The 274,979-nt window shown below is 32.6% G+C and overlaps 5 protein-coding genes across 7 annotated transcripts; 2 read left to right on the top strand and 3 right to left on the bottom strand.

Moving 5' to 3' along the window:
• Window positions 1-313: 313 nt before the first annotated feature.
• LOC114326367 (nucleolar protein 10) lies at window positions 314-40,218 on the bottom strand. Its single transcript, XM_028274724.2, has 8 exons — window positions 40,052-40,218; window positions 39,738-39,998; window positions 35,352-35,701; window positions 18,893-19,121; window positions 17,947-18,242; window positions 14,582-14,966; window positions 3,642-3,907; window positions 314-620 (listed from the first exon to the last, which is right to left on the bottom strand). The coding sequence occupies exons 1-8, from the start codon at window positions 40,115-40,117 to the stop codon at window positions 401-403; spliced, it is 2,073 nt and encodes a 690-aa protein (XP_028130525.2). The 5' UTR covers window positions 40,118-40,218; the 3' UTR covers window positions 314-400.
• A 94-nt stretch (window positions 40,219-40,312) lies between these two features.
• LOC114326368 (enhancer of yellow 2 transcription factor) lies at window positions 40,313-41,205 on the top strand. Its single transcript, XM_028274725.2, has 2 exons — window positions 40,313-40,621; window positions 40,677-41,205. The coding sequence occupies exons 1-2, from the start codon at window positions 40,560-40,562 to the stop codon at window positions 40,918-40,920; spliced, it is 306 nt and encodes a 101-aa protein (XP_028130526.1). The 5' UTR covers window positions 40,313-40,559; the 3' UTR covers window positions 40,921-41,205.
• Window positions 41,206-44,691: 3,486 nt separating this feature from the next.
• Window positions 44,692-76,484, bottom strand: LOC114326372 (protein O-glucosyltransferase 2). Its single transcript, XM_028274730.2, has 5 exons — window positions 76,150-76,484; window positions 75,672-76,026; window positions 62,070-62,383; window positions 47,701-47,938; window positions 44,692-45,201 (listed from the first exon to the last, which is right to left on the bottom strand). Exons 1-5 carry the CDS (start codon window positions 76,326-76,328, stop codon window positions 44,791-44,793), a joined length of 1,497 nt encoding a protein of 498 aa, XP_028130531.2. The 5' UTR covers window positions 76,329-76,484; the 3' UTR covers window positions 44,692-44,790.
• Window positions 76,485-76,780: 296 nt separating this feature from the next.
• Window positions 76,781-194,649, top strand: LOC114326371 (F-box/LRR-repeat protein 4). Of its 3 annotated transcripts, XM_028274727.2 has the most exons (11): window positions 76,784-77,488; window positions 88,293-88,393; window positions 90,112-90,309; window positions 92,878-93,172; window positions 104,719-104,844; window positions 110,700-110,824; window positions 115,876-115,982; window positions 141,415-141,576; window positions 154,033-154,264; window positions 179,795-179,990; window positions 191,829-194,649. In XM_028274727.2, the coding sequence occupies exons 1-11, from the start codon at window positions 77,315-77,317 to the stop codon at window positions 191,898-191,900; spliced, it is 1,788 nt and encodes a 595-aa protein (XP_028130528.1). In that variant the 5' UTR covers window positions 76,784-77,314; the 3' UTR covers window positions 191,901-194,649. The 3 variants fall into 3 exon arrangements, with proteins under 3 accessions (XP_028130530.1, XP_028130529.1, XP_028130528.1); XM_028274729.2 differs by lacking the exon at window positions 179,795-179,990 and having other exon boundaries at window positions 76,781-77,488; XM_028274728.2 differs by lacking the exon at window positions 141,415-141,576 and having other exon boundaries at window positions 76,782-77,488.
• Window positions 194,650-210,416: 15,767 nt separating this feature from the next.
• On the bottom strand, window positions 210,417-274,326 carry LOC114326373 (probable inactive peptidyl-prolyl cis-trans isomerase-like 6). The gene is made up of 7 exons (XM_050641630.1): window positions 273,923-274,326; window positions 247,937-248,134; window positions 236,303-236,365; window positions 232,134-232,225; window positions 227,458-227,658; window positions 220,929-221,281; window positions 210,417-210,563 (listed from the first exon to the last, which is right to left on the bottom strand). The coding sequence occupies exons 1-7, from the start codon at window positions 274,109-274,111 to the stop codon at window positions 210,436-210,438; spliced, it is 1,224 nt and encodes a 407-aa protein (XP_050497587.1). The 5' UTR covers window positions 274,112-274,326; the 3' UTR covers window positions 210,417-210,435.
• Between the last annotated feature and the right edge of the window lie 653 nt (window positions 274,327-274,979).

A 274,979-nucleotide genomic window follows, 5' to 3' on the forward strand; every position in this document is an offset into this window, starting at 1 on the left:
TATATATTTTTTCAAATTTAGAATATGACAACAAGGGGAAAATTACGTGCATTCCTTATTGTTTGACTTCTAGTTTATTCTAACGTTTTTGCAGCGCTATCGGGTTCTGAGGTCAGAAATATTGAATGACGTAAGCATATTTTTTGTAGTAAAAAAACCATATGTATATGCACCACTTTCTTATACTCTCACTTCTTCCCAAGATTATTCCCACCACTTGCCAATGAAACGATCTCTAAGCGAAGTCATTATAACTAGATCATTCTAGATCGATTATGAAGTCGATATTGGAGTTACTGAAAATGAAGCACAATTCTCAATTATACTTTTATTTATTAAAAACAGTGTAAATTATTACATAACAAAATATAACAATGTTACATTATTATCATTTTTTAAACTATCTACGCCTTCCTCCAAAGAATTTTGATTTGAATTTAGACTTAATACCATGAGCAGGCCTTACAAGACGTTTCCTTTCTTCCCTGTGTTTTTTATTTTTCTCCTCTAATGACATATTCCTCTTTTTACGGGTAGAGAATGTCATCTCTCGGTTGCCTACAGAGCCTAAAAATTTCACCGACGTATCTTCTGATTGCAATCTTTCACTAAGTGTAGCCCTAAAAATATGAATATTAGTAATTATTATTGTTCTGAAGCTATTTTCTTGCGGAATCTTAACCCTTTAAACTCCGGTAACGCGCATGCGCGTCCAAATATAGATCAGTGCCATATAGACTATAGCGTATATAGGGTAAGCCCGTCCATGGCCCGTAAGTATTCAAAGGAAATTATTTCTGCGGGCACAGAAGCTGATGTTAGAAATATTAAACCGGAGCTGAAAGGGTTAATGACATTTAGTAATAAGAATAAGCGACAATTTTACTATAAAATAAGTTTAATTTGAGGTTTATATTTCCACTTCGGAAATCGTGCTCATCCGTATCTTTAAGTTAAAGTTGATTTGATGTAATCGAATGAACTATCTTCCAATAAAAGCCGTCCCAGGAATGCAACTCAAAAATATTGACACTATCATTTTGAAGTCATCTTTAAAATGTATAATATATGTCTGAATTCGAAAGCTTACGAAAATGACAATGGAAGGATTCACAGTAGCAATAATAACAGATGACGGAATCACCAAAAATATAGAAATAGCAACTGAAGTAAGACACGGCGACTTTCTATCAACGTCACTATTTAATGTCGCTAAAGAAGGAACAATTAGAGCTGCAGAAATAAAAGGTACAATTATTATAACATCGACGTCGCAACTTATGGCGCATGCTGACGACATAGGAGTCTCGATCTAACCTTTGTTGGAGACGGTCGCATAAATTTATTTTTTGTACAAAAATATCTAGTAACCAGTTTTTGTTCGAAACTATATCGTTAATTAGTAATATTAATTACCAGTGTTTTAAAAAGGCAAATAAAATAAAACAAGTACTATTTCCATACGCCAAAATACCGGCAAATAAAGTCATAGGCTTCTCATAAACAATTGTTCGTGATGTATAACACATTTAATTGTGATACAGGATGAGCGACAATGTAGAAGTCGTAGACATAGACAATCCGTTTCTAAATTCAAATAAAATGAGTAGATCTCCGATGAGAAGATCAACTTCAGAAGAATACACCGCTAACTTGCAAACAAATACCATGAAACAACCATCGAGAGATTCAACCTCAACCACAACCTCGTCTAGTGAGCAACAAAGCAATGAAAATTTCTCAACCAATATAGTGCCTCAAGAGACTGAGTCGACTGACAATCAACATGAACAATCAGGTAACTCTTTTCATTCTAATCATGTTTCTTCTTCTTCTTATCATCCATCACAAATATATATCAAATGCCTTTATAACAACCAAGTAAAGATCCATCCCACAACCTCTGAACATTACCAAAACATGGCCAAAGCACTCAATGAAAAAAAAAACACACTATTATACCTACCAAACAAAGGAAGAAAGAACATTCCGAGTTGTGCTTCGTAATATGCATCAGACAGAAATGCTTTAAAAGTTGAGTTAGGGAAAATGGGACACGAAGTAACCAACATAGCTAATATATATAAGAATGGATCCAAAACGGCGCTTCCGATTTTTTATATAGAACTAAAAACTTAGCGAAATAATAAAGACATATATGAAGTGAGAGCACTCCAGAACATGATTGTGTCCCGCGAACCATCACATCCCAAGCGTCAGCTTCCCAATGTACCAAATGTCAACGTTATGGCCAAACACAAAAATTCTGCTATATGCCTCAAGGATGCATAAAGTGTGCAAGTAATCATCATGTATACAAACAAATACAAAAAGAAAAGTTCCCCAACTTAGACAGAAACAAGAAACCCATAGAACAGACACCAATAAAATTAACAGTCAAACAGTAACCCCTGGTGTTTCTTACGCTCAAAAAACGTCAGGAAATAGTCAAACAGCTGAAATCACAAACCAACAAAGTAATGTTGGCTCAAACCAACAAAACATCCAAACGACAAAGCACACGGCGACACAGCTATCATTATCAAATCTAATATAAAACACCATGAGCTAAATAAGTTCAGTGAAAAGTGTAACACCATAGCAATCAATGAAAAAATCCAGGCAGGAAACAGAACCTACTGGAAATACAACAAATTCCTCAAAACAAAGAAGCAGCAATTAGATCAGTAACCACATATGGTGTTGAAGTAATGTGTCTGACAAAGAAAGATGAAGAAAGATTGAGGATCCTAGAAAAAAAAAATAATTCGGAAGATTAATTAACTTAGGTAATAATGAATTTAGAAAACTGATGAACCACGAAATAAGAGAACTTTTGAAAGGAGAAGACATCGTCAGATTTATCAAGGCACAGAGACTCAGATGGAGAAATTCAGAAGCCGTTATCAAGAAAATTACCAAATGGAGACCTATATCAGGCAGACCACGAGGAAGACCCAAAACCAGATGGGAGAACCAGATAGTCGAGGACCTTAAGAAAATGGGAGTTAGAGAATGGGTAACCAGAAGTAAAAACAGGAACGAATGGAGAAAAATTGTAGAAGATGCCAAGTCACACAACCAATTGTAAAACCAAAATGTTAATGCGGACTGATACCCCGCAGCAAATGAATCGGAAGAGGGCGGCAATCACTTCGCTAGGAGTGTAGATGCCATGATGAATGATATGTCTGAATTGTCAATACGAATGAGTCAGATAAAAATTAAATTAGAACGTATTTTTGAGGTGATATGAGGCAATTTACTGGTCAACTGAGGATTGAACCAGAAGAGATCCTTAAACTACAACAGGAGAAAAAAACATGGTTTGGTACAAAGGTCTTATGACCAAGTGCCCAGACATAAACGTGTCTCGCCTAAACTAAGAAGAAAACGTGCATCATATTGCTTGCCTTTCAAACAAAAATTAAAATGAGCTTTGCTATTCGGAGTCAAATTCAATAAACCACTTTCTGAGTTTGAACTGTGCATTTATGGCCTTTACAACATATTCTACAAATAACTCCCTACACATAAGTAACTTCTTTGGCAGTAAACAAGATGACACATGCCACTCAAGATGTACAAAGTAAATTAAATATTAATGTATGGCAACTCACTTAAAATTTTACAATACTTACTTATTAAGTTTCTTCCTCAGACTATTCAGTCCTTTAAACTCTTCCCCTTGTCTCAATTCGTACAATTTCGGCTGCTTCTTCAATTCGTCTTCCATTAATTTCTCTTCTTCCTCTTGGTCACGTAGCTCTTTCTGTTTGTGTTCCCTACGTATAAGTTTGTGTTGTTTCTTGAGGTCTTTGGTCCAAGTATGTTCGTCATCGGAACTTTCCTCCTGTTCAGATTCGTCGTCTGATTCCTCTGAACTATTCTTTCCTTCCCTTTCCTCCTAAAAATTTAATGGAATGCTTTTTTTATTTTCGCACAATATAGTATTTATTCTATCCATAAACTAAAAATGCATTTTAGATACGAATGAGAAAACTATGGCCAAGAGTAAGCGTGTGCACTAATTTTAAGAGTTACATTGTACAACATACATGAATGATTTGTGGAAACTTTATAAAGGAACAAAATATGAAGAGATGGCTTAATACAAAGAACTCCGCTAGGGCTTTTTCGAATACTTTTTGTATGTCTATAAATTCAGTTCGATTTTGCATTTGGGACTAATTTGTTAATATATTTTAAGAAGCAACTGCATAAGTAATTAAAAGCTGTAAATAATTCAGTGTATATAAATCCAACCGTGCATTTTAAATAAAAATAAAATTTAATTGATAATAAAAAATAAACAGTTAACCTATCCCCAGGAGTTCGACAGTGCTCAATATTAGGTTCTGTACACTCTAGGTTCTACATAACCATAAACATGAAGTACCAACAAAACTGCATCCAAGTCAATTCACCAATTTTCTGATAATAGACCAGGGCATTTAGCTCAAAATAAATCGATTTTTAAATACAGCACCTAGAGACTTCCAACTTTCTGCATTGTGTTCAGAATAATGTCAGGAAAAAAGTCTACTATACAAATATGGGTGGAAATGCATAGTTGCATTTTAAAGTGCATAAAATGCATCAAAAAGTGAATAAACATGTCAAAATAAGTGTATTATGTGCCACATATTGTTACTCGGAGGTTTTTGTGGTCACTGAAGACGAATATGCCATCACAACCTACCACCGGAGCACATGGTGCCCAGGTTCACTGCTAAGGCAAGTTATCTGAAGTTTCTAGGGTTTTCGGCACCAAATTGATGCAAACAGATTACTCGGAGGTTTTGGAGTCGCTGAACAAGAATACGACATTAGAACCGAGCCCGGTGCACCTGGTGCACAAAAGCCCCTTAAACTCGAGAAGATAACATATCTTAGTAGTGACCTTGAGCACCAGGTGGTCTGGGGGGTCGGTTCTGATGGCGTAATACGCATTCGGGTTCAGTAACCCCTAAAACCACTCGTGTAATCTGTTTGCATCAATTTAGTGCCGAAATCGCACGAAATTTCAGAAGATGACGTCATCCTAGATACCAGGTGCTCCGGATATCAGTTCTGATGGCGTATTCGTTTTTAGCAACCCCAAAAACCGCCCGAGTAATCTATTTACATCAATTTAATTCCGAAAACCTTCGAAACTTCATAAGATGACGTGCCTTAGCAGTGACATTGGGCACCAGGTGCTCCGTGGGTCGGTTCTGATGACGTATTCGTGTTAAGTGACTCCAAAAACCTCCAAATAATCTGTACAATTTAGTGCCGATAACCCTCGAACCTCCAAATGACGTGCCTTAGCAGTAACCCTGGACATCAGGTGCTCCGGAGGTCGTAGTTCTGAGGGCGTAGTCCTGTTCAGCGACTCCAAAAACCCCCGAGTATTAAAAGCTGGCCCTTAATATGCCTGTTTTGACATGTTTATCCACTTTTTGATGCATTTTATGCACTTTAAAATGCAAGTATGCATTTTCACCCATTTTTCTATTATAGACTTTTTCCTGACGAAATCCTGAACACAATTCAAAGTTGCAAGTCTCTAGGTGCTGTATTTAAATAAAAGTCGATTTATTCCGATGTTTTAGTGCTAAATGCCCTGGTCTAATAGTGTTTAACCCAGCCTGAGAGACTTGCACATTCCTTGAGAATGATATTCGGGTGATACAATTCATTAGGGCGAAGAGGAATGCCCGCCGCAATCCTCAAGACTATCCTCTTCCCACCCGATAGCACTCTGATGCGCTATAAGGGCTCTCTATGACCAAAGTGCTTATCATATGGGAGTCCTGGGTACAAGGACTCCCGCACGAAATCTCTATTCCCTCTATCTCTAGTGACTTATCATTTTTCTATAGTAGACTTTGTTCCTGACATTATCCTGAACACAATGCAAAAAGTTGCAAGTCTCTAGCTGCTGTATTTAAGAATCCATTTATTCTGGTGTTTTTAGCGCTAAATTCCCTGGTCTATAATAATGACAGTACTTAATTAATAATGTAACCTAAATAGCTAACATTATACAGAGTGGGCCAAATAAAAGTGTCCACCTCGATATTTGGCAGTATTTATTGGATTTTAAGAAAATGACGAAACAGGTCGATTTTTGATCTAAGGGGGACACATTTTTACGGTACATACATCTGTCCTTTGTCAACCCCCTCACTTCCACATCCCCACCCCTTATTTTTAAATAGGGAATAGGGGTTGTGTGCTAGCTCTTTTGAAAGGTTATTCAATTCTCTATTCAGTAATGTAAACATTAACATAATTTTTTATACCTACTTCTTATGCCCAAGAATTTTTTTTAATTAAATGAATTGACACAAAAAGAAGAATGTATGTAATTTATTTAATCCAAAATACATTCTACTGCTATCACAAAACAGAGAAAAAATGTTTTTTGATAAATAAACATTGCTTTTTGCTTAAATTCAATGTTCAAGCTGCCACCCATCTGACTCTTGGTAGGTTGAATATTGAATTTAAGCAACAAACAATATTTATTTATCAAATAAACAGTTTTTTCTGTTTTCTGTCAGCAGTAGAATGTATTTTGAGTTAAATAAATTACATATATTCTTCTTTTTGTGTCAATTAATTTAATTTAAAATTATTTTTCTTGGACACCCTGTACAAATAATTATGCCAATGTTAATATTACTGAATAGAGAATTGAATAACCTTTCAAATGAGCTAGCACACGACCCCTATTCCCTATTTAAAAATAAGGGGTGGGGGATGTGGAAGGGAGGGGGTTGACAAATGACAGATGTATGTACCGTAAAAATGTGTCCCCCTTAGATAAAAAATCGGCCTGTTTCGTCATTTTCTTAAAAAATCTAATAAATACTGCCAAATATCGAGGTGGACACTTTTATTTGACCCACTCTGTATATTGCGTTACGAATTATAAGAGATGAAACACACTCTTATTATAAGCTCTTCTTCATTTTCGCATATCCTTTTACCCATTACAGCTGTTAGATTCATCTATTTTAGCTCATAATTCGCTAGTTATTTTTGCTCCCAGATTTTCTATTCCATTTTCCCAGTTTTTCCTTGGTTTCCGCTTCTTCTTTTGCTTCATCAAACCCCATTCTTCATTGATTTATTTTCATCTATCCTTACAATACATTCAAACCATTCTTCTTCTTAAAGTCCGTCTCCTATCGGAGGTTGGAAATCATCACAGCTTCCTTATTTTACTGGCGGCCGCCCTAAATAGGTCGATGGAACTGCAGCCGAACCATTCCCTCAGATTTCTTAACCAAGATATTCTGCGCCTACCGATACTTCTCTTACCCCTGATTTTACCCTGGATGATCAGTCTCAGCAGCGAGTATTTGTCACCTCTCATAATAGTCCAGTCGGGTTAGACGAATAACAGGCCTAACCTTGCATTAACGAATTGGACGAATAACCCCAAATTTTATTTTTCTAATCTTTAGGGAGGGTCAATATTAGTAAAAATTTAAAATCTCGACTGAATTCCACCGTTGCGTTAGCCGCCATCTTGATTTTAAACGAGAACCGTTTTTGCTCAATATCTCCGCCATTTTCAATTTTTTGACAAAAAGTGTAGAAACTGAAATTGTTGAAAATACGATTTTCTATAATTTCATTTATTATAATTTTTTTCGGGCGGTCGATATTTTCCGAGTTATGAGGGGAAAATTGTGACAGTTGGAGCCTAATTATTGAATTATTGAATTATCTCGTTTATTATTAGTTTTACAACAAATATGTACCTGTACAAAAATGAAGAGAATTAAATTCTACACAATTTTGATCTCTTTCATTTTTTTGCTAAAATTAATATTCAAGGTAGTACGTATGCGGTAATGGCGCGAGCGTAAGACCGGATTGATTTTATAGCAATTGTTTTTGTTCAATATCTACGCCATTTTCAACTAAAATGGTTCAAAATATAATTTCCTACAATTTCTTTTTAACAATTTTTTTCATGCGGTTGATAGTTTCCGAGTTACATGGGAAAATAATAAAAAGTGGTGGGGGGAGCATAATTATTGAATTGAATTTTGTATTCGAGCTGCCCCAAATTTTATAATTATATCCTTTAGGAGAGATCAATATTAGTGTAAATTTAAAATCTCGACTGAATTCCGCGGTTGAATTAGCCGCCATATTGATTTTAAATGAGAACTGTTGTTGCTTAATATCTCCGCCATTTTCAACTTTTCGACATAAATGGAGGGAAAGAAAATTGTTGGAAATGCAATTTCCTACAATTTATTTGGCACAATTTTTTTTATACGATCAATATTCTCCGAGTTAAGGGGGAAAATAATGGAAGCGGAGGGGAAGCATAATTATTGAATTGTCTCATTTATTATTAACTTTACGACATAATTGTACATAAACAAAAATAAAGAGAATTATATTTTGTACAATTTTTGAAACTTCCAATGAAACATCAACCAAACTAAGTATATAAAAGACATTATATACATTAAGTTCACTTAATTTTATTAACTAGCGGGTTTTATTGGTTGAATTTGTCTGTCGATATTTTAAGTTTTATGTCAGCTAATATATCGTGATGTTCCAACAATTTTTTTTTATTTTGGACCCTGCTGGGGGAATTTTCCCATTTCCCCCCCTTTTAGACCCGCCACTGGTTCTCTCGAAAAATTGTAGTAAATCGTAATTGCAACAATTTCAGTTCTTACACTTTTTGTCGAAAAGTTGAAAATGGCGGAGATATTGAACAAAAACAATTGCTACAAAATCAATCAGGTCTTACGCTCGCACCTTTACCACATACGTACTACCTTAAATATTGATTTTATCAAAAAAAGAACGGCATCAAAATTGTACAAAATTTAATTCTCATCATTTTTGTATAGGTAAATATTTGTTGTAAAACTAATAATAAACGAGATAATTCAATAATTATGCTACAACTGTCACTATTTCCCCTCATAACTCGGAAAATATCGACCGCACGAAAAAAATTATAATAAATGAAATTATAGAAAATCGCGTTTTCAACAATTTCAGTTTCTACACTTTTTGTCAAAAAATTGAAAATGGCGGAGATATTGAGCAAAAACGGTTCCCGTTTAAAATCAAGATGGCGGCTAACGCAACGGTGGAATTCAGTCGAGATTTTAAATTTATACTAATATTGACACTCCCTAAAGATTAGAAAAATAAAATTTTGGGGCAGCTTCTAATGCAAGGTCAAATGCTATCCCGACTGGTCTATAACATGGCCAAAGTATTCAAGCTTTCTTCTTTTAACAGTAAGTACAACTTCACATCCTTTTCCGATCCGACGTAAAATTCCGACATTCGTCACGTGGTCCACCCAAGATACACGTAGCATTCTACGGTAACACCACATCTCAAAAGCTTCAATGTTTTTAATGCTGCCCATCAAACCATTAAAGTTGTTTTATTTCTATTTTGGTTATTAACTTTTTTGTTTCAAGATCTAGCATATGCTTTAGTCGGTAGTACAGTAGCGTCTTCAGATCTACTTTTTTGCTTAAATGGTTCTGTTCATTTCATCTTCTTCTTGATGTGCAGCTGAACTAGATTCTGAAGTTCTTCAACCAGACCCAACTCCAACCAACTCCAACCCTTCTTCTTTCCAGACGCCGCTTTCCAAATATTTTTCCTTGCAGGATGGCTTGTAGGAGGGCATATCTGGATTCATTTCGCATAATGTGTCCGAAGTATTGTAACCTTCGAGATTTGATGGTGGTCAGTACCTTTCGATTCTTCTTCATTCTTCTGAGGACCTCCTCACTTGTGACCCGGTCAGTCTACGGGATTTTAATTATTCTCCGATATAGTTTAAGCTGGAGCACATTCTGTTGGACTAATGGTGGATGGATGGTCCAATATTAGGAACGAGGCTGTCCTAAACTTTGTTGTAACAACTCCAAAGCCATTCCTTTTTAAAATTATGCCCACAGGCACTGCACCTCATACTGCAGAATATATGGCAAAAACCCTTGGTGCAGTAATACGTGAAATCGGTCCCCGAAAGGTATTTGGTATAGTCACAGACAATGCAGCAAACATGAAAGCTGCTTGGGCCTTGATTGAAAATGATTTTGATAATAACATTTTTACCTATGGATGCTTTGCTCATTCTCTTAATTTAATATTTACCGATCTCAAAAATTTAACAAGTCTGAAATCGTTTACTGCCGAGGCTGTTGCCCTTACAAAGGCCATCCGACAAAGCCACATATTATCTGCGTGGGTAAAGGAAAAACAAAACGAATTAAAAATAAGTTGCAGTCTTAAACTCCCAGTGCCTACCAGATGGGGATCATTAGTTCTTTGTCTACAATCATTGCTTGCTAACAAACAAATAATAAAAAGGATGGCTATCAATGAAGAAGTTGAAAAGGCAGTAAGCAAACACCCATCTTTAAAAAAAAATGCTCTAAGCGATATATTTTGGGACCGGGTACAAGGATACATTATGCTTCTGGAACCAATTGCTAACACAATTACCTCTGTAGAAGGTGACACACCAACGATTTCAAAATGTCTGCATTTATTTAAAAAAATGGTTAACACCTCATTAGAAAATGTCACTAAAAGTCCATTGTTATCCAAAGAGGAAGCATATACAAGGGCAATTTTTGAAAATCGGAAGAAGTTTGCTATTTATAGTGTTCATTTTGTAGCTAACCTTTTGGATCCAAAATATCGTGGCTGTGAACTTAGCTCAGATGAGATGGTAAATTTTTTTAGGTTATAGTGGGTTTTATTTATATTTATATTAATTTTTTTATTTAATGTAGACTGATGCGACAGAAGTCATATACAAAGTAGCACAGAAGATGCCAGATGTCGATGAAGCAGCCGTCTTAGCTGACGTTGTCAATTTTATTGCAAAAGAAGGACTATTCAAAAAGACTTTTCTATGGAATGAGGACACAATTGCAGCTATCAGCCCTATTGCCTGGTGGAGTGGTCTTTGCTCAAATACCGCACTCTCCAAGTTGGCGATTCGTTTTCTAGAGTTGCCAGCGACATCAGCAGCATGTGAAAGATCCTTTTCTTCATATTCGGGAATTCACACCAACAAGAGAAACAGGCTGACCAATACTCGAGCGTCAAAAATCGTGTATGTGGCTCATAATTTAAAATTAATGGCTGAACTACAGCCAAGTGAATCATCCAGTTCAGAATCAATTGCTGGCCCTAGCTTCACAGTCAATCCTGCATTAGAATCTGAACCGGAACCAATGATAATATCCAATTAAGATCAGTCGGAGTGTGTCTTTGAAAGTGATGAAGAGGAAGCTTCAGAGTCTGAAGAAAATGCAGATAGCGACGGGACGGATCAGTGTTCATTTAAGGGATTCGGTTAATTAATTGAACCTTTTCAATCATTAAGACGTTGTTTTTTTTATTTGATAAATTTTTATTACTTATTTTTGCTTTGATTTTGCAAGTTAACGAATAAACTCTTCTTATTTTGTTTATACCCATGGTCTTCTTATTTAAAGGATTTATACGAAATTAATTATGAAACGAAATAATACTTATTTTGTTATAAAATTATACAGAATATTATATTTATTATATGTTTTTGTCATTAAATAAACTGTACCCACTTAAAAAATCAAAATAAAAAAAAAAAAACGAAAAAAAAAAACAAAAAAAACGAAGGCTTCGTTTTTTTTGCAATAAAAAACGGTTTTTAAAAAAAAAACGGTACCGTTTTTTATTGGTTACATCACTAACAGCGGATAAATATTATACCACCAGCTCTTTACCGTAGTTACTTCAACGTACAAATAAATGAATTTACAGTGAGTAGTGTTACTTCATCAACCCTTATGGTAGGGGGTAACCACCCCTCAATCATCTGAGATGGTTCAGGTAAACAGGAACCACCATAACCTTCAACTCTGCGATTTGCGGTGTGATTCCAGTAAAGGTTTCTAATTATTTTCAGATCAAATGTTAATTCCTGCTTATTTTATTACTTGCATCATCTTGGCGTGCTGTACTCGATCAAACGCTTTCTCGTAATCAACCAGACATGCGAATACGTCGTAATTGACGTCTCTGCCTCTTTGGAATAAGACTAATATGGAAAAGCCTCTTTCGTACCAACAGCATTCATGAACCCAAACTGGTTGGGGGAAATTTAACTCTCACACAGCTTGTAAATTCTCTTGTCTTTTATTTATTTCATAGTAAAGTAGATTATTTGCTTTCCTTTTCCTCTGAGCATGTCTAAATCTAAGTTACCATCACTACCCTATATAAACAATATTTTTTTAGAGTTAGTGGATCAGAGACTTTATACTGGGACGTAAGAAAAAGTAGCTCGCACAAACCTTATGGAAATTAGGTCCAAGTGGATTTAGTTCATACTTTGGCAAAATACTCTTTGAAGCATTGTGATGAAAAGTTCTCATGGGCACAACTCGATTGGATGGAGGATTTTCAAGATATAGAGGCACAAACTCGGAAACTTATATGATTTACTGGGTATTCCAATTCCCTGAGTTATGGTTATCTGGCAACATGTAGAAGTTTGAATCAAAGAAAAGTACTAGTAGTCTAGGATTTTTTCCTGGCTATCTAATGGCGACCTTTACTTTGACGACCTTGACCTTCAACGGACGTCATCTTCTAGAGTTTCGAGGGTTTTCGGCATTAAATTGATATAAATAGATTACTCATGGGTTTTTGGGATCACTAAACACGAATATGCCATCAGAATTGACCTCTGGCGCACGTGGTGGCAAGGGGCACTGCAAGGGACGTCATCTAGAGTTTCGATGGTTTTCGGCATTTAATTGATGCAAAAGAATTACTGGAGGGTTTTTTGAGGTCGCTAAACACGAATATGCCACCCGAACTGACTCGCGGAACACCTGGTTTTCAAGGTCAATGAAAGGGGCTCCTGGAGTTTCGAGGGTCTTCGGTCCTACATTAATGCAAACGGATTAGTTATAGGCTTTTGGGGTTGCTGAACACGAATACGTGATCAGCACAGACACAGGAGCACCTGGTGTCTAAGACAGGTTATCTTCTGGAGTTTCGGAGGAATCAAATGGATTAATCTTAGGTTTTTGGGGTTTCTGAACATGCATACACTATCAGATCCGACCCACGAATCACATTGTGCCTATGGCACGTCATCTTCTGGAGTTTCGACGGATTTCGGCATTAAATTGATAAAAACGGATTACTCATGGCTGTTTGGGGTCGCTGAATGCTAATACGCCATCAGATCCGACCCACGGAGCACCTGGTGCCTAAGGTTATTCATCTTCTCGAGTTTCTAGAGTTTTCGGCATTAAATTGATACTAATGGATTACTCATGGCTTTTAGGACTTTCAGAACACAAATACGCTATCAGAACAGACACCGGAACACCTATCGCCTAAGGCACGTCATCTTCTGGAGTTTCGAGAGTTTTCGGTACTAAATTGATGCAAACGGATTGGTACACACCGAGTACTCTCGGAGGTTTTCTGAGTTGCTGTTCAAAGAAAGCGTACAAATTTGTGAATAACTGTGTTGTGCTATTCAATTGTTTTAATTATTTATAAATATAAACTCAATTTATATCTGACAATGTTTTTCCTTCATTTATTTTAAGATCGATTTACTATATTCTATTTTGATAGTGTTATTCATCCTGGTCACTAGATACTCCAGAGTATTTTATCTAAGTCATATTCGTGTTCAGCAACCCCAAAAACACAAGAGTAATCCGCTTGCATCAATTTAGTACCGAAAACTCTCGAAACCCCAGATGACGTGCCTTTGGCACCAGGTACCCCGGTGTCTGTTCTGATGGCGTATTTGTGTTCAGTAGCCCCAAAACCATGAGGAATACCCATCTGCATCAATTTAATGCAGAAACCTGTCGAAACTCCAAAAGAAGACCTGTCTTAGGTACCAGGTGCTCCGTGGGTTGGATCTGATGGCGTATTCACGTTCAGCAGCCCCAAAAACCTATGAGTAATCCGTTTGCATCAATGTAGTACTGAAGACCCTCGAAACTCCAGGAGCCCCTTTCATTGACCTTGGAAATCAGGTGCTCCAGGAGTCGGTTCTCTACTAATATTATAACAGTATAGCTTATACAGTTTAGTCCGGGAATCTTTACCCGTGGGTCATCATTTAAAGCATACGAAATAAGTCGATGATAAGTCGGAAATTGAAATTCACTAAACGCAACAGCAAGTGACAGTAAGTGACTTGCTGTTGCGTTTAGTAAATTTCAATTTCCGACTTATCATCGACTTATTTCGTATGTTTTACATGATGATGCACGGGTAAAGATTCCCGGACTCAACTGTACGTAACATCCGTGTAGCGTTGGCACTTTTGCCATTAAATGTGCAACTAATATAAACTGGATAACTAAATAATTGCTACAAAATTACATAATAAAATATAGCTTAAATAAAAAGATAAAAGTTAATGTAAAGAAGAGTTTACATTATGAACAGTTCCATTATGAGTTCCAGAAGAGTTTACAGTTCCATTATGAACTTATACACGTATGTATATCATATAAATATGAGTAGAAAAAATTATTTTGCTTACCTCTACTGGTTCAAATTCTTGTGTCACAAGTTTTTGTTTTAATTTCTTGGCCTTTGCAGTCTCTAACCTAGATAATACTGGATTCAGTAACCGATATTCATCAGTATTTTTATCAACTTCAAAATCTGGGTTATCAAACAAGGCTTTGAATCGATTATCAGCAAGCAAATTGGCCGCTGTAGTTTTATTTTTCTTGCTGTTCTGTTCGTCATTCATGAGTTTAAGGGCCAAGTCTTTGTTAACTTTAGGAAGTTTGTTAACTTGTACCCTATTTTCCCTATCTTTTTCTATCGTTTCCCTAATCTTCTTCTTTCTATACTCTTCGAATTCAAATGGATTTGCTACGGACCGTGCCTTCTTGTAAAGTCGAATATCCATAAAGTATCTGAAATTAGAAGTGTAAATGTAATCAAAACCAAAAAATTGTTAAATATTACAAAAACTATAACATACTATATAATATATTATAGTATAATACATAGTATAGTAATAATAATAATATATAGTATAACGTACATATTATGTACGTTTAACAAATGCTTAGTCAAATCATATAATGATAATAAGTTGAGCTATCTGAAAAAGCAATAAAAATGGTAAACAAAAAAGACCTTTCAATTCATAGACACGCAAAATGTACAGAAATCGCCACAACAGAAGCCAAAAACTATTAAACCCATTTTACCGAGGATCGAAAAAAAGTGGCTATAACAAAAAGTTTTTCGCTAAAAGACAGCTTTATCTTTCAACATATCTGCTTATTTAACTTTATTTCAACAATATTCAATATACAGTATGGTGCAAATGAAAGGAATAAATTCGTTATTTCGTAAACCGGCTACTTTAAGAAAAAAACCCGAAACAGGTCGATTTTTATTTTTAAGTTATGATATTGTGGCGTGTATGGTATACTAGTGACATCATCCGTCTGGGCGTGATGACGTAATCGATTATTTTTTTAAATGAGAATAGGGGTCGTGTGCTAGCTGATTTGAAAGGTTATTCAATTCTCTATTCGGTAATATAAACATTAACATCATTATTTATACGGGGTGTCCAAAAACAATTTTTTTAAATTAAATTAATTGACAGAAAAAGAAGAAGGTATGTAATTTTTTTAATTCAATATACATTTACTACTGTCAGAAAACAGGAAAAAATGTTTATTTGAAAATACATTGCTTTTCGCTTAAATTAAATGTTCAAATTTCCAAAAAGTAGGTGCCTAGCGAGAACTGGCTTGAACATTGAATTTAAGCGAAAATCAACGTTTACTTTTCAAATAAACATTTTTTTCTGTTTTATGATAGGAGTAAAAAGTATTTTGAATTAAATAAATTACATAGATTCATCTTTTTTTGTCAATTAATTTAATTTAAAAAATTGTTTTTGGACACCCTATATAAATAATTATGTTAATGTTTACCTTACTGAATAGAGAATTGAATAACTTTTCAAATGAGCTAGCACACGGCCCCTATTCTCGTTTAAAAAATTATCAATTACGTCATCACGCACAGATAGATGACGTCACTTATGTCATATATTATGCTAAAATACCAAAATTTTAAAATTAAAAATCGACCTGTTTCGGGATTTTTCTTTAATGTCGCCGGTTTACGAAATATGAAATTTATTCCTTTCATTTGCACCATACTGTATGAGTGCTAGTTCTTTCTTTAACAAGACTATCAGCAATTCTTTTAGGCCCTAGCACTCATGACAAAGTTGGTATGGTACATCGGGGCAGGGCCCACTTGCCAGCCCTTGTTAGCCCTAAGCTCAGATAGCCTGGACTAGTCCCCCACAGCATCACTAAATTCCAGGGACCCCTCCATTGTAAATACTGACGCCTTTTGCCCTTCACGGACAATCATGCGTCGGAGTCTGCTCCCCTCAACCGCTCAAGCATAGGAACCTACACCAGTCCCGACACCATTTACGGTGCGTGACTTCTTAAGCTGTCGCTCTCGGTATTCGGGACGTGTTACTAGAGATCTAGGCCTCTTCTTAAATGCTTTGGCCCCTCCATTCTGCAGGGTTACCACTGAGTCCTCATGTGCATCCTGAACCCTGGTATAAGGGAAGGAAATTCCCTCCGAACACGAGACAGAAGCGCGGGGCCCTGACTTAAACCCGCTACCACGAGCCACTGCCCGAGCCTCTTTTCTATCGTTAACTTCTCCATTTCTGTTTTTAGTACTGAGAGGGCATTGTCTGCATTTCCCCCTCTGAGCCACCGCGGCCGCTAGAAGAAGCATTCTCCAAGGAGAGGCCCTCTAGCAGCGGGCCGAGGGCGCGGATGGAGGATTGCGTCATTACAGCTTTCAGGGGAGTTGGAATAGAACTCTCCGAAGAGAAAGCCCCCTTGGGGGAGCTGTTCGACGGTACAGTGGGAACAGAGGCCCCCAAGAAGGAGCTCTCCGATGATGAGGAGACCCCCTTGGGAAGGCTACCACAGGATCAGAGGTAGTGACCCCTCTGGGGACCCACCTATTTGGGTGGAAGTGTTTGATTTTGATTTTGAAATTTGGTTCCTTTTGGTTCCGTCATTTTTGTCCCATGAATAGCTAGGGATATAGTAGGTCCGCCCGGCCAGTGGTCCGCATGACCGGGTAAGACTACTTAAAAGGGGATTTCGCCTGGCGCCCCCAGGGATACGCTACCACTACTACTACTCGAGCGACCTTTCATCTACAGCACATTAATTTCACTTTGAATTGGAGGAGGTGGTCCACGGTGGGGTTTTGGTAGGAGATTAAGAGATGTCACCCTCTTTCTACCCTCCTGACGCCCCACTAGACAGAGTATGTCTTCAGCCGTTTTCCTATCCGCCGTTTGAAGATGCATCCGGTAGGTAACTCTACCCCCGGGCATAACAAAGTTACTTTATTGGGCTTCGCCAATTGCTTAAGGAACTGTTTGCAATTCCGTGATAGTCGGGTTTTAGATATTAACTCTCTGTGAAAGAAAGATATTTATGAAGATGTTTAACAAAACATTAATGCATTATTAAGATGTATGGTATATCTATGGTAGATATATGCGGCAGTTATCTTCCGTGAAGCGGTAGATTTGAGAAGTATTCAATATACGATAAAACCTATCAAAATATGTAATACAAAGTATTACAATGTAGTCACGATAATGCATTTAAGTTATCTAACTGATTACAATATTTAGGATATTTCTACGAAATTAGATAAACAGATAAAAAAAGTCAGATAATACAGAAAAACTTACAATAAAACGATAGAATTGAGTGTAAACGCTGAAAAGATTAACAACACAGTACATTGCAATATCAAAAACGTAGTACAGTAACTAAAATAGTGATACTAAAAAAATACTTCTGCAAAACTTACCCATGCATGTAAGCTCGTAGCAAATTTGTTCCAATAAGATGATCCAATCCCAAATTTTCTAGTTCAGCTTTCGTGATGAATTTGTAATCGTCATATACGTTTTCTGCACTGTTTTCTTCTAATTCTTCCGTTAGAGAATCCAAAAAGCTGGCCCATTTTGGAGCTGGACCCATACTAGGAATATAGTAAGTTTGAATTTTTGGATTTTCGTTAGCGAGGAAAAACAAGCCTGTATTTGGTACTGTACAAAGGTTGTTAAATTCAGAAGAAGCGTCTATTGAAGTGTATAATTTGCCCTAAAATGTAAATCATTTATTTAAATACTTAAACTTAAAATTTAATAGGGAAAACCCCATAGGTGGCTGTATACCATCGTTAAAACAACGCAATAATGAAGTAAAGACTTCTGTTGTATGTTGGTATATAAATTTATTAATTTTTTTTAAATTACCCAAATGGATTATGGAATATCACGAAACGTTTTCGGTCAAAACTGACCATCCTCAGTGTGAAACGTCCAGTGTACAGTAGTTGAAACTAGCTACGCTGAAAGGTCTGAAAACCTTTTAGTTACATTGTTAAACAATTCAACATTAACAGTAATGCGACATTAAGGCCCGGTCTTTTCACCTCTGGATATCTAGTTATCGGGAAGTTTATCTGACAGATTTATATGTAACGTGCCAGATAAACTTTCCGATAACTAGTTATTCGGAGGTGAAAAGACCGGGCCTAAGTCGATGGATTTAGAATTAGATACAACATGTGGATGTAATTCATCTCTGCTCGAATGAAGGCACGTGATGCTTTTGTGAGAGGCAAAGACCAACTTGTGAGAGGTACATACTTCAGTTGGTCTTAACCTCCCAAAAAAGCACCAAGTAATAAAAGAATTGTACTGTGAAATTGATCTACCTATGATAAAATGAAAGTAATATAAACTTACATTATTTTTTTCCCAGATTTTTAGAACTGAGCTGTCCATAGATAACACCAAATCTTGTTGGTAATGGAATTCTACATCTTTTATTGGCAAATCATTCATGTGATCTTTTACATAAAATGGTCTATTAGATCTAATGTCATATAATAATATCTGTCCTGTTGCTGTTCCCACTCCTAACTGTAATCCTCCATTGAATTTTAACGCTGTTATTGATGGAAATCCTTCCATGCTAAAAACGGTTTTTAAAATGAGAATAAAATACACAATACACTAAAGGTCTCCCAAAAATTACGCAACTGATATTTAGGGTGTCCCAAAAGTAACGGTCGAATATCTCGCGAAATATACATCGGATCAAAAAACCGAAAAACACATTTTCAATATTGTTCAAAAATCTATCGAATGACACCAAACACGACACCCCCTCTACATCCTGGAGGTGCATTTAGATAAGTCGAAGTTCGCCAATGGATCCTCATTTTAAAGTACTCTGGAGCCAAAATATTTTGATGGAAAGCACTAACGTGCTTAAGTACAGGATCAATAAAGTTTTCATCATATAAAATTATCAACACATGGAAGCTCTTTATAGTCCAAATAACAAAATTACACCACGACCTCTTTGTGGTCGCCATTTCGTCGCCTTAATACTATAACTTAATAACTCGAAATTAGTAGTTCTGAGACAAACGGGTTTAAAAATATTAAAGATATTTGTGTTGCTACCATGATGTTTGTAAATACGGAATTCACTCTGTAGCTCTAAAATACTGTTCCTTAACTTTTTGGCTACTAATTTATTTAGGAATACGATGCAAATTTGTTTTCCAATATGGAAAATAACATGAAAAAGTAAAGTTATCAACTTTTAGCACCACCATAATGTTAACATTTGGTAATATCACATGTCGTGCCAAGTTGCATCTAAGGGAACTTTTTAACAAAATTAATATTTTAAGCATTATTTTGGTGAAAACTAGCCCTCCACCATGGAGGTTGCCAGATCTGCTAACAATTCTCGAATTAGGTATTGCATTAACATGAACCGAATCAACAGATAGCAATTACGTGGTAGGCTTAATGGTTTCAGAAAACACGTGCTACAACTAGATAGCTAGAGTTAGCTAGTTGTAGCATTCAGTGTATGTCGCAGCCACGATTATTTCGATTAAACAATAACTTGATAACTCATCTTGTCAAGTTTTAGCACTGAATATTAGGGGCATTTGAGTTTTATCAACTTTTGTCAATCATAAATAAATACTTAACCCGTTTGGAGCGAGTTATCAAGTTTTTACACAATATGAAGGCAAATAAAATACATCTTGTGAACTACACTGGGGTGCAAAATTAACCGGACACCTTCAAAATGGGTCATTTTTGATGTCTCAAATTTTCTAAACCTGTTTTCCGATTTAACTGATTTTTTAATATGTTATAACCTTATTCTTTAACAATATAGCTGTAATCATATTGTAGCTAAACAGGTAAATTTTCATTGTATACCGGGTGTACCAATGAAACTGTGTTTTTTCTCAAACTTCGCATCACCCTGTGGAATATTCTAGCCTTTATAAAATACTCAAATTAAAACCCAACTATAGCCTCATGTTTTCTCAACATTCTGTTTTTTGATTCATTCGCTTATGTGGGACCGTAAAAAAGTTAGGTACTTTATCAATTAGCTATATTTTTCATCAATGCAGGGTGTTTTTAAATAAGTATGGCAAACTTCAAGGGGTAATTCTACATTAAAAAATAATGACAGTTTGCTTTAAAAAACTATGTCCGAAAATGCTCCGTTTCTGAGATAGAGGGTGTTAAAATTTTTCTTACAAACTGACGATTTATTTATTGCTTTAAAATTGGTTGAGATATGCAAATGAAATTTGGTGAGTTTTAAGACGTTATTATTGTACATTTTTTCACATACAAGTAAGAATTTAATATTCACCATTGGCGCGCATACAGGTAACATGATCCGTCATATTACCCGTATGCGCGCCAATGGAGACTAATAAATTCTTACTTGAGCGAAATGAATTTCGACTCAATTCAAGCTTTCTGCTTAACCCAGGTATAACATACCAAAAGGCACCGCCAGGAAACATTCCACTTTGCGGTTCAGAGAGCCCATATGAAACGAGTCTTTGTACTCTATGCACAGTATGGCATTAACAAAATAAGAAAATCTACGGTTTCGTTTTGATTAAAATCTGTCTTCCTCCATCCCCCGATAGCACTATTTCTAGGTCTACCTGTTGTCAAGGAGGCTCTAAGGAAGACAGATTTTTACCATTCGATAATTTTGATACATTGTCGATATAAATTAAAATAATTTCCATCGCAGTGTGGATAGAACGCCATCTAACGGGGAATAAGCGAAATGAATTTCGACTCAATTCAAGCTTTCTGCTTAAGGTGATACAGTAGCGATCAACAGGTAGCCAAAACGCGTTCCAAGATTACGGCTGTAATTTTGAATATTTTTTCGAGATATTTGGCACACGTATTCGTAATATAATAAAGAATGGCGGTACAGAGCCCAATTTGAAAAACATATTAATATGTGGAAATTACTCTGTAATTAAATACAATATTAAAAAAACGAGCCTGTACCGCCATTAAGGAGAACAAAAAAATACACTTTCTTCAAATAAACTTTTTTATCCGATGCCTAGATTTTGTGTCATTTTGGAACTACTAATGAAATAAAAAATTTTAGTAGTTCCAAAATGACACAAAATCTAGGCATCGGATAAAAAAGTTTATTTGAAGAAAATGTATTTTTTTGTTCTTCTTAATGGAGGTACAGGCTCGTTTTTTTAATATTGTATTTAATTACAGAGTAATTTCCACATATTAATATATTTTTCAAATTGGGCTCTGTACCGCCATTCTTTATTATATTACGAATACGTGTGCCAAATATCTCGTAAAAATATTCAAAATTACAGCCGTAATCTTGGAACGCGTTTTGGCTACCTGTTGATCGCTACTGTTTCCTCTTAACCCAGGTATAACATACCAAAAGGCACCGCCAGGAAAACATTCCACTTTGCGATTCACAGAGCCCATATGAAACGAGTCTTTGTACTCTACGCAGAGTATGGCATTAACAAAATAAGAAAATCTACGGTTTCGTTTTGATTAAAATCTGTCTTCCTCCATCCCCCGATAGCACTATTTCTAGGTCTACCTGTTGTCAAGGAGGCTCTAAGGAAGACAGATTTTTATCATTCCGACCGTAGATTGTCGATATAAATTAAAATAATTTACATCGCAGTGTGGATAGAACGCCATCTAACGGGGAATAAGCGAAATTAATTTCGACTCAATTCAAGCTTTCTGCTTAACCCAGGTATGACATACCAAAAGGCACCGCCAGGAAAACATTCCACTTTGCGGTTCAGAGAGCTCATATGAAACGAGTCTTTGTACTCTATGCAGAGTATGGCATTAACAAAATAAGAAAATCTACGGTTTCGTTTTGATTAAAATCTGTCTTCCTCCATCCCCCGATAGCACTATTTCTAGGTCTACCTGTTGTCAAGGAGGCTCTAAGGAAGACAGATTTTTACCATACCAAGATTAAATTCTTACTTGTATGTGAAAAAATGTACAATAACTACGTCTTAAAACGCTGCAGTAAAATTGCATTTGCATATCTCAACCGGTTTTAAAGTAATAAATAAATCGTCAGTTTGTAAGAAAAATTTTAACTCCCCCTATCTCGAAAACGAAGCATTTGCAGACACACCGTTTATAAAGCAAACTGTAATTATTTTGTCATACTGAATTACCATTTAAAATTACCCGTGTTGAGCTCCCCCCCCCCACTTGCAAAAATCAAAAAACAAATAGCCCTGATTTATGAGCTATTTATGAGCTCTCATATTCCGCAAACTAAAAATTTTGAGCTCGTTCCACTGAGCAGGAATTTGATACTTTAGTGGGGGGGGCTGAGTCAGCCCCCCCACTACTTAAAAATAGGAATATTGAATCGGTTTTTGCGGCAGAATTACGAGCTATTTATGAGCTCTTGAAATTATATAGGTTCGATTTTTGAGCTCATCCCCTTCACCCCAAAACAACCCTTTAATTGATTTAACTTAAGAGAAAAATGCTGAGAAAACTTAAAATATATCGTATTGCGGATATAATTCGTATAGCTTATATACTCTAAGAATAAACTATTAAATCACGTGCATTTTGATTATTGAGCTACATCCCCTTCGCAAGAAAACCACCCTATCTTCCCGGCTTAGGAGAAAGTTGTACTTAAAATGCATTAAACTAATTATTTGGCGACTACATATCATTGAATAATTTATAAGCTTCCAAATTACGCGCATTTAGATCAGTAAATTGCAAATTATTTTGTATAGTGCAGTCACTGAAGGTAAAAATTAACGATTACCTTCAATTTCGGTGAACCTTCATAGATTTTCACGAAAATTGGTCAGTGGTTAGAGGATACGTCAAGAAACAAAGGTGACATGGTACCACCTTGCGCCTTTACCCTGAGGGTGGATACCGCCCCTTCTCGGGAGTGAAAATTATTTTATTAAAAATAACTGCACAAATCAATAAAAGAACAGATTAAAAGTAAAATTTATTATATAAAGTTAATACAATATGTCAATACTTTTTAAGTTATTAAAGATCAAAGATTTTAATTATTCGTGAAAAAAATGCATGTTATGAAGCGGTTTTTCGTAAATCAATGAAAAACTGTAAGTTTTTGCAAAAAAGTTAATAGTAGTTTAATTCGTATAGCTTATATTCTAAGAAAAAACTCTTAAATCACGCGCCTTTTGATTATTGAGCTACAACCCCTTCGCAAGAAAACCATCCCATATTCCCGGCTTAAGAGAAAGTTGTACTTAAAATAATTTAAATTAATTATTTGGCGACTAGATATCGTTTAATAATTTATGAGCTCGCAAAATATACGCATGTCAATTATTGAATTGCCATTTTCTTTCTATAGTGCCGTCACTGAAGCTAAAAATCAACTATGACCTTCGATTTCGGTAAATCTCCATTCATTTTCACGAAAATTGGTGAGCGGATTTTGAGGCTATCAACTTTTTTTGGAGCTCATTTTTGATAGGTATTTCTAAGTACTTTGACAAGTATTTAGTACCTAAGTGTTATAAAATGAATTTCTTTCCCGTTATTTAAGCTTGAATTCTTAGATTTGAACAGTCGCAGAAAAAAATATACATTTAATTACCAATAACTTACTTTAAATTAACATTAAAGGGTTTTTCAAGTAAGCAATTTATTATATTTTTTATTAGCTTCAATTTTAGTGATGAACACTTTTTTGTAAAAACTTACAGTTTTTGAGTTATTTATGAAAAATCGCTTTAAAGCATGCATTTTCTTTCACAAAAATTAAAATATTTGATCTTTAATAACTCAAAAAGTATTGATTTATTTTAATAACATTATACAACAAATTTTGCTTACAATTTGTCCCTCTCTCGATTTGTGGGGTTATTTTTAATAAAGTAATTTTCACCCCCGAGAAGGGATGACATATGCCCCAGGGTAAAACCCCAAGTCGTTATTGTTAATTCGTGAAAATGAATGGAGATTTACCGAAATCGGAAGTCATAGTTGATTTTTACCTTCAGTGACTGCACTATAGAAAGAAAATGGCAATTCAATAATTGAGATGCGTATATTTTGAAAGATCATAAATTATTAAACGGTATGTAGTCGCCAAATAATTAATTTAAATTATTTTAAGTACAACTCTCTCTTAAGCCGGGAATATGGGATGGTTTTCTTGCGAAGGGGTTGTAGCTCTATAATCGAAAGGCGCGTGATTTAAGAGTTTATTCTTAGAATATAAGCTATACGAATTAAACTACTATTAACTTTTTTGTAAAAACTTACAGTTTTTCAGTGATTTACGAAAAACCGCTTCATAACATGCATTTTTTTCACGAATAATTAAAATCTTTGATCTTTAATAACTTAAAAATATTGACTTATTTTATTAACATTATATAATAAATTTTGCTTTTAATTTGTTCTTTTATTGATTTGTGCAATTATTTAAAAAAAAATAATTTTCACCCCCTAGAAGGGGCGGTATCCACCCTCAGGGTAAAGGCGCAAGGTGTTACCATGTCACCTTTGTTTCTTGACGTATCCTCTAACCACTGACCAATTTTCGTGAAAGTCGATTAAGGTTCACCGAAATTGAAGGTAATCGTTGATTTTTACCTTCAGTGACTGCACTATACAAAATAATTTGCAATTTACTGACCTAAATGCGCGTAATTTGGAAGCTTATAAATTATTCAATGATATGTAGTAGCCAAATAATTAGTTTAATGCATTTTAAGTACAACTTTCTCTTAAGCCGGGAAGATAGGGTGGTTTTCTTGCAAAGGGGTTGTAGCTCAATAATCGAAATGCACGTGATTTAATAGTTTATTCTTAGAGTATATAGGCTATAGGAATTATATCCGCAATACGATATATTTTAAGTTTTCTCAGCATTTTTCTCTTAAGTTAAATCAATTAAAGGGTTGTTTGGGGGTGAAGGGGATGAGCTCAAAAATCGAAACTATATAATTTCAAGAGCTCATAAATAGCTCGTAATTCTGCCGCAAAAACCGATTCAATATTCCTATTTTTAAGTAGTGGGGGGGGGGGGCTGACTCAGCCCACCCCCCCACTACAGTATCAAATTCCTGCTCAGTGGAACGAGCTCAAAATTTTTAGTTTGCGGAATATGAGAGCTCATAAATAGCTCATAAATCAGGGCTATTTGTTTTTTGATTTTTGCAAGTGGGGGGGGGGGGGCAGCTCAACACGGGTTTTAAAATTTGCCATACTTATTTAAAAACACCCTACATTGATGAAAAACATGGCTAGTTGTTAAAGTACCTAACTTTTTTATTATCCAACATAAACGAATGAATCAAAAAACAAATTGTTAAAAGAAAACATGAGGCTATAGTTGGATTTTAATTTCAATATTTTATAAATGCTATAATATTCCACAGGGTGATGCGAACTTTGAGAAAAAAAACACAGTTTGATTGGTACACCCGGTATACATTGAAAATTTAACTGTTTAGCAACAATACTATTACAGCCACACTGTTAAAGAATAAGGCTATAATATATTAAAAATGTCGCTTAAATCGGACAACAGTTTCAGGAAATTTGAGACATCAAAAATGACCAGTTTTTAAGGAGTCCGGTTAATTTTGCACCCCAGTGTAGTTATCTCAAAAACGTTAATTTTGGAGTTATCAAGTTATAGTACTAAGACGACGATTTGAGTTTGTATTTGGTAGTAACATGCATGGCTTTGTTTCAATTTCATCGAAGTTATTCTCGCTAGCATGCAATAAAACAAATTATGCTGCTGTTATGAAGATGTAAATTGGTTGGCTTGTAATTTTCCAAAATTTTTAGCACATTTGATTTCTAACAGAACCGTTGTATTCTTCAAAATATCCGTAATTAAACCGTCTAGACATGCGCCTGACCCAGGATGTCTCGAATTCACCTATATGCCACTACTCATAACTTTATCGCCAAATTTTTTCGATTTTTTTTTCGTCCTTTTTACAAACAATTTCTTCATTTGATTGGCCGTAGTGTACAGCGTCAGTGATTATAATTCTCATGAGACCACAAATGAGAGTTAACCATGTTAGAAAATTTAGTATTTTGTTTTATCAGTCTTTAATTGCTTGATTTTCGAGCTGTAATTAATATTTTGTGATATTGCCAACATTTATCATTATTGCAATGAAGCCCTGACGTTGCACTAAAAGGTTTTCATTGCACACATTAATATTTAATATATAAACTAATGTTTTCAAATAGCTTTTGCTAAGTATACCAAGCTGGCAACCTTCATACTGCGTTCGTAACAAAAGTATTTATCAATTGTAAGTCAGAGAGTAGTTCATTTTTTGCTTGTCCACCGGTTTCGCCAAACTACTTCCAGAATCATACGATTTGAGTGTAATGGTATTACTTTTACTTTTATATTGCTGTTCGTCTAGTTATATGGCTCTTTTCTTTTCAGATCATGATTCCAACTACACGATTTGCTAGTGCAAGAGCCACTATCGTCATTTCTATGGTCCAGAAAATTTAATAAAATATATAAAAGTACAGCGACACTTTACAATAATATTTGCGATGGTTCACCCGAGCATTTAAAAAATCAATCATTACAGCTGGAGGGACGCCGGTGTTCAACATTCCTCCATGGAGAGTTTGGAGTAGTTCCAATGTCTCTTTCCAGCGTTTTGCACTTGCAGTAAGTTCAATGTGTCGCTAAGCCTTCGATAGCTAAGAGGAGAACTTTTAATGAACCGTAAGATGCTGTAATTCTGGCCTGTTGAATTGTTAATGTAAATAAAACACTTTCTATTTTGCTACGACTGTAATGAAGTTGAAAAGGGCAAGAAATAGAATTTTACATGTGAACAATTGAGTTAACAACTTATCCGTGAAAGACGCCACTACACATATATTTACACTTTGTACCGGCTTTTTGCTAATTGCGGCGTGAAGAATTCTCTTCGAAAAAGCGTAAATGAAAAGAGGTTTTTGCGTACGTTCTTAATGAGTGTTGATAGTTGACTGACTGTTGCACCCCGCTCTTGCATACCGTTAACAAATTTTCCCGTTGGGGTGTTTGGGTTTTTGGAGGCGGAGATTAACATTCTTGGAAGAATGGAATTATTATTTATGGTTGTTACAGAGGCGGCGCGGAAATTTGTTGTTGGTGAAATAGAGTTTATTTGGGTGGAGAATACAGTTCTCCAACATTCCCCCCGGCGTTAGAGCCTTGTGGTCTAACCTACTCTTCTTTACCTTGATTAGGGAGAACCGAAATTTTAGAGATTGCCCTTGTGAATTGACCATCGATGGTCTTCAACTTGACCACTCTGACTTTGCCATCTTGCCCGGGCATTGTATCAACTACCCGTGCTAAAGGCCATTTTAGAGGAGGTACATTATCCTCTCTCAGAAGAACTAAGTCATTGACTTTTACGTTTTCCCTTGGTCGGGACCATTTTGGAGAATTTTGTAACCGGTTCAAGTAATCAACAGACCACTTTTTCCAGAAACTTTGTTGTATTTTTGCAATTTGCTGAAACATGGATAGTTTATTTTCCGGAATTTTTTGTAAGTTTTGCTCAGGATGCGCTGACAGGCTGGAGCCAATTATAAAATGCCCAGGACTGAGAAAGGTGTAATCTGAAGGGTCGCTGGACATGGAACAGATAGGCCTTGAATTCATCACAGCTTCAATTTGAACCATGACAGTGTAAAACTGTTCGAAAGTGAAAGAAGAACAGCCTATTAGCCTACGCATATGATATTTTGCGCTTTTTACTGAAGCTTCCCTGAGCCCAGCCCAATGAGGAGATCTAGGGGGGATAAACTTCCACGAGGTTTGATATTCAGAAAGGTATTCCATAATGGTTTGAGAATTAGACTTATTTTGAAAAAATTTGTGTAAGTCATAGAGTTGGTTTCTTGCACCAGAAAAACATGTGGCATTGTCACTGTAAATGACAGTTAGGTTACCACGTCGGGAAATGAACCTCTTAAGTGTTAATAGAAAGGAAGAAGTTGTTAGATCAGAAACAACCTCAATGTGCACAGCTTTGGTCACCATGCACACGAAAATGGCTATGTATGCCTTGATTTTTGGCGCTTTTCGGAGTGAAGAAGATTTTAACAGAAAGGGTCCACCATAATCTACACCCACTTTTTGAAAGGGTCTTGTTGTAATGGACAACCTATCTTCAGGTAAATTACCCATAAGCTGTTGTGCAGGAGCACACGAAAATCGGAAACATGTGGTACAGTTGCGAATGATTCGTTTTGCTTCCTTTAGACCATTGAGAGCCCAGAATTTCAAACGAAGATTTGAGAGAACTGTTTGCGCACCAGCATGTCCCAATCTGAGATGTTCATTTTTGATGATAAGATTGACGATAGGATTATTGGAGGGGAGCAGTATCGGATGTTTTTGCAAATAGTCTATGTCGGGACAGTTCGTAAGTCTGCCTCCAACTCTGAGAAAATTAGAAGAATCTAAAAATGGTTTTAGTGACATGAAGTTTTTATTCGAAATAAATTTGTTATTTTTAAGCGCCGAAATTTCTTTTGAAAATGCATCACCCTGTATTTTCTTGATGATGAAATCCATTGCATAATTTAACTCCGCAACAGAAAGAGGTTCAGAAATTTTTTGTTTTTTACAATTAGAAATAAAACGAAATACGTACGCTACTGTACGTTTTAAGCGTGAAATATTTGAGAAACGTGAGAAAATTTTTATCCAGAAATTTTCCACATTAGAATTTACCACGAGGCTTATTTTTCTTTCCTCGGGTAGGTTTTCGAGAACTCTGTCATTTACTAGATTTGAAACATTGAAATTTTTATCTCGCAAGCATTTGGGACCTTGCCACCAGAAGTCGCTATTGAGAATTTCAGAACCAGACATACCTCGAGAAAGAAGGTCTGCGGCATTTTGCGCAGACTTTATGTGAAGCCATGTAAAGTTTTGAGTCAACTCTTGGACAAGAGCTACCCGGTGAGCCACGAAAACCGACCACCAACTTGGATGACTTTTACACCACGACAGAGCTACTTGGGAGTCTGACCAGAGGCTGACTGAATGAAATTTTATAGATTGATTTTCAAAGATAGAAATTATTTTTGCAACAAGTTTTGAAAGAAGAACCATTGCGCACAGCTCAAGCCTAGGAAGTGTTACCGTCTTTAACGGAGTTATCCTTGATTTGGAAGAAACTAATGCACAAGAGATGGTCTCATCTGAGTAGAAAGTTCTTAGGTATACGCATGCGCCATAAGCTGCCATGCTGCTGTCTGCAAATCCATGAAGCTCAACCTTCAGAATTATTTTTTCAGAAAAATAGAAACGAGGAATTTTTAATTGTTTTAATTGTGACAAGTCCTGTAGAAAGTTGTTCCAATCGTTTAGAATAGTTTTGTCCGAAATTTCTGTGTCCCAGTGAATTTTTTGCAGATATAGTTTCTGCATAAGCATTTTGCCTTTAACAATAAACGGATTGATGAGTCCCAGAGGGTCGAAACATTGCGCTAACGCAGATAGGATTTTTCTTTTTGTTATTGGTGGGCAGAAATTATTTTCGGGGACGGAAATTGTTATTTGGTCTTCCGCAGGGTCCCATTTTAGGCCTAGAACCTTACTGGAAGTGGAATCGAAATTTAGGTCATATTCCTGAGTAGTATTTTTTGAATGTTCTGGGTTGATTTGTTGTAGGAATATGGATGAATTTGAATGGAATTTATGTAAAGTAAACCCATGGCGGTTTAGAACAGAATTTAATTGCTGAAGTATTTCGAGCAATTCTTGAATATTATTTGACCCACATAAACCATCATCTACGTAGAATTGGTTTTCGAGAAAATGCGAGGCCAATGGGAATTGAACTTTATTTTTATTTGAAATTTCTTGCAAGACTCTCGTCGCAAGAAACGGGGCGCTATTCGTCCCGTATGTGATAGTATTTAATTGAATACATTTTATAGAATCGTGGGTATCGTCCCTCCATAGAATATTTTGTAGAAAGCGTTGATCTTTGTTGATCCACGTCTGTCGAAACATTTTTTGAATGTCACAGGAAAATATGAATTTGTATTGCCTGAAACGAACCAGAATGTCGAATAAATCGGGTTGAACCTGATACCCTTTTAATGAAATGTCGTTCAGACTTTTTCCTGTAGAGCTTTTACAACTAGCGTCCATGACGACACGCAAAGTTGTACTTTTATTTTGTTCGTTGATGACACATAAATGTGGAATAAAATATTTTTTGTCCGAATTTTCATTTACGAACGAAAGAGGTACATATTCAGCATGCCCTAAAGAAATATATGTGTCAATGAAATTTTTGTACTCGAAAAATAATTTTTTATCTTTTTGGAATTTATTTTCGAGTGAAAGAAAACGCCGTTTGGCTATAGAAAATGAATCACCCAGTAATTGGTGTTCTTGTGCACTTTTTAATGGAATATCTACTTCAAAGCGTCCATTTTCAAGGATCTTTGTTGTAGTTTGAAATATTTGTTCGGCCAGCTCGTCAGCTTCCGACAGAATAGGTTTTTGAGAAAGTTCTTCCATGTTCCAGAATTTCGTGAGCAGCTCGTCCGTGCTACACGTAGAAAGTAGAGCAACATCTCCAGAAGCATTGTTTGCTACTGTAGGTGCCCTCAAGTGAGGAGCAATCACGCCGGCTATTAGGTACCCCAGATGAGAAGCCTGCAAAACTGGAAGCCTAGGGCCCAGGGGAATTATGTCAGGAAGAATTAAGTCGTAGTACAAATCAGCCCCAACCAAGATGTCTACCTGACTAGGTTTGTGATATGAATCGTCGGCGAGAAAAACGTCCCTTGGAATTGGTAATTTTTTTGTAAGAATGCGGAACTGTGGAAGATTGCAAGTAATATTTTCTAAGATGGCACATGAAATTTTGAAGGACTTTTTATTATAGTTAGAATGCATTTTTATGTTGACCATCTTTTTTGAAACCGAATTACTTTGGCCTATGCCAGAAATGTTTATGAGATATGTCATATGGCTTGTAGCCCAGCCTATCAGCGAGACACTGGGTACAAAAGCTATTTTGACTTCCCGTATCGAGTAACAATCGGGCCGTTAAAGGTTTCCCGTTTTTGTCGAAAATGGTTACTTTGGCCGTAGCTAGAAGTATGTTTAAATTTTTTACGGACAAGGCAGAAAAGGAATTTGTAAAAGGTTCTTGCCCTTGAAACGAAGGACCTTGAAAGTTTGAATTTGACGAATGTTCGCGTTCGTAATTGTTTGAATTTGTAGAAGTGGACGGACTTTCATTTTTATGGGTCGTAGAAAAAGTATTATGTTTACCCGAATTATTATTTGGTGCCAGAATGTGCAAATTTGTATTATGGCGCCTTTTACAAACGGTACATACATGTTTTGATGAACAATCTTTAGAATTATGCCTACCTAGGCAATTTACGCAGAGACCTTTTGAATTCACGAATTTTATTTTGTCATCATGCTGAATGTTTTTGAAAAAGTGACATTTGTAAATTTTATGACCTTGCTTTTTGCAGAAAATGCAATAAAAATCAGAAACTAAATTATTTGACGTATTATTTTTATCTGAATCCTCTGATGTGTTATTACTGGATGCATGATGTGAAACTTTTACGTTTTTGGCTTGCCTAGGATTTGTATTTTCCAGGCTTTCCAGAACAATGCACCTTTTTTCAAGAAATTTAAGAAGAACATCCAATTTTGGTACATCTGAATGATTTCGCTCAGTTTCAAAAAGTCTCCTTGTTGAAAAATCTAATTTGCTTTCTAGCAGGAAAACTAAAATTATATCAATGAGCTCTGTACTTGAAAATTGCAAATTTTTTAGCAATTGCATATTTTTTGTTACGGTAGTTAGAAAATTTCTGAGGGCTTGCGGTGAGCTGTTTCTCAGTGTAGGAATGTCTATAATTTCTGTTAAGTAAGAATTTATGATTGTGACCTTATTCTGATAGCGGTTCTTTAGAATATCTAAAGCAATCGAAAAATTTTCATTTGTGACTTTCAAAGAATCCACCAACTTAAGAGAATCACCCTGTAGGTAACTTTTCAAATAAAGAAACCTTTGGATGTCAGAAAGGGACTGATTTTGTATTATCAGTGTGTCAAAGAGCTCAAAAAAACTTTCGAAGTCCCCTATTTTCCCGGAATATTTGCATATGGTTATTTCCGGGAGCTTTACGGCCACTTGCTTAGCGGCAGCGACGCTCCCTGTATTGGTAATATCCAATGCTCTAATCGAACTTTGTATTTTTGACAGAACCGCAAAATAATTTTCTTCAAATATGGCACGATCACATTTTTGAGAATCGTCCAGGAATTCAATTTCATCCTGTACGTTATTGTAATCAGAGAACAGGTCTTGTAATCGACCTTCTCTTGTTTTGAATGAGAAAACATCTTTTTCCGAGTCATGGTTTGCTTCTAGCCACGTTTGAATTCTATTAACAGAATCTAGAATGGAATGCTTTTTGTTTAATACTTTACTTAAACCTTTTTTGCTCATTGTAATAACTTTAATTTGTTTATTGTTGAATGAAATTATTATTTATTTTTGAATTTTAACAAGCATGCAATATTAAACCAAAAATTCAACCCTGAAGTTCTTTAAATAGTGTTTAACTTTATTAGAGTAACATTTCGCAAGAGATCTTTGAAAATTAACTTTTTGAATTTACATATATAGAAAAGTTTATTTTGTACGTCACCCCTGGGCTCTTGGTACTTGAATGTGGGCTGCTTTTCCTGGAATCAGCTAGTCCTTGAACACCACTTCTTGAAGTAAACTATTATCACTGTTTTTGTTCACAGAATGTTTATTTGTCCGTAGAATAAATAACGCAATCACTTTGTCTCTTGGAATTATTGTCTATTCGACGAGAATATCCGAAAAACGCGACACTTATAATGTCTTTTAGAAAGAGTTGGCATTAGCCAGAAATGTTTTTTAACAAAATAATAGAATTAGATAGAAACTTGAATTGAGTGTTTTTTGGCCAGAAAAGTTCGGTCGATGGATCAAATGTGGCTCTAAGGGCGAAATTCGGCTCTTAGAAATAAAATCCGGTCTCGGAGGAACAAAATGGAGGGACGCCGGTGTTCAACATTCCTCCATGGAGAGTTTGGAGTAGTTCCAATGTCTCTTTCCAGCGTTTTGCACTTGCAGTAAGTTCAATGTGTCGCTAAGCCTTCGATAGCTAAGAGGAGAACTTTTAATGAACCGTAAGATGCTGTAATTCTGGCCTGTTGAATTGTTAATGTAAATAAAACACTTTCTATTTTGCTACGACTGTAATGAAGTTGAAAAGGGCAAGAAATAGAATTTTACATGTGAACAATTGAGTTAACAACTTATCCGTGAAAGACGCCACTACACATATATTTACACTTTGTACCGGCTTTTTGCTAATTGCGGCGTGAAGAATTCTCTTCGAAAAAGCGTAAATGAAAAGAGGTTTTTGCGTACGTTCTTAATGAGTGTTGATAGTTGACTGACTGTTGCACCCCGCTCTTGCATACCGTTAACAAATTTTCCCGTTGGGGTGTTTGGGTTTTTGGAGGCGGAGATTAACATTCTTGGAAGAATGGAATTATTATTTATGGTTGTTACAGAGGCGGCGCGGAAATTTGTTGTTGGTGAAATAGAGTTTATTTGGGTGGAGAATACAGTTCTCCAACAACAGCAACATTATGATTTTTTTATTTTACAGGACGCTTGAATTTGGCATTTCATACAGAGCATTTTATTTGTTGTTAGACCTTCACAAATTTCAAATACGTGGCCGCTGTCGACATATAATTTCCCTCGTTTTAATGGCTTTGATGTATTGTAATCAACTCTTGATTACTATCGCTATTTTCAATATCACTGACATCATCATTTTCGTCTATGCATGATGTAACTAAATATGTAGTGATAAATAGGCCCATAATTAAAATTTTTGGCACATTTTTAGTGGGGAATTGTTTCCAAATTTGAGGATAATTTATTGTTTGCGAAACATTCTGATTCTGATGTTGTTTGTTTATAATATCCAGCCACTTTCTTTTAACTACAGATGGATCGACAGATATGTTATTCCAGATTTCATTTTTGACCCTGAAAAATGAATTTCTTTATAAACAATCTTGTGCTATACCTACAATATTTTATTTGTATATATTTGACATTTTTAGCTTTAAAATATTAAATTAGCTATTTTGTTGATTATATATTATAATATTTTTGTCAGTATACTTCAGCAAGAAATTAAAATCGATTTAATCCATTAATATTATTAGTCATGATGCCTAAGCTCTCAATCAGTTTACTTCTTTTTCCTTTTTGTGGACGTTCATTTGAGCCACCTTTTTAATTGCATATAATTATGGGCTTCAACAGAATCATAAATAAGTGAATCACAATAAAAAATTTTGTGTTTGTTTATAAATTTGAAAAGTCTGTTCGTTCGTTCGTGCGTTGCCCGCCCCTGCAATACTTGGAGCCAATCTACCGATGGATTCGTATGTAGTTTTGTCTCTTGAATCCAAATCTGAAGACGGAATTTTGATATCTTGAACCATCTCTGAGATAACTGACCTCAAAGTCAAAAATTGTTAAGTCACAAACGTGGATCTAGGGACAACCCATTTAGGGTTTGACTTCAATCGTTTATAGCCTAGTGGATGCCAGCTACGAGCATTGTCATGCTTATGCGGATATACAAATATGCGGTACAAATGGATTATAATTAATTTATGGATATACTTAAAACATATACATAATTTAATCTAAAATACATCAAAACTACATCTAACTTAGTAAATCTAATATCTACTTACTCTTTATTTTCGCTAAGACAAGTAAGAGCACAATCCAAACTGCCAACCATAGTTTTAGTCCTCTGATCCCAAGCTTCCACTTTTCCCTCCTGAGTACCACAAAGAAGTAGATGATGTGCAGGATTAATGGTGCATTTATTAATGGATGATGCAGTACTTGTATATGGTGTCATGAACTGACCCCTTTCCAGATTTAATCTATAAATGTCTGAAGAAGCACCAACCACAAATACATCACAACTGGGAAAATCGTATTGCAAATCTCTTCCAAACTTGGGTATTCGTAATCTGTAGTAACGACCATAAGCAGCATGGAATTCAATATATCTATCACATTGAAGAAATATTAACTGAAATATAAACAGTATGTTAACACATTTTTCTAAGAAGAAAAACGAAATGTATAATACATCTAATAAAAGAGGTAACTGGGGCGATCAGTAGATCGTATAAGAAATAAAGAAATAAGTGAAAGGTGCTGTATCAGAATGACCTTAGACTTGAAATAAAACAGTTATCGTGGTTTCGATATAACTTTTCTCTGTATAAAATGATGTGTGTTCGTTGGAGAATTAAAATGACAAAACTTTGAAGGAAATGTTTATTAAGAAGTTTACAGCTTAGAGTACAGAACAATACTAACTAAATTAATGATTAAAAATTCTTAAAACTATTCCCACTGACGTTGGCAACACAATAATTATTATCATGAGCGTCGATATCTGATGTACCAGTCTAAACAAAACTTAAAACAAACACAACACAGTGGGGCGCTGTTTTATGATGATGTAAAACATATATTATGGAGAGAATGAGTGATGGTAGAAGAGACAGGCCAGCAAGAATATGGAACTGAAGTGAAGATATTGGAAAGGCAAAAAGAAATATATTTTTTAATATATTGGGTGGAGAGAGGAAGAGAGACTAGCTACTGACCGAAAGGCATGGAGACATTTCTGATTTCAAAAGCATTATTTCTCCACTTACCTCAACAATGTAAGGTATAAGAGAACAGCTAAGTATGTATGTATACAAGGTGTTTGTAAATAAGTATGACAAACTTTAAGGGATTCTACATGAAAAATTAATGAAAGTTTGCTTTATAAAAGTATGTCCACACATGATTCCTTTCCAAGATATGGGTTGTTGAACTTTTTATTACAAACTGACTATTTGTCTATTACTCTAAAACCGGTTAACATATGCAAATGAAATTTGGTGGGTTTTAAGAGGTAGTTATTACGCATTTTTTGACATACATCTAAGAATTTTGGTGCAACCATTGGTATGCATACAGGTAATGGTCTGAATTTCGCACTGAACACACTCGCTGCCTATTGAAGAGGATGGAACTCACCTAGGAGCCATTGTGTTGAATGGCACCTGACTGAAGTAACTGTATCACTAGTTGGTGCGTGAATGGCACCTGACTGAAGTAACCATATCACGTGCTGGTGCGTGATTGGTAGCGAATGGGTTAAAGAAAAGAATAGTAATCCACTGAGACAATGCATTTCAAAGTAAAAATTATTTTTCTTCTTCTTCTTCTTTCTCGAAACTCCTTATGCCCCCCAGGGGCGTCGGAGGTTTTATTCATCTTCTATCCATCTCTTCCATTTCTTGCGGTCCTTTGCTAACTCTTTCATTTGTTGATGTGTTTTTCCTTTTTCCTGTCCAATTTCTATAATCTGATCGATCCATCTCTTCCTTGGCCTTCCTTTCCTTCTTTTACCATATCTTTTCAAAAAAAATTATTTTTGAATTTCTTATTCAATTTGTGACAAAAATCTATCTTCTCTTTTTTTCTACCACACTCAGTTTTCATGCAAAAAAAAACATCTTACAAAAATTAAGTTTTCATATGAATGTATAGAAACTTATTTCAAATACTTTGTAAGCTTTAAGATGTTTTATATTTTGCATGAAAATGGCGATTTCGGAAAAAGGGAAGATAGATTTTTTGTCACAAATTAAACAAGGAATTCAAAAATAATTTTTAATTTGAAATAGGTATCTCAGGGTTATACTATTTTTTTTTTCTTTAAAAAATTTCAGACCATTTATCGTATGCGTGCCAATGGTGAATATAAAATTTGTAACTGCATGTCAAAAAATGTAGAATAACTGCCCACTAAATTTCATTTACATATCTCAACCTGTTTTGGAGCAACAAATAAATCATCAGTTTGTAATAAAAATTTCAACACCCACTCTCTCGGAAAGGAAGCATTTGCAGACATACATTTATAAAACAAACCCACATTAATTTTTCATGGAGAATTACCCTTTAAAGAATGTCATACTTATTTACAAACACCCTGTATATTACTGTAGACCACAAGGTTACTGTATGGATCTCGATTTTTCTAGTGACGCCATATAGGATTTCAGGTCCTTGCAAAAACATCATACCAAGCGATAAGAAATATTCATTTCAAAATGATGGTAGATTTTTGAGATTTAGTTAGGAAAACAGAATAGAAATGTTTAAAGTAATATATTATTATGCAAAGAAACATAAATAAATAAAAATTAATCAATTAATTTTTATTGCAAGACAGCTCAGAAAAAAATTTACACATAGAAAAAGAAGAAGTCATAAGGATTCATTGATATTATGGAGATTTTTACAATGACTAAAATATCAAGGGTGAGTGAAACAGATGAAAGTAAAATCTTGAAGTAGCAGAAGTAAACGAATAGTTGCTTGACACAAAAGGACACAACTGGAAGTGTTGTATGATTCTAAAATGATAAAATTATTGGTTTCTTCAAAACTGGATCTATTGGGACCGAGCAAGTTCGGAAAAGCGACACCTGGTTTCTTCGCTCTGAACTTTTATTCGCACTTTTAATTATATTGGCCAATCATATGGTCCTGGTTACTGGATAATTGTCAAGGCCATAGTCCAAAAAAAATAATAAGAAGAAAAAATAAGATTTAGGTTATGTTATTAAATCGTCAACAATTGTATGTAGTAAATAAAATTAGTTATTAAAATGCAGTACTGCAAGCAAAATACAATTAATTAAATTTACCTTTATATAATAATTGCATATCATATCAATATTGTGAAGCAGTATCTAATTTTTCTTCTTAAATGACAACAGGTATGAAATGTACGTCAATTTGACAATTTCAATTGATAATATGAATTATTTAAAAAAGTTGCAATATTTCTCCGCTATTCGCGCACGATCGTTTCGCGTATCCCTTCCGAGTACTTGCACACCGCGAATATGTATACTAGTGATGTAACAAATGTCTTTTTTGAACATACGCGAATACGAATGCGAATATCTGCTACCGACATTTGCGAATGCGGATGCGAATGCGAATATTCAGTTTTTTTTAATTTATTTCTATTTTTGTAATGTTTCCTAAATTTATAATGAAAAGTTAATTGATATTTAGTGTACATCAATCTGAATCTTAAGCTGTATTACATAAAACCAAATAATAAAAAAAAGTGAAGGCTGATAATGTGATTATACAAGATTAAGTTCTATCTATCTATTGTCCTTCATTTGTCACTAATTTTTCCACTCTTCTCGATTCAGTGCTAATGCTGTCGATCTGGTCCCTGCGTATCTTTTTAGGTCATCCGACCATCTCGTCTGTGGTCTGCCCCTTCCTCTGTTGTAGTCCCAAGGTCTCCAGTGAGTTATCGTTTCAATCCATCTTCCGTCTCTTTGTCTTCTGTTATGTCCTGCATATTTCCATTTGAGAGTAGCTGCATGTTTGAGGTTAAGTTACCTTTTCTTAATAAAAAAAGATGAGAAGTGAATAGATTTTAATTTTATTAACCTAATATTATCTTAAAATTATTTTTTTTTCTGGTTTTCATATTCGCAAAACATTCGCACAAATTTCGCGAATGTGGATGCAAATGCAAATATGCAAAAACCTGCAAATACTCGCGGATGCGAATATTCGTTACATCACTAATGTATACACTGATCAATGATCTATTAGAATATTGAATGATAAAAAAGAGGTAGAGCTGTGCCCAGTGAATAGTTTACACCCTTATTATCTAGTAGCCGATTTTTTGAATTTTTGCCTTTTTTAACACGTTCTGTGCCCATCTTGAACAAGCGCCACTCGGCTGGTACCACATACTTAAATCGTTCATTTAGTAACGCAGTTCTACTAACGACACTCTTTTGTCATCGGTACCCCCGATGAAACCATTGTGTCATGATCACCAAATGTGATAAACAAAGTGACATTAATTAAAAGGTAAATAAATAAACCGAAAAGTAAATCATCATAAAGGTATAAAGGTGTAAACATGTAAACTATTCAGTGACCCCAGCTGTACATATACTTCACAAAGCGAACAAATACTGCTTCTACAATATAATTTATCTTAGAGTAAGTACCTTGCTATAGTCATCGCTAAGAATTTGAAAAGTAACAGCTTCTGCATCAAAACATCTTTCAAATTTTAAGGATAAATTATTCACATCAAAACATTTTATTCTTGGTTTATATATACCAGTTGCCAATATATACTGTCCATCTTTAGATACTCGTACTGCCGAACTAAGTCCTGGCATATCAAAATCTTGAATAAGTTCAATCCGTCTTCTAATATCAACATTTTTCTTTAGTAAAGCCCTTCTTTTTCTTTCAGATAACCACTAAAAACTTGAGTATTAAAAAATTATTGATGTCACAAATTAACTGTACTTACCTCTGGTAATGATTTTCCAGCACTTAAATTATATATTTTAATGTTATTGGGATCTGAGACTTGCATCTTGTATTAAAATTATTTTACATTCTTCGATTCCATTCCATTTGTTTATAAATTTAGGTTAACTTTGACATTTCACATTCTAGCACGTGGGAGAAATCGAACTGTTCTTTTCAGTTACTCCAACCCCAATCCAAAATTTCGGTGACTGTTATAGTTAGTACGGTGAGTAGGTGTTTTGTTCTTTGGAATGCAGAAGAAGAAACTGAAAACTGAAGTCAGAGGCGTCGGCATCAAATAAATAAAAAATATTCTGGTAATTTAACTTTAACTTAACAACAATAATTTTTTAATTCAACAGTCAACGTTTCGTTAGATTCCTGTTGCGATTTTGTCTTTACATTTTAAATTTATATTTTAATTTTTAAAAAACCAAAAAATAACTGTCTAGCAACAAAACAACCAATTATAGCATTTACATTAATTGATCTTATTTTAATCTAAGATGCCTCAAGATTATGATTCAAAAGTTAGTTTGCATTTGGATATTAATCATGGTCTAGAAAGGTATGTTATCCTTAAGTTTATAGAAAAAGTAATATGCATGAAACACCTTTTTTAGAGTAACGGAATTAGTTCAGACTAGGCTTATTGAAAGTGGCTGGAGAGATCAGGTGAAGTTAGCTTGTCGTAAGGCAATTTTGGAAAATGGTGAAAAACACCCCCCTACTGTAGATGAATTAATAACTCAAATTACACCAAAAGCAAGGTCTATGGTACCAGATGCTGTGAAAAGGGAGCTTCTGCACGAATTGGAATTAATTTTAGTTAATGTGGACAAAGCTGGATACAGTAAAAATTTTTAAATGATTTAAAAAAGTTGAGGACTTTATTTGTTTACATAAAATATGTTTAGTGTACTCTAAACCTTTTATGCATGAAAGAATGTCTTTCATGTTTTCCACCTTTAACATGTTTATACGATTTATAAAATATACTGTTTGAAACTATGTGTGGAAAGCTAGTTTGCATTATATAATGTCTATACCTAAATGCTGGTCCACCAAAGTGTACTTAAAACTTATTCTTTAGATATATTTCATAAGACATTATTTTAACTGAAAATTAGTTAATAAACTTCCTTTAAGAAATTAATGTTTTATTTTTTTAATTTTTTGTCAATGGAATTAGAGGTTAGTTGATTGGAACTCTTTATCTTTGGAAAATCTTATGGACCCTCTACATAATCAGTTATTACAGACAACTGATTGTGTAGAGGGCATACTTGAAAATAGGGCCCATGACTGTCTATGATCTCTGAATTGTCAGGTTTTGAGACGCTTCAAAGGGAATCACTGAGTAATAAAGAATAAGTTGATGTGTTGGATGACTGATGGACACTTGCACAATGATTGTGCCGATCAAAGACAATCACATGATCAGCCATCATGGCCGATAGTGAACTGCAGGCATTAAAGTTTTCTTAATAATATTTACCTATTAAATTCAGAATATTTAGTACTGTGTTTAGCAGAATGATAATCTTTACATATACAGTAGAATCTCTCTATAACAAGCACAGGTATTACGAGGTTCCGCTTATAGCGAGGTACACTAGATGTCCCATGAAATTCCCATTGAACTGTAACACCTCTATACAGGGTTTCCCGAAAAGATTGGTCATAAATTATACCACACATTATGGGGTCAAAAATAGTTCAATTGAACCTAATTTACCTTAGTACAAATGTGCTCATAAAAAAAGTTACAGCCCTTTGAATTTGCAAAATGAAAATCAATTGTTTTCAATATATCGAAAACTATTAGAGATTTTTTATTGAAAATGGACATGTATCATTCTTATGGCAGGAACATCTTAAAACAAAATTATAGTGAAATTTGTCCACCCCATAAAAAATTTATAGGGATTTTGTTCCCTTAAACCCCCCCAAACTTTTGTGTACGTTCCAGTTAATTCATTATTGTGGTACCATTAGTTAAACACAACGTTTTTAAAACTTTTTTTGCCTCCCAGTATTTTTTCGATAAGCCAGTTTTTATCGAGATGCGGCTTCTTTTTCAATATATTTACGTAAAAATTGTATGGGGGTTTTGTTCCTTTAAACCCCCCAAATGTTTGTGTACGTTCCAATTAAACTACAGTAGAACCCCGCAAATCCGAACTAATTGGGGGGACAGCCTGTTCGGATTCCGAAAAGTTCGGATTAACCGAAAGTTAGCCTTAACTGTAGTTCAAAGCTTTCATTGTGATTTTGAGTAGCCAAACGTTCTCGCAAGAGTGTGGACAATATTTTTGGACTCAAGTTGACTATGAGAGAACCAAGGTAAGTTTGGTATAATTTGGTAAGGCAATTAAGGTATAATATTTATTTTTAAGAAATTTTAAATGTCAAAGTCCTAGTAATCCTACATTGTCCAATTTTCTGGCTTTACTCTGTATAATAAACATGTTTTTAAGTTATTGTCTTGAATTTTTAAATTTTTTTCACTTTCCGTTGGTTCGGATTTGCTGAAAGTTTGGATTCGCGGGGTTCGGATTTACGGGGTTCTACTGTATTATGGTGGTACCATTAGTTAAACACTGTTTTTAAGACTTTTGCCTCTTAGTCTTTTTTTATAAGTCACCTTTTATCGAGATGTAGCTTCTTTTTCAAAATATACCTAAAAATGTAAATTATAAATAAATTTTCAGATTATCAACAGGTCTCTATAACCGTACTTAACCATATACAAATATGTGGTGGATTCGACAAATATTTAAAATTTCTCGATAAACACTGACTTATCGAAAAAGTACTAAGAGGCAAAAAAGTTTTAGAAACATTGTGTTTAACTAATGGTGCCACAATAATAATTCAATTGGAACGTACACAAAAGTTTGGGGGGGTTTAAGGGAACAAAACCCCATAAAATTTTTATGGGGTGCACAAATTTCACTTTAATTTTTTTTTAAGATGTTGCTGCCATAAAAATGCCACATGTCCATTTTTAATAAAAAATCTCTGAGAGTTTTCGATATATGAAAAAAAATCGATTTTCATTTTGTAACTTCAAAGGGCTGTAACTTTTTTTGTGTGCACTATTGTATATAGGTAAGTGAGGTTCAATCAATCTATTTTTGACCCCAGAATCTGTGGTATAATTTATGACCAATCTTTTTGGGACACCCTGTATAACGAGGCATATTTGGTTATTATAATTTGGAGGAAAAATGAAATTGAAGAATATGTTTCTTTACCTGTTTTTAACGTGGTGATGGTCATAAATAAATACCATAACTGCCTGTAGACAGGAATGCCCAACATCTGTGTCCTTATTGAGACCAGTGCTGTAATAAATTCCACCGCCGGTAATAAACTTCTTCCTTCTTGTTTATCTATCGACCGATATTGAATATTGTAGGAACTTTACAATTTACGATGAATAAACTACATAAGAGGCATCAAAACATTTCAGTGGTGGTGGTATGTACAATATTATTGTTGTCTGATATAACGAGGTAATTTGTCTGCCATTTCAGTTCTTTTTATAGAGGGAGTCTACTGTAATACAAATAGGAGCAGATATAGACCACTGTTCCATTAATTGTTCTTTCCTGCAATTTTAACATCTTTTTAGCTCTACATTATGTGCTAATATTACTATTTCTCATACATTGCACTACTTTGGGAATGTGTGACATCTGGGCTGCAGTTCGTTAACTGACATCGATCGGCAAATCGGATTTTTTAAAGAGAAAATGGCAAACAAAAACGCAAATAATCTTGAGTTTTTACGTCAATCCAGCATGTAAAAAAGCGCTGGATCCAACTGGATTGCCGGATGTTGAATCCAGCAATTGCTATCTCTATACGCAATGAAACCCAGTTACAGAATATATATATATCCGGGGTGTCATATCGGCTGACGCCGCATCCCCACACCTAACCGCCATCTATTTCTATCCTGGGCATCTTCCTCTTCCAAATCTCGGTGTTCCATGGCCTTCCTTATCGTGTCATTCCAGGATAGTCTTGGTCTTCCCCTTTTCTTCCTACCTGGGGGTTTCCATTTCAGGAGTTTCTTTGGCCATCGTTGGTCGTCCATTCTAAGTAAGTGACCGAACCATTTTAGGCTTCTTCTCTCGAGCCTGTCTACCGCTGTATCGTGTGCCTGCATCCTTCTTCTTATTTCTTCGTTACGTATTCTGTCCAATCGGGAGATTCCAGCGCTTCTACGTATGTAGTCCATTTCCACAGCATTGATCCTTCTTCTGGACTCTGCTGTTAATGTCCAGACTTCGCTTCCATACATGAGTACCGATTCCACAAATGTCTTCCCTATTCTTAATTTTGTAGTTCTGGATATATTTTTATCCCACCACACGGAATTCAAGCAACCTACTACCTTCCTACTTTGTTCAACTCGCCTTTGAATTTCTTTGTTGCCTAGGCCTTCTCTGTTTATTACAGCTCCCAGATATTTGAATTCTTCAACCTGTTTAATTGATGTGTTCTCTGTAATTAGGATTTCAAAGTGGGCGTCAGAATTCACGACTAGATATTCTGTTTTTTCTATATTTATATTTAATCCCCATTTTTTGTAGGTTGAATACAGGCGGGTTAACATGAATTCCACAGAATAAAATTATTTTATTTTTTAAAAATAAAGTGACTTTTTACAATATTGAGCATTACTCTAGGAGATTCTAAAAAATAGGAAATTATATCACATAATTATAATTCATCTTTTTGACTCTTGCAGTCACACTCTTCAACCTTCTTTTGTTCTACTGGCTCCATATCTTCTAAAATATCTATCTTGCTAGTAATAATTTTACTAAACTCATTAAAAAGATGAAAATGATAACAAAAAATATTTTTTGGTAATAAATTGTCATTTGCAAACGCTTGGCCATTTTGTGCAATCTCTTTGGCTTTTTCATCGTTGTCAATAGCCCATTTTAACTTATCGACAAGATCTGAAATGTCTTCTTTAAGTGGAATATAATGAACGTTAGGTTCTAGATCTTGATAATAATACTCAAAGTATTTCGATTTTGGCTTAAAAAGTAAGGAACCTCCTGCCAATAGATAGGGCATTCTATATGGAGCCACTGTACCGTCGATACCCAGCTGATATTTATACTGAAAAAGAAGTAAAATAATATGAACTGATTTTACGTTTTCAAAATATTAAATAATTAAAATTTAAGAATGTAAAAAATAAGGACAAATCAGTTAAAAACAATAATAGGCTACACACACCTAACACCAGTTATGATAGAAGGATTACTGTTTGCGGACGACGTCGTTCTCATAGCAGACAACACGAGAAAGATGCAATGACTAATTATTGATGTATGGACTAAGGAAATAGAGAGAATGAAATTAGAAATAAACATCAGCAAATGCAAGACGATGAAAATAGTCAGCAGGAGCAGGAGATTGGAGGCGAAACACGAGTGTTCTGTAGGGGACAAGAATTGGAGAGGGTGACGGCCTACGAGTACCTGGACACGATAATATCAAATGACGGAAAGCTAGACCTAGAAATTGCAAATAGGACAAAGAAAGCTACGAAAATATATTATGCGATTAATAATACGATACTGGGAAAAAGGGAAATCAGCCAAGAAACAAAAATACATGTATATAATACAATCACAGTACCAACTCTTCTATATGCAAGCGGGACATGGGTCACAAATAAAAGATGTGAAAGTGCCATAAATGCAGCAGAAATGAAGCAGCTGAGAAAAATAGCTGGAAAGACGAAGGTGGACAGGGAAAGGAACGAAAACATCAGAAACGTGCTAAGCCAGGAACTAATTGAGAAAAAAATTGAAAAAAAAAACTGAATTGGTTTGGACATATAACTAGGATGAACTGGAACAGACTAGTAAAGAAGGTGACAGATGCCAAAAGACAGGGGAAAAGAAGAAGGGGCAGACCTAGAAAGGGGTGGATGGAGCAAATCGAGGAAATCGGGACAAAGAGAGGGAAAACAGTGCAACACATGAAGGAAATGGCAGGAGACCGGAAGGAGTGGAAGAAATGGGTAAAAGATGGATAGGTGATACCAAAGTCCTACGCTATTATAGGGCATAAGGACAACGAGAAGAAGAAGAGAAAATATTAAATAAAGATAAAGTGGTGACTAAGACTGACACACTAAGAACGGTAAAAACTAAGGAGACCCAAAACTTTGTTGCCACATCTACATTCCTTTTGATTTTTCACCAGCTGTCTCAAATTCATAGCTTGTTACCGGACGTCCCTTTCCTTCACTTGAACCACTTTGTTCTAGGTCCCTCTCTTCATCGTCTCTCGGTGAAACCTCCTAGCAGACTTGTGTTATTATTATCCACTCTGAAAGTCATTGTACATGTTCCAGTCACAGCAATCTTTGTGCGCATATTGTATTTGTAATATTGTTATCGCCAACCAAATCAGTTCAATATTGATCTTACCCATAAATCTCCATCATTATTTTCTTCATATAATTTAACTGAACAATTTTTCTTTTCTCAAATTTCCTTCTTCTTCTTCGTGTGACTAGGATTACTCCTGTTTGTCTGCCTCTTATTCTGTTTCAGTTATTGTTGACTGTATATTATCTTTCCACCTTTTCGGCAGCCTTCCAACGGGTCTTGTGCTATACGGCTTGCTGTTTTTACAGATGTTCGCTAATCTATCTGGTTCCATTCGGTTTACATGTCCTTTCCAGTTTTTCTTTCTTGTGTTTATCCACCTGTTAATATTTTGAATTTTGCGTCGTTTCGTATAGGTACTTCTGTTGCTTTGTGTTATTCTTAATGATATGTCCGCTATTGATCTAAATACTTTCATTTCGATATTGTTAATTTGTTGTTTCGTCTTTCTTGTATCGGTCCTTGTCTCCGCTGCATATGTTAGGATAGGTCTTACTGTTGTCTTGTATACTTTTATTTTGCTTTCCGTGGTCAGATATTTGCTTCTCCATATGGTTTCTCGGAGGCAACTACTTACTCTTGCTGCTTTTGTTGCTTGTGTTGTGGTTTCTGTTCTTATATTCCTGTCATTAGTGATCTCCATTCCTAGGTAATTGAATTTCATTACTTGTTTTACAATTTTGCCGTCGATTTCTAACTTGCATTTACGCGGCTCTTTACCTATCACTATACATTTAGTTTTTTTTCTATTGATATTCTCATATTAAGTTTGTTTGCTGTGATATTGAAAGTGTGGAGCTACCTTTGTAGGTCATCCTAATGAAATAAAAATTTTTAGTAGTTCCAAAATGACACAAAATCTAGGCATCGGATAAAAAAGTTTATTTGAAGAAAGTGTATTTTTTGTTCTTCTTAATGGCGGTACAGGCTCGTTTTTTAATATTGTATTTAATTACAGAGTAATTTCCACATATTAATATATTTTTCAAATTGGGCTCTGTACCGCCATTCTTTATTATATTACGAATACGTTTGCCACATATCTCGAAAAAATATTCAAAATTACAGCCGCAATCTTGGAACGCGTTTTTGCTACCTGTTGATCGCTACTGTTTCCTCTTAATAGCATAGACATTAGTCATTCAGCCAGTTGCAATAGATTCTCCAGTCAGACAAACACACTAAAGTAAATTTAAAAGTTATAAATACTTACACGGAAGAATTCAAAGAAAGAAACATGTTCAGCTTTTGGTCCATAGACAGCTTCTTCATCTCTATAAAAAAAGAAATTCGTCAAGGAAGCGTTAAACAGATCTGGATATTTCCTAGCTATTTTTATTAACTCCAGGCGATATTTATTGGAGTCTCTACCTCGCCAAAACAATTTTGGAATTCGACTTTCCCACCGTTCATCTGTATTTCCTTGTACAGAAAGAATATCCAACGTGACCCTGAAAGAAAAAAATATTAGTAAGCAAAATAATCCTTGTAAAACAGTCATGCCTTCAATATTTTCTTTAAATCTAATCTATTATTAATTTTCTAACCTGCAATTTGTATTTTTCCTCATGATGAAACTTCCGAAAAATTTTGTTATATTCTGACTCAGTTCATCGAGCTGAATCAGAAAATCCATATTAGTGATGTAACGAATATATTCGTATTCGCATTCGCGAATATTCGCATTAGCAAAATGTATGCGAATGTTTTGCGAATATGAATATTGAAAAAAGAATTTGAAGATAATATCTGGTTAATAAAATTAAAATCTATTCACTCATCTTTTTTTTTATAAAGAAAATATGTGTAACTTAACCTCTTATAATAACATTAATTGTTGATAAATTGTGAAGAATTACTTGAACATGTACCGATACAAGAAGTAAATGCACAAGCTATCAATGTTGCCAGGTCTTCTTCTTATCATAATGGTTATGGTCACTTTGTTGGCTGCTGCTCTGAATAATTGTAATGAACTACAGTTAAACCATTCTCTAAGGTTCCTCAGCCAGGAGATGCGTCTTCTTCCTTGCATAATAATTCTCAGCAACTCATATTTTTCTCCTCTGGTTATGTGACCCAAATATTCCATTTTCTTGCTTTTATACTGTTCATAATTTCTACCTCCTTATTTAAACGTCGTAGCACTTCAACATTGGTAATCCTTTGAACCCACTGAATTTTCAATATTCTTCCGTAATACCACATTTCGAACGCTTCTATGTTTCTTATGTGTTGTCTCTTGCTTCCATCCCGTATAGTAATATAGACAATATGTAGCATCTTAGAGCCCTCAATCTGAGAGGCAACTGAAGGTCTTTGTTTGTAAGCAGTGTCTTCATTTTTAAAAATGCTTGCCTTGCAGTTTCAATTCGGACTTTAATTTCTTTGCTTTGGCCATTTTTGTCTTCAACCCAGGTTTCCAGATATTTGTATGTCTCTACTTTTTCTAAATGAGTTTGCTCTATCATTAACTTTTCATTTCCACGGTCGGTTTTTGAGACAATCATAAATTTAGTTTTTTCTTGTTTATTTTTAGTCCATATCTAATGCAATAATCGTTAATTCTATTTACCAATTCTTGTAGCGATTCCAGGGTGTCTGCCATCATAACGGTGTCATCAGCGATTCTTATTATCATTATCATGTTATTTACTATTCTTCCGTTTATAGAGATTCCATCACTTAGTTCCGCTATCGCTTCCTGAAATATGGTTTCACTGTACACATTAAACAGTATTGGCGACAGAACACAACCCTGTTTTACTCCTCTCTTTATGTCAACATTCTCGGACTCTTGTTCTTCCACCTTTATATTGGCCTTTTGATTCCAATACAGATTGATCATAATTCGTAAATCTCGTCTGTCTATATCTTTGTTTTTCAATAATTCTATTAGTTTTTTATGTCGGACCCTGTCGAATGATTTTTTGAATTCGATGAAACAGGAATAAATATCTAGGTTCATATCTAAGCATCTTTCAGAGAGGACATTAAACGAAAACAATGCCTTTCTTGTTCCAAGTCCTTTGCGGAACCCAAATTGGGTATCATCCATATCCATCCGTTGCCAGGTCAACAAACTAAAAATCATCACACTTGCTTCAGATATTCAGATAATAAAACAATTAGAATAAAGCTTAATAGAGTGTTTTAATTATACAAATTATAAAAAAAAAGGTAACTAAGTAACGATAAGTTGTTTACATAAAAAATTATATACATATTATTATTGTGCTTATTAGTGGTATGTAAATAAGATGTTTACAAAATTTGTACGCTCTGGAATTTTTGGAGTTACACACTTCCTTCCAAAATTAATTTTCATTTAAGGAGAAATCAAAGTTTGAATATTTTAATTCTCTAAACTATGTATCTATCTAAAGTATTAATGGCGTTAACCAGATTTGGAAACACTAAGCCTAGAGGACCGATACTTTCTGTTTTTTTTTTAATATTTGGCGGACTTAATACAGTTAGTAACTGAATTGAAAGTAAACCGTTTATGGATGTGATTAACTGCTTCAATATAAAAATCCAGACATTTTATTTTAACATCATTTTTTACATTTTCGGTTAAGTGGTGATTGATCAATTCTTCAGTTACTTTAGGAGCTAAGTAAATTTCATTAAGCGGAAGAAAGTTTTGTGGGTCGCGGTACTGAATATTTTCTAAATCTGTATTTTTTAGGTAGTCTGGTTTTATAAAACAACTTAATAAAAATTTACAGGCACTAAACATTCGGGGGTAGAGATTGTACGTTTTTGGAGTTTCAGATTGAAATCCTAAATTTAGATTTGTAAAAGTTGGTAATATGTATTCAAGAAAGAGAAGATAGACTTTATTTAATGGATTGTTTAGCAAATCGTTAATTTCATTTGCTCCTGATACTTTATCAAAGGCTTCGATTCTAAAATAATGCTGAAGAACATCACACCTACTGTTCAAGGATTCTTAGCCCGATCAGAAAACGTAAAATTTTACGAAAACCTCAAAAAAAATAAAGGAAGGATGAAAATTTGGGAATGGTAGTTGAAATTGTCTATTATTATATAAGAAAAAGTTTACAATTCTACATCCCCTCCATTTTACAAACATTGGAAAATACGGGGTGAAAATTTTTTTCTCGGGGGTGAAAAAATATACGTTCAAAATAAGTTCGGAATTTGATAAAATGACTAATTCTAAGTAACTTTTGTTCTATAGAGTTTTTTACTAAGTCAATACTTTTCGAGTTATTTGCGAGTGAATGTGTTCATTTTTAACAAAAAAAAAAATGTTTTTGGACGGTTTTTCGGAGATAACTCAAAAAGTAAGTATTTTAGCGAAAAAAATATTCTTAGGAAAAATATACCTTATAAAAAATTTAAAAAAAAATGGTGTATGCGTGAGGTCTGCAGACCCAGTAGAAGCAGAGTTGCAGCTAATGAAATGTAGGTTCTTCTTCGTCAAATTCCAAATCGAATATTTCAATGTGAAATAACCAAAAAATGGAGCACTTTTCGGGGAAAATTCATTACAACTTTTTTAAAGTGTTTAAAAAAGGTTTATTTTTGTTTTTTAAAAAAACTTTTAACATTAAAAGTAAGTAAGTTATGCTCAAAATATTGTTGGTTCCTTTTATTTTCTGGTAAAAAAATGGCGAAAATCACCCCTTAATTAGCTTCTCAATTAAAATTAATCGTTACCGCTTTACAAGTTACTTTACTTATGTATTGTTTATATTATTTATAAGTTTCATTAAAGTGCTCAGTTTTGAAAAAAATTTAGTTTAAAATAAAATATTTTTTTTTTATTTTAAAAAAATCGTAATTGTTTATGGAATTAACTTAAAAACAATTAGGAATACCAAAAATCTCAGAGTAATAAAATGTACGTTTTGCTTTTCTGAATATTTTTGATTTTTTGTTTTCTTGTTAGACAAAAATTGGTTATGCTATGGCTGTTCAAAATTTGCCTAAACTCGTGATTAGTTACTCGTTCAAGCCATTTTAACTACAGCTTTTTCAAAACGAAGCACTTTGAACCGATGAAACTTACAGATCATATAAATAATACATAGTCAAAGTAACTTGTGAAGTGGTAATGTTAAAATTTATATGTGATGCTAATTAGAGGGTGATTTTCGCGATTTTTTTACCAAAAAATAAAAGGGACCAACAATATTTTGAGCGTAACTCACTTACTTTTAATATTACAAGTTTTTTTTAAAAACAAAAATGAACCTTTTTTTTAAACACTTTAAAAAAGTTAAAATGAATTTTCCCCTAAAAGTGCTCCGTTTATGGGTTATTTCACATTGAAATATTCGATTTGGAATTTGACAAAGAACAACCTACTTTTCATTAGCTGCAACTCGTCTTCTACTGGGTCTACAGACCTCATGTGTACACCATTTTTTTCAATTTTTTATGGGCTTTATTTTTGCTAAGAATATTTTTTTCGCTAAAATACTTACTTTTTGAGTTATCTCAGAAAAACCGTCCAGAAACATGTTTTATTTTGTTAAACATGAACATATTCACTCGCAAATAACTCGAAAAGTATTGACTTCGTGAAAAAACTCTATAGAAGAAAAGTTGTTTAGAATTAGTCATTTTGTCCAATTCCGGTCTTATTTTGAATGTATTTTTTTCATCTTCGGGAGAGGGTATTCCCCTCCATTTTTGTAAAATGGAGGGGATGTAGAATTGTAAACTTTTTCTTATATAATAATAGACAATTTCAACTACCTATTCCCAAATTTTCATCCTTCCTTTATTTTTTTGGGGTCAGATTGTTCTTTGATCGGGCTATCTAGAAACAGCAACAAACAATGATAACCATCTAGTCTGTGCAGCTTGCAACATCTTATGGGGTTTAATCGAGTGTTGTCCTCTACTTTCTATGGTACAGGACAGCATGGCTCCTCAATTTGAGTTCTCATGCTCCTTTTTTGGTTCAATTTCCTGACCAAGGATAGTACGAGAACTCACACTAATCTGTCAGAATGGGCTCACCTGGTTCACAGATAGGTCAAGAATGGACGACAGGTGCTGAAGTGTATGATGGTGGAGTCGGATTTGAGTCTAACCAGGCGCTCGGTTCTCATGCATCAGTCTTTCAGGCCGAGATCTTTGCGATCCTGGTATGTGCTCAAGAGGTTACAGACAGGGCTTGCTCAGGCAGCACCATCTCTATCTGCGCTGACAGCTAGCCAGCGCTAAGGACTTTGGAAGCGCCCAAGATTAGCTCTAAGCTGGTTCTTAAGTGCAAGAGAGCACTGGATGATGTTGCTCTGACCAACAGGGTTAGATTGGTATGGGTACCGGGACACACAGGTGTGGAAGGCAACGAACGGGCTGACGCCCTGGCAAGACGGGGCTCATCCACTCTGCCGCCTGTAAGACCCGAACCTGTGATTGGGGTGCCTGCTCTTCAGTACGGGTCGGGGTAGTCTCGGGGAGCTTGTTCTACGTAAATCCCAGGAATCCTGGGTCAGTTGTGGAGGTTTGAGAGAGGCTAGACTGTGAGACTTTTGGACCCCACTATACAGGGTGAGTCACCATTAACGCGACGGAAGATTACAGCGAAATGGTAAAAGATTTGAAAAAATTTTTTAATTAGTGGTTTGTAAGTTGATAAAATCTACATTTTAAAATTATTTTGAAATATACAGGGTGCCCAATAAATGGCGGCGTATCAAAGTTATATTTTTTCTTATGGAACACCCTATATTTTATTTCAATTTTTAATTGTCCGCAAACAATAAGGTATAGTTGCATAAGGCTTCCCTATACCTATGTACAGAGTGTTCTGAGTTATGGTGACTTTTCTTAAAATGTAAAATTTTAAAAGAAGGCTTATTCTCAAGTTATTTAAGAAATTATAAAAAAATACTTTTACATCTAAATATTTGGATATTGGTTGAATGTATTCTATGATTAATTGTTACATATTTATTTACAGGGTGTTCAAAATTTACAGTTTTATTATTGGATTATTCAATGTGGATTCTTATTTTAAATGGAACACCATGTATATTAATAAATAATTATACTAAACAAATCTACCTCTTTCGAATGGTATATGGATGTCCTATACCTAGGTGTCATAGTTTTTGCGTAATTTACAATTATTAAAATTCTTAATCTGTAAATTGATTCTTAACAAAATATGTAGTTAATTAATGGCATTGTATGACATTGTCATTTTATGACAGTACGGTCTGGTAATTATTTTATAATTAATGTATTCCATGATTGATTATTACACATTTATTTACAGGGTGCTCAAAATTTACAGTTTCATTATTGGATTATTTAATGTGTCATATGATGCTTATTTTAAATAAAACACCATGTATGTTAATAAATTATTATACTAAACACAGGTTCCTCTTTCGAATGGTATAGGGATGTTCCATAACTAGGAGTAATAGTTTTTGCGTAATTTACAATTTTCTTAAACGGTAAATTGATTTTAAAAATAATATTTATGCACTCTCGATTTTTAAACTGCACGATATAAATGTTTGTTTACTATATCATAATGAAATCAAAAATTATGACTATTTACTAGACCATTATTATGAAAAATGGGTAGATTGGTCTGTATACAATACATTTAAAAAAATCAGGATCTGCTCCAAAGTCTAAAGTCCATAAACGATAAGTTAAATATTTATCATACTCCTGTTCGGTCTAATATTGGTGTAGTTGAGTTTTACACGGATAATAGTGGTTTCTCTTAAGTATTCTAACAGTCGTTTGACTGATTTACCCGAATTTTTTTCTTTACTAGGATTTTAACTTTAACTTTCCGAAATTTCTCAAAAACGTCCTTTTTTGGGTGTCTTCTATCAGGATACCTACTTTTGAGCGTAAACTTTAGAAAGTAAGATACAATTTTGCAAACACTCCCCAATGCAAAGTACCATGTCTATTCTTTCGTAGATAACGTGGTTATTCATTTTTAGGAATAATTAAATTTGAATATCATACATGGATGTTTATATTTTTGATAATTACCAGACCGTACTGTCATAAAATGACGATGTCATACAATAAGATACATCTTTTGTTATAAAATCGATTTACAGATTAAGAATTTAAATAATTGTAGATTACGCAAAAACTATTAGACCTAGGTATAGGTATAGGACATCCATAAACCATTCGAAAGAGGTGACTTCGTTTAATATAATTAATAATTAATATACATGGTGTTCCATTTAAAATAAGCATCATATGACACATTGAATAATCCAATAATGAAACTATAAATGTTGAACACAATGTAAATAAATGTGTAATAATCAATCATGGAATACATTCAACCAATATCCAACTATTTAGATGTAAAAGTATTTTTTTATAATTTCTTAAATAACTTGAGAATAAGCCCTCTTTTAAAACTTTACATTTTAAGATAAGTCAACATAACTCAGAACACTCTCTACATAAGTATAGGGAAGCCTTATGAAACTATACCTTATTTTTTGCGGACAATTAAAAAATGCAATAAAATACAGGGTGTTCCATAAGAAAAAATATAACTTTGATATGCCGCCATTTATTGGGACATCCTGTATATTTCAAAATAATTTTAAAATGTAGATTTTATTAACTTAAAACTAATTAAAAATTTTTTTCAAATCTTTTACCATTTCGCTGTAATCTTCCGTCGCGTTAGTGGTGACTCACCCTGTATAGTGGGGCCATTCAAAAGTCTCACAGCTCAACTGCTACTTCTAGATAGTAGAAGATGCTCCCTGGTACTCAGTGTGCTCACCGACCACTGTAGACTCCGACGGTAACTTCATCTGCTTGGATTGGCGGATGGCTCACGGTGCAGTCTATGCAATGAGGAGGAAATCTCCTCACATGTCCTCTGGGAAGGCCCGGCATTGGCTTCTCAGAGGTGGAAGATCCTGGGATCGGCATCTATGCAGTCGAGCCAGGTGAAGAAGTTGCCTTTGAAGAGACTTGTGGCTTTATGTGAGACCATAAGGTTTCTGGGGGATTAGACGTTCGGGTGGCACCTGCAGGAGGAGTTCAAATTTGCAGACCCTACTGATTCTAACAGACATGGGAGCCCGGTGCAGCTTGGGCCCCAGAAACGTCGAAGATCAGGTTCTTGTGGACGTGGTCCGTAAGATAGGGGTGATAGAATGGACCTGCCGTAGGAGGTCTAGGGGGACTGCTAGAAGGACCTGCTTCTCGGTATCATTTGGTAATTTTCACGCATATTTATTTTTCGTGCATAAGAGGCACACAGTGCTAAAGAGTGGCAAATACATTTCATGATGCATAGATCAGGGATGTCATTAACTAAAACAGTTTTCAGACAACTATGCGCCTCCATCATCGCATTTGCTCCACCGGAACAAATCTTACTAAATTATTTTTATATGGAATATTATTTTCTTTACAAAAGGTTATTATAATATTATACACATTTTGCGAAGTAGCTATCTCAATTAACATGAGCCCTAAAAGTTCATTTTTTGTCTTGAAATTGTTATTATATCGAACTACTAAATGTTTATCTGAGGAAATGTCTGTGGATTCATCAACCATAAATGAACGCCTTGCGAGCTTGGTTTTATCCATTTTCGGAAATCATGATTCTCCCACTCTGCTTTATATTTATGCTCGTATAGCTTCTTTTCCTTTTCGGTTAAATCTCTATCAGGCATAGAATCTGGAATTGAGTAGGAGTCAGATTCAAGTAAAACTTGTCCTCTTCCATCAACATTGCTTGTGATTGCTTGTGGAGAATGTGGACGAACAACAGGTTCTTGTTTTTTCTTGATCACAAAGTCCACATTAAACCGTTTGCTAAAGAGAAAAGTATCATCTAAGTAACGTAACATTTTTTATCCAAAATATTTTATTTACTACTCCCAATCCATTAACACTCCGTTCAATGACGGTGGTCTGTCAGGTCAAGGCTATGACATGAAACGTTAGTTTTTTAAAATAAATTATCTACATTGTCGGGATTTTCAGTACCTTTCATAAAAATGAACACCTACGTTTTACATTATATTTTACAAAAAGAAATCATTTTATTAAAAAAAAAGATTACTTTATCCTGATTTAGACCACCTTTGTTCGTTTATGTACTTAAGTTTTTCTTATACCAAACATAATAATTCTAATACATATACTAATAACGAAGACAATTTACAAGCTGTTACGAAATATTCTGGAATGCCGACACAAACCTACCTAATCCCCACCAGATATCGAATACTATCAAGAGGGCATTGAAAATATTGTAAGATAAGGAAAACCCAATATTTTTGCACATTTGGCAAATGTTGGTCATACATGGAAAATATCTGCGTGATTAATGTTTCTGTATTTTCTGTGTAATAGAATTTTGCTGAACTCTTTGTGTTTTTTAGTATAGTTCGATTATTGTTTTGGTTTTTGTAAAATGGAAGAATAATTTGATTTTTCGTAAGTGTGCTAAGCTCTTAAAATTATTATGTCAAATATATCACTTATTTTTGATCTATTTTAAATTAAATTTAATACAAGGTAGGCATAAACAAACAAAATATTTCCAATGAGGTGAAGATACCCTATAAATACCTACAAATAAAAATATTGTGTTTAAAAATACTAATCAAAAGAAAATAAAAATATAGTAGTATTTTTGTTCCCAATAGACCACCGTCGTGCAGTTATGTTCTTATTTAGACGTCGTCGATCGGAGTGTTAAGTTGACATGCAAAAATTACTTTTACAGAAATTAGGATACACAATTCAATTGTCTCATACAGACTTATAGGACATTTTTGAGTTGAAACACCTAGTAATTTTTGCTCATGCTGCCAAATTTTTGATACAAATAAAAACTGAAAAAATATTAATTATTAGTAATATCTACACCTACCTTTTAGATTTTAGTAGATGATCAAATCAACACAAAACGTGACAAAACTACATTTATGAAAAATACTAATCACTTCAAACTCTACAGCATCACCAGTAACTGATAGATAAAACTGATAAATTGTTATGTTGATATAATAATGCATAAGTGCATGCATAGCATAACAACATCGAGAAATCCACGGTTGAACACCACAGAGGCAGATCTTTTTATATTACAGATTAGACTTTTTGTATGATACGAACATTAGGCAAACAAACCTAATATAATCGTATTATTTTTATTTTAAAATAGAATTAAAAATATGTAGATAAGGTCAAAAAATCACCAGATAAGATATAAAGCTTTTTAAAAAGGTTTTACCATATCACCAAATGGGTTACCTACTTGTTTCGGGCTTTTGTCATATGTCATATATAATATTATTATATCTACGTCATATGTTACTGGTATATACCAATGATAGAAACCAAAGATGTATGATGTAAATATATTAATCTTATATGAAATATGACAAAAGCCCGAAACAAACGTGAATTGTTGAAAAGCCCTATATTGCGGTCTTGATTTAAATAAACTTGTTATCCTGGATACGACTGGTGTGATGCAATCGCAGGTCACATAGGAGTTTAGAAAATTAATATTTTGTAAAACGTGTTGGAAAACAAACTACAAAAGTATCAGAATAGTTTCTCAATTCTTAGAAAGCTCTACACTCCTGCAACTATTCCAACATATATTTTAATAACTGCTGTTTATTCTGTCAAACTTGATCCCCAGTTCCTTTACAGGAAGTGAAAATGGATGGTTCGCCAGGGTGACACAATTTCACCAAAACTGTTCACAACATTATTGGAATACAGTTGTAAGCGTGCAAACCTAGACGGAAAGGGCATAAATGTAAACGTAGAGCAACTTAGTCACCTCAGGTACGACATAGTCCTGATAACAGATCGCATTGATCATGCCATCTAAATGTGCGAAAAGCTCTACCATGCCTCTACACAATTGGGTTTATAGATCAACAACTCAAAAACACAAATGATGACAAACCCCGTTCTGGGTGAGAACATCAATATAGCTAGAACAAGTATAGGACAAACATCAGCATACAAAATATCTGGGGCACAAAATTCGTTTAAGGTGATACAGTAGCGATCAACAGGTAGCCAAAACGCGTTCCAAGATTGCGGCTGTAATTTTGAATATTTTTTCGAGATATTTGGCACACGTATTCGTAATATAATAAAGAATGGCGGTACAGAGCCCAATTTGAAAAATCTATTAATATGTGGAAATTACTCTGTATTTAATACAATATTAAAAAAACGAGCCTGTACCGCTATTAAGAAGAACAAACAAATACACTTTCTTCAAATAAACTTTTTTATCCGATGCCTAGATTTCGTGTCATTCTGGAACTACTAATGAAATAAAAAATTTTAGTAGTTCCAAAATGACACAAAATCTAGGCATCGGATAAAAAAGTTTATTTGAAGAAAGTGTATTTTTTTGTTCTTCTTAATGGTGGTACAGGCTCGTTTTTTGAATATTGTATTTACTGTATTTATTTACTTATATATTTTATTGTATTGTATTGAATTTGATTATTGTATTACAGAGTAATTTTCACATATTAATATATTTTTCAAATTGGGCTCTGTACCGCCATTTTTTATTATATTACGAATACGTGTGCCAAATATCTCGAAAAAATATTCAAAATTACAGCCGCAATCTTGGAACGCGTTTTCGCTACTGTTTCCTCTTAAGTAGAGACAACCAGACCATTAACATTAACCAGACAACGAATTAATACGTAGAATAGGGTTGACTTGGGCGGCTTATGGAAAGCTAAGAGACGTTTTTAAATCAGCTCTGCTTAAAAAGAGGTCTTTGATCAATGTGTGCTGCCAGTTCTAGCCTAGGGTGTGGAAACGCTAACATTCACTAAGACGTCCGTAAACAAAATTCGAACAACACAGAGGGCAATGGAACAATCCATGTTGGGATTAACCCTAAGAGACTGAATAACCAACACAGATTTGCGCCATAGATCGGGGCAAGAATCGCCTTTGGTTGATATTCTTTTGATCGCAATCAAAAGAAAATCGACCTTGAAATGGAACTGGACAGTGCATGTCATGCGAACGAAGGACTGCAGATGGACGAAACGTATTCTCGAGTGGAGACTCAGACAGGACGCCTTTCAAAGCAGAGGACGACCACCAACGAGATGGACAGATGGCCTGAAGTGGATATGCCAAAATTCGATGCAAGCGGCTCAGGACAGGAATTTGGTGGGATGAACTACAGGAGGCCTATGTTCAGCAGTGGACAAGTATAGGCTGAATGATGATGATAATGATGAAAAATGGATATAAATGATCACGTAAATAACTTAACTCATATGCTTCAATCTCATTTTAGCTTGCTGTAAACCCCCATAGTTCTTTAAAATATTGCTATATAACCTCACAAAACTTTGAAATTCAAAATAACGAACTTCGGGGCAGGATGAGACATGTCTCATTCCGCCCCGATTTATCTTTTGTTGCTTAAGAAAAAACTACCTTTAAGTTTTCTTGTTACAGATGGTGCGAAACTATGTTAGAAAAACAGAGAGACAAAGTTGGCCTGTGGATTCTATGGAACAGGCAATATCCGCAGTAATTGACGGTAATATAAGTTTAGACAAAGCCTCGTCTCAATATGGTGTACCAAAATCAACATATGGCTCCATATGTCAAGAAAAAGCGAGATAGTTCGGAATTTCGCATTAACAAACAGTCAGGAAAATTTACGTGTATTTTTAATGAACAGCAGGAGTTAGAACTTACTAATTACGTTAAAGACATGAAAAAAAGATTGTTTGGATTATCCTTGAAAGATTTGCGCAGGCTGGCGTATCAGTTAGCACACCGCAATGGAATCGTTATAATTTTAACCAAATTAATCAAACAGCAGGACAAGACTGGATTAATGGCTTTTTGAAGAGACATCCCGATTTAAGTTTAAGAAAACCTGAGGCAACCTCTGGAGCTCGTGCGATGGGCTTTAATCGGGTAGCTGTAGCACAATTCCAATCTCTTCTAAAAGAATGCATTGATAAATATAAACTGACTTCTGATCGTATCTTCAATTGTGATGAGACGGGAAAGGGAAACGGCAGGTAGGCACGCTAACATCATCTGAGAGAGGTGAAACTGTGACTGTGGAGTTGTGTTTTTCTGCCAGTGGATCTTACATGGGCCCGATGTTAATTTTCCCCAGGAAACGGAAGCAGCAAGAGTTCGAGTTGGGTTTGCCACCTGGAGGTTGGGCAGAAGTCTCTCACTCGGGATGGGTTACAACCGAAACGTTTGTCAGTTGGTTTAAAAAATTTATATATTTTTCTAAGGCCACAAGAGATGCTCCTGTTTTGCTTCTGTTCGACGGAAATTCGACACATACGAAGAACCTTGGACTCATTGATCTTGCTCGAGATAACGGAGTTATATTGCTCTGCTTTCCTGTTCATTTTTTTTTCTTTCTTTCCTTTCACTGTTCGCACCGTCTTCAGCCTTTAGATGTTTCACTGATGAAGCCTATTAGTGTTTATTATGAAGAGGAAGTGCGAAGATGGTTAAGATCAAACCCTGTAAAAGTAGTGACTTTATTTCAGATTGCATCGTTGTTTGGAACTGCATTTATTAATGCAGCTACAATGAAAACAGCACTGACCGGCTTCAAGAAAACAGGAATTTGGCCTCTAGATGTTAATTCATTTACTGAAGACGATTTCCTTCCATCTGCACCAACAGATATTCTAATAGAAATAGATGATAATTTGGAGCCCAGTAATGCCAATGATTTGTCAACGACAGATGAAGTAGTTGAGGAAGAACAAATTAGTCAAAATAATGCCACTACTGAACTCATTGGAACATACTCTAAAATACCAGCATCTAACGGTGAACACCTACCCATTCTTCCTCAGTGTTCATGGATGCCAGATCCTGTTAAAATTCCTTCAGCTACAAGTAACCTAACGTCATTTCCGACTGCTTCTCCTCAACATGTTCTACCGATACCGAAAGTGGAACAGAATAAGAAAAGAACTTCTCGAAAAAAAGGAAAAACAGCAATTTTGACTTTATCGTCATACTTCGAAGAGTTGAAAAAGGCCAAGGAAGAAACAAAAAAGGCGGCTAAAAAAGTAGAGCGAGTAAAAAGAAAAGTCAGCTTCAGTAAAGATGGAAGTAAAGCCACTAAAGAGAAGGTGGCTAAAAAGAAGAGGGTGTTGTTAAATAAAGGTCTGAAAGACAAGACAAGAGACTCTGATTCCAGTGACACTGAAGATGATGCCCAGTGTTTATACCGTCAAGACTTCTATTCAACTTCCAATGAAGGATGGGTAGCATGCTCATCGTGCTACAGTTGGGCACATAATTCTTGTGCATACACAGATAGTGAGGATGATGAATCAGTTTTCATCTGTGAATTATGTGTAAATTAAAAATTATGTTAGGCGTAATATTAATAAAAGTTATTTTCCACTAATTATACTTTTTTCCATGCTTTTCTTATGACTGTATTCATTAAAACCTATTAAAAAATTTATTGTCAACTATCTTGATTTTTTCTAAAGTTTGCTTTACGTGCCATTCCGCCCCGTGTTCCCCTATCCCCTGAAATAAGAACAACTTCCTTACCTTCCCATATTCTCCAAAGTGGATTCTGTAATGTCATAAGTAGGCATTATAACATCATAGCTTTCAGTACTTCCACACCAAGAAAATATTGGAAATTTTCCTTCAAGCTTGTGGGTGGACAGAGGCCAATCTCCCAAGTTAGCAAAAAATTCAAGATCAGGTAAAACTACTTTTCTTGTCAAAGACAGTAATATGTTATCTATAAACATATTAAAACCTACATATTTTCCATAGCATTTTCTATAGATTTTGTTATTTTTCACAATATAATGACACAAACTTACGGAATGGGGCTGGTCAAATTTCTTAATAAGCTAAAATACAAATTAAAATTTGTAAAAACTACAGTCCCTGAAAAAATTATTAAACGCACTATAAGATGTTAATTCTGAGGCAATATTAAATAGGTTTTTGTATGTACTAGACACAGTTTTGTTTGGCTGTCCATTTAATTCTCTATATTTTATCACAATTAAAACATTATTAATTAACAAATCAGAGGTAAGGGATCGGACTTAACAACAATACATCAATCGATCCAAAAGGCAACCTCACCTGCACGAGTGGTAGTCTAAAATTACCTGGTGCCTCCTGCTACATAACAGACGAGGCTCTGGTAACCGAGTATGAGCGGGATAACCATACAACAGTTACAGGGAGTCAAGGAAATGTGATTCCTACAACTCACCAACCCGCCTGGCCAGCGTGGTGTTTTATGGCTATTTTCCCCAAACTAACAATGTCGAACTTACAACAAAGCGGAAATGGACCCCAGGTGGGTAGGAGAAATCCAGAGTCCCACATCGGGAAACCGATCTGCCTCATGGATTCTGGGGGAGGCAAAAGCTCGACAAGAACGAATCAGAGAAAACGGAAAAAGAAGAAATGCAACAGAATACACATAGCGACATATAATATCAGATCCATGGCTCAAGATGAAAAGCTGTACGAACTCGAAGAGGAATTAACTAAATTCAAATGGGACATTGTAGGATTGTCAGAGGTCAAAAGAAGAGAAGAAATGTGTATAGAACTAGAATCAGGAAATCGCCTCTATTACAAAGGAAAGGAGGACGAAACATATGGAGGAATAGGATTTTTGATCAAAGAGAAAATTAAACAAAACGTAATCGAGTATAAGAGCATATCAGATAGAGTAGGATATATATCATACTAGAAATTAACAGGAAGACAAGAATGAAACTAATACAAGTATATGCTCCAACAACAACACATGATGAGGAAGAAATTGATAACTTTTATGATGACATCACCACAGCAATGGAAGACAAAAATATAAAAACAACAATCGTTATGGGAGATTTTAACGCAAAAATCGGAAAGAAAATGGAAGATTCAGAAAACAAAATAGGAAACTACGGACTTGGATCAAGGAATATTAGGGGTGAAAGACTACTAGAATATTTGGAACAACAAAACCTTCATGTTCATGCAATAAATACATACTTTAATAAGAAACCAAACCGAAAATGGACATGGGTCTCCCCAAATGGGGTGACAAAAAATGAAATAGACTACTTCCTTTGCCAAAATAAACAAATCTTCGAAGACGTAACTGCACTAATTCTTAACTGGCAGCGACCACCGCATACTAGGAGCCAAAATAGAAATAAGCAAACTAGAGACGCAGAAATCTAGAAGAAAACCAACGGCTATTGACCATAGCAGAATAAGACAAAACGCAGAAGAATATAGACAGACTTTAAGGGAAAACTATAAACAACAAGTAGCAAAGGAAGAGTCAGAAATTAATAAGATTAATGAAGAAATGAAAGAAAAACTTTTGGAAGCGGGAATGAAAACTGCCAAAAAACTAACAACAAAAGAAAATAGATTACCGGTGTTACCTTAGCCATAAATTTCATCCATAAATTTTTTTTTCATATTTTCACAAAAATTTGGTATAAATTTATCAAAAATGAATAAAACAGATAATATTGACAAGAAAAATGTTATATATGTTATATATTTTTGGAAAAAAAAATTTAAACGGGCGATGTATTGACGGTGAGTAGATAATGCCACTCAAATTCAAAAATCCTTTATGGATGGTACGTTCGTCAACTTTTTTTCTCAGTTTTTTGTCAAATTCTCAAAGTAAATATAATAAAGCATAACATATAAAAAAATCGTGATGGAGGTATTTTCCAAAACATGCGAAAAAAATTCTGAAACTTAGATGTATTGCGCGCTATTCGTTAATACGTCTCAAATTCAAAAATCCTTTATGGATGGTACGTTAGTCAACTTTTTTTCTCAGTTTTTTGTTAAATTCTCAAAGTAAATATAATAAAGCATAACATATAAAAAAAACGTGATGGAGGTATTTTCCAAAACAAGAGAAAAAAATTCTGAAACTTAGATGTATTGCGGGCTATTCGGTAATACGTCTCAAATTCAAAAATCCTTTATGGATGGATCGTTAGTCAACTTTTTTTCTCAGTTTTTTGTTAAATTCTCAAAGTAAATATAATTAAGCATAACATATAAAAAAATCGTGACGGAGGTATTTTCCAAAACAAGCGAAAAAAATTCTGAAACTTAGATGTATTGCGCGGTATTCGTTAATACGTCTCAAATTCAAAAATCCTTTATGGATGGATCGTTAGTCAACTTTTTTTCTCAGTTTCTTGTTAAATTCTCAAAGTAAATATAATAAAGCATAACATATAAAAAAATCGTGATGGAGGTATTTTCCAAAACAAGCGAAAAAAATTCTGAAACTTAGATGTATTGCGCGCTATTCGTTAATACGTCTCAAATTCAAAAATCCTTTATGGATGGTACGTTAGTCAACTTTTTTTCTCAGTTTTTTGTTAAATTCTCAAAGTAAATATAATAAAGCATAACATATAACAAAAACGTGATGGAGGTATTTTCCAAAACAAGAGAAAAAAATTCTGAAACTTAGATGTATTGCGGGCTATTCGGTAATACGTCTCAAATTCAAAAATCCTTTATGGATGGATCGTTAGTCAACTTTCTTTCTCAGTTTCTTGTTAAGTTCTCAAAGTAAATATAATAAAGCATAACATATAAAAAAATCGTGATCGAGGTATTTTCCAAAACAAGCGAAAAAAATTCTGAAACTTAGATGTATTGCGCGGTATTCGTTAATACGTCTCAAATTCAAAAATCCTTTATGGATGGATCGTTAGTCAACTTTTTTTCTCAGTTTTTTGTTAAATTCTCAAAGTAAATATAATTAATCATAACATATAAAAAAATCGTGATGGAGGTATTTTCCAAAACAAGCGAAAAAAATTCTGAAACTTAGATGTATTGCGCGGTATTCGTTAATACGTCTCAAATTCAAAAATCCTTTATGGATGGATCGTTAGTCAACTTTTTTTCTCAGTTTCTTGTTAAATTCTCAAAGCAAATATAATAAAGCATAACATATAAAAAAATCGTGATGGAGGTATTTTCCAAAACAAGCGAAAAAAATTCTGAAACTTAGATGTATTGCGCGCTATTCGTTAATACGTCTCAAATTCAAAAATCCTTTATGGATGGTACGTTAGTCAACTTTTTTTCTCAGTTTTTTGTTAAATTCTCAAAGTAAATATAATTAAGCAAAACCTATAAAAAAATCGTGATGGAGGTATTTTCCAAAACAAGCGAAAAAAATTCTGAAACTTAGATGTATTGCGCGCTATTCGTTAATACGTTTCAAATTCAAAAATCCTTTATGGATGGTACGTTAGTCAACTTTTTTTCTCAGTTTTTTGTTAAATTCTCAAAGTAAATATAATAAAGCATAACATATAACAAAAACGTGATGGAGGTATTTTCCAAAACAAGAGAAAACAATTCTGAAACTTAGATGTATTGCGGGCTATTCGGTAATACGTCTCAAATTCAAAAATCCTTTATGGATGGATCGTTAGTCAACTTTCTTTCTCAGTTTCTTGTTAAATTCTCAAAGTAAATATAATAAAGCATAACATATAAAAAAATCGTGATCGAGATATTTTCCAAAACAAGCGAAAAAAATTCTGAAACTTAGATGTATTGCGCGCTATTCGTTAATACGTCTCAAATACAAAAATCCTTTATGGATGGTACGTTAGTCAATTTTTTTTCTCAGTTTTTTGTTAAATTCTAAAAGTAAATATAATAAAGAATAACATATAAAAAAATCGTGATGGAGGTATTTTCCAAAACAAGCGAAAAAAATTCTGAAACTTAGATGTATTGAGCGCTATTCGTTAATACGTCTCAAATTCAAAAATCCTTTATGGATGGTACGTTAGTCAACTTTTTTCTCAGTTTTTTGTTAAATTCTCAAAGAAAATATAATAAAGCATAACATATAAAAAAATCGTGATGGAGGTATTTTCCAAAACAAGCGAAAAAAATTCTGAAACGTAGATGTATTGCGCGGTATTCGTTAATACGTCTCAAATTCAAAAATCCTTTATGGATGGTACGTTAGTCAACTTTTTTTCTCAGTTTTTTGTTAAATTCTCAAAGTAAATATAATAAAGCATAACATATAAAAAAATCGTGATGGAGGTATTTTCCAAAACAAGCGAAAAAAATTCTGAAACTTAGATGTATTGCGCGCTATTCGTTAATACGTCTCAAATTCAAAAATCCTTTATGGACGGTACGTTAGTCAACTTTTTTTCTCAGTTTTTTGTTAAATTCTCAAAGTAAATATAATAAAGCATAACATATAAAAAAATCGTGATGGAGGTATTTTCCAAAACAAGCGAAAAAAATTCTGAAACTTAGATGTATTGCGCGCTATTCGTTAATACGTCTCAAATTCAAAAATCCTTTATGGATGGTACGTTAGTCAACTTTTTTTCTCAGTTTTTTGTTAAATTCTCAAAGTAAATATAATAAAGCATAACATATAAAAAAACGTGTTGGAGGTATTTTCCAAAACAAGAGAAAAAAATTCTGAAACTTAGATGTATTGCGGTCTATTCGGTAATACGTCTCAAATTCAAAAATCCTTTATGGATGGATCGTTAGTCAACTTTCTTTCTCAGTTTCTTGTTAAATTCTCAAAGTAAATATAATAAAGCATAACATATAAAAAAATCGTGATGGAGGTATTTTCCAAAGAAAGCGAAAAAATTCTGAAACTTAGATGTATTGCGCGCTATTCGTTAATACGTCTCAAATTCAAAAATCCTTTATGGATGGTACGTTAGTCAACTTTTTTTCTCAGTTTTTTGTTAAATTCTCAAAGTAAATATAATAAAGCATAACATATAAAAAAATCGTGATGGAGGTATTTTCCAAAACAAGCGAAAAAAATTCTGAAACTTAGATGTATTGCGCGCTATTCGTTAATACGTTTCAAATTCAAAAATCCTTTATGGATGGTACGTTAGTCAACTTTTTTTCTCAGTTTTTTGTTAAATTCTCAAAGTAAATATAATAAAGCATAACATATAACAAAAACGTGATGGAGGTATTTTCCAAAACAAGAGAAAAAAATTCTGAAACTTAGATGTATTGCGGGCTATTCGGTAATACGTCTCAAATTCAAAAATCCTTTATGGATGGATCGTTAGTCAACTTTCTTTCTCAGTTTCTTGTTAAATTCTCAAAGTAAATATAATAAAGCATAACATATAAAAAAATCGTGATCGAGGTATTTTCCAAAACAAGCGAAAAAAATTCTGAAACTTAGATGTATTGCGCGGTATTCGTTAATACGTCTCAAATTCAAAAATCCTTTATGGATGGATCGTTAGTCAACTTTTTTTCTCAGTTTTTTGTTAAATTCTCAAAGTAAATATAATTAATCATAACATATAAAAAAATCGTGATGGAGGTATTTTCCAAAACAAGCGAAAAAAAATCTGAAACTTAGATGTATTGCGCGGTATTCGTTAATACGTCTCAAATTCAAAAATCCTTTATGGATGGTACGTTAGTCAACTTTTTTCTCAGTTTTTTGTTAAATTCTCAAAGAAAATATAATAAAGCATAACATATAAAAAAATCGTGATGGAGGTATTTTCCAAAACAAGCGAAAAAAATTCTGAAACGTAGATGTATTGCGCGGTATTCGTTAATACGTCTCAAATTCAAAAATCCTTTATGGATGGTACGTTAGTCAACTTTTTTTCTCAGTTTTTTGTTAAATTCTCAAAGTAAATATAATAAAGCATAACATATAAAAAAATCCTGATGGAGGTATTTTCCAAAACAAGCGAAAAAAATTCTGAAACTTAGATGTATTGCGCGCTATTCGTTAATACGTCTCAAATTCAAAAATCCTTTATGGACGGTACGTTAGTCAACTTTTTTTCTCAGTTTTTTGTTAAATTCTCAAAGTAAATATAATAAAGCATAACATATAAAAAAATCGTGATGGAGGTATTTTCCAAAACAAGCGAAAAAAATTCTGAAACTTAGATGTATTGCGCGCTATTCGTTAATACGTCTCAAATTCAAAAATCCTTTATGGATGGTACGTTAGTCAACTTTTTTTCTCAGTTTTTTGTTAAATTCTCAAAGTAAATATAATAAAGCATAACATATAAAAAAAACGTGTTGCAGGTATTTTCCAAAACAAGAGAAAAAAATTCTGAAACTTAGATGTATTGCGGGCTATTCGGTAATACGTCTCAAATTCAAAAATCCTTTATGGATGGATCGTTAGTCAACTTTCTTTCTCAGTTTCTTGTTAAATTCTCAAAGTAAATATAATAAAGCATAACATATAAAAAAATCGTGATGGAGGTATTTTCCAAAGAAAGCGAAAAAATTCTGAAACTTAGATGTATTGCGCGCTATTCGTTAATACGTCTCAAATTCAAAAATCCTTTATGGATGGTACGTTAGTCAACTTTTTTTCTCAGTTTTTTGTTAAATTCTCAAAGTTAATATAATAAAGCATAACATATAAAAAAATCGTGATGGAGGTATTTTCCAAAACAAGCGAAAAAAATTCTGAAACTTAGATGTATTGCGCGCTATTCGGTAATACGTCTCAAATTCAAAAATCCTTTATGGATGGTAAGTACGTTAGTCAACTTTTGTTCTTAGTTTTTGTTAAATTCTCAAAGTACTTAATAAAGCATAACATATAAAAAAATCGTGATGGAGGTATTTTCCAAAACAAGCGAAAAAAATTCTGAAACTTAGATGTATTGCGCGCTATTCGTTAATACGTCTCAAATTCAAAAATCCTTTATGGATGGTACGTTAGTCAACTTTTTTTCTCAGTTTTTTGTTAAATTCTCAAAGTAAATATAATAAAGCATAACATATAAAAAAATCGTGTTACGTATTAATCGATTATTCGTATCGAAAAATCGTATTAACAAATACCGCGCAATACATCTAAGTTTCAGAATTTTTTTCGCTTGTTTTGGAAAATACCTCCATCACGATTTTTTTATCTGTTATGCTTAATTATATTCACTTTGAGAATTTAACAAAAAACTGAGAAAAAAAGTTGACTAACGATCCATCCATAAAGGATTTTTGAATTTGAGACGTATTACCGAATAGCCCGCAATACATCTAAGTTTCAGAATGTGTTTCTCTTGTTTTGGAAAATACCTCCATCACGTTTTTTTTTATATGTTATGCTTTATTATATTTACTTTGAGAATTTAACAAAAGACTGAGAAAAAAAGTTGACTAACGTACCATCCATAAAGGATTTTTGAATTTGAGACGTATTAACGAATACTGCGCAATACATCTAAGTTTCAGAATTTTTTTCGCTTGTTTTGGAAAATACCTCCATCACGATTTTTTTATATGTTATGCTTTATTATATTTACTTTGAGAATTTAACAAGAAACTGAGAAAAAAAGTTGACTAACGATCCATCCATAAAGGATTTTTGAATTTGAGACGTATTAACGAATACTGCGCAATACATCTAAGTTTCAGAATTTTTTTCTCTTGTTTTGGAAAATACCTCCATCACGTTTTTTTTTATATGTTATGCTTTATTATATTTACTTTGAGAATTTAACAAAAAACTGAGAAAAAAAGTTGACTAACGTATGTATCATCCATAAAGGATTTTTGAATTTGAGACGTATTAACGAATAGCGCGCAATACATCTAAGTGTCAGAATTTTTTTCTCTTGTTTTGGAAAATACCTCCATCACGTTTTTTTTATATGTTATGCTTTATTATATTTACTTTGAGAATTTAACAAAAAACTGAGAAAAAAAGTTGACTAACGTACCATCCATAAAGGATTTTTGAATTTGAGACGTATTAACGAATAGCGCGCAATACATCTAAGTTACAGAATTTTTTTCGCTTGTTTTGGAAAATACCTCCATCACGATTTTTTTATATGTTATGCTTTATTATATTTACTTTGAGAATTTAACAAAAAACTGAGAAAAAAAGTTGACTAACGTACCATTCATAAAGGATTTTTGAATTTGAGACGTATTAACGAATAGCGCGCAATACATCTAAGTTTCAGAATTTTTTTTCGCTTGTTTTGGAAAATACCTCCATCACGATTTTTTTATATGTTATGCTTTATTATATTTACTTTGAGAATTTAACAAGAAACTGAGAAAAAAAGTTGACTAACGATCCATCCATAAAGGATTTTTGAATTTGAGACGTATTACCGAATAGCGCGCAATACATCTAAGTTTCAGAATTTTTTTCGCTTGTTTTGGAAAATACCTCCATCACGATTTTTTTATATGTTATGCTTAATTATATTTACTTTGAGAATTTAACAAAAAACTGAGAAAAAAAGTTGACTAACGTACCATCCATAAAGGATTTTTGAATTTGAGACGTATTAACGAATAGCGCGCAATACATCTAAGTTTCAGAATTTTTTTCGCATGTTTTGGAAAATATCTCAATTACGATTTTTTTATATGGTTTTATTATATTTACTTTGAGAATTTAACAAAAAACTGAGAAAAAAAGTTGACTAACGTACCATCCATAAAGGATTTTTGAATTTGAGTGGCATTATCTACTCACCGTCAATACATCGCCCGTTTAAATTTTTTTTTCCAAACATATATAACAACATATATAACATTTTTCTTGTCAATATTATCTGTTTTATTCATTTTTGAGAAATTTATACCAAATTTTTGTGAAAATATGAAAAAAAAATTATGGATGAAATTTATGGCTAAGGTAACACCGGTAATAGATTAAGTAGCGGGACAGTTAAATTAATGGAAAGTAGACGAAAACTAATAAGCGAAAACAAAAGAAACACAGTAGAATACGTAGAACTGAACAAACTTATTAGGAGAAAAACCAGAGAGGATCTAAGAAAACACACTGAAAATGAAATCGAGAGAAATAAGGGCCTAAAATGCTTACGACCAAATTTAGGGAAACCACTACTCATTTCAATAAAGGATGAAACAGGACGGGAAGAGAGGAGAAAAGATAAGATATCAGAAGAAGTAGAAAGATTTTATAAAGAACTATACACCTCAAAGAAATACGCAAACTTCAACACTCAGGAATATATCAAGAAAACAATCACGAATGTAAACTCAGAAACATTACCAAAAATAGAAAATTATGAAATAGAAGTAGCACTACCACAATTAAAGAACAACAAAGCACCAGGACCAGATGGAATCCTTGCTGAAATGATGAAAGAAGGGAAAGAAGAAATCTTACAAACATTAAGAAATCTGTTTAATCAGTGTCTACATAAAGGAGAAATACCCGAAGAATGGAACGAAAGTCTTACAATCCTGCTATTTAGAAAGGCGACAGAAAGGACATAAAAAATTACAGACCCATCTCACTGCTGTCGCAAACGTATAAACTATTCATGAGGATTATCAACAACAGGCTAACACACAAATTGGACTCGTATCAACCAGTAGAGCAGGCAGGATTCCGAAAGGGATATAGCACCACTGACCATCTTCTAACAATTAGGACACTAATAGAAAAAGCTAACGAATACCATATAGATCTGCACTTAGCGTTCGTTGACTACGAAAAAGTATTTGACAGCGTGGAAATGTGGGCAATAGAAAAAGCTATAAACAACTGTAGAATAGATTCCAGATACAGAGTGCTAATACTAATATATATATATATATATATATATATATATATATATATATATATATATATATATATATATATATAGTGATTTTTTTTTTGAATAACGGCAATTCGGTCAGATGAAATAAAACTCTATTTGTTCTAGGTCTCAATATTTCGTCACTATTTGGTGATTATATATATATATATTATATATATATATATATATAAGAAAGCAACAATGACAGTACAATTGGAAGAAACCACAAAACCCATACCAATTAACAGAGAAGTACGACAGGGAGATGTTATTTCTCCTAAACTATTTACATTAGCACTGGAAGATGTTTTCAAAACAATGGAATGGACAAACATGGGAATAAACATAAATGGAAAGAAACTAAAACACCTAAGATATGAAGACGATGTTGTAGTCATAGCATCAAGTTTTGAAGAACTACAAACCATGCTAACCGAACTAGCAAATGAATCCGAACAAATAGGTCTAAAAATGAATTTTGCCAAAACAAAAACAATGACAAACACACAAGACAATAGAAACGTAATACTAAACGACACCACAATAGAAGCGGTTAATGATTATATATATTTGGGACAGATGATAAAAATAAATAAGGAAAACCAAACAGCGGAGGTAAAGAGAAGGGTCAGATTGGCCTGGGCAGGATTTGGAAAATTAAAATGGGTCCTAAAGAATAAAAAAAATACAACAATACTTAAAAACAAGAGTGTTTGACCAGTGCATACTCCCAATTCTCACATACGCATGCCAAACATGGACCTTGACCAAGGCAAACATGGATAAAATAATGAAGACACAAAGAACCATGGAGAGAGCAATGTTAGGAGTAAAATTGACAGACAAAAAGCAAAACAACTGGGTCAGAAATAGAACAAAAGTCAAAGACGCAGGCCAACATATAGCCAGGCTAAAATGGAGCTTCGCAGGTCATAACGCTAGACAAACGGACAATAGGTGGAATAGCACGATACAACAATGGAGACCATGGACAGGAAAGAGAGCAAGAGGACGACTCCAGATGAGATGGGGAGACGACATTAAAAAGATAGGAGGAACGCACTGGAAACAGAAAGCACTAAACAGAAGCGATTGGAGGAAACTGGGGGAAGCCTATGTTCAAAATTGGACGAATTAAAGGGCAAAAGAAGAAGAAGAAGAAGAATTAACAAATATGTATTTATTGATTCTTGAGGGAAATCAGAAATAACGACAATTAAATGTTAATATTTTGTTGAGCCACCTTAAGCCGCTATTAGAGCTTTAATTATTTGTGACATACTACAATGCAAATGTGGCGTACTACTGTCTCCTGCATTTGCTAACTGGTTCCTCATTTGGAAACCAGTCTTGGAGCTGCGGAATCAACTGCCTTTACAAGACATCTTTGTACTGGTCTTACCACATCATTCCTTTTACCACATACATACATCCAGTACCCTTGGAATTTGGAACCATTGTAGTCAGGATGAAACTTTTCTCAATGACGAAGACGCACAAACTGAGCAACTTCCTGCAAAATTTCAAATGTGCTTTCATCGCTGACGCAGACCTGTCAACAATACATAAAAATACTCTGAAGCACCCTACAAAAGTGATGATTTGGTCAGACATTAGCGGCAAGGGTACTGAACGTTTGTATATATGGTAAAAGGAAGGATGAGGCAAGACCAGTAAAGGGGTTCATTCTGCAGCTCCAAGACTGGTGTCCAAATGGGGAACGGGGAACCATTCATTTTTGTGCAAGATGGAGCACTCTAGTGGGCGTTCAAGTATTACGTAAGGCGATTTTTGACGTTCCACCCCCCTATGTAATGCACCGTAATGGGGCGTTCAACTATTACATAACGCAATTTTTGAAGATTTTTGACCCCCCTCCCCCAAACTGCGTTGCGTAATACTTGAACGGCCCCCTACCATACAGGATGTTAAAGCTTCTTTGGCAGAACAAAACATCCCTTTGTTGGACTGGCCAGGTAATAGCCCCGATATGAACCCAATCGAAAACATTTGGGAGTTAATGAAAAGAGAAGTAGCTAAAGATATGAAAACAAAATGCAGCTCTTAGAAAGAATAATTTGTGTATGAAAACATCATCCTTAAATGCAGGAGACAGTACATGTTTGCATTGATAGTATGCCACACATAATTAAAGCTCTAATACCAACTAAAGGTGGCTCAACAAAATATTAACATTTGATAGTCCTTATTTCTGTTTTCCTTCAATAGTCAATAAATACATACAGTCCATACTTACTGTTATCTACGTCAGAGATATAAGTTGACATTGTTGCACGATTACAAAAAATTCTTGAATTCATTTTAAATCAAATACATATATCACATAATTTTTGGGGAAGTGGATTATACAGCAAAACAAATTAATATTCAATGTAAATAAATAAGAACTTTAGAAATAGAAATCAAGAATTAAGTTATAATCTTACGTTAAAGTAAATAATAAAAACAGTACATATAATAAAACAAATACTTATATAGTCCGTCCCATCTTGACTTTACAGTATAATGAAGATAGGCAATGCAGTTTTTATGAGAGTTTTATCGCTTCGATACCGATTTTATCAAAAAGAATTTGTAATTGAATGGTAGAGAGATTAAATTAAAACTGTATTAGAAAGGCAACCTACAATTTTAGGATTCATATGCATAATAACTATAGTATATCAAATAAACTTAAACGGATATGAATCCTAAAAATGGAGACTTGGATTTTTGATAAAATCGACATCACAGCACTAAAACTCTCGTAAGAACTGCATTGCCTATATTCCTTATAATGTAAAGTCAAGGTGGGGCGGACTATAGTTAAGAATACAAACAAATATGAAGTGTCATCACCGCAACTGTCAAATAAATGTTACCAATTTATGCCATAATGTCACCTTTGTTCGATCGCAGTTAGAGTGTAATCTGAACAAGGGTGCTCTATATTCCACTTATACTCTTATACAAATTAAATGAAACAAGTTAGGGTATGTTTCTTTAAAAGTACATTAACACATTCAATGCTGTAATGTATATAATATTACAGCTCTCTGGGCCGACTTAGCCCTGGTCCATACAGAAGTCACTGCGAAGCAAGTTTGATTCGTGCAGCCCTGTAAGTAAAATAAGCATGAATTGTATATGATTCGGGCGTTCAACTTGTTAACAGAAATCTTCCAATAATTATTTCTACGCATATATAATAAAATATGTCTAGTGGCTGTAATTCCCGTACTCAGCTAAATGATTCTAAAAAGGAACAGACCTACTACCTAAATATTTTGTGTTAGTATCATGTGACATCACATGCTATGACGCAGTAAGTATATTGGACAGACTGTATTGGTTCATTAATAATTATGTTTTAGTTGTGATAAAATATAGACAATCAAATGGACAACCAAACAACATACATTGTGTCTGGTAAATACAAAAAACCTATTTAGTATCACCTTAGAATTAACATTTTTTATAGAATCTTACAGTGCATCTAATAATTTGGCCAGGAACTGTATGTCATTTGTAAAATTAAATAACCTACTTCATTTCTTTGTCTAGGCCAATCTATCTTTTTAAATACATCTAATTTGTTAGTTATAAACTTAGGCACTGGCCCACACTCCCACACATCTATTAATTCTTCAATGTTTTGTGTGGGACACTCACAATTATCTGATTTAACTGGACTGTTAATAATATAGGGCGATTTTCCTAAATGTTTATTTCCATAGGTGACAGAAATTTTCACATATGAACAAGTTTCATACAGTTTGTATCTAACAATGTAACTGCCATCCTTCCTATTGAGCAGGTTGGTCCATATACGACAGGGCTTATTTGTTTTAGTGCCTCCATCCACAATGGCATTTAATTCAATATCGTCTGATATTATCCTCCTACAAAAATATTAATAATTTTAAAAAATATTTTAATAAGTTTCTATGAACACTAAAATTGTACTGGCCAAATTAATACGGTTTTATAGAAGTAAATTGGACAGTATGTATTAACTAACCAACCTGTTATTAACATCCACCAATTCAACAAAAAAATATCTTGCAGGCATTACAATTTTTTCAGGAGTTAAACCAGGACCCCACACTCTACTTAATTCAACATTAATATCACTTGTAATTATGTACATATAACTAAACAATTGCAGTAGAACAAAAACTAAAGTTACACTATTCATATTCATAAAAAAATTAGGTAGTTAATTTCAGTAAAACAATCAAAATTATGTTTTACACAATGATTATCAAAATATAGAATTTGTTTTTAATTTCAAATACATGCTACGTTCGCGTGTCTTAAAGTGTTCAATTGTTCTACGCTCTACTCTAACAGTTCATGCTCAAAAGTTTGTTCAATAGGCTTGCCTGTCACTATTAATAGCTCAAATAAACCTCAAATATTATAATTGAAAAAAGAAGAATACATAATCATGAAGATTGGAGGGGAGCGTATATTCACTTTATTTTATATATCTATATTTTTAATTGATGCAGTTTTGCATCTGAATATATATTTTTAAAATATTTCTATGAGCGCGTATGCTTATTTATTATTATGTATTTGAAATTAATAATAATATAAAAATGTGAAATCGGCAACACCGCACTGTCAGTTGCACGTGTTAGAGACGTTTGGTAGTTGTCAATTTGTGATGTCATTGAAATAAAATGGAAAATAATATCCGAATATCTCAAATCTCAGATAAATTGTGAACAAAAATAGGCAAAAATATGGTTTTATGCAATGTCATATGTTAAGGTAGTTGCGTATCAGTTTCTTGATATCAATTAAACCACAAAAACTCTTTTAAATGTGAATTGTTACTTTGCAAACTTTATACTTTTCCAGCAAAAGAAAGGGAGTAGGTTCAAAACACAGGTACATGTTAGACAGGTCACGTTTTTTTGTTGACAACAAAAAGAGTTGATAAGATAATACCTTGATCACACCTTGATGTGCCTTGATTTTGAACGATTTTAACAAAAAACACTTCCAACTTTAAATTGCCTTGAGCTGTTCTTTAAATTTGTTTTAAGAAGCCTTACAAAAAGAAGTACTACAAATGTATCAAATATAAGAATTAATAGTGACTCTATAAAATTTATCTTATGCCAAGTAGTGAACAGTCTCAAGATTATTTAAATTTATTAGAAGCACTACTTCAGCCAAATGAGTACAAAAAAAGAGCCTGCCAGAAGGAGAGTAGAGTATTATGTACACAAAGTTAAAGACTATTCTTCTAGATACAATCATATTGGCAGCTTCCATTATGCTCCTTGTAATTTAGTAGGAAAATATGAACTGTATCCTACGTATGGAGATTTTCCTGAATGTTATTGCTTGGTAAGTTATTTCATTAGTAAAATAGAGTAAGTAATGCAATTTCGTTAGACAATTAAGATACAACTGGACTTTGGAGGTAAACTACACTATGTTGACATGGTGTTGTTTTGAGGTGCTTTTAACCTTTTGACTGACACCCGCAATAAGAGATTATTTTCTATATGCCAGCAAAATATTAGACCCATAAGATGAATCATATGAAGAATGCAAGAGGTTCGTTGCCGGCACATAAACAAAGTTTCTCAAAACGCGAGACGAGCGTTGCTGGCAGTAAATAGGTTAATACACCATTTATTTTATTAGTTGGATTATACAAATTGGTTATACAGCAGGTTATGAGCACGTAAAGGTTGGAATAAATTCATTTTCTCGAGAATGGACGACTTTGGAAAGAATCTCTTAAACAGGTCAAATTTTATTTTTAAATTACGACTTTTTGGCATATATGTCATACTACTGCGTCACCCACCTGGGCGTGATGACGTCATCGATGATATTTTTAAATGAGAATAGGGGTCGTGTGACAGCTCATTTGAAAGGTAATTCAATTCTCTATTCATAATATAAACATTAACATAATTATTTATACAGGGTGTCAAAAAAAAATAAATTTATTGACATAAAAAGAAGAATGTTACTGCTCTCAGAAAACTGTTTATTTGAAAAATAGTCATTGTTTTTCGCTTAAATTAAATGTTCAAACTGTCAAGAGGCAGGTGGGTGGCTGCTTTAATATTGAATTTAAGCAAAAAACAATATTTATTTATCAAATAAACATTTTTTCCTGTTTCGTGATAGCAGTAAAATGCATTTTGAATTAAATAATTTACACACATTCTTCTTTTTATGTTAATAAATTGAATTAAAAAAATTTTTTGGGCACCCTGTATAAATAAATATGTTAATGTTTATATTACTGAATAGAGAATTGAATTACCTTTCAAATGAGCTACACGACCCCTATTCTTGTTTAAAAAAATCATCAATGACGTCATCACGCCCAGATGGGTGACGTCACTAGTATGATAATATCATACTGCATGCAACATGTTAATAAAATTCTGATATATCCCATAATTATCAGATGTAGGTAACTACTTTTTATGTTTATTATTTATATTATGTCTGTGTACTTATATGTTTAATTGTCTTGTAATTTTTAGCTTATAAATGTTTTATTTTGTTTTAATCATACTTGTTTTAAAATTGTACTAAATTTGTAAAATGGGTTCGCCCGTAAATAAATAAATAAAATAATTGGTTGAAATACTATATGATCATATTTTAATGATAATATACAGTGAGCAAGTAGTTGGAATAAATTCATTTTTTTTTTGAATGGGCAATTTTGGAAATATATCTCAAAACACGTCAATGTTTATTTTTAATTTCATACTAGTGACACAATAGTGATACAATATATTATATTTTGACCTGTTTTGAGAATATATTATATTGTATCACTATTGTGTCACTAGTATGAAATTAAAAATAAACATTGACCTGTTTTGAGATTTATTTCCAAAATTGCACATTCAAAAAAAAAAATGAATTTATTCCAACTACTTGCTCACTGTATATTATCATTAAAATATGATCATATAGTCTTTCAACCAATTATGGGATATATCAGAATTTTATTAACATGTTGCATGCGGATGTACTGTTCTTACGATGTCATTTGGACCAGAAGCATTTTTGGGGTCCGGTCAGTAATTCTACGAAGAGCATAGAAATAAAGATAAACCATATAAACATTTGCTTGATTCAAAATTGATCACTCCTTGTATTAGTCCACATGGACGCGGGTGTGGCTTATTAGTTTCTAACGTATCTTATTGGGCAATACTGAAGAGTAATTGGTCAAATTGTTCGGAAGTGCTTAGGCTCAAATCATATCGTTATCTGGTCAAAATACCTTCTCATGTTTCAAAGGCGGCAAGCAATATAAACACTATATAAACAGTGTCGTCGTCATAACTTACAATTATTTTATTTTTATAATACATACATTTTTTGTCTCATTTCTTTAGTGCTTAAAAAATGAATAAGCACATTAAATTGCATTTGTAAGTATTATATACTTTTAATGATCAATTTTAAATTTTAATAACTGTATTGTTTATACAGGATGTCCCATATATTATGCGAGATTTAATGCCGTCAATTTGCTCAGTCCGCTGATTGGATAATGTAATTAATGGAATTTTTCATGTTTCATATTTTTATTTTTTCCATATTTTCCTTTGTATGTGTCCATGTCTAAGAGCCATATATGAGGAGAGGGAGTGTACATTGATTGAAGACTCTTGATTTTAGGTGTTGGGGGTATTTTTTTTCTTTAGAATAAAAGACAGTTTTCCGAGTGTTGCCCAGGCCAATCTTATTATTTTTTTTTTATTTCTTCGGTCTGATTTTTTTTATTTAATTTAGTGATTTGTCCTAGAATATCTCTTTTACTTGCTTTATTCTTGTTTGTTCCACTGTAATTATTGGTTCTCCTTGTTGATTGGTCATGGCTTTTGTTTTACTGTAAGCGATATTCAGTCCCATCTTTGTCGATTCACTATCTAGTGCTTCCATCATTCTTTTAATTCTTCACTATTTTCTGTTTTAATCAATGAACTGTCAATACGGATGGAATAGGCACAAAGACAACTAATGCAGCCACGATACAAGAGAGAGGTCCTAGAGAGAGACAGACAAGGTGGTGGAAACTTTGACAGGCCGTGTAATTTGAGTTGCCTATATCAACTTAAATCGGGGAAATGGACCTCATATTTTTTTAACTGGGCTGATGGGGCAGTATTTTAAATTTAAATACTTTTTTGTATTTAAATACGTCAGAACTCTCTTCTTCATTTAAAGAAGTACTGGTTTTAATCTGTCTTTTTGTCATTGTCATTAAGTGATACACAATAAAATGACATATATATCATGGCGCAGTTCTAAAACCTACAAAATAGAATATGCCAAAAGCAAAGACTAAAACCAGTACTTCTTTTAATGAAAAAGAGAGTTCTGACGTATTTAAATACAAATAAAGGGATTTAATGCGGTCAGAATGAGAGAAATAGCCAGGGAAAGAGGGAAGATAATCGCCACCTTTCGTAAACAAACAAATTCATAGTGGTAGACGGTAGTTGAAGGTTGTAGTAATAAATATTTTACATCAAAAGACATGAGAGACTATTTGTAGAGGATTGAAATCTATATTAAAAACAGCTGTTAAAATTGTTCTACAAACATATTCCAAAATTTTATAAAAAATGTTATTTAGTTTTTAAATTAACATATGCCACAGTTAAGTTAGGCCACACACATTGCAACAACGCTTTTTTCGAATTTAATTCTTTATTATAAAGTGTTCTTTATTCTGAAGTGGTGAAACTGATATTAATTCAGCAAATTTATTACTATTACAATGCTATTACCCTTAATAGACCTGTTGGAACCGTTTCCTAAAAGTGTTTATGCATTGTGGGAGTTTAGTTACAATAGAATAAATTGTATGTATATACCTACGTAAAATTATTGAAAAAAAAAAGTAACAATAACATAATCGAGGACTTCTTCACTTTATATAAAACACTAATTTAGCATTTAAACAGTTTTAAAACTATTTAACTCCCAAATACTTTAGGAAAGTAGGTATTTGTTTTGATAAATACAAATAACAATTCTGAAAAGTATTTAAACACCAAGTATGGCACTGTGCACTCTATTTATCCCCTAACTACAAAAAAGTGGTTAAATTTTGAAATATGTACTGCCAATCAGCATTAGGCCTTAGCCACGTTAAAATATAAGTTAAAATATTCAACGAACTGTAAATACTGATTCAATCGGGTCCATTTATATAGGCAACTCAAATTACACGGCCTGTCAAATTCTCCACCACCTTGTCTGTCTCTCTCTAGGACCTCTCTCTTGTATGTTGGTGTCAAACTTGCTTCACTATTTGAATGGGACATGGCCATTCCATCCGTATTGACAGTTCATTGGTTTTAATACAATATATATATATACTTACAAGTCAAAAGTGACATTTGGAAAAATTGTGTAGCTCATGTTCAAGTAAAATAAAAATATTATCTTGCTTTGTCACCAATATTAATGTCTTCTTCTTCTTTTCCTTCTTCTTCTTGTGTAGACATGACTCTGTCTATTTTTCAATGTGCCTCTAGTAAGTTGTCATTCCATCGTTTTCGTGGTCTTCCCACTTAGGTTTGGATCCCGCGTATGAAAAAAAAGTTGATTAATAGCAAGCTGAAAATTTTTTAATAGCTTAAGGGTGTCTAGTTGGAGAAACTTTGATATATGGGAACACTGGAACAGGGGAAGTTTTAATTGTGGAACAGGTTAAAAATTTGGAATGGCCAGACCACGAAAACGGCACATGTATTTTGTCCGACAGAAGAGACTTAAACTCTCCGAACAGAGATTAAACTCTCATGCAAAAATCAGCCTACTATTTATCACCAAATGGGAGTTTTAATGAGTGGAACATGTAGAATATGTCAAATGACAGGAGTTATGACAGGTGATAAATAGCAGTCTGATTTTTGCATGAGAGTTTAATCTCTGTTCGGAGAGTTTAAGTCTGACCGTTCCACATTTTTAACCTGTTCCACAATTAAACCTGCCCCTGTTACAGTGTTCTCATATATCACAGTTTATCCGACTAGACACCGGTTAAGCTATTAACAAATTTTCAGCTTACTATTAATCATTTTTTTTTTCATACGCGGGATACAGACCTAACTGATCGTCTTCCTATTGGGGAACCGTCTCTCGCCGTCCTTACTACTTTGTTTTTTGTCATTTGGCTCATGTAGTTGTTCCATCATACTCTTCTGCTTTTTACCCAGTTATTAATGTTGTCCACCTTGCATATCTGTCGTATATCTGCACTTCTAGCTCTTCCCATATCCCATCGATTTTTCAAAGTATTTTTATCTCTGCTGTTTCTAGCATTCTTTCTGTCCTTTCTGTATCAAGTCGTGTTTCTGCCGCGTATTTATGTCATTATTGGTCTGATAACTGTTGTGTAAATTGCGCCTTCCACTTCTTTTCCAATATTGGTGTGGTAGTTATAAACACAACAAGTGTCAAATCAAGTTCTGAACACACGGATAGTGATATATTTCAACTTGTCAAAAATATGTCCCATGTACAGTAGTAAAAGTGATCTCTCCATTAGTCATGAATTAAGACAATTCGACTGGAAGACGAATTGTTCGTTTTCATGTATTTTATGTGTATATTCAAAGTGTAGTCTTATTTCTTTAGTTCCCAAATTAATAAGCACGTTAAATTTTATTTGTATTATGTATTTTTAACTATCTTTGGTGTCAATTTCATAAAAAATTGTGAACAATTAACAACATTATTACTGTTTAACAAATATTGAACCATAATTTAAAAATAAAAGTTTACTCATTAATTTCTATTGCGCCGCCTATGTTTTACAAACGGCGCCGACAATGGGTGTCGAATTTTGTTTTTATACTGGTCCAACTGACATCGTAAGAACTGTAATGAGTTAAGACTTATACTCTGAACTGAAAATGATTTTCATCTGAATAGTTCATATATCCAATAATGGCATACATTGGATATATGAGGCACTATATGGCTCACATGTATGCCATCCTCACGTAAAGTGTTAACATCCTAAGTGCTCTAAACTTTGTTGCAAACACACACTAAACACAGTTGCTTGAAATGACATAGTGTAGTTTACCTCCGAGGTCCAGAATTGTAAAAGTTGCTGTTTTAAATTGTATGTATACCCTATTTCACGAACATACGCCTGTTTTGGATTACTTTGACAATGAATATTTTACTGTGCCGAATAAGAAGAACGAAAGTAAATTGCAAATTACATTGTTGTTTATTGGAATAATTATTAGCGCCATTTACTTTCGTACTTCTTATTTTGCACAGTAAAATATTCGTTGTCGAAGTAATCCAAAACAGGCGTATGTTCGTGGAATGGCCCATATTCTCAAATTGGTTGACTTACAAAGTGGGATAAACCATGTGGTGTATACAGTCTAACTCTTAACTCTACACTCAACATATTTTCAGTAAAAGCAAAAAAATGTATTTATTATTTCAGAGCACCTTTCTAAATAAATTGAAATTATTGCATTAGGAATTGTACTCAGGGCCGGCGATAACGGGTCTGCAGGCGGGCGTCCCTGTGTAGGGGGCGCCAAATAAGCTTTTTTCTGTTGGTGTGGTACAAAATACTAATTTAAAAAACCGAAGGGCGCTTATTTTTACTAGTTTTGCAGGCGGGCACCTTATACCCTAGCGCCGGTACTGATTGTACTTATAATTTGTTGATAACCCTGATTTATGTAACTTGGTTAATAAAACAAAAGATAAAAATTTATTTATGTATACAAAAGTGGATGTAGCCGGTTTTGAAACTAACCAGTGGAGTTAGCGGATTTTGGATATAACTACCTACGGGTGGATTTAATGATTTTTTCTTTTTCTTCCTTTATTAGGACATGCTTTTTCAACTTGTTTAGTTATTTATTCCATTATTTTAATTAATAAATGCAAATTAAGGACAACAATATTCATACAGTTTTGCACTGTAACTCCACATTAAAATCTTCAGAATAGAGTGTTGTGATTGGTCAAAACAGATACGACTCATTTGATTGTGGGCAAAGGGATTTTTTTTTGGCCTCATATATCTTTCCATATTGCGATTTGAAAGATTTTTTTGTATATTCTCTACATCTATGTACATAGCTTTCAGATAGGCTTTAGCATCTTTTCAAAGTTTCTTTAGGCTACTTTTCATTACATGCAAGCCCTGCATGATAGGAGAAGAATAATGAAGTCTGGGTGTTCGTGATTCCTGGAGTTTAACTGTTCTAGCTTCCACCTCATCATGGCTACCTCTCAAAATTAGCAACCAATACCAGTCCAAACATAAAGATCCTGTCCCTGTCTCATACATTAATGTTGTATGGTCCCTGAATATGAATTTCGCTCAAGAGTAAAGTCCCTGTATTTTTCAGAATATTGAAAATTGTTATTATAAAAAGTTGTTTGGAATTAAAAACTATTTTCTAAATTGTAATTACATCCTTCTTGAAATTTTTTTCAAATTACGGATATCCAACATCATTTTCATTAATGATAACTCTTTTATTATTAATTTTACGAAAAAACGTTATTCTTCATAACAAGCTCGGCATGGTCTAAAACCTCAGATGCAAAAATCATATATCAAATTGTATCAATGTTATACAAGGTATGTCAAAAAATATGAATTTTGCTCAATAATAAAGAACCTTCATAGTTGACAATACTTAAATTAGAAGGATTTAATTGCATACTGAAACATAGTTTCTAGTTCTAAACAACTTTTCATAAAAATAATTTTCAATATTGTGAAAAATAAAGGTACTTTACTCTTGAGTGAAATTCATATTTTTTGACATACCTCATAATACTAATAAAATTTGATATCTGATAGTTGAATCTCAGGTTTTACACCATAAAGCACTTTTTATGAAGAATAACTTTTTTTTCGTAAAATTAGTTAATAATAGAAAAATTTTGCATATGTGTCCAACTTAAGTAGACACTGATAAAGACACTGTATATGATATATCATGTAAATTCAGGTTATATACGGCACATAAATTTATTTTTGATTTAAGCTGATACAATTTATTACACCACATATTTTATTCCATGTCATACTTATATATTATTACGTAATTGATGAATTTAATTACACAAACAAAGTTATCGTTATAATAATGCTTGCATTTTGATCTCGAGGTAGTCTTTAAAGCTTTGCTAGATTACTCATGTTGCTATATTTCTCTGGTCACTTTCCTATAAGTGATGATTATTCTTATTATTTGAGGAGCAGGCGTTCAAAAAAGAATTTGTCACAATAAATCACCTGTTGAGATTTTTTTGTCATTTTAAAACTTATTTTGAACCCCACATGTTAATGGATAAACGTTTGATCAATACAAATTTTGTCGTATGGTTCTTCATAATTTATAAAATATAGGTAGCGGAACAAAACAAGTTTTGTCCACCATAAGTAGTTGATCAGAAAAGGTTTAGTCACAACCAGCCAATCACAGGACAGCATTCACCCTATCGTGACACTCTCTTGTTTGAGGTTAGGAGTTGTGAGTGTTCTGTTCAGCTTCATTCTTACTGGGTCACAGAGCTACTGTTATAGTTCGTTCGCTAAACTCAGACACAACTGGCTAGTGATTTTAGTAGGTATTTTTTTTTTAGCCAATTTTGCCAAAATTGGCAAAATTACTAACTATTTAGTAATTATTAATTATTTACTAATTATTTTTTTTGTCAATTTTATCAAATTGGCAAAATTACTTACTAAAATCACTAGCCAATTGTGTCTGAGTTTAGCGAATCGACTATACTTCAACTTCATACTCATAACTAATAAAAGTATTGATGTTTACATCAAATTTATTGTTTTGTAAGTTCATTTGACCTACATACCACCTACATTTGACTTAGGTATATGATCAATCAAAAGAGGATTAGTCCTCATAGAATTTATTCAAAAGAAGTTTTGTCCATAGCAGTCGATCAAAAACGCCTTTAGTCCATCCAATAAACCGATTTTTTACAAATTAAGCACATATTTTACTTTTATGTTTATTTTTAGTGTCCAGAACTACCAATCTATCATTAGAAAAAAAATGTCACAACCACAAAGCTGGAAAATAAAGCAATAGTTTCTTTTTTTATTTTCTGAACGTTTTTCTAGATCTGATAAATCCTCTTGTACGGCACCTTCTCATTTATGTCTACATCCATCTAATGATTTTGGACTACTAAGAAATCATTTAAAAATATATAGACCAGGAAGGATCTGTTTTTAGGTGGATATGAGAGGTGGCATTCGGATTTTGGCGGATAAAGTTAGGTGATAACTTCGTTAATAATAATTGACTCATGCTCCTTCTCAAATATGCCCGGAAAATTAATAAAAAAAAAAAATATTTAAAAATTTCAAAAAATTTCGTTTTTTTTTTCTACTTTCTTTGCTTATAACTTTTAAACGATTCATTTTGTAACAAAGTCGTATAGGAATAAAACAAAGATAATTAAATTTTCTATCAGATACGATTGGTTAAAAATGTCTTAATTTATCACCCTTGCTGCAAAATAGCAATAAATATAAAATAAGGGGGCAAAACAAGCCTGTCCTTATTCAATGTTTTTTCATCACTTAGTTTACACTTGGAACCTTCCTAATTCGCTTAGAAAATTTTTGTAATGTGCTAAAACCGTCCACCAAATTTCATTAAAATTGACTTACAAGATTTTGCATACTAATTTTGCAATCTAAATTTTTTTTTAAAATTAAAAATTTTTAAAATCTTGCACAACAAAAACTAGAACATACAAAGATTTGTCAATTTTTTTACATATAAAGAAGCACTCCACCTATCTAATGCACTTTACAGAATTGAAATCGGATTATTTAAGCAGCCTCAGCAATGTTTTATAGTTATAAACAATTTTTTGGCTTATAAACAAATTAGTGCTGTGGCCAGGAGGGGGTGCTACGGGCTCCTTTATTTAGATGGACTTACCCAAGTTTTTTTTATGTATTTTGACCCGTAGAACACGAATTTTTTGGTTAACAGTTGATCTGGATGTCGATAAGATTGTTATAAACAAAGAACTTGAGGAATTACATAACATCGATTTTTCGCAAAACAAAACATTTTTTTGTATTTCTTGGGTAATTCTAAGCAAAAAATGTTCTTACAAGTTTTTTCGTAGGATGCATAGTTTTCGAGATAAACGCGGTGGAACTTTAAAAAAATCGAAAAATTGCAATTTTTGAACGCGAATAACTTTTGATTAAAAAATAAAATAGCAATTCTGCTGACAGCATTTGAAAGTTTAATCAAATTATACCGGTTTTAATTATTTGCATTGCTAGAAATTAATTTTTTTTATTATTAAACAAAGCAATTTATTTATAAGCCAAAAAATTGTTTATAATTTTAAAACATTGCTGAGGTTCCTTAAATAATCCGATTTTAATTCTGTAAATTGTATTAGATAGGTAAAACACCTCTTTATATGTAAAAAAATTAGCCAACTTCTAAATGGTCTACTTTTTGTTCAGAAAGATTTTAAAAAATTTGAACTTTTTTAAAAACATTTAGATTGCAAATTTATTATGCAAAATCTATTAGGTCGATTTTAATGAAATTTAGTAGACCGTTTAAGTAAGTTATAAGAATTTTCTAAGCGAATTACTAAGGTTCTAAGTGCCACCAAAGTGGTTAAGAAACATTTAATAACAACAGGCGTATTTTGCCCCCTTATTTTGTATTTATTGCTATATTGCAGAAAAGGTAATAACTTAAGACATTTTTGCCCAGTCGTATGTTATACAAAATTCAATTATCTTTATTTTATTTCTGTACGACTTTGTTCCAAAACGAATCCTTATAAAGTTATAAGCAAAGAAAGCAAAAAATAATCGATGTTTTTTGAAATTTTTAATTATTTTAAATTTTTTAATAATGTTCCGGGCATATTTGAGAAGGAGCATAAGTCAATTATTATTATTGAAGGTGTCACCTAACTTTATCTGCAAAAATCCGAATGCCACATCTCAAATCCAAAAATAGACGTTTTTTTACAGATTAGTCCTGGCCTAATAAAGACAGATTCCATACCGAGGATTCCACATACTCTCTCCACTTTCAAAGATAACTTTTATACATATTTAATTTTTTAAATGTTGTAGAAAAACTATGGAAGCTGGTGGAAGCAAAGTAGAACTTACCAACCAAATTATAGACCACAAGATTTTGATTGTTTGGGAGCTGAAGATTATATTACTGTTGAGTAAGTTTTCAATAAAGTTAACATCTGTTTTAGAAATGAGTATTTGAATAATGTAGTAAAGATGTAATAAAATAAAATCAAGAACAACATTCTGAAGGGTACAAAGTTCTGGTGTGACAATGAGTATTTGAATAATGTAGTAAATATGTGATAAAATAAAATCAAGAACAATATTCTGAAGGGTACAAAGTTCTGGTGTCTAGGATTATGTGAACATGATGGAATAATAGTTATTTTATGCTGGCACAAGTTCTACAGAGGTGGGAAACAACATTCTTAAAATATTCTTCCTTATATACTAAAATTCAATATAATTTTTATTGAATAGATACAGACTTACTCATAAATACATTTTAATATTAACTTGCAAACAGATCTTGTTTGAAGTTAATATAATAGTGTTATCACTTATTTTGTAAAAGTAACAAGTCTTTAATTATATAACCCCAGTCACCTCTTCTCAAGATGTGCTGTTGTACACCTGGCAACATTGAAGATAGTACTATGTAACAATATATTTGTAGCAGTCATAGCTTAATGGCTAAGTACCAAGTGTGAAAATCAGAGAGTTATCGTTGCACTTCTATTGCCGGTGGCGGCCAACAAGGAAGAGAGGGAGATTCGCAGTACTTTTCTCCACATTTATTGCCGTCAAGCGGAAAAAGCAGATAGAAAGTCTTCCGTTTGCAGTTCACAAAATGTCTGTATACAAAGGGATTCGGGAACAGGATGGAGAGTAGGAATTTTAGGGTTGACCTAAGAAATATTTAAAATGAAGGGTGAAAATTATTAGTACATAGTAATTACACGAGAGCTTTAAAATTAGAGATTTGTATCCCGAGTGACACTTTGTCAGTTTTAATTTTACTCATGACAGTTTCATTTTGAAATTATATCAAAGTGTCACGAGGGCAAAACAAATCGATAATTCGAGCTCTCGAGAGTAATTAGGTAAGATTATTTCATGAATAAAACTGCCCTTTTAAATCATTTTAACTAATATTTTATTGATACCTTCGCCTGAATATTTGCTAAATCTGTTTCTTGTTGTTCTCTCTGACAAGTTGTAAAACATTGTCATTAATATCACTGAATGTATTTTTGCGTAACAACGAAGGGCATCTGACGTAAAATACTTGATGACGGGAAATTATCAAAAATTATCAGTTGTAATTGCACAAGAGCTCTGAAATTATTGAATTTTTCCCGAGTGACACTTTGTCAGTTTTAATTTCACGAGCCGAAGGCGAGTGAAATTATGTCAAAGTGTCACGAGAGCAATTTGTTGCGATTATTTCATGAATAAAACTGTTCAAAATCAAAATTTTATTGTAATTTATTTATGTAAGTACCATTAAACACACAGTTTTTATAAATATTTGACGATTGAAAGTCATCACTTTTATAATTTTTAAAACATTAATTGTCATTAATGTCACTGAATGTATTTTTTCGTAGCAACGAAGGGCATCTGACGTAATGTACTTAACGACGGGAGATTTCTATTGGTCAGAATCTCCTATGAATGAAATAATCTCTGTAATTTTTATTCTTGTAGGTTTCTATTGGTCCGAATCTCTATGAATGAAATAATCAAAATAATACAGCGAAAAATATAATTATTTTTTGCATGTGAAAAATTGAACAGTGAGTCTATTGGATCTATGGCGTGTTGAAATTATTTTAGATATGGATTCGTACAACTAGTTTTTTTTTAGATTTGAAGAAGCGCTTGTGCCGAGTGATATATGTATATATGAGATATTTAATCCAGGAGCAGTTGTTCGAATTAGAGGTAAACTATCAACTGAGAGTAACTCCAAATGGATCTTATTATGGGAAGGTGCACCTGAAAAGATTCCTCCAATTTCAAGGAAATTTCATAAAAAAATTAAAAATATTGATTCATTGATCAAGTAAGTATTTAAAGCGTTTAATAAATTTAAATAAAAATTGTCTGTATTTTTAATGTTACTATAAGATTTACTCCACTGTATTTCTCGTCATCGTTTATGTTGTTTATGTCAGTTTATCAGTTTTATGTTCACTACTGTACAGTGTTGCCTAACCATTGGACTAAATTTTTAAAATTACGACAATGCCATGGTATTTTATGGGTATTTTAAAAGTTATTTTCGCAATTAAGAATTTTTTCAGAACATGTTTAAAATGGGTCAAGAACGTGTAAACCATTATTAAATAAGGAAGACGAAAAGTCTCTGATACAAAGTTTACTACAATTAAACAATTAAAATAATTGAAATAAAAATAATAAAAAAATTTTAAATCTAAGACTTTTCGTTAAAAAAAACTGCTTTCTGGTTGCATCTTGAATCTCCGGCTTTTACAATTTATAAGCATGGAGACGACGAATATAGAAGAAAGCAGAAAGGACACGGTCACGTATCTACTTTCTTTTCGTCTAGGAAAAGGACCGATAGATAGTTTCAAGTACTCAAAAATCTGAGTAAAGATGACTCAGATTTGAATTAAATTTGACACGTTTGAATTAAAACATTGAATTCTGGGAGAGATGGCATTTTGCCTATCTTAACGGGGAGTACCCTTTGAGTAGTACACAGTTTTCGGTGTTTTTGCTACTTTGATTCTGAGAAAAAAATTTCTGTTACACATTTTTTGCGACATAAATATTAACAAGAATAAAAAAACGCTAAACGCCGTAAAAATGAGTGGCGCATACAATATTCCAGCTACAAAAGATCTGATATGAATATTACGTGACGCGAAAATGTATTTTCATTTTGATGCAAAACAAAATTCTAGTTTTATTTTAAAAGAATTTTCCATAATATTTGCTAAATTTGAAGTAAACGCTCCACAAAAGAGTAACTTTGATACAGTTTGAATTTTGAAACTCTTTTGTGGCGCGTTTACTTCAAATTTAGCAAATATGAAAAATGTTTTAAAATAAAACTGGAATTTTGTTTTGCATCAAAATGAAAATACATTTTCGCGCCACGTAATATTCATATCAGATCTTTTGTAGCTGGAATATTGTATGCGCCACTCATTTTTACGGCGTTTAGCGGTTTTTTATTCTTGTATCAGGAGTTTTTCAAAGTTATTTATAAATTAAATGTATGAAGTTGAATGCAATGTTCCTCGATTACACGTTAAGCTTTATAAATGGTCACCTTTATTGCATTATCTCCCAAATGATCTAGTGTCCATCGAATGTACAACACTAGAATTTTTGTCTTCGAAATAGATTGAAAAAAATATTGAGATGGCCGGTAAATGGACTCGGATTGCCCGTTGCCAGATCAAATTTAGCGTCATACCACTACAACTACATAAACCATTTCGGCAATAATCGTTAATGGGATTATACTTTTGTAGTTTAATAACTTCTAAACGGCTTAACCGATTTTGATCAATCAACATGAGTTTGAAACGTATTGATCAGTAGTATCTGATGGATCTAAGTTTAAGTATGATAACTAAAGCTATTACAGGAATTATTGAGCTTGAGAAACCGTTTTCCCCATAGGAAATAGATTTGATCATACCTATGAAGCCTATAACTTAAAAATTCGAATTTTCCCGGATATGAGGTATACACCGTTAGATTCGTCTAGAGTTCTTCTACAAACGCTCAGTTATTGGCGCAATTCGTATGTCTCGAAGTGTTCGAGCCGTGTGTATGTTTGATCCTGAAAGCTTAATTCAACACTATTGATTTGGTGTATTTGCGGTTTTCCTGTCTCTTCTTGAACCGAAGATACATACCCCCAAAAAATATGCCGTTTTGTACCTACCAAGTCCTATAGCTGGCTTATGGGTGGTCAAAAGTCACAAACTACACCGGTTCTGAATCGACCCTGACCCCCTCTTCAAACACAGAAAAAAATTTCAAATCGGTTTAACTTTTCTACACACATACATATCCACAAACATTTTCCATTTTTTAAATAAAAATTGAGTCATACTTCTGAGCTCGATAACTTTTGAATGGTATAACCGATTTTCAAAATTAGACATGCGTTGGAAAGGTAATAATCAGTACTATTAGAAGCCGCAAAGGTGGGAGTTAAATTTTCGAAGTTTTTGGGAGTTTTGGGGACGAGAACGAAAAACAGACCCTAAATAGGAAGGGCCGTAAAATCCACACCCTTGGACCAAAATGGATGGCTGACATATGAATGGGTGAGTCTTTTCCTGAACTTTAAGGTGGAAGTTGGCCCAATTTTCAATTCAGTCAGATTTAGAAAATCGAAAATTTCGTGTATATATAGTCGTAGTATACGTGTAGGGGGGTGTGGGTGTGCGCCACTGGCGAGAACTGCCGTTCTCTGGTAATAAATTAATTATTAAATTAAACTGTAATTTTAATCAATTATTTATTCTTAATATTATTTGCTGTACAAATGCTATTGTAGAGATACAGGTATGTTGTTAATGGTGACGTGTATATTTGATAGGTACTGCCGCTTGACATAATCCTCACGCAAATTTTATTTTAGTACACTACGTATCGAATTCAACCCAACTCACTTGGAATATCATTATGCAGTAGAAGCTGTTCTAATGGGAGGTTTCCAAGCCAGATCAATGTTAGAAGCTAAAATTCTCGGTATAGGGCTTCTCAATATCATTGGAAGTTTTAGTTCAAAACTTACTTGTCAAGATCCCGAAGAATCCACAACTGCTTCGACGTCGGATTGCAGTACACCTTCCTGTTCCTTACCTGAAGTAAAGCCAATGTTGTTGGAAGATACTTGTACGGATACCAGAACTGATTATTTTTTGAACTTACCAGTAAGTAAGCTATTTTTGCAAATGTTATTTTTTCCTATTAGTACATTCCCTGACGGTAAAATATTGCAAAGGTCCAAATTTTAAAGAAACGCTGGGATTGACATGAAATTTGGAAAACACATAGCTAACATGTCAAAGAAAAAAGTGATAGTGTGCTTTTGAGCAGGGGACGAGTTTCACCCCTTCTCGGGGGTGAAAAAATATACGTTCAAAATAAGTCCAGAAATGGATAAACTGACTAATTCTAAGCAACTTTTGTTGTATAGAGTTTTTCACTAGGTCAATACTTTTCGAATTATTTATGAGTGACTTTATTGATTTTTCAGCAAAAAACCACGTTTTAGACGGTTTTTCGCAAATAACAATGAGTAATTTATCCAAAAAAGTTGTCTTAGTAAAAATATAGCAATTTAACAAAGAGAAAAAAATGGTGTATAGTATGTATATGTATATGAAGTCTGCAGACCCAGTAGAAGCAGAGTTGTAGCTAATGAAAAGTAGGTTCTTATTCGTCAAATTCCAAATCGAATATTTTAACGTGAAATAACAAAACATTCCAACACTTTTTGGGGAAAATTTATTACAACTTTTTTAAAGTGTTAAAAAAATATTTATTTTTGTTTTTTAAAAAAGTTTCTAACATCAAAAGTAAGTAAGTTACTTTCAAAATAATGTTGGTCCCTATTTTTGGTAAAAAATATTGTGAAAATCACTCCCTAATTAGCATCCCAAATGAAATTAATCGTTACCGTTTCATAAGTTACGTTAAAAATATATTATTTATATGATCTGTAAGTTTCATCGGTTCAAAGTGCTTATTTTTGAAAAGGCTGTAGTTAAAAGGGCTTGAACGAGATACTAATCATGAGTGTATGCAAATTTTAAACAGCCATATCCTAACAAACAAACGTCTTACAGCAAAACAAAAATCCAATATTCAATAAAGCAAAGTCTACATTTTTTTACTCTTTGATATCACTATTTTGAATAATTGGTATGATTTTTGGTATTACTAATAAGTTTAAGTTATTTTGAAAAAAAGGAATTAAAAAAACTTTAGTTAAAAACTATTTTGTTTTCAAAAGTAGGCATTTTGAACCGATGAAACTTCAGATCAAAACCATTTTTTTTTAAATGGACACTAATTATTGGGTAATTTTTACGATTTTTTTACCAAAAAAAAAAAATAGGCGCACCCACTTTATTTTGATGATAGAAACTAAAAAAACAAAGATAACGTTTTTGAACACTTTAAAAAAGTTGTGATGAGGTTTCCCCAAAAATGCTTCATTTTTTGGTTATTTCACGTTGAAATATTCTATTTGCAATTTGACGAATAAGAACCTACCTTTCATTAGTTATAACTCTGTTTCTACTAGATCTACAGACTTCATAATATACACTATTTTTTACATTTTTATAAGCTATATTTTTGTTAAGAATATTTTTTTCGACAAAATATTTACTTTTTGTGATATTTTTGAAAAACCGTCTAAAAACGTGTTTTTTTTTGTTGAAAAATAAACAAATTCATATTTTGAACGTATATTTTTTCACCCCCGAGAAAGGGTGAAACTCGCCACCTGGGCAAAAGCACACATAGGCACACTATCACTTTTTTCTTTAACATGTTAGCTATGTGTATGCCAAACTTTATGTCAATCCAAGCTGTTTTTTAAAATTTACAGCAAAAACGGTCAGTAAGTGGACTATATCATATATAATTCGTTTGTTCTACTTATGTCAGACATTATTTCTGCAATGTATGCCATAATGGGGAATATTGTTGTCTTGTACTCATTAGTTTTCATGTCTGAATCAAAATATTTCTTTCTTCGTATTATGTCGTTTGGACAACCTTCTACCTTATTAGCTTTTGTAGCTTAATGCCTTACTTGATTTTCAGCGTTGCTTGAGCTGGGTATCTTTATCCTCAGGTAATTAAAATTAACTCTTTGTTTTAGTACTTCATGATAATATGGTGCTTCTCAGAGGCTTTTTTCAGTCCGACACAAGTGACAGAAAAAAAGGTACGTCCGTGATACATACAAATTTATTCCAGTTGTTGATAGATGGCGTTATAATCGGAAAAGAAATGATTTAGTTATGTATCCTATTATATATCTATACGACTATATTTAAAGTTCTCAGTCTTTCAGTGTGTCATTAATGACGTAATATATGATTTTAAGAATGTAGAGAATCACAGCATGACATTTTAGTTAAATCTGACAGTTGTCAGAATCGTAATCGTAATTTGGTATAAAAACAAATCAATTGTGTTTATTTCATTTATAATCATGTATGTTCTTTGATTTGTATAGTCTTATAAATTGTACAGATTATAGTCGTATAGTCGATTATAGTCGTTCGATTATAGCGCCATCTATCAACAACTAGAATAAATGATATAAATGAGTTTAATCACGGACGTACCTTTTTTTCTGTCACTTCCAACTTAATGCGTTAGAAAGAAGTCGAAAAACAGTGACGCACTGAAAGATGCATCTGAGAAGGAGTATATCATCAGTGACTAGTGTGACATATTTAGTAAAGATACATATTATGTAGGGTTCGTGTAAACCCTCATGAACCTTGGAAATACACATACCTGAAAAAAAAGTGAATCCTAAAAACATTGACTATTTTAATTTTATGTTGAATTGCACGACAGGGCCGGATCTGTACTTAGTGCAAAGTACAGCTCACATGAACTTGTAAATTTTACGTTTAGGGGAGTGCATATAGATTTTCGCTTCGGAAAAAATCAAACAAGATAGAACTTTTTGTAATTTCATTAAGAAATGTTTAATAAACAACATATCAAAAAGTTCTACTCGAGAAGTGGGTGCTTCATTTTTTAATAAACAAATGAACTACAAAATTAGATGTTTTTTTTAAATATCTCCGAAAATATAAATTTTAGAAAAAAACTGACTTGACCATTGAAAAATTCAGAAAATTTTACAAAAAAAACCTTATATAAAGAATTCTCTAAAATTAAATCTGTATCTTCTATAATTTTTTATTTATAACGCTAAAGTCACCCTTCTCACAAACATTGGCGCACTGTAAACTAACGTACGGCGAAGTGCACGGTTGTGTTATATTAATGTAATTATTTAACTAATGGATCAAATGAAATTTTACAAATTTAACATAAAAGAAGAATAATTAAACTATCTTATGGTTATAATAGAAAGAAATAAAATGTATGGGCATAAGTACGGTGTGCACGGAAAGTGAGCTTTGCATGAATTTTGTTTAAAAATGATTTAAACATGTGTAACTAATACAATTTTTCTTATAAAACTCAATTTTGCACAACTTACCTTTCAATCATCTTACTAAATGATGTTTCCTTCAAAAAAAAATCTCAAAAATTTAATACAAATGATATGACGTCTCAAAAAATGTAATTTTTGAAATCTTCGTAGTTTTATAGAATTACCACCACTTTAAGACGGTATTACTCAAGTTTGAACAGATCTATTACAGTTTTATAAGTGTTTTTTTTAAAGCTTAGGATGTAATCTTTAAAATGCACTGAATTATTTAACTTTAGAAATGAAATAATAAACTATTTATTTTTAAGAAAATTAAGAAAGATAACAACAATGTAATACAAAAACCGAACATTACCAGCTAAAAAAATGTTTATACAAAGTGATCAAAACTTTTTTCTGTAAAACTTACCTAAAATACATTTAATAATAAGCTGTAAAAATAATAAATGTTCAGCAAAAAACATTTTTTTAGCTCTTATACAGTATGTCTGCGTAAGTTGGAACCTATTGATAACTTTTTTATTATCAGTCTTACGAAAAAAAAATATTCTTTATAAAATACTTTGCATCGTATATAATCTAAGATGCAATCATCAAATATCAAATTTAATTAATGTTATACGAGGTATGTCAAAAAATATGAATTTCACTCAAGAGTAAAGTACCTTTACATTTTACAATATCGAAAATTGTTATTAAGAAAAGTTGCTTAGAATTAAAAAAAAATGTTTTAGTGTTCAATTACATCCTTCTAATTAAAATATTGTGAATAATAAAGGCACGTAACTCAAGAAAAATTAATATTTTTTATATACCTCGTATAAAATTAAAAAAGATTGATATCTGATAGTTGTATCTTAGATTTTAGACCAGGGAGAGAATTTTATTAAGAATAACTTTTTTTCGTAAAAGTGATAATAAAATAGTTATCATAATTATAATAAAATGAAGTATCCGTAATTTGAGAAAAAATTGAAAATTTTTTTTCGATTAGAATTATGTAATTGTATATTTCGACATAGTTTCTAATTTCAAACAACTTTTCATAGTAGCATTTTTTGATATCCTGGAATATAAAGGTACTTTAGTCTATAACGAAATCATATTTTTCACATAACTCGTATAAAATTGATAAAATTTGATATCTGATGGTTGAGTTTTAGATTTTTGACTATCCAGAGCATTTTATTAAGAATAATTTTTTTTCGTAAAATTGATAATAAAATAGTTTTCCATGTGGTTCCTAGCTACGCAGACACACTGTATTAGAGCTTCTGTATAAGAATTTTCAAATTGCAATGCCATATTCGGATTCAGCACAATCAAAAACAAAATAGAAACATATTTGATCAAAGTAAAATGATGAATATAACGATATTTTTAAAATTATTTATACAAAACAATTGTTATTGTTTAAACAATTGATAAACAATTAGCGGCAAAAGCTGCGAGTAGAACTTTTTATTTTAACATGTATATAAATTAACAAAAAAGTTTTAGAAAAATATAAGCTTGTTTGAATTTTTCCGAAACAACGCATATTTTCGTTCTAATTGCACTCCCCTAGTTAAAATTCTGCATTAGATGCAGACCGATTAAGGTGCAACGTCTGGAATTTACATTATAAGCATTTTACACTTTACATTTTACATTATTGTATTATTTGATATTTTCACCCAGCTAATCAATACTCTAAGCCACTTGTATCAGTTTCGTTTTATTAACACGCTTGTGTTGTGATGTGGTGTGGTGTGGGGTATGTATGTTTGTATTTTGATTATTTTTCTGTTTGCGTCAATTAATTTAATTCAAAAATTATTTTTTGGCCACTTTGTATAAATAATGATGTTATAGTTTATATTACTTAATAGAGAATTGAATAACCTTTCAAATGTGCTACCACACGACCCCTATTCCCATTTAAAAAATTTAATGACGTCACTATTATGTCATATATGTAAAAAGTCATAATTTAAAAATAAAAATCGACCTGTCTCGGGATTTTTCTCCATAGTAGCTATTCTCGAAAACAATGAATTTATTGCATAATTTTGAACCTCTATATTTTTGCTGAGTCAATTGGGCCATCTGGTTGGATTTCGTCGTCGTTACGGCAAAAGTCACTAAGTCCAAAATAACAAATCTGAGAAAACGAACATTTAGTGACTTCTACCTGACAACAAATTGGTAATTTTGGATTTATGCATATTCAGTGACTTAGGGAACCATCTCTACGTACTTTCTAGGACTTCGTTATTTCTGCCACACTGTGAATAGATCAGGGCACTTAACTCAACTTTAACAAAAGTGGACTTGGTGAGTTTTGCCGTGACGACGACGATTTGTATACAGTGATGAGCGCGCTAATAACCGGCAAAATAACTCAAAACATGGGAAACGTAATACATTGCGAAACAAAAAGAGATGAAACTAGTGGAGGTGGAAATTATCGTTATAAACATATAAATTAGCATTACATTACATAGTTTCCCACCTTTAGACGTATCCGAAGAGTATGACAACTGTCACTCTGACAGTAGAATTTTATAAAATACTCCTGTCACAGACGTCTAAAGATGGGAAACTGTGTAATGTAATGTTAATTTATACGTTTATAACGATAATTTATACCTCCACTAGTTTCATCTCTTTTTGTGTCGCAATGTATTACGTTTCCCATCTTTTGCGTTATTTTGCCGGTTATTAGCGCGCTCATCACTGTATAATTAATTGAGGCCTATATAATCAAAACCTGCTAGATCCATGTTTTGAAATTTTGCCAGGAGGCTAAAAAATCATTAAAAATGTAAGTTTTCTAAAAAGTATCCGGCATTTCTCAATCAAAGGGGCATAAATAAATGCCATAAAATGGCACACTAACTTGCCGTTTTTCTGCATGCCTCTTATATCTTCAGAAATTGGTACTTTTAGTTTGGATTTAGCAGAAACAAAAATTTGGATTTAGCAGGCTTTGATTCTGATGGGCTCAATAATTATTGTAAGTGAATAAGGGATTTTCCTTTATTCCGCGACTACGAGTTGGCCAAATAACCAAGTAGGTGGAGTCCAATAAACTAAAGAAGAAGAAGAAGGTCATCTAGTTTCACTTAATATGCATATGTGAATAGGGTTGATATACGCTGTGAGCTCGTACGTAGAGGGGATATTTACTAATTCGCGAGCGCCAGTAGTGACAAGTCTGTAAACCTTTACCGGAAATTTGACATAAATGTCAAAGTGATTAATTTAAAATTAAAATTAAAAATATTAATTATAAAAAATATTAGTTGGTCAAAGCTGTGGTATATATTTTTACCTTAAATATACTTACGTTTTAAATACTGAATATACGTTTTTTGTAATGTTCCGTAATATGTAATTATAAATTAATCTGTTAATCTTGGCGCCATCTACACGATAATTGTAAAAGTATCCGAAGTAAGAAATTAATATTTCATCAATAGAACGTCAAAATGATTAGCAAAATCTTTAAAAAATCTGTTACAATTTAATTACTTTTTAGCGTTGTAAATATTAAGCGATAACAATTAAATAATAAATTTAAAAATTACCGGTGAAAGTTGAATTAGTAATCCGCCAGGAGCGACACCAGCGAAGCTCAGAGCGTATACAGTTTGGCATATGTGATGTTTGTGCTGATAAAAAGTGTTGTTGATTTTAAATTCGTTGTATACACATATAGTCCGTCCAATATACTTACCGTTACACGTCATTATCTACGTCAGAGATCTAAGTTGACATTGTTGCTCAATTACAAAAAATTCTTGAATTCATTTTAAATAAAATATATCACATAATTTTTGCGGAATTGGATTATACAACAAAACAAATTAATATTCAATGTAAATAAATAAAAACTATAGAAATAGAAAACAAGAATTCAGTTATAATCTTACGTTAAAGTAAATAATAAAAACAGTAAATAAGTATAAAAAAACAAATACTTATAGTGTGGCTCAGTGGTAAGAGCGCCTACCTTTTGACCGAAAGGTCCGAATGGTCGTGAGTTCAAATCTCACCAGGGTTAGAAATTTTTCGTTTATTATAAATTAATAAATGAAAATAGTTTCTGTCCTTGTGGGATCGGTACTCACCTGAGTGACCGTAGACGTTCGGATACAATTAGCATCTCTCTGCAAAGACAATGACGTCGACTTTGCAAAGTAACAAGACACTTACTCAACACACACACTACACATAACACTAGGTACCTAACTGCAAAAATTCACCGTACCTACCATGCCAATGGCCATTAGTTGTCGAGGCATTAGCTAAATAAAAAAAATACTTATAGTAAAGAATAAAAACAAATATGAAGTGTCATCACCGCAACTGTCAAATAAATGTTACCAATTTATGCCAAAATGTCACCTTTGTTCAAACGTAGTTAGGGTGTAATCCGAACAAGTGTGCTTTATAAAAACGCTTTATATTCCACTTATACAAATTAAATGAAACAAGGTAGGGTATCTTTCTTTAAATGTACATTAGTAGAAATCTTCCAATATTATTCCTACGCGTATATAATAAATATGTCCAATGGCTGGAATTCCCGTGTACTCGGCTAAATTATTCTAAAAAGGAACAGACCTACCGCCTAATATTTCGTGTTGGTATCATGTGACGTCACGGGCTATGACGCGGATGACGTGCAACGGTAAGTATATTGGACGGACTGTAGTTTATTTTTACTTAATCAGAAATAATTTTTCAAATTGGCCCTTCCAGGTCACGTGACTTTGACAGCGTGACTGAGGAGCAAATATTGTGTTTTCAGTGTTCTTTTTTTATGTAATTATGTTTATTTACAATCTACATTCATTAAAAGAGTATTAATTAAATTTGTTCCATGTTTTTGGGCATGAAGAAGAGACTTCCAATGATGTCTCATCTTATTCTATTTATGTTTTAGTTTTAAAATAGGTCTTGGGGACAGGTTCTATCTAGTCTCCTTGTGGCAGGGCCATTATGGAATAATTCCCTTACTAACTCATTGTCATGGTGAATGGTACGCTCATTTTGTGACTCCGTGGCTCGATGGATTTCTTCTCTGATTAAAGGTATATTTAAGTTTTCGTGAAGTGTTTGATTAGTTACATACCATGGTTCATCCACTATTGATCTTAGAACTTTAGACTGAAATATTTGGATGATATTCAGTGATGTTGACTTTGCACAGCTCCAGAGGTGTAGTCCGTAGTACCAAATAGGTTTGAGTATTGCTTTGTACAGAAGCATTTTGTTTTGGATGTTGAGTTTTGATTTGCGTCCAAGGAGCCAATACATTTGTCGGAATTTCAAGTTATCTTCTTTTGGTCTGGATATGTTTCTTCCAAGTAAGACGTTGGTCAAGATGGAGGCAAGAAGGTATTTAGCGTCTGTTACTGTTGGTATTCGTACATTTTCCATTCTTACAGGCGGGCATGTGTTGTGGCGGTTGGTAAACGTTATTTGAGATGATTTTGTTTTGTTTACTTTTGTTCGCCATTTTGTGTACCATTCACTGAGTATGTCCAGATGGTGTTGCAGGTCTTGTGAGGCTTGTATGTGATCTTCATTTACAGCTAGTATTGCTACGTCATCAGCAAAGGAAGCGATCGTAGTATTATGAGACTCTGGTATATCGGCTGTGTAGATTGAGAAAAGCAGCGGCCCGAGAACACTACCTTGCGGAACTCCGGAGTTAATAGGACAGAGGCTGGATTGTTGGTCTTTGAATTTTATTTTTGCTGTTTTTATATTATATCATATCTTTGTTGTTTTTTCGTTTTATTATTAATTTTAATATTATAATTTTATTTCATAAAATGTATGGAACATGTTCTCCCATTTTTGAAGAAACATTTTGACAAAGGGCTCCTTTTTAGAGGTTTGACCCACACCTTTCGTCGTTTTTTTGACAGTCCATTTAAAACATCTCCTCGATCTTTAAATGCTGCAGGTATTCTAAGAAAACTCAGTTTATCTCTTTCATCTCTACTGCAACACTTTATAGTCCATTCTTTCACGGTTTTTGCTCTAAATTTTAAAGAACCGCTTGGATTGACATGAAATTTGGCATACATATAGCTTACATGTCAAAGAAAAAAAGTGATATTGTGCCGATGTGTGCTTTTGCCCTGGGAGTGACTTTCACCCCCTCTTGGGGGTGAAAAAATATATGTCCAAAATAAGTCCAGAAATGGATAAACTGACTAATTTTAAGTAACTTTTGTTCTATAGAGTTTTTTCGCCAAGTCAACACTTTTCGAGTTATTTGCGAGTGAATATATTCATTTTTCAACAAATAACCACATTTTTAGACGGCTTTTCGCAAATAACTCAAAAAGTAAGTATTTTGTCGAAAAAAACGTTCTTAGTAAAAATATAGCCTATAAAAAAGTAAAAAAAATGGTGTACGCGTTAGTTCTCTGGATCTCGTAGAACCAGAGTTATAGCCAATGAAAAATAGATTCATATTCACCAAATTTCAAATAGAATATTTCGACGTGAAATATCCAAAAAATTAAGCACTTTTTGGGGAAAACCCATTATAACTTTTTTAAAGTGTTTAAAAAAAGCTTTATTTCTGTTTTCACAAAAAGTTTCTAGCAATAAATTTAAGCAAGTTACGCTCAAAATAAAGTTGGTCCCTTTTGTTTTGACAAAAAAAAAATCGGGAAGACCACCCCCTAATTAGCAACTTAAATGAAATTAATCGTTACCGCTCCACAAATTATTTTACTTATGTTGTTTTTATATGATCTGTAAGTTTCATCGATTCAAAGTGTTTATTTTTGAAAAAATTTGGTTTTGAAGTAAAATTTGGTTTTGAAGTAAAATTTTTAAAAACTTTAATTTTGAAAAATATGCTTTCTTTCAAAATAACTTAAAAATTGTTAGAGATACCAAAAATCTCGAAAAACAAAAAAAGTCAGCATTGCTTTTCTGAATATCATGTATTTTTTTGTTTTTCTGTTAGACAAAAATTGATTAAAATTTGGTGTTTCTAAATTTGCATACATTCGTGATCAGTGACTCGTTCAACCTATTTTAACTACAGTCCTTTCAATAATAAGGACTTTGAACCGATGAAACTTACAGATCATATAAATAATACATACACGAGTCAAGAAACTTGTGAAGTCGTAACGATTCAGTTCATTTACGATACTAATTAGGGGGTGATTTTCTCGATTTTTTTACCAAAACCAAAAGGGACCAACTTTATTTTGAGTGTAACTTGTTTACTTTTGATGCTAGAAATTTTTTTTATAAAACAAAAATGAATCTTTTTTTAAACACTTTAAATAAGTTGTAATGAGTTTTTCCCGAAATGTGCTTCATTTTTGGTTATTTCACGTTAAAGTATTCCATTTGAAATTTGACGAATGTGAACCTATTTTTCATTAGCTGTAACTATGCTTCTACTAGGTGTAGAGACGTGATATATACACCATTTTTTAAAAATTTTTACAGGCTATATTTTTGCTAAGAATGTATTTTCGACAAAATACTTACTATTTGAGATATTTGCGGAAAACCGTCTAAAAGCGTGGTTATTTTGTTGAAAAAATGAACATATTCACTGCCAAATAACTCGAAAAGTATTGACTTGGTGAAAAAACTCTATAGAACAAAAGTTACTTAAAATTAGCCGGTTTATCCATTCCCTGACTTACTTTGGATGAATATTTTTTCACCCCCAAGAGGGGGTGAAAACCACCCCCAGAGCAAAAGTACATATCGGCACAATATCACTTTTTTTCTTTGACTTGTTAGCTATGTGTATGCCAAATTTCATATCAATCCAAGCGGTTCTTTAAAATTTAGAGGTTTTGCAATATTTTACCGTTAAAGAACGGACTATTAGAACTGAACAAAACGCTGGTATTTTGATGATATCCTTAAATTGAAAATACTGTGTTTACAAATGATATTTGTCCCTCAGACGCTGTCAAATGACGTCACCCTGGAATGGTCTATAGTCTATACATACAGTTGAGTTCCTGAATCTTTACCCGTGCGTCATCATTTAAAGCATACAAAATAAGTCGATGATAAGTCGGAAATTGAAATTTACTAAACGCAACAGCAAGTCACTTACTGTCACTTTCTGTTGCGTTTAGTAAATTTCAATTTCCGACTTATCATCGACTTATTTCGTATGCTTTAAATGATGACGCACGGGTAAGGATTCAGGGACTCAACTGTATATGAATTTTGAAAAGGTTATAATGTTAATTTTTTAATTTTTAGAATGAAATAATATTACAAATCTTCCAATATTTAGATTTAATATCGCTAAGTCACTGTTCTATGGTAAATAGAAGATGGAATGACATTTCCAGAGATGCCTTACTTTATCAAAATATAAATTTACGGGTAAGTCAACATACAAGATACCAAAATATACCTCAATGTATCATACGGACAAATCTGTACAATTCAACATTATAGAACAAACACAATACACTATGATAAATTTGGTTGCTTAAGTTGAGGTTCTTCCTGGCGAATTTGTTTTTGAGCTTTTAATTAGCATGATGACTACTAAGTACGACATTTACGGGTTTAAGTTCAATCTTTCGGCGACGAAAGGAATTTAGGCTAACCCTTCCGGGGTTTCCTTAATTTAGTTATTACGTTGAGTCATTGAATGATCTCAATAAATTCTTATGAAAGCCCTCCAATCCTAAAACTATAGGTGGAATATAAACAATTAAAACCAACAATATCCCTGGACCTAATTAAATACTCACATTGATGGGAAATATAATCTTGATCTGTTACTAATTTTGTATAATATAATTTACAATATTGAGGAAATACCAGAAGAATGGTTATCACCTACAGTTGAGTCCGCGAGTCTTTACCCGTGCGTCATTAATCCTGGCGAGATAAAACACATACTTTTTATCTAGCATCATTCTCTTCCATGCATGAAACTCATGACAAACCAGCTGCCGTTTGTTATTAAGTAACAACACATGTTATTTTTATGAGCCATCTAGACTCAGTGCATTGAAAAGAGATAGGTACAAAAAAAGACGATTCGGTATGTTTTCATATTTTAAGCACAATTTGTTTGACGTTTCTGATTTGTTTAATTTGGTGGCTGTCAGTCAGTTGAACTTTTTGCGGCTTTTCTCGAATTTTTGCGTTTTGAAGTTTCTTTATATTACACAAACAGTTGTTTTCACAACTAATTTTATATTGGGCTTTGAAATTTTAAGGTAAATAATTATATTTAGGCAATTAATATTTAAAACATACAAAGCTAACGTCATTCACACAGTAAAGAAATGACTGTGTTTAGATTTCCGTCAAAGTGAATAAAATAACAAAAATAAAATATGTTATTGGATTTTTTTATAAATTGTTTATTTATTTATTAATCAATAATAATAAAATAATTTATTAAGCTACTTCAAATGTAGCTCTAATTCTGCGCAAAAATTTTGAAGCAAAACTTACATTTGACATTCTATATATTTGATAACGTCAAATTTTATAATAAAACCCGTAATCGGAACAGTAGCCACTTTCTGTCAGTTGTTGTTGCGTGAAATAGATTTCCGACTATTTCGTATGCTTTAAGTGATGACGCACGGGTAAAGACTCGCGGACTCAACTGTATCTTTATTTTCTTACTAAAATAAGCTAACTTCGGATGATGTGCAGATTTCAGATTAATGTCTTTGAGCCAAGCAGAGGAGGCTCTAGCCCATGTAGCGCCCGTGTGCAGTCGATGCCCTGGCGCCCTTGGGTTGACGCGCAGTCAAATTGAAATAGTTGAATAGGTACCTATAATACCTAGTACCTGTACTAATAGTACATAGAGTATTAGAGGGTATTAGGTACGCTTATAATGTAAACAAAAATCCAGATGCAAATAGTGCAATATTAAATTATGTCATGAGTCAATAGGTATTCACGGCGTCAGAACAAACTACCCAAATCTGTTAAAAATATTTAATTAAAAATGAACTTTTTTATCTATGAGGTATAAAGGAAAATTGGTTGAGGAAATTTGACAGGTATGAGTACACGAGTAAATAGTACTTTTAGGAAGGAATTGGTTAAATGAATAAAAAAGAACAACTTTGTGATTATTTAAAAAATAATAATTTATTAATTATTAAAGGACGCTCATAGGCACTTACTACAACATATAATAATTATAACTATAAAAAAGATACTTTTCGTGCTTTTGAATTAGCAAAATCTTGAAATAATATCACTTACTTTAATTTTTATTTCATGTTCAATACTTACTAGTGATAAATTTGTCAATCGACTTACCGACAATGTTGACCTTAGATAATTTTGAATTATTTTTAATTTAGAATATGATCTTTCACTGTGCGCTACTGTCACTGGCAATGTGAGGTAAATTCTAAGAGCAGTGAACAAATTTGAGAACACTGAATGTAATTTATTTGTATACAAGTAATTTAAAATGAAGGTGGACCTTGAATGCTGCATCAATGAAAAACAAGAATCATTCGAGCTGTGGGCGTACAGAAGAATACTGAAAATATCGTGGACAGAACACGTCACAAACAAAGAGGTTCTGAGAAAGATGAATAAAGAAATGGAAATCTTGAATATCATCAAAACAATAAAATTGGAATATCTCGGACATATTACACGTGAAGAGAGATACAACTTACTCCAATTGATTATGCAAGGAAAGATTCAAGGAAAAAGGAATAAGGAGACGTAGAATATCGTGGCTGTGCAACCTGAGAGAATGGTGCGGATGTACATCAAATGAACTTTTCAGAGCAGCCGTCTCTAAAATCCGAATAGCTATGATGGTTGCCGACCTCCGTCGCGGAGATGGCACTTAAAGAAGAAGAATTTAAAATATCCAAAGATGTAGTATAATCATCGATAAAGATTGACAATAATTGTATTTCATTAAAGAGCTCAAACCTATCTACGTCTGAAGAGCCAACATGACACAATTTATTTTCTAAATTAGAACAATATGCTCTTTTTATATCTAACTCTAAATCCTTCCAATGTTTTAATTTTTGAAGGAACGAAAAAGTGTTTTAAAGCACTATTTTGCTTTATAAGTTTGAAGCGTTCGTCAAACTTAGTAATTGCGGTATCTAATAGGTAATAGTAAAAGTTTACTAATGTATTTTGGCGTCAGTTACTGATTCATCTTCCGACTCATAATTAAAAAAAATCATATTTTATGTTGAAACAAAGTAAAGGACCCAGGACTCGCTCTTTGGCGCTTGGCGCCCCCAACATCCCGGCGCCCGTGTACACCGCACACCCTGCACAATAGGTAAAGCCGCCTCTGGAGCCAAGTGCTTGAAATTCTATTAAAAATCGTTAAAAACCGATTACATATTCAAAAAATGTGACAAAGAAATGCGGTGTGATCAATTTGCATTTAGTGTCAGAATGTGGACAAGATGGCTTTGTTTTACCTACAAATATTCTTGCAGAAGTGTTACGGTCAACAAAAACATGTTTTGTCGAATAATAAACTTATTCGACAAAGTTATTTCGACAAACTTATTCTAGGCAAAGTTTAAGATTAGGACCGGCAATCAAACATCCAGAAATAGTAGTAAAGAAGTATAGTCCTGTCGCCAGGGGGGGGGGTACAACGGCCTCCTTAATTCAGATGGACTTACCTAAGTTTTTTTTATGTATTTTGACCCGTAGAACACGAATTTTTTGGGTAACAGTTGATCCGGATGTCGATAAGATTGTTATAAACAAAGAACTTGAGGAATTACATAACAGCGATTTTTCGCAAAACAAAACATTTTTTTGTATTTTTTGGGTGATTCTCAGCAAAAAATGATCTTACAAGTTTTTTCGTAAGATGCATAGTTTTAGAGATAAACGCGGTTGAACTTTCAAAAAATCGAAAAAGTGCAATTTTTGAACCCGAATAACTTTTGATTAAAAAATAAAATAGCAATTCTGCTTACTGCATTTGAAAGATCAAGTTAAATTCTATCGGTTTTGATTATTTGTATTGCTAAAAATTAAGTTTTTATTTGTTAAACAAAGCCATAAACACATAGTGTTTCCCGTGCCTAATGCATGCGTTTTAATGTACGTAATCTACGTAGAAATTGTGTGTATGCGCGCCTACTCGTTCGATTTCAAATGGGAAATGCATTGAAAACATCATTCAATCACTACGTGTTTATAGCTTTGTTTAACAATAAAAAAATTAATTTTTAGCAATGAAAGTAATCAAAACCGATAGAATTTGACTTGAACTTTCAAATGCGGTAAGCATAATTGCTATTTTATTTTTCAATCAAAAGTTATTCGGGTTCAAAAATTGCAATTTTTCGATTTTTTGAAAGTTCAACCGCGTTTATGTCGAAAACTATGCATCCTACAAAAAAACTTGTAAAAACATTTTTTGCTTACAATGACCCAAAAAATACAAAACAATGTTTTGTTTTGCGAGGAATCGCTGTTATGTGATTCCTCAAGTTCTTTGTTTATAACAATCTTATCGACATCCGGATCGACTGTTACCCAAAAAATATTCGTGTTCTACGTGTCAAAATACATAAAAAAACTTGGGTAAGTCCATCTGAATTAAGGAGGCCGTTGTACCCCCACTGGCGACAGGACTAGTAAGGCAAGGTTGTATGTTGTCCCCTATGCTGTTGAACCTTTACTCGGAATTGCTATTCAAGAAAGCCTTTGAAAACCTCTCTATTGGAACAACAATTTATGGGGAAAATATTTCTAATACAAGACATGTAGATGATACTGTCTTAGTAACTGATACAGACACGAACAGAAAGTCTTAGACCAACTTAATGATACTTGTCACGAGTTTGGCATGAAGATTAACGAGAAACCCCAAGATAATGATAGTCCAAGAGGCAGAATGTCTCCTTCCCTATAATGGTAAATGAGAGGATATTAGAACAGGTCCGTTCTTCTCCCATCGGAGATTGGATATCACCAAGGTTATTCGAAATTTGTTTACAGCTGTTCTCAACAGTGCGTTTGTGGAACAGGGCTGGTAAACCATTATAAATACCTTCTTCTTCTTCTTCTTAGCCTTCTATCGTCCACGTTTGGACATAGGCCTCTCCCAACTCCTTCCATCGGTCTCTATCCTGAGCAACATATTTCCAATTCGTTCCGGCTACTCTTTTAATATCATCAACCCATCTCATCTGTGGTCTTCCTCTCGGTCGTTTACTTTGGTAAGGTCTCCAATGTTGTATCGTGGCATTCCAACGTTGGTCTTTTTGTCTAACAGTGTGGCCTGCAAAGCTCCATTTAAGTTTGGCAACTTTTGTTGTTATGTCCTTGGCTACTGGATTATCCACAAGCATTGGTCTGTTTTTCTTTATGGGTTCAAAACGTGAACTCTAAAGATAAAAAGTGTGAATAAGTTAGAGGAATTTGAAATGTGGTTGTACCGGAGAATTTAACAAATTCTTTGGAATGCACGAAAAACAAATAAAGAAGTTCTAAACAGACTAAATTTAGAAAACGACATGGAAACAACTCTATAAAGCGAATTACTGAAATTTTTTTCTGGAGATTACAGGTATTTCTATGCTTTAACATTAACGTAAAAATTAATTAAATTAAGAGGATACTTTTTATATTTGTCTTCCACTAGAAGACAACAGTACAAGGAAAACAAGTAATTGGACTTCATAAGTCCTAGGTTTTCACCCAAAGTGATCTAAAGTAGATCCGGAAGTTGATATCTGAACTCTTTATGTAACTTTGCGTCCATTAATATAGGATTTCACTAATTTTGAGTCATTTTTACCAAACTTTCGGTCATAACTGTTTAAACGGAAATTACTTCAAAACCGGAATTAAAGATTAAAACTTGACTTTTCAATACGCTTCGATTGATATGTGACAGGTACTATTACTGCGACTATAATATGGCACTTCCGGTTAGAACTTTTTAACTGGAAATGCTATAAAAACCATCTTATACTATTTCGGTGACTTTAAAATGGTACTTCGGTATTTTAAAACGCTAAATTCAATGATCAAGCCAAACATTTTTTCATTTGTAATGGCTTTGTGCATTGATTCTTGGGGCTCACCCAGAGGGTACTTCATCCTCAGCTGTAGCGAGGTTCGCCCTGCATGATATACAGATCATTTCTAAAACTGTAACATTTGTCATTCTAGCTGGTATAATGACGGAGGAGTTGTGTTTTTGTGTTTTTAGTAACATTTAAAATTTTTTATTTTAGCCATATTGGCACCTAGTCAACGTTAATACCATACTCTATTATAGAAGTAGATGTCAATTATTGAAAAAAGTCGATGTGTCGTGGTGTGGAAACGATGTACCTCATTTTTCTACTACCCTTGAAGGGTAAGTATTTAAAATAATTGGGTTTCAATAGTACATACTTGCAATGACTGTAATATGGATCTGTTCAGCACATAACGTAAAATACAGCTTTCTATTATATTCTCGTTCAGTCTAGTCTAGCCAATCAGTATTCTAAATGACGAAATGTTCTGTATTTTTTATATATCCTTCACGACACAACTAATTGTCTATGCAAAAGTTGTAGGTAAAAAGAGAAAGTAGAAATAAAAATATGTGTAAATCATTAAAAAATAGTCATTATTAAGATTTTTATTTAAGGACACCCAAAGTCCGAAAATTGAATTTTTTAAGTTTTTTTGGTTTATGATTGAAAATTATTCTCTGAAATCTTCTCTTTCCAACGATATATAACACATTATAGTATAAAATATCCATGGTTACAAAATTATTTGTTTTTTGAACGGCTGCACTCAACTTACCGTGTACCGGTAGCTTTATAGCGTATTAGAGTGTTTTATGTTTTTGCGATTTCCCGAATACTAGTTTTTTAATTTTTGATGTCAAATATCTCTGCATCCTTAGAAGATAGAAGGTTCAAATTTTTACAGTAGTTGTAGATAGACAATATCAAGTGTCGCGTAGAGTTATATTGAAAAATATACAAAAACAAGTAAAATAAAAAATAAAATCCAAACATTTTTGGGTTTTCGTATTCTGTGTTTGTCCTCGTTATGATGTTTACGAACAGACGTTCTGAATTGATCATTTTATGAACATCTTCATTGGAAGTGTGCAAAACCCCCACGATATCTTTGGGATTTGTCGATAGCACCACAATTCGAATGTTTCTAATTTGTTTAGCATTATGGTTTTAGCATGTCTCTATACCATAGACCACAAATAACATTTCAGGACCTTCTTACGAATATGCATCGACAGGTTTCTGTTACATAGAACTGGTTTCCAGATGATAAAAACCTTACGTGATATTACTCCCTCTTGCCTATCATCCACAACCTCTCTAAAAATTTCTTCAGAATATAGATTAAAAATATTGGGCGACAAAACACAACCTTGTCGTGCGCCACGTCTGATCGGTAGTTTTTCAGTACAACTATCTTTAATTTAGATACAGGTTACTTGATTGTAATATAAACATTTTAGCAGTCTTATATCGTAGTGATCCTTGTGCTCACAGGTAATCGAAAAGAGTATCGTGTTGTACACGGTCGAATGCCTTCTCGAAGTTGATGAAACAAACATAAACTTTCGTTCGGAACTCACATTTTTTTCAAAGAACGCGAATATAAAATAGTGCCTTTCTAGTTCCTAGGCCATTTCTAAACCCAAATTGCTTATTACCCATTCTACTTTCGCACAGAAGGAATAGTTGGTTTTGTATTATTCGTAAAAATAATTAAGTACCTATGTGTCTCATAAAACCGATTGGTCTAAATTCTGTATTTGGTGGGCCTGTTTTTCTTTGGCAATGTTATGACACCAACCAATCATCTGATATTTTTTCTTCCCCGTAAATTTTGTCAATAAAAGTAGGTAGTAGCCGGGATTTGATCTGTCTTGAAAAGTCACACAGATTGCGCTTCATAAGGTTCAAACACTACACTGAGAAATGGTTACACGTTACACGATCATGTTTTCGGTCAGTGGTCAACAAACGCGGCACCCATCGGCAAGATAATTGTTTCAGATTCAAAACTTCGTTCAAAATATTACTATTGTCCTTTTCATGAGCAGTTTTCAGTGCGTAACAAATGATAGGAAAAAGGGTAAGTCCGTGATAATACACATTTATGACATTTATTCTAACATGACATTTTAGTTAAATCTGACAGTTGTCACATTTTATTTTCAATTTGGAATAAAAACAAATCAAATGTGTTTCTTGCATTTATAAAATGGTATTTTCTTTGATTTGTATAGTCTTATAAATTATACAGATTATATTTGTAATATTATTATCTAATTAAAAGAAATTATTTTTTTTATTATGGCGCCATCTATCGACAACTAGAATAATCACGGAACTAGAATAATTACCAAAGTAATCACCGACGTGCCTTTTTTTTCTGTCATATACAATTTAATACGTTAGAAAGAAATCGAAAAACTCTGACGCACTGAAAGATGATCACGAGAAAAAGAATAGTGCGTGAATTTCCTCTGCTAAAGTCATGCACCTTCAATTTACGGTCAGTTAAAACCGTGTCATGGACTTCACATTTTCCAGTGTACACTGGAATGTATGGCTAAATAGCTATTTGTATAACAAGGGAGGAAAGTGCTACTTTTCCTCCCGAGAATGAAGTTTACTGCCCGACGCGTAGCGAAGGGCAGTAATCATTCAAGGGAGGAAAAGGCACTTTACTCCCATGTTATACATATGGTTTTTCCACCTTCCTCAAATTAATAACAAGTCATTTTTCATTTTTACTTAATTTATTTATGTAACTAACCAACAAAATTTATTAAAACTAAAAGTAACAAATAGGTACAATATAACTGTCAACTGTCAAATATAAGTCAAATTATTAATGTAAACATTGTTAAATCAAAATAACAATTTACTGTTTTTTTACCATTATACAAAATACAGGGTGTTTTATAAATAAACGTTAAAATGTATAGATACTTACGTAATAGAAAATAGATATTGTACAGGGCGTCAATAAGTTATATTTCATGTTGTTCTGAAGCTATTTCCTTGTGGCATTTTCATAATTAAGTATTTTAAGTGGGCTTCGAAACGTTAATAAATTCATTTTTTAGTAAAATTGTGGCTTATTTCCCATAGAAAATACTTAGTTATATTTCATGAATGAAATACCATGACGTCACTTTTACTTTTCCTCCCTAGGGAGGAAAAGTACAATTTTGCTCCCTACAATCAAGTCCGGAAAAGTATACTTTCGGTAGAGGTAGGTGGAAATAGCTATTTGTATAACAAGGGAGGAAAGTGCTACTTTTCCTCCCGAGAATGAAGTTTACTGCCCTCCGCTACGCGTCGGGCAGTAAACTTCATTCTCGGGAGGAAAAGGCACTTTACTCCCATGTTATACATATGGTTTTTCCACCTTCCTCACAAGTCATTTTTTTATTTTTTACTTAATATATTTATGTAACTAACCAACAAAATTTATTAGAACTAAAACCAACAAGTAGGTACATTATAACTGTCAACTGTCAAATATAAGTCAAATTATTAATGTAAACATTGTTTAATCAGAATAACAATTTACTGTTTTTTACCATTCTGCAAAATACAGAGTGTTTTTAAATAAACGTTAAAATCTATAGATACTTACGTAATAGAAAATAGATATTGTACAGGGCGTCAATAAGTTATATTTCATGAATGAAATACCATGACGTCACTCTTACTTTTCCTCCCTAGGGAGGAAAATATTTTTAGATACGTAATAGAAAATAGATATTGTACAGGGCGTCAATAAGTTATATTTCATGAATGAAATACCATGACGTCACTTTTACTTTTTCTCCCTAGAGAGGAAAAATATTTTCCCCCCTAGGGAGGAAAAGTAAAAGTGACGTCATGGTATTTCATTCATGAAATATAACTTATTGACGCCCTGTACAATATCTATTTTCTATTACGTAAGTATCTATATATTTTAACGTTTATTTATAAAACACCCTGTATTTTGCAGAATGGTAAAAAACAGTAAATTGTTATTTTGATTTAACAATGTTTACATTAATAATTTGACATATATTTGACAGTTGATAGTTATATTGTACCTACTTGTTAGTTTTAGTTTTAATAAATTTTGTTGGTTAGTTACATAAATAAATTAAATAAAAATGAAAAAATGACTTGTTATTAATTTGTGGAAGGTGGAAAAACCATATGTATAACATGGGAGTAAAATGCTTTTTCCTCCCTTGAATGTTTACTGCCCTCCGCTACGCGTCGGGCAGTAAACTTCATTCTCGGGAGGAAAAGTAGCACTTTCCTCCCTTGTTATACAAATAGCTATTACTTTCCATAGCTGAAGTTTTTTGAGATCGCAGCATCCTCATTGGGGAAGGAGGGTACGTATTAGTCCACCAGATATCTATCCCTGAAAAACAATTCAAATTATAAAACACATGATAGTAGGGGAGGCAACGATGCCAAATTTGCAGTTACTCAAGCGTTATGGGACCTATTGGGTTGTGGAGAGTAGGTCCTAAAACCAAAAAAGTTAAGTTTTCCATTTTAGTGGGGACTTTTCATTTTTTAATTTAATTTTCCATTTCCAACAATCGTTTTTTCCGATTAAAGCTCCATCTATCCATAATTCGAAAAAATGTCTCGAATAAAAGTTACTTATTTCTACGTAAGGAATCCAAATCTGCAATTAAAAACGGGGTCTCCTATTTAAGATTTTAAAGGAGTTCCCCACCCTCCTTTTTTTTGGGGTGGGGTCGTGTTTGGTGTCATTCGATAGATTTTTCAAAAATATTGAATACGCGTGTTTTCAGTTTTTCGATCTGACGTTCATTTCGCAAAATATCGCGGGGTTCCTATTTAAAATTTTTAATTTACCTCCCACCCCTCTCCGAGGGGGGTCGTGTTTGGTATCATTCGACCTGACGTTCATTTCGCGAAATATTCGCTTTTTTGTGAAACTTTGTGACTCGCCCATTTATTTACACCCCGCTCAAATCGTCAGACTTTTGAAATATACACTGTTCTGCTTGTACTTAGTTTTTCTAAGGATAGCTTTTTTTCGGACCCCCTTAATGGACTCCTCTGTATTAAGAGCCAATATAGGTTTCTCCCAATGTGATTTTCTGATGCGCTCGATTAACTGAAAAAATCACCGCTTGGGCTCCCCTACCATAAAGTATTGTTGAAAACAATTTTGAAATAGAATTGCTTCGAACAAATTGCACTTGTCCAATTTCTTTCTTCGATAGTGGGAGTTCGCTTTCTGGTGGCTGACTACATTCCTTAAGCTGAACATAATCTATATTAGGAAAAGGTCTTATTTTGTTTTCATTAGATACTTATCTTGTTCTCTTGTCCAAAGATACTGCATTTTAATTAATTTATTATTATTTTTCAGGTTTCTGGCCAGCAATGCTCACAGTATTACTCATCTATCATTGTCAAGCTGTAAATTTCTAAATGAAAACATGTTTCAAGTAATTTCATTGTGCAGCGAACTAGTAGGTAACCTATCCGTTATTTATGTGTTACAAACACAGTTCCAAATGGCGCAGTTTATTTTATTTTTCCATTCTGTACAAAGTTTGGCTTATTGTTTCGTTGTATGTAACAATTCTTAAAATTCAAATAACGACTAGATAATTTATTAATAATGGAAGTGTTTGTTTCTGCTGTTTCTGGTGTAGGATAATATTCCCCGGACATATTTATAATCCCGGACAAAAAATCCCCATAAATTATCCCTGGACAAAAATCACAAGACAAAAACCTTCAAAAAAAAAAATCCCCACAAATAATCCCCGGACAAAAAATCGCCACAAGAAAATTCCGGACAAATAATCCCCACAAGAAAATTCCGGACAAATAATCACCACAAGAAAATTCCGGACAAATAATCCGCACAAATTTTTTTTGGACATAATCTCCCCACAAAAGATCCTGGACAAAAAAACCCCAAGAAATATTTGCTGCCGAATTGTTCTCTAAAACGTTTCCCGTGAATGCAATCGACGTAAATGTTTTTCAGCTTCAGTGCATGACAGTTATAGCAATCGCCGTGAAACCGCTTTTCGGCACGAAAATAATGATTAGCAATTATTAAGCATGAATTGTAATTTCGATTACCAAATTTCCAATTCCAAATATATTTTTTCAAAAATCGTGGAAGATATGGCGAATGAGCTAAGGCTGTGGTATCATGTTGTAATTATTTGCTTAAATCTTTTGCTCACTCTGCTTTGAATGACTCTGTTCAAAAATTGTCTATTCGTGATGATAACTGCTGGTCCTGAAAGCGATACTCTTAGATTCGGTTTTTAGAAAACGTAATTATTGAGGATCTGTGCATGTGCATTCATGAAAAATTTTTGCGCTATTGGGACCGTGCAAGTTCGGAAGAGCGACACCTGGTTTCATAGCTCAGCAACATCTTTAGCACTTTTAATTATATTGGCCAGTTATATTAGTCCTGGTTACTAGATAATTGTCAAGGTCATAGCCCAAAAAAAGAATAGAAAGAAAAAGTAAGTTTAAGGTTATGTTATTAAAAGGTAAACATTGTACGGAAATCCACTTTTCCCTTTGTATTAATTTGTGCTTAGAAGTTGTAAACGAATAGAACTTTAGAATTGACAATTTTTTGTTGTATTTTTACAATTTATAATACAGCATTTGCGAAATCCCATTTTCTTCAATGACAGTAGGTATGAAATATGTCCATATGACAATTTCAATTGACAATATGAATTAAAGAAAGTTACAAGATTTCTCCGCTACTCGAGCACACAGCCAATTACGAATTACGAATGTTTAGCTTTGCTACACAGCGAATTACGAATGTTTAGCTTTGTGATTAAAACGCAGATCACAGGTTGAGTTGAGATTTTTGAAATATTAATTACATTGAGTTGAAACTGATGACTACATATATTTCGGTATTACTAAAAAGATTACTACCATACGCCGAAGAAATGGTTGGTGACTACCAGTGTGATTTCAGGCCTAGAAGATTAATTTTTGATCAAATATTTACTATTAGACAAATGCTTGAAAAGTATTGGGATTGGGAGTATGATCAAGACGTGCAAAAGATCTTTATAGATTTCAAACAGGCTTATGATTCAATTAATCGTCCAACACTATGGAATGGAATGGTCGAGCTGGGCGTACCCAAGAAGCTAACTGCAGTAACGTAAATGTGTGTAAGTAACTCCTTTGCACAAGCTAGAATAGAGGGAAAAGTATCAATTGCTTTCTGCGTAAATTCTGGACTGAGACAGGGAGATCTGTTCCCATTGGTGTTTAACCTGGCTTTTGAATATGTCCCCGAGCTACTACTCGGGGAGAGGCCAGATGGGAGGAGGTCTGTAGGACGGCCTAGAAAAAGGTGGAAAGATGCAGTCGGAGAAGATCTGGAGAAAATGTGAGGGAGACAATGGGAAATAGTGGCACAGGACCGACAAACATGAAAGGCAATAGTAAAAGCGGGAAAGATTCTGGAAGAGTTTTAACGAAATTGATGATGATGATTAAATATTTTGACGTTAAATTTACAAAAATAAACAGGTTTTTTTTGCATTACAATCGAGATTTTCGCTTTCAGGACCATCAATTGTCATCACGAATAGGCAATGTTTTGCACAGTTATTCAAATAATTTTTTGTGGGGATTTTTTGTCCGGGGATTATTTGTGGGGATTTTTTTTCCGGGATTATTTATTCGGGGATTATTTGGCCTAACCCCATCCTTACCATAAGGTAACGTTAGGTTGATGGATTAAATTTAAAAAAAGTATAAAAGTTTGTACACAGTGGGAAAAATTGAAGATGCTGCTATTTTGGAAATATATTTATGGTATAAACAATATACACATAGTTTCAAAGGTATACATCACCCACAATTTTCGCTATTATTAACTATTTTCAGAAACTGCCGTTATAGATTATTTATAAAAAAACTGTTATAACGTTCACAGATATTTTTTCTTTTAAAGATATACTCTTTTTAATAAATAAAAAATTAAAAACAAAAAATTTATCTTTAACGAAAATAGGTACATTAAACAATTTTACTATCGTGTATTTCCACCACGGGCATCGATGCAAGCCTGGATTCAAGCTCTAATACTGCGAACTAGTCGATAAATAATTTCTTGTGGCAGATTCTCCCATTCTTCTCTACAGGCAGTTGTAAGTTCATTATGGGTTCTAGAAGGAATCCTTCGGTCATGAAGAGCTCTGAGAGCGCATACTATGCATGTTCATGTTTGGAGACAATTCAGGCTACTCCAAACGGCGAATACTTTCTGTCTCAAGATAGTCATTAAGCACTTGAGTCATATGTGGGCAGACGTTATCATCCATAAATACAAAATTTTCACCCGCTGCTCCTCGCCATAATCTCACATAAAGTTAGAGTTCCCTCAACCACCAATTCCGTGCGTCCATCTACCATAATACCTGCCTAAAACATAACACCTCCACCGGCGAAAGGAATTTTGGAACGGGCACGTGCTAGCTTTGCAACTCTTCTTGGCTCTCGCCAAACACGAATTCGCCGGCTATTACTATTTAAACAGATTCTGGTCTCGTCTGAAAAAAATCACAAAATTCCAAAACTGTTGAGGAAGCGGTATGTGATCTGGAGCCCACTAGAGGCAGTGCAAAAGATGTCTAGGTTGTAGCTGAGGAACTCTTATTGACTAGATTGTAGCTGATTAACAAATCTGACTCAAAAAATTCTTCTTATTGTAGCTGACGGTACACTGACTGCTGTAGCTTGCCTAAAGTCTCTTTGAAGGGTGGGTACAGACATAGAAGAATTTCTCCGAATGGAAATTCTGATGTATTTATTCCGTTGCTCATTAGTAACTCGGGGTCTACCAGAGCGAACTCTATTTTGTATCAAAGGACCCCGCAGAAACCTTATGGGAAATGGCTCTCTGTCAAATGCTCTGAAACTTTGGGTTCTGGTAGTCCTTGATGTGTAGAACAAAAGACTCAATGGGCGCATAGCTCCAAAAATCATGGTTTTAAGATATAAGCCTCTGAAGTTATAGATACAGTGAGGACGTTTGAGTTGGAATAAATTCATTTTCTCGAGAATGGGCGACTCTGGAGATAAATTACAAATCAGGTCGATTTTTATTTTTAAATTATAATTTTTTGACATATATATCATACTAGTGACGTCATTCATGTGGGCGTGATGGCGCAATCGATGATTTTTTAAATAAGAATAGGGGTCGTGTGATAGCTCATTTGAAAGGTTATTCAATTCTCCATTCAATAATATAAACATCAACATAATTATTTATACAGGGTGCCCAAAAAAATTTTTGAATTAAATTAATTGAGACAAAAAGAAGAATGTATATAATTTATTTAATTTGAAATACATTTTAATGTTGTCCGAAAACAGGAAAAAATGTTTATTTGATAAATAAATATTGTTTTTTGCTTAAATTCAATATTAAAGCTGCCACCCACCTGCCTCTTAGCAGTTTGAACATTTAAATTAAGCGAAAAGCAATGTTTATTTTTCAAATTAACATTTTTTCTGTTTTATGACAGCAGTAAAATGTATTTCGAATTAAATAAATTATATACATTCTTCTTTTTGTCTGAATTAATTTAATTCAAAAAAAATTTGGGCACCCTGTTGAAACAATTATTTAATGTTTATATTACTGAATAGGGAATTAAATAACATTTCAAATGAGCTATCACACCACCCCTTTCGCTTAAATTAAATGTTCAAACTGCTAACAGGCAGGTGGGTGGCAGCTTTAATATTGAATTTAAGCAAAAAACAATATTTATTTATCAAATAAACATTTTTTCTGGTTTTGGACAACAGTAAAATGTATTTCGAATTAAATAAATTATATAAATTCTTCTTTTTGTCTCAATTAATTTAATTAAAAAAATTTTTTTGCCCTGTATAAATAATATTGTTAATGTTTATATTATTGAATAGAGAATTTAATAACCTTTCAAATGAGCTATCACATGACCCCTATTCTTATTTAAAAAAATCATCGATTGCGTCATCACGCCCAGATGGATGACGTCACTAGTATGATATATATGCCAAAAAATTATAATTCAAAAATAAAAATCGACCTGATTTTTAATTTATGGCCAGAGTCGCCCATTCTCGATAAAATGAATTTATTTTAAGTCAAACGTCCTCACTGTACCTATAGCTTCATAGGCTTATATCTTAAAAGCATGATTGTTTGGAGCTACGCGCCCATTGAGTCTTTTGTTCTACACATCAAGGGCTACCAGAACCCAAAGTTTCAGAGCATTTGACAGAGAGTCATTTCCCATAAGGTTTCTGCGGGTCCTTTGTTCAGGACCTATATATAGATCCAGGAACCTATTCCAAATCTGTGAGATATCACTCTAAGAAACAGCCACTCTTTCCCCCCACGAACCGCTGTGAATGGCCTTCTTCAACTAAAGCGATAATTTTTGCACGGTCCAACTCAGAAATTAAACTACGATTCATTATAAATCACGTTTTCACAAATTTTACCATAATCATTTTATCAAATGTTTACACCTTGGCGAAACCAGATCAATTAAATGGGTATTTAAGGGCAAAGGCGCAAAATATAGCCTGTCAAAATTTTCAATGTGTTTTATATTCGTTTTCTTTTAGAATTCTGAAAAACTAATAAATATTTCTGAAAATTTAAAACAGAATGAAAGATTACATTATTACTGAGGGCCGAGAGTCCCTGAAAAGTTCTATGTTTATTTTAATAATTTATAGGGGTAAAAATAAAAGAGAAAATTTAATGTGATTTTTAATTGCAAATATTTGATTCAAAGAAACTTTTTATTTATTCTAAGGGACTTTCGGCCCTCAATAATAACGCAATCTTTCATTCTGCGGTTAAATTTTTCAGAAATACGTATTAGTTTTCTCAGGATTAGAAGAAAATAAATACATTTAAACCACATTGAAAATTTTGACAGGCGACTTATTGCGCCATTACCCTTAAGTAAAATAAAAAACCAAAAAGATTGTATTTTATATGAAAAAGACCTATTCAATATGTGAAAAGGATACGCGTTTATACAAGTGCAAAAAACGTGAATACGTGGGGTAATGCATAACTTTTGAAACTATGTGTATTTCACATTTAAAACAATGTGAGTTATATGCAATGTATTATTTATTTTATCTCCATTATCAATAGAGTACATTACCCTTTTATTCAAAAATGAACAGATATTTAAAAAGTATCATTTTTGTTTGCTGCAGTTACTTAAACAATAGGCGTACTATTGCCACCAACTCTGCTATTGATCACTGCTTAAAGTATTCAAAATTTACTAGATTTTAAACTATTACTTTCTTAAAAATCATATAGTTCACTGAATTAAAAAAATATTCATATATGTTTATAAATTTTCTACACTAGGAGCAATAAGTATCGCATAAATGTATTAAGTCAGAAGTTTTGATTAGTATATCCTAATTGTTTTTTGAAATGCCAGGGATTGAAACGTACAGACCTGGATCCCGCGTACCAAAAAAATTTGATTAATAGCATGCTGAAAATTTGTTAAGAGGATGGGCACGTATTTTCGGCTGCAATGCTATTCAAATGGGGATTCATTTTTTTCGAATCCTGAGAAAACTAATAAGTAATTTTGAAAAATTTAAACTCAGAATGAAAGATTACGTTATTGGCGAGGGACGAAAGTCCCTGAGAACTTCTATAATGTTTATTTTAATAAGTTACAGGGGTGAAAAACTAAGAGAAAATTTAGTGTGATATTTAATTTAAAATATCTCATTCAAAATAAACTATTTATTTATTTGAAGGGACTTTCGGCCCTCGGTAATAATATAGTCTTTCATTCTGCGTTTAAATTTTTCAAAAATATTTATTGGTTTTTTCAGGATTCGAAAAAAATTAACACAATTTCCGTGGTAATATTTCCAAATCTATCTTTGTCATAAAACGCACTCAGTCGAATAGAATATTGTCAGCATACTGTCAGGCAGACAGTGACAATCAGTGACAATTTTAAATATTTGACATGGCATCGGGAATATTTTGAGTTGTTGATTAAATAATATTGATATACCGTGTATTTGATAAATAATTGATTTAAGACGTGAACTTAATAAAAAGGTATTTATTGTGTATTATTTGTGGAAGATCCAAGCAGGGAATACATCAGGATAATATATTCTGTGATCCAAGTATTTTGTTGTTAAGGATGTTCAAAATTGTAAGCGTTCCATAGTAACATATATTATTAAAAAATCACTTTAACACTTTTCCTCTTTTCTCGATTGAGTATTAGTTTTTGTTGTACATATAAATTATTACAATCACTGAATACATAGTTAGTGAAAAAATTATCACATTTATTAACTGAATTAATAATTTGCAATTATAAAAATAACAGTTATCCAAGAACATTCAAAAGCCATCTCTTTAAATTAATGATGACATTTTCAAGTAGAATGACATTCTACAGTCGGAAAAATGAAAGAATACCCATGAACGATCACATCAATCACTTATTTTATATTTGCTGTCTTTTTCTATAAATAACAAACGTTTGTTATAGAAAAAGACAGCAAATACAAAATAAGTGATTGATGTGATCGTTCATTGGTATTCTTTCATTTTTCCGACTTTAGTAATGTTTACATATCCATACCAGTGTGAATTTTACTACACATAATTTGCCGTGTACTTACTTACTTAGTCCTAAGCCTTTCTACCTTTAGGTGTAAGGCTGGTGGAGTTGAGTTTGGCATTGTAGTCTCCATGCTTTCCGATCTTGCGTTAGGTTTCTTGCACTTTCCAATGTCAATCCCTTCTTCTCGACTTCTTTCCTGATTTCATCTACCCACATAACTCTTGGTCTCCCTCTTTTGTTTTTCCCCTGCACTCTCGTTTCGAACACTCGTTTTGTTAGCCTCTCGTTCGACATTCTACACACGTGCCCGAACCATCTAAGTTGTCCTTCTACTATTTTTTCATTGATTGGTTCTAGTTTTAGGTTTTGTCTAATTGTTTCGTTTCGTATTTTGTCTGTCCTCTTTCTGTTTGCTATTTTCCTCAGGAACCTCATTTCCATAGCATTGAAATTTGCCGTGTAAAGACAGAAAAAGTAGGGATACCCGTAAAATATTTGCGAATTATGTACCGATGGCCTTAATAGCTTAACTGTGTCTAGTCGGACAAACTTTGATGTATGGGGATACTGAAACAGGGGAAGTTTTAATTGTGGAACAGGTTAAAAATTTGGAACGTCAGACTACGAAAACGTTCCATGTATTTTGTCGGACAGAACTTCCAATTGATTTGTTACCATTTCATTAAACTCTCATGCAAAAATCAGACTGGTGTTTATCACCAACTGGGCATTTTAATGAGTGAAACACGAAGAACATGTCAAATGATAGGAATTAGATTGGTGATAAATAGCAGTCTGATTTTTGCATGAGAGTTTAATGAAACGGCAACAAATCAATTGGAAGTTCTGTCCGACAAAATACATGGGGCGTTTTCGTAATCTGACGTTCCAAATTTTTAAACTGTTCCACAATTAAAACTTCCCCTGTTCCAGTGTTCCCGTACATCAAAGTTTGTCATACTAGACACAGTTAAGCTATTAACAAATTTTCAGTTGCTATTAAACTTTTTGAAGATATTCTTCTTTAGCGGCGAATCGATTGAGGGTAAAATTTTATTGATCCCCGCGCATGCGCATACCGACAGTATGGTATTAGTGGTTATACGGGCTCTGATTGGGTGTTGAAATTTTGAAATGATCTGTCAATAATTGTTCAATATGGAGGTTATCGGTAAACAAAAATATTGTATAATATTAGTTTTTATTGATGTGTGGACAGAAATAAAATCAAATTTATAATTATAGTGACTTTTTAAATAGTTTTGAAAAGCCGCAGGTACGTAATTCTAAATGTTTCAGTTGGAAATACCTAATAGTTTCAATACCTATCTATTTGGAAAATGTAAACAAAATAATGTAGTTACCTATTAGTAGGCAATGCTTTAATTTACATAATCTGATTACGAACAAACTTTCTACAAATCTTCATCTCATATATCGTTTTCTTACTCTATATTTTGTTGTATTTTATTTCGACAAAAATCAAACTAATAATTTTATTAAATTCATATAAATTTATGGTGTAAACGTTTAGTTTGTGTATATTCCCACATGACGTATACGAGAGTTTGGTGCAGTTTGAAATGCCGTCAACTTTCGTACAGTGCGGTAGACGTGAAGTGGGTTCGAGCCCCAAGCAAGTTATTATTTTTTAATTTTTTTTTATAGATTTTATGATTGAAGTATATTATTATATAATTTTTGAAGATATTCTTCTTTTTTGAAAGTGGTAGATAAGAAATTTAGTTTGATTTTTAAATAAAATAAGTACAAATAACCTTTTAAGTACAGTATTTCTCATGATCATCTTTCAGTGCGTCACAGTTTTTCGATTTCTTTCTAACGCATTAAATTGTATGTGACAGAAAAGAAGGCACGTCGGTGATTACATTTCGTCGGTGACATTTTTATAACATTTATTCTAGTTATTCTAGTTGTCGATAGATGGCGCCATAATAAAAAAATATTTTTTTTTAATTAGATAATAATATTACAAATATAATCTGTATAATTTATAAGACTCTACAAATCAAAGAAAATACCATTTTATAAATGCAAGAAACACATTTGATTGGTTTTTATTCCAAATTGAAAATAAAATGTGACAACTGTTAGATTTAACTAAAATGTCATGTTAGAATAAATGTCATAAATGTGTATTATCACGGACTTACTCTTTTTCCTATCATTTGTTACGCACTGAAAAATGATCATGAAAAGGACAATATATTTACTTTGTTTAAATTACCTATTATATAATAGAAGAATATCTTCTTACGTGCGTACAAAGTACACACACATTCTTTTTTTAATGTTGTTCTGTGCTATTTTCTTGTGGCATTTTTGTAATTAATTAGTTTGATGGGAAATAGCCACAATTTTACTAAAAAAATGATTTTATTAACGTTTCGACGTTCAAATCGGATTCCGTTGTCAAAATACAAAAAATATTAATGAAATAAACAAAATTGTTGTTGCTTAGTAAAAAATTCTTCTAATAATTTATTTAATCTGACTCATTTAAATCGGCAATTCAGAACATATATTATACATTTTAAAGTAGAAGACTTTAAAATTATATTGCCAATATTTACTATGGAATCTCTAACTCGAGAGTTTTACTGTCACCGTTGCATGTGGTTGTCGTTTTAAAGACAGATCACCTGTTATGAATTTTTTGTGACTGATATTCTTGAGTTGGGGTTGATTTCATGTAATCGAATGAACTATCTTTCAGTAAAGTCGTCCCAGGAATGCAACTCATAAATATTGGCAATATCATTTTAAAGTCTTCTACTTTAAAATGTATAATATATGTCTGAATTGCCGATATAAATGAGTCAGATTAAATAAATTATTAGAAGAATTTTTTACTAAGCAACAACAATTTTGTTTATTTTTTGTATTTTGACAATGGCATCTGATTTTGGACGTCGAAACGTTAATAAAATCATTTTTAGTAAAATTGTGGCTTATTTCCCATAAAAACTAGTTAATTACAACTTTTTTTGGTACGCGGGATCCAGGCCTAGTAGGAATAATTTAACGGTGGTTTATTCCAGTAAAATGAAAAATCAAAGACTAACAGGCCAACAAAATTAAAATAACAATTATATTTAACAAAACTGGAAAATACAAATCTACGAAATAAGAAACTACAAGGACAAATTAAACATTTTAGTTTCTGGTATTACCACCTCTGGCTCTAATGAAGTCTCTCATTCTCCGTGGAAGGCTATCAGAGACCTATATACCCCAAATCTCTTATGCGTACTCTTATGCGTCTTTCTAGGTAGTCCGAAACATGTTCAATTAGGTTTAGGTCTGGGCTCAGAGCTGGCCAATAGAGAACTTGAATACAAACCTCTTGAAGATATTGCATTGTTATTCTAGCAACGTGCGGGCGAACGTTGTCTTGCATAAGAACGAAATTATCTCCAATAATTGGAACACAAGGCACGACATTTTCTTCAAGTACCTTAGGTCTGGATCCCGCGTATGAAAAAAAAGTTGATTAATAGCAAGCTGAAAATTTGTTAATAGCTTAAGGGTGTCTAGTCGGATAAACTTTTATATATGGGAACACTGGAACAGGGGCAGTTTTAATTGTGGTACAGGTTAAAAATTTGGAACGGTCAGACCACGAAAACGGCACATTTATTTTGTCCGACAGAATAGACTTAAACTCTCCGAACAGAGATTAAACTCTCATGCAAAAATCAGACTGCTATTTATCACCTGTCATAATTCCTGTCATTTGACATATTCTACACGTTCCACTCATTAAAACGCCCATTTGGTGATAAATAGCAGTCTGATTTTTGCATGAGAGTTTAATCTCTGTTCGGAGAGTTTAAGTCTGTTCTGTCGGACAAAATAAATGTGCCGTTTTCGTGGTCTGACCGTGGTCTTAACCTGTTCCACAATTAAAACTGCTCCTGTTGCAGTGTTATCATATATCAAAGTTTATCCGACTAGACACCCTTAAGCTATTAACAAATTTTCAGCTTGCTATTAATCAACTTTTTGAAGATATTCTTCTTTAGCGGCAAATCGATTGAGGGTAAAATTTTATTGATCCCCGCGCATGCGCACACCGACAGTATGGTATTAGTGGTTATACGGGCTCTGATTGGGTGTTGAAATTTTGAAATGATCTGTCAATAATTGTTCAATATGGAGGTTATCGGTAAACAAAAATATTGTATAATATTAGTTTTTATTGATGTGTGGACAGAAATAAAATCAAATTTATAATTATAGTGACTTTTTAAATAGTTTTGAAAAGCCGCAGGTGCGTAATTCTAAATGTTTCAGTTGGAAATACCTAATAGTTTCAATACCTATCTATTTGGAAAATGTAAACAAAATAATGTAGTTACCTATTAGTAGGCAATGCTTTAATTTACATAATCTGATTACGAACAAACTTTCTACAAATCTTCATCTCATATATCGTTTTCTTACTCTATATTTTGTTGTATTTTATTTCGACAAAAATCAAACTAATAATGTTATTAAATTCATATGAATTTATGGTGTAAACGTTTAGTTTGTGTATATACCCACATGACGTACACGCGAATTTGGTGCAGTTTGAAATGTCGTCACCTTTCGTACGGCGCGGTAGACGTGAAGTGGGTTCGAGCCCCAAGCAAGTTATTATTTTTTTATTTTTTTTATAGATTTTATGATTGTAAGTATATTATTATATAATTTTTGAAGATATTCTTCTTTTTTGAAAGTGGTAGATAAGAAAGTTAGTTTGATTTTTAAATAAAATAAGTACAAATAATCTTTTAAGTATATTTACTTCGTTTAAATTACCTATTATATAATAGAAGAATATCTTCTTACGTGCGTACAAAGTACACACACACACACACACACACATTCTTTTTTTTTTTTCATACGCGGGATCCAGACCTACCTCTCTTATATACCGATCAGCTGTCAGGGACCCCCTACGAAACACTGTTAATTCTGTGTAACTTGCAAAGCAGATGACTTCCCATATCATAATCGAGCCACCTCCAAAATTTCTGGCTGCTCTTATGGTACACTGAGCAAATTGCCCACCGGCGCTTCTGTAAACTGGAATACATCTGTCGTATCCATAAAGTGCAAATCTTGACTCATCAGTAAAAAGCATGTTAGCCCAGTCGTTAATAACCCAATCGGCATGTTCTCTGCGAACCTTAAACGTGTCATACGATATGTGCTCGTTAACAGTGGATCAGTTGCATGCATTCTGGCTCTGATTCCAAATTCCCTTAATTTGTTTCTAACCGAATTGACACTTATTCGAACATTACGGACTGTGAAAAGACCTTTTTGCAGTTGCCTAGCTGTAAAATGACATGTATGCAAAGTCTGCAGACGTAAATAACGGTCATTTGTGGGGTTCGTGCACCTGGGACATCCTGGAACTGGTCTTCTTGTGTCACTTCCAGTTTCTCTATACCATCTGAAAGCTTCTCGCTTTCAATGACTTTCTCTGATAGTATGGTATAACTAGACCCAAACCCAGACATCCAAAGTGAAAGTTATCCTCCAACACCAAATTATTCTATATGGTCCACATAATGTTCAGGAAAAAGTCACCATTTTGAGCGTCGGGTTTGGGGTAGAGAAATCTTTAAATTCGTAGTTTTCTAGTTTTTTCGTGAATATTTCTAAAACTATGCGGTTTAGCATGAACAACCTTCTATACAAAAATGTTCTACATTAAATTTGAAATAAAAAAGGTCCTATGCATAATCCTTCTAAAATGAACGGTTCCAAAGTTACGGAGGTAGTATAATAGTATAATTGGTCCAAAAAAAGGCCTAACGCAGACATCCAAAATAAAAGTTTTCCTTCAACACCAAATTGTTCTATATGGTCCACATATTGTTCAGTAAAAAGTTACACCAGTTTGAGCGTCCGGTTTGAGGGGTGAAGGGGGGGAGGGGGGGAAAGTCGGTAAATTAGTAGTTTTTTTACGTTTTTCATCAATATTTCTAAAACTATACTTTAGCGTTAACAATGTTCTATACAAAAATGTTCTACATGGGATTTAAAACAAAAAAGATTGTATACATAATTGTTATAAAATCAACGGTTCCAGACTTACGAAGGGTGAAAAGTGGAGGTTTTCGATACTTTTTATATTCATTGGGCAATTTATAGAAATTTTCTTTAACACGATAGGGTTTTGTAAATAAAATTTGCTATTTCAGTGGCCGATGGTATGTTAGTGATAAGCCCTTGATAAGATACGTCAACCTCACCACCCAAAATCATCATTAATTGCCCAAATAATATAAAAAGTATCGAAAACCTCCACTTTTCACCCTCCGTAACTCTGGAACCGTTGATTTTATAACAATTATATATAGGACCTTTTTTGTTTTAAATTTTTGTAGAACATTTTTGTATAGAAAATTGTTTACGCTTAAGCATAGTTTTAGAAATATTGACGAAAAACTTAAAAAAACTACTAATTTACCGACTTCTCCCCCATCTCCCCCCACCCCCAAACCGGACGCTCAAAATGGTGTAACTTTTTACTAAACAATTTGTGGACCATATTTGGTGTTGAAGGAAAACTTTTACTTTGGATGTCTGGGTTAGGCCTTTTTTGGACCAATTATACTATACTACCTCCGTAACTTTAAAACCGTGTGACTTTTTTCTGAACATTATGTGGACCATATAGAACAATTTGGTGTTGGAGGATAACTTTCACTTTGGATGTCTGGGTTATGCAATTATTTGGATCAATTTTATCATACTATGAAAGCTTTCTCTATAACATCAGCAATATATTGTGGCGATCGTTCATCTCACATTAAAGCTACTAGTGGGGCTGCTTGTTCTAATGTTAAATTACTCATTTTTTTCTAAGAACCCACCTCCTCATTAAAAAATCAAGCAGAAATAGTGCACAGATCAAATTCTCGAACAAAAGTGTCCAAAATAAATATTCTCTCTTATCAACGTTTTGTTTAACTTGTTTCGGTAAAAACACGCTTTAACTTGAAATGTTATGGGTTTATAGACCTCTAAAGGAGACCATAGTCGAGTATTGTAACATTCTGCTAAAAATTAAAAAAAGAAGATAATCATTTTGTTTTCATTCAATTCGAGTCTCCTGCCATCCTCTGACACCTGATGTTTCGGAATCTATTCCTTGTCAAAGAGGCTTTGAAAGAAGACTGAATTGGACCATCACGAAACGAAGAAGATGGTGGAAATATTAAAATATTTGCACCGGAGTATGGTTAGACTGTTCTCTAACGGGGAACGATGAAATGAGTGAAAAATAATTTCGACCACGAATCAAGTTATCTGTTAACCGAGGTACACAGTACCAAGCAGCGCCGCTAGGAGAACACTCCAATAATGCGTCGCAGATTACGAATATGAAACGTGGTCATTTTTTACTCTAATACAGAGTATGGTATGACAAGAAAGAAAATAATCGTTTCGTTTAACAGATTTAACACCTCGGTTAACAGGTTACTTGATTCTTGGTCGAAATTATTTTTCATTCATTTCATCGTTCCCCGTTAGAGGACAGTCTAACCATTCTTCTTCTTCTTCGTCTAGCCATTTACGTCCACATCTGAACATAAGCCTCTTTAAGTCTTCCTTTCCATTGTTTTTTGTTGTACGCTACTTGTAGCCAATTTTTCACGGCCGGCAGTTTGTTTCAGATCATCTGTCCATCTCATAGGAGGTCTGCCTCTGGGTCTTTTGTGTTCGTATGGTCTCCAGGTTAGAATTGTTCTGTGCCATTTGTTAAGATCGCTCCTAGCTACATGTCCAGCGTATTCCCATTTCAATTTTAGTGATTTTTGTACCACATCGGTGACTTTGGTTTTCTGTCTTATCCATGTGTTTGTTTTCCTGTCCTTAAGTGATATGATACCAAGCATTGCTCTTTCCATCGCGTGTTGAGTGACTCTGAGTATGTTCATATTCTTTTTTGTGATTGTCCATGTTTGTGCCCCATATGTTAATATCGGAATAATGCATGCATCAAAAACTTTAGATCTAAGATGTAGTTGAATTTGCTGATTTCTGAGTATATAGGTCAGTTTGCCGAATGCTGCCCATGCTAACTTTCTTCTTTTTATATCTTCCGTTTGAATTTGCCTACTTAGTATTATTTTTTTTCCTAAGTATATATATTCTTCATCTTTTCTATAACTTTGTTGTTTATTATTGTCATCGTTTCTTCGGAGTGCATGACTTTTGTTTTGTTTAAATTTATTTTCAGTCCTATCTTAGAAGATTCTGTGTGTAGTTCTGAAAGCATGGTTTGCAGTTTCTTGTAGGTCAGTAGCTATCAGGATTATGTCATCCGCAAATCGTAGATTACCGAGGTAGCGGCCATTGATGTTTATTCCCTTATATTTCCAATTTAAATTTTTAAAAATGTCCTCCAAAACTAAGGTGAACAGTTTGGGTGATAGAGTGTCTTCCTGTTTGACTCCCCTGTTTAATGGTACAGGGTTCGTGTATTCATTTTCATTTAGGTAGTATGTAGCTGTAGCTTGGTTCATAGTTTCTTTTATTAAGTTAATAGACCTGGATCCCGCGTAAGAAAAAAAAGTTGATTAATAGCAAGCTGAAAATTTATTAATAGCTTAACGGTGTCTAGTCGGACAAACATTGATTCACGGGAATACTGAAACAGGGGAAGTTTTAACGGTGAAGCATGATAAACGTGTCGTCCTGACAAGTTTATGATGGTGAAAAATAGCAAGTTGTTTTTAAGTTTATTCAATAGCCAACGTTATATAATATATAAAAAAATGTTTGTCCGACAAAAAGGTTACGTGTCCGGACACATGTTGGTGATGAATAGCAGTCTGATTTTTGCATGAGAGTTTAATAAGAGGTTAAAAAAGAAATTGAAAGTTCGGTCGGACAAAATGAATGGGAAATTTTCCTAGTCGGACATTCTAAACATGTAAGATATAGACAAAAATGTTGGTGATAAATAGCAAGCTAATTTTGATTTGTTTATGTACAAATTATATTTTGTAACGCAAAAAGTTATATGTCGGACAAAAAGTTTGGGCAAATCGAAGGAAATAAATAAAAAACATTTTTTCAGAATGACTTAGTCACATATTGATAAAGCTATTTTAGTTGTATATTATTATTTATATTCACATATTTGCATGTGCATATATATACATGCACACTCCAAAAACAGTAAGGTAAGTATCAATGCATGTATATATTGCAAAACAATTATTTTTTGGGTGGAGTTTGTTCTAGATATTCTCAAAATGACAATAAAAAATGTCAAAGAACATGTGAAAGCAATCTCTTAGGGTTTTCTAATTAGGCGCATCAGAAAGTACGGAAAATTTCCTACAAAAAACGTTGTATACATTTTTTTCCATACTCAAATCTTAATCCTCTAAACGACATTGAAAAATGTGAAGAGTCTAAAACTTCGGTGCTTATAAGTATAGACGTAAATATGACACATTATGCTTAGAAGTATGTATTAGAAGGCTGCATTTGTCAGTGTGACACTTTGTGCTATACAAAGTAGTATTTGAAAGTACATGGTCTCTGAGTTTCTGTTTGCCACGTGTGTTGGAAATTAAAATTTATATTAACTATGGAGTGTTTTTGTGTCTATTTTGGAGTGTCTACAGTTTAAATTTTAAGTCGCCAAATCAAAAGTGAAACCATTCAGCGGAACATTTTTGAGTAATTTTCGAACATTTTACAAAGTTAGTAAAATACTTGGTCATCAATTCAATGAGGTTCAGTTGCCAGATAATTGTGAAAGTTCTATTGAATATCATTCTTCGTGCTATAATGCTTTGCTTGATTGAAAAAGGGTACCTAAATAAATTATTACTAAAATTGTATAACGTAATTTTTCTAAACTTTCTACAAATGAAATAATAATGTAATTAATATGTCACATGGCAAGAAATAATTTGCTGCCAAAATAAATCGATTAGTTTAAATTTGAAATTACGATTACAATTTATTATGAATTATTGTCAAAAGTGACAGTTTTTCTTAAATGGAAATGTATTCATAGACATAAGGGTAGACAGGGAATACAGTGCAAAAAGTCGATAGGTGGTCTATCTATCTCGGTGAGGTATCTAAATGATGTTGACATAAATCGAAAGATATCGATTGTAATTGATTGCAGGTACTTTTGACATAGAATAATCACCCCTTATTGAAATTTCAAAAATTATTTTTTTAAATTGTCCGACTACAAAACCTACTCCTTATTTTTTTCCGACAACAGTCATTCTTGGTAAGGAATAATTTACTTAATTAAATTTCGTCTTTGTCGGAAAGCTATTTATCACCAGCAGTTTTGTCTATATCTTACCTGTTTAGAATGTCCGACTACGAAAACTTCCCATTCATTTTGTCGGACAGAACTTCCAATTGCTTTTTTAACCTTTCATTAAACTCTCATGCAAAAATCAGACTGCTATTCATCACCAACATAATTCCTGTGGTGTGACATGTTCTACGTGTCGGACTCGTTAAAATGCCCAACATTTTTGTCGGACAAACATTTTCGCATATATTACATAACGTTGGCTATCGAATAAACTTAAAAACAACTTGCTATTTTTCACAATCATAAACTTGTCAGGACGACACGTTTATCATGCTCCACAGTTAAAACTTCCCCTGTTCCAGTGTTCCCCTGCATCAAAGTTTGTCCGACTAGACACCGTTAAGCTATTAACAAATTTTCAGCTTGCTATTAATCAACTTTTCTTTCTTACGCGGGATCCAGGTCTATAATATATCTGCTGTCTATTCTACAATGTTGCATTGCGTTTATTACGGCCGTGTGTTCTATAGTGTCGAAAACTTTTTCGTAGTCTACAAATGCTATAAAAACTGGAAACTTGTATTCGTTACATTTTTCTATTAATATTTTTGTGGTTAACAGGTGATCGGAAGTTGAATAGCCTTTTCTAAAACCTGCCTGTTCATATGGTTGGTATTCATCTAATTTTCTTGTTAGTCGGGTAGTTATGACTTTGGTGAGTATTTTAAATAGGTGTGACAATAGACTGATGGACCTGTAGTTTTCCAACTTTCTATTATCACCTTTCTTGTGTAATAAGATTACTTTAGAGTTGTTCCAGCTCTTAGGGACTTTGCCCTGGTGTAAACAACTGTCTATAAGCTTAGTTACAATTGCAATGAGTTCCTTACCTCCTTCTAATATCATATCTGTGGTAATCCTATCTTCTCCTGCAGCTTTATTTCTCTTCATGTTTCCCAATGCTGTAGTTACCTCTGAAATTGTTACTTTTGGCATTATTTCCGATCCAACATTTTTTATTAATTTCCGTGTTGGTCTCATTTCATCGTCTTGTTGATGTGTTCTGTAGAGTTGCGTGTAAAATTCTTCTATTCGTTTCAGTATGTTTTCTCTAGTTGTGATTTCATTTTCGTCTTTTCCCAATAATGATATTATCTGACGTCGTCCTAGTGTCGGTCTGAGGCATTTCATACTCTTATTTTTTTCAATAGTTGTTGTTATTAATTTTTCTTCTTCTTTTCTTTTTTGTTTTCTGATTCCTTTTCTAATCTGCCTATTAAGTTCTCTATATTCTGCGGTTCCCTTTTTGTTAGATTTATTTAAGATCTTCCTTTTTTCTATTTGTTTGTCTAATTCATTGTGTGTTGTTTTTGGTTTTTTCAGTTGCAGAATGCTTTTGTTCACTGTTTCGGTTATAAGGTTATTCAAATCATCAATATCATTGGAGTTTATCTGCTGCATGTTAACTAGATTTATTGCATGCATTATCTTTTTATTAAATTCACTATTTTTTATTTCTTCAGATGTCCATTTGTACCTTTTTTTATATATTCTTTTTCTTTCTAGTTTTTTGTTTATTACTAGTTTTGTTCTTATTAGTGTATGGTCGCTTCCTAGGTCAAACTGATTTAATACCGATACGTCTTTTACTAGGTTTCTATTTTTCGTTAAGATATAATTTATTTCATTCTTTGTCTTTTTATCGGGGCTCATCCATGTCCATTTTCTGCTTGGTTTTTTATTGAAAAAGGAGTTCATTGAGTACATGTTATGTTCATTCATGAAATTGAGAAGCATTTCTCCTCTATCGTTTCTTTTCCCGTAGCCATAATTGCCAATTAAATGTTCATAATCTTCTTCTTTTTTGCCCAATTTAGCATTGAAATCTCCTAATAGTATTTCGTAGTTGGCTTTATTTGTTTCTATAGCTGTTCTTATTTCATCATAAAATATTTCTACTTCTTCTTCATCGTGGCTTTTGGTTGGAGCGTATACTTGGATCACTTTCAGAGTGGTTCTTTTATTAATTCTGATGATAAAATATGCTACTCTGTCTGATATGGGCTTGAATTCTTCGATACACTGTGTGAGGCTTTGTTTTACCAAGAATCCCACTCCAGTGTATTCGCCACCTTTATGCATAAAATGTGTGCCATTTTTTAGTATTACATACTCATCACGTTTTCTTCTGGTTTCGCATATACCCAGGATATCCCATTTTATATCCTTTAGTTCATTTTCTATTTCTGGGAATCTATTGTCGTCCGTCAATGTTCGAATATTGTAAGAACATAGCCAAATTGTCATCTTGTGGCAGCCTGGTTCTGCCCAGGGATTCTTGGCACCCCCTCTTCCGTCTGTTGTTTGATCGCTGCCTTGATCAAGACTTTGGGAAGTGCTGGGGACTGGGGACCTTTTCTTTTTGTGCTATCCATTGACTTGAAGGTTTGGACCGTTATCTCCTCACGCTGGTCCAGTGCGGGTTGAGGAGGGAAGGATTTGGGTAGGTTTGGGTTGGTGGGTAGGATATAGGGACTAGGATCCGCTTCTCTCTGAAGCAGACCTGTCTTTACTGGGATCGTAAAGAGAGTCTACCCGCTACCCGTAGTCTAACCATACTCCGGTGCAAATATTTTAATATTTGCACCATCTTCTTCGTTTCGTGATGGTACAATTCAGTCTTCTTGCAAAGCCTCTTTGACAAAGAATAGATTCCGAAACATTAGGTGTCAGAGGATGGCAAGAGACTCGAATTGAATTAAAACGAAACGATTATTTTCTTTCTTGTCATACCATTCTCTGTATTAGAGTACAAAATGACCACGTTTCATATAGTCTAGGCTCCAGGGGGGTCACCGTGTCCTTTTCAATTCTGATGGACAAACTCAACGGTTTCTTATGGATTTTTGGCTGCTGATTACGAATTTGGAGGGTGAATTTCGATCCGAGTGGTCAAAAAATTGTTGTAAACAATTTAATTGTTTATAAATTTTTTATAAGGCTCTGGCTCATAAACTAAAAGATATATAAAAGAATGTTTCAAATAAAACTCGTTCGTTAATAAAAAACGAAGAAAAAAACGTTTACTAAACTTAAATCCAACAGTTAGAACTCGAGATATTGTAAAATTAGTGCACAATGCAAATTACAAATTGCAAAATAAGTCTTTTTCGAAGCTTTATCGATCGTAACTCAGCTTTTACGCATGTAAATGAGCCCTAAAAGGTCTTATTTTAAAGCTTCATTAATAGGCTTCCAAACAAAGTTTGTTAAATTACTTTATCTTCATTTTTTTTAAGTTATACCCGTTTGAAGTTATAAATTTCTTAAAAAAATTGTACATTAATTTGTTTATAAGGGTTTCAAGTAAATTTGAGCTGTAAACATTTATACTTAAATTAAAAATTATGATATAAAATCTCAAAAGGAACATTTTGAGCTTTTTAAAATGTTCGTATGTTTATTTTTGGTCAAGATATCGATATTTTAATGGAGCGCTGTGAGGCGCAAAATCGGCTCACAGTCAAGTATGTAAGTATTTTTCGACGCTTTATCGATCATAACTCGGCTTCTACGCATGCAAATGAGCCAATATGTGATTTCCATATAAAAATGAATCGAGTTCTTTTACAGCATCATCATTGCATATAAGACGAGCATTTATGTTGTGGCCGTACACACACAATTGACGTGCCTTGATGATGTTGCAAAAGAAAAAGTTGCTCCAAAAAGTTTTAGTTTTACTGCCTACAAGAACAGACTTAGTACCACCATGTAACTGTAAAAATTGCTCTAAGAACTTATGCAGATGTAAAAAAGCTGAGATTCTCTGTATATCTCGATGCAGATGCATGAAAGATAATGTTTGTAAAAATAGTATTAATAAATAATATCAACTTACTTTTTAGTTATATTTCTAAAATATTAGTTTTTAATGTTTTCTTTTTCTCATTTAGTACAAAAAATAGAAGACAAAGTATGTAAATAGAATAAAAGGTGATACGAGGTACAGTATGATCATTTAATTATAAGAATTATATGATAAAATATTATTAGGATCTTCAAAAATGAAAAATGAAGATAGTGTATGTGTACATAGAAATTATAATTTGCATCGAGGAGTTAGCACGTGAACCTTTACGCGGTGAGCCAATCTCGCGCCTCAGAGCGCGCTATTAAAATATCGATATCTTGGCCAAAAATAAACATACGAACATTTTCTTAAGCTCAAAATGTTCCTTTTGAGTTCTTCTATCGTTACTGTTAATTAAAGTACAAATTTTTATAGCTCAAATTTGCTTGAAACCCATATAAACAAATTAATGTACAATTTTTTAAAAAAAATTTTAACTTCAAACGGATATAACTTTAAAACACATGAAGACAAAGTAATTTAACAAACTTTGTTTGGAAGGATATTCATTAAGCTTTAAAATGAGACCTTCTAAGGCTCATTTTCATGCGTAGAAGCCGAGTTACGATCGATAAAGCTTCGAAAAATACTTATTTTGCAATTTGCATTGTGCACTAATTTTACAATATCTTGAGTTCTAATTGTTGGATTTAAGTTTAGTAAACGTTTTTTTCTTCGTTTTTATTAACGAAAAATTTTTATTTGAAACATTCTTTTTTATCTCTTTTAGTTTATGAGCCAGAGCCTTATAAACAATTTATAAACAATTAAATTGTTTATAACCATTTTTTGACCACTCAGATCGAATTCCACCCTCAAAATTCGTAATCAGCAGCCAAAAATCCATAAAAAACCGTTGAGTTTGTCCATCAGAATTGAAAAGGACACGGTGACCTTTATTTGGCGCCTAGACTAATATAAGTAATCTGCGACGCATTATTGAAGTGTTCTCCTAGCAGTGCCGCTTGGTACTGTGTACCTCGGTTAACAGATTATTCGTGGTCGAAATTATTTTTCACTCATTTAAAAATTAAAAATTTCTTTTTAACTTTTTTTTTTCTGTTTTAAATATTATGCGATACTTTTTGTGATTGTGTATTTCGATTTAAAATTTTTAACCGCTCTATAACGATCACAAGAATACATTTCTCTATGAGAATATAAGCAAAGTATATGATGTATAAAAATTGTGTATACTTTATTGATCAATAAAATTATAATTTTTTAATTTAATCAGTTTATGTATCAAAAGTACTTATGAGGCAACATCAACGCGCGGAAAACGCGTTCCTAGATTGCAGCTTTAATTTAGAATATTTTGTCGAGATATTTGGCACACATATTCGTAATATACTACAGAATGGCGGTACAGAGCTCAATTTGAGAAATACGTTAGCATGTGGAAATTAGTCTATAATTAAATAAAATATTACAAAACGAGCCTGTACCGCCATTAAGAAGGGAAAAAATACACTTTCTTCAAATAAACTTTATCTCATGCCTAGATTTTGTGTCACATTGGAATTACTAAAAATCGATTATCTATGTAGTTGTTCCATTTTATCTTTACCCATGCATCATGTTTAATTTTCAAACAAGTTAAATCAAAACATAAAAGGAAACGTACATCGATGTGTAGTATCGTTAATACGTACTGTCAGGAAATGGCTGTTATCCCGTGGACGTATTTTATAAAGTTATTTTATTGAAGTGTTTAATATTTTTTCACTATTGAGGAGATTGATGAACTCAACATTAAACAGCTTGAACATGATACCGACTATTACTAGTATAAAGATAAATATAGAGCGGTAATAAATAAATTAAAAAAAAAACAAAAAGTTAAACAGTAATCTTGAAAATAAACAAATAAGTTTCCATTCGACAAAACTATAGCCACACTAGTAAATTTACTTGTCACGTTTTGCGTAAAAAAATAAATAGGTACTTACCGGAAGTAATCAAATTAAGAGCATACAGTACCGCGTTATCAATATAACTTCGGGAGATAGTATCATACCTTTTTTCGTAAGGTCTGCAAAACTTTGGCAACAGTGGTAATCTTTGACATTATCTAAGATCAATATTTTGACAGTTATACTCATAGGCGCGCTAAATGGAAGTAATAGAAAACAATTTTGTTATTAGTAAATAAATATTTATAAAAATAAACCAAAATGGTTGAAAGTTTTATGTTAAGATAAGTATTTGCACGAAATAATAATAATAAATAATCATTTCGTTGTGAAGCGAAACAAGAGCCGTCTTATTTTATTTAGTTCATAGAGCGCCAAAGGCACTCTAACTTTATATACTCACATTAGAATTCGAAATATTTTTATGTAAAATATACTTACCGACCTACATATAACTAAAACTCACAATTAACAATAATCTATTTTTTTCAAATAGGCCAACGACTTCGTTCTATTACACAAAAATATAATAAATTAATTATAAATAAACACTACTTTCCCATGAAACAACAATAACGAATTCTTAAAATAATACACTACTGCACTGAACAGATGTCGATAAAGGTAACAGAACAGAATAGACCATTCCAGGGTGACGGCCTTTGACAGCGACTGGAGGGCAAAGATCTTGTAAACAAAGTAGGTTAAGTGTACAAAACCATTGTTTAATTTAAGAATATGATTAAAATACCAGCGTTTTGTTCAGTTGTAAAGTGTTCCAGTAAAAGTAAAAGAGATAAAGTGAGTTTTTTTATACCAGCCGCATTTAAAGACCGAGATGTTTTAAATCACTATAATCACAATGCACTGTAAACAGAACGACGATATGGGTCAAGAAAACTGATTTTCTGATGTCCGATGTCTGATGTCTATGAGGGTGTCCTATATCTAATATTTGAAATTTTTGTAGGTAAAACCACAGATTTCGTATAATAAAACGAGAAAATAGCAAAAAGAACACCGAAAACAGCCCCTTTTTGCCCCTTAGCGACGCTGTCAAAGTCACGTGACCTGGACTGGTCAATAGAGAAAATCTGACGTAGGTTTGTCAAAATGACAGTGACAATTTCTCTATGTTGCCTAATTAGTTATTAGGTATAATATGTTCGATTTCTTGTTAGAAATAAAAAAATTTAGTAGGTCCAAAATCACATAAAATCTAGGCATGGGATAAAAAAGTTTATTTGAAGAAAGTGTATTTTTTTGTTCTTCTTAATGGCGGTACAGGCTCGTTTTTTAATATTGTATTTAATTATTACAGAGTAATTTCCACATACTAATATATTTCTCAATTTGGGCTCTGTGCCGCCATTCTTTATTATGTTACGAATATGTGTGCCAAATATCTCGACAAAATATTCAAATTACAGCCGCAATCTTGGACCGCGTTTGTTGCTACCTGTTGATCACTACTGTAGCCTCTTAAGAGAGGACAGTAGTTAGTCGTTCTAACAATAATCATGTTTTAAAATAAAAATTACAATAACATAAAATTTATAAAGACTAAAAGTTAAATAATTTGAAAAACCAAATAAACAATAAATTCAAATAACGACCAACAAATGCGCTAATGTCACTGTCACTGAAAATGATAAACGTCAAAATTTATAGTAAACAAGGTTTGCTATGTTTACTTTAAACGACATGCCATATTGTTTATCTTTGTTTAACTTATTGTGGTTTCTATGGACAAGCGGTTTAATTTTGCGATAGTAGTTTCTGTGAGTAAAAAAAACCTAGTATAAAAAGTAATTCGTGAATAAGTTCATGCATGGGAAAAGTGAGTGGAAGAACTATAACAAGAAATCAAACTTGACTGACTTGGCAACATTTAGCGCGCCTATGAGTATAATAATTATTGTTTTCACAATATTGTGCCTTGGTTTTTGATAGTATACATAGTGTCACAGTCACTATCGTACTTCCAACGCACTGTTGCGAAAAAAAAATAGTGATGACTCGCTGATGTAGCCTCTTATGTATTCTATGATTTTTGACCTAAAATATCAAATAAGTAAATAAATTTACCTTTTTGTTCTTTTAGACTTACGTTTAAGATATACATCTGGTTGGAATTTGTTAGAACGACCCTTGCTGAGTGATTTTCAAAAATTGGTTGTCTTAGATTTATCTTCAACTGATATTCTTGATGATGAAGTAATTGCTGTTTTGCAAAGAAACCCTAATTTAGAAGTTCTCAATTTAGGTATGGTCTTGCAATAATAATATAATAATTTAATCCGGGATTCCAGGCCCATTTTCACCATTTATTACTAACAAGCTAATTTTTCGTGAGTAGCTTCATTTTGACGAGACGCATAACTTTTGTCCTTACAACAATTTCCTTTTGTGGTAGCTAACAGGGGTAGCAGGGACGAAATACATATGTTGATTTGACGATTCTCGAAAACTTATTACTAACTGTTTTTTTTTGTTATTAACTGAAAAACTATTTGTCCTACAAAATGCAAGGTTTTGTCAAAGAGTCCCCCATTTTCAACACGTATCATTAACGAGGTCAGGAAAAATGATTACACTAATCACCTGATTTTTTTTTGTTGGTTGGTTAATATTTATACAGGGTGTAACAAAAATACAGGTCATAATTAAACCACATATTCTGGGACCACAAATAGTTCGAATGAACCTAACTTACCTTAGTACAAATGTGCACATAAAAAAAGTTACAGCCCTTTTAAGTTACAAAATGAAAATCGCTTTTTTCGAATGTATCGAAAACTATTGGAGATTTTTTATTGCAAATGAACATGTGGCATTCTTATGGCAGTAGCATCTTAAGAAAAAATTATAGTGAAATTTGGACACCCCATAAAAATTTTATGGGGGTTTTGTTCCTTTAAACCCCCCCAAATTTTTGTGTACGTTTCAATTAAATTATCGTTGTAGTACCATTAGTTAAACACAATGTTTTTTAACCTTTTTTGCCTCTTAGTACTTTTTCGAAAAGTCAGTTTTTATCGAGATATTTCGAATATTTGTCAAATCCACCACATATTTGTATATGGTTTTAAGTACGATTATGGAGACTTGGTAATAATATGAACATTTATTTATGATTTACATTTTTAGGGATATTTTGAACCATATTAAAAAAGAAGTCACATCTCGATAAAAGGTGCCTTTTCGAAAAAATACAAAGAGGCAAAAAGTTTTAAAAACACTGTGTTTAACTAATGGTACCGCAGTAATATTTTAATTGGAACGTACACAAACATTTGGGGGGTTTAAAAGAACAAAACCCCCATAAAATTTTTATGTAAACATATTGAAAAATAAGCCTCAACTCGATAAAAACTGCCTTATCGAAAAAATACTAGGAGGCAAAAAAGTTTTAATAATATTGAATTTAACTAATGGTACCACAATAATAATTTAATTGAGACGGACACAAAAGTTGGGGGGGGGGGGGGGGGGGGTTTAAGGGAACAAAATCCCCACAAAATTTTTATGGGGTGCACAAATTTCACTATAATTTTTCTTTAAGATGTTCCTGCCATAAGAATGCCACATGTCCATTTTCAATAAAAAATCTCCAATAGTTTTCGGTATATTCGAAAAAATCGATTTTAATTTTGTAACTTCAAAGGGCTGTAACTTTTTTTATGTGCATATTTGTACTAAGGTAAGTTAGGTTCATTCGAACTATTTTTGGTCCCAGAATATGTGATTTAATTTATGACCTGTATTTTTGTTACACCCTGTATAATTTAACACCCACATTGTCCTAGAAATTGTGTGGTACGTTGTCTTGGTCCTGGTACGTTGTCTTGGTCCTACGTTCAAAAGTTGTTAATACCACAAGACCATTTTTTTTTGTTAGTAACTGTAGGACAAAGGTATCACGTGATAGGTAAATGTATTTTTCATCCAAATAAAACAATTTCCTACAAGAAAAGAGATATGTATCGCTAGTCAGGCAAGAATTGTCATGCGCACAAAAAATGTGATGAAAAGGCATATGCGTCTATATTCGTTGCTAACATACTATAGACAGCGCAGTGCGCATGCGTAATTGTACAAGCGTAACTCGGCTCTAATAGCGGAAAATAAATTTGATTTCTAATGTCATGAATAGAGACTGGAAAATATGCACTAAAAAATGTCTAAAATATGCATGCAATATGCATTTTAAAACAAGCTGAATATGCACAATTAACATGCAAATATGCATTTATATATGCACTTATTTTTATATGAATAATTTTATGGTTTACGTTAAATACATAAATAAATAAAAAATAATAAAAATAAGTAAATAGGTTTGAATTTAAACCAAATTGTATTATTATTTCTTAATATATTTTTTTAACTTCAGGTTTTGTGACAAATAAAACGGCAAAATATTTTATTTTGACCACAAGATAAATAAGAGTACAATAAAATAAATGTAGATATTTTTATTGTTACAATATTGATTCATATTTTCTAAACTAATATTATAAAAAGAGTACAATAAAACAAATTTACATATTTTTATTGTTACAATAAATAATCATATATTGATTCATATTTTCTAAACTAATATTATGTCTTCTATCTGTTAATATTTGTTTATAGGCAGAAAAAGATCTCTCAACGTCACAAGATGTAATTGGGGCATATTTAAACTTTGCTATTAGAGACGGATCCATATTAATATTTTCATCGAAGTTTCCAAAATTGATTATATTATTTATTGAACGCAATAAAGTGAAACCCTCATTTTTGTTTAAAACGTCATCAAGTTTATCTTTAATTTTTACTCCAATTTCCCCATTCAGATTTGTTATTTTCTGTTTAACCGAATCAACAATAGACATACTATTGTGAAGACATAAATTTTGAGCCTCTAATTTTGTAATTGAACTTTCAATGATATCGAAATTCGATTTTATATACAACAATTGATTTTTAATAGACTTTTCTTTAAAAATATTTTGACAGTTATCAATAGCGGTACAAGTCGGATCAAAACTTGAAATAACGCTTTTGATGTCGTCGTAGTGTTCAGATAAAAATATAGCACTTTTAAGCCAAGTTCCCCATCTGGTTAATACTGGTTCTGGTGGTAAAGGAATATCGGGAAGCATCTCCCTATATACCTGTACACGTAGTGGTGCTTTCAGAAATACTTTTTTTACATTATTTATTAAGGTGTTTACATTGGGAAATTCAATTCTAACTTTCTCTGCAACTCTGTTTAGGCCGTGCGCCAAACATGTACAGTGAATTAAATTAGGGAAAAAGATTTTAAGATTGGATGCAGCTTTCATCATATATGAGGCGGCATCACTAAGCATTAATAATATTTTTTCAAATGGTACTTGATCAGGTAAAAAAAAATTTGTTAGGGATTCGTTAACAAATCTAGCTATTGTAGCATAGTTTGTTTTTTCCAAACATTTTACACTAATTAAGTATGAGTTTTTAAAATCGCCAGAGTCGTTAAGAACTCCAACAATTAGATTCGCAATTTGTCGACCCTTTGTATCCGTTGTTTCGTCGACGGAAATCCAAAGATAATCGGCTTTTAACTGATTTTTAATACTCGTCATCACATCTTTGTAACATGCACTGACATATTTTTTCCGAAGAGTTGAAGAACTTGGTATTTGAGCTGGTTTATCTTTAATCTTGCAATAAGTTTTTAAAAAGTTTTGACACGATTTATGTTCTAACTTGTGCAGAGGGATATTGCAGTTCAAAAAAAAATGGCATAAATCCTTTGCAAAGGTTTCTTGCCCAACTGACGTATTCTGAATCTGCAAACTGTTCTGTAGAATCTGCTGGCGAGGTTTATTATCATTTTTTGATAGCTTAGTTTGGTGAAGTGAAGTTTTTATGTGTTGAACTACTTGGAATTTCTTTTGACATGGAATCTGGAATATAATGATAATGATGTTTTAGATGTTTTCGTAAATAGATACCTACATTAAAATGATCAAACTTTTTAAACCTCCCCCAATTTTTTTTTTATTTCTCAAAGTGAAATTGAAATCGTCAAACAATAAAGTACAGTCAGTGTACCGTAGTATACAGGGTGGGCCACTCTCAACACCTCGCTCTGTATAAGCCAAACCGTTGCGAACTTTAAAAAACAGTTTTTGAAGAAATGGGACGGTTTGTCATTTTAGAATAGACAGACACATAGATGTGCTAAGAAGTTTGATAAGTTTAAAAATCTATTGAAGTGGAGAACTTACCTTTTTATCACAAATGGTGCAAAACATACTTTCACTGTCGATAACTTTTAGATGATTGTTACTTCCAATCCAACTTCTGAGAAGACTTGATTTTTCCCTTGCTACTTTAGGCATTTTCACAATAATAATAAAATGATTTTTTTACACAGTATAGTCAATAACTTGCAATCACAAAAGTTGAATAATCGGCGATTGATTTAAGACTAACCATTCATAAAATAAAATAATCTATCCTACCCTTAAAACAGTGTTGCCAACTCGACCAATATAGTATTTGCCAAACCTCACAAGAATGATGGAATGATCAGTTCAACAGTAGGTATTCCATTATCAACTAATAAAAAATCCCTATAGCAAGCATAACCCAGTACAGATAAATTATTTGTTTTAAAAAATGCTGAAACATGATCCTGTAGTTAATAGTAATCTCATGGTCCACAGACATAAGTACTAATATAAACATTATTGAAGGCGAAGGGATTTGCTGATGTAGGTGTGTATGTGTGAATGGTTAAACATTTTTTGTTAGGAATCAGATTTGACTCACTGATATCAGTTTCAAGTTCCTGTGAGAGAGTTCCTAAGTTGTTTTAGTAATTGTAAGGCCAACATAAAAATTTGTTCTGAATTAGAAGATTTTCGATTTTTACTAAATAATTTTTATATTATTTAATATGCTAGAAAATATGCTATATGCTAAACAAGAAATAAATAAGCTAAACAACACAAAAATATGCCAAATCTAGCATAAAATAAGCTAAATTGGCAACGCTGCCTTAAAATTTCGTTTTGGTTGGTTTTCCCAGAATAATTCATAGTTGGCCGACACCAGCAGAAAGTACAGGTAATATTTGTAATGTTATTCAAAATATAATCGGTATTTACTTAGGTAATTTGTAAATTCTGAGAAGTCTATAAATCTTAAATATCCGGATAATGATACCTGCAGCTATAAATAACGCCCATTATGTTTATGGGTACAACAACAAAGGAGCTTAACAGCAAAATATTTACTTTCACATTTTATTTTAATGGATGTTGATGTTACTAATATATACCTTATTTTTAAATGGGGTAGAGTAAATTCCCATCAAAATATGCATTTATATGCTCTTAAATCTCCAAATATGCAAGGCATATGCATTTATGAAAAACATGAGAAATATGCAGCATATATATGCATATGCATTTTGCATATAATCCAGTCTTTAGTCATGAATGTCAAATATGTATTTAATTGGAGCACCGGAATAACGGAAAATGAAATTTGTAGGACAACGTGGATGATAAATTATATAAACATTAACTAACCAACAGAAAAAAAATCAAGTGGTTAGTAATTCTTTTTCATGACCTGGTTCATGATACATTTTGAAAAGGGGAGACTCTTTGACAAAACCTAGCTTTTTGTAGACAAATATTTTTTCGGCTAATTTAGATAATTATCTTGAGAATTAACAAAAAAAAAACAATTAGTAATACATTTTTGAGAATCGTCAAATTAACATACTTCATCCCTGCTACCCCTGTTAGCTACCACAAATGAAAATTTTCGTAGAGGAAATAGTTGGGCGTCTCATCGAAACGAAGCTCTTCACGACTATTCAGCTTGATAGTAATTATTTTTACATCAGGTATTCTGACCACAACTTTTGAACGTAGGACCAGGATAACGTACCACGCAATTTGTAGGACAATGTGGGTGTTAAATTATATAAATATTAACTAATCAACAGACAAAAATCAGTTGGTTAGTAATTATTTTTCATGGCCTCGTTAATGATACATGTTGGAAAAGGGGACACTTTGACAAGACCTTGCATTTTGTAGAACAAATACTTTTCCGGCTAATTGAGATAATTATCTTGAGAATTAACGAAAAAAACCCGGTTAGTAATAAATTTTTGAACATTGTCAAATCAACATATTTCACACCTGCTACCCCTGTTAGCTGCCACGAACAAAAATTGTTGTAAAGACAAACATTGTGTGTCTTGTCAAAAAAATAAAGCTACTTACAAAAAATTAGCTTGTTAGTAATCAATAGTAAAAATGGTCCAGGGATAGGCCAATATATTTATAATGTAATATTAACTTTATTCTATACATACAACATAATCTTATAAATTAAAAAATTCTAAACTATTCTATTTCAGAGTTCTTTTCTTGATTTCAGTATTATTGCTTCCCATTTTCATCTATTTTATCCTTCTTCCAATTTTTCCTTTGTTTTTCAATATTTTTATTCAACCTATTTATCTTATTCTACCACTTTTTCTCTTCTACACTGGTTTGTTCTGATGGACTACGCTTGATACTCTTTTATTTTCCACTCTTTCTGAATTTTCTAACCTAACATTTGTTTAATGTTTGTTTTTGTAACCCCAACTCAAGAATATCCGCCACAAAAAAATCATAGCATGTGATCTGTCTTTAAAAAGACAACCAAATGCAGCGGTGACAGTAAAATTCTCGCGTTAGAGATTCCATAGTAAATCACGAGGAAAAACTAGGAAAAAACCTCGTGATACTATCCCGACATCGCAAGTATTTGGTCTTACATTTAGTTTACTCTCAAAACTAATACCAAATTCTGTCTTTAATATACAGGGTGGTTCATCTTATTCGCCTCGGTCTCTGTACGGAAAACCACTTGATATTTAAAAAAAATTTCTTCACGGAAATATACAGGGCCTTTAATACTACAACCTAAAAATAATGTGAATTATACAGGGTGTTCCAAAAAAGAGTGGTATATCAAAGCTATATTTTTTCTTATGGAATGCCCTATATCTGATGACATTATTGAATTGACCTTAAAAAATAAGCTATACTTTCATAAGGGTTCCCTATACCTAAATACAGGGTGTTTGATTTATTTCGATTTTTATAAAAATGTAAGGTTTTAGAAAAAAATAAATATCTACGAATCTAAGGAAGAGTAAGAAATTCTTTCTTGGATCTTAATAATAGACTATTTAGCATACTTAAACAGATGCTTATTGCAACAGAATTTCTTACAGGGTGGTCAAAATATGAGATTGTTCTATTAACAAATTCAAGCTGTAGTAACTTACTTATTTTAAATGGAACACCCGATATCTTACTAGTCTATCGCGTAGAAAATTTACTTAGCTTTCAATTTGTATTAGGGTTTCCTATACCTATCTTTTTACAGGGTGGTCAAAATATTAGATTGTTCTATTAACAAATTCAAGCTGTAATAAATTACTTATTTTAAATGGAACACCCTGTATCTTACTAGTCTATCGAGTAGAAAATTTACTTAGCTTTCAATTCTAATTAGGGTTTCCTATACCTATCTAGCTTCATTTTTTAAATATTTAAAGATTTCCTAATTTGTAAGCTTTAAAAATTAGAATTAAGTACCTATGTCGTGGTTATTTACAACACATCACCAACACCGGCAATATACTTAAATATCTTAGTCAAGATAGTTTCATTAATAAAATTCACTTTTTTATCATTTAATCACACAGAGTGTTCATATTTTAAATGACATACTCGATATTCTATTCTTTATAATGGAAGATATTTAAAATCTCTTCAATTCCATGTTAACATTCTCAATACACATGTTATTCTGTAAATACCCATTTTTACATATTTTTGTACAATAGGCTCGTTTTCGTCAAAGTAGCCATTGCATTTAATTGTTTGTAATTGCGATTTAAAGATTCAAACAAAAAGTGGCGTTCTTAAATTTACTTAATAACCGTTGGGTTAAGATATGGAAAATACTTATACGGAATGAAATATAATTTAAATATCTTCCAGAATACGGCATCTAATATAGGGTATGCAGTTTAAAATAAACATTATTCAATTTCACATGTAGGCCAAAATCAACTAAAATAATACAACACTCTGTGTGATTACATGATAACAATGAAAATTTTATTATTAATGACAGTATCTTGTCTAAGTATATTGCCGGTGTTGGTGATGTGTTGTACATAAACACGACATAGGTACTTATGTAATTCTAATTTTTAAAGCTTACAAATTAGGAAATCTTTAAATATTTAAAAAATGAAGGGAGATAGGTATAGGAAACCCTAATAAGAATTGAAAGCTAAGTAAATTTTCTACTCGATAGACTAGTAAGCTACATGGTGTTCCATTTAAAATAAGTAAGATATTACAGCTTGAACTTTTTAATAGAACAATCTAATATTTTGACCACCCTGTAAAAAGATAGGTATAGGAAACCCTAATACAAATTGAAAGCTAAGCAAATTTTCTACGCGATAGACTAGTAAGATACAGGGTGTTCCATTTAAAATAAGTAAGTTATTACAGCTTGAATTTGTTAATAGAACAATCTCATATTTTGACCACCCTGTACGAAATTTTGTTGCAATCAACATCTGTTTAAGTATGCTAAATAGTCTATTATTAAGATCCAAGAAAGAATTTCTTACTCCTCCTTAGATTCGTAGATATTTATTTTTTTCTAAAACCTTACATTTTTATAGAAATCGAAATAAATCAAAACACCCTGTATTTAGGTATAGGGAACCCTTATGAAAGTATAGCTTATTTTTTAAGGTTAATTCAATAATGTCATCAGATATAGGGCATTCCATAAGAAAAAATATAACTTTGATATACCACTCTTTTTTGGAACACCCTGTATAATTCACATTATTTTTAGGTTGTAGTATTAAAGGCCCTGTATATTTCTGTGAAGAAATTTTTTTAAAATATCAAGCGGTTTTCCGTACGGAGACCGAGGCGAATAAGATGAACCACCCTGTATAATATATATGTTGTTTAAATTATAAATAATATTAATATTACATAGATATATAAGTAATACTAAAATATAAAATATGTACTAACTCGATATGTTATTGACTTACTAATCGTGGTATTTTCTTTCTATTGACTTCCTCTTTCAGTATGGGTAACCACATCCTACTGCATTCTACCGAGGAATTTGCGACACAATAGGGAACTTGCATAAAATTTTAAATTCGAAAAAAATGTTATAAATCACAACAGAACATAATTTAAAACATGTATCAAATATTAAAAAGTTTTGTTTGGCTTTCGTTTGGCCCCTAAAGATGATTAAAAATTCAAATTAAAACAGGTGGCCCAAAACGCGTCGTGACGTCATTCGTTTAAATTATGTTTACATTCTTCCAAAAAAGGAAACAGAATTTAAAATTAGACATTATAAACGTCAGTAGAAAATACAGTTATGTAACCTCACAAGTGTTTTTGATCGTTTGAACTATTTTAAATGTCACTTAATAGTGTCAGTGTCAAAACGAATGCCAAACCTAATAGGGAACTTGCACATTTTTTTATTGCATAATAATATTCAGTTTCCTTTAAAAATAAGATTTTCCAAAATTTCACGTCTTAAAACCTCATAATAACAAGTACAAATTTAAAATCTATATATATTTTTTTTGTTTTCTGGCCTTGGTTTAGAGAACCTTTAATCAATTTAAAATAGTTCAAACGATCAAAAACACTTGTGAGGTTACATAACTATATTTTCTACTGACGTTTATAATGTCTAATTTTAAATTCTGTTTACTTTTTTGGAAGAATGTAAACATAATTTAAACGAATGACGTCACGACGCGTTTTGGGCCACCTGTTTTAATTTGAATTTTTAATCATCTTTAGGGACCAAACGAAAGCCAAACAAAACTTTTTAATCTTTGATACATGTTTTAAATTATGTTCTGTTGTGATTTATAACATTTTTTTCGAATTTAAAATTTTATGCAAGTTCCCTATCGGTTTCATTCAATAGGGAACTTGCACAATTTTTTTTTATTACATAATAATGTTCAGTTTTGTTTAAAAATTAGATTTCCAAAATTTCACGCTTCAAAAACTCGTAATAACTTAGAAATACGTATTTAAAGTCTTCAGCGATATAAAATAGTTCAAACGACCCGTGACGTCACATAGTTTTACATTAGTTATTATTATGGTTATATTTCGCTGTGTCTAGGTACACGCTAACGTGTACGCAAATAAAAAAGTTAGGTATGTACACGCGAATTAAACTTCATCAAGCCAGTGACGTTATTATTTAGCGTGCGCAGTGACTGTATATTTTGGTACATGCTATTTTGATATGTTTAGCGTGTGTTTGATAGAAAAATATTTGTTAAAGGAAGGGAAGCAGAACTATTCAGATGTTTCAAACTTAATTGTAATAAATCAATGTATATATTATTAAAGTATATATTTAGGTTAGCAAAATAAATATATGTATTTAGTTGACATAACACGTAAAAAATATTGTTAAAATAATTTTTATACGTAAGTTAATTATTATAATCAACTATTCTAAATGGGAAATAAGCCACAATTTAACTAAAAAAATGATTTTATTAACGTTTCGACGTCCAAATCGGATGTCATTGTCAAAATACAAAAATTAGTCAGATTAAATAAATTCTTTGAAAAATTTTTTACTAAGCAACACCATTTTTGTTGAATTTAATAATATTTTGTATTTTGAAAACGACGTCCGATTTAGACGTCGAAACGTTAATAAAATCAGTTTTTGGTTAAATTGTGGCTTAGTTCCCATTTAGAATAGTTGATTACGAAAATGCCACAAGGATAATAGCTTCAGAACAAGTTAATTATTATTGTGAAAGCTTTAGGTCTTCTTTTTATTTTAATATTTTACGGTAATACATACTATTTCATTTATAACTAAAAAATATATATATATATATATATATATATATATTAATTTATAGTCTCTTATCTTTTTCGTACTGTTTTAAAATGTTCTTAAACTCATTAAAAAAACTAAATAATTGTCCACACTCCGTAGTTAATTTAAAAACAAACACTAAACAAATAAAAAATAAGAAATCACTGACACTCTAACTTTTTTATTTGCGTACACGGTAACGTATACCTAGACACAACTTTATATTTAGGTATATTCTTCTTCTCCTTTTTTGTTTATTGGCCTCCACCTACTTGGGTATTTGGCAAGCTCTTCGTCGTGGAATAAGTCAAAAATATTTATATTCTAATGACATTTATCGTATGTCATTGTAATAATATATACCAGTTTGTTAAAATCGTAGTTTTTATACTGTTTTTGAAGGAAAGGAACGAAGGTTTACTATTGAAAATAAAACCATTTTGTAAAAGTACGAATTTTTCTATGAATAGTTCAAACGATCAAAAACACTTGTAACGTCACATAAATGTATTTTCTACTGACGTTTATAACGTCTAATTTAAAATTCTGTTTACTTTATTGGAAAAATGTAAATGTAAAACCAAGTGACGTCACGAAGCGTTTTGGACCACCTGTTTTAATTTGAATTTTTAATCGTCTTTAGGGGCCAAACGAAAGACAAACAAAACTTTTTTATCTTTGATACATGTTTTAAATTATGTTGTGTTGTGATTTATAACATTTTTTTGGAATTTAAAAATTTATGTAAGTTCCCTATTCAGTGGAGAGATTCAAGTATAGTCCTGAAAGAAACAGATAGTAAAAAGGGAAAAATCAAAGAAGCGGCTCTAATTATGCTGAATGAAACCAATTGTGTCCCAAATTCCTCGGTAGAATGCAGTATGATGTGGTTACCCATACTGAAAGAGGAAGTCAATAGAAAGAAAATACCACGATTAGTAAGTCAATAACATATCGAGTTAGTACATATTTTGATATTTTAGTATTACTTATATATCTATGTTTTATTAATATTATTTATAATTTAAACAACATAATATATATTATATATTAAAGTCAGAATTTGGTATTAGTTTTCAGAGTAAACTAAATGTAAGACCAAATACTTACGATGTCGGGATAGTATCACGAGGTTTTTTCCTGGTTTTCCCTCGTGATTTACTATGGAATCTCTAACGCGAGAATTTTACTGTCACCGTTGCATTTGGTTGTCTTTTTAAAGACAGATCACATGCTATGATTTTTTTTGTGGCGGATATTCTTGAGTTGGGTTGATTTCATTTAATCGACTAACTATCTTTCAGTAAAGTCGTCCCAGGAACGCAACTCATAAATATTGGCAATATCATTTTAAAGTCTTCTACTTTAAAATGTATAATATATGTCTGAATTGCCGATATAAATGATTAAATAAATTATTAGAAGAATTTTTTACTAAGCAACAACATTTTTGTTTAATTTAGTAGTATTTTGTATTTTGACAACGACACCCGATTTGGGCGTCGAAACGTTAATAAATTTTTTTTTCAATTTAATTGTGGCTTATACCCCATCTAAATCGTTAATTATAGGTCATACAATTATGTAATTATTCACCCTGTTCCACTTTAAATAATCACCAATTTTTCCAGAAAGGACTCTGAAATACACTCCAACTTTGGCAGTTATTTTGACCATTGTGATATAATAAAATAATGAACTTTTGACAATAATGCATAAATAATAATTATTTTTTTAGATTTATGCCAAAAACTCCAAAGATTAGATGAAATAGTACAAACTGCAGTCGAACATAATAAGAAACTTTCTGCATGGAGTTGTTGGAAATCGTGCTCTATAACTCCTGAAGGTGTTAGGCGTTTAGGAAGATGCCCTAACCTTAAAGAAATCGACCTTGGATGGTGCCTGAATTACAAAGATCCCGGGGATTCCTTACATGTTGTTGCAAAGGGATGTCCAAAGTTAGAAAGGTATTTCATACGAAGACCAAAAACTAAGATCAATATTAAAAATAATCATATGGCTAAGTCTATGAATAATTACGCCAGTCAATGGGAGCAAGAATAGGATATTACCTCCGAATTCTATCCTACTGCATAGATTTTAATAAAATTTTGGGAATAGCCTCTACTTATCTCCTAATTCAAAGTCTACCCTATGCCGATGTGCGCTTTTATCTTGGGGATGGTTCCCACACCTTTTCAGGGGTGGAAAAAAATTTTTTGGTTAAAATAAACACGGAATTCGCTAGACAACCTAATTCTAAGCAAAAACAGTTCTGTAATTTTTTTTTGAAAATTCAATACTTTTTGAGTTATTCGTCGTTGAAAATGGGCTATTTTCATTGAAACATAACACCTTTTCGAACGGGTTTTTGCGAATACCTTAAAAACATGCATCTAACTAAAAAAACTATAAAGAAACATTTTTTTAGGTTATAAAAAAACAAAGAGACACTTGCCTTCATAAATCTTCTAGTTATAATACAAAAAAAGATATGGTAGGTGAAAAGAGTTTTTTTTGGTACATGCTCAAATTGGTGTATTTAACTTGAAATAACAGAGAAACGGTCGATTTTAGGTGTATAATGCCAGCAATGCCTTTTGTAGTGCTTGAAAAGACCTTTAAAATGAGCAATATTAAAGGTCCACTACTTTCAAACTAAGCGAGATATGCTACAAACAAAATTGATATCTAATGTATTTTAACAAAAAATGAGAAGTAATTTTAACTCCCATATACCAGAATGTAAATGCATCGTTTTTCTTCTACAATACCTTTTATCATAGTGTTATTTCTATGTTCAAAAAGTTGAACGTGCTTAAAATGAATGGGTTTTGAAAATAATAAAATCAAATTAAAGAGCGCATTTTTAAATTTTCTTAAAAATCTTCCTTTTTCTCCATGTAGCTTGAAAATGATAAGAGATACAGTGATGAAAAATAAAAAGAAATTTTTATCTAAAAAACACTACATTTTTGTTTGGTACCTTCTTTTCAGATCTCTTATAATTTTGGAGTTACATGGAGAAAAAGGAAAAACTATTTTTAATGGTTTTAAAATTTTTATTTTATTAAAAAATATTTAATTATTAATTATATTTCTTAAGTTAGTGGGATAAAGTTATTATATTCTCTATTAAAAAATTTTATAATATATAATTCTAATATTAACAATAAAATATATATTTAAAATTAAAAACAAATATAAATAAATAAATATTAATAAATAAATAATTTAAATTTATTTATTATTAATAAAGTTAATTTTTATATAAAATAGAAAATTATTAATTATATATCTTAAGTTAGTAGGATAAAGTTATTATATTCTCTATTAAAAAATTTTATAATATATAATTCTAATATTAACAATAAAATATATATTTAAAATTAAAAACAAATATAAATTAATAAATAATTTAAATTTATTATTAATAAAGTTAATTTTTATATAAATTTTTTTTACTTAGCAATAACATTTTTATTTATTTTAGTAGTATTTTGTATTTTGACAACGAAACCCGATTTGGGCTTCGAAAACGTTAATAAAATAATTTTTTTGGTAAAATTGTGGCTTATTTCCCATTAAAAATAGTTTATTATAAAAATGTCACAAGGAAATAGCTTCAGAACAACATTGAGAAAAAGGAAGATTTTTAAGAAAATTTAAAAATGCGCTCTATAGCTTGATCTTAGTTTTTTCAAAAACCATTCATTTTAAACCGGTGCGGTCCAACTTTTTGAACATAGAAATAACACTATAATAAAAAATAATGTAAAAGGAAAATTATGCATTTATATTCTGATGGATGAGGGGTTAAACATACTTCTCATTTCTTCTTAAAAAACATGAGTCGTCAATTTTTTTCAGCATATCTCGCTTAGTTTCAATGTAATCGACATTTGAGGTTGCTCATTTTAAAGGTCTTTTTAAGCACAACAAAAGTTATTAGTACCATTATACACCTAAAATCGACCATTTCTCTGTTATTTCAAGTTAAATACACCGATTTGAACATGCACCAAAAAAACAAACTCCTCTCACCTACAGTATTTCTCATGATCATCTTTCAGTGCGTCACAGTTTTTAGATTTCTTTCTAAAGGCGCGTTTACATGTATCCAGTAACTGGCGCCAGTCGCACTGGAACGACAGGGTAAACGCTTTTTTGTTCCAGTCCAGCGCTGTCTCGAATAGAAAACTGGTCTATTTTTCGTGCCAGTGGCACTCGTCCGCGTCCCCTCTAACCCCGTGCCAGTGGTTGTAGACACGTGTAAACACAGCGTTCCAGTCGCTGGCGCTGTCGTACCTGTGGTTTCAGTGGCCGTATTAGGATTTTTAATAAGAGTGCCAGTGAGATTGGCGCCAGTTACTGGATACGTGTAAACGAACCTATCCAGCGCTGTCTTAGTCAAGCACTCGCATTCCAGTGAGACTGGCGCCAGTTACTGGATACGTGTAAACGTTACTTTACGCATTAAATTGTATGTGACAGAAAAAAAGGCACGTCGGTGATTACATTTCGTCGGTGACATTTTTATAACATTTCTTCTAGTTATTCTAGTTGTCGATAGATGGCGCCATAATAAAAAAATAATTTTTTTTAATTAGATAATAATATTACAAATATAATCTGTATAATTTATAAGACTATACAAATCAAAGAAAATACCATTTTATAAATGCAAGAAACACATTTGATTTGTTTTTATTCCAAATTGAAAATAAAATGTGACAACTGTCAGATTTAACTAAAATGTCATGTTAGAATAAATGTCATAAATGTGTATTATCACGGACTTACCCTTTTTCCTATCATTTGTTACGCACTGAAAAATGATCATGAAAAGGACAATACCATATCCCTTTTTGTATTATAACTAGAAGATTTATGAAGGAACGAATCTCTTTGTTTTTTATAAGCTACAAGAATATTTTATATAGTTTTTTTATTAGATACATAGTTTTTAAGGTATTCGCAAAAATCAGTCCGAAAAGTGTCATTTTTCAACGAAAATGGCCAATTTTCAACCACGAATAACTCAAAAAGTATTGAATTTTCAAAAAATAATTATAGAACAGTTTTTGCTTAGAATTAGGTTATATAGCCTTTCAGTGGCTATTTTAACCAAAAAATTGTTCACCCCCGAGAAGGGGTGGGAACCACCCCCAAGATAAAAGCGCACATTGGCATAGGGTAGACTTTGTTTCTTAAGCTATTCCCTATTTACTGTGAAAATATCAAGTAAATCGATGTAGCAATATGGAATTCGGAGCCAAATACCCTCATTGACTGCCCTAAATGTAAAAGCCAGATTAGGATGCAGTGTTAGTTGTACGGCGCGCATAGATGCCGCTTTTGTCGGCACAGCGATAGGTGCGTATGTACCAAGGTTGGTAGATATTTGGTAGGTTGTCTCGTAACTATAGTCCAATCAAATGCTCGTTTTTTGAAGGCGGGAATACGTCATCCGTACGACAATTTTAAAATTGTCATATGTTTCATTGCTAATAAAATGTTCAAAAACTTAGGTTTTGCAATATATTTTGGGATTTTCCTAGGTATAGGTATATTAAGTGGTTCTTATATTGGTAATTATATCATTTTTTTGCCTTAAAAATCAATAGTCTACTGACAAAAAACTAGAATTGATTTAACATTTGTTATGTGTGTTTTAAATGGAGAAAACAGTTTAATTCGCACAAAAACCCAAAAAATAGAAGAAAAAGTATAAAAGCACAAATACTGATATGTATGTAGGTAATTACCTTTTTCGTGGAATGTGCATAGACCAGTAAGGATCTGTAAAAAAACGTCTATTTTTGGATGTGAAAGGTGGCATTCGGATTTTTGCAGATAAAGTTAGGTGACACCTTCAGTAATAATAATTGACTTATGCTCCTTCTCAAATATGCCCGGAACATTAATAAAAAAATTAAAAATTTCGAAAAACGTCGATTTTTTTCTGCTTTCTTTGCTTATAACTTTAAAACGATTCGTTTTGGAACAAAGTCGTAGAGAAATAAAATAAAGATAATTGAATTTTGTAGGATATACGACTGGTCAAAAATGTCTTAACGTATTACCTTTTCTGCAATTTAGCAATAAATACAAATTAAGGGGGCAAAGTACGCCTGTTGTTATTCAATGTTTTTAACCACTTTGGTGGCACTTAGAACCTTAGTAATTCGCTTAGGAAATTATTTGTAACATACTTAAACCGTGTACCAAATTTCATTAAAATCGACCTAATAGATTTTGCATAATAAATTTGCAATCTAAATGTTTTTAAAAAAGTTCAAATTTTTTAAAATTTTTCTGAACAAGAAGTAGACCATTTAGAAGTTGGCTAATTTTTTTACATATAAAGAGGTGCTCTACCTATCTAATACACTTTACAGAATTAAAATCGGATTATTTAAGGGGCCTCAACAATGTTTTAAACTTATAAACAATTTTTTGGCTTATAAACAAATAGCTTTGTTTATTAATAAAAAAAATAATTTTTAGCAATGCAAATAATTAAAACCGGTATAATTTGACTTAAACTTTCAAATGCTGTCAGCAGAATTGCTATTTTATTTTTTAATCAAAAGTTATTCGCGTTCAAAAATTGCAATTTTTCGATTTTTTGAAAGTTCCACTGCGTTTATCTCAAAAACTATGCATCCTACGAAAAAACTTGTACGAACATTTTTTGCTTAGAATTACCCAAGAAATACAAAAAAATGTTTTATTTTGCGAAAAATCGATGTTATGTAATTCCTCAAGTTCTTTGTTTATAACAATCTTATCGACATCCGGATCAACTGTTACCCAAAAAAATCGTGTTCTACGGGTCAAAAAATACATAAAAATCTTGGGTAAGTCCATCTAAATAAAGGAGCCAGTAGCACCCCCTCCTGGCCACAGCACTAATTTGTTTATAAGCCAAAAAATTGTTTATAACTTTAAAACATTGGTGAGGCTGCTTAAATATTCCGATTTCAATTCTGTAAAGTGCATTAGATAGGCGGAGTGCTTCTTTATATGTAAAAAAATGACATATGTGACAAATCTTTGTATGTTCTAATTTTTGTTGTGCAAGATTTTAAAAAAATTTAATTTTTTAATAAAAGTTTAGATTGCAAGGACAGGCTTGTTTTGTCCCCTTATTTTATATTTATTGCTATTTTGCAGCAAGGGTGATAAATTAAGACATTTTTAACCAATCGCATCTGATAGAAAATTTAATTATCTTTGTTTTATTTCTATATTGTTCCAAAATGAATCGTTTTAAAGTTATAAACAAAAAAAGTAGAAAAAAATCGATGTTATTCGAAATTTTTAAATATTTGAATTTTTTTATTAATGTTCCGGGCATATTTGAGAAGGAGCATAAATCAATTATTATTAACGAAGTTATCACCTAACTTTATCCGCAAAAATCTGAATGCCACCTCTCACATCCACCTAAAAACAGATCCTTACTGGTCTAGCAGCATTTTTATAATTTCTAGTGGTATGCAACAACAAAAACTAATAATATAAATAATTTATTATTAAGTAAAAATACAAAGAACACATAACATAATATTAACATAATCAGACACGAGGAAGTATTTGCTACATATTTTCTTATGTTTAGAGGCCCATTTATCTTTATGGCAATATTTCATTACCCATTGTTTGATAATGTTAAGGTATTTTGGAAATGTAAAAAAACCTCATTTTGTTTCCATCTGGTTCAGGAATTTTGGAGTTGCTTTTAAATATAGCTATGCTATAAATGTTACCACCACTCATCTAAAAAATATATCATTATTATAACATACAAAACTACATTATTATAATTGTTAAACTAACCTTTATATCACGGCTACGAAAACACACTTCACAAGTCATTACTGTCTTTGTATAGTACCCAAATAAGTATTTATAGTAGGTAATATTGTCCTTACATACTTAAAACTCAACAAACATTAAACACATAAACGGTATTATAAGACAATTCCACAACAATATACGGAAATACAACCACAACCAACTGTCAAAGTTGACTTTGTCGTCAGAGTGACGTAGGCATTCCCCTCCCCCTCGCTCCACCCACATAGTTACGCGACAACCTACCACCTATCTATGAACCTTGCGTATGTACAACCGTAGGCAATTGTGTGCGCGTGCGCAGTGCTATGATTCTTAAATCCGGTCCTAATGCACCGCTTATGGCAAACCAGCAACGTGGTCGGCCGTTCTCCGGTAAGAAATACATTGCCCCATGCTACCTGCACTCCATTCTAACTGTGGCTTCTACATTAGTGTATTAATCGTGTCAAAACATTTTTTTATTTATTTATCGTGAAATCGTGACATTTATCTTTATGGGCCGAAAAAAATGAGAAAGAGTAGTTCTGAAAAGAAATTTTAATTGATTAAAATAACTATACTTCTTCTAGAATTCCTTATGTCCTGTGCGTCAGATGTTGCTGATTTCTATTTTATCTTACCCGGTCATTTCACTTCTTCCAGTGTGGTGCCATTTCCTTTGTCTGTTAAAATGTTGTCTGTCTTAGTTAAATATTATTATGTTATATGTGTTGTTATATATTATGTTGATATGGAATTAAGCCACATTTGATTGTCATAAAAATTATATTTTATAAGTGTATAGTGATCGGAGAGAAAAGAAGTCATAAAACTAAACATAAGCTAAACAAAAAAGATCGGACGATATTATCCTTAAATGCCCGTATTAAGCCTCCAAAAATATCAAAACATTCTAATTTATTCAAACTATAAACATAGAACATTTATTACTCAAAATTTTTTATAGACCAAATAAAAACAAGAAGATGTTACTCTTCGCACCGCATTATCTTGATCAGGGGCGAGAGCATTAAATATCTACAAACCTGACCTGAAGTGAGACGAATCTTCAAAATTAGAGACAGAAAAAATTTTTAGGGTCTATATCTTTGCGACTTGTGACTAATAGAACTAAGGGTAAGAACAGAACAAGTGGGTCGAGGTGGAGGTGTAGGTCGCGGTGGATGCTACTAGTTAAGTCGCGGTCGATGTCGACAGCACAGCAAGGAGGTCACCTGCGCTGTCAGTCGAGCTAGAACCACTATCAAGTGAAGTACTTTAATGAAATTTGAATGACAAAAAGACTGTGCTTTTGCGATGTTGTGTCAGTCAAGTGATGATAGTGATGAAATGTCAGCTGTAAATAATCAGATCCTTCTTCATATTTCAAAAATTTACTGAATTTAATTACTTTAGAAATTCAAAAATAAACTGAATACAAAAAAAGGATTATATAAAAAGTATCAATTCAGATAGCGCAGGTAATGACAACTTGGCTTCGAACGGAATAATTACAGAGAAGCATCCTTGTAGTCCGCGCAGTAGACATCCATGTAAAACAAACTCATTTTATTTATCGATGTAAACCTCCACCTTACGCGACTTACCTGCTCTGTTCTCTTCCATTCACTGCAATGTGTTTGTTTTACATGGATATCGACATCGACCTCCACCTCGACCGCGACCCACTTGTTCTGTTTTTACCCTTAAAAACACTTCTTAAAATGCACAGCAGAGTCTTTCTTCTAAGACCTAAACCACATCCCAAAAAAACAGTATCATGATGAACTTGCTACTGAAATGTTTTATTAGAGACTTACACCACATTGCAAATTAAGCAAACAAAACCACTATTAATGTTACCGAAAAACATACGACATCACTCAATAAGACATCAACTAAAATATATGACCACTTAAAAATCCAAAAATATACTACAGAAAAATCATTACAACAGTTTCATTCTATAAAGTAAAAAAAATCGTCATAAAACCACACAGAACGATATCCTCCTCCTCAGTCGTTTCCTCATTGTTGAGTGTCGTGATTCCTTATAATACGAGCAACTATCTCTTTCCATCGGCTTCTGTCCTGAGCTTCCCTCATGGATTCAGAGAATGTTTATCCACTGGCTTTCTGTACTTGATCCGTACATCGAGTATTTGAGCGACCTCTACTTCTGCGCCCTTCAACGTTTCCCGAAATTATAAGTCTCTCAAGATTACCATCACTAATTCTTGCAATATGGCCGAAAAATTTTAAGACGGTGGAGAGGCAAATAGAGGAAAGAGGAAAGTCGAGTCTGAATATTAAGCTCTTGGAGGATTGAGTGATTTGTTCTGTGTTCCGTCCATGAGATCCGAAGCATTCTTCTCCAGCACCACATTTCAAAGGCGTCAATCCTTTTTCTGCCGTCCGATTTCATTGTCCATGTTTCGGATCCGTAATTAAATATGGGAAAAATTAAGGCACGTACTAATCTTATTTTGGTGTTCTTCGACAAGGAGCGATCTTTCCAGATTTTCGATAATCGACTCAGCGTTTTTGGCCATGCCTATTCTCCTACGTATTTCTGTTTCACAAGATCCTGTATTACTGATGTAGGATCCTAGATAATTGAACTCGTTAATCACTTCAAACTGGTCCAAGGCTCTTGTTGTCTGAAGTGAATTTGAATAATCTACTATCATAATGTTTGTTTTTTGTTTATTGATCTTGAGACCACATCTATTGTTTTCGGCTTCCACTAGCTGCAGCAGGCTGGACATTTCTTCTTCGGATGCAGTTATTAATGTTGTATCATCTGCATATCAGAACGATATCAGTAAACGACAAAAAAACATGTGCCTTGCACCTAAAATTAAGGAGTCGATGCAATCTAAATTGCAACCTGTAAGATAAGTTATAAATGATTTCATAATTCACAAAAAAATTAAATTGCAGAAGTTCTAAAGCCTTGTACAAAAGAAAAGTAAAGATTAAAAAATGAAACAATTGCAATCTCTGCGAAAAGCAGAAATATGCAAACTAAAACGTGTCAAACTATTATTTCTATCTGCGAAACATGTACTGGGGATTTGCATAAAGTCCCTACTGACATTTTTAAATTTCAAATAATACGATATGCTGGTGATTTTTCTTCTGTATTCACAGGCCAAAACATATGATAACTCGGTTCAAACCTTAGGACGAATTCAATGTTGTGTTCATTCATGGTTCAATCAAAACGGATTCGAAATAGCTCAAAATAAATCTACTGTCTGTATTTTCACTCAACATAATATCCCAAAAATAGAGAATTTAAAACTTAATGGCTACGACTACGCATTTTCTTCTTCCATTAAACATTTGGGAATGATTTTGGATGGTAAATTGACTTGGACATTACATATTGACTATGATAAATCGATGTAATAAGGGTGTCAATTTTCTTAAAGCAATTTCAAGGACTTGTTGGGGAGCTGATGTTGAAACTTCCTTGCTTTTCTATCGATCATATATTAGATCTATAATTGATTATGGATGTATTCTATACGGCTCAGCTTCTAAACATATTTTAAACAAAGTAAACGTACAGAACTTAGGACTCCGTATCTGTTTGAGAGCTATGAAATCAACTCCAAATAAAGCTTTACATGTAGAAGCTTTAGAAATTCCACTCAATTATAGAAGGAAATATCTCAGCCAGAAATTTTTAATGAAAATTCGTTACCTAAATATCGATTTTTACCAAAATGTTAACAAGCTGAATGTAGCGGATTTAACTACTAAATACTGGAAGCTAAATAACTCGCCTCCACTTTGCGAGGCTTTTCGAGATCTGTCAAATTTTGACTGTGATTACAACGTGATTGATAGCTTTGGACTTGAAGATTTTCATTCTTTTTTACATACAGTTAAATTAGTAAAACCAAGTTACCATGAAAACAGTGATATTAGCTTTAACATCTTAAGAACATTCTTAGAGAATTGGCCAGACTCTGTAAATATATATACAGATGCATCTAAGACGTTAATTGGCACTGGATGTGCCTTTTACATACCTGCTACTAAAACAGAAAAAATGTTTAAGTTAGGTCATGATTTTTCTATCTTCAGTGCTGAAGCCATAGCAATTTATGAGGCCCTGCAATATTTTAAAGAACCAGAAGATATATCTGCAACAATTATTTCCGATTCACTCTCTGTCCTTCTTGCTATTCAAACTATAGATTTTCCCAATATCAATTCAAATATTTATATCCTACTAATTAAGAAAATCCTTTTTGAAATTCATCAAAATAAAAGAAGAGTGAACTTTTTATGGGTTAAGGCTTATATAGGACTAACGCATAATGAAAATGTTGATAATTTGGCTAAAAAAGCTATTGAGTATGGTACTTCAAATAATCGTAAGTTTTGCATATCTGATGTAGTTAACACTATTAAGCATCGAGTTAAAAATCAGTGGAGTCAATCATGACGAGATCTTTGTAAACAATACAAATCTCAGTATTCACTGATTCAACCTTCTGTTCCAAATATATTTTGGTTTAAAAATTATGTAGTACCTCGAAGATATATAACAACATTAATCAGAATGAAGTTTGGACATGCATGTTTCCCTCTACATCTAGCAAGAATTAAAGTTTTTGATTCAAATCTTTGTACTAAATGTAAGAAGGTGGGTGATTTGAATCACACTTTCTTTGAGTGCACAAAATACATTCCATACACCTATAACAGCAAAAATATGTATGATTGTCTAATGAAATTTATCTGTGAAACTAAAATTAACCTCTAACTTATTAATCCTGATAATTTGATATATATGTACATATGAAAAGAGAAGAAGAAGAAGATGTATAATTGAAAAACGTGGTGAGCTACTTGGATAGTCCATGGCGGCCAGCTGCAGCTTTTGAACTGAGTTTAGAGCTGTGGAAGAGTTTGCTATGGAACTCTAAGGACCTCATTATGCCTTCTTTATGTATGAATAGACAAAAAAAGTTGTGACTGGCTAATTGACACCCAAGTCTATGCCATAAAACAAAAAAAATCTGCGAAACATAACATATACAGATATATGAACAACTATATAGCAACTGTATGGATGGAAATAGATACAACTTAGCAGAACCTCGATAAAAGAAGAGTATCAGGTCTAATAAGACGATGATAACGAAAAAAATCAGGCTTCACGCATGCATAGACAACAAAATATGTATAGCCCGGAAACATAAATTATTTTACCAACATACTTGTCTATCAAGAATTACTCAAAATGACTAATATCGCGGGTGTTTCTCAATTAATAGGCTCATGCCTATAACAGAAATGGAGGGGTAGGAACTCAATAACACTTATTCATTCCAAGGGTCCATACAAAGATAATCTCTTAGACTTTTTAATTACTTAAATAAAAGGGAGACTTGTTGAGTTGGCGATTTAGACACTCTTAAACCGAAATTAGTTTTCAAAAAAGTATTATGATCATAGTCGAAACAAAGATGCATATTTACCATGAGGCTTAAAAAAGGCTATAGCGGATTCGCTAATCTGAGACACAACTGTCTAGTGATGTTGGTAATTTTTTTTGGGAAGTTAGGTTGCCAAGCGTGACTGGAAATTACTACACAACCAAACATACCTGCTCTTACAAATGAGACAATTATTTATTGTACAAAATAAAAATATTTGGAGAAATAAATTCCACAAAATTGTATGAGTTTAGTATACACTCCTACTATTTCCAATACTTAATTCTTCTTTTTTTAATGAAAGATTAAGTTGATTTGAGCAGTTAATAGTGTGAGGTAGGAATTTTTGTGTTGTAGGTTTCCTATTCCGAATGTGTCAAAATGAATCTTAGCTGAGCGAATTCAGTATAGTTAAGAATTTTAACTTTGAAATGGAATTAAATTCTACATGGAGAAAAAGAAAATGCTACAATTGCAATTATTGTTATTGACGTTTCGATTTCCATGACAGTAAATTCTAGCTTATTCCTATATAAACATAATGTTTAATTTAGACATGCCACAAAAAAAAGTTTTGCAACCGTGTTCGGTCACTTAATCCAAATTTTCTGGGTTTGTTCCACTCACCTTTTTCTAGGCGTATCCCTTCTTCTTTTAATAAATGACTGTTTTGGAGTGTAATTTTCAGGGTCAACTCCGAATCGCATGAAAATTTGGATTTAGGTTTTATTTACCCTCTACTTCAAAGTTGAACTTGTGCCGTTCCGTTGGTTGCTTTTAGTTGGGGTGTGACAGTCGCCCCTTCTCTGGGGCGGAAGAACGCGCTTTTAAAATAAGTCCGGAAACGGATAAATTGTATAATTCTAAACAATTTTCGTTCTATAGAGGTTTTTAACTAAGTCGATACTTTTCGAGTTATTTGCGATTTATATATGGACCGTTCACTCTTGTTAGAGTATAGGTCGCTAAAATACTATGAGCTCTTTTAATCCATTTCACGCGGTGGATTAGTCCGCAGTTTCTTTTAGGTCGTCGTTTATAGGTTGTGATGTTTTTTTGCCTTCTCTACTATCTTCTTCGACTCACTCCGGTCCTGAATCTTTTCTCTCCAGTTTGCAATTGCCATCTTTGATATATCTACTAGCAGTTGTCTTCCCATCTTATTTTTGTTCTTCCTCTTGGTCTATTTTTTACTGGTTTCCAGTTCATTATCTTCCTGATCAGTTCTTCTGCCCCTCTTCTTTGTGTGTGGCCAAACCACCTGAGCCTTTGTGCTTTAATGAATTTCACAATATCGTCTCCATCAGTTATATTTATTATTTCATGGTTCATCAGCTTTCTATATTCCCCTGTTTTTGTCTTTACTGGGCCATGTATTCTTCTCATAATTTTTCTCTCAATTATTCTTAACTTTTCTTCGTCTTTTTTCGTAAGGCACATTACTTCTGCTCCATAGGCTATCACTGGTCTAATTGCTGCTGTATGTATATATTTTTGATTTTGTTTTTTTGCTCAGGTTTTTGGCCTTGAGTGGTCGGTGATATTTCCAATATACTCTATTACCTGCTTTAATTCTTTCGTTTATCTCTATACTCCTTCCGTTTTTGCTGTTCACCATCACCCTCGGGTATTTGAAGTAATCTACTCTCTGGAATGTATTTTCACCTATCTTTATTTCTGTTATTCCGTTTACATTGTCTCTTGTATAAGGTATTTTGTTTTATTCTGATTGATTATTAATCCTCTCGTCTTTGCTTCTCTTACCAGGGTTAAAAGTGCTCTTCTAGTCTTGTTTTATCTCGTGCTACCAGTCCCAGGTCATCCGCATATCCTATGATATGTGTTGAGCTTTGAATAATAGTCTTTTTCAGCCCTGTGCCCCTAATTACTCTTTCTAGATCGATCTTAAATAGTGTCGTTGACAGACTGTCTCCTTGTATTACCTCAAGTTCTATTTTGATGTCGTTTCTATCTCCCTCATTTGTTTTAAACTGAATAAAAAATTGAATAAATATTTGCGATTGAAAATGTTAATTTTTGGCAAAAAAAACACGTTTTTGGGCGGTTTTCAGCAAATAACTCAAAAAGTAAGTATTTTATCACAAAAAGATTCTTAGCAAACATGTAGCATATAAAAAAAAACGAAAAAAATTGTGTATTCATGAAGTCTATAGACCCAGCAAACTCAAAGTTGTAGCTCATGAAAAATACTTTCTTATTCATCAAAGAGTAACAGATTGTAGGTTTTATTTTAAAAGAATTTAGTTTTAGTTTTATTTTGTTTTTCTGTAAGACAAAAATTGGTTAAGATATGACTCTTAAAAGTTTGCATACACTCGTGATTACTGACTCAAGCTCTTTCAACTATAATCCTTTGAAAAATAAGCACTTTCAACCGGTGAAACTTACAGATCATATAAAAGATATATTAGTACAGTGAATTCTTTATAAAGCAATAACGATTAATTAATTTTATTAGGGGTGTATAAGGAGAGATTTTCACAATTTTTTTATCAAAAAAAGGGGACCAACTTTATTTTGAGCGTTATTCGCTTAGTTTTGATGCTAAAAACTTTTATAAAAAACATATATTTTATAAAATACTTTAAAAAGGTCTTAATGGGTTTTTTCCCGAAAAGTGCTCCATTTTTTGGTTATTTTACATTGAAATATTCGATTTGGAATTTGACGAACAAGAACGTATTTTTCATGAACTACAGCTTTTGCTGTGTCTATAGACTTCACGAATACACAACTTCTTTCGTTTTTTTTATATGCTACATTTTTGCTAAGAATCTTTTTTCGATAAAATATTTACTTTTTGAGTCATTTGCCAAAAACCGCCTGAAAACGTGTTTTTTTTTTGTCGAAAAATAATCATTTACAATCGCAAATAACTCGAAAAATATTGACTTAGTCAAAAAACTCTATAGAGAGAAAGTTACTTAGAATTAGTCAATTTATCCATTTTCGAACTTATTTTAAACGCGTGTTTTTTCACCCCCAAGCCAAGGAGTGATTGTCACCCTCCAAGTAAAAACAACCAACGACACATGTTCAACTTTGAAGTGGAGGGTAAGTAGAATCTAAATCCAAATTTTCATGCAATTCGGAGTTGACTCTGAAAATTACACTATATCGCCGTATTTCCCGTTCATTTACTGGGCTATATGATATATTCTTGTCTATTTTAGTAATGTGTCCATACAATTCAGTTTTCTTTTTCTATTTTTTTTTCTATTGGTTCCTGTTTTATTAACTCGTTTCTGATATTTATTATTCTTAAATCTCGGTCGTGTAGCTTTTCCAAGAGATTCAATTAACGTCTCTCTAATACCGGGTGTCCACTTATATTTTCCCCCATTTTAACTGCCTATAACTTCTTAACGGTTGAAGATAGAAATATGCTGTTTTCGCTGAAATGTTTCATTTTAGTAAAAGTTTTGTCTGAATGAATTTAATTTTTTATATCGCTTTCAAATATATATATATATATATATATATATATATATATATATATATATATATATATATATATATATATATATATATATATATATATATATGTGTAACAAAAAGAAGAAAACTTCTGTTGGAGTGAAAGTAAAAAGCAAGATATACTCCAACAGAAGTAAGGAAAAAAGTAAATAAATAACTAATGGGACATAGATGTAGAGAGATGGGCTGTAAAGATAACATGGGCTGTAACAAAATAAGAAAACTTCTGTTGGAGTGAAAGTAAAAAGCAAGATATACTCCAACAGAAGTAAGGAAAAAAAAGAAAAGACTAGGTAACTAAATAGTTGGGATGAAAAGAGAAAGGTGCAGTGGCTTCTACGTTGAGAAGCCGCAATAGGAAAAAATACTACTTTGCAGTAGTACTGAAGAAAGGGGAATTAGAGGGGATAGAAGTAGAAGTGGGAAGAGATAGAGGCAAACTGAATAGAGTTGGCTAGCTATAGATGCAAGAGAGCAACTTGACACTCAAGGATGGATACGGCTCGTTTGCATGCCTGTCGAAGAACAGTAGCTCTATATAGATAGTAATGATGACTAGAAGATGAAATAATAAAATAAGAATAATATACTGAAAATGAATGGAGATGAATAATGACTAAAAACGAACAAAATAAATAAAACTAACTAATCATGGGCGCCATGAAAATGATCTTCGATCATTTTCCCAGGTATCTTAGACTGCTTTCAAATATTAAATATATTAAACCTGTAATAATGAACATAAAGGAATAATAAAATAATTGATATACAAAATAAATACATATTTATTAAAAATAACTACTAGATTTTTGACAATCTCTGAGTTACACAAAGTGTATATCATGTGACTCTAAAATGACATAAGTTATACAAAAAGTTATCTCTAAGATAACAACAATAATGTTATCTGTTAGAAAATTACAGGTATAAGTACCTCTCACTAACATATAGGGTACAAAATTACATAAGTCTTCTACCAAATGGTTATAGTACGCCTGCTACGTACAACTGAATTGAAACCGACAAAGATGAAAATAATACAAATAAATAGGCCCAAGCCTCACTAAGGGAAAATACAATAATTAATAAATAAAGTTAAATATACAATTGACTAAAGTAGAAATGAAGTTGAGATAAATACCGACGATGACCTAAATTAACCGAACAAATGGAATAAAGCGAATAACAGTAAAATATTTGGGAAACAAGCTAGTAATATAAAAAAAAATTTACCCGAATTACATAAACCAATATCAAAGCAATAATAAAGTATTAAAAACCTAATTTTCTCTAGGCTTATTCCTGTGCACAAGAAGTTACCGTAGATACAAAGTTTGGGAACCAAATAATCTAATATACAAATATGTCAAAAAAAACCAGAGGTAACCTAAATCTGGAAAAAAAACATAGTGTATTTAACAGATAGTCTGTAATATAAAAAAACCAATAGTTACTAAAACACCTCACTAAATGTTCCCAAACGAGGTTGCGGTTGCATCCTAGAAAATGATGCACCAGGATGGTGCGACCCCATGACTCCTGTAGGCCCAGGTGCCAAGACGAAAATTGAGCTGGAACGCTCCCATAGCTTGCTCCCAATTACGACATATTCCCAAGGTGACTTGACTGTGGCTGTAGTGGTTTCCCTAGGTGTCAAAGGGCTATGAGTTCACCATGTGGTTACTCCAAAATGGCTAAAAAAATATTCCCAGTTTTATTTCTCATTTCAAACATGAGCAAAAAGTAAAGGGAAGAAGAAATAATTGAGGAACTTTTTAGAAGCAATAGTATAGAAAAACAGACCATTAAAAATGTAACAAAAACCAATCTCAAGTAACCTTGAACTATTTTGAGTGTGAATACATGAACAAATGACATGGAATTTGTAATTTGAATATGATTAATTTAAGGAAATATCTGTAAAAATATTGAATTTATAAAATATTGGATATTCAAAAACCTACAGAGAAATGATACTTATTTCCAATATTAATTTGAGGACTTCAAAAATGTTTGGTTATGTAAAACCAAAAACCCCATTAATATAAAGATCGATATAAAGATAATATAAAGATCGAAATAATCTACATCCTTCACCTAAGGGACTGGCTAAGAACATTTAACAATGAACCAACTATTTCATATATTCAAGGTTAACTAAAAAACATTAGTAGAAAAAAACGATTTACCGGTTAATTTTTTATTCCTCTTCCACTGATGGTACTCCCATCCTTACTCCAGGAAACCCGTACTCCAGGAAACAAGTGGTGGTAACTTTTTACTATACTTCCAAACTTAGTTGAAATAAAAATTAATTTCGAAGAAATTAACCGCCATTTACGGTACTAACCACCAACACTAACCTGTCAACCTCGCAGCCACCGGCCAAGTGATGAACATTCGTCTCTCCTTCCAAGAGTATATATATATATATATATATATATATATATATATATATATATATATATATATATATATAGTGACTGTACACCCCGATATGGGGCTAAGTCGCGTAAGCTTTCTAGATCCTATTTCTTAGGAGGATCAGTCCCTTTTGCTTATGTTATCTTCTTAACGATTTCTCTCCATTTTTTCCTATCTCTAGTTTTTCCCCGCCATTCTCTGACTCCTGCGTTTTTTAAGTCTTCTTCAACTTCTTGCAACCACTTTGATCTTGGTCTTCCTCTTTTCTTTCTTCCTCCTGGATTCCATTCTATCATAGCATATGTCACTGCTTCATCTCCTGCCCGCCAGATGTGACCTAACCATCTAACTCTGCATTGCTTTATTTTGGTCACGATATCTTCTTTTAGTACTTTCTTAATCTCTGCATTTGTTCGGCTTCGATATTCATTTTGCTCTGTTCTGATTGGTCCCAGTATGGTTCTCATGATCTTTCTCTCCACTATTCTTAAGTTTTCTTCATCTTTTTTAGTCATCGTCATTGTTTCTGCTGCGTATAATAATATTGGTCTAATTATGGTGTTATACATTCTCATCTTGGTTTTAATAGACAGTATTTTGCTTTTAAGTAGTGTTTTATTTGCAAAATAAGCTCTATTCGCTGCCAATATTTTTTCTTTTATTTCTGGTATTCTTTCACCCGTTTTGCTTATTGTCACTCCTAGGTATTTGAAATGTTCTACATCTTCAAACTCTGAATTTCCTATTTTGGTTTTTCCTTTTATTGCTGGTTTCCCTAGTCTTAATATTTTCGTCTTTTCTTCATTTAATGTGAGTCCCATTGTCTCCCCTTTCTCTTTTATTTCTTCTAGCATTTCTTTCATTATGTTTCTATTTTTTGCAATAATAACAATGTCGTCTGCATATGCGATTATTTGTCCACCTCTTGTTCTTAGGTTTCCTTTGTTTATATTTCGTAGTACATATTCTAAAGCTAGATTAAACAGTGTCGTGGATAAGGCATCCCCTTGTTTCACTCCTTTATTTATAATGAATTCATCTGTCTCGCCTCTTTGCGTCTTTACGCTAATTTTGGTAGTTCTCATTGTCATATTTATTAATTTTCTGAGTTTATGTGGGATTTTTAATTTTTCCAGGGCAATCATTAGTTGTTTTCTCTTAATCGAATCAAATGCCTGTTTGAAATCGATGAATAGCATTTCTAATTGCAGTTTGTATTCATTTGCTTTTTCCATTATTTGTTTTATTGTGTGTATAGCATCTATTGTTGATCTTCCTTCTGTGAATCCACATTGGTACTGTCCCACTCTCTTCTTCGTGATCTTTGACAATCTTTTTCTTATTATCGAAGTCAATATTTTATATGTTGTGCTTAGTAGTGTTATTCCTCTATAATTTTCACAAATTTGTTGGTCTCCCTTTTTATGTATTGTTATTACCTGCCCTATCTCCCAGTCCTCTGGCATCTTCTCTTCCTTCCATATATTTTTCAATAGTGATAGTATTTTTTCCTTCAGTTCCTTTCCTCCATATTTTATAAGTTCCATGTTAATTTCGTCTTTTCCTGGAGCTTTTCCATTTTTGCTCTTCTGTATTACTTCCTCGAGTTCATCTATTGTTGGCTCTTTTGAGACTGCAATGTGTATTTCGTCTGCATCTTCGTCCACCGTTTCCTCTTCGTGCATTTCTTCTCCAGTGTATTCCTCCGTCAAGAGTTCTCTGTAGTGATCTGCCCATACCTGCCTATATTCAGTGTCTTCTACAATGACTATTCCCTCTTTATTTTTTATTCCGTTTGTTTTACCTTTGTATTTTTTGGTTTGTTCTTTAATATTTTTATAGAAATGTTTAGTGTTTCTAATATTGAATGGGTTGTTTTAGTGTTTCTATTTGTTCTTTCCTGTTCTATTTCTTGCATCTTTTCATCTGCCCATCTTCTTTTATTTTGTCTTATAATTTTCTTAGCGTCCTTTCTTAATTTTTCATAACTTTCTCTGTCTTCCTCTTTATCCGTTCTCAGCCATTTAATTCTTGCTTGCACCTTTTGTGCTGTTAGTTTTTTACATTCGTTGTTATACCATTCGTTTTTTGTTTTCTTCTGGTGTTTGCCTACCTGCTTTTTTGCAGCTTCTTCTATTGACTTTTTGATCATGTCCCATTCTGATTTGATGTCCTCTGCTTTATATTTCTCTCTTATTTGCACTGTTATTTCTTCTTCATATTTTTTTCTAATATCTGCATTCTGCAATTTATTGACATTCCATTTTTTCTGTTGATTTTTCTGTTTAGTTTGGATTTTAACTTTTTGTCTTATGGTGGCTGCGACCATATAGTGGTCTGAATCCGCACACGCACCTCTGAAAGTTCTCACGTCCTTCATTGAAGATTGTTTTCTTTTGTTTATTAGTATGTGATCAATTTGGCTATACGTTTTCTGATCAGGTGACCTCCATGTTACTTTATGCATTTTAGGGTGTTCAAATTTTGTTGAGCTTATTATCATGTTTGTTCTTGTTGCTAGGTTACATAGTCTTAGACCATTATCATTAGTGTTTTTGTGTACGGTGTGTTTTCCTGCAATTTGCTGTAAAAAATCTTCTTTTCCAATCTGGGCATTGAGGTCTCCTAGTATAATTATAACATCTTCTTTGGGTATTTTTTCCATCTCTTCTTCTATCTTATCATAAAAATTGTCTTTATCGTCTGTGTTGCTTGTTTCTGTAGGTGCGTATAGGTTTAATAGTGATATATTGAATGGTTTATTATTTATTCTTACATACGCAATTCTTTCACATATCGGTTTAAAGTTTATGACTTTTTCTCTTAGCTGTCCTAGAATCATGAATCCCACTCCTTTTTGTCCTTGCTTCTTTCCTCCTGAGTATAATAGTGTAAAGTCTTGTTTATCAATCTGTCCTTGTCCCTCCCACCGTATCTCTTGCAGTGCTGCAATATCTATTTTATACTTTGCTAGTTCTTTGCTTATTTCTAGCATTTTTCCTGGTGCCAACATCGTTCTTATATTCCATGTGCTTATTTTCAGTTCTTTATGTTTTTTATTTTTTTGTTTTCGTCTTGTATTTTTGTTTCCTTGTCTGCTCTTATTTATTTCTTTTTTGTGATACATCAATTTATCTGCACTCATTTCCTTTTTATTTGCCTCGTCCGTCGCCAAATAAGTATTGTCTTGTATTCTCTCATCAGTTGCTAGTTTTTTGAAACGTTTTGAAAAACCTCATCCAACTGATTCTTGTTCTTATTCCATTTCCTCTCCCGTCCATCTATTATCAATTTGTTGTGCTTAATTTGGACGCGTTTTCCTTTCTTTATTTCATCATTTGCTATTTTGACTATTTCTTTTTGTATTTGTAATTCCTCTTTCGTTAAATCATTGTTTATATATATTCTTTCTTCTTTTACTTCTTTAAGTTTTCTTTTATTTTCCATTACTTTTATTTTTTCCTCTTTGTTTGGCAATCTGACTAAACATGTTTTGTTTCCTAATTTCACAGCTTCTTCTATCTTTATATTAATATCTAGTTCTTTTTTCATAAAGTTCTCCATTGTTTCTTTTAGTAATCTTCTATCTCCCGTATCTATTGTCATTCCCTGTACTATAACATTATTTTCTTTTCTTGCTCTATCGAGTCTTTCAAGGCGCACTTTTACATCTTCCAGTTCCTTTTTCATGTGTTCATTTTCTCTTCGCACTTCACCATTCTCTTGTCTTAATTCTTCTAATTCAATTCGGAGTTCCCTCATTTCTTCTCTGTATTGCCTTTGCTCCTCTTTAATTTCTTTTACGTGAATTTTCAGATCTTGTGTCTCTTTCGTTAAGTTTGCCATCATATTTAATATTTGGTCTAGTTTGTCTTCCTCTGTGTTCCTTTTATCTGGGGTTCTTGATACTTTTTTGCTTTTCGAAAAAGACTGCTCTTCATTTTCTCTATATCTTTTCCGATTATCGTCGGATGTGTAATCGTCGGGGTTCATTTTCTTACCGAAATTGCTCGCGATAAAATCACCCTCCCCACCTATCGCGCCAGAGGAAGATGATTTTCTCAAGCAATATGTTTCTCTTTCGAATGTGTTACCCCTAAATTGAATTAAATTAAATTAAATTATTTTACGTTATTTTGGTGCAGTTCGATTCAACAGTTCCCACCTTTAACTTTCAAAATTCCAGTTTCTGGAGCTTGTAATCAACGTTCTAATGATCTACTTTTTTGGCTTGATGTTGAATTAAATTGTATTTGTTGTTTTAAGTTTATGTATTGTATTTAATATTATTGTACTTACAGTCTGTTTCAAAAGTTTATTTCTATAACTTCACTTAACACTAATCGTCTTTGACACACTGTAACTAAAATCACTTTAGAAACTATTTCTTATTCGCCAAAAAATTGAATTTTTAGAGAGCCTGATTTTTCACGTGTTGATCTGCCCACACTAGAGATGGGAATTCGCTTTCAAATACGAAAAGAAAAATGGCTGATTTTTGAAAAAAAAACGTTGGTGACTTTTTTTTAATGGAACACTCAGTATATTTTTTTGTAAATTGAAAGAAAGGTCATTCACCTATCCAGTGATATAAAGTTTTTCAAAATCGGTTGGCAAATCACTGAGTAATTAATTTTTAAGATGAGCGGTGCAACGTGGATATCACATACCTAAATAACATAACTAAGCAAAATGATATTATTTTATGTGATTTCCACATTGCATCTCTCATTTTAAAAATTATTTGCTCAGTTATTTGACAACCGATTTTTAAAAATTTTATTTCGCTGGATAGGTAAATGACCGTTTTTTCAAGCTACAAAAATATATACTGGGTGTTTCAATAAAAAAAGTCAACAACGTTTTTTTATTCAAAAATCCACCATTTTTTATTTAAAAGTGATATAAAAAATGGTCATTTACCGAAAAACTTGAAAATCGGTCATTTACCTATCCAACGATATAAAAATTTTTAAAATCAGTTGTCAAATGACTGAGCAATTAATTTTTAGAATGAGAATCACATACATAATATCAATTTGCTTAGTTATGTTATTTAGGTATGTGATATCCACGTTGCACCTCTCATTTTAAAAATTAATTACTCAGTGATTTGACAACCGATTTTGAAAAACTTTATATCGCTGGATAAGTGAATGACCTTTCTTTCAATTTACAAAAAAAATATACTGGGTGTTTCATTAAAAAAAAGTCAACAACGTTTTTTTCAAAAATCCGCCATTTTTCTTTTCGTATTTGAAAGCGATATAAAAATTCAATCCCTTCAGACAAAACTTTTACTAAAATAAAACATTTCAGCGAAAACCGCATATTTCTATCTTGAGCCGTTTAGAAGTTATAGGCAGTTAAAATGGGGGAAAATATAAGTGGACACCCGGTAATATAATAGCCATATTTCACAAAATTATGTTTTATCTAAACATACATGTACATACATATAGATTCCATGTCAAATCACTAAGAAAAACTTGAGGATCTCCACTTTATCTGAAACTTGGTGTATAGCTTGCCTAACATAAAAATAAGACATTTAAGCCCGAACAGTCGCTTTTTTCCCTTGAGTTTTCCCTAAAGCGATTGTTAGCGATTTTTTACAGTGATTTGGTATTTGTTTAAATAAATTTGTATAATTTTATCATAAAATATCAATGGAAAAAATAATGTCTTAACCGAAGTGACTTAAAAATATCATTTTACGGCATTATAAAGTTGTTTGATGTTTTCGATCAAATTTTAATGTAGAAAACATTAAAATACCGTTTTTTACATTTTCATCAATTGCTAAAATACATATCCTTCGATTAGGCTGAAAATATTCCCACAGATATCCAAAATACAGGACTTTGATTTTTATTTTTTTTACAATAAATGCATAATGTAACTTTGCAATAATATCAGTCAAACATATAGGCGTCTACTGTAGTACATTTAACTCGGACAATATTGACCGAACGTTTTTCGAACGAAAAAGAAATTGTATTAAGTAATAATTATTTATTTATTGTAAATGTGATTTATTTGGAACAATTTCACTTCCTACTATTTTTGTCGAAAAGTTGAAAAAAAAATTGCGGAGATATTTTACCGCATACGTACGACATCAAATATTGATTTTAGCAAAAAAAAATGGAAGAGATCTTTGTATAAAATTTAATTCTTTCCATTTTTGTATAGGTAAATTTTTGTCTTAAAACTAATAATTAACGAGATAATTCAATAATTATGCTTTAACTGTCAATAGTTTCCCCCTTAACTCGAAAAATATCGACCGGAAAATATCGACCGCACAAAAAAATTTGTAATAGAAAAAATTATATAAAATCGCATTTTCAACAATTTCAGTCCTCTCACTTTTTGTCGAAAAGTTGAAAATGGCGGAGATATTGAGCAATAACGGTTGTCCTTTAAAATCAAGATCCTCCTAAGGATCCTAAGATCCTCCTAAAGATTAAAAAAAATAAAGATTATTATATACACTCACCGGCACAAAAAACCGCCACCCCAAAAAATGGGTCATTTTTAATGTCTTGTATTTCCTAAACCTGATGTCCGATTTAAGTAATTTTTTTAATATGTTATAGCCTTATTCTCTAAGAATACGGATGTAGTAACAGTGTTGCTGAACAGGTACATTGTCATTGTATACAGGGTATACGAATCAGACTGTGTTTTTTTTCTCAAACTTTGGAACACCCTGTGGAATGTTCTAACCTTTATAAAATACTGAAATTAAAACCCAACTATAGCCACAGGTTTTCTTAACATTATGTTTTTTGTTTCATTAGCTTATGTTGGATAATAAAAAAGTTAGGCACTTTAATAACTACCCCTGTTTTTCATCAATACAGGGTGTTTTTAAATAAGTACGGCAAACTTTAAGGGGTAGTTCTGCATGATAAAATAATGACAGTTTGCTTTATAAACGTATGCCCGTAAATGCATCGTTTCCGAGATACGGGGTGTTAAAATTGTTCTTACAAACTGACGATTTATTTATTGCTCTAAAACTGTTTGTGATATGCAAATGAAATTTGGTAGATTTTAAGAGGTAGTTATTGAGCATTTTTTGGCATACAATTAAGAATTTTATATTCACCATTGGCGTGCATACAGGTATAAACATTTTAGATATATCCCGTATGCACGTCAATGGTGAATATAAAATTCTTAATTGTATGCCAAAAAATGCTCAATAACTACCTCTTAAAATCTACCAAATTTCATTTGCATATCACAAACAGTTTTAGAGCAATAAATAAATCGTCAGTTTGTAAGAACAATTTTAACACCCCGTATCTCGGAAACGATGCATTTACGGGCATACGTTTATAAAGCAAACTGTCATTATTTTATCATGCAGAACTACCCCTTAAAGTTTGCCGTACTTATTTAAAAACACCCTGTATTGATGAAAAACAGGGGTAGTTATTAAAGTGCCTAACTTTTTTATTATCCAACATAAGCTAATGAAACAAAAAACATAATGTTAAGAAAACCTGTGGCTATAGTTGGGTTTTAATTTCAGTATTTTATAAAAGCTAGAACATTCCACAGGGTGTTCCAAAGTTTGAGAAAAAAACACAGTTTGATTCGTACACCCTGTATACAATGACAATGTACCTGTCTAGCAACAATATTATTACAGCGATATTGTTAAAGAGTAAGGCTATAACATATTAAAAGAATTACTTAAATCGGACATCAGGTTTAGGAAATACAAGACATTAAAAATGACCCATTTTTTTGGGGTGGCGGTTTTTTGTGCCGGTGAGTGTATTTTTGACTCGATATTATTGCATGTAACTTTTTTTTGCTATCGGTGTGCTAATTTTCAGCCAAATCGAAGGATATGTATTTTGGGAATTGAGTAAAATGTTAAAAATGACGTTTTAACGTTTTCTACGCTAAAATTTTGTCGAAAACATCAGAATAACTTCTTATAATGCCGTATAATGACATTTTTCAGCTACTTCTGTTGAAACATTATTTTTTACATTGATACGTTATGATAAAATATATAAATTTATTTAAATAAATCCAAATCACTGTAAAATCGCTAAAAATAATATGTAAAACACTCAAGCAAAAAAACAACTGTTCGGGCTTAAGTGTCTCATTTTTATGTTACGGAGAAGCTATACATCAAGTTTCAGACAAAGTGGAGACCCAAGAACTTTTTAGATCCAAAATTGAGTGGTTTAAAAGAGAAGCACCCATATTTTTTCTTAAAATTTCCAATCATGTTTTTAGGTTGATATTATCTGCATGGAGAGGTCTTAACGATGCTTTATTGGCGCCTATTATAAAGTCCTGTAAGGAACTGAAATACCTGGACCTTTTAGGAAGTAGAAATATTACAGGTCATATTTGTGAAAAGGCTCTAAGATTGCTGCCCAAGCTTGAGCTATTGGATTTGTGTTATTCTTTTTGCATTACACAGAATGAGGTAAAACTTGGTTATATGTATATTTTTATGACATTAATTTTAATATATGACTCGAAGTATGACAATCAGTCTATCTAAAAAATAATTTTAATGATGACAAGCAATGATATAAACCCTGCTAGGATAATTTTGCTCTAAGAAACGTTTCTAAACTAAAACTAGTATACAGGGTGTCCAGAAACTCTACCGACAAACGAAGACAGAAGATTTCTCGGATAATTTTAAGATATTTTAACCCAATTCACCTAGTACGAAAATGCTTCCTAAGGGAGCTAGAGCTCTTGAAGATGGCGTCTTGTAATTGGTATTTCTTAAATAACTCCAGAACGCTTTTATTGAGAAAAACGAAAATTGGTATACATATTTATCTTCGAGAGATAAATCGATTCCATGCATTGCGAATTTCTAGTACCGGTCATAGGCGTCCGTCTTGGGTAGGGCAACAGTTATTTTACCGCATAACTTTTTTATCTTTAATTTTTAAGCATTTTTGACTCTGGATTATTAAGTTGTGAGGTATTCTACAACTAAAAGGTACTCTTGTTTTAAGTCGATAGAATAAACCGTTTTCTAGAAAAATCGATTTGAAAATTTTTCTTTTTTTGAATTTGCAAAAAAAAAATAAAAAAAACTATTTAGAAATCCGAAAACTGGTACGTTTATTTATATTTCAGAGATGAATCGATTTCATTAATTGCGAATTTCTAGTATGGGTCATATGTAGAGAGCGGAATATATGCAACACAACATTACCAAAATATGCGCATATACAGGGTGTTAGTAAATAAGTATGAAAAATTTTAAGGGCTAATTCTACATGAAAAATTAATACCAGTTTGCTCTATAAACATATGTCCGCAAATGCTTAGTTTCGGAGATACGGGGTGTTGAAATTTTTATTTCAAACTGCCAATTTATTTATTGCTCTAAGACCAATTAAGCTATGAAAATGAAATTTGGTGAGTTTTAAGAGGTAGTTATTACGAATTTTTTGACATACAATTTAGAATTTTGTATTCATCATTGGCGCGCCTACGGGCAATGGTCTAAATTAAAAAAAAAATAGTACGCCACTGAGATATTTAGAACTAAAAATTATTTTTAAATTCCACGTCTAATTTACGATAAAAAACCTTTCTTGCCTTTTTTCATATGATGCACCGTTTTTATGCAGAAAAATAAAACATCTTGGCGCGTATTTTTCATTTCTTAATACATCATCAAGAACTATCCAATATAATAATACTAAACTAGAAAAATAACAGAAAATATTACTAATAAGATTTCAACTAGGTGCGGGTAATGGTCTGAATTTTTTTAAGAAAAAAATAGTACGCCACTGAGATATGTCAAACTAAAAATCATTTTTGAATTCCTCGTTCAATTTACGACAAAAAATTTTTCTTTCCTTTTTTTCATACGAGGCGCCGTTTTTATACAAAAAAATAAAACATCTTAACGCTTACCAAGTATTTGAGCTAGTTTCCATATGCATAGAAACTTAGTTCAAATACTTTGTGAACGTTAAGATGTTTAATTTTTTGCATAAAAACGGCGCCGCATATGAAAAAAAGGCAAAAAAGATTTTTTGTCGTCAATTGAACGAGTAATTCAAAAATGATTTTTAGTTTGACATATCTCAGTGGCGTACTATTTTTTTATTAAAAAAATTCAGACCATTACCCGTACGCGCGCCAATGATGAATATAAAATTTTTCTGTTACCTGTAAAGGAGATCATTTTAAATATTTCTTGCAGCTTTGCACCTAGTTGAAATGGTATTAGTAATATTTTCTGTTATTGTTCTAGTTTAGTATTATTATATTGGATAGTTCTTGATGATGTATTAAGAAATGAAAAATATGCGCCAAGATGTTTTATTTTTCTGCATAAAAACGGTGCATCATATGAAAAAAAGGTAAGAAAGGTTTTTTATCATAAATTAGACGTGGAATTTAAAAAGAATTTCTAATTCGAAATATCTCAGTGGCGTACTATTTTTTTCTTTAAAATAATTCAGACCATTGCCCGTAGGCGCGCCAATGATGAATACAAAATTCTTAATTTTATGTCATAACATTCGTAATAACTACCTCCTAAAACTCACCAAATTTCATTTTCATAGCTCAACTGGTCTTAGAGCAATAAATAAATTGGCAGTTTGAAATAAAAATTTTAACACCCCGTATCTCCGAAACTAAGCATTTGCGGACATATGTTTATAGAGCAAACTGGCATTAATTTTTCATGTAGAAAAAGCCCTTAAAATTTTTCATACTTATTTACTAACACCCTGTATATGCATTACTTTTACTACTAATATGCAGGTATTTTTTCTAAATTTGTCTAAATATGCAAATGCATATTAAAAATACTCAAAAATAAAACAATATATTAAATATAAACATTTATGTTTAAAAAATTCAACCTACATTTATGTTTAATACATATTTATTTTTCACATAAAAACAAATGAAATGACACACAAAAACTGATATTATAATTAAATTAAGAATCTAAATTATAGTATGAATTTATAATCAAATATTTTTCAAAATTTTCAACTAGCAACTTTTGCCTTCTATCACTAAAAACGTGTTTGGACACAGAAAAAGTTCGTTCTACATCTACTGATGTTATAGGACAATATTTTAATTTAGGCAGTAAACTAATTTGCCAAGTCGTAAGATCTTCAGAAAAGTTGCCTTCAAAAATACGTACAACTTTCCTCAAACAATCGAGGCCCTCATTTTTTTCTAAAACATTTTTTAATTTATTTCTAATTGTAATCCCTGTATTTCCGGGAATTTTTTGACAATGAGCAGAAAAAGTGTTAAACAAGATTAACCGAATCACTTAATTGTAAATTCCTTCAAAAATTCCTCATTTAAAAAATGAAATGTGAAAATGAATGTAACTTACGATTTTGGAACAGGCCTTGCAAAATACTTTGTCTCCACTTAGCTTTAACTCGGGAAAACACTTTATCCAAGCACTTTTTTGAATGGTAGACATATTTAAATTTAATATATACCAATCACTTCAAAAAACACTAAATACGATACAACGTTTACTTTAAACAAATGTTGGCCGGAAACTGACAAAATAAATATTAGACCCTTAAAAGCAGGTAGGTACCTACGACTTGCTACGCTAATAAAATAATATTTTTCTGGGAACACCCATAATTGTTAAATTCAGGTAGTAATGGGAAAGTCCAGATAGATAATAATGAGCGATAGATAGATGAATAACGAGCTCGTTCATATCGAAGTTATAAAATTCCAACTAAGAGAGGAAAATTTTAAACTTTTATATAATTTATTTTTAAAATATGCAAAATAAATCGTGTTTAGCTTAAATATGCAATGTTGTGTTTGTTGTCTGAAAATATGCAATATATGCATCTATATGCACTTTCTATATATTCCGCTCTCTAGTCATATGCATATGCATCCGTTTTGGGTAGGTCAACGGTTATTTTATCGCATAACATTTTTGTCTTTAATTTTTAAGCATTTTTGACTCTAGATTATTAAGTTATGAGGTTTTGTAATACTAAAAGTTACTTTTGCTTTAAGTTAGTAAAATACACCGTATTTTTTGAAAAAAATTTTCAATTTTTTTTCAAATTCAAAATGCGAAAAATTTTCAAATCGATTTTTCTAGAAAACCGTGTATCCTACCGACTTAAAGTAAGAGTACCTTTTACTACTAGAATACCTCACAATTTAATAATCTAGTGTCAAAAATGCTTAAAAGTTAAAGACAAAAAATTATGTGATAAAATAACCGTTGCCCTACCCAAAACGGACGCCTATGATCGGCACTGGAAATTCGCAATGGATGGAATCGATGTATCTCTGGAAGATAAATATACATACCGATTTTCGTTTTTTTAAATTGAAGCGTTCTGGAGGTATTTAAGAAAAATGAATTACAAGATGCCATCTTCAAAGAGCTCTAGCTCCCTTAGGAAGCATTTTCGGACTAGGTGAATTGAACTAAATTGTCTTAAAATTATCTGATTATCTCCTGTCTTCATTTGTCGGTAGAGTTTCTGGACACCCTGTATAATGGACAAATATAAAATGAAAAATAAATAACAGAATCGTGTATTGATCTCATGCGTGACAATGATCATCATCATCATCAATCAGCCCTGATTTGTTCAGTGTTGAACATAGGCCTGCTCCAGATATTTCCATCTTATTCTGTTCTGCGTCTGTTGTATCCAATTGGTCACAATTCTTTTGAGGTTTTCGGTGGTCAAGCTATCAAGAAATTTTTTGTCCATCTTTCGTCTTTCATTCTTACAACATGTCCCACCCATCTCAATTTTTGCCTTGTAATACGTTCGATATAATCTTTCACTCCGGTTCGTCTAGGAACTTACTTGTTTCTAACTCTATTTCCTAAGCTTATTTCAAGCATTGGTCTCTCCATTTTTCGTTGTGCCCTTCTTAATTTTTCCTCTGATGTCTTTGTGAGAGTTAAGGTTTCCTCCGTATGTCAGGACTTTTAGAACGCACTGGTTAAAAGCTTTCCTTTTTAAATGGATTGGGGTATTTGTTTTAAACACGTCTCTCATTTTTCCGAATGCAACTCAACCTAAACTTATTCTTCTAAGTAGCTCGCATGTTTGGTTGACTTGCCTTTTATAGTTCTTCTTCAGATACAAATCCACCAATGGATGATATCTCTTGCAATCTGTCTCTTGCAATGTGTATCAGAGATTGTATGTCGTTAATCCCTGTCGACTGTCTTATGTTTTGGAGCCAGGACATTTTCTTGCGTCCCATTCCCCCTTGCCTTCAATTTTACCCTCGATGATAAGTTGAAGGAACTGGTATTTTTCTTTTCGCATGGTGTGACCCAGACACGCCGTTTTCCTTTTCATAGTTTCATAGTTCACAAATATTGAAAGGTAGTGGTTTATTATATTTAGTACAGTTTTCTATAAGATTTTTATTACCAATAGGTGATCTTTGTTCCGTAGCCTTTTCCAAAACCTGAAACATCTATACTCTGGGTATTGAGATTTTGAAGAGGAAGAACTGACAAAATAGGGGGAAAACTGGAAGAGAAGAGATTTAAGATACTAATGAAGAGTGGCTTAGCTCAGACGAACAAATCAAATAGGCAGAGAGACACTAAATCTCAAGTGAGTATTCGGGCTAGCTTCAATACACTGAATATTGGCTTTGAAATATACAAACAGAGATATGGGATAACGAAATGATAGAAACAAAGAAGAAAATGAGATCTGTTAATATAAGAATGGAAGGCAACTAGATAAGAACGCTGGAGATATGAAGATACGACAAGGAAAGAAGAATAAGGGCGCCAACTCGAACCGACAGCTCGGCTTTCTGGACCGAGAATTTGAAAAGTTCGAGACTTTTGAAGTAACGAACGACAGTAAATAAATGACAGTTGATACAATGACCTGAAATACAAAAATACTCACTATTTACCTTGTCCTGCTATATTATATACTGCTGATAGAGACTGAAATAAAAGTCAAAAGTACTAATGACAAATATATTGATAATAAATATTAGATCACATAAAGTATGTATAAATAATATATGTATTTACATACATGAAATTAGTTAACAGTTGTGATGGAATAAACGGTACACCAGTACCTAATAGCCACGACAAATATATAAAGTACCGCCACAACTGTGCAAAGAAAAGATAGGTATTAGTGAAAAACAATCAAAGTCCGTGAGAAAAAAGCATACGTCTTAACCTAAGGTTATTAATCTGGACTCCATTGTGGCAAATATGCTAGGAAATGGCTGGCTGATTTCTACACAGATATATTAAAATCAGGAGAAATCCCCCATTTCCTTAAAAAAGGCCTCCATTATAGCCATATTGAAACCAGGAAAAGCAAATGATCAACCCCAAAACTACCGACCGATTGCACTGCTGAGCTGTGTCTATAAACTGTTGGAACGCTTAATCCACAACAGAATTAGTAACACCATATTGGGGGGTGATACCTATTGAGCAAGCAGGGTTTAGACCTAACCGCAGCTGCACAGATCAGATCCTATCCCTAACAACACATATCGAAGCAGGTTTTCAAAGAAAGCAAAAAACATCCGTTGCTTTCATTGACCTATCAGCTGCATACGACACCGTCTGGAGACAAGGACTAATCTGCAAACTGATCCGTGCCATGCCGTGCCAAAAGGTAACCAAACTCATTGATAGCATGCTCACCGACAGACCTTTTCACGTCACAATGGGCAACTTAAGAAGTGTCCAAATGAAGCTCAGCAATGGACTGTCACAGGGATCTGTTTTGGCACCCCTACTCTTTAATTTATACATCGCGGACCTACCTAGGACAACTTCGCAGAAATTTGGGTACGCTGACGATTGGGCCATTGCAGCAAGACATAATAACATGAATGTTACAGAGACAATACTGACGGATGACCTTGCTGTTATGGGTGAATATTTTCGCAAATGGAGGCTACGGCCCAATGCAACGAAAACTGAAGTGTGCTCTTTCCATCTGAATAATGCCCAAGCCAACAAAAAACTCTCCGTTCACTTTGAAAACAGACTACTCGCTCATAACTCAACACCAAAATATCTTGGAGTGACTCTTGACAGAACCTTAAGTTTTAAGGAACACCTACAAAGAACGGCAGAAAAACTGAAGACGCGAAATAATATAATCCAAAAGCTATGTGGCACCACATGGGGGTCCTCAGCCTCCGTACTCAGATCATCCGCTCTCGGACTCGTATACTCGGCGGCTGAATATGCTTCGCCGGTATGGCTCAACAGCAAACACACGAAGATCATTGACACCCAATTAAACCAGACAATGCGAATGATCTCAGGTACAATTCGACCAACACCGAACTATTGGCTTCCCATTCTGAGTCACATTCCACCGCCTAAACTAAGAAGAAGTCATTCTCTTCTCAGAGAATATCGAAAAATCGAGGCTAACCATCAACTACCCATCCACCATGATAAGCTTGATATCGAAATAAAAAGACTGCGCTCCAGATATCCCCCATTGTTAAGGGCCACCTCCCTACATCAGGAACATTTCGACCTCACCAACGCTTGGAGAAGACAATGGGAGAGCGACTCACCACAGGAATCACACCAAATGGCCTGTATCGATCAGAAACCGCCAGGTTTTGAACTGCCCCGCAATACATGGACGGCGTTGAACAGAATAAGGACAGGGACCGGTAGATGTGCTGACAGCTTGCATAGATGGGGAAAGGCCCTTACTCCTGAGTGTGATTGTGGTGCGCAACGGCAGACCATCCGCCACATTATTGAGGAATGCCCCCGAAGGCGATACCCTGGAGTTTTCGATGAGTTCCTGAATGCGACCGAAAATGTTTTACAGTATATTAATACATTAGATGTTCGTTTGTGATACTTCATGTAGTGTTTTATATACTTTTTTTAAAATTATGTGTTCTTGTTGTATCTATGCCATACGATAAATAAAAATAAATAAATTAATCTGGAGTAACAATCCTATAGGACTAGCAAGTGTCCAACTAATTAAAATGCCAGATCTGTATGTAAGTACGATACTTCCACACAGATGCTGGGAGCTATATAAAGCTAACCGAAATGACTGAGTATGACCAACGACTCTTTTACAGAAATATACAAAAAAAACCTTATACAAATTTAATCTTCTCTTATTGAAATCCTCTATATATCAATTTAATGACCCCTTCCCTTAAAGCTTGATTTATTTTAATGAGTTAATTATTATTTACCATTACCTACTTTGTTTATGTAAAATCCTGATGTATAATGTAATATATCTCTATATATAAAAAGCAAAATCCCCTCTATTGATTACAAAAAATTATGAGCGGTATACCGGGTTTATATGCAAATAGAACCGTTTAACAGTATTGCATGAAAGAAACAAACTATTAATATAAAAATGTAAATAATGATAACAAAGCTTATCTGTCCCACACTCTTGTTTTCTGTTACGTCCACTAGAATTGTGAAGTTCTCTGGGCTCCTGTAAAGTCTTATTTAGATAGAGCTGGATGGAACTGTCCAAAGCTGATACTTCTGGATGGGGGTACTGCTATACTGTTGTAGGTAATGGTCCGAATGATCCAAACAGTTTGCAATAATAAGGGTAGTAAAATCTACAACAAATAACATCCAAGAAATCAAAAGTATCCACGAATTGTTATAACAGTAAACATTTTAACATCTGATCAACAAAAGACATTGTTTTTACCAGAACAAACAAACATTACTTCTTTATGTATGCTGTCAGCCGTCAACTTGTGACTGCTGTCATTTTACAATTTCGTCGAACATGCGCCTTAGATAAAATATCCATTAGCTCTTAGTGTTTTTATCGGATTTAGAAAAAAGACAAAAACTCTATCTACCACAAAAAGATGATCAAAGAAGGTCAATCAATATGAAGGCATATTACTATGATTTAAATATTGGATTATGACAGAAAAAATAACGATATGTATATGTATAAAAGAATGGATTTTGTAAAGATAAATAATTTATTGACTTACCTGAGGGTTTAAAGTACACAGACTACAGCTGAATGGCCATTGTCATTTGCCACATGGCTTTACTATGTAAATTGTTTAATAATGGTTTTAATTCTGGAACTGGACAACTTCATATATATTTTAATATTGATGTAACTGTTGTTTAGTACATGGATTGTATGAAATCCTTATATTTATGTCCCCAGATTTGACTACCCAAAAAAAATCAAACTCTGTATACTGATTTAGTTAAATGTCAATGGTCTAATGCCTCTCACGTGCCCTTTTGACGGAGCGCAGAGCGCTCTCAAGTTGCGATCTCTAAGTGGTGACAACGTAACTATTCTAGGCATGAGCGGGTCGAAGTTAATTTTGAGGGGATAGTATTAATTTAGTTATACTTAATTATAATGAATTATATCTTAAGAGAGGAATTTATAAGTAAGCAGTGTTAACTGCTACAAACCTGCCTGTTCTATTAGTCCAAGTAATGAAGCTTGAAAGAGGACAAAACCTCGCAATTTTTATAGAATGGATCGATTTGCTTGAAAATTTGAAAATAAGTAGTGGATAGTCCAAGGATCAAAATCTATATGATGCCGAAAGGCGCTTTTACCATGGGGGTGGTTGCCACCCCCTGGTGGGGGTGGAAATTTTTATATTTTGACCGCAAAAGTTGATAAAAACGTTCATTCTAAGCAAAACATGTTCTATACATTTTTTTGATAAAATTAATAGTTTTCGATTTATTTGCTATCGAAAGTGTTAGTATTATATCGAAAAATCAATGTTTTTAATAAGTTTTCTGCTAATAACTCCAAAAGTTTTCGTTTTATCAAAACAACCTTACTTAACAAAAATGTACTATTTGAAAAAATAAACAAAATCGTCTTTTTTAATTTTCTTCAAGACCAACAGTAATCAAGGTATACTTTATTATATGTAAGCTCTCCTTTGTCAAATGTTAAATATTGTAGTTTCAAAGTCAAAAGACGGGAAAAATATGCATTTTTCGAGAATAACTTGTAAAAACTAATTTAAAGAATTTAAAGATATCTATCTATAGAAATAAAAAAAAAGTCTCTAGCTCAAAAATTAAGTGACTTATAATGAAAAGAATGTCAGTCCCTATTTTTTTTCAGCGCAAAAGTGGTCGGAAGCAACCCCGTAACCACCACCCTAATTAAAACTAGTCATTGACCTTATTTGGTCTTATTTATTTATGTATTATTAATAAGTTCGAGAAGTTTGACCGACTTAGAATGATTCGTTTTAAAAAAAATGAAGTTAACAGCGATTAACGAATTTTTGTAGTTTGGAAAAAATGGCCTTTTCTTCTGAATAGAAAGATTAGCATCAGAGATGTGAAAAAATGTGCAAATATTAAATTGTAGCTAATTTAGTTCCCAAGAATTTGGTATGAAAAAATTTTTCTATGACAAAAATTAAGTGAGCTATTGACAATCAAAAATTTGTAATAGCATGCAAAAGCCACCTTTACCAACCCTTTCAAAGTCACCTCTTTTTGTGACTAAGCATTTTAATAATATCTAATATTAATAGGCTTGTAGATCTTGTAAAAACCTACAAAATTCTTTTATAACAAACTTTTTAAGATACAAAATAAAAAATTTACGGTTAAAAATCAACATATTTTTTGAGAAAAAAAAAGGAGAAATTCAATTGTAAGCATAATAATGCAAGTTAGCGGTGTTTTTAGGCGTTGGCCTTATTCATTCTTCTTTATTTGTGTATTATTAATAGATTCTAGAAGTTTGGCTGGCTTAGAATGATTAGTTTTAAAAAACTGAAGTTTAAAGCGAATAACGAATGTTTGCAATTTGGTAAAAAATGCCATTTTCTTCAGAATAGAAAGATTAGCATCAAAGATAAGAAGAAATGTTTAAAATTAAATTGTAGGTTATTTAATTCTTAAGAACTTGGTGTAAAAATTTTTTTTCTACGACAAACATTGAGTGAATAGTAAATGAGTATACTATAGAAGAACATTGATTTTTTCCATACAAAACTAACACTTTCGATAGCGAATAAATCGAAAACTATTAGTTTTATCAAAAAAATGTATACAACATTTTTGCTTAGAATGAATGTTTTTATCAACTTTTGCTGTCAAAATATAATAAAAAATTTCCACCCCCGAGATGGGGTGGCAACCACCCCCATAATAAAAGCGCCTTTCGGCATCATATAGATTTTGATCCTTGGACTATTCACTACTTATTCTCAAATTTTCAAGCAAATCGATACATTCTGTAAAAATTGCGGGGTGAAAAGCTTCGGTTCCTGGACTATATGGGCTGATAAAATTTTAATTTATTTTCTGATCGTTTCGTAATTATTTTTGTAAATAGTTTATAAATATGGGAAAGTAGACTTATGGCCTGTAGTTTCTGTAGGATATAATTTCTGCGTTATGCCACTGAGTTGATGTTATTACTTCCTGCAGACATCTAGTGAATAGTTCGGCAAATACCTTCCATAATCTTTTTCCAGCCACATTCAAGACATCTGCCACTATTTCATTGCCTCCGGAGGACTCATTGTTTTTCATTTCTTGCACTGACCTTCGTTGTTTATAAAAACTCTCTAAAGTGTTCATAATTGGATCTCGATCCTCAATGGTTTGTCCCTGGTCATTTCTTAATTTGTGGATGTTTATTCTTCCAATGGTACTTTCTTCAATGATACGTCAAGACAATGGTCTTCTGTCTGAGTACTTTCAACCTTTTGTTTTCTTCTATTACTCTAGTTATTTCCATCGTATTGTATCGTCTCAGATCTTTTTTAACTTCATTTTTAATTTTTTTCTCTAAGTATTCTTCTTTGCTCTAGAAGATTTTTTATGCTGTGGCTTAATTGGAGATTCAGACCTTAATGTCCATTACAACATTACAACACAGAAACTTTCTGCACACAAAATTTATAATAAATTCCACAACAATATTGTGCCATTATTTTCACTGGCAACTTCTTTCTTTGGAAAATATTTTTTTCCTTCTTTTAATATTTGACACTGATAATTTACATTTTACTTTATTCCAAAATGAGCTCATAATATTATTTGATCGTAGAAAACGCTCTTAAAACAAAATGCATTTAAATGCGACATCGTGCTTATAGTATTCGAAAATCGTGAATTGAAAACAAATTGTCGAAAGTATTACTTTACTTTGGGTATTTAGAAAACTATAAATAGAATAGTTTAGAAAGCTAAAGATATTTTTCTAACACGTTTAAATTCAATATAACTGTTTTATATGTTTTTTTTTTGTAGGTAAATCTTTGGAGGCGACAATATCCCAATGTCACCATTCAATTTTTTCCATTTGATCACCCCAATCAATAGTTCCAGTAAAACTGTTAAGAACAGTAAGCGTAAAAGTTATATTAGACCAGATTACAACTGTGATATCAAAATTGAATTAAAGTGGATATATACATAGTGAATTCACGGATTACACCCTTCTAGAATCAGTAACGGATTTTCACAGCATATTTATTTCATAGGATGTGACACATAATGAATTCCTAAATAGTCAGTGCTATATATCTTATATCATAAAGAGGCCTAACATCACTTCCTAAAAGTATTTCTTTAATACATTATTTTTTATTAATTTGTCATTGTAAAACTGTAAATGTCACCCAGTATATCGTCGGTATACTGCGAAAACTGGGTAAATGCCGAAATACCGAAACCGAGAAAAAACGTTTTTAAAGTTTAGTGTTTTGTTTTGAATTAACGGGACAACTTCTGTTTGATATTCGGTATTCTAGTGAAAGATGCATATATCAGAAATGATATTCTATCATTAGTTTGAAAAAGTTAAGACAACTAGCTGATTAAACCTAAATTTAAGATGGAGATGCGGTCACTTATCTGGTTTTACCTGTAAATCTAAATTAATCATTTACCCTTAAAATAACACATTTATAACAAATATAATAAACCAAATATAATATTTTGTAGTTCTCTGATCGGAATATGAGGCTTTAACTAGTTATTAGCAATGTTTTTAAGGGATTAGTCGATAATTAATTATAACATCTAACTGGTTTTCCCTGAACATTTTATTCTGGTTGTAGTCATATAAATATTATTTACATAAATGATAGGCAGTTTTATAGAAAAATCAAATTTATTTTGAACGTGTTATAGATACAACAAAATAATATTACTATGCTTATTACTCGTCAGATTAGTCACTGAAAGCAGGATCTGACAAGATGCCATTGGCATCGGAAAATACCATACCACCTGTTATATTCCTCCGGTATCACTCCCTTATCAAATAGCTGTAACAAATCCCTGTTTTTTGCTATGCTAGTTGGCAAAGTTTTATCATAAAGTTGCTTAAGTTTTTATCGACCAACATAAGCATGCTTATGTTTGTTGATAACTCAGCTTGCTTTTTTCTTGTTGACTGCCGTGCAGTATCAATAAGGAAATGAAGCTTGGTGACGCGTCTTAACTGAAATGGATTCTGTTTGTCTCTTTTTTCACGAATCTCATCTTTTCATCTTTAACCACATTATTTTTTCGCCGTTTTGGTCTTTTGGTCGGTTTTTAATTAGAGTGTGTGACAATTTTTTTAAATCATAAAAGTCGTAGTACCTATTTAAAATCTTTACACTTGTATGGTTCTATACATACTTTTCTATCACTGACCTTGACATTTTTAGTTTCCCTTGCATTTTGAAAAAACAGACTAGTAATCTAGCATGCCATAGAGAGACCTGATTTCTAGCGGTTTAGATGCTGCTTTGTATAGAGTCAACTTCCATACAAGAATGTCCCGACTCTAAAAATTTATGTTACGATACTGTCCTCTGCAGGTATAAGAAAATACACATATTTCACTTGCTTACATATTCTGGGACACGTTTTGATAATTAGTTGGGTATGATGCTTTCTATTTCAGAACTTCCTCGTCCACCGTTAATTTCTGACTAGGCAGAACGGTAAGCTACATTTGGTAAGAATATATGAATTGTCCAGTTAATCTGGAATCTGTAGTATAGCCTGTAGATCAAAATTCCGTTGTTGATTAGAGCTTTTCTTATCATTTAGATTTTCGAGATTCCGTACTTCTTTTTTTCTGATGTTGTCTAAATCCGGTTTCTTAGTTGGATTAGCCATATCATAGTATGATAGGGCTAATAAATATTATTTATTACAAACTAAACATTGATCTTATTTAGGACAAAAAGCTTAAATTATAGTCGTTAGAAAATATTCTTCGGTGTGTAATTTCGCTAATACTTGCCGGTTTCTTCAGCTGACAATCATTTATATAAAGTTGATACATTTTCCTAGTACTCAAATTTTTGTCCAAATATCTACGCTTCGAACTTTGGCGAATATATTGTAGGACCATGGTTGGAACAGACTCAATATGAGCCTTCACAATTTTTCGGTTTTCATTGCTTGTTTTATTTGGCAGTATATGCTTGCCTCTTTTGCCCGTATCTGCATAACAACATATAATATTCATTTTTCTTACAACATCTTGCATTTTTTTACGCTGATATACAAAGTGTCTTACAAAAAAACTTCTCACATACCTGTACCTCTTGACTATTCAAAGAAACATAGTCGATACTATCTATTTTACCAGTCGATATGAATGAGAAATTTTAATAAAACATACATGTAAAATGTATTAAAGACATTTATCACCTTTTTACTAAATATGGTATACAGCAGTAGAAATATATTTTTGTCCGGCAAAATAATATATGTGCGCTTACTTGGTTTTACATGCAACAAAACTTTAATTTTGTGGAAGTAAATAGCGATAGATTGTTTTACTTGAAAATGAAAAGTTGGTTATGTGTAACTTATATGTTTATCACACAAATTATCTGCTGAATGGTAAGTCGTATCATTTACTGGGTTTTACCTGTATGTAGAGCGTAAAAAGCTGAGAATTTTGGTATACTTAACTCAATATTTTAAAATTTGTCATTTACCTGGTTTTCGCAGTATACCGACGATATGTTACAATTGTTTTTATTAAATATTAATTTTAATTACCCATATATTATTATGTACATTATCAATTGTTATATTCAATAAAAAATGTTTAAAATTTTGTTTTTGTGGTTTTTGACTATCTGCTTCGCAAAACCACATATCTTCGTGCATTCGTTATTTAACCCCTCGGAAGCTACATTATGCAGTGACGCATAGTTTGTCGCTTTCTATCGCCTATAGTACTATTATACACGTATTTGATAGTTATCGATAATGGTTCTCGACTGCCTAAAGCCTTGGATAAACGCTTAAAATTTAGGGTTTGTTCTATCTACCTATCTTAATAAATGGTTGAATTTAAATATTGCAGAATAATCAAACAGATGAAATAAATCATTAACAAGTGTTGGCTTACATTTAAAGTAAAAAGCTCAATTTTTAGGTGGTAAAAAAATAGTTATAAGCTGGGGCTAAGAAATCCAATAATTATAAATTATTGTATATAAAATTACCTTCACCTGAAGTTTTAGGCAATTTGAGATTTATCAGGCAAAAGTACTGTAAGTTTGCTAATGACAAAAAATGTGATTTTCAAAAAACTGGCTATTTAAAACAGCTTTATCTTTCAATATACTATATGCTTTTTCTCATGAGGATCTTTCAGTGCGTCACAGTTTTTCGATTTCTTTCTAACGCATTAAATTGTATGTGACAGAAAAAAACGCACGTCGGTGATTACATTTCGTCGGTGACATTTATAACATTTATTCTAGTTGTCAATAGATGGCGCTATAATCGAAAATAAAATAATTTGCAAACTATATAATATTATCTACGAATATAATCTGAACAATTTAAAAGACTATACAAATCAAAGAAAATACCATTTTATAAATGCAATAAACACAATTGATTTGATTTTATGCCAAATTGCAAATAAAATTTGACAACTGTCAGATTTAACTAAAATGGCAAGTCACTAAAATGTATATTATCACGGACTTACCTTTTTTTCTATAATTTGTGACGCACTGAAAAATGCTCATGAAAAGAAGCATACCTCGTTTTTAAAATAGGAGTAATTCAAATTCACCGCGACTTAATGTTTGTTCGTAATTGGTACAACCGCAGGCAAGTTTACTCCACTAAATTATGAAATTTTGACACTATTGACATTTATGAAATTTTTACACTATTGGCATTTAAAATTCTAAGGTTAATTCTTATATCGACGATTTTTTGTGTTTTTTGCTTTATTCCTTTAATTTTTAGATTTGTAGTTTGCATTTACATAAAAAAAACAGTTGTTTTTAGAACTCTTTAGGGACGTATCAGTATAATATAATATTTATGGATTACCGTCTAAGGCCGACATGATCAATCAAAACAGATGAGGAATCGGGTGATTTTTCTAGTGACATTATTGGGTGTGAATCCCAATTGTGTGATTTTATAAATGCTGGTTTAAAAGGTATCTAACCCTTTTATTTGCCGGTCTTTACATGTTTTTCCTCGTTTAGTTAAATTTTGACAATTAGTTGAAAATCATAAAATGTTGTAAGCTTTCTTTTCGTTCTTCTTAACCTATAAAATGCAACAAGTTGACATTATGACAAGAAAAATGAGACCTTGTGCGCTAAAATCGGTCCACTGGGCTCAGAGATATAGCTCTTCAAATATGTGGTAAAAAGGGCCAACATCCAACGCTCATTTATCCAGTACAAATTTCACTGACATACTATACGCTACTATGTTGTCTTTCATTTCTCTAAAGAGCTAGATTGCTAGTTGTATCGGTCTTTGTTTTTCTACCTCGTATTCCATATCTTGAGTGCATGGCTTACAAAATTTCAAGATCTTGTCCTGTTTTTTCTAACCTTGAAAGGATCCCCCAAACCGACGCGAATTTTCCTTCGCGGAACATTCGCAGGCGGAGCGGTAGCGGGCAAGGCTTTCCCACATTGGCGCGAAACCTGACGCAACTGTTAGCCATACAAATATGACAAATTATATTTTTAGGGCCGGTTTTTTCACCTCCAGATAATATCAGGAGCACAATGGAAATAAGGACAACCATATTGCTGACCAGCTAGTTAGGAAGGTAGCAGGCCTAAGACTCTTAGGGTTTGGTAATCTTTTTGGCTGGTCAACTACAACAATCGAGGGTATTGCCAAATATCACTCCCACAGGCAAATCGTGAAAAGATGGGAAGACGGGCCAGGATGTAGACTTGCCAAGGTAACACTAAAGAACCTTTGGAAGTGGGCATCAGAAAAGTACTTGAGAATGACCACGAAAAACCTACGTATGACAGTTGGTTTTTTAACTGGCCATTGTCAACTAAGCAAACACCTCCACGCAATGGGGCTAGTAGACACACCTCTGTGCAGGAATTGTCAACGAGATGAGGAAGCTCTCGAGTATGTGCTATGTGAATGTCCGGAGTTATTGCCAATACGAGAGTATGCGTTCGGTGAGCCTTGGCCTACACCTGCCGACATAGGGGAGATATCCCCTGGTGATTTGTCCAACTTTCTGGAAATGACAGGATGGACAATGAACTACGGACAACAACCCCCTAGGAAGATGCACAAAGGGTCAATTGTGGCCTAAGTGCTGTGGAATACGCTCTCCGTACTCTACAGATACAGATAGTTATCCGGATGTAAAAGATCGGCCCTTAGACGTTTATTCGTAGCTGACGAACACATACTAGGGCAGTCCGATAAGTCCATTTAATGCGTTCTCGTAGACGACTAATGTCAAAATTTCAGCAAAATCGAAATTATAGTATTGTTGTGATTGCGTGTGAAAGTCAGCGTGCCCGTGGATTTTAATAAAATGGAAAAAGAGCAATCAATATCGGTCGGTGATACGATTCTTGTTTTTGGAAGGGAAATCACGCAGCAAAATCAAAGAGCGCTTGGATGGTGTGTACGGTGACTCTTCTCCTTCGATGGCAACTGTCAAAAATTGGTTTAATGAGTTTCAACGTGGACAAACGTCAATTTTTGATGAGCCACGCGTAGGTGCCCTGAAAATGGCTGCCACGGAGAATATCGTGACAAAAATCCACGATCTTGTATTGGCAGACCGCTGACTGAAGGTGCGCGAGATAGCTGACACAGTAGGCATCTCAAAACACTGCGTAGGTCATATCCTACATGAAATTTTGGGCATGAGAAAGTTGTCGGCGCGATGGGTGTCGCGTTTGCTCACTTCAGACAGTAAGCGCAACCGTGAGACCACTTCAGAGCAGTGGTTGACGCTATTTAAGTGTGATCCAAAGGAGTTTTTACGTCGTTTCATAACCGTCGACGATACATGGATTCACTGGTATACACCAGAAACAAAGAAACAGTCAAAAGTTTGGACAGCACCCGGCGAACGTGTTTCGAAGAAGGCAAAGACTGTCCAATCGGCCGGAAAGGTGATGGCCAGCATTTTCTGGGATTCACAAGGTGTGATCTGCTTCGACTACTTGAAGAAGGGCAAAACGATCACAGGGCCCTATTATGCCGAATTATTGGGCCTATTCGACGCCGAATTGAAGAAAAAACGACCCCATTTGACAAAGAAAAAAGTGCTCTTCCACCATGACAATGCACCGGCTGACACCTCCGCCGTCGCCATGGCCAAATTCATCGAATTGGGCTACGAACTGTTGCCCCATCCACCATATTCTCCAGATTTGGCCCCGTGCGACTACTATTTGTTTCCAAACTTGAAAAATACACTCGCTGGGCAGAAATTTAAGTCGAATGAGGAGGTGATCGCCGCCACGGAAGCCTATTTTGCAGACCTCGAGGAAAGGTATTTTTCAAACGGGTTAAATAAGTTGGAGCATCGCTGGGTCAAGTGTATCGAGCTAAAAAGAGACTATGAAGAGAAATAAATTGCCACTTTTCCAAAATTTTCCTTTTTCTTTTGTAGGCTAAGTACTTATCGGACTGCCCACGTAATATCTTCGTCTGATGAAGAAGCTCTTCTGCTATTGGCACTTGCCGAAACTGAAAAAAAAAGAGCTAGGTATTTTTCGACACTGTGTATTGGGAGTAACATACTAGGTGCTGCATTTAAAAATAGGAAATCGATGTTATTATCTTTGTTTCATAATCGTTATTCAAATATTATTTCTAAGAATGGATGACGACTAGTTCACGAAGATTTATGAATCTTTACTAATTTAAAGTATTCATATGAACCCTTGATATGAACCCTTAATTAATTTGTTTCTGATCCTAGAGATGGCTCTACTGTAGCATGACATTGTGGTAACATTTTCAACTTAATTGTAGATTTCTACATGATGACTCAGTAATATGTAGAAACCTGAACACTTTTTTATCGTTACACCCATCGGCTCAATTGGCTATGATGCCAAATCTTTTAAACAGTAATTTTATCAACGCCTAATAACAATGTTAATAGCAAGAAACATTTAGTCCATGTTGTGAGGCCGCTCCCGTCTGAAAGAAAATTATTTTTCGGTTTCTTTGCGGATTCCTATTCAAAAATGTCCCTTTAAGGAAATCTTAGGGCGAAATTTTTGGCCAGAAATTGTTTAAAACAATTTTTTTAAAGAAATTCAAAAGATCACGGTTTTTTGCTCCGGAAAATATTTTTTAGGTTTTTTGGGTCATTCTAAACAAGAAAGGTATCTTGCCATTTTTCTCAAAAGTTGATAGTTTTCGAGTTAGGGGCGATTTAAAATCTGAAAAATGCATAAATACGCATTTTCGAAGATTAACAGCTCAAATTTATATTAATATACCGCACATCCCATTCAATACCGAAAAAACTGCGGTTTTCTTCTTCTACAAAATAGATATTTTAAGACAAGTAATTGAATATTAGAATATTAGTAATTCAATAGCACACGAATGGATATCTTTTTTTAAAAACAAGCAATATTTAACCGTTATAAGTATTTGTAAGATATGGCGGTATTGCATTATCTTTTTAAATAACTCATCAACCATAACTGCTACGATTATACAGATTAACAATGAAAAACCAGACAAAGTTATAAATGGTAGTTTACTAGACAAATTTAATAATTATAATTGTATATTATAAATCACTTACAAGAAATGAACTCAACAAATTGAAATAAAATGATTGGTGTACATTTGCAATAAGATTTTTTTGCATAATTCCAGTAAATGCTCTTTGGTTTTCTCTCCTACAGTAGGAGGCTTTTCGTAGGCTGGTTTTGAGTTAGGTATATTGCTCTAAAATATTATTATCAGAAAAACGACGAGTAGAAAGGTCAATAGTTTTATAGGTTGTATAGTCAAAGTTAGTTTTGTAAAAAAACTTTTGTAGGAAAACACTTTTCTACTTTAAGAATTTGTATGTTATTCCATATTACTTTCTCGTTATCCGAATTTTTGGTGAATTTTTGCCCAAAAATTTTTGAAAGGTACTTGAAGTCAAAAAAGTCTTCAGCGTCCATTTCATTCACTTTATAGGGTCTACCGTTTTTTTTTTGCAGCACTTATTAGAGGTGGCCACTGACATGGATTGAGTTAAAACTGTGTTACTTCTTAATGCTCGCTTTTTTGCTTTCTCGATTACTGCATGCATCGAATCCCCTCATTTTGGGTATGACCTACAGTTAAAAATTTGTGAGTAATGTTATTTATTTCAGCATGCGTAACTGCATATAAGTACATAAGTACCACCAAAACCGCCTTATTCTTATTCTTGCCAACGCAGTTGTCGGAATAAAAAAAGAATGTGTGTGTACACAGAGACAGCTTGTCATTATGTGCGAAGATCGTCTAACTAAACAGATTAACCTTTTGACATTTTTAACTTATGTAAATCAAATTATTTTGATTTTGAATTGAAATGATTTAGAATTGAAAAAATACAACAAAACATAGAGTAAGAAGACAATATATTAGGTGAATATTGATAGAAATTTTGATGGTAATCAAATTATGTAAATAAAAGTATTACATACTACTTATGTATTTTGGTAGGTTCAAGGTAGGTATCGGAGCCCGTATAACGACTAATAAATTTCGCAATCACTTGCGTCGTGCAAAGTGGCTATGTTCAAATATCATAACAAAATTTGATCAACTATTTATAAAACACTTACCAGTGAAAGATTCTTTAGCTTTGAATAAGCGAGATCTGCGGCACTCATACTAGGCACAGTTTGATGAGCTTTCACATTGGCATGCAACAATCATCTCTTCTATGTAAATAAGTCCAAAAATATAATATGAAAACTATTTAAAAAGGCAGTATAACCATTAACTAACTTTTTGTTTGTTGTTTCTCTTCCTACAAATTTTAAAACGCAACAAGCACACATTATAACCAAACCATACACAGTCCCACAGCTGTGCCACAGCTGCCATATTGGATAATTTTTGTCATGTCATTTGAACATCCAATCATAACAAAGTTATAATGCGTATGCGCCCGGTCGCTAGGTTTTCCCATATAAACTTTCACCGTCATTACGCCCGTAAAGAAGTATAACTTCAAAAATAATATCTTTTCCTGCAGGTAAAGTAGATAGATAGCTAGAGAGGCACGTTGCAATTTAATTTGCTCCTCGCATAGTAATGGCTTCGTGCCAAAAAAAGCAGGAACCGTTTGCGATGCTACTTCGAAAATCGTAAAATTAAAGCAATTGAGGCAGGACTTATAAAAACTGTAGAAATATCTCCGCAATGTGTAGGTAATACTGCTTGCAAATCGAAGCAAGCTACTATGAGTTTAATATTTTTTATGTAGGCTTTGTAATATCTTTTGCTTTTTCTTCTCGGCTTCTTTCTTTACTACGAATGTGACGTGTGTATTGTTCTTGGCCTTTTTATTTTTCTTCTTGATTGCATTGTTTATACACCTCATAAGTTGCGCACTGATCTTTCGTTGGTTTAAAAAAACAGATATTACATTCTGTGTTAAAAAATGTTTCATATGTACATCTTTTGACAGATGGCAACTGCTTTTCTTCTCGTTACTCTTTGTAGTATCTATACATCTGAGCTAAGGTTAATGATCCATCAAGGAATTCTCTACGAGTTTGAGCTCTTAAATAGTGAGACTCTACGCACTCAAAGCTATTTATGTGTTTTCTTACGGTTTCCTTAAGTTTCTCGTCTATAGTTGTGCGTTTTTGATGATTTCCTCTATTATCTTTCTGAACGATGTTATACTCTTTTGACTTAGCCCAACTTGTTCGAATAAATCGATCTCCAATATTAAGGGTATTCATAAAAATATTTTGCATGCTCTTCTCCTTAATTTGTTTAAAGTTAAATAAAAACATATATTGCTTGTCCTATTACTTCCTTCTACAACTCTCCCATACTTCGGAATATTGTGCAAACGTTTCTGTAAAATACCCCTAGAACTCGCAATATGTGGCGGTATTACATTTAAAACATTCTATTCTCCGTGCAATATCCATACATGACACAGTTACGGTGCTACAAACTACGTTTTTGAAGTTACGTCACTAATGTTCTCAGCAAGCGATGTGTATTCTCGCAATTTTCAGATTTTAAATCCTTTGTAACTCGAAAACTGTTAACTTCTCCGAAAAATGAGAATATATCTTTTTTGTTTAGAAGGAGCCAAAAAACCTAAAAAATTACAGGGCATTTTTCAGATTTCAATTCACCTTTAACTCGAAAACTATCAACTTTTGAGAAAAATGACAAGATATCTTTCTTGCTTAGAATGACCCAAAAATCAAGAAAAAATATTTTCCTGTACAAAAAATGGTTTTCTTGTGAATTTGTTTAGAAACATTTTTTAAACAATTTCTGCCCAAAAATTTCGCCGGCACCCTTCTGATTTATTTAAAGGGGACATTTTTGAATAGGAATCCGCAAAGAAACCAAATCAGAATTTTTTCAGACGGGAGCGGCCTCACAACATAGATTAATTACATATTATGTTTCTCTGTAACTAAATATTCAAGTTAGTCAGGCATTCATCTTATCTAACACTGAAAGATGGTAATAAAATTTTACGACCTCATCCATTCACTGTCTACAAATCATGTAAAAATGTATTACATTGCACAAATTTTGTTTATACACATAAACCTTTTAACACGTTGACGGACAGTGCGTCAAATGTATAATCAAGTGTTGTGACATGACTATATGGATTTTGCAAAGTAGAATAGGAAAATTGCTAAATTTGTTTTAGCGCTTATAGTTTATGGAAACAATATGTTTGTTGGAAACATGTGGACGACGACCATGGATGTAGTATCATATTTCATATGCATCTGTAGATGTAATAATAGGATTTTGATGTTAAATTTAGCAAAATATGTTTAAGCAAGGCGAAAACCTCGCGTTTCTTCGGAAAAATATTCCCATGAGATCTTTTTGCGTAATCAGTTTCATGAGATACCGCAGAATAAGACACAAAAGGTTATAATAAAGATATTAAAAATGACTGTTAACAGAAAAAAAAATACTCATAATTATTTCACTAACACCAAAACTAGTTCGTCTCTGTCTTGCTAAGAGAACCGTCGATTTATTGCATTTCGATTTAATGTCCCTGATTCAGCTCCATAGTAAAGCACGCTGTTTACATAACATTTAATTAGCCTTATTCTGAGGGCCAATATCAGATCTTTGCTGCATAAAATCTTTTTCATTTTCACGAAGTTGGCACGTGCTTTTTCAATTCTCTCTCTTATTTCTGCTGGTCTAATCGTTATTTTCTGTGATTATTATCGTTTCCAAGTAAGTATATTTTTTTACTCTCTCAGACTGCTGGCCGCCTATCGTTAATATTTCATTTGTATTGTTGTTCTTGCTATTTTTCATAAATTTGGGTTTTTTGATGTTAAGAGAGAGTCCGTATTCTCCACTACATATATCTTAATGTGTGATTTCTTCAGAATAAGCACTAAACAATAACGGCGACAGTATGTAACCTTGCCTGGCCCCTCTCCTTATCTCCATTTCTTCTGACACTTCTCTTCCAAATTACACATTTGATCGTTGGCTGTAGTATAAATGGTATAGTTTATTACTAACGTTATTATTATGGTATGGTTTATTACTAACGAGGAAGTTATAAATGCCTTAAATCAAATGAAAAATGGAAAATATAGAGACGACGGAATAACAAAAGAGATGATTAGAGATGGAGGTCAAACTACCTTGGAGGCAGTTAAAATAATAATGAAGAAGTGCCTCTTTGATATTGCTATTCCAACCACTTGGCAAAATGCGCAGCTACTTCTATTACAAAATAAAGGAGGCAAACACAAACTCGAAAATTACAGACCAATAAGTCTGTTACCACATCCGTACATGCCGTACAAGCTGCTTACCACAATAATGACCAACAGACTATCAGATAAATTCGATAGTTAACAGCCTGTTGAACAAGCGGAATTCCGCAAAGGTTATAGTACCATAGAACACCTACAGACAATAAGGACACTTCTCGAAAAGTGTAACGAATACAATGAACCTCTTGATTCGGCATTTGTTGATTACAATAGGGCATTCGATTCCATAGAACTCTGGGCCGTATTAGACGGAATAAACAACGCAAGGATTGATTCCAGGTATAGAATATAGAATTATTTACTGTTGCATTAGAAGATGCCTTATGTCTTAGAAGAAAAATTTAAATTGTCACTTAAATTTTTAAGTCATCTAAGATTTGCTGATGACTTATGTAGTGCTCATTATAAGCAACAATACAGAAGAACTAATCTACATACTAAAGATGCTTAAACAGGAATCTGAGAAAAGCGGTTTAAAAATAAATTTAAATGAAACAAAAGTGTTGACAAATCAAAATATCAGAATCGACTTAGATGGAAGTGAGATCGAAAGTGTCGAAGAGTCACACGATCAAGCTAGGCAAACAGAATCAAACGGCAGAGATAACTAGAAGAATCCGAATTACTTGGGCAGCAGTTGCAAGACTCAGTGATGTGTTGAAAAACAAAAAGATACCAATAAATCTAGAAAAAATGGTATTCAACATGTTAGGAGTATCTCTGACAGAACATATTCGAAATGGGACGTACGAAACAGGACGAAGGTGGAATATGTAATTGGAAGAATTGCGCAAATGAAATGGAACTGGATAGGACACGCGGCACGGCAAAACAACGAAAGGTGGACGAGAACATTGTACATTGGAGACCATAGTAGTAGCAGAGGAAGACCACAAAAACGATGGCTAGATGACTTCAAAGCAAAAGTGGGGAGAAACTGGTACCAAATAGCACAAAACAGAGAAGAGTGGAGAAGTCATGGGGAGGTCTTCGTCCAGGAGTGGATTCAAACGGGCTAAAGAAGAAGTTATTGTTTTCTTTAGGGACATTCACTTAACAAGCTACATGTTTTTATGGATTTGGCTGTCTCTAGAGGTGTATATTCTCGGGCTGAATACAGTCACTTTACTTCCACAATCTTATTGTCACGTACTAACCCGTCCGGGGAAGCTCATAAAAACCGATAACCTTTTTCCAAGCACACAAACAGTCCACACTGCTTTACTATATTTTTTGTTTTGATAGCAATTTTTGGCTTTTCTTCGTGTCTAATCAGATAAACAATTGTTCCAGATATCGTTATCGCGTTTCCTTTTTTACTTCTTTATCGATGATTATTCTGCGTTTTCATTTTCTAATATTCCATACTCTGTCTCTTTCTGCTCTCAAAGAAACTGTTTATTAGATTTTTTCTTTCTCGTCTAATTTATACCGATCCAGATTAGCTCCATATAACAGTTCTAATTCTACTTGCATCAGAATAATCAATACGTTTATTTAACATATTATTAAGTGTCAACACATTTTTTCTTTTGTCTTCGCTAATATTTATTTATTTCTGTTGTTTTTGTACATAGAAGAAATCAATATAGATGTAAGATTTTTAAAATTGATTGTTATTATTCCTTTTATATTGATCATTTTTTATTTTTAATATGAAGGTGAAAATATTTTTTAACCTTTCCTGAATTAATTTTAGAAGTGGTTATTTATTTACTCTTACTCCATATCTATTTAAATATCGTCCAATTGTTGTCCTCTAAATTTAGCTCACCACAAATGCAAAAAGTAATGAACAATGAAAACTTTAAAGATAATATAATGATTTCAATTATAATTTTTAATAAACATAAGTGCGACAGCAGAGAGGAGTAGGAGAGGAAGACCAAAGAAGACCTGTGGGGAGACGATAAGGCAGGACATGTTGGTAAAGGGGATTGACATTGATATGATCCAAGATAGAATTGTGTGGAGAAATGCAATTAGGGAAGCCGACCCCGCATGGGGATAAGGCAAAGAGAATGATGATTAAGTGCGAAAACAGAGAAACACCATGGATGGTAGTTATTAGAAAAACTATTTGACAAAAGAGGACTATTTATGCTCCAATTCATAGTCAAATACAAAGCTTTGGAGATACATGAAAAAATACAAATAAAAAAGACAACTTTATACGTTACTTAAAAACATTAAAAAGACAACTCGGGTTTAACAGAGACAGAAAGTACCGGCCCTAAATATATCAAAATCTAATACGGCCAAGGGGACTGACAATATTTCAAGAAAAGTAGTTAAATTAATTTCAGAAGGTCACGTTGATGCGTTATAAATAGACGTTATAGTAGGCTTATATCTATATTATATTACCTACTAACTATTCGCCCCGAGCGTTAACAAAGTGTCAAAGCAAAATCGACCGACCTGCTCATGGTGGCGGATTTTTGAAATTTTATAAGGACGCTTTGTGTATGTTTAAATGAGACATTTAAAAAAAATGCCGTGTCACGCTAGTGATATGATGTATTAATATAAACAGAAAATAAAAACGCACTTAATCTGATATAAATTCTTCACTTTCCAATATTGATTATCAGTTCGATTTTGTATACATAACCTCACTATCGCAGTTTATGTCAATAAATCTTTATTAACGCAAAAGAAAATATTTTTGTTGCACTATAAATTACAGTATAAATTAATAACTAATGAATTCTAACAATTTTTTTCGGTTATTATCACTACAAAATAAAATATTCAAGTTTAACAAAATAATCCCATAAGACTCAATGTTAAAACGTCCTTACAAAATCTGACAGCGTGTCACGTGACTGTAAGTAGAGGGGAGACGCACGGAGCCAATAATACAATAAAACATTTTGTTGTACAAAGTAATTGATATGGCAACGCTGCTAGGATAAAGTTCTGTTTGACGTGATTCTAGCAGAAGGTACTGCTATCTATCGAACATAAATATTACCGATGTTGTAGATGGAGTCACTTCATGGCGGCACACATTCACAGCGGCAATTCAAGATATAATTCTTGTTTTTTTTTCATATGTTTAGGAGATATTTACATACGAGATTTTTCATATGTTTAGGAAAAAATATTCAACATTTTATTGCAAATATTTTCCACTCTTACAGTTTTATATATGTCGTTATTAAAATTTTGTCCGATTTCTTACCGGTAGCACAGCATAATAAACGAAACCAGCAAGGACACTCCCTGATGCCGCCTTTGAAGTTGAAAAGTACAGGGTCGCCGTTTTTCGCGTAGTACATCTCAGTGGTGATGTGATGTGTTAGTTCATCAGTGTTGCCGATGTCACCAACTTTATTACTCGTGAGAGATTCTTTTTCAATAATTTCTGGAATTTATGCAAAAGATTAACAATACAATCGCCATTCATCGTCAATATTTTGTGTTATGTCCCAATTATTGACATAATTCTTACAGGCATACGTATAAAATTATGTTAAAAAATATTTAATATTATCAGAATGTCATAAAAGTTAAGTAAATCTGATAATTATGTACAAATCGGCAACACTGTCGATTTTCTACATTGTCTGGTACTACGCACAAAATGGCCGACGATCTGCGCCGTAATAGTGCGCGAACTTTTCCCGCCTACTAGTGTGTCACTGCTGTTGCGTTTTCTATGCTGTGCCGGTAGCTTTATTATAAGCCAAAACATATTATTTTTTCCTATTGTGGGAAAACTGTAAGATCAAAAATTTTCAAAAAATTCATAAGTATTTCTTAGGATTATATCTTTATGCTGTAAGAAAATTGACAAAATTGTATGTTTGGTTTTCCCGCTTTATACTTGGAAAAAAAGAGTATTTTTGAGTTTTTTCGAAAACGAAAACATGAAGTTTGCTCAAAATTTGTCAAAATACTTCTAGTAATCACATACACCTTCTCAAATTTTTTCAAAATTGTTAAACTTCAAAGTTTTTTTTTGAGGGGTTCAGATCAACCTTCTCCCAATTCCGACCCTATATACTATCCCAGATTTTATCCTTTTTTCTTATATTTTTATAACCTTCCCTTAAAGCATATATTATAGGATATTGTTTTACAATTTCAAAGAGTTTTTCTGTAACAACCATTTTAATTCACGCGACACTACAACGGCATCGGAAAAAACCGTGCATGCAGCGTTTCATGAAAACAACGCTGATCTGCCGCGACCGTTGCGGATACCGCCCCAACTAGTCTGAACACGTTCATAAGTCGCCGTGCCTATCGATTCGCCGCGATTCCGCGTAGGTTGCGGCTGCGGAAGTTTCGCGTCGGTGTGGGGGATCCTTATTAGTGCAGCCGATATGTGAAACAATTGTGCATTTAATGATAGAAGTATATAATTTGGACCACATATACTGCATATATAAAGGTTCAAATTTAGATAGGAGGCCATCTCAGATTTTGCCTTTTACAAAAATGGCGGGGATTCAAAATGGCGACTATACATTGTGACTAATAGCACGATAACTTTTGAACGAGACTTCAGATTTCAACCAAATTTGGTATATAGGTTCTTTTTTTGATGTATAAGATCGAGGTCTTGAACCGGAAGAATCGGTTTACCAGAAGTTGTGTTTTTCCTGGTTTTTATGTAAAAATATGCTGTTTTTTTTTTCAATTTTTTCACCCTGTATGTATTAATTTTTCAAAAAGTTAATACCGTCATTAAAAAGAGCGTTAAAAATATTTTGTAGGAAATATTTATAACTTTTTAGTTATGTTAATTACCATTTAATAAATTAAAAACCTATCTTCACATGTACCTATATGCGGCAGATTCGTGCAAATATAAGAATTATTGTGCATTTAATGGTAGAAGCATATAATTTGGACCACATATACTACACATATAAAGGTTCAAATTTAGATACGAGGCCTTCTCAGTTTTGGTTCCTTTTACAAAAATGGCGGGCATTCAAAATGACGACTATACATATGTGACTAATAGCACGATAACTTTTGAACGAAATGTCAGATTTCAACCAAATTTGGTATATAGGTTTTTTTTTATGAATAATATCGAGGTCTTGAACCGGAAGAATCGGTTTACCAGAATTTGTGTTTTTACTGTTTTTTTTTATGTAATATGTTGTTTTTTTTTTTCAATTCCTTCACCCTGTATATATAAATTTTTCAAAAAGGTAATAACGCCATTGAAAAGAGTGTAAATATATTTTTTAGGAAATATTTTGAACTGTTCAGTTGTGTTAATTACCATTTAATAAATTCATAACGTATGTTCACATGTACCTATGGGCGGCAGATTCATTTTGAATGCCCGCCATTTTTGTAAAAGACTAAATCTGAGATGGCCTCATTTCTAAATTTGAATATTTGTATGTGTAGTATATGTGTGGTCCAAATTCTATGCTTCTACCATTAAATTCACAATAATTCTTATATTATTATTTGCACTTTTACGCTATTTTTAACGCCGGTATCACCTTTTTGAAAAATCAATATATACAGGGTGAAAGAATTGAAAAAGAAACAACATATTTTTACACAAAAAAAAACAGTAAAAACACAAATTCTGATAAACCGATTCTTCCGGTTCAAGACCTCGATATTATTCATCAAAAAAAAGAACCTATATACCAAATTTGGTTGAAATCTGGTATCTCGTTCAAAAGTTATCGTGCTATTAGTCACATCTGCACAGTCGCCATTTTGAATGCCCGCCATTTTTGTAAAAGGAACAAAAACTGAGATGGCCTCGTATCTAAATTGGACTTATATATGTGTAGTATATGTGGTCCAAATTATATGCTTCTACCATTAAATGCACAGTAATTCTTATAATATTTGCACGAATCTGCCTCATATAGGTACATGTGAAGATACGTTTTGCACTTAATAAATGGTAATTAACATAACTAAAAAGTTACAAATATTTCCTAAAAAATATTTTTACGCTCTTTTTAATGGCCGTATTAACTATTTGAAAAATTAATACATACAGGGTAAAATAATTGAAAAAAACAACATATTTTTACATAAAAACCAGGAAACACAACTTCTGGTAAACCGATTCATCCGGTTCAAGTCCTCGATCTTATACATCAAAAAAGAACCTATATACCAAATTTGGTTGAAATCTGATGTCTCTTCAAAAGTTATCGTGCTATTAGTCACACATGTATAGTTGCCATTTTGAATCCCCGCCATTTTTGTAAAAGGCAAAATCTGAGATGGCCTCCTATCTAAATTTGAACCTTTATATGTGTAGTATATGTAGTCCAAATGATATGCTTCTATCATTAAATGCACAATTCTTATAATATTTGCACGAATCTGCCGCACTATATGGTGTCTTACGCAAAATGTATTGTATGCAATTTCTGGTGAATTCACCAAACTTTAAAAGTAGAAACAGGAGCGAGTCCACCAAATGTTTAAATATTTAATTTACAGATTTACGTCGTTTATTTTTTTATTCTGGTTCTATGAATATGTAAAAGATTTTTTATACTTCGCTAAAAGTATTTATTAAAGAACTTAGTAAGTAAAATTAATTGCTAAGATTTTGTGATATGAAAATAAATATAAAAAAGGAAATATTTTATATTTTAATTTTATAAAGTGGTATCACTAACTCCGGGCATATTACAATCTTTAAGAATTTTGTAAAAGTCTGGTGGTGTCTGTATTTGATCTTGATCCAATGGTGACCATTGCTGTATACTAAGGGTTGAAGGGTAACCTAAAAATAATAATAATAAATTGTCTACTTAAATACTTGTAAATACTTTTATGGATATATTTCTCTTATTTGAAGTTAATGCTAGAGAGCCAAAGAAAAATCATCTAAATATACTTACTAAGTAGTAAAAAATGAGAGAAAACTAGAAGCGTTTTAAGATTATGTGTTCCTTGACTCCATTTTTATTTAAAACTCTAATAGACTAAGAGCCGTTTAGAAAAAAATTGAAAATTTGATAATCATTTTAGACACCTTAAGAGTCTTAACTTAAATATTTAGTCCAGGAACCAAAGCTTTTCACCTCGCAATTTTTACAGAATGGATCGATTTGCTTGAAAATTTGAGAATTAGTAGTGGATAGTCAAAGGATCAAAATCTATATGATGCTGAAAGGCGCTTTTACCATGGGGGTGGTTGCCACCCCATCTCGGAGGTGGAAATTTTTTATTATATTTTGACCACAAAAGTTGATAAAAACATTCATTCTAACCAAAAAATGTTCTATACATTTTTTTGATAAAATTGATAGTTTCCGATTTATTCGATATCGAAATTGTTAGTTTTATATTGAAAAAATCGATGTTTTTCGATATACTCATTTAACTCATTTTTGCCGTAGAAAAAATTTTTTAAACCCAAGTTCTTGGGAATTAAATAACCTACAATTTCATATTTAAACATTTTTTCGTATCTCTAATTATATTATATCTTTCTATTCTGAAGAAAATGACATTTTTTACCAAACTACAAAAATTCGTTATTCGCTTTTAACTCCATTTTTTTTTTAAACTAATCATTCTAAGCCACTCAAACTTCTAGAATCTATTTATAATACATAAATAAAGAATAATGAATAAGGCCAATGACTAAAAGCACCGCTAACTTACATTATTATGCTTCCAATTGGATTTCTCTTTTTTTTTATTTGATATTGATATTGATTTCTTAACCGTAACTTTTTTATTTTTTATTTTAGAAAGATTGGTAAAAAAGAATTTTGTAGGTTTTTACAAGATCTAGAAGTCTATTAATCTTAAATCTTTTTAAAATCCTCAGTCGCAAAAAGAAGTGACTTTGAAAGGGTTGGTAAAGGTGGTTTTTAAATGCTATTACAAGTTTTAATTATAAATAGCTCACTCAATTTTTGCCGTAGAAAATATTTTTGCAAACCAGGTTAAATAAGCTACAATTCCATATTTAAACATTTTTTCGTATCTCTGATGCTAATCTTTCTACTCTGAAGAAAAGGCCATTTCTTTCCAAACTACAAAAATTCGTTATTCGCTTTAACTCTATTTTTTTAAAAACTAATCATTCTGAGCCGGTCAAACTTCTAGAACCTATTAATAATACATAAATAAAGAAGACCAAATAAGGTTAATGACTAATTTTAATTAGGGTGGTGATTAGGGGGTCGCTTCCGATCACTTTTTCGCTGAAAAAAATAGGGACTGATATTCTTTTCATTATAATTCACTTAATTTTTGAGCTAGAGACTTTTTTTATATCTGGATATAGATATTTTTAAATACTTTTAATTAGTTTGAACAAGTTATCCTCGAAAAATGCGTAGTTTTCCCTTCTTTTGACTTTGAAACTACAATATTTAGCATTTGACAAAGAAGAGCTAACATATAATAAAGTATAGCTCGATTACTATTGGTCTTAAAGAAAATAAAAAAAAGGTTTTGTTTATTTTTTCAAAAGGTACATTTTTGTTAATTAAAGTTGTTTTGATAAAACGAAAACTTTTGGAGTTATTAGCAGAAAACGTATTAAAAACATTGATTTTTTCGATATAAAACTAACACTTTCGATGGCGAATAAATCGAAAACTATTAATTTTATCAAAAACATGTATAGAACTTTTTTACTTAGAATGAATGTTTTTACCAACTTTTGCGGTCAAAATATGATAAAAAAAATTTCCACCCCGGGATGGGGTGGCAACCACCCCCATTGCAAAAACGCCTTTTGGCATGATATAGATTTTGATCCTTGGACTATCCACTACTTATTCTCAAATTTTCATGCAAATCGACCATTCTGTAAAAATTGCGAGGTTTTGTAAAAGCGCCTTTCGGCATGATATAGATTTTGATCCTTGGACTATCCACTACTTATTCTCAAATTTTCATGCAAATCGATCTATTCTGTAAAAATTGCGAGGTTTTGTCCTATTTTAAGCTTCATTACTTGGACTAATTAGAACCTAAAAGAAAACGTATGAGCACTATGCCGTCAATTTTCAGTGACACATGGGCCGATGCGATGGTGGAAAATCAAACTTTCCACTTAGACCGGATAAATAGGTAAATTAAAGGGTACCTTCAGTTAAGATAGGCAACATGACATCACTCCCAGAATTCATTTTTTTTACATTCTTGTACCTAATTAAAACATAAGACTCAATTTTGACCCACCATACCCCTTTCCCTCCGCCATTATCAAAAATGACATTTTTTCGTTTTTATATTTCTTAAGTGAGATGTAATCAATTTTAAGATTTCAAAAAATTAGTACGCATAGTTGAAGCTTTTACAAAACATTTCTGACCCGACCACACAATTTTAAGATTTTTGTCAGCTTCGTTTGGCTTCATTTGGTTTTGTTCATAGTAAACTTTTATTTTATCTAGTGATCTTTAAAGTTTGCCCTCCACCAAATGATCTTCTTTCTACAACGATAACTGTGTTATCTGCGTATATGAATTATTTTGTTTTATGACGTAGAGGAAAGTAACCAAATATGGAATAGTGCCCTACTATGGAATTCCTTGATTTCTCCGAAAATATAAGTTGGAAGCGCACTACAAGACCATCCTCTATTTTAGTCGCTCTCTTTATTATCGTATTCACACGTCTGGGTCAGATGCGCGAACGATACGTGTCTGGCAGGCGCGTTTTGTTTAATCGTCTCGCAGAAAATTTCAAAGGTAAATATATTCAACGAGTATTATTGGTTATTATGCATAAATACAGACTTGTTATGCTATTGCTTATATCAATAGTACCTTTATTTTGATATTTTATGACCTTCTGTAATTAAAACATTACGACTTGAAAAAATGTTGATACTAGTTTGAACTAATGTACAAATCCAAATATGGACAGTCGTCGGTGCCTAATTATGGAATAGTGGATTAAGTGTAAGTGGGCTCATTATGATTGTGCTGGTCCCGAGTTTCATACATTGATATGCGATGTCTGCAAGTGAATTAAGCTACTTCTTTCATTTTTCACAATTTTCTTATTTAAATTTATTTGATCTCAGATGTTTATGTCTATTTTTGTTATTGATATGTTGGTTTATGCCTATATTCCATATATGGGTACCTATTCCATATTTGGTTACTCATTTGGGATTCTGTTTTTTGTTCGATTTCTTTTTTTGTTAATTAAGATATTTAATAGAAGGCTTTTAATTACTACATAAAAATGTATGACTGATGTGTCATAATATTAAATTGTTTTCATTTCTATAAAGGTATTATTTTATATCCCAAAAAAATGGTATTCCATAATTGGCGACTTTCATCTAGTTATTGACTGAATTATCGGCCTTACATAATGACACTAAATTTTTGAAAAACCTACATAATGGCACTAATTATAGCAAAGTAAACTACGTATGTAAATAAATACGCAAATATTAAACATTTTAGAGTTTCGACGGCACACAAACACTAGGTCACAGTATTTCGACGAATTATTAAACAGTAAAGATACAGAAACAGATATGTAGGTATGATATCGGTGGCGCCCAAAATCCCGACAGCCAAATATTCCGACGGCCAAAACACCGACACGCCAGAATCCCGACATGCAACAATCCTCGCATAAGTAAAAATTCGGACCACCACATTTTAAATACTTATTGTTTCCTTTCCAAATGCAATACCATATAATATTATAGAGTATTAAAATTGAAAAATTATTACTTACTAATAAGTACGGGATGGTACGGGTACTAATTATTATGTATTTGAAAAGCCAAAATTATTTAAACACTTCATTTTATAATATAAAAGCTATACTTACTGAAATGGAAGGTTGTAAGTGACATTATAATATATATTATATGAAAGTAAACTTGAATTAAGGATTTGATTATACATATATCTACACTCACCGGCACGAAAAACGGGCACCCCAAAAAATGGGTCATTTTTAATGTCCCGTATCTCCTAAACCTGTTGTCCGATTTAAGTAATTTTTAATTTAATCTGGAGCTTTAACCAAACAAAACATAAGCAACATACTTCTACCAGTAACCGATATAGATAATATCAGTAAAAACCATTGCAAACAAAATTGGCAACGTGTATATAACCAAAGTACAACGGGAATAAATTTTAGAAATTGCCAGCCACTAATTCCCAATGAGAGATGGTTTAAACAAGAATCAAATAGGCTATTTATAAAAACAATAAACAGAATGAGGTCAAATCACGCACTAACCCCAGCATACAAACACAGCATAGGTATCAGTGATAACCCATATTGCGCCTGTGGTGGAATGGGAGATCTACAGCACCTCATATTGGAGTGTGGACTGTACAGACAAAATATTAAAGTAATGTATGAAAAGTTAATTGATCTAAATTGTCCTTTACCTGTCAATTTAAACGAAATTCTTTTTCCAAAAAATAAGCAGACGTTACAATGTCTTTACGAATATGTAACGTCCTGTAAATTTAAATTTTAAATAGGCTTAGATAATAAAATTATAAAATTGTAAAAATATCACACAAAATTGAAAAATGTATCCATTAATATAGTATAACACTCTGTACATTTAGATAATAAGTAGGCTTAGATGTTAACTTAAAATTGTTATTGTAATACCATACAAAAAAACACAAATAGTCTGGCTAATTGGCTCCGTTAAAGCCATTAATAAAAAAAAAAAGTAATTTTTTAATAGTTTTGTTCTAGCATCAGTTTCAAACGGTTTGAAACCATCAGCGAATAGTGGACAAGCGCGAGTAGAGGGGGTAGCACGGTAGCACTGGTGACTGTATTATGTTTTCTCACTGATCAACTGTTTGCTGACGGTTTTTGACTAGTTTGACTGTTTGCTAGAACAAACCTAATATGTTATTATTCTTTAGCCTCATTCTTTAACAATATCGCTGTAGGAATATTGTTACTAGACACGTACATTTTCATTGTATACCGGGTGTACCAATCAAACTGGGTTTTTTTCTCAATTTTCACAACACCCTGTGGAATATTCTAGCTTTTACAGAATATTGAAATTAAAACCCAACTATAGCCCCAGGTTTCCTTAACATTCAGTTTTTTATTCATTCGCTTATGTTGGATAATAAAAAAGTTAGGGACTTTAACGACTAGCGATGTTCTTTATAAATACAGGATGTTTCTAAATAAGTGCGACAAACATTAAGGGGTAATTCTGCATGAAAAAATTATGACCGTTTGCTTAATAAGCCTATGTCCGCAAATGCTTCGTTTCCGAGATACGGGATGTTGAGTTTTGTCTTACAAACTGACGATATATTTATTGCTCTAAAACCGGTTGAGATATGTAAATGAAATTTGGTAGGTTTTAAGAGGTAGTTATTCCGCATTTTTTGACATACAATTACGAATTTATATTCACCATTGGCGTGCATACGGGTCATATTACCCGCATGGACGCCAATGGTAAATATAAAACTTTTAATTGTATGTCAAAAAGTGCGCAATAACTACTTCTTAAAACCTATCTACCAAATTTAATCTAAATATATCTCAACCGGTTTTAGAGAAATAAATAAGTCGTTAGTTTGTAAGAAACAAATCAACCCCGTATCTCGGAAACGAAGCATTTGCGGACATAGGTTTATCAAGCAAACGGTCATTATTTGTTCATGCAGGATTACCACTTAAAGTTTGTCGCACTTATTTAGAAACACCCTGTATTAATAAAGAACATGGCTAGTTGTTAAAGTCCCTAACTTTTTTATTATCCAACATAAGCGAATAAATAAAAAAACAAAATGTTAAGAAAACCTGGGGCTATAGTTGGGTTTTAATTTCAATATTTTATAAAGGCTAGAATATTCCACAGGGTGTTGTGAAAATTGAGAAAAAAACCAGTTTGATTGGTACACCCGATATACAATGAAAATTGACCTACCTATCAACAATAATATTACAGCGATATTGTTAAAGAATAGTGTTACAGGTTTAGGAGATAAGAGACATCAAAAATTACCCATTTTTTGGGGTGCCCGTTTTTCATACCGGTGAGTGTATTATTGGACTATACATATATTTGCAAAAAAAAATAATTTAATTCATATACCCATGTTAGACATTTTATATAGAAAATTAGTTTATATTAAATGGTAAAATACTTTTGTTTAGTAACAAAAAATAAAAAACAGATGGCCATAAACAAAAAACAAATAAATGTAATTATATGTTAAAAAGAAACTTATCAAACCTGCCGTGATTCTGGCCTGTCGGGATTTTGGCCTGTCGGGATTCTGGTGTGTCAGGATTTTGGCCGTCGGGATTTTGGCTGTCGGGATTTTGGCTGTCGGGATTTTGGGGTAGACCCGGGGTATATACATCAACGAATACAAGAACCAGAGCAACAGCGAACACAAGAAAAGACAGAGAAGGAAAAGTAATAGAAGTAATCTTCTTCTTCTCTAAGTGCCATCTTCGCGACGAAGGTTGGCAATCATCATGGCTATTTTGACCTTCGAGGCAGCTACTCTGAACAATTACCTTGAGCTGCAACCAAACCATTCTCTCAGGTTCTTCAACCAGGAAACGCGTCTCCTTCCTACGCTTCTCCTACCCTCTATTTTTCCTTGAATTATAAGTCTCAAGATGCTATATTTATATCTTTATTTTATTTTTTTTATTTTCTTTTATTGGCTTTTAGATTTCCCTGTCTGTGCCTATTCTCCTTAACACTTCTATATTAGTGACTCTATCTACCCATGAAATCCTTAACACTGTTCTAAATGTCCAGATTTCAAACGCGTTAAGTCAATTTATTGCATTTCGATTTAATGTCCATGATTCAGCTCCATAGTAAAATACACTGTGTACATAACATTTATTTAGTCTTATTCTGAGGGCCAATGTCGAATCTTTGCTGCATAAAATGTTTTTCATTTTCACGAAGTTGGCACGTGCAATAAAAGTAATAAGAAACCTAAAAATAATAAAAGCGAGTACCTGCAGGAATATTAAAAGTAGAGGGAGATATACTGTAATATAAAAATATAAGAAAACAAAAAAAAAATGCCAGAGCAATGGAACATAGCATTCATTTGCCCAATTCACAAGAAAGATGATAAACTATCTGGGAAAATTACATAGGAATCGTAGTAATCTAAGTATTTTTTAAAGTAGTATACAATGTCTGTGTAACTTGGAACCATATTATGGGAAACTTTTTTATTATCAGTTATACGAAAAAAAGTTATTCTTCATAAAGTGCTCTGAATGGTCTGAAACCTAAAATTCAATCATCAGATAAATTTTATCAACACTATACGAGGTATGTCAAAAAATATGAATTTCGCTCGAGAGGAATTACCTTTATATTTCACAATATCGAAAATTGTTATTAAGAAAAGTTGTTTGCAATTAAAAATTATGTTATAATATGAAATTACATTCTTCTTATTAATTTTTTTTTATTATTTTACCGTTATTATTAATTTTACGAAAAAAGTTATTTTGTATAAAAAGGTCTGCATCGTCTAACAACTAAGATGAAATTATAAGATATCAAATTTTATCAATTTTATACGAGGTATGTCAAAAATATGAATTTAGCTCAATAGTAATGTACCTTTATTTTTCACAATATTAAAAATTGTTATAATAAAAGTTGTTCGGAATTTAAAACTGTGTTTCAATATGCAATTACATATCCTTCTAATTAAAAAATAAAGGTTCTTTACTCTTAGCGAAATTCATATTTTCTGACATACCCCGTATAAAATTGAAAAAATTGGATATATTAGCATTGACTCTTAGTTTATAGACTATGAAGACCTTTTCACAAAGATTAACTTTTTTTTCGTAAAATTTACAATAACGGAGTTATCGTAATAAAATTGATGTTGGGTATCCGTAATTTGAAAAAAAATTTCAAACCTTTTTTTTTATTAGAATAATGTAATTGTATATTATAACATAATTTTTGATTCCAAACACCTTTTCTTAATAACAATTTTCGATATTCTGAAATACATATAAAGATGCTTTCCTCTTTAGCGAAATTCATATTTCTTGACATACCTCGTATACTGTTGATAAAATTTGATATCTGATGATTGAATTAAATGATTTTATTGAATGAATTGATGGTTTTAGACCATACAGAGCACTTTATGGAGAATAACTTTTTTTCATAAAATTAGCAATAAAAAAGTTTCTCATATGGTTTCAAGTTACGCAGACACACTGTATAAGCAGTTTTTTACAAATACAAAAGATAGATATCGAGCATAGTTATTAATTAAATCTTACCCAAGTACTTTCGCTTTCAGAGCATAATCAGAGACATTTCGTCAAAAAAAAGAAACTATCCAACACATCCCGGAATGTGGTAGACATTTACTTTAAAAATAATTGAGAAATAATAATATCTATAGATTTGGAAGAGAAAAAAAATCTTGAAAAGAAAGTTTTTGGTGGTATAAAGAAGACTAACGGGAGTAGCGCAGAATAAAAAGTCAGGAGCTAATGGAGATGAATGAGAGACTGAAGATAACACAGAAAATTAAGGCACAGAGAGTTAGATGGTTGGGACATGTTTTACGAATGCCAAAATAAATAAACTTACTAAGAGTTTTGCAGGGAGGAGAACAAGGGAAGGAACGAAGAGGGAGACCACAAAAGAAGTGGTTTGAGGCCATCCGGACTGACATATCCCATGTACCTATCTAATTAGTTAAAGTTTGAAAAACGTAAATCCAATTATTATTTTGTTCAAGAACACAGCAAAAGTTACTATTTTTGAGATTAATAAGTTTCTTAATTTAGGTTAAAACATTCACTCTTTCCGACAAGGTTCCGACAAATGATTTGGGCTAATTCTAAAATAATATCTTCTTTAATTTTTAATTTGCGCTTACCTATAACAAGGAGCGTCCTGATATTTTTAGGTTTTAATCATACATTTTTTACAGTTTTAATCATACATTTTTTTTATACAGAAATAAATCAAAACAAAACAAAATACCTAATATGCTCAAGAAAAAACCCAGTTAATATGATAAGCTTAAGTATCGGTGAATATGAATTTGAAAAGGTAGAACATTTTAAATATCTTGGAGTCTCAGTTAATGGAACTAATGATAGAAGTATCGAAATTAATGAAAGAATCCAGACAGGAAGCAGAACCTACTGGAAATACAGTACCTTCCTCGATAAGAAGCTTACTCAGAATACAAAACTGAAAATTTACAAAGCAGCAATTAGACCAGTAATCACATATGGTGCTGAAGTAATGTGTCTGACACAGAAAGAGGAAGAAAGATTGAGGATCCTAGAAAGAAAAATAATTCGGAGGATAGCAGGACCACTAAACTTAGGTAATAATGAATTTAGAAAACTAATGAACCACGAAGTAAGAGAACTTCTGAAAGGAGAAGACATCGTCAGATTTATCAAGGCACAGATACTCAGATGGATGAGACATATATAAAAGAAGGAATCCAGAAGCCGTTATCAAGAAAATTGCCAAATGGAGACCTGTATCAGGCAGACCACGAGGAAGACCCAAAACTAGATGGGAGGACCAGATAGTGGAGGACCTTAAGAAGATGGGAGTCAGAGAATGGGTAACCAGAAGCAAAAACAGGAACGAATGGAGGAAAATTGTAGAAGATGTCAAGTCACACAACCAATTGTAAAACGAAAATGTTAATGCGGATTGATTCACCGCGACAAACGAATCGGAAGAGCCCAAAGAGGGCGGCAATCACTCCGCTAGGAGTGTAGATGCCATGATGATGATGAATCATACATTAATTTTTAATAATTGGGATAAACGATTAAAACTTTATAGTATGACAACTATACGATATTTATATGCTAAATAAAAAAGAAATAAGAAATACCAAAGAAAGAGAAATTAATACTGTTCTGAAACAATTTCCTTGTGGCATTTTGATGCTATTTACTATTTTGTTGGTAATACGCCACAATTTTACTTTAAAATTAATGTTATTTGATGTTTCGATTTCCACTTCGGAAAGCGTTCTCAAATACAAAAACAATTCCCGAAGCGCAAATTGAAACGTCAAATTTTGATTTTAAAGTAAAATTGTGGCTTATTCACAACAAAAATAGTAAATTGCACAAAGAGAAATGAATCACTTACTTGCTTCTGATTCACCCATTAGTCTTGGCATCAGATAATCTGGCAAATTTGGATACTCCATGTTTATCGTCATATCAGTCTCCAAGCCATACAAGCCTTTCTTATACTTCGACATTGAAAATCTAGATGTGGTTGGTATCAAATTACAATCGTCTACTGCGTATAAATTGTCTTTAGAGAGCGACGGCAAGATACTTTGGAATTCTGGTCTTTCCATTGAGGTAAAGTAATCTGGAATTCCATCTAAGGTTACCTCTCCGCTCATAACAATAGTTATTGGTAAAGTTGGGGATTCATAGTAGGTGGGAACTTTCTCTATAGCTTTTAAGACTTCTTCTCCTTGTAGTAATTGACTAAAATGTTAATACCAATTATTAAACAGTGACACATAGGAGTTTGAAATATAGAGCTAAATGATTATTATTTATTTTTCTGAATAAACACATACAGGGTGATTGATTAGTGTGATAAAGCTCAGTAGGAACCCGATTTTTCACCCTTCGCTTCGATATCGATCATTCGCTATCTGTACACTCTACAGATACAGATAGCGAATGATGGATAACGAAGCAAAGGGTCAAAAATCGGGGTCCAGATCCGCTACAGTAATAAATAGCAATAACAGTTAATATCAAAAATTGTAGCCAACTTTGAGCATCACATTTCAAAATTAGTTAGAACGTTACAAGGTGTTCGATAACGTGGCAGACCAAACATATGTTTTTTTAAACATATGTTATGGAACACTCCATTGGAATTTTATTTTGTATTCGAAATCTTCTTAACTTCTGCATCACAAAAATATAAAGGTTTGTTATGATATACCTACAGGGTACTTGCAAAGTTATAACCAATTTTATATGAAAATCGTTACAGATTCAACTCCCTGTATAAATAAAAATAAGCACAATAACGATGGTTTATTGATGCCATATTTTTTTTATTTATTGTCAAAATTAAAAAAAATTATTGATATAGTCGGTTCGCTAAATTCAGACACAAGTGGCTAGTGATTTTAGTAAGTTATTTTGCCAATTTGGTAAAATTGGCAAAAAACTAATTAAATAGTTAATAATTACTAAATAGTTAGTAATTTTGCCAATTCTGGCAAAATTGACAAAAACAAAAAAAAATCAACTAAAATCATTAGCCAGTTGTGTCTGAGTTTAGCGAACCGACTATATTGCTAATTTTGTTTATATCAAATACAGGGTGAGTCAAAACTCAAATACATTATTTTCTCAGTAATTTTAAATGGAATACCTACCCTATATTTTATACCACTATTGGAAAGCACTATTACCGTACTTTAATTTTTATATAACATTCCCAACATGGCGTTCGCTGAATATGTCTATCCTTATTGGTTGCTTAGAAAATTGCAAAATAAATCATAAATTTTGAGTTTTTATAAATATTCATAACTTATGTAAAAATTAACTTAGAACCTTCTTATTACACGAATTGCTGAGAATTCTGGTGCTTACATTATATCTTAAATTTCAAAGCAATTGGTCAAATAATTTAAAAGTTATTTAATTTGTTTATCCCAAATTCAATTTTCTTTGCAAAGAAAATTATGAGGTTACAGTAAGACTTCTGACAGTTTATGGAAGAAGAATATTTATACTATTGCCTTATTAAAAAAAATGACAAAAAGTAATTTTAAACAGTGTAAAATTATTTTGCAAAAACACGTCGATTTTTTGCTTACTTATAAACAATTAGAATAACTTTTTAACCGTTACCCGTAGAAAAATTATTTTTTCATATTTGGAAAGACTGAATTTTTATACACATTTAGAAAGAAAACAATTGTCCTAGGACAATTAGGGACGAAGTTAGCCCCCCTTTTTTTAATTCGCATGTTTTTGCAAAAAAATTTTGCAGTATTTAGAATTATTTTTTGTCATTTTTTTTTAAATTAAATTAATAGTATAAATCTTCTTCTTTCATAAACTATCCAAAGTATTAGTGTAACTTCATCATTTTCTGACTTATAGCGTTGCAAAAAAATTAATTTGGGATAAACAAATTAAATAACTTTTAAACTATTTGACCAATTGCTTTGAAATTTAAAATATAATTTAAGCACCACAAGTCTCAGCAAGTCGTGTAATAAGAACGCTCTAAGTTAATTTTTACATAAAGTTATGAATATTTATAAAAACTCAAAATTTATGATTTATTTTGCAAATTTCTAAGCAACCAATAAGGATAGACATATTTAGCGAACGCCATATTGAAGTTTTTTATACGATATATGAGTTTCTCACTCTCAAATTTGTTTAAAATACTTAACTTTTTGGTTATAGACGAAAAAAGCGAAAATTTAGGGTTTTTTGATCTTCATTTGTTTATAACTATGTATATCATCAAAATCGGCTGCAGGAAACATATAGGTTATTATTATAGATGTCCATACTACTCAAAAAGTTTGGTTTCGGCCTGGAGGGGGTTGTGTCACCAACAAGATATTTTTTCCTTATTTCTCTGAACTACTTATTGTGTTCATGTTTTAATAAAATTAACGCGATTATTTCCGCGATTATTTCATTCATAGGAGATTCTGACCAATAGAAAGCTACAGAAATCTAAATTAAACTGATAATTTTTGATAATTTCCCGTCGTCAAGTATATTACGTCAGATGCCCTTCGTTGCTACGAAAAAATAGATTCAGTGACATTAATGACAATTAATGTTTTAAATATTATAAAAGTGATGACTTTCAACCGCCAAATATTTTATAACAACTGTGTGTTTAATTGTACTAATTTGTACTTACATAAATAAATTACAATAAAATTGTGGTTTTGAACAGTTTTATTCATGAAATAATCGCAACAAATTGCACTCGATCTCTAAAATTAATATACAATTTTAGAGCTCTTGTGCAATTACTACTGAGAATTCGATGAAATAAAATAATTTTGACATAACATTCGAAAGTCAAATCAGTAGACAATAGGTTTGTTCTAGCATCAGTTTCAAACGGTTTGAAACTATCAGCGAATAGTCGACCAGCGCGAGTAGAGGGGATAGCACTGATGACTGTATTATGTTCTCTCACTGACCAACTGTTTGCTGACGGTTTCTGACTAGTTTGACTGTTTACTAGAACAAACCTAATAACAGTGGTTTTGAATCGTCGTCATGGAAACCAAGATCGTCGTCATGCTAACCAATTATGCTGAAAGTTTGGTTTTGACAACCTTGTCAAAGAATTAATTTGTGTATGTATTTTCATATTAATTAAATTCATTGACTAAGATTTTTTAAAGACTCGTAGAAAAAATATTGTTCCTAACGATTGCAAAAAGTCTCTTTTCCGCACTCGACTGCTCGACTGCAAAAACTGCAGTCGCGTGCGGAAAAGTATGACTTTCTGCACTTGTTACGAAAATAACTATTGCAATCCAGCTTTCGCAAAAAAAATTCATTTTTTCAAAATGTTGCAGGACTGAAAATAAAGCAGATAGCAAATTAAAATTTTTATTACAAATAGAAGAATAAAGGAAAGTTGCCAATTATGGAACATCGTTTTGTTTTGGGGATATAAAATAATACCTTTATAGAAATGAAAACAATTTAATGTTATGACACATCAGTCATAAATTTTTATATAGTAATTAAAAGCTTTCGATTAAATATCTTTAACAAAAAAAAATCAAACAAAAAAACAAAATCCCAAATGAGTAACCAAATATGGAATAGGTACCCATATTTGGAATATAGGCATAAACCAACATATCAATAACAAAAATAGACATAAACATCTGAGATCAAATAAATTTAAATAAGCAAATTGTGAAAAATAAAAGAAGTAGCTTAATCACTTGCAGACATCACAGATCCATGTATGAAACTCTGGACCAGCACAATCATAATGAGCCCACTTACACTTAATCCACTATTCCATAATTAGGCACCAACGACTGTCCATATTTGGATTTGTACATTAATTCAAACTAGTATCAACATTTTTTCACGTGGTAATGTTTTAATTACAGAAGGTCATAAAATATCAAAATAAAGGTACTATTGATATACGCAATAGCATAACTAATCTGTATTCATGCATAATAACCAATAATATTCGTTGAATATATATTTACCTTTTTCTGCGAGGCGATAAAACAAAACGCGCCTGTCAGACACGTATCGTTCGCGCATCTGACACAGAGGTGTGAATACGATAATAAAGAGAGCGATTGAAATAGAGGATGGCCTTGTAGTGCGCTTCCAACTTATATTTTCGGAGAAATAAAGGAATTCCATATTAGGCCACTATTCCATATTTGGTTACTTTCCTCTACTGTACAATTTGCAATTTGCATAATTAAAATTGGTTAACTACCACGGCGTCAGGAATTTCTTTAAATAAACATTAATTTTTGGTGTTACGCGGAGGACAGCGGTGTTCGATTCACACAAGTTGATTTCCACCAAAATTTCTTCCAATCTTTATTTAATATATTATTTTCTTACTCTATATTTTGTTGTATGTTCATATTTTAATTCTACAAAAATCAAACTAACTTGATTATTGTTTGTGAAAAATTGTTTAAACAATTGCATATGTTTAAAAATAATACACTTTTATTTTCTTAGTTAAAATATATGAAGAAAGAAAGTTTTTGCTAAAAAAAGTGTTATTTGAAAGGATAGAGTATGTGTTTTTATTTTGCAATAAACAAATTTATTTATTTCGAAATGTAGGTACTAAAAATTAAAATTTATCAATCATTATTAAAGATCATTGGAATGTCCAATCCGAGCGAACGTATCCGCTGTCCAGCGCGTAGCACCAAAAATTAATGTTTATTTAAAAAATTTCTGACGCTGTGGTAGTTAACCCATTTTAATTTTACAAATTGCAAATGAAAGGTACAGTATTCTTTTATACGTAAAAAAATTTAACTTGCTGTCTGCTCTATTTTCAGTGCTGCAACATTTTGAAAAAATGAATTTTTTTGCTAAAGCTGGATTGCAAAATTTATTTTGCAAAATCTATTAAACCTATCTTAATGAAATTTACAGTATTGTTTTATCATATCATAATGTTTTTCTGGGTAAAATATGAAGATCCCAAGTGTAACATGAATGGTTGAAGAACGTAAAATGGGAATACTTGTTTTTTTATGATTTTTTCGAAATTATTGCTATTTTGCAACAAGGGCGACAATTTTTAAAATTATCAGTTAATCCTATATTGTAGGAAATTTAATTATGCAACTTTTATGTCGGTGCAACTTTTCTCGAAAATGAATACTTTTAAAGTTATAATCAAAAAACCAGGAAAACAATCGAATTTTTCCTTAATTTTTTGACATTTTTATTATTTAAACAATGTTCCGGACCTTTTTGAGTGGGAGGATAACTTAAATATTATTATAAGCATTATTTTCAAGCAATTTCTGAAAAAAAAAATATAAGTCACCTCTCAACATCCAAATGTACTAATATTTTTACAGATGCGCCCTGATCTAGTACTTTATAAGCTTGTAGACAAAATTAAAATTGTCTATTGATCATACTTATATGTATACCTAGCATGTCAATTTGAAAAGGTACCACCCTCTCATTGTCCCTATAGAAAATCTAAAATTATGCAAAAACACGTCAAATTTATTTGTGAGGGAGACATTTTGTAGGTACATAAGTTTTCAATTAAATTACATCAACCCTCTAGCGGGGGCGGACACAACCACCCAAAATCTTTAATGGAAAGGGGATTTGAGTGATATTTCGTTTTAACGGTGAATCAACTACCTTTTCAAAAATACCTCATACATTATATTTCTTTTCAGTACTTTTGGAAAAATCTTGAACCAATAGTACTCCAAAAAAATGTTGCAGTTCTGAACTCGATATTTAATATTTTTACGGTTTTACTTGATTTTTACAAAACTACTAAAAAAATACTCAAAGGTTTGTTCCAACACAACGAGAACCGTCATGTAACGATCACGTTATTACAAAATAATACGTTCCATGCGTTCTGTGTATGTATTCCGTGAGTTCCATGGGATATTTTGTTTACTGCGCAGGACGGTGATCGATATATGGACGGTTTGTCGTTGTGTTGGAACAAACCATCAAAATACTCCAATACTCCAAAAAATTTTTTGGAATTCTGAACTGGTTACTAATATCTTTGCGGGTTCACTTCATTTTTCCAAAGGCACTGAAAAGAAATTTAATGTAGGTATGTGGTATTTTTGAGAAGGTAGTTGAACAACCTTCAAAATCACTTAACCCCCTTCCCATTTAAGATTTTGGGGGTTGTGTTCGTCCGGTTAGAGGGTTGATGTAATTTAGTTGAAAACTGGTCTACAAAATGTCCCCCTCATAAATAAATTTGAAATGTTTTTGCATATTTTTAGATTTCCCATAGGGACAAAATTGTAGACAGTGGTACCTTTTCAGATTGACACTTTATGACTAGACTATAATTATCAGATAGGTATATCCATATGAATGTAAAAAAAGTTATTTCGTTTAAGATAAAAATGTTAAATACATACCCAAAAGCTACGTAGTTATAATCCATCCAAGGAGTTGGGGCCAAAGTTATAAAAAATTGTGTAGAGTTTTCTTTATGTCTACCTGTATTCGTGGTACACAAAACACCTCTTCTGTCATGTGGAATTACATAATTTTCACAAGGCATCTTCCTCTCTGTCAAATTCCACCGTCCGCATTGAATCCAACTATTTTTCACTATTCTTTTCAATACAAAGCCAATTTACGTATTTATTTATATTATACAGGGTGTAACAAAAATACAGGTCATAAATTTAATCACATATTCTAAGACCAAAAATAGTTCGATTGAACCTAACTTACCTTAGTACAAATGTGTACATAAAAAAAGTTATAGCCCCTTGAAGTTACAAAATGAAAATCAACTTTTTCCAATATATCGAAAACTATTAGAGATTTTTTATTTAAAATGGACATGTGGCATTCTTATGGCAGTAGCATCTTAATAAAAAATTATAGTGAAATTTGGACACCCCATAAAAATTTTATGAGGGTTTTGTTTCTTTAAACCCCCCCAAACTTTTGTGTACGTTCCAATTAAATTATTATTGTAGTACCATTAGTTAAACACAATGTTTTTAAAATTTTTTTGGCTCTTAGTACTTTTTCGAAAAGTCAGTTTTTATCGAGATATTTTGAATATTTGTCAAATCCACCACATATTTGTATATGGTTAAGTACGATTATGGAGACTTGGTAGTAATATGAAAATTTATACATTTTTAGGTATATTTTGAACCATATTAAAAAAGAAGCCACATCTCGATAAAAGGTGCCTTCTCGAAACAATACAAAGAGGCAAAAAAGTTTTAAAAACACTGTGTTTAACTAATGGTACCGCAGTAATATTTTAATTGGAACGTACACAAACATTTGGGGGGTTTAAAAGAACAAAACCCCCATAAAATTTTTATGTAAACATATTAAAAAATAGGCCTCAACTCGATAAAAACTGCCTTATCGAAAAAATACTAAGAAGCAAAAAAGTTTTAAGAATATTGAATTTAACTAATGGTACCACAATAATAATTTAATTGAGTCGTACACAAAAGTTTGGGGGGTTTAAGGGAATAAAACCCACATAAAAATTTTATGGGGTGCAGAAATTTCACTATAATTTTTCTTTAAGATGCTCCTGCCATAAGAATGCCACATGTCCATTTTCAATAAAAAATCTCTAATAGTTTTCGATATATTGGAAAAAATCGATTTTCATTTTGTAACTTCAAAGGGCTGTAACTTTTTTTATCTGCATATTTGTACTAAGGTAAGTTAGGTTCATTCGAACTATTTTTGGTCCCAGAATATGTGATTTAATTTATGACCTGTATTTTTGTTACACCCTGTATTATAGGTACATAATTTATATATTATCCAGTTGAGTCCTTGAATCTTTACCCGTGCGTCATCATTTAAAGCATACGAAATAAGTCGATTATAAGTCGGAAATTGAAATTTACTAAATGCAACAGCAAGTGACGGTAAGTGACTTGCTGTTGCGTTTAGTAAATTTCAATTTCCGACTTCATCGATTTATTTCGTATGCTTTAAAATGATGACGCACGGGTAAAGATTCAGGGACTCAACTGTAGGTACAGATATCAATCTAAAAAGCCACCCACATGCTAAGAGAGCTTGAACATTGAATTTAAACGAAAAGAAATGTGTATCTGTTAAATAAACTTTTTTTCTGTTTTTTTGGCAGCAGTAAAATGTATTTTGAATTAAATAAATTACATACACTCTTCTTTTGTGTCGATGAATTTAATTCAAAAATTTTGTTTTGGACACTGTGTACAAATAGTTATCTATGTTAATGTTTATTACTGAATAGAGAATTGAATAACTTCTCAAATGAGCTAGCACACTACCCCTATTTTCATTTAAAAAATCATCAATTACGTTATCACGCCCAGATGGATGACGTCACTAGTATTAATATATTATATATATTAATGAGTTATATAGTTTAATTCATTAATACTTTTTGTCTTTTGACAACGACACCCGATTTGGGCGTCGAAACCTTAATAAAATCATTTTTTTAGTAAAATTGTGGCTTATTTCTAATCAAAACTAGTAAATTACAAAAATGCCACAAGTAAATAGCTTCAGAACAACGTCACTAGTATGGTATATATTTCAAAAAATCATAATTTTGAAAATAAAAATCGACCTGTTTCGGTATTTATTTCCAAAATCGCCCATTGAAAAATTAAATTTATTCCATAATTTTTCCCCTCACTATATATTATATACATATTGTGTAGTATATTATTAGGCTATTGATTATATTCAAAATAAGATAGCTAAAAGGAACTACAACGTTAACGGTGTTTTATTATTTCATATGGTCAATGGATATCTATATATGAAAAAACCGCGGAGTGCTACCATTTAAAGGGGTGCGTTTTTGAAAAATTGGTGAATTAGTCCCTGGGCACAGGTTACATTAGGGTGAGTTCTATGCACTTTTGGTACAAACATATCTACATAAAAATTGTTCCTGGTTAAATTTTCTATCTAAATATCATTTTTGAAAGTCAATGATACTTTTTTTTTACAAAATATATTCAAAAGAAAAAGCACAAAGAAACCCAAAAGAAAGAAATTTTGTTATTTGCCCCATAACCTTTGTCCACGAGGATATAGGTATAGACATTGCTTTACAGAAAAAAAAACCTATATATTTCTTCTTTAAAATGTTGTTTAGTAGAGGTAATTAGGATTTATAGTTTTCGAAATATGATTTTTCAAAGTTCGCCACTCACAGCAATTTTGGGAAATTTTCCTGGTTATTTCGCAAATATTGTTCTGTAACTTTTTTCTACGTAACTTTAGGTATACACAATGGTACACGTAATAGGAATAAAAATCAATTACCTTTAAAATGGTCTACTGTATAACGTTGGACGACTTTTTTTAAAGAGATTATGGTTTTTCAAGTTTTTATACTTTTAACGATTTTTTATAATATAATATAAAAAAAAATATTATTATTATATAATATATATTATATAATATTATATTATATATAGTATATATAATATAATTTTATATTATATATTATATAATACCTGATATAAAAAAAATATTATTTTTTACATTTTTTACGATTATTTTTGAAATTTCTCATTATAACTTTTTTTCTTGTACATGAATATACTATATATTGCTCAATAAAGAGGGCTTACTTTCTGTTCTTTAAAAGATTGTGTATCATCTGTATTTAAATATGTAATGGAAACCGAGTGATTCTTTGATATTTTTTTACCTATATTATTTAAAATTATTTCTTTTACAAAAATTACATAAACATTAGTCTTAGAAAACATCACTTTAGTTAAAATTATTTAAACGTTGACATTTAAAAATTTTTTAAAATCAATTCGTTAGCATTAGCTTCAATATCTTCCTCTGACACCTCAGTTATCTCAGAGTTCCCACAATTAGTAACCATGCACATGCACCATTTGCAGAATATTGAACAACTAATTCCTATCTTCCTACAACCGCAGTTTTTTGTACATCCTTTGGTACATTTACATGCTATTTTTTCAAGCAAATCTTGTGGTGCAGGAGCTTTGACAGTAAATATTGGAATTAATCCATATTTTGAAGTTTGCCCAGCCGAGTCAAGTGAATCCAAAGTATTACCTATAAAAAATAAGATTCAATCATAACACACAATCACATAAAAAAGTTATAATATGGAATTTAAAAAATAATCCTAAAATCAAAAATCGTTGCAATTACTTATTACACTTTGAAAAAGCATATCTTATTCAAAAATAATCCTAGAATTTTTTGTAATACACCATTTTAAAGTAAACAGAATAAGCTTTCTTTTTTATTATATAATATATACCAAAATGTAGAAAAACGAAGTTATAATGGGAAATTTAAAAAATAATCGTAAAAAATATAAAAGCTCGTTAAAAGTATAAAGTCTTGAAAAAGATAACCTCTTTAAAAGAAGTCGTACAACATTATACAGTAGAACATTTTAAAGGTAATTGATTTCTATTCCTCCTACATGTACCATTGCATATGCCTAAAGTTACGTAGAAAAAAGTTACAGAACAATATTTTCGAAATAACAAGGAAAATTGCCCAAAATTGCTGTGAGTGGCGAACTTTGAAAAATTATATTTCGAAAACTGTAAATCTTAATGACCTCTACCAAACATAATCTTAAAGAGAAAATATGTAAGTTTTTTTTCTGTGAAGCAATGTCTATACCTATATTTCCGTGGACAAAAGTTATGGGACAAAAAACAAAATTTCATTCTTTTGGGTTTGTTTGTGCTTTTTCTTTTGAATATATTTTTGTAAGAAAAAGTATCTTTGACTTTAAAAAGTTATCTTTAGATAGCAAATTTAACAAGGAACAATTTTTATGTAGACGTGTTTGTACCAAAAGTGCATAGAACTCACCCTAATGTAACCTGTGCCCAGGGACTAATTCACCCATTTCTCAAAAACGCACCCCTTTAAATGGTAGCACTCCGCAATTTTTTTCATGTATAGAGATTCATTGACCATATGAAATAATAAAACCCCGTTAATGTTGTAGTTCCTTTCTATAGTACATAATCAATAGCCTATATGATAGATATGTAATAATAATTATTGTAGATATGTATTTAAAATTTACCTGTGAACTGGAGTGCCAGTATAACCCCCGTTTATATCTTTGCATCTTTTAAGAAAATTTTCACACGCTAGAGGTACCAGATCATTGTAAAGCTGTAAAAGCAACATCTACTTAAAAAGTAATCGTATCAGTAAAGTTACCATCATTATTGCCTTGCTATCTATTTTGATTGTTTTAATTGATAAAATCTAATACCTGATGGTTGAGTCCTAGGTCCTAGACCATGCAGAATTTTTATCTTTAACCCAGCTATCTTTTTAATTTTAACCAAGAATAACTTTTTTTCGTAAAAAGTTCTGCATGGTCTAAATCCTAAAGGTACGTATAGATATGCCGTGTGTGCGCTGCGCGTTCGTGGCGCGTTCGTTAGATTAGTACGTGTTTTCAAGTTGCGCACAAACGGCGCGCACACGGCGCGCATATTTATACGTACCTTTAGATGTAACCATCAAATATTAAATTTTAACAATTTTATAGGAAGTATGTTAAAAAATATGAATTTCGCTCAAAAGTCAAGTATCTAGGTACCTTTATTTTTCACAATATTAAGAATTGTTATGATAAGTTGTTTATAATTAAATACTATATTTTAGTATGCAATTATATACTTCTAAATGAGGTATTGTAAACTATAAAGGTACTTTACTCTTGACCCAAATTCATATTTTTTATAAAACTCGTATAAAATTGATAAAATTTGATATGATGGTTGCATCTTAAGTTTTAGATCATGTAGAGCATGAATAATATTTTTTTTGTAAAATTAAAAATAATAGAGTTATCATATTTGTTATAAATGAAAATGATGTTGTATCCCCAATTTGAGAAAAATGTTAATTTTTTTTTAATTAAGAAGATATAATAGAACATAGTTTTCAATTCCAGACAATTTTCCTTAATAACAATTTTCAATATTTTGAAAAATAATACTTACTTGACTCTTGAGCGATTCATATTTTTTGATATACCTACGTCGTATAAAATTGATGAAATCTTAGGTTTTAGACCATGCAGAACTTTTTTTGAAGTACTTATAACTTTTTTCCTTCATTTTCGTAACATTCAACAGGCAATTGATAAATAAAGCCAATTGGCCAAACAAAAGAGATAATCGAATACTTATAAAGTTAAATTTTGATAAAATCACAAGAGGATAAATATCAATATAGACAGAGATTCTCATCATGTAACACACTAACTCACCATAAGCGAGTGGTACACCTCTAATTTGCGAAAAGCTACCATGATAGGCGAACGGCAAATTTTGGTCATCCTTTATGTTTTCGAGTTTTCTGAATCCGAATATGAAATTTATTTTTATCTATATTTGGTGTAACAGGTTTAAAAATCAAATTTTATGCATAAATGCGAAAAATCAATTTTGATGATTTTTCATATTTACCTCGCTTAATTTTTGTTCGCTTTAAATATACTCAGTGACATTAGAAACAAGAAGGAATCATTTCTGGAACTTAATTTTTTGGCAACAGGTTACATTTTCAAAGATGATACAGTAGCGATCAACAGGTAGCCAAAACGCGTTCCAGGATTGCGGCTGTAATTTTGAATATTTTTTCGAGATATTTGGCACACTTATTCGTAATATAATAAAGAATGGCCGTACAGAGCCCAATTTGAAAAATATATTAATATGTGGAAATTACTCTGTAATTAAATACAATATTAAAAAAACGAGCCTGTACCGCCATTAAGAAGACCAAAAAAATACACTTTCTTCAAATAAACTTTTTTACCCGATGCCTAGATTTTGTGTCATTTTGGAACTACTAATGAAATAAAAAATTTTAGTAGTTCCAAAATGACACAAAATCTAGGCATCGGATAAAAAAGTTTATTTGAAGAAAGTGTATTTTTTGTTCTTCTTAATGGCGGTACAGGCTCGTTTTTTTAATATTGTATTTAATTACAGAGTAATTTCCACCTATTAATATATTTTTCAAATTGGGCTCTGTACCGCCATTCTTTATTATATTACGAATACGTGTGCCAAATATCTCGAAAAAATATTCAAAATTACAGCCGCAATCTTGGAACGCGTTTTCGCAACCTGTTGATCGCTACTGTTTCCTGTTAAGAATAAAACGATAAAATTGGCAAGACTTTTTATTGACATGTAATCAGAAAAAAAAATTAATAATGTGTTTGGCGACCCCCTAGCTGAATACACTTCTGTACGCGTCTAGGCATTGACAAAATGAGATGATCGATGTCTGGTTGTGGCACCTCGTTTCAAGCAACTTGAATTTCATGGATTAACTGTGCCAGAGTCTGTGGAGGATGGTGCAAAGTGGACAGTCTCCTCCCCATCATATCCCGCACATGTTCGATAGGATTTAAACCCAGTGAACGGGGTAGCCACGGCAAAAAATTAACGCCAGCTTCTTGGAAAAAGTCCATAGTTTGATAAGAAATATGGGGACGCGCGTTGTCTTTCTGAAAAAGGGCGTTTCGACGGCCGTCTAAATAAGGCAGTAAACTGGTTTGTAAGATGTCATCAACATAACGCGCATCTATCATACTGCGTCGAATAAACAAAAGTTGTGATCGGCTACCATAGGCATTAACCCCCCAAACCATTACAACTGTCCTGTGTAGATGCCTCTCAACAGCAAACCTGATATCTCGTCGACTTATCATCTGGCGAAAAGGCGTCGTATGGCGGCATCTTATCATCTTACGTCCATCATGCATACCTAAACAAAATCGCGATTTATCGCTGAATGCTGCATTATGCCATTCTGCCACCCAATGCTGACGTTCTCTGCACCAATTCAAACGTTGAGGACAGTGGTCCGCAGTCAAAGGAAGCACTCGTGGGGGCGGAATGAAACCAGTCCAAAGGCTCAAATGCTACGATATAGGTTACGTCTAGTAACAAGTCTACGTTCTACTCCAAACCATTGGTCAACTATTTGACTCGTAGTAGCAAAACGGTCTCTCAGACCCAGGAGTCTAAAGCGCCTACCTTGACGCCCTGTGGTACGCCTCGGTTGACCAGTTGGTCTTCTTCATTGGTCTTCTTCGTGTTCCCCTACCTTCGTTTGTCCACACACGACATCCTCGCATAAATGTCACTGCCGTACAATTAACACGACGGCCAATTTCGCGATACGACAAACCCATATCTCTATAGGCAATAATTCTACCCCGGTCAAAATCTCTAAAATGGTGGTAATTTTGGTGTCTTCGAACTCGAGGCATATTCTTGCACTGAATACAATTAGACTGAGGAATCATAACTAAAATTATCTGTACTAACTGGTCTTTATATAAATTGGTCTTTTCCCAAAAAAAAATTAAAGATAAAACTTTATTTTTACAAAAACTATTAAGGATAAAACATTGATATTGTTATCATAGCATGCTTATAGTCATTGTTCTGCCAAAAAATTAAGTTCAAGAAATGATTCCTTCTGGGTGTCTAATGTCACTGATATTCCTTTTGAAAATTTTAGTGCGTTATCTTTGAAGAATTTAGATAACAATGATATTTGTCCAAAATGTTTAAACAAATTAAAAGAGAAATTGTTAATTTTTAAACAATTTGTCGTCAGATTTCGTTAGTTTCATGTTTACTTAAAAAAGTTGGGTGACAGGTGACATACTTTTTAGTTGATAATTTTAATCAACAGAGCATTAAAACATGAGTTATGAAGAAGTTTTCTGGAAAATTTTAAGTCAAAATATGCAATAGGGAAAAAGTTATGTGACTTTATAGACGTGTGGAAATCTCCCAGAAAACGCTTATTTCTCGAGATACTGACCACGGTGTGGTGAATGACTAAATTTGATCATACTTTATGTTTAAAGTATTGTTTAAACATTTGGGACAAATCTCATTGTTATCTCAATACTTCAATGATGACACAGTACAGCGAGGTAAATATGAAAAATCATCAAAATTGCCACCAATCATCTTGTCATCTTCCACCAATTCTAGATAAAAATAAACTTCATATTCGGATTCAGCTACCTTGAAAACATAAAGAATGACTAAAATTGGTCATTCACCTTAAATTTGATTTTCGTGGTCGGTATAACGTAATTTTAGGGGTTGCTGCCGCTCGCCAACCATGGAATACCTTTTTACAGTTCTAACAGCATATACATAATATAAAATATTAAAATATCGAATAAAGTGTGCTTACTTCAAACATCATCGTTCCAACTACTTGATTATTAATGGCTATGGTAAAGTAAGCTATTTGTCTCTAAAAAACATAAAATGTATAATCAGTCTACGTATATGAAGTCTACACGAAAATTATTGATGTGAATTATTGATGTGTTTAATATGATATATCTTATACAGGGGTCGACACAAGTCAGGCAACAAATTTGCATTAAAAAAACTGCATCGTCAAAATGAATTTATTCGATGAATTTACAAAAAGGATTCGAAAAAGATTACTGTAAGTGTTCAAATTGATGCTCATCTTGATCAATGCATTTATTGCAACGTTTCGCAACGGAGATGCAGGTCCAGCGAAGCACGTTAAGCTATCCGCGAAGATTTTCAAATTTCTCTTCAATCCAGTTTGGAGGTGGGGAAGGGTGCGTATTCCTCTTGAAAAAAAGCGGTTCTTGAGAAGGCCCCACAGGAAGAAATCACAGGGTGTTAGGTCACATGGCAGTGCGGGCCACTCAGCGATTCCTCGTCTGCGTATGAATTTTACAGAATGAACATTAAGGTACTCCCGCACACATGCCACGTAGCTCGACGCCCACGTGCTATCACGACACCGATAAAATTGACTGAAGAAAAAGCATGAGCATGCTTCGTTTTAACATTGTTCGACAGCTTTGCCAGACTTATGAGCGTTGCCGGACTCATGCAGATTTTTCGAGAGTATTGTCTGACTTAGGCCGACCCCCGTATGTATTAACAACGTATCTTCCCAACTTCGTCTCAAAAATAAGCTGTTCAGTTTTTATTTTCTAACAAAATTTTTTTAATTATTTCAAAAAGTTACAGAAGAATAGAGGGACGAAGCTTGCATAAGGAATCAAATGAAAACGGGAAAGTTCCGCTGATGAAAAATTAGACAGATTAAATTACCAATTTTCTAATTTTACATAATTGGCGTAAGATGCCTCAACTCAGCAGATGTAGGTAGTGACCACAGCCTAGTATTATGTAAAATTAGAATCACCATGAAATGCTTCACACCTAAGAGAGTGGCTCCAACACAAACAAAAATCAAAGTCGAAGGACTAAGTACGGAATCCACAGAGTACTTATATAGAAAAAGAATATCAGAGAAGATTGCTGATAATGAAATATTAGAAAACGACAACATCGAGGAAAGCTGGGAAAAACTCAAAAGTAACATAATTAACGCAGCAACAGAATCGCTTGGAGAGAGGAAAGTAACGAATACCAATATATCAAAAAAGAAAACCCCATGGTTTCGAGAGGAAGTGAAGATAAAATGTGAAGAAAAGAAGAAAGCCTTTTTACAATACAGAACACAACAAACACAACAGGCATACAACCACTATAAAAGAATTAGAAACGAAACAAACACTTAGTCAGACAAATAAAAAAGAACACTGGGAGAGTTTCTCAAAACAGATGGAACACGACTTCTACGGAACACAAAAGGAAATATGGAGAATGTTCAGAGGACAAAGAAAAGAGATGAACGAACTAATAAAAACGAAACACATTCAGAAGGAAACTTGGGCAGACTATTTTCGATCCATTTTTGCTAAAGATAACAATAACGAACCACCAACACCTGAAGTGACAACAAACGAAGAAATAAATATTGAAGAAGCAGAGGTAACGGAAGCATTAAGGAAATTAAAAAATAGAAAATCACCAGGAGAGGACAGAATATCGAATGAACTCCTAGAGTATGGAGGACAAGACCTGACCAAACAATTATTAAAACTAATCCAAAAAATAATAGAACAAAACAGAATACCACAAGAATGGAGATCAAGTATCCTAATACCTCTCTTCAAAAAGTGAGAAAAATCGGACCCGGAGAATTACAGAGGAATTAATTTATTAAACACAACACTAAAATTAACGACCAAAGTAATAACAAACAAACTGAATAAAATTATAACATTAGCAGAAGAACAACAAGGTTTTAGGTCGGGAAGATCATACACCGACGCTATATTTATAATGAGGCAGATTCAAGAAAAATCGTTAGAATACAACAAACCGGCATACTTATGTTTCGTGGACCTCAAGAAGGCATTTGACAGGGTCAAATTAAAGGACGTTATCCATTTATTGTACGCAAGAGAGGTACCTCTAGGAATAATTAAAACGATCGAAAATATCTACCAGAACAACAGAATAAAAGTAAAAGTAGATGAAGAACTAACTGACCCAATTGAAGCTGGCAATGGGATAAGACAGGAAGATTCCCTGAGTCCTCTGTTGTTCAACCTGATCATGGACGAAATAATAAAAAAAGTAAGAACAAAAAAAGGATACCAAATGGGAGAAAAACAACTTAAAATATTCTGCTATGCAGACGACGCAATACTAATCTCTCAAAGTGAAGATGATTTACAACGTATGCTGCACGAATTTAATATAACCTCTAGAAAATTTAACATGTTAATTTCCCCCAAAAAGACTAAATGCATGGTTATAACAGCAGATCCAATAAGGTGTAAATTAGAGCTGGAGGGTCAAATAACAGAACAAGTCAAGGAGTTTAAATATCTAGGCATCACACTATGCAGCTACGGAAAGCTCGAAACAGAAGTGGAAGATCAGGTGAATAAAGCAAACAGAGCCGCAGGTTGCCTGAATGAAACAATATGGAGAAATAAAAACATCTGAAAAGAAGTGAAAGGCAGAATTTACAAAACAGTCATCAGACCAATAATGACATACGCGGCAGAAACACGACCTGATACAGAAAGGACAAAAACAATGCTAGGCTAGAAACAGCAGAGATGAAAATATTACGAAAAATCGATGGTAAGACGCTGTGGGATAGAGTTAGAAGTGCAGATATACGAAGGAGATGCAAGGTGGACAACATTAATAACTGGGTGAAAAGCAAAAGAGTGGAATGGAACAACCACATAAGCCGAATGACAACAAATAGAGTAGTAAGGACGGCGAGAGACGGTTCCCCAATAGGAAGACGATCAGTGGGAAGACCACGAAAAAGATGGAATGACAACTTACTGGAGGCACATTGAAAAACAGACAGAGTAATGTCTATATAAAAAGAAGAAGAAGAAATTACCAATTATATCGTCTTCAAGAGAAGCAGGTAGTAAGCAGATTAGAGGAAGAAATAAATAAAAGGTTAGGCTAGAGAATCCAGTCAATCACGAAATAGAAGTAGAATGGGGGATCATACAGACTGCCATTTCCGAAGCAGTGGAAAAGTGTATAGGAGGAGTGTATTTAAAGAGACATCAAGACTGGTTCGATGAAGAATGTAGGAATGCTTTGGCACGAAGAAACAGCAAAAGTACAAATAGACAGAGGAAATAGGTACCCAAAATACGATCCTAACTATGTGGCTAGAAGAACAGAAATTAAAAGAATTCGCAGAAAGAAGAAAAGAGAACAGCTAGAAAAGCAATTAAAAACCATAGAAGAAGCCTTGATACATAAACAAAGAGGTAAACGATTTCTACCAAGAAGTTAAGAAATCGAGGGAAACAAAAAAATAATAATATAAAGTATTGCAGAAAGGAAGAAGGTTTACTTCTAAAGAGGAATTAAAGCCGTGGGCCGAATATTTCGAAGATCTTTTAAATACAGCCCAACAAGAGGAGCCAGAGGGAAATGAACCCACGTGAAACGTGGAAAGAACCCACTCTGAATAAAGTTAATGAGGTGTAACAAATAATAAGAAAAAATTGTATTCCACCTGAAATTTTGAAGGTACGCGGCAAAAGGATGAAAAAAATACGCTTGACATTTTGGCAAAAGGAAGAAATGCCAGAACAATGGAATAGTGTATCCCTTTTATAGATATTTGCCTGATCTACAAATGATGTGCGATCGAAAGCTATACCTAGGGGTATATTACAAGTAGTCTATAATATACTTGCAAAATAAAAAAAGCCCAATAGACCAGGGCGCATCTGTAAAAATATTAGTACATTTGGACGTTGAGAGGTGACTCAAATTTTTTTGCAGAAATTGCTTGAAAATAACTCAAATAATAATATTTGAGTTATCCTCCCTCACAAAAAGGTCCGGAACATTGTTTAAATAATCAAAATGTCAAAAAATGAAGGAAAAATTCGATATTTTTCTTGGTTTTTTGATTATAACTTTAAAAGTATTCATTTCCGAGAAAAGTCGTACTGACATAAAAGTTGCGTAATTAAATTTCCTACAATATAGAATTGGTTAAAAATTTTAAAAAATAGTCACCCTTGTTGCAAAATAGCAATAATTGCGAAGAAACGATACAAAAACAAGTATTCGCATTTTACGTTTTTAAACCATTTATGCTACACTTAGGAACTTCATATTTCACTCAGAAAAAGTTTATGATACACTAAAACAACACTTTAAATTCCATGAAGATCGGTTCAATAGATTTTGCAAAATAAATTGTGCAATCCAGCTTTCGCAAAAAAAATTCATTTTTTCAAAATGTTACAGGACTGAAAATAATGCAGATAGCAAGTTAAATTTTTTTTTGCTTATAGAAGTGTACTGTACCTTTCATTTCCAATTAGCAAAACTAAAATCGATTAAGGCTATGGGTACATAATTCGCAAATATTTAACGTGTATCCCTACTTTTTATGTCTTTACACGGCAAATTACGTGTAGTAAAATTCACACTGGTGTGGATATGTAAACATTACTAGAATGTCATTCTACTTGAAAATGTCATAATTAATTTAAAGAGATGGCTTTTGAATGTTCTTGGATAACTGTTATTTTTATAATTGCAAATTATTAATTCAGTTAATAAATGTGATAATTTTTTCACTAACTATGTTTTCAGTGATTGTAATAATTTATTTGTACAACAAAAACTAATAATCAATCGAGAAAAGAGGAAAAGTGTTAAAGTGATTTTTTAATAATATGTTGTTATTTTGGAACGCTTTCAATTTTGAACATCTCTAACAACAAAATACTTGGATCACAGGATATATCTGATGTATTCTCTGCTTGGATCTTCCACAAATAATACACAATAAATAACTTTTTATTAAGTTCACGTCTTAAATCAATTATTTATCAAATACACTATATATCAATAATATTTAATCAATTTCTCAAAATATTCCCGATGCAATGTCAAATATTTAAAATTGTCACTGATTGTCAGTTTCTGACTGACAATATATGCTGACAATATTATATTCGGTTGAGTGCGTTGTAAGACAAAGACAGATTTGGAAAATATTACCACGGCATTGTGTTCATTTTTTTCAAATCCTGAAAAAACCAATAAATATTTTTGAAAAATTTAAACGCAGAATGAAAGACTAAATTATTACCGAGGGCCGAAAGTCCCTTAGAATAAATAAAAAGTTTATTTTGAATGAGATATTTGAAATTAAAAATCACACTAAATTTTCTCTTAGTTTTTTCACCCCTGTAACTTATTAAAATAAACATTATAGAAGTTCTCAGGGACTTTCGACCCTCGCTAATAACGTAATCTTTCATTCTGCGTTTAAATTTTTCAAAAATACTTATTAGTTTTCTCAGGATTTGAAAAAAATGAATCCCCATTTGAATAGCATTGCAGCCGAAAATACGTACCGATCCTCTTAAATACTACGGCGCCAGGAATTTTTTTAAATAAACATTAATTATTGGTGCTACGCGCAGGACAGCGGATAGTTTACTCTGATTGGGCATTCCAATGACCTTTTATAATGATTGATACATTTTAATTTTTATTACATTTTGATATAAATTAATAAATTTGTTTATTGCAAAATAAAAACACATACTCTATCCTTTGAAATAACACTTTTTTTAGCAAAAAATTTCTTTGTTCATATATTTTAACTTAGAGAATAAAAGTTTATTTTTAAACATATGCAATTGTTTAAACAATATTTCACAAACAATAATAAAATTAGTTTGATTTTTGTGGAATTAAAATATTAAAATACAGCAAAATATAGAGTAAGAAAATAATATATTAGATAAAGATTAGAAGAAATTTTGGTGGAAATCAACTTGTGTGAATCGAACACCGCTGTCCTGCGCGTAGCACCAAAAATGAATGGTCATTTAAAAAATTTCCTGACGCTGTGGTAATTAATCGATTTTAATTTTGCAAATTGCAAATGAAAGGTACATTATTATAAATAACTTCTACAGTATGTCCCTGTAAGTTGTATCCATATGGAAAACTTTTTTATTATTAATTTTACGAAAAAAAGTTATTCTTCATAAAAATCTCTGCTTGGTCCAAAACCTAAAATTTAACCATCACATATCAAATTTTTTGAATATTATACGAGGTATGTCAAAAAGTTTGAATTTCACTCAAGAGTAAAGTAGCATTATTTTTCACAATATTGAAAATTGCTATTATGAAAAGTTGTTTGGAATTAAAAACTATATTCTAGTATGCAATTATATCCTTCTAATTGAATTTTTTTTTGAATAATTTTGGATAACTAACATTATTTTCAGTTATTTTAATTCAGATAACTCTTTTATTATTAATTTTACGAAAAAAAGTGATTCTTAATAAAAAGTTCTGCCTGGTCTAAAACCTTAAATACAACCATCTTATGTTAAATTTTATCAATTTTATACGAGGTATGTCAAAAAATATGAATTTCGCTCAAGAGTAAAATACGTTTATTTTTCATAATAGCAAAAATTGTTATTATGAAAAGTTATTTAGAATTAAAACTATGTTTCATTATGTAATTACATCCTTTTAATTGAAATATTCTGAACTATAAAGGTACTTTACTTTTGATCTAAATTTATCTTTTTTGACATACCTCGTATAAAATTGATAAAACTTCATATAAGATAGTTGTATTTTAGGTTTTAGACTATCCAGAACTTTTTATTAAGAATCACTTTTTTTCGTAAAATTAATAATAAAAGAGTTATCAAAATTGAAATAACTGAAAATAATGTTAGTTATCCATAATTTTTCAAAAAAAAAAATTTTCAATTAGAAGGATGTAATTGCATATTAGAATATAGTTTTTAATTCCAAACAACTTTTCATAATAGCAATTTTCAATATTGTGAAAAATGAAGCTACTTTACTCTTGAGTGAAATTCAAACTTTTTGACATACCTCGTATAATATTCAAAAAAATTGATATTTGATGGTTAAATCTTAGGTTTTGGACCATGCAGAGCTTTTTATAAAGAATAACTTTTTTCGTAAAATTAATAATAAAAAAGTTTTCCATATGGATACAACTTACAGGGACATACTGTGTGTGTGTGTGTGTGTTTAGATTTATGACCTTGGTTTGAACCAATTGGCCAGCTCAAATTTTTTTTTTTTTTTATTTTCATAGACACAATTTCCTAATTTTAACTGATATACATTATATTTTAATAATCACAAACATATATTACATACATTACATTAAAAATACATACTAATAAAACACTATTACTAAATACTTATACTAAACCACTAATTGATATTAATTTTTTTTTCTTTTTTTTTTTTTTCTTTCGCGCTAAGACCTAAACCCGATTCATCCTCGCGGAGGTTTAGGCCTTCTTTGTGATTTTTTTGTTTTTTTTTTGTTTTTTTTTTTTGTTTTTTTTTTGTTTCTTTTTGTATTTTTTTTATTTTGTTTTTTTTTATTGTTTTTTAATATTTATTTATTTTTTTTTATTATTTTTTTTTCTTTTTTTTTATATTTATATTTTTTTTAATTTTTTTTTATATATATATATTTTTTTTAAATATCAATTTTCATATTTTTTAAGTGGTTATAAACAATTTTATACAAATTTATATTTCGTGTACATAAAATGGAATTTAAATTGGTGGGGAGAGTAACTCCTACTGTTTGTAGATTCTTATATAACTGTTGATTCAGCATCTGGAAGTTTGCGCAATCGAAAATCACATGCTCTAAAGTACCCAACTCCCCGCATGTGCAGTTTTGAGAAGTGGCCAACCCTAGTTTATTTTTGTGAACTGGATATAAACCATGTTTGTTCCTTGCTCTATTTAAGGTTTTAATGAAGTGCCGATTTGTAATGTATAATCATAAAAATTCAACTTGTTATCTGCTTTATTTTCAGTCCTGCAACATTTTAAAAAAATGAATTTTTTTTGCGAAAGCTTGATTGCAAAATTTATTTTGCAAAATCTATTAAACCGATCTTAATGAAATTGACAGTTTTGTTTTACTGTATCATATAGTTTTTCTGGGTAAAATATGAAGGTCTTAAGTGTAGCATAAATGGTTGAAAAACGTAAAATGCGAATACTTGTTTTTGTATGTTTTTTTGCAATTATTGCTATTTTGCAAAAAGGGTGACTAGTTTTTAAATTTTTAACCAACTCTATATTATAGCAAATTTAATTACGCAACTTTTATGTCAGTAGAACTTTTCTCAGAAATGAATAGTTTTAAAGTTATAATCAAAAAACCAATAAAAAAATCGAATTTTTCCTTCATATTTTGACATTTTGATTATTTAAACAATGTTCCGGACCATTTTGAGTGGGAGGATAACTCAAATATTATTATTTGAGTTATTTTCTAGCAATTTCTGAAAAAAAATTTGAGTCACCTCTCAACGTCCATCTCAAAACAGATGCGCCTTGGACTATAATGAAGTATGAAAACAAAATTATCAGAGAATACCAGGGAGGGTTTAGACCAAGAACAACAACCACTGATCAAATCAGTAGGTATGTTAAAAATTAATTAAAAATAATAGCTATGAATAAAACTTATGATTACATGTTACTTAAAAATTATTTTAAACAGGCATACGACTCCATAAACGGAAAGATGATATATGAGACCATGAGAACATTAAAAATACCAGAAAAGATTCTAAGGCTTGTGACAATTATGCTTAGAAAGACAAGAAAAATACCAGAAAAGTTTCTAAGGCTTATGACAATGATGCTTAGGAACACAAGAAATAGGACAATAATGGTAGAAAGCTTTTCAAGGTACCTACTTCATAGTGAATAGTGATTTAAAACAAGGAAATCAGCAACCCAATATTTGATCAAATCGAAAGAAGATCCAATATGAGCGCAAACAGGAGTACGTTCAATATCGAAGAACAGTGCATAGCATACGCGGATGACGTGTGATATCTTCTAGTAAGAACGAGAAAACAACAAAAGTTTTCCAGAAATTTGCAGAAGAAGCAAAAAGATACACTTTCAGCTTCTTTAAAAAAATGACGGTCAGGTAGATACTTAAAAGAATAATTACTTAAGCTGCAAACTAAATACCGATTGGTATTTATCTTCAGAGATTATTTTGGTATTTTACAAGCAAGAATAGCTTTTTTTAAGTACAAGATAATTCTTTGTAGGTACGATATAAATCTGGATCTGGACATCAGGATACTAAAGTGTTATGTACTTTCCGGTTGCTTTACACAAACATGCAAACAAAATAATGGGGCACAACAAATACTATGCTCAAGGAACTCATCACAAACAAAAAGTGTTAATTAAAGGAGTGTTAAATAAGTGTTAATTAAAAGAGAAAGTGATAAATAAATCGTAAAAATAAAAGTTAATAAAATCAAAAATTTATCTTAGTTTGCGCTTGTGATGAGAAAATGTTATGAACAAAGAACCGAACCTTTTTTTCAAATAGCTGTGAATAAGATAGGTAGTCGTCAATACGTTAACTAACGTCAGCTAATATACAGGGTAGGCCAAAGAAAAGAATCCACCTCGTTATTTTTCAGTACTTAATAGATTTTAAGGAAATGCTGAGACAGGTCGATTTTTATTTTCATATTGCAACTTTTTTGCATATATTTCATACTAGTGACGTCATCCATCAGAGCGTGATGACGTAATCGATGATTTTTTTAAATGGGAATAGGGGTCGTGTGAGAGCTCATTTTAAAGAGTGTTCAATTCTCTATTTAGTAATATAAACATTATTATCATTATTTATTCAGGGTGACCAAAAGAATATTTTTTGGATTAAATTAATTGATGCAAAATGAAGAATGTACATATGTAATTTATTTAACTCAAAACACATTGTACGGCTGTTAGAAAATAGAAAAAATGTTTATTTCACAAATAAACATTTCTTTCGCATAAATTAAATCATAGACACACTTCCATCTCCCTCTTGACACTTTGAGCATTTAATTTAAGCGAAAAGCAATGTTTATTTGCCAAATAAACACTTTTTTTCTATGTAATGACAATATAATGAATTTTGAGTTAAATAAATTACATACATTCTTCTTTTTGCGTCAATTAATTTGATTCAAAAATTATTTTTTTGGCCACCCTTTATAAATAATAATATTATTGTTTATATTACTGAATATACAATTGAACACCCTTTCAAATGAGCTACCACAGGACTCCTATTCCCATTTAAAAAATAATCGATTACGTTATTACGCCCAGATGGATGACGTCACTAGTATAAAATATGCTTTTTATGCGTTTCTTACCAAAAAACCTAACTCCAAATTCCGACTTTTATTTACATGTGGATGGCAAATCAGTAGAAAGTTGTACTACAACGAAATTTTTGGGGGTAACCCTAGATCATAAACTTACCTGGGAAACTCACGTGAATCATGTATCAGCAAAGTTAAGTACATGTAGCTATATAATGCGTAATTTAAGAGAAACTGTCTCATTTGATATATTGCGGATGATTTACTTTAGTTTAGTCCAGTCTGTACTTCAGTATGGCTTAATATTTTGGGGTTGCTCATCTCATTTTGAACGGGCATTTATAGCTCAAAAGAAAGTTTTAAGAAGTATGTATGGCGTTCCATTTTCGGATAGTTGCAAGCCACTATTTAAGAAGTCTAATATTTTAACACTACCTAGCCTTTTAATTTTCCAATTAATATTGCACATTGAGGAAAACAAGCTTAAGTTTGACAGAAATGAGGACATTCACTCACATGATACTAGAGGTAAATCAAATTTTCGACAACCTTTCTCTAGATTAGGTGTATCCCAACATGCACCTGAATATATTGGAATAAAATGTTACAATAAAATAGTCAATATATTAAATCTCAGTAATTCTTCACATAAAGGTTTTCGCCAAACTGTGTATTCATTTTTAATGGACAACACATTCTATAGTATTGATGGATTTTTAAATTTTTAACATTTTTGCAACAACAGTTCTAAAATTTTTATTTGTAACTTTTATTTCTTATTTATTTTATTGTAATCACTGTTTTATTTTAATCATATGTATTTTTACTATATATTGTACTAAAACTTTGACTAGTCCAATAAGATTTATATACATTTTTTTGTAAGAATTGTGTAAACTTTGTGGATGAATAAATTCTATTCTATTCTATATATCAAAAAATTGTAATTTAAAAATAAAAATCAATCTGATTCGGCATTTCCTTAAAATCTAATAACTACTGCCAAATATCGAGGTGGACTCTTTTTTTTTGGCCCACCCTGTATATGCTGATATAGTACCCCACGAAGAACAGCCAATCTGGTAGTTAGATTCAAACTAAGTCAAATTCGGAAGAGAAATATTAGATAATTTTCCTATTGCATAGTTTCTAAATTTTAGAGATATAACCCATACTTTAGGATTCTACGTATAATCATATTTATCAATAAAAAAAAATTAATAAATTGTAATACTTACGTATTTAGTCATCTTCTCTCTCAAAAACTCCACAAGATGACATTTGCCGATTTGATCTAGATCTAAATTTAGCGAAAAATGGTATTTTTTAATCAGGTGGTTAACAAATGCTTTGTCATCTCCAATGAATTGTTCTTTTTCAAATACTATAACTGGTTTTTTCAAAGCCCAAATTCCGTTACCAAAAGTACGTTGCATCTAAACAGACATAAAACATAACATTATGTATAATTTGTACTTTCTATGGTTATAAAGCTATTTTCTGTTGGCATTAAGAGGCAACATCAGAGCGCTGAAAACGCGTTTCAATCAGAGCGAATTTGAATATTTGCCGCCCTCCCCCGTGCCATTTTTTACCAAAATTTGCCGCCCCCTGAATTCTGCCGCCCTGGGCTATAGCCCATTCAGCCCTGGTTCCAAGAGTGCAGCTTTAATTTTGAATATTTTGTCGAGACATTTGGCACACATACGTAATATAATGGCGGTACAGAGCCCAATTTGAGAAATATGATAGTATGTGAAGACTACTCTATAATTAAATAAACTGTTACAAAACGAGTCTGTACCGCCATTAAGAAGAACAAAAAATACACTTTCTTCAAATAAACTTTTTTATCCCATGCCTAAATTTTATGTCACATTGAAATTACTACAAATCGATTATCTATAACTAGGGGTCGCCAATTTCTTGAAAATTTCAAGATCTTGTCTTGATTTCAAGACAAGAAGTAATTTTAGATTTCAAGACAAGACAAGAAGTTTTATATCAATACCAAGATTTCTTGTCCAGAAAACAAGAAATCTTGACATATCTTGACTAATAATGAAAACTCTAAAACGTATTTATTTGTGAAAAAGATAACATTATTTGAACATAACATATCTAACATATTTTAATTTATTGAACAATTTTTTTTACTAAAACGATTTACAAAAATGCAAATTAAAAATAATAATTAATGATACTTACCTAATCCTGTTGAAAATAAAATTGCAAACTAGATTTTTATTTTAAATAACAAATTTAGCACATTTTTAAATCGGCATTGATAACCCAGCAAACAGGTTTGAGCCCAGTTACGTGATAATTACGTTAAATTTACGGCAAATTTCAACGAATACGTAACTCGGAGATTTATGACGGGAAAAAAACGTATTTCAGTGCCAAATCATTCACCAATATATTTTTGCTTCCTTTATACATGTTTGACATTAGAATAATATAAAATCATAATGACGAATATTGTACATGTTTTTTATCATAGGTGTGAATGTCGGTTACATCGCAAAGGTACGTTTATTTCACGTAATAATCACGAAACAGAAATAACTTCCTTTGGTTAAATTTTGAGAAATATTTTTGAAAACAAAATTTTACAACGGTGTTGGTTAAATACGTATCGCTTGAATTTTACTCCCTGTATTTTATGGACGTCGAAAAATTTGATGTATTCCACGTAAAGTAATGTAAATAATACCAATATTTAAACAAAAAGTTTATGATTTCGCTTTTAAAATCATTTAGCATAACTATTTCAATCCAACCTTGATTTGAAGCTATTTTTGTTATTTTTTTTTCTTTAAAAATATCACAGCTAAAATGATGTCGAGTCTAATTTTCAAATCGCGCGCGGTGATGACGTACTACCAAGCCTTTCTCCTCCTTTAAATACTATCACGTGACCACGATACGTGATTAACGTGATTAACACTTTAACATAGTTGGTTCGAAAACTAAATTAATCGATTTATCGAATAATAGATACGTTTCGATAGGATTATTTTTTTATATTATTCTGGTATTGAAATAGATTTTTAGTAAGACCAATTAAGTAATAGCAGAAGAAATTTAAAAACAAAAAGAAAATATGTAATACTAATTTAAAGTAAGTAGAATAGTTTAACTGTAATTTAAAAATAATCGATTTTTATAATCGATGAGCATAACCTCTAATATCAGCTTCTCACATTTCTCACAACAAAAAGTGAAAGTGAAACGTGAAGAGCTTTATTTCCCTCGTTTTATTTTAGGCGGGTTTATTTATATTTATAATAATGCCTTTCGTATTAACGTTTACCTCACTGCTCGAGGGTTGAAGTGTCGTGAAAAAACAAGAAAGTATCGTCAAAATAAAAAGTGACCTGTGTTGTGTTTTGTGTTGGCAAATTTTTTAATGCGTCTTTAGGTTGGTAGCATTTTTGGTTCATTATCTTGTATAATAATTATACAAGACAAATGTTTTAAAGTCTCTAAATTCTACTAAATAAATACATTGTTAATACTTTATAGGCTTGTTTTATTTATGTCATATGAGGATAATAATTACATGATTAGTAAGTTAATTAAGGTCGAATTATTTACGTGAACCGAGGACGTATCTTTCACGTGAATACTAATATATACATTCCCTAAAAGATATGTTAATCAACTCGTATTTGCAACGTGAATTTCCCGAAACATTTTATTGGTATTTAAGGTGAATAACACGTCTATTGAAGACGAGTTATTCACGTAATTTAAAGACGTATTTTCAATGTGACATTCCAACCAAATTTTCACGTGAAATTCACGTAAGCAATTTACGTATTTTGGTGACAAATGTACCAGAAATTCACGTAATTAACACGTCGGTCTGTTTGCTGGGAAGCCATGAATTAAGGCAGATAATACTTCTCATGGAGTCAACGCCTAGCAAATTTCTTGGCTTTGTTATTGTTAAAGCTGCTCTTGAAAATAGCATTTCCGCAGGTACAGATGTTGCTGGCGTTCCGAAAAAATCCTTGGCCATTTTCGATAATGACGGGTAGATATTTTCGTGTCTTCTCCACCAATTAAGTCTATTCTCAGACCAGTATATTCTGACCTAGGATCATTTAGGTATGTATTTTTCAATTTCATACTTCCAAGATTGTAAGTTATCATTGTCAGCGTTCTTAAATAGGTAAGTAATATCTAAATCAAATTCGTTATCTTATTTTTTCAGACTAAGTGCTGGCTCTGGTATTGGATTCTGTAGATCATTTTGGGATTTATTAAAATAGTAAGCTTTAAATATTTATTGTATAAAGTAGATTGTAGAAGTTTTCTCTAATAGGTCCGGATCCCGCGTATGAAAAAAAAGTTGATTAATAGCAAGCTGAAAATTTGGTAATAGCTTAAGGATGTCGAATAAACTTTGATATGTGTGAACACTGGAACAGGGGCAGTTTTAATTGTGGAACAGGTTAAAAATTTGGAACGGTCACAGCACGAAAACGGCACATTTATTTTGTCCGACAGAACAGACTTAAACTCTTCGAACATAGATTAAACTCTCATGCAAAAATCAGACTGCTATTTATCACCAAATGGGCGTTTTAATGAGTGGAACATGTAGAATATGTCAAATGACAGAAATTATGACAGGTAATAAATAGCAGTCTGATTTTTTCATGAGAGTTTAATCTTTGTTCGGAGAGTTTAAGTCTGTTCTGTCGGACAAAATAAATTTGCCGTTTTCGTGCTGTGACCGTTCCAAATTTTTAACCTGTTCCACAATTAAAACTGCCCCTGTTTCAGTGTTCCCATATATCAAAGTTTATTCGACTAGACACCCTTAAGCTATTAACAAATTTTCAGCTTGCAATCAACTTTTTTTTCATACGCGGGATCAAGACCTATAAGACGAAGAGGAAAATGACTCTCCTTTATGCCGAGGATCCAAAATAAGAACTATACAGTATATCCAATTAGTTTTGTTATAGTGTTTCAGTATTTTATCTCTCGCAGCTTGAATGAAGTAAATTAATTACTCGTCGGTAGTGTCTCTATCAATTTAATTATCAAGTTAATGAGCCCAATATTTCCAGATTCTCTAAAAGTAAGTTTACTCCAATTACCACCAATGGGAGTGTGCAATAGTTTTCCCCTTCAAGCCTTCGAGTATTGAAGAAAGTGTTTTAAAGCTTCTCAGATACTGACAAAATTTACTGAGCAGAACCCATTCTTTATCTAATATGTTGCATTTATTTATATTTTCGATCGGGACTCTCCCGTGGCCGTGTTAGCACGCAACACAATAAAAAGGTCGCCGGGGAATCACCGGAGCGGGTAATCAAGAAATTTTAAGATGTTGAAATTTCTTGAGTCAAGACAAGATATAAAATGTCAAGAAAACGTCAAGACAAGATTTTTTAAAATTTCTTGATTTTTTCTCAAGACAAGACAAGAAGTTATTGTCAAGACAAGAATTCTTGTCTTGTCGACCCCTATCTGTAACAAGAAATCAAACTTGGCTGACTTGGTAACATTTATCGCACCTATGAGTAATTATTGTTATCACAATACTGTGCCATCATGTACTGCTGACGCGTTGCTGTCGCATTGTTGAAAGTTCTCATAACTTTCGTAAAAAAATATTGATGACTCGTTGATGTAGCCTTTTAAGTAGTTTTTAAATAATATATTTTGTGAATTAACCACAAAGTTCGAATTCTATATTTGACCTTTCGACTTCTAGCTCAAAAATTATTCTCAAACTACAAATTTTTGAAATATTAAATGTCAGTGTAGTAAAGTATCTTGTGGTATTTGGTGTAAATTTGGAATCAGCATTTAGAACGAATAACCAAGAGAGCAGTAACTACGCTATTGGTAGCCAGAGGATTCATGAACAGGACATGATATATTAATAAGATGGTGGTAAAACCAAAAATTACATATGCATCAGTAGTATGGTGGCCAAAGGTGCAGCAAAAAAGTACAATGCTCAAAGTAAGCAAGATGCAAAGAGTTGCTTGCCTTGGAATGACAGAGGCTATGAGGGCACACCAACGGCAGCTATGGAGACGCCTTATTGGATCTCGCTCCTTTACACATAACTATAACTGAGAGGCGAGAATTGAGATATTATAGACTACGAAAAAATCTGACAAAAGAGAAAACATAATGGTAAAGATGGGGCAGATGGAACACTCTATTTAGACTACAGGGTTATACTTGGTACACAGATGGGTCTAAAACTGCAAAAGTGTCCTGTGCAGGAATATTCAGTCATCTTTTACAAGTGCCATTTTCGCGACGGAGCGTAGGTCATCAGTCATCATATTCGGACTGTAGAGACGGATGCTCTGAAAAGGTCATTTGATGCATATGTACATCCGTACCATTGTCTTAGGTTGCGCAGCCACGATATTCTGCGTCTCCATAAGCTTATTTTTCCTTGAATCTTTTCCCTGCATAATCAATTGGAGCAAGTTGTATCTCTCCCTACGTATAATATGTCCGAGATATTCTAATTTTCTTGTTTTGATGGTATTTAAGATTTCCATTTCTTTATTCATCCTTCTCAGAACCTCTCTCCCAGCAAACAGACCGACGTGTTAATTACGTGAATTTTGGGTACATTTGTCACCAATATACGTAAATTGCTTACGTGAATTTCAAGTGTAAATTTGGTTGGAATGTCACATTGAAAATACGTCTTTAAATTACGTGAATAACTCGTCTTCAATAGACGTGTTATTTACCTTAAATAGCAATAAAATATTTCGGGAAATTCACGTTGCAAATACGTGTTGATTAACGTATCTTTTAGGGAATGTATATATTAGTATTCACGTAAAAGATACGTCCTCGGTTCACGTAAATAATTCGACCTTAATTAACTTATGAATCACGTAATTATTATCCTCATATGATATAAATAAAACAAGCATAATATAAAGTATTAACAATGTATTTATTTAGTAGAATTTAGAGACTTTAAAACATTTGTCTTGTAAAATGATTATACAAGATAATGAACCAAAAATGGTACCGACCTAAAGACACATTAAAAAATTTGCCAACACAAACACAAAACACAACACAGGTCACTTTTTATTTCTAGGAGGACACTGTAACAAAAATAAGAAAACTTCTGTTGGAGTGAAAGTAAAAAGAAAGATATACTCCAACAGAAGTAAGGAAAAAAAAAGAAGAATCTAGGTAATAAAAATGAAGAGAGAGAGTATGGGGTGTGTGTAAAGAAAAGGATGAAATACTACTAAAGTGCAGTTGTACTGAAGAAAGGGGAATTAGAAGGGATAATAAGTAGACGTGGGAAGAGACAGAGGCAAACTGAATAGAGTTGGCTAGGTATAGATGCAAGAGAGCAACTTGACACTCAAGGATGGATACGGCTCGTTTGCATGCCTGTCGAAGAACAGTAGCTCTATGTAGATAGTAATAATGACTAAAATATGAAATAATAAAATAAGAATAATGTACTGAAGAGGAATGAAGATGAATAATTTCTAAAGACGAACAAGATAAATAAATCTAACAAATCATGGGCGCCATGAAAATGATCTTCGATCATTCTCCCAGGTATCTTATACTGCTGTCAGATATTAAATATATCAAACCTGTAATAATGAACATAAAGGAATAATAAAAATAAATGATATACAAAATAAATAAACATATTTATTAAAAATAACTACCAGATTTTTAACAATCTCTGAGTTAAGCAAGTTCATATTATGCTGTGACTCTAAAATGACATAAGTTATACAAGAAGATATATATATTTTAAAGATAACAACAATAATGTTATCTGTTACAAACTTAAATATAAGTACCTCTTACTAACATATAGGGTACAAAATTACATAAGTCTTCTACCAAATGGTTATAGTACGCCTGCTACGTACAACTAAAGGAAACCGACGAAGATGAAAATAATACAAATAAATAGGCCCAAGCCTCACTAAGAGAAAATACAATACTGAATAAAGCAAAATTAAATATACAAATGAATAAACGTTATAGAAGTGAAGTTAAGAAAAATACCGACAAAATGACCTAAATTAACCGAGCAAATGCAATGAAATAAAGTAACGACGAAGTAACCGAACAAACGAAATAAAGCGAATAAATACAATATTTGGGAAACAAGCAAGTAATGTTACAAAATAAATTTACCCGAATTACATAAACCAATATCAAAGCAATAATAAAGTATTAAAAACCTAATTTTCTCTAGGCTTATTCCTGTGCACAAGAAGTTACCGTAGATACAAAGTTTGGGAACCAAATAATCTAATATACAAATACATATGTCAAAAAAAACAGAGGTAACCTAAATCTGGAAAAAAAACATAGTGTATTTAACAGATAGTCTGAAATATAAAAAAAACCAATAGTTACTAAAACTCCTCACTAAATGTTCCCAAACGAGGTTGCGGTTGCATCCTAGAAAATGAGCATCACTATGATGCACCTCCATGCCCCCCCGTAGGCCCAGGTGGCAGGACGAAAAGGAGCTGGAATGTCCCCCAAAAAGCTTGTTCCCAAAACATACTCCCAGTTTGACTTGGCGGTAGCTGCAATAAGGTCAAGGTGGCTTCCCTAGGTAGTCAAGGTGGGTACGACATCACATGAGGGTTAGTTTTCTTTCAAATGGCTAAAAACATATACTTCGTTTGATTTCTCATATAAACCGGTAAACAAAAGTAAAGAGAAGAAGAAATAATCGAGGAAAACTTTTTAGAAGCAATAACATAAAAAAAACAACCATTAAAAATGGAACAAAAACTAATCTCAGGTAACCTTGAACTATTTTGAGTTTGAAAACATGAACAAATAATGGCATTGCATTTGAAATAGGAATATAAAATATGACTTATCTGAAATAACATGAGATTAAGATAGTAATAGCCATCTACATACATTTTATATACCTTAATGAAATGGTATTGAACCAGACAAAGATAGTTACATGACAATTTATAGATATATTGGACATGAAAATTTATAGATATATTGGATGTTCAATCGGTTTAAAACGTACAGAGAAATGGTAATTATTTCCAATATTAATTTGAGGACTTCAAAAATGTTTGGTTATGTAAAACCAAAAACCCCATTAATATAAAGATCGATATAAAGATAATATAAAGATCGAAATAATCTACATCCTTCACCTAAGGGACTGGCTAAGAACATTTAACAATGAACCAACTATTTCATATATTCAAGGTTAACTAAAAAACATTAGTAGAAAAAACGATTTACCGGTTAATTTTTTATTCCTCTTCCACTGATGGTACTCCCATCCTTACTCCAGGAAACCCGTACTCCAGGAAACAAGTGGTGGTAACTTTTTACTATACTTCCAAACTTAGTTGAAATAAAAATTAATTTCGAAGAAATTAACCGCCATTTACGGTACTAACCACCAACACCAACCTGTCAACCTCGCAGCCACCGGCCAAGTGCCTCTCATTCCTCCCACAGTCAGCGAGGAAAACGTCAAACTCTCACGGAACACGAATTAAACGACAAGGAACGGTTCAACAACTATGTTCCGTACAGTGTGACGTCACATGAGAAGTCCTTTACGATAAATTAAAGAATTTAAATGGGAGGTCAAGAGAAAATAATTATTTTTTTTAAAAATAATTACAGCGCTAAAAATGATAATATAACGGGTGGACCGTTACAATCCCCTCCTACTCGGGAAAAAAAAATTTTTTAACCAAAAAATTTTTTTTTTTTTTTTTTTAAACTTCAAAATATTAACAACTAAATTTACAATAGTCTAACAATCCACGTTGATTCGCAAGATTACTTCTAAATATAAACTAATGGTCAAGGAAAAATAAATCAATACATGACTCAAACTCATACTAAAATGTTACTATGTTACTCTCTGCTACCAAATATTAACATATATTGCTCAAAAGTCAAAACAAAACTAAATATTGTACTTAAGTTCATAATAATAACTGAGTGTCGAATTGGGCACTAAAACCAAAATTGAACTATCCATGGACATCAGATTTATAAAGGGTATATCCAAGAACGGAACAACCAGGAAAAGGTGTGAGCCAATTCGAACCATATCAAAAGTAAATGTACCAAAGTGAATAAAAAAATCAGTAACTAAAATAGGTAAAGAATTGAACACTTTATCCACAACTGAACTAACAATGGACACCAGATTCATAATAGTATATCCAGAGAAGAACAATCAGGAAGATTTATGGAACAATTCTCACTAATGTCAAATAATACCAATAATAAACATACCAAAGGAATCCAAAACTCAATAACCAAAATAAATGTGGAATCGGACACTTAATCCAAAGTCGAACTATCAGTGGACACCAGATTCATAAAAGGCATATCCAAAGAAGAACGACCAGGCAAATTTATGGACCAATTCACACCAATACTAAACCACATAACAGATCAGGTCTACGTACACCCACATCCGGTAATACGAACCTATCCAACTAAATACACAAAATAAATGAAGAATCGGACACTTATCCAGAATCGGACTATCAATGGACACCAGATTTATATAGGAGTATATCCAAAGAAGAACGATCAGGCAAATTTATGGACCAATTCTTACTAATACTAAATAAACTAAATTATTGGATCCAATGGTAACTAATACTGAACAAAATAAATAAATTAGGTCTACATACACCCTCATCCGGTAATATGAACCTATCCAAACTAAGTAATCAAAATAAGTCACAAAAAAAAATTACCAACAGACTAAGTAACAGATATGTAACCAAACTAAATCACAAGTAAGATAAATACCTAAGGTATATTGACTAAAATATAGAAACTACCTGAACTTAATTTGTGCTGGTATTCGCGAACTATAGCATGTTGCTACAACAGATGTATGAGAATAGCCAGACACAGATAAAGTACTAATAATGTAAGAATAAGTAAGAAAGGAAAAAAGAATAAATGGTGAACTTACCAATTCTATGGCACCATGATAAGTGATAGGAAAAAAAATTGACGAGAACGAGCACAATTTTAAATAAAACTGCAAATTCATGCGTTCTCACATACGTGGAATTATTCAGGAAATATTCCAGAATCTGAATAGCAACTAATGCCTAAGGAAAGAAGTGGGAATATACTCTGATGAACAACTCATTTGTCTAAACACTCCAAATACTGACTTAACAAACCTACTGCGTATAGGGATGGCCTAAGCATTGATTTATAAACAAGTGCGCAAGATATTTATCCATGTTTACTCATCAACTCAAAGTACAAACATACTATGAAGCAAAAGGCCTAATATGAACTAAATACTTCCCTATTAAATTGTAAAAAAAACTGAAATAAGTAAACTGATTACAGAAAAATGTTTAGGAAATGTAATGATGAAAAGACATCTGCCTACTCTGCCATGAGGACATAGATTACGAAACCGGACAGCAGTGATCAGTTGCTGAATTTCGAACCCACGTATTCACCAACTTTGAGCATCAACAGACTAAGTAGTTTCTAAGAAGAAATATGAAAGACTCAAGAATTCATACATACTTACATCAAAATTCCAAACTAATTCCAGAATCATACTGTGTAGGATAGAAGGATATAAATTATTATAAAGTGTTTAAGATATTGGAGACAAATAATGTTAATAGAGTAACCCAATAACAAATTAAAAACCACATCTTTCCAATATGGCAAATTCAATAATAAGATATAAATATGATCAAAAAAAAAATTAGTAAGTAATCAAATATTCCAAATAATATAACACATAACCTGAGATAAGTAGTGCATAACATACAGTTCCATAATAATATCCATATTAAACAAGAGTACCTACTTGTATGAGCTTACCTGTCCAAATAAGTATATAAATATATAATAATTCAACAACCCTTCTAACTTAAGGGGTTAGGTGTGCAAAAACTAAACAAAAATACAAGTGAAGTTCTGATTAATTGTATAATCCTACTGACAGGATCAGCAATTAATAATATTGACTCATACTAATAATTAAAATGCATCATGTATAATACCAAAAAAAAAATAAACTCATACATAAAGTACTACATAATATTTAAACCAATAAGTAATAAATTCATAAATAAAGTCATCAACAACAAAGCCAAAGATGAAATCAAGCAATGTATGTAGGTACCTGCATTATCAGGTGGAAAAAAAAATTAGACTAAAATTTCTAACCATACTAAAGATTGAGTTAAGCTAAAGACAAACAGAAGAAGAGATTAGCTTGAACAACACTGTTAAGGTAATCTTCTTCTGAAGATTGTTCTATAACTTAATAGAAAAGTAGTATCAATGTTTCCTAACTAATAAAGAATTTATATTTGAATCTCAACCTAAAGTATCTGATTCATATAAGCATTATATTATGGTACCCACACTGATATAATATTATTACCAAAATTTAACAAAACTGGAATATGAGATGGATAGTGGAACTACTTAACTATACAATTTATCATTGTAATGTTTAACACTACCAATTAAAGAAAAATAATTTGGATGACCATCTGTAATCATCCGAACCATGCGAATTCAACGTATCATGTATAGAAGCTAATGTTCTGGACTGATATTGCTTTGTGGTGTGTGCCTGTCTTACCAAACAATCCAAATATCAAAAATAACAAATATAAAATATAATCTAAAGTTTGTAAGACAAAGATACATATGGAGAAAATATTAGCGACACACCAACAAATCAAAATGCCAGCAAAATATATAAATAATCAAATCAATAAAGTAAATAAAATACCTAAATACTGAAAATAATTTCTAGTTAGGTGTAAAATATAACCACACTAGAAAAAAATGTATGCATATATTCAACGATTAATTGTACGCGCAAACGTACTACCATTGGTAGAAGGAATAAAAATTTAACTAATAGAACATAATGTCAGTTATGTATACTCAATCTAAATACATAAATAAGTTTCCAATAAAAATACAAAATCCAAACTAAGATATGAGCTGTACCACTAAAGCTAAAGATGAGGTATCAAAAATAAACTAACCAAAACCAAAAGAAGCAGTATAAGTCTACCTGTTTATTATTAATAAAAATTAAAGACAAAAATAAATCAGAAATAACATATATACAAAGATATCAAAAAGTTAATAAAACAGAAAATTCCAATAAAAGAAAATTGAACTAAAAGAACTACTGTCTTAGAACCATAAAACGGTTGGCACCACGCATTGGGCAGCCAGTGTAACAAAAAGAAGAAAACTTCTGTTGGAGTGAAAGTAAAAAGAAAGATATCGGTACTCCAACAGAAGTAAGGAAAAAAAAAACTAAGGTAACTAAGTAGTTGTGGCTGAAAAGAAGAGAATGTGGGATGTGTAAAGAAAAGGATGAAGTGGCTTCTACGTTGAGAAGCCGCAATAGGAAAAAATACTACTTTGCAGTAGTACTGAAAAAAGGGGAATTAGAAGGGATAATAAGTAGACGTGGGAAGAGACAGAGGCAAACTGAATAGAGTTGGCTAGGTATAGATGCAAGAGAGCAACTTGACACTCAAGGATGGATACGGCTCGTTTGCATGCCTGTCGAAGAACAGTAGCTCTATGTAGATAGTAATAATGACTAAAATATGAAATAATAAAATAAGAATAATGTACTGAAGAGGAATGAAGATGAATAATTTCTAAAGACGAACAAGATAAATAAATCTAACAAATCATGGGCGCCATGAAAATGATCTTCGATCATTCTCCCAGGTATCTTATACTGCTGTCAGATATTAAATATATCAAACCTGTAATAATGAACATAAAGGAATAATAAAAATAAATGATATACAAAATAAATAAACATATTTATTAAAAATAACTACCAGATTTTTAACAATCTCTGAGTTAAGCAAGTTCATATTATGCTGTGACTCTAAAATGACATAAGTTATACAAGAAGATATATATATTTTAAAGATAACAACAATAATGTTATCTGTTACAAACTTAAATATAAGTACCTCTTACTAACATATAGGGTACAAAATTACATAAGTCTTCTACCAAATGGTTATAGTACGCCTGCTACGTACAACTAAAGGAAACCGACGAAGATGAAAATAATACAAATAAATAGGCCCAAGCCTCACTAAGAGAAAATACAATACTGAATAAAGCAAAATTAAATATACAAATGAATAAACGTTATAGAAGTGAAGTTAAGAAAAATACCGACAAAATGACCTAAATTAACCGAGCAAATGCAATGAAATAAAGTAACGACGAAGTAACCGAACAAACGAAATAAAGCGAATAAATACAATATTTGGGAAACAAGCAAGTAATGTTACAAAATAAATTTACCCGAATTACATAAACCAATATCAAAGCAATAATAAAGTATTAAAAACCTAATTTTCTCTAGGCTTATTCCTGTGCACAAGAAGTTACCGTAGATACAAAGTTTGGGAACCAAATAATCTAATATACAAATACATATGTCAAAAAAAACAGAGGTAACCTAAATCTGGAAAAAAAACATAGTGTATTTAACAGATAGTCTGAAATATAAAAAAAACCAATAGTTACTAAAACTCCTCACTAAATGTTCCCAAACGAGGTTGCGGTTGCATCCTAGAAAATGAGCATCACTATGATGCACCTCCATGCCCCCCCGTAGGCCCAGGTGGCAGGACGAAAAGGAGCTGGAATGTCCCCCAAAAAGCTTGTTCCCAAAACATACTCCCAGTTTGACTTGGCGGTAGCTGCAATAAGGTCAAGGTGGCTTCCCTAGGTAGTCAAGGTGGGTACGACATCACATGAGGGTTAGTTTTCTTTCAAATGGCTAAAAACATATACTTCGTTTGATTTCTCATATAAACCGGTAAACAAAAGTAAAGAGAAGAAGAAATAATCGAGGAAAACTTTTTAGAAGCAATAACATAAAAAAAACAACCATTAAAAATGGAACAAAAACTAATCTCAGGTAACCTTGAACTATTTTGAGTTTGAAAACATGAACAAATAATGGCATTGCATTTGAAATAGGAATATAAAATATGACTTATCTGAAATAACATGAGATTAAGATAGTAATAGCCATCTACATACATTTTATATACCTTAATGAAATGGTATTGAACCAGACAAAGATAGTTACATGACAATTTATAGATATATTGGACATGAAAATTTATAGATATATTGGATGTTCAATCGGTTTAAAACGTACAGAGAAATGGTAATTATTTCCAATATTAATTTGAGGACTTCAAAAATGTTTGGTTATGTAAAACCAAAAACCCCATTAATATAAAGATCGATATAAAGATAATATAAAGATCGAAATAATCTACATCCTTCACCTAAGGGACTGGCTAAGAACATTTAACAATGAACCAACTATTTCATATATTCAAGGTTAACTAAAAAACATTAGTAGAAAAAACGATTTACCGGTTAATTTTTTATTCCTCTTCCACTGATGGTACTCCCATCCTTACTCCAGGAAACCCGTACTCCAGGAAACAAGTGGTGGTAACTTTTTACTATACTTCCAAACTTAGTTGAAATAAAAATTAATTTCGAAGAAATTAACCGCCATTTACGGTACTAACCACCAACACCAACCTGTCAACCTCGCAGCCACCGGCCAAGTGCCTCTCATTCCTCCCACAGTCAGCGAGGAAAACGTCAAACTCTCACGGAACACGAATTAAACGACAAGGAACGGTTCAACAACTATGTTCCGTACAGTGTGACGTCACATGAGAAGTCCTTTACGATAAATTAAAGAATTTAAATGGGAGGTCAAGAGAAAATAATTATTTTTTTTAAAAATAATTACAGCGCTAAAAATGATAATATAACGGGTGGACCGTTACAACACTTCGACACTTTCTTGTTTTTTCTAATTGCATCATCGGCGGCACTTCAACCCTCAAGCAGTGAGGTAAACGTTAATACGAAAGACATTATTATAAATAAACCCGCCTAAAATAAAACGAAGGAAATAAAGCTCTTCACGTTTCACTTTCACTTTTTGTTGTGAGCATAGAAGAGTGGGGTTGTGAGTTTGTGAGAAATGTGAGAAGCTGATATTAGAGGTTATGATCATCGATTTTAAAAATCGATTATTTTTAAATTACAGTTAAACTATTCTACTTAGTTTAAATTAGTATTACGTATTTTCTTTTTGTTTTTAAATTTCTTCTACTATTAACTAATTGGTCTTACTAAAAATCTATTTCAATACCAGAATAATATAAAAAATAATCCTATCGAAACGTATCTATTATTTGATAAATCGATTAATTTAGTTTTCGAACCAACTATGTTAATCACGTACCGTGGTCACGTGATAGTATTTAAAGGAGGAGAAAGGCTTGGTAGTACGTCATCACCGCGCGCGATTTGAAAATTAGACATCATTTTAGCTCCTGTGATATTTTTAAAGAAAGAAATAGCAAAAATAGCGTCAAATCAAGGTTGGATTGAAATAGTTATGCTAAATGATTTTAAAAGCGAAATCATAAACTTTTTGTTTAAATATTGGTATTATTTACATTACTTTTACGTGATATACATCTAATTTTTCGACGTCCATAAAATACAGTGAGTACAATTCAAGCGATACGTATTTAACCAACACCGTTCAATTTTGTTTTCCAAAATATTTCTCAAAATTTAACCAAAGGAAGTTATTTCTGTTTCGTGATTATTACGTGAAATAAACGTACCTTTGCGATGTAACCGACATTCACACCTATTATAAAAAACATGTACTATATTCGTCATTATGATTTTATATTATTCTAATGTCAAAACATGTATAAAGGAAGCACTAATATATAAGTGAATGATTTGGCACTGAAATACGTTTTTTTCCCGTCATAAATCACCGAGTTACGTATTCGTTGAAATTTGCCGTAAATTTAACGTAATCATCACGTAACTGGGCTCAAACCTGTTTGCTGGGCTGTTTGTGACGTGTTCTGTCCATGATATTTTCAGAATTCTTCTGTACACCCACAGCTCGAATGATTCTAGTTTTTTCATTAATGCCGCATCCAAGGTCCAATCTTCCATTCCATAAAACAGACTCGAGAAAACGTAGCACCTAGCCAACCTAACTCTTAGCTAACTAAAATCTCTTGTGCGGAGCACGTTTCTCATTTTGTTAAAATTTGTTCTAGTGTTTTCTATTCTGATTTTGATTTCCTGGAAGTAATCACCTGTGGAGTTAGTCATTGTTCCAAGATATGCATATTGGTCTACTCGTTCGAAATTGGTTCCGTTTATAAAAAGATTCTCGTTATTTCTTTGAGTTTTCGATATTCTCATAAATATTCGAATTGGAATTTTCGAATATTCAGTAGTGGTGGGAATTTAAATATTTCTATTCCACCAGGAGTGCCCTCTCTTTTATCTGCATGTTTGTGCCTCCGGCATTCTTCTTCTTCTTTTGTATAGACATGACACTGTCTGTTCCTTCAATGTGCCTCTAGCAAGTTGTCGTTCCATCGTTTTCGTGGTCTTCCCACTGATCGTCTTCCTATTGGAGAACCGTCTCTCGCTGTCCTTACTAGGTACTCTATTTGTTGTCAGTCGGCTTATGTGGTCCTTCCGTTCTATTCTTCTGTTTCTTACCCAGTTATTAATGTTGTCCACCTTGCATCTCCGTCGTATATCTGTACTTCTAGCTCTGTCCCATAGAGTCTTACCATCGATTTTTCGGCGGGTTTTCATCTCCGTTGATTCGATCAATCTTTTTGCCCCTTCTGTGTCGGGTCGTGTTTCTGCCGCGTATTTCATTATTGGTTTGATGTTTTGTAAATTCTGCCTTTCATTTTTTTCCGATATTTTTATTTCTCCATATTGTGTCATTCAGGCAATCTGCGGCTCTGTTTGCTCTATTCACTTGATCTTCCACTTCTTTTCCTAGCCTTCCGTAGCTAGATAGTGTGATGCCTAGATATTTAAACTTTATCACTTGTTCTATTATCTGACCCTCCAGTTCCAATTTACATATTATTGGATTTGTTGTTATAACCACGCATTTTGTCTTTTTTCGGGAAATTAACATGTTAAATTTTCTGCCGGTTATGTTAAATTGGTGCAGCATACGTTGTATTCACTTTGGGAGATTAGTATTGCATCGTCTCCATAGTAGATTTAAGTTGTTTTTCTCCCATTTGTTATCCTTTTTAGTTCTTACTTTTTTAATTATTTCATCCATAATCAGGTTGAACAATAAAGAACTCAAGGAATCTTATCCCATTGCCGGCTTCAATTGTGTCAGTTAGTTCATCTTCTACTGTTACCTACTTTTATTGTGTTGTTCTGGTAGATGTTTTCGATCGTTTTAATTATTCCTAGAGGCACCTCTCTTGAGTATAACAAATGGATAAAGTCTTTTAATTTGACCATGTCAAATGCTTTCTTGAACTTCACGAAACATAAATATGCCGATTGGTTGTATTCTAACGATTTCTCTTGAACTTGCCTTATTATAAATATAGCGTCAGTGCATGATCTTCCCGACCTAAAGCCTTGTTGTTCTTGTGCTAATTTCATTCAATTTGTTTGTTATCACTTTCGTTGTTAATTTTAATGTTGTGTTTAATAAGTTAATTCCTCTGTAATTCTCCGGGTCCGATTTGTCTCCTTTTTTGAAGAGAGGTATTAGGATGCTTGATCTCAATTCTTGTGGTATTCTGTTTTGTTCTATTATTTTTTGTATTAGTGTTAATAATTGTTTAGTCAGATCTTGTCCTCCGCACTTTAGGAGTTCGTCCGATATTCTGTCCTCTCCTGAAGATTTTCTATTTTTTAATTTTCTTAATGCTTTCTTTACCTCTCCTTCCTCGATGTTTATGTCTTCGTTTGTCGTAACTTCAGGTGTTGGTGGTTCATTTTCGTCGGCTTTAGCACATAAAGATCGGAAGTAGTCTGCCCATGTTTCCTTCTGAATGTGTTTTGATTTTATTAATTCGTTCATATCCTTTCTTTGTCCTTTGATCATTCTCCATACTTCTTTTTGTGTTCCGTAGAAGTCGTGTTCCATCTGTTTTGAGAAACTCTGCCAGTGTTCCCTTTTTAGTTGTCTCACTAAAGTATTCGTTTCGTTTCTGATTCGTTTGTATTGGTTGTATGCCTGTTGTGTTGGTTTTGTTCTGTATTGTAAAAAAGATTTCTTCTTTTCATCACATTTTATCTTCACTTCCTCTCTGAACCACTGGGTTTTCTTTTTTGATATGTTAGTATTCGTTCCTTTCTGGGTTACCTAGATCGCTGAAATATTAGATCATTAGTGGTTTTGTTCCGTCGCGGGAATGGATTGTGTCTGTACGCGATCGAAGTTAGATCACGTGTTTTTCTGGAATTTCAAGATATGGATTGGACGAAATAAATACTATCCGAGATTCTTGACATCTATAGGCAGAGGCCCTGTCCGTGTAAAATAAAAGATAAGAGTTATTTAAACAAAAATTTAAAATGCCAGGCATATAGGTAATGAACTATTATTTTTTCTGAAGTAAAAGGACTTCGAAACTAAACTTAGGTGCATAGAAATCGACCCACTTAAAAATTTGGTCATTTTTGATGTCTCATATTTCCTAAACCTGTTGGCCGATTTAAGTGATTTTTTGGACATGTTATAGCCTGATTCTTTACAATACCACTGTAATAATATTGTTTATGACAGGTAAATTTTCATTGTATACCGTTTGTCATCAGTCATCTTGTTTGAGGTCTGCCTCTACTTCTTTTATTTGCTCTTGGTCGCATATCCGTACTATGATAAAAATGAAAGATGGAATATTTACGTTTGTGCGCAAAGAAAAAATAATATCCGATCTGCCGCAGGCCGAATCGGCGAATGCGGAATGATGGATCTGATCGAAAATCCTCTCTCTGTGTGCCCAGCTATTGATTGCAGGGCTACTACTACTATCGGTTTACAGCATTCTCCGACTCCTAATAGCCATTCTTCTCTGTTTAACCATAGACTTGGAGGGAGTTCTCTTCACTCTAGTTCTTTTTCAGATAGTTACCAAGGATTCTGCACTCCGACCAATACAGAATTTTCTTTGCCTCTAGATACACTCGGGTGCAAAATTAACCGGACACCTTAAAAATGGGTAATTTTTGATGTCTCGCAATTCCTAAACCTGTTGTCCGATTTGAGTGATTTTTTAATATGTTATAACCTTATTCCTCAACAATATCGTTCCAATAATATTGTTGCTAAACAGGTAAATTTTCATTGTATACCGGGTGTACCAATGAAACTGTGTTTTTTTCTCAAATTTTGCATCGCCCTGTGGAGTATTCTAACATTTACAAAATACTCAAATTTAAACCCAAATATAAGGTACTTTAACAGTTAGACATGTTTTTTATCAAAACAGTATGTTTTTAAATAAGCATGGCAAACTTTATGGAGTTATTCTACATGAAAAAATAATGACAGTTTGCTTTATAAACCTATGTCCGCAAATGCTTAATTTCTAAGATAGAGGGTGTTGAAATTTTTCTTATAAGCTGACGATTTATTTATTGCTTTAAAACCGGTTGAGATATGCAAATGAAATTTGGTGGGTTTTAAGACGTAGTTATTATACAACTTTTGAGATACAAGTTAGAATTTAATATTCAACATTGGCGCTCAAACGGGTAATATGAGCAGTCATATTACCCGTATGCGCGCAAATGGTGAATATTAAATTCTTAATTGTATGTCAAAAAATGTGCAATAACTACGTCTTAAAACCAACCAAATTTCATTTGCATATCTCAACCTGTTTTAAAGCAATAAATAAATTATGAGTTTGTAAGAAAAATTTCAACACCCCCTATCTCAGAAACGAAGCATTTGCGAACATACCGTTTATAAAGCAAACTGTCATTATTTTTTCATGCAGAATTACCCTTTAAAGGTTGCCATACTTATTTAAAAAGACCCTGTATTGATGAAAAACATGGCTAGTTGTTAAATTACCTAACTTTTTTATGGTCCAATGTACGTAAATGAACCAAAAAGCAAAATGTTTAGAAAACATGAGACTGTAGTTAGATTTCAATTTCAGTATTTTGTAAATGCTAGAATATTCCACAGGGTGATGCGAAGTTTAAGAAAAAAACACAGTTTCATTGGTACACTTCGTATACAATGAAAATTTACCTGTTTAGCAACAATATTATTAAAACGGTATTGTTAAAGAATAAGGCTAAAACATATTAAAAAATCACTTAAATCGGACAACAGGTTTAGGAATTGCGAGACATCAAAAATTACCAATTTTTAAGGTGTCCGGTTAATTTTGCACCCGAGTGTAGATGACGCTAACGCGTCCGTACGCATTTAATATTTTATTAATATACATTCTTCGACAGCTTGGATTCAGTTTGCTGCGGGATACACCACAGGCGGATCGGAAGACGCTGAAAAGCAGAAACCTTGGTCAGCCGATGGTAGTGGCCCCGCATCGAATCTAATCTAAAGCTGTCTTTCCTTAGTTATTTTTCAATTCCCTCCCTCCAGATTCTTCTCGATCTTCCTCTTTTCCTTCTCCATTGTGGTGCCTACGTCAAAATCTGTTTAGGAATCTTGTCATCTGGCATTCACTGTACATGGCCGTACCATATTAGTTGTTTTGTTTGTATGTCATCAATTATTGTATGTGTGACTCCCATCATTTCTCGTATTCTCTTATTTGGTATTTCTCGTATTCTATCTATCTATATATTCTATCATTTCTCGTATTCTTTCATGTGGTATTCGATCTCTTCTTGATTTCCGTGCTGCACTTCTCCAGAAGTTCATTTATATTCCTAGTAACATTTTCTCTGTTCTTTGTTTCAGTGGCCAAACTTCACTAACATATTGTAATTACACTTTTACGTAGAGTATTGTAAATAAGCTGTTTTTTGCTTTAGATATTCTTTGGTCCCACAGAATGCCATTCATCATGGATATGGCTTTTCTATCCTGTATGTTTCTGTCTTTTATAGCAGCATCGATGGTTCCATCTTGAGTTATCTTCATGCGAGGTATTCATCACAGTGTTTAATTTCTACCCTATCGTCTAATGTAATACAGTCGAACCCGCTTATTAGAATACTGATTATAGGGATATCCCGGTTTAAGGAATATAAATTTGAAGCCCCGAGACGTTTTAACTAGCTACTAACGATCGGTTATTAGAATATCCCGGTTATAGGAATACTTTTGCTTGTCACGAAGGCTATTCCAATAAGCGGGTTCGAATGTATAGTGCTTTGTCCCTCCAATACACATGGCTTTAGTTTTCTTAATGTTGACTTCGAGACCCCATTTGTTATATTCTTCTATTAGCTTCCGCGTCATGTAACTCCAGTCATCATGATCCTGAGCAATCAGAATTTTGTCATCATTGAAACATAAAGTATATAGTGTTGTCTCGTCATTGAGAGGGATTCCCATGCCATTATATTTTCTTTTCCACATATTGAGAATTGTTCCAGATAAATTTTGGAAAGGATGGGCGATATACAGCAACCCTACTTCAATCCACTCGTGACCTTAAATCCCTCATACATCCTTGATTCCGTTTTAATTTTTGCAGTAGTTCCATTATACAGACTTTGGACTGCTTTGATAAGACCTTGAGGTTGTTTTTCTGTAGGGTTGACCATGATTTGCTGAGGGGCAAACTGTCATATGCTTTTTGTAATTCTACGTACACTAGGTGAACTTCTTTATTCACGGCTGTGTATTTCTCAATAACTTGCGTAATAGAGTACACGTGGTCTACTGTGTACCACCCAGCTCTAAAGCTTGATCCTCTGCTTCGTACTCTCTATAGTCATTTTCTATTTTGTTCCTAATAAGTTTTCCATACATCCTACTTATTGTGCTGTTTACCGCAATTCCTCTGTAATTTTCACACATCCTTGCTGCCCTTTTTCTGGATAGTTGACATGATACGTGCATAAGGTTGATATTAATTGGTTTGACGCTTAAGTTTTCTTACTGCAAAGAGAGTTCGCGTGTTCTAAGTTCTAATTCGTTTATTTATCTTCATTACGTCAAGCCATGGGATACTTAGCATCCTCTGGTGATCTAACACTTGCCCAAAACTGAGGACCATTGCTGAGAGGTTCTTTGCCATGATAAAGAAAATTTAAACTAAAAGTTAAACAATTAGGCATGCACGTCATAGATTTAATGATATCATAACCCACCGCTACAAAATTGACGGCAAACAAATTCAACAAATTTTTCCTAGTGCATTAGTTTTTTCGCTACCGTTAAGTTTAGCAGGAAAGCGCTGTTGCCAAATAAAAAACATATAGGTACGTATTTACCACAGCAACTACCGGTTACACTGTTTCTCTTTATCTTTAAGAGTGTGAAACAAAGATAACTATCTGTATCAAGTGTCAAAGTCATGTTCGTTGTCCTATAGAAGGTTATGTAAGATTTTTGGTTGTGTGCCCATTTAGCCAGCAACATTTCTTAAAATTAATGCCTAACTAAACCTACCATACAACAAAACTATTACGAACCTAATCGACCAATCAAGGATAGGGAATGGGAAGTGAAGTTAGTTAAAAATAAACTGTCGTTAAAATATAAACTAAATAATTCAAATATATATTTGAAAACTTAGTTAATTCAAATATAATTTAAAAACAATAATTTGACATAATATTTAATCTCCAATATTATGACAAGAGTTAATTACCATTTACAATCTCACCAAATATAATAAAGACGTCATATAAACACGTCACTAATTCTAGCCAATGAAATGCTGGCTGTAATAGGAATGGCATGTCAAGAAAATGTGATTGTTCCCTATTTACTTTCTCAAAGGATACCGCACACATCTTATGGAAAATATAATGTCACTCAAATGAAATAAAATTTACATGAATAGATTTTAGTCTTGAAATTACACTAATTTCATATCAATGCGCCAACTCTGTTTTTTGAATAATAAGAGCGTAAATTGATATAAATAAATCTAAAATCAAATTGAAAGGTACGTGTGTCAAAGAGAGAAAAAATATATTGAAATGCAGTACTCCATAAATCGTTATGAGGGATTAAGGCAGAACTTACTCTTATCTTATCTTATTGTTATTGATAATAAAGTAGATATAATTTGGTCAGTCGTACTTCCTCTAATCCGCTTATCTCATGCTGAGTAAACCCTTGTGAATAGCCACTAGTCTAACATTATTTATGATTGACAATTTTATGAACTTCAAAAATGTGATTTCGCTAAACGTTAATTAGAATTAACGCCGTTAATAATGATACTCCAGAGTTCGCGCAATGATATGAAATTCCTTAAATTTCGACACCAATCTATTCATGTAAATTTTATTTAATTTGAGTGACATTATATTTTCCATAAGATGTGTAAGGTATCCTTTAGAATATGGCAACATGGGGAAAATTACTTGCATTCCTTATTGTTTGACGTTTCCTACAGAGCCGGATTTAAGGCAGTGGGGGCCCCTGGGCAGAATTGGTGTGGGGCCCTACCTCCTACCATTAAACAAATTGTTGTTATGACTATGGTATGGTTAAAGTCCGGGTACTTTTCGAGATTTTTTAACTAAAAATTCCTTGATTATGTCGGGCATGTCTAGTTGCTTTAAGGCATTGTGTTCAATGCTCATTATAAAGAGATGGTTCAAACGCTCTTAGCCTATCATAGATCGAAGTCGATTTTTAATTAACTTAAATTTTTAGAATGATCTCTCTCCACTGCAGTTAGTTTAGTTACCATCAGAACTAAATATAAACGAAGTGTCACTACAACGTGTTTGGAACCGCATCATTCACATTTTTCTCTTTTAACCGTCGGTACATTTGAAGTTCTTTACTTATAATATTTGATGAGCCGATTTCCTCTTTAAATGAATTGAAAAATTCTACAAATTGTACTAGTCCGACACCTAGTTTTTTTTTATCTAAATCATTGCTATAATTGGCGGTACGCTTCAGTGAGTGAGCTTCAATTTCATTGGGAGTTAAGTTTTCCAAATAATGTAAAAATCCAAAATTGGAGTGAATAAATTCATATGCCGAAAGCCTATGACTTGAAGAGGAAATGAAGTGATCTATAATAGCTATAAAATTTTGAGTCCTAAATTTCTCTGATGTTATCATTTCAGTCTCTGAAATATTCCTTAAAATAATATAAAATTTTTAATTGATTTAAGTGCCGCCACTCCTGAATTAAGGTCAATATTTTGATCTTGGAGAATACGACTTGTGCTGTGTGTCCTCTCTAAGATTTCATTCCAAAATATTGCAAATATCCCTGTTTTCAGTAAACACACTCGATTATACAAACCATTTGTATCGCTACGAGTTTCAAATTGTTGCCCATCGTCTTTTGAAATTTTGGATAATACTCCTTTAATCTGATTATAACCTTTAACTAGTTTTTTTGCGGCATCACTTCTAGACGACCATCTAGTAGTATTTACTCTTTTTTAGGAACAATAATATTTCTGCCATGGTCGGCGTTGCTCTCGCTCTAAGACGTTTTTAAACATTCGATTAACAAGTTGTATCTATATGTAGAGGAAATGAAAAATACATAGGGTCCATACAGTCCTTCCAAGAAATCAAAGAATTCTATGGCAGCAGGGCAACACTTCTATGGCTGCAGCTTTAGCAACTAAATTTAGAGAGTATGGGCGACACATGGAATCTACAACGCCAAGATATTGTGTTTTTAAAATTTTAGCTGAACACCATTGTATTTTCTACTCATAACTGACGCATTGTCGTAGGACTGTCCCCTGCAGCTTTTCAAATCGATATCATCTTCTTGCAAGAATGTCTTAAATATATTTTCTGCTTTATGACCGTAATTTGCCAAAAATACATTTTTAATAGGAAAGAAACCTTCCATATAACGAAATATTACAGTTAATTGATTGACAAAAATTATTATTCTATGTGAATAATGTGCTGATTTTTTTAAGTTTGGGGCTTTGTGGGGGCCCCCAAAATGTGGGGGCCCCGGACAGCTGCCCAGCCTGCCCCCCTTAAATCCGGCCCTGGTTTCCTATATGTATATGAATATTGACATCCCGGGGGATTTTGTTTATTTTTTTACTTATCGTAAGTTCCCTTTACATTCGACGACATAAAACAGTTTTTTATCTTTGATCTAGGGTTATTCATTCGTTATTCCGCCATACTCGGTAATCCCAGCTGCTGGTGAGGGTGGTATTTGAGTAGGGGTAAGAACATGCCGAGGATACATGGATGAGCGTGGTGTAGGTCGCGACAGCGGTCGAGGTTTACATCGATGACGGGCTGAACATACCGAAGATACCTTCCTTTCAGTGTTCTTTGCGGTTTCCATATAACCAAAACTTGTCGCAACTTGATTTCAACAAGAAATGTCAGCGAATCTCCGGCGAATGTCACGTGGGTTAAAAACCAACAATAAACTTTAATTTACCACGAGATCAGCAGCTCGATCGGGATGTAAAACAAACTATTTTGTTTTGGCATCGACATCGCTGTAAACCGCGATGATAGGTCGCGAAGGTGAACGGGTGGCACATCCTTGGTATGTGCGATCTTATAAGATAATGAAGGTTTGTTATTACATCGATGTAGTGACCGCGATCGCGACCTACACCGCGCACATCCAAGTATCTTCGGCATGTTCGTACCCTAGGAGAGGCTACTAGAGACGCATCACTATGCCAGTCATGAGAATACCAGCTGTGACAGCCTGCAATCTTTGACAATGGGTGCGTTCGGACGACCACAGCGGCTGGACAGCTGAGCCAGCAGTAGCTGTCAGACGTCACCGCTGGAAGCCAGCCGCTGAGAGATTTACTAAGCTTTCCCTATCACGGCTGGATACAACCACTCAGCCGATTTCTGCTGACCGCCAGCCGCTATGGTCGTCCGAACGCACCCAATGACTTCGTTATTTTAAACATTTAATTTTAGATAGTGTCATTTCACTTCACCTAAACTTTTATTTAAAATAGGTCACAACCTAAAACGAGTTTCCTCTTGATCTGTATCAATCCTATTGATACTAATTAAAAATATAGAAGGTTTACCGAGTATGAAGGAGAAGAATGTATAAAATTTGCAAAATGTAAAAAAAATGTCATATCATATAGGTACCTAACCTTTTCTTTCTTTTATCTCTTCAATTTATGGCATATTTACAATTAGTTACCTTCGTCAAAAATTGTTCCCACTCTACATTTAACATCGGTTTTATAACAGGATGTTCGTACTGCTTTGGAAAACTTCTGTATAGCTTAATGGCAAGAAATCTACATCTCTGAAATGCTGCACTCGTTATTATTCCAGAAATTTCAAACTTTTCTTTTGCAGATTGCGTCTTTTCTTCTGAATAATCCATTCTACTGTGATTTTTGTATTGTTTGTTAAACTATTCAAATCAAATATTTAAAGAAAAATTAACAATTAAATGTTAAGATAAATATGAAAATAGACAATTGTCAAATTTTGTATCACTTAACTGTCAAGATTAGCATTCCTCTAAGTAAACTGACACTTTCCATTTCTTCATGGCGTAGTAGTTAGTCGGAGAGATAGAAGCAATAATATGGAAAAACTATTCGGGGATATGTTGAATTAGTTGTGTACATGACTTTTCCCAACGGGCGGAAACCAGAGTGGGGGACGAGGGTAGTTATAAGGGGTCAAAGTCGCGGTATTTATAATTTCTTTTGTGACGCTCATAATCGAGATAGTGCACCAAAATTTGGGAATAGTAGGACATGACGTAACTAAGTAAAATCTTCAGGGGCGGAAAGCTGCGTAGCCGACAAAGGGGTGGGGGTAGGAGTGAATATAAATATTATAAGGGTTTTTTTTTGTGACGTTCGTGATTGAGATAGTGCACCAAAATTTGGGAATAAGTAGACCATGAGATAACTAAGTAAAATCCTTAGGGGCGAAAACCAGAGTGGGGGACAAGGGTAGTTATAAAGGGTCAAAGTCGCGGTTTTTGTTATTTTTTTTTGTGACGCTCATGATCGAGATAGTGCACCAAAATTTGGGAATAACTAGTTTATGACGTAAATACGTAAAATCTCCAGGGGCGGAAACCAGACTTGCGGATGAGGGTAGTGGTATGGGGTCAAAGTCGCAGTATGTATTATTTTTTTGTGACGCAGCACAACATTTGTCCCCCACGCAGCGTTCTGCCCCTGGAGATTTTACTTAATATGTGATGATCTACTTATTCCCAAATTTTGGTGCAC

The sequence above is a fragment of the Diabrotica virgifera genome, chromosome 1 (genome assembly GCF_917563875.1).
Source record: "Diabrotica virgifera virgifera chromosome 1, PGI_DIABVI_V3a".
Classification (NCBI taxonomy): Eukaryota; Metazoa; Arthropoda; class Insecta; order Coleoptera; family Chrysomelidae; genus Diabrotica; species Diabrotica virgifera.

What these genes read in the sequence shown, in the direction of transcription:
- LOC114326367 (XM_028274724.2), bottom strand. Translation starts at nt 40,117, where the DNA reads ATGCAAGTCTCAGATCCCAATAACATTAAAATATATAATTTAAGTGCT. An exon ending in CTGGAAAATCATTACCAGAG is followed by an intron (nt 39,999 to 40,051) that starts GTAAGTACAGTT and finishes TCAAGTTTTTAG; the next exon opens with TGGTTATCTGAAAGAAAAAG. An exon ending in CTACGAGCTTACATGCATGG is followed by an intron (nt 14,967 to 17,946) that starts GTAAGTTTTGCA and finishes TTCTAATTTCAG; the next exon opens with ATACTTTATGGATATTCGAC.
- LOC114326368 (XM_028274725.2), top strand. Translation starts at nt 40,560, where the DNA reads ATGCCTCAAGATTATGATTCAAAAGTTAGTTTGCATTTGGATATTAAT. An exon ending in ATTAATCATGGTCTAGAAAG is followed by an intron (nt 40,622 to 40,676) that starts GTATGTTATCCT and finishes CACCTTTTTTAG; the next exon opens with AGTAACGGAATTAGTTCAGA.
- LOC114326372 (XM_028274730.2), bottom strand. Translation starts at nt 76,328, where the DNA reads ATGAATATGAATAGTGTAACTTTAGTTTTTGTTCTACTGCAATTGTTT. An exon ending in TTGGTGGATGTTAATAACAG is followed by an intron (nt 76,027 to 76,149) that starts GTTGGTTAGTTA and finishes ATATTTTTGTAG; the next exon opens with GAGGATAATATCAGACGATA. An exon ending in CTTTCTTTGAATTCTTCCGT is followed by an intron (nt 45,202 to 47,700) that starts GTAAGTATTTAT and finishes CTTCTTTTTCAG; the next exon opens with TATAAATATCAGCTGGGTAT.
- LOC114326371 (XM_028274727.2), top strand. Translation starts at nt 77,315, where the DNA reads ATGAGTACAAAAAAAGAGCCTGCCAGAAGGAGAGTAGAGTATTATGTA. An exon ending in GAAGATTATATTACTGTTGA is followed by an intron (nt 88,394 to 90,111) that starts GTAAGTTTTCAA and finishes GTTTTTTTTTAG; the next exon opens with ATTTGAAGAAGCGCTTGTGC. An exon ending in ATCAAAATATAAATTTACGG is followed by an intron (nt 104,845 to 110,699) that starts GTAAGTCAACAT and finishes TTTTTATTTTAG; the next exon opens with CCATATTGGCACCTAGTCAA.
- LOC114326373 (XM_050641630.1), bottom strand. Translation starts at nt 274,111, where the DNA reads ATGGATTATTCAGAAGAAAAGACGCAATCTGCAAAAGAAAAGTTTGAA. An exon ending in GAGAGAAGATGACTAAATAC is followed by an intron (nt 236,366 to 247,936) that starts GTAAGTATTACA and finishes TATGTTTTTTAG; the next exon opens with AGACAAATAGCTTACTTTAC. An exon ending in ACTGGCACTCCAGTTCACAG is followed by an intron (nt 227,659 to 232,133) that starts GTAAATTTTAAA and finishes TGTATTGAAAAG; the next exon opens with AATAGTGAAAAATAGTTGGA.